The following is a 288,358-nucleotide window of genomic DNA, read 5'->3' as shown; positions in this document are numbered from 1 at the left end:
GGGCTGGACTGTTCCCATGAGGCACAGGGTCAAGACTGATTTGCATATGGCTGGGTCCAAGCTGGAATGGCATTGTGAGCAAAAAAACTATAGATTTAGGCCCAGATCTCTGTACTGGCGTGAATGTATGACATTGTTTTGCATTCTGTCCATCAACTGTTGTTTTTGCATTTGTCACCCCGAGTGGGACGGGTATGCTCAGACGTGAGTCCCATGCTCTCCATGCCCCTGGAATCAAGCTATCCTGGCTGAAGAGGGGTGAAACCCCGAAACCGGACCAAGGATGCTTATTCCAGTCCAGGGAGGACCTGGCTTGGCAGTTCGGGCTGGACTGTTCCAGTGAGGCACAGGGTCAAGACTGATTTGCATATGGCTGGGTTCAAACTGGAATGGCATGGTGAGCAAAAAAACGATGGATTTAGGCCCAGATCTCTGTATTGGGGTGAATGTATGACATTGTTCTGCATTCTGTCCATCAACTGTTGTTTTTGCATTTGTCACCCCGAATGGGGTGGGTATGCTCAGACGTGACTCCCGTGCTCTCCATGCCACTGGAATCAAGCTATCCTGGCTGAAGAAGGGTGAAACCCTGAAACCGGTCCTAGGATGCTTATTCCAGTCCAGGGAGGACCTGGCTTGGCAGTTCGGGCTGGACTGTTCCCATGAGGCACAGGTTCAAGTCTGATTTGCATATTGCTGGTTTCAAACTGGAATGGCATGGTGAGCAAAAAAAGATGGATTTAGGCCCAGATCTCTGTACTGGGGTGAATGTATGACATTGTTCTGCATTCTGTCCATCAATTGTTGTTTGTGCATTTGTCACCCCGAGTGGGACGGGTATGCTCAGACGTGAGTCCCGTGCTCTCCATGCCACTGGAATCAAGCTATCCTGCCTGAAGAGGGATGAAACCCCAAAACCGGTCCTAGGATGCTTATTCCAGTCCAGGGAGGACCTGGCTTGGCAGTTCGGGCTGGACTGTTCCCATGAGGCACAGGGTCAAGACTGATTTGCATATGGCTGGGTTCAAACTGGAATGGCATGGTGAGCAAAAAACGATGGATTTAGGCCCAGATCTCTGTACTGTGGTGAATGTATGAGATTGTTCTGCATTCTGACCATCAACTGTTGTTTTTGCATTTGTCACGCCGAGTGGGACGGGTATGCTCAGATGTGAGTCCCGTGCTCTCCATGCCACTGGAATCAAGCTATCCTGGCTGAAGAGGGGTGAAACCCCAAAACCGGTTCTAGGATGCTTATTCCAGTCCAGGGAGGACCTGGCTTGGCAGTTCGGGCTGGACTGTTCCTATGAGTCACACGGTCAAGACTGATTTGCATATGGCTGGGTTCAAACTGGAATGGCATGGTGAGCAAAAAAACGATGGATTTAGGCCCAGATCTCTGTACTGGCGTGAATGTATGACATTGTTTTGCATTCTGTCCATCAACTGTTGTTTTTGCATTTGTCACCCCGAGTGGGACGGGTATGCTCAGACGTGAGTCCCGTGCTCTCCATGCCACTGGAATCAAGCTATCCTGGCTGAAGAAGGGTGAAACCCTGAAACCGGTCCTAGGATGCTTATTCCAGTCCAGGGAGGACCTGGCTTGGCAGTTCGGGCTAGACTGTTCCCATGAGGCACAGGTTCAAGTCTGATTTGCATATTGCTGGGTTCAAACTGGAATGGCATGGTGAGCAAAAAAAGATGGATTTAGGCCCAGATCTCTGTACTGGGGTGAATGTATGACATTGTTCTGCATTCTGTCCATCAACTGTTGTTTTTGCATTTGTCACCCCGAGTGGGACGGGTATGCTCAGACGTGAGTCCCGTGCTCTCCATGCCACTGGAATCAAGCTATCCTGCCTGAAAAGGGATGAACCCCTGAAACCGGTCCTAGGATGCCTATTCCAGTCCAGGGAGGACCTGGCTTGGCAGTACGAGCTGGACTGTTCCCATGAGGCACAGGGTCAAGACTGATTTGCATATGGCTGGGTTCAAACTGGAATGGCATGGTGAGCAAAAAAAATGGATTTAGGCCCAGATCTCTGTACTGGGGTGAATGTATGACATTGTTCTGCATTCTGTCCATCAACTGTTGTTTTTGCATTTGTCACCCCGAGTGGGATGGGTATGCTCAGACATGAGTCCCGTGCTCTCCATGCCACTGGAATCAAGCTATCCTGCCTGAAAAGGGATGAAACCCTGAAACCGGTCCTAGGATGCTTATTCCAGTCCAGGGAGGACCTGGCTTGGCAGTTCGGGCTGGACTGTTCCCAGGAGGCACAGGGTCAAGACTGATTTGCATATGGCTGGGTTCAAACTGGAATGTCATGGTGAGCAAAAAATGGATGGATTTAGGCTCAGATCTTTGTACTGGGGTGAATGTATGACATTGTTCTGCATTCTGTCTATCAACAGTTGTTTTTGCAATTGTCACCCCGAGTGGGACGGGTATGCTCAGACGTGAGTCCTGTGCTCTCCATGCCACTGGAATCAAGCTATCCTGGCTGAAGAGTGGTGAAACCCCAAAACCGGTCCTAGGATGCTTATTCCAGTCCAGGGAGGACCTGGCTTGGCAGTTGAGGCTGGGCTGTTCCCATGAGGCACAGTGTCAAGACTGATTTGCATATTGCTGGGTTCAAACTGGAATGGCATGGTGAGCAAAAAAACAATGGATTTAAGGCCAAGATCTTCTTACTGGGGTGAATGTATGACATTGTTCTGCATTCTGACCATCAACTGTTGTTTTTGCATTCGTCACCCCGAGTGGGACGGGTATGCTCAGACATGAGTCCCATGCTCTCCATGCCACTGGAATCAAGCTATCCTGGCTGAAGAGGGGTGGAACCCCGAAACCGGTCCTAGGATGCTTATTCCAGTCCAGGGAGGACCTGGCTTGGCAGTTCAGGCTGGACTGTTCCCATGAGGCACAGGGTCAAGACTGATTTGCATATGGCTGTGTTCAAACTGGAATGGCATGGTGAGCAAAAAAACGATGAATTTAGGCCCAGATCTCTGTATTGGGTTGAATGTATGACATTGTTCTTCATTCTGTCCATCAACTGTTGTTTTTGCAATTGTCACCCCGAGTGGGATGGGTATGCTCAGACGTGAGTCCCGTGCTCTCCATGCCACTGGAATCAAGCTATCCCAGCTGAAGAGGGGTGAAACCCCGGAACCGGTCCTAGGATGTTTATTCCAGTCCAGGGAGGACCTGGCTTGGCAGTTCGGGCTGGGCTGTTCCCATGAGGCACAGTGTCAAGACTGATTTGCATATGGCTGGGTTCAAACTGGAATGGCATGGTGAGCAAAAAAACGATGGATTTAGGCCCAGATCTCTGTACTGGGGTGAATGTATGACATTGTTCTGCATTCTGTCCATCAACGGTTGTTTTTGCATTTGTCACCCCAAGTGGGACGGGTATGCTCAGACGTGAGTCCCGTGCTCTCCATGCCACTGGAATCAAGCTATCCTGGCGGAAGAGGGGTGAAACCCCGAAACCGGTCCTAGGATGCTTATTCCAGTCCCGGGAGGACCTGGCTTGGCAGTTCGGGCTGGACTGTTCCCATGAGGCACAGGGTCAAGACTGATTTGCATATGGCTGGGTCCAAGCTGGAATGGCATTGCGAGCAAAAAAACTATAGATTTAGGCCCAGATCTCTGTACTGGCGTGAATGTATGACATTGTTTTGCATTCTGTCCATCAACTCTTGTTTTTGCTATTGTCACCCCGAGTGGGACGGGTATGCTCAGACGTGAGAACCGTGCTCTCCATGCCCCTGGAATCAAGCTATCCTGGCTGAAGAGGGGTGAAACCCCGAAACCGGACCAAGGATGCTTATTCCAGTCCAGGGAGGACCTGGCTTGGCAGTTCGGGCTGGACTGTTCCCATGAGGCACAGGGTCAAGACTGATTTGCATATGGCTGGGTTCAAACTGGAATGGCATGGTGAGCAAAAAAACGATGGATTTAGGCCCAGATCTCTGTATTGGGGTGAATGTATGACATTGTTCTGCATTCTGTCCATCAACTGTTGTTTTTGCATTTGTCACCCCGAATGGGGTGGGTATGCTCAGACGTGACTCCCGTGCTCTCCATGCCACTGGAATCAAGCTATCCTGGCTGAAGAAGGGTGAAACCCTGAAACCGGTCCTAGGATGCTTATTCCAGTCCAGGGAGGACCTGGCTTGGCAGTTCGGGCTGGACTGTTCCCATGAGGCACAGGTTCAAGTCTGATTTGCATATTGCTGGTTTCAAACTGGAATGGCATGGTGAGCAAAAAAAGATGGATTTAGGCCCAGATCTCTGTACTGGGGTGAATGTATGACATTGTTCTGCATTCTGTCCATCAATTGTTGTTTTTGCATTTGTCACCCCGAGTGGGACGGGTATGCTCAGACGTGAGTCCCGTGCTCTCCATGCCACTGGAATCAAGCTATCCTGCCTGAAGAGGGATGAAACCCCAAAACCGGTCCTAGGATGCTCATTCCAGTCCAGGGAGGACCTGGCTTGGCAGTTCGGGCTGGACTGTTCCCATGAGGCACAGGGTCAAGACTGATTTGCATATGGCTGGGTTCAAACTGGAATGGCATGGTGAGCAAAAAACGATGGATTTAGGCCCAGATCTCTGTACTGTGGTGAATGTATGAGATTGTTCTGCATTCTGACCATCAACTGTTGTTTTTGCATTTGTCACGCCGAGTGGGACGGGTATGCTCAGATGTGAGTCCCGTGCTCTCCATGCCACTGGAATCAAGCTATCCTGGCTGAAGAGGGGTGAAACCCCAAAAGCGGTTCTAGGATGCTTATTCCAGTCCAGGGAGGACCTGGCTTGGCAGTTCGGGCTGGACTGTTCCTATGAGTCACAGGGTCAAGACTGATTTGCATATGGCTGGGTTCAAACTGGAATGGCATGGTGAGCAAAAAAACGATGGATTTAGGCCCAGATCTCTGTACTGGCGTGAATGTATGACATTGTTTTGCATTCTGTCCATCAACTGTTGTTTTTGCATTTGTCACCCCGAGTGGGACGGGTATGCTCAGACGTGAGTCCCGTGCTCTCCATGCCACTGGAATCAAGCTATCCTGCCTGAAAAGGGATGAACCCCTGAAACCGGTCCTAGGATGCCTATTCCAGTCCAGGGAGGACCTGGCTTGGCAGTGCGGGCTGGACTCTCCCATGAGGCACAGGGTCAAGACTGATTTACAAATGGCTGGGTTCAAACTGGAATGGCATGATGAGCAAAAAATGGATGGATTTAGGCTCAGATCTCTGTACTGGGGTGAATGTATGACATTGTTCTGCATTCTGTCTATCAACAGTTGTTTTTGCAATTGTCACCCCGACTGGGACGGGTATGCTCAGACGTGAGTCTCGTGCTCTCCATGCCACTGGAATCAAGCTATCCTGGCTGAAGAGGGTTGAAACCCCGAAACCAGTCCTAGGATGCTTATTCCAGTCCAGGGAGGACCTGGCTTGGCAGTTCAGGCTGGGCTGTTCCCATGAGGCACAGGGTCAAGACTGATTTGCATATGGCAGGGTTCAAACTGGAATGGCATGGTGAGCAAAAAATGGATGGATTTAGGCTCAGATCTCTGTACTGGGGTGAATGTATGACATTGTTCTGCATTCTGTCTATCAACAGTTGTTTTTGCAATTGTCACCCCGAGTGGGACGGGTATGCTCAGACGTGAGTCTCGTGCTCTCCATGCCACTGGAATCAAGTTATCCTGGCTGAAGAGTGGAGAAACCCCGAAACCGGTCCTAGGATGCTTATTCCAGTCCAGGGAGGACCTGGCTTGGCAGTTCAGGCTGAGCTGTTCTCATGAGGCACAGTGTCAAGACTGATTTGCATATGGCTGGGTTCAAACTGGAATGGCATGGTGAGCAAAAAAACTATGGATTTAAGGCCAAGATCTCTGTACTGGGGTGAATGTATGACATTGTTCTGCATTCTGACCATCAACTGTTGTTTTTGCATTTGTCACCCCAAGTGGGACGGATATGCTCAGACGTGAGTCCCATGCTCTCCATGCCACTGGAATCAAGCTATCCTGGCTGAAGAGGGGTGGAACCTTGAAACCGGTCCTAGGATGCTTATTCCAGTCCAGGGAGGACCTGGCTTGGCAGTTCGGGCTGGACTCTCCCATGAGGCACAGGGTCAAGACTGATTTGCATATGGCTGGGTTCAAACTGGAATTGCATGATGAGCAAAAAAACAATGGATTTAGGCCCAGATCTCTGTAATGGGGTGAATGTGTGACATTGTTCTGCATTCTGTCCATCAACTGTTGTTTTTGCATATGTCACCCCGAGTGGGACGGGTATGCTCAGACGTGAGTCCCGTGCTCTCCATGCCACTGGAATTAAGCTATCCTGGCTGAAGAGGGGTGAAACCCCAAAACCGGTCCTAGGATACTTATTCCAGTCCAGGGAGGACCTGGCTTGGCAGTTTGGGCTGGACTGTTACCATGAGGCACAGGGTCAAGACTGATTTGCATATGGCTGGTTTCAATCTGGAATGGCATGGTGAGCAAAAAAAATTGGATTTAGGCCCAGATCTCTGTACTGGGGTGAATGTATGGCATTGTTCTGCATACTGTCCATCAACTGTTGTTTTTGCATTTGTCACCCCGAGTGGGATGTGTATGCTCAGACGTGAGTCCCGTGCTCTCCATGCCACTGGAATTAAGCTATCCTGCCTGAAGAGGGGTGAAACCCCGAAACCGGTCCTAGGATGCTTTTTCCAGTCCAGGGAGGACCTGGCTTGGCAGTTCGGGCTGGACTGTTCCCATGAGGCACAGGGTCAAGACTGATTTGAATATGGCTGGGTTCAAACTGGAATGGCATGGTGATCCAAAAACAACGGATTTAGGCTCAGATCTCTGTACTGGGGTGAATGTATGACATTGTTCTGCATTCTGTCTATCAACTGTTGTTTTTTCAATTGTCACCCCGAGTGGGACGGGTATGCTCAGACGTGAGTCCCGTGCTCTCCATGCCACTGGATTCAAGCTATCCCGGCTGAAGAGGGGTGAAACCCCGGAACAGGTCCTAGGATGTTTATTTCAGTCCAGGGAGGACCTGGCTTGGCAGTTCGGGCTGGACTGTTCCCATGAGGCACAGGGTCAAGACTGATTTGCATATGGCTGGGTTCAAACTGGAATCACATGGTGAGCAAAAAACAATGGATTTAGGCCCAGATCTCTGTACTGGGGTGAATAAATGACATTGTTCTTCATTCTGTAAATCAACTGTTGTTTTTGCATTTGTCACCCCTAGTGGGACGGGTATGCTCAGATGTGAGTCCCGTGCTCTCCATGCCACTGGAATCAAGCTATCCTGGCTGAAGAGGGGTGAAACCCCGAAACCAGTCCTAGGATGCATATTCCAGTCCAGGGAGGACCTGGCTTGGCAGTTCGGGCTGGACTGTTCCCATGAGGCACAGGGTCAAGACTGATTTGCATATGGCTGGGATCAAACTGGAATGGCATGGTGAGCAAAAAATTATGGATTTAGGCACAGATCTCTGTATTGGGGCGAATGTATGACATTATTCTCCATTCTGTCCATCAACTGTTGTTTTTGCATTTGCCACCCCGAGTGGGACTGGTATGCTCAGACGTGAGTCCTGTGCTCTCCATGCCACTGGAATCAAGCTATCCTGGCTGAAGAGGGGTGAAACCCCGAAACCGGTCTTAGGATGCTTATTCCAGTCCAGGGAGGACCTGGCTTGGCAGTTCGGGCTGGACTGTTCCCATGAGGCACAGGGTCAAGACTGATTTGCATATGGCTGGGTTCAAACTGGAATGGCATGGTGAGCAAAAAAAATGGATTTGGGCCCAGATTCCTGTACTGGGGTGAATGTATGACATTGTTCTGCATTCTGTCCATCAACTGTTGTTTTTGCATTTGTCACCCCGAGAGGGATGGGTATGCTCAGACGTGAGTCCCGTGCTCTCCATGCCACTGGAATCAAGCTATCCTGCCTGAAAAGGGATGAAACCCTGATACCGGTCCTAGGATGCTTATTCCAGTCCAGGGAGGACCTGGCTTGGCAGTTCGGGCTGGACTGTTCCCATGAGGCACAGGGTCAAGACTGATTTGCATATGGCTGGGTTCAAACTGGAATGGCATGGTGAGCAAAAAATTGATGGATTTAGGCTCAGATCTCTGTACTGGAGTGAATGTATGACATTGTTCTGCATTCTGTCTATCAACAGTTGTTTTTGCAATTGTCACCCCGAGTGGGACGGGTATGCTCAGACGTGAGTCCTGTGCTCTCCATGCCACTGGAATCAAGCTATCCTGGCTGAAGAGTGGTGAAACCCCGAAACCGGTCCTAGGATGCTTATTCCAGTCCAGGGAGGACCTGGCTTGGCAGATCAGGCTGGGCTGTTCCCATGAGGCACAGTGTCAAGACTGATTTTCATATGGCTGGGTTCAAACTGGAATGGCATGGTGAGCAAAAAAACAATGGATTTAAGGCCAAGATCTTCTTACTGGGGTGAATGTATGACATTGTTCTGCATTCTGACCATCAACTGTTGTTTTTGCACTCGTCACCCCGAGTGGGACGGGTATGCTCAGACGTGAGTCCCATGCTCTCCATGCCACTGGAATCAAGCTATCCTGGCTGAAGAGGGGTGGAACCCCAAAACCGGTCCTAGGATGCTTATTCCAGTCCAGGGAGGACCTGGCTTGGCAGTTCGGGCTGGACTGTTCCCATGAGGCACAGGGTCAAGACTGATTTGCATATGGCTGGGTTCAAACTGGAATGGCATGGTGAGCAAAAAACAATGGATTTAGGCCCAGATCTCTGTACTGGGGTGAATAAATGACATTGTTCTTCATTCTGTAAATCAACTGTTGTTTTTGCATTTGTCACCCCTAGTGGGACGGGTATGCTCAGATGTGAGTCCCGTGCTCTCCATGCCACTGGAATCAAGCTATCCTGGCTGAAGAGGGGTGAAACCCCGAAACCAGTCCTAGGATGCATATTCCAGTCCAGGGAGGACCTGGCTTGGCAGTTCGGGCTGGACTGTTCCCATGAGGCACAGGGTCAAGACTGATTTGCATATGGCTGGGATCAAACTGGAATGGCATGGTGAGCAAAAAATTATGGATTTAGGCACAGATCTCTGTATTGGGGCGAATGTATGACATTATTCTCCATTCTGTCCATCAACTGTTGTTTTTGCATTTGCCACCCCGAGTGGGACTGGTATGCTCAGACGTGAGTCCTGTGCTCTCCATGCCACTGGAATCAAGCTATCCTGGCTGAAGAGGGGTGAAACCCCGAAACCGGTCTTAGGATGCTTATTCCAGTCCAGGGAGGACCTGGCTTGGCAGTTCGGGCTGGACTGTTCCCATGAGGCACAGGGTCAAGACTGATTTGCATATGGCTGGGTTCAAACTGGAATGGCATGGTGAGCAAAAAAAATGGATTTGGGCCCAGATTCCTGTACTGGGGTGAATGTATGACATTGTTCTGCATTCTGTCCATCAACTGTTGTTTTTGCATTTGTCACCCCGAGAGGGATGGGTATGCTCAGACGTGAGTCCCGTGCTCTCCATGCCACTGGAATCAAGCTATCCTGCCTGAAAAGGGATGAAACCCTGATACCGGTCCTAGGATGCTTATTCCAGTCCAGGGAGGACCTGGCTTGGCAGTTCGGGCTGGACTGTTCCCATGAGGCACAGGGTCAAGACTGATTTGCATATGGCTGGGTTCAAACTGGAATGGCATGGTGAGCAAAAAATTGATGGATTTAGGCTCAGATCTCTGTACTGGAGTGAATGTATGACATTGTTCTGCATTCTGTCTATCAACAGTTGTTTTTGCAATTGTCACCCCGAGTGGGACGGGTATGCTCAGACGTGAGTCCTGTGCTCTCCATGCCACTGGAATCAAGCTATCCTGGCTGAAGAGTGGTGAAACCCCGAAACCGGTCCTAGGATGCTTATTCCAGTCCAGGGAGGACCTGGCTTGGCAGATCAGGCTGGGCTGTTCCCATGAGGCACAGTGTCAAGACTGATTTTCATATGGCTGGGTTCAAACTGGAATGGCATGGTGAGCAAAAAAACAATGGATTTAAGGCCAAGATCTTCTTACTGGGGTGAATGTATGACATTGTTCTGCATTCTGACCATCAACTGTTGTTTTTGCACTCGTCACCCCGAGTGGGACGGGTATGCTCAGACGTGAGTCCCATGCTCTCCATGCCACTGGAATCAAGCTATCCTGGCTGAAGAGGGGTGGAACCCCAAAACCGGTCCTAGGATGCTTATTCCAGTCCAGGGAGGACCTGGCTTGGCAGTTCGGGCTAGACTGTTCCCATGAGGCACAGGGTCAAGACTGATTTGCATATGGCTGGGTTCAAACTGGAATGGCATGGTGAGCAAAAAAACGATGGATTTAGGCCCAGATCTCTGTATTGGGGTGAATGTATGACATTGTTCTTCATTCTGTCCATCAACTGTTGTTTTTGCATTTGTCACCCCGAGTGGGACGGGTATGCTCAGACGTGAGTCCTGTGCTCTCCATGCCACTGGAATCAAGCTATCCTGGCTGAAGAGTGGTGAAACCCCGAAACCGGTCCTAGGATGCTTATTCCAGTCTAGGGAGGACCTGGCTTGGCAGTTCAGGCTGGGCTGTTCCCATGAGGCACAGTGTCAAGACTGATTTGCATATGGCTGGGTTCAAACTGGAATGTCATGGTGAGCAAAAAACTATGGATTTAGGCCCAGATCTCTGTACTGGGGTGAATGTATGACATTGTTCTGCATTCTGTCCATCAACTTTTGTTTTTGCATTTGTCACCCCGAGTGGGACGGGTATGCTCAGACGTGAGTCCCGTGCTCTCCATGCCAAAGGAATCAAGCTATCCTGGCTGAAGAGGGGTGAAACCCTGAAACCGGTCCTAGGATGCTTATTCCAGTCCAGGGAGGACCTGGCTTGGCAGTTCGGGCTGGACTGTTCCCATGAGGCACAGGGTCAAGTCTGATTTGCATATTGCTGGGTTCAAACTGGAATGGCATGGTGAGCAAAAAAAGATAGATTTAGGCCCAGATCTCTGTACTGGGGTGAATGTATGACATTGTTCTGCATTCTGTCCATCAACTGTTGTTTTTGCATTTGTCACCCCGAGTGGTACGGGTATGCTCAGACAAGAGTCCCGTGCTCTCCATGCCACTGGAATCAAGCTATCCTGCCTGAAAAGGGATGAAACCCTGAAACCGGTCCTAGGATGCCTATTCCAGTCCAGGGAGGAGCTGGCTTGGCAGTTCGGGCTGGACTGTTCCCATGAGGCACAGGGTCAAGACTGATTTGCATATGGCTGGGTTCAAACTGAAATGGCATGGTGAGCAAAAAATGGATAGATTTAGGCTCAGATCTCTGTACAGGGGTGAATGTATGACATTGTTCTGCATTCTGTCTATCAACAGTTGTTTTTGCAATTGTCACCCCGAGTGGGACGGGTATGCTCAGACGTGAGTCCCGTGCTCTCCATGCCACTGGAATCAAGCTATCCTGGCTGAAGAGTGGTGAAACCCCGAAACCGGTCCTAGATTGCTTATTTCAGTCCAGGGAGGACCTGGCTTGGCAGTTCAGGCTGGGCTGTTCCCATGAGGCACAGTGTCAAGACTGATTTGCATATGGCTGGGTTCAAACTGGAATGCATGGTGAGCAAAAAAACGATGGATTTAAGGCCAAGATCTCTGTACTGGGGTGAATGTATGACATTGTTCTGCATTCTGACCATCAACTGTTGTTTTTGCATTTGTCACCCCGAGTGGGATGGGTATGCTCACACGTGAGTCCCATGCTCTCCATGCCACTGGAATCAAGCTATCCTGGCTGAAGAGGGGTGGAACCCCGAAACCGGTCCTTGGATGCTTATTCCAGTCCAGGGAGGACCTGGCTTGGCAGTTCGGGCTGGACTGTTCCCATGAGGCACAGGGTCAAGACTGATTTGCATACGGCTGGGTTCAAACTGGAATGGCATGGTGAGCAAAAAAAACGATGGATTTAGGCCCAGATCTCTGTATTGGGGTGAATGTATGACATTGTTCTGCATTCTGTCCATCAACTGTTGTTTTTGCATTTCTCACCCCGAGTGGGACGGGTATGCTCAGACGTGACTCCCGTGCTCTCCATGCCACTGGAATTAAGCTATCCTGGCTGAAGAGGGGTGAAAACCCGCAACCGGTCCTAGGATGCTTATTCCAGTCCAAGGAGGACCTGGCTTGGCAGTTCGGGCTGGACTGTTCCCATGCGGCACAGGGTCAAGACTGATTTGCATATGGCTGGGTTCAAACTGGAATGGCATGGTGAGCAAAAAAAATGGATTTAGGCCCAGATTTCTGTACTGGGGTGAATGTATGACATTGTTCTGCATTCTGTCCATCAACTGTTGTTTTTGCATTTGTCACCCCGAATGGGATGGGTATGCTCAGACGTGAGTCCCGTGCTCTCCATGCCTCTGGAATCAAGCTAAACTGCCTGAAGAGGGATGAAACTCTGAAACCGGTCCTAGGATGCTTTTTCCAGTCCAGGGAGGACCTGGCTTGGCAGTTCGGGCTGGACTGTTCCCATGAGGCACAGGGTCAGGACTGATTTGCATATGGCTGGGTTCAAACTGGAATGGCATGGTTAGCAAAAAATTGATGGATTTAGGCCCAGATCTCTGTACTGGGGTGAATGTATGACATTGTTCTGCATTCTGTCCATCAACTGTTGTTTTTGCATTTGTCACCCCGAGTGGGATGGGTATGCTCAGACGTGAGTCCCGTGCTCTCCATGCCACTGGAATCAAGCTATCCTGCCTGAAGAGGGATGAAACCCCAAAACCGGTCCTAGGATGCTTATTCCAGTCCAGGGAGGACCTGGCTTGGCAGATCGGGCTGGACTGTTCCCATGAGGCACAGGGTCAAGACTGATTTGCATATGGCTGGGTTCAAACTGGAATGGCATGGTGAGCAAAAAACGATGGATTTAGGCCCAGATCTCTGTACTGTGGTGAATGTATGAGATTGTTCTGCATTCTCACCATCAACTGTTGTGTTTGCATTTGTCACCCCTAGTGGGACGTGTATGCTCAGACGTGAGTCCCATGCTCTCCATGCCTCTGGAATCAAGCTATCCTGGCTGAAGAGGGGTGAAACCCAGAAACCGGTCCTAGGATGCTTATTCCATTCCAGGGAGGACCTGGCTTGGCAGTTCGGACTGGACTGTTCCCATGAGGCACAGGGTCAAGTCTGATTTGCATGTGGCTGGGTTCAAACTGGAATGGCAGGGTGAGCAAAAAAAGATGGATTTAGGCCCAGATCTCTGTACTGGGGTGAATGTATGACATTGTTCTGCATTCTGTCCATCAACTGTTGTTTTTGCATTTGTCACCCCGAGAGGGATGGGTATGCTCAGATGTGAGTCCTGTGCTATCCATGCCACTGGAATCAAGCTATCCTGCCTGAAAAGGGATGAAACCCTGATACCGGTCCTAGGATGCTTATTCCAGTCCAGGGAGGACCTGGCTTGTCAGTTCGGGCTGGACTGTTCCCATGAGGCACAGGGTCAAGACTGATTTGCATATGGATGGGTTCAAACTGGAATGGCATGGTGAGCAAAAAATTGATGGATTTAGGCTCAGATCTCTGTACTGGAGTGAATGTATGACATTGTTCTGCATTCTGTCTATCAACAGTTGTTTTTGCAATTGTCACCCCGAGTGGGACGGGTATGCTCAGACGTGAGTCCTGTGCTCTCCATGCCACTGGAATCAAGCTATCCTGGCTGAAGAGTGATGAAACCCCGAAACCGGTCCTAGGATGCTTATTCCAGTCCAGGGAGGACCTGGCTTGGCAGATCAGGCTGGGCTGTTCCCATGAGGCACAGTGTCAAGACTGATTTTCATATGGCTGGGTTCAAACTGGAATGGCATGGTGAGCAAAAAAACAATGGATTTAAGGCCAAGATCTTCTTACTGTGGTGAATGTATGACATTGTTCTGCATTCTGACCATCAACTGTTGTTTTTGCACTCGTCACCCCGAGTGGGACGGGTATGCTCAGACGTGAGTCCCATGCTCTCCATGCCACTGGAATCAAGCTATCCTGGCTGAAGAGGGGTGGAACCCCAAAACCGGTCCTAGGATGCTTATTCCAGTCCAGGGAGGACCTGGCTTGGCAGTTCGGGCTGGACTGTTCCCATGAGGCACAGCGTCAAGACTGATTTGCATATAGCTGGGTTCAAACTGGAATGGCATGGTGAGCAAAAAAACGATGGATTTAGGCCCAGATCTCTGTATTGGGGTGAATGTATGACATTGTTCTTCATTCTGTCCATCAACTGTTGTTTTTGCATTTGTCACCCCGAGTGGGACGGGTATGCTCAGACGTGAGTCCTGTGCTCTCCATGCCACTGGAATCAAGCTATCCTGGCTGAAGAGTGGTGAAACCCCGAAACCGGTCCTAGGATGCTTATTCCAGTCTAGGGAGGACCTGGCTTGGCAGTTCAGGCTGGGCTGTTCCCATGAGGCACAGTGTCAAGACTGATTTGCATATGGCTGGGTTCAAACTGGAATGTCATGGTGAGCAAAAAACTATGGATTTAGGCCCAGATCTCTGTACTGGGGTGAATGTATGACATTGTTCTGCATTCAGTCCATCAACTGTTGTTTTTGCATTTGTCACCCCGAGTGGGACGGGTATGCTCAGACGTGAGTCCCGTGCTCTCCATGCCAAAGGAATCAAGCTATCCTGGCTGAAGAGGGGTGAAACCCCGAAACCGGTCCTAGGATGCTTATTCCAGTCGAGGGAGGACCTGGCTTGGCAGTTCGGGCTGGACTGTTACCATGAGGCACAGGGTCAAGTCTGATTTGCATATTGCTGGGTTCAAACTGGAATGGCATGGTGAGCAAAAAAAGATAGATTTAGGCCCAGATCTCTGTACTGGGGTGAATGTATGACATTGTTCTGCATTCTGTCCATCAACTGTTGTTTTTGCATTTGTCACCCCGAGTGGTACGGGTATGCTCAGACAAGAGTCCCGTGCTCTCCATGCCACTGGAATCAAGCTATCCTGGCTGAAGAGTGGTGAAACCCCGAAACCGGTCCTAGGATGCTTATTCCAGTCCAGGGAGGACCTGGCTTGGCAGTTCGGGCTGGACTGTTCCCATGAGGCACAGGGTCAAGACTGATTTGCATATGGCTGGGTTCAAACTGGAATGGCATGGTGAGCAAAAAATGGATGGATTTAGGCTCAGATCTCTGTACTGGGGTGAATGTATGACATTGTTCTGCATTCTGTCTATCAACAGTTGTTTTTGCAATTGTCACCCCGAGTGGGACGGGTATGCTCAGACGTGAGTCCCGTGCTCTCCATGCCACTGGAATCAAGCTATCCTGGCTGAAGAGTGGTGAAACCCCGAAACCGGTCCTAGATTGCTTATTTCAGTCCAGGGAGGACCTGGCTTGGCAGTTCAGGCTGGGCTGTTCCCATGAGGCACAGTGTCAAGACTGATTTGCATATGGCTGGGTTCAAACTGGAATGGCATGGTGAGCAAAAAAACGATGGATTTAAGGCCAAGATCTCTGTACTGGGGTGAATGTATGACATTGTTCTGCATTCTGACCATCAACTGTTGTTTTTGCATTTGTCACCCCAAGTGGGACGGGTATGCTCACACGTGAGTCCCATGCTCTCCATGCCACTGGAATCAAGCTATCCTGGCTGAAGAGGGGTGGAACCCCGAAACCGGTCCTAGGATGCTTATTCCAGTCCAGGGAGGACCTGGCTTGGCAGTTTGGGCTGGACTGTTCCCATGAGGCACAGGGTCAAGACTGATTTGCATACGGCTTGGTTCAAACTGGAATGGCATGGTGAGCAAAAAAAACGATGGATTTAGGCCCAGATCTCTGTATTGGGGTGAATGTATGACATTGTTCTGCATTCTGTCCATCAACTGTTGTTTTTGCATTTCTCACCCCGAGTGGGACGGGTATGCTCAGACTTGACTCCCGTGCTCTCCATGCCACTGGAATTAAGCTATCCTGGCTGAAGAGGGGTGAAAACCCGCAACCGGTCCTAGGATGCTTATTCCAGTCCAAGGAGGACCTGGCTTGGCAGTTCGGGCTGGACTGTTCCCATGCGGCACAGGGTCAAGACTGATTTGCATATGGCTGGGTTCAAACTGGAATGGCATGGTGAGCAAAAAAAATGGATTTAGGCCCAGATCTCTGTACTGGGGTGAATGTATGACATTGTTCTGCATTCTGTCCATCAACTGTTGTTTTTGCATTTGTCACCCCGAGTGGGATGGGTATGCTCAGACGTGAGTCCCGTGCTCTCCATGCCACTGGAATCAAGCTATCCTGCCTGAAGAGGGATGAAACCCCAAAACCGGTCCTAGGATGCCTATTCCAGTCCAGGGAGGACCTGGCTTGGCAGATCGGGCTGGACTGTTCCCATGAGGCACAGGGTCAGGACTGATTTGCATATGGCTGGGTTCAAACTGGAATGGCATGGTTAGCAAAAAATGGATGGATTTAGGCCCAGATCTCTGTACTGGGGTGAATGTATGACATTGTTCTGCATTCTGTCCATCAACTGTTGTTTTTGCATTTGTCACCCCGAGTGGGATGGGTATGCTCAGACGTGAGTCCCGTGCTCTCCATGCCACTGGAATCAAGCTATCCTGCCTGAAGAGGGATGAAACCCCAAAACCGGTCCTAGGATGCCTATTCCAGTCCAGGGAGGACCTGGCTTGGCAGATCGGGCTGGACTGTTCCCATGAGGCACAGGGTCAAGACTGATTTGCATATGGCTGGGTTCAAACTGGAATGGCACGGTGAGCAAAAAACGATGGATTTAGGCCCAGATCTCTGTACTGTGGTGAATGTATGAGATTGTTCTGCATTCTCACCATCAACTGTTGTTTTTGCATTTGTCACCCCTAGTGGGACGGGTATGCTCAGACGTGAGTCCCATGCTCTCCATGCCTCTGGAATCAAGCTATCCTGGCTGAAGAGGGGTGAAACCCCGAAACCGGTCCTAGGATGCTTATTCCAGTCCAGGGAGGACCTGGCTTGGCAGTTCGGACTGGACTGTTCCCATGAGGCACAGGGTCAAGTCTGATTTGCATGTGGCTGGGTTCAAACTGGAATGGCAGGGTGAGCAAAAAAAGATGGATTTAGGCCCAGATCTCTGTACTGGGGTGAATGTATGACATTGTTCTGCATTCTGTCCATCAACTGTTGTTTTTGCATTTGTCACCCCGAGTGGGATGGGTATGCTCAGACGTGAGTCCCGTGCTCTCCATGTCTCTGGAATCAATCTAAACTGCCTGAAGGGGGTGAAACCCCGAAACCGGTCCTAGGATGCTTATTCCAGTCCAGGGAGGACCTGGCTTGGCAGTTCGGGCTGGACTGTTCCCATGAGGCACAGGGTCAAGACTGATTTGCATATGGCTGGGTTCAAACTGGAATCGCATAGTGAGCAAAAAACAATGGATTTAGGCCCAGATCTCTGTACTGGGGTGAATGTATGACATTGTTTTGCATTCTGTAAATCAACTGTTGTTTTTGCATTTGTCACCCCTAGTGGGACGGGTATGCTCAGATGTGAGTCCCGTGCTCTCCATGCCACTGGAATCAAGCTATCCTGGCTGAAGAGGGGTGAAACCCCGAAACCGGCCCTAGGATGCTTATTCCAGTCCAGGGAGGACCTGGCTTGGCAGTTTGGGCTGGACTGTTCCCATGAGGCACAGGGTCAAGACTGATTTGCATATGGCTGGGTTCAAACTGGAATGGCATGGTGAGCAAAAAATTATGGATTTAGGCACAGATCTCTGTACTGGGGTGAATGTATGACATTGTTCTGCATTCAGTCCATCAACTGTTGTTTTTGCATTTGTCACCCCGAGTGGGACTGGTATGCTCAGACGTGAGTCCTGTGCTCTCCATGCCACTGGAATCAAGCTATCCTGGCTGAAGAGGGGTGAAACCCCGAAACCGGTCCTAGGATGCTTATTCCAGTTCAGCGAGGACCTGGCTTGGCAGTTCAGGCTGGACTGTTCCCATGAGGCACAGTGTTAAGACTGATTTGAATATGGCTGGGTTCAAACTGGAATGGCATGGTGAGCCAAAAACATCGGATTTAGGCTCAGATCTCTGTACTGGGGTGAATGTATGACATTGTTCTGCATTCTGTCTACCAACTGTTGTTTTTTCAGTTGTCACCCCGAGTGGGATGGGTATGCTCAGACGTGAGTCCCGTGCTCTCCATGCCTCTGGAATCAAGCTAAACTGCCTGAAGAGGGATGAAACTCTGAAACCGGTCCTAGGATGCTTTTTCCAGTCCAGGGAGGACCTGGCTTGGCAGTTCGGGCTGGACTGTTCCCATGAGGCACAGGGTCAGGACTGATTTGCATATGGCTGGGTTCAAACTGGAATGGCATGGTTAGCAAAAAATGGATGGATTTAGGCCCAGATCTCTGTACTGGGGTGAATGTATGACATTGTTCTGCATTCTGTCCATCAACTGTTGTTTTTGCATTTGTCACCCCGAGTGGGATGGGTATGCTCAGACGTGAGTCCCGTGCTCTCCATGCCACTGGAATCAAGCTATCCTGCCTGAAGAGGGATGAAACCCCAAAACCGGTCCTAGGATGCTTATTCCAGTCCAGGGAGGACCTGGCTTGGCAGATCGGGCTGGACTGTTCCCATGAGGCACAGGGTCAAGACTGATTTGCATATGGCTGGGTTCAAACTGGAATGGCATGGTGAGCAAAAAAAGATAGATTTAGGCCCAGCTCTCTGTACTGGGGTGAATGTATGACATTGTTCTGCATTCTGTCCATCAACTGTTGTTTTTGCATTTGTCACCCCGAGTGGTACGGGTATGCTCAGACGTGAGTCCCATGCTCTCCATGCCTCTGGAATCAAGCTATCCTGCCTGAAAAGGGATGAAACCCTGAAACCGGTCCTAGGATGCCTATTCCAGTCCAGGGAGGAGCTGGCTTGGCAGTTCGGGCTGGACTGTTCCCATGAGGCACAGGGTCAAGACTGATTTGCATATGGCTGGGTTCAAACTGGAATGGCATGGTGAGCAAAAAATGGATGGATTTAGGCTCAGATCTCTGTACTGGGGTGAATGTATGACATTGTTCTGCATTCTGTCTATCAACAGTTGTTTTTGCAATTGTCACCCCGAGTGGGACGGGTATGCTCAGACGTGAGTCCCGTGCTCTCCATGCCACTGGAATCAAGCTATCCTGGCTGAAGAGTGGTGAAACCCCGAAACCGGTCCTAGATTGCTTATTTCAGTCCAGGGAGGACCTGGCTTGGCAGTTCAGGCTGGGCTGTTCCCATGAGGCACAGTGTCAAGACTGATTTACATATGGCTGGGTTCAAACTGGAATGGCATGGTGAGCAAAAAACGATGGATTTAAGGCCAAGATATCTGTACTGGGGTGAATGTATGACATTGTTCTGCATTCTGACCATCAACTGTTGTTTTTGCATTTGTCACCCCGAGTGGGATGGGTATGCTCACACGTGAGTCCCGTGCTCTCCATGCCACTGGAATCAAGCTATCCTGCCTGAAGAGGGATGAAACCCCAAAACCGGTCCTAGGATGCTTATTCCAGTCCAGGGAGGACCTGGCTTGGCAGTTCGGGCTGGACTGTTCCCATGAGGCACAGGGTCAAGACTGATTTGCATATGGCTGGGTTCAAACTGGAATGGCATGGTGAGCAAAAAACGATGGATTTAGGCCCAGATCTCTGTACTGTGGTGAATGTATGAGATTGTTCTGCATTCTGACCATCAACTGTTGTTTTTGCATTTGTCACCCCTAGTGGGACGGGTATGCTCAGACGTGAGTCCCGTGCTCTCCATGCCTCTGGAATCAAGCTATCCTGGCTGAAGAGGGGTGAAACCCCGAAACCGGTCCTAGGATGCTTATTCCAGTCCAGGGAGGACCTGGCTTGGCAGTTCGGGCTGGACTGTTCCCATGAGGCACAGGGTCAAGACTGATTTGCATATTGCTGGGTTCAAACTGGAATGGCATGGTGAGCAAAAAAACAATGGATTTAGGCCCAGATCTCTGTACTGGGGTGAATGTATGACTTTGTTCTGCATTCTGTCCTTCAACTGTTGTTTTTGTATTTGTCACCCCGAGTGGGACGGGTATGCTCAGATGTGACTCCCGTGCTTTCCATGCCACTGGAATCAAGCTATCCTGGCTGAAGAGGGGTGAAACCCCGAAACCGGTCCTAGGATGCTTATTCCAGTCAAGGGAGGACCTGGCTTGGCTGTTCGATCTGGACTGTTCCCATGAGGCACAGGGTCAGGACTATTTTGCATACGGCTCGGTTCAAACTGGAATGGCATGGTGAGCAAAAAAAAATGGATTTTGGCCCAGATCTCTGTACTGGGGTGAATGTATGACATTGTTCTGCATTCTGTCCATCAACTGTTGTTTTTGCATTTGTCATCCCGAGTGGGATGGGTATGCTCAGACGTGAGTCCCGTGCTCTCCATGCCTCTGGAATCAAGCTAAACTGCCTGAAGAGTGGTGAAACCCCGAAACTGGTCCTATGATGCTTATTCCAGTCCAGGGAGGACCTGGCTTGGCAGTTCGGGCTGGACTGTTCCCATGAGGCGAAGGGTCAAGACTGATTTGCATATGGCTGGGTTCAAACTGGAATGGCATGGTGAGCAAAAAAACGATGGATTTAGGCCCAGATCTCTGTACTGGGGTGAATGTATGATATTGTTCTGCATTCTGTCTATCAACTGTTGTTTTTACATTTGTCACCCCGAGTGGGACGGGTATGCTCAGACGTGAGTCCCGTGCTCTCCATGCCACTGGATTCAAGCTATCCCGGCTGAAGAGGGGTGAAACCCCGGAACCGGTCCTAGGATGTTTATTTCAGTCCAGGGAGGACTTGGCTTGGCAGTTCGGGCTGGACTGTTCCCATGAGGCACAGGGTCAAGACTGATTTGCATATGGCTGGGTTCAAACTGGAATGGCATGGTGAGCAAAAAATGGATGGATTTAGGCTCAGATCTCTGTACTGGGGTGAATGTATGACATTGTTCTGCATTCTGTCTATCAACAGTTGTTTTTGCAATTGTCACCCCGAGTGGGACGGGTATGCTCAGACGTGAGTCCCGTGCTCTCCATGCCACTGGAATCAAGCTATCCTGGCTGAAGAGTGGTGAAACCCCGAAACCGGTCCTAGATTGCTTATTTCAGTCCAGGGAGGACCTGGCTTGGCAGTTCAGGCTGGGCTGTTCCCATGAGGCACAGTGTCAAGACTGATTTGCAAATGGCTGGGTTCAAACTGGAATGGCATGGTGAGCAAAAAAACGATGGATTTAAGGCCAAGATCTCTGTACTGGGGTGAATGTATGACATTGTTCTGCATTCTGACCATCAACTGTTGTTTTTGCATTTGTCACCCCAAGTGGGACGGGTATGCTCACACGTGAGTCCCATGCTCTCCATGCGACTGGAATCAAGCTATCCTGGCTGAAGAGGGGTGGAACCCCGAAACCGGTCCTAGGATGCTTATTCCAGTCCAGGGAGGACCTGGCTTGGCAGTTTGGGCTGGACTGTTCCCATGAGGCACAGGGTCAAGACTGATTTGCATACGGCTTGGTTCAAACTGGAATGGCATGGTGAGCAAAAAAAACGATGGATTTAGGCCCAGATCTCTGTATTGGGGTGAATGTATGACATTGTTCTGCATTCTGTCCATCAACTGTTGTTTTTGCATTTCTCACCCCGAGTGGGACGGGTATGCTCAGACTTGACTCCCGTGCTCTCCATGCCACTGGAATTAAGCTATCCTGGCTGAAGAGGGGTGAAAACCCGCAACCGGTCCTAGGATGCTTATTCCAGTCCAAGGAGGACCTGGCTTGGCAGTTCGGGCTGGACTGTTCCCATGCGGCACAGGGTCAAGACTGATTTGCATATGGCTGGGTTCAAACTGGAATGGCATGGTGAGCAAAAAAAATGGATTTAGGCCCAGATCTCTGTACTGGGGTGAATGTATGACATTGTTCTGCATTCTGTCCATCAACTGTTGTTTTTGCATTTGTCACCCCGAATGGGATGGGTATGCTCAGACGTGAGTCCCGTGCTCTCCATGCCTCTGGAATCAAGCTAAACTGCCTGAAGAGGGATGAAACTCTGAAACCGGTCCTAGGATGCTTTTTCCAGTCCAGGGAGGACCTGGCTTGGCAGTTCGGGCTGGACTGTTCCCATGAGGCACAGGGTCAGGACTGATTTGCATATGGCTGGGTTCAAACTGGAATGGCATGGTTAGCAAAAAATGGATGGATTTAGGCCCAGATCTCTGTACTGGGGTGAATGTATGACATTGTTCTGCATTCTGTCCATCAACTGTTGTTTTTGCATTTGTCACCCCGAGTGGGATGGGTATGCTCAGACGTGAGTCCCGTGCTCTCCATGCCACTGGAATCAAGCTATCCTGCCTGAAGAGGGATGAAACCCCAAAACCGGTCCTAGGATGCTTATTCCAGTCCAGGGAGGACCTGGCTTGGCAGATCGGGCTGGACTGTTCCCATGAGGCACAGGGTCAAGACTGATTTGCATATGGCTGGGTTCAAACTGGAATGGCACGGTGAGCAAAAAACGATGGATTTAGGCCCAGATCTCTGTACTGTGGTGAATGTATGAGATTGTTCTGCATTCTCACCATCAACTGTTGTTTTTGCATTTGTCACCCCTAGTGGGACGGGTATGCTCAGACGTGAGTCCCATGCTCTCCATGCCTCTGGAATCAAGCTATCCTGGCTGAAGAGGGGTGAAACCCCGAAACCGGTCCTAGGATGCTTATTCCAGTCCAGGGAGGACCTGGCTTGGCAGTTCGGACTGGACTGTTCCCATGAGGCACAGGGTCAAGTCTGATTTGCATGTGGCTGGGTTCAAACTGGAATGGCAGGGTGAGCAAAAAAAGATGGATTTAGGCCCAGATCTCTGTACTGGGGTGAATGTATGACATTGTTCTGCATTCTGTCCATCAACTGTTGTTTTTGCATTTGTCACCCCGAGTGGGGTGGGTATGCTCAGACGTGAGTCCCGTGCTCTCCATGTCTCTGGAATCAATCTAAACTGCCTGAAGGGGGTGAAACCCCGAAACCGGTCCTAGGATGCTTATTCCAGTCCAGGGAGGACCTGGCTTGGCAGTTCGGGCTGGACTGTTCCCATGAGGCACAGGGTCAAGACTGATTTGCATATGGCTGGGTTCAAACTGGAATCGCATAGTGAGCAAAAAACAATGGATTTAGGCCCAGATCTCTGTACTGGGGTGAATGTATGACATTGTTTTGCATTCTGTAAATCAACTGTTGTTTTTGCATTTGTCACCCCTAGTGGACGGGTATGCTCAGATGTGAGTCCCGTGCTCTCCATGCCACTGGAATCAAGCTATCCTGGCTGAAGAGGGGTGAAACCCCGAAACCGGCCCTAGGATGCTTATTCCAGTCCAGGGAGGACCTGGCTTGGCAGTTTGGGCTGGACTGTTCCCATGAGGCACAGGGTCAAGACTGATTTGCATATGGCTGGGATCAAACTGGAATGGCATGGTGAGCAAAAAATTATGGATTTAGGCACAGATCTCTGTACTGGGGTGAATGTATGACATTGTTCTGCATTCAGTCCATCAACTGTTGTTTTTGCATTTGTCACCCCGAGTGGGACTGGTATGCTCAGACGTGAGTCCTGTGCTCTCCATGCCACTGGAATCAAGCTATCCTGGCTGAAGAGGGGTGAAACCCCGAAACCGGTCCTAGGATGCTTATTCCAGTTCAGCGAGGACCTGGCTTGGCAGTTCAGGCTGGACTGTTCCCATGAGGCACAGTGTTAAGACTGATTTGAATATGGCTGGGTTCAAACTGGAATGGCATGGTGAGCCAAAAACATCGGATTTAGGCTCAGATCTCTGTACTGGGGTGAATGTATGACATTGTTCTGCATTCTGTCTACCAACTGTTGTTTTTTCAGTTGTCACCCCGAGTGGGATGGGTATGCTCAGACGTGAGTCCCGTGCTCTCCATGCCTCTGGAATCAAGCTAAACTGCCTGAAGAGGGATGAAACTCTGAAACCGGTCCTAGGATGCTTTTTCCAGTCCAGGGAGGACCTGGCTTGGCAGTTCGGGCTGGACTGTTCCCATGAGGCACAGGGTCAGGACTGATTTGCATATGGCTGGGTTCAAACTGGAATGGCATGGTTAGCAAAAAATGGATGGATTTAGGCCCAGATCTCTGTACTGGGGTGAATGTATGACATTGTTCTGCATTCTGTCCATCAACTGTTGTTTTTGCATTTGTCACCCCGAGTGGGATGGGTATGCTCAGACGTGAGTCCCGTGCTCTCCATGCCACTGGAATCAAGCTATCCTGCCTGAAGAGGGATGAAACCCCAAAACCGGTCCTAGGATGCTTATTCCAGTCCAGGGAGGACCTGGCTTGGCAGATCGGGCTGGACTGTTCCCATGAGGCACAGGGTCAAGACTGATTTGCATATGGCTGGGTTCAAACTGGAATGGCATGGTGAGCAAAAAAAGATAGATTTAGGCCCAGCTCTCTGTACTGGGGTGAATGTATGACATTGTTCTGCATTCTGTCCATCAACTGTTGTTTTTGCATTTGTCACCCCGAGTGGTACGGGTATGCTCAGACGTGAGTCCCATGCTCTCCATGCCTCTGGAATCAAGCTATCCTGCCTGAAAAGGGATGAAACCCTGAAACCGGTCCTAGGATGCCTATTCCAGTCCAGGGAGGAGCTGGCTTGGCAGTTCGGGCTGGACTGTTCCCATGAGGCACAGGGTCAAGACTGATTTGCATATGGCTGGGTTCAAACTGGAATGGCATGGTGAGCAAAAAATGGATGGATTTAGGCTCAGATCTCTGTACTGGGGTGAATGTATGACATTGTTCTGCATTCTGTCTATCAACAGTTGTTTTTGCAATTGTCACCCCGAGTGGGACGGGTATGCTCAGACGTGAGTCCCGTGCTCTCCATGCCACTGGAATCAAGCTATCCTGGCTGAAGAGTGGTGAAACCCCGAAACCGGTCCTAGATTGCTTATTTCAGTCCAGGGAGGACCTGGCTTGGCAGTTCAGGCTGGGCTGTTCCCATGAGGCACAGTGTCAAGACTGATTTACATATGGCTGGGTTCAAACTGGAATGGCATGGTGAGCAAAAAACGATGGATTTAAGGCCAAGATATCTGTACTGGGGTGAATGTATGACATTGTTCTGCATTCTGACCATCAACTGTTGTTTTTGCATTTGTCACCCCGAGTGGGATGGGTATGCTCACACGTGAGTCCCGTGCTCTCCATGCCACTGGAATCAAGCTATCCTGCCTGAAGAGGGATGAAACCCCAAAACCGGTCCTAGGATGCTTATTCCAGTCCAGGGAGGACCTGGCTTGGCAGTTCGGGCTGGACTGTTCCCATGAGGCACAGGGTCAAGACTGATTTGCATATGGCTGGGTTCAAACTGGAATGGCATGGTGAGCAAAAAACGATGGATTTAGGCCCAGATCTCTGTACTGTGGTGAATGTATGAGATTGTTCTGCATTCTGACCATCAACTGTTGTTTTTGCATTTGTCACCCCTAGTGGGACGGGTATGCTCAGACGTGAGTCCCGTGCTCTCCATGCCTCTGGAATCAAGCTATCCTGGCTGAAGAGGGGTGAAACCCCGAAACCGGTCCTAGGATGCTTATTCCAGTCCAGGGAGGACCTGGCTTGGCAGTTCGGGCTGGACTGTTCCCATGAGGCACAGGGTCAAGACTGATTTGCATATTGCTGGGTTCAAACTGGAATGGCATGGTGAGCAAAAAAACAATGGATTTAGGCCCAGATCTCTGTACTGGGGTGAATGTATGACTTTGTTCTGCATTCTGTCCTTCAACTGTTGTTTTTGTATTTGTCACCCCGAGTGGGACGGGTATGCTCAGATGTGACTCCCGTGCTTTCCATGCCACTGGAATCAAGCTATCCTGGCTGAAGAGGGGTGAAACCCCGAAACCGGTCCTAGGATGCTTATTCCAGTCAAGGGAGGACCTGGCTTGGCTGTTCGATCTGGACTGTTCCCATGAGGCACAGGGTCAGGACTATTTTGCATACGGCTCGGTTCAAACTGGAATGGCATGGTGAGCAAAAAAAAATGGATTTTGGCCCAGATCTCTGTACTGGGGTGAATGTATGACATTGTTCTGCATTCTGTCCATCAACTGTTGTTTTTGCATTTGTCACCCCGAGTGGGATGGGTATGCTCAGACGTGAGTCCCGTGCTCTCCATGCCTCTGGAATCAAGCTAAACTGCCTGAAGAGTGGTGAAACCCCGAAACTGGTCCTATGATGCTTATTCCAGTCCAGGGAGGACCTGGCTTGGCAGTTCGGGCTGGACTGTTCCCATGAGGCGAAGGGTCAAGACTGATTTGCATATGGCTGGGTTCAAACTGGAATGGCATGGTGAGCAAAAAAACGATGGATTTAGGCCCAGATCTCTGTACTGGGGTGAATGTATGATATTGTTCTGCATTCTGTCTATCAACTGTTGTTTTTACATTTGTCACCCCGAGTGGGACGGGTATGCTCAGACGTGAGTCCCGTGCTCTCCATGCCACTGGATTCAAGCTATCCCGGCTGAAGAGGGGTGAAACCCCGGAACCGGTCCTAGGATGTTTATTTCAGTCCAGGGAGGACTTGGCTTGGCAGTTCGGGCTGGACTGTTCCCATGAGGCACAGGGTCAAGACTGATTTGCATATGGCTGGGTTCAAACTGGAATCGCATGGTGAGCAAAAAACAATGGATTTAGGCCCACATCTCTGTACTGGGGTGAATAAATGACATTGTTCTTCATTCTGTAAATCAACTGTTGTTTTTGCATTTGTCACCCCTAGTGGGACGGGTATGCTCAGATGTGAGTCCCGTGCTCTCCATGCCACTGGAATCAAGCTATCCTGGCTGAAGAGGGGTGAAACCCCGAAACCGGTCCTAGGATGCTTATTCCAGTCCAGGGAGGACCTGGCTTGGCAGTTCGGGCTGGACTGTTCCCATGAGGCACAGGGTCAAGACTGATTTGCATATGGCTGGGTTCAAACTGGAATGGCATGGTGAGCAAAAAAAATGGATTTGGGCCCAGATTCCTGTACTGGGGTGAATGTATGACATTGTTCTGCATTCTGTCCATCAACTGTTGTTTTTGCATTTGTCACCCCGAGAGGGATGGGTATGCTCAGACGTGAGTCCCGTGCTCTCCATGCCACTGGAATCAAGCTATCCTGCCTGAAAAGGGATGAAACCCTGAAACCGGTCCTAGGTTGCTTATTCCAGTCCAGGGAGGACCTGGCTTGGCAGTTCGGGCTGGACTGTTCCCATGAGGCACAGGGTCAAGGCTGATTTGCATATGGCTGGGTTTAAACTGGAATGGCATGGTGAGCAAAAAATGGATGGATTTAGGCTCAGATCTCTGTACTGGAGTGAATGTATGACATTGTTCTGCATTCTGTCTATCAACAGTTGTTTTTGCAATTGTCACCCCGAGTGGGACGGGTATGCTCAGACGTGAGTCCTGTGCTCTCCATGCCACTGGAATCAAGCTATCCTGGCTGAAGAGTGGTGAAACCCCGAAACCGGTCCTAGGATGCTTATTCCAGTCCAGGGAGGACCTGGCTTGGCAGATCAGGCTGGGCTGTTCCCATGAGGCACAGTGTCAAGACTGATTTGCATATGGCTGGGTTCAAACTGGAATGGCATGGTGAGCAAAAAAACAATGGATTTAAGGCCAAGATCTTCTTACTGGGGTGAATGTATGACATTGTTCTGCATTCTGACCATCAACTGTTGTTTTTGCATTCGTCACCCCGAGTGGGACGGGTATGCTCAAACGTGAGTCCCATGCTCTCCATGCCACTGGAATCAAGCTATCCTGGCTGAAGAGGGGTGGAACCCCAAAACCGGTCCTAGGATGCTTATTCCAGTCCAGGGAGGACCTGGCTTGGCAGTTCGGGCTGGACTGTTCCCATGAGGCACAGGGTCAAGACTGATTTGCATATGGCTGGGTTCAAACTGGAATGGCATGGTGAGCAAAAAAACGATGGATTTAGGCCCAGATCTCTGTATTGGGGTGAATGTATGACATTGTTCTTCATTCTGTCCATCAACTGTTGTTTTTGCATTCGTCACCCCGAGTGGGACGGGTATGCTCAGACGTGAGTCCTGTGCTCTCCATGCCACTGGAATCAAGCTATCCTGGCTGAAGAGGGGTGAAACCCCGAAACTGGTCCTAGGATGCTTTTTCAAGTCCAGGGAGGACCTGGCTTGGCAGATCAGGCTGGGCTGTTCCCATGAGGCACAGTGTCAAGACTGATTTGCATATGGCTGGGTTCAATCTGAAATGGCATGGTGAGCAAAAAAAATGAATTTAGGCCCAGATCTCTGTACTGGGGTGAATGTATGATATTGTTCTGCATTCTGTCCATCAACTGTTGTTTTTGCATTTGTCACCCCGAGTGGGATGGGTATGCTCAGACGTGAGTCCCGTGCTCTTCATGCCACTGGAATCAAGCTATCCTGCCTGAAGAGGGATGAAACCCTGAAACTGGTCCTAGGATGCTTTTTCAAGTCCAGGGATGACCTGGCTTGGCAGTTCGGGCTGGACTGTTCCCATGAGGCACAGGGTCAAGACTGATTTGAATATGGCTGGGTTCAAACTGGAATGGCATGGTGAGCCAAAAACAACGGATTTAGGCTCAGATCTCTGTACTGGGGTGAATGTATGTCATTGTTCTGCATTCTGTCTATCAGCAGTTGTTTTTTCAATTGTCACCCCGATTGGGACGGGTATGCTCAGACCTGAGTCCCGTGCTCTCCATGCCACTGGAATCAAGCTATCCTGGCTGAAGAGGGGTGAAACCCCGAAACCGGTCCTAGGATGCTTATTCCAGTCCAGGGAGGACCTGGCTTGGCAGTTCAGGCTGGGCTGTTCCCATGAGGCTCAGTGTCAAGACTGATTTGCATATGGCTGGGTTCAAACTGGAATGTCATGGTGAGCAAAAAAACGATGGATGTAGGCCCAGATCTCTATACTGGGGTGAATGTATGACATTGTTCTGCATTCTGTCCATCAACTGTTGTTTTTGCATTTGTCACCCCGAGTGGGACGGGTATGCTCAGACATGAGTCCCGTGCTCTCCATGCCACTGGAATCAAGCTATCCTGGCTGAAGAGGGGTGAAACCCCGAAACCGGTCCTGGGATGCTTATTCTAGTCCAGGGAGGACCTGGCTTGGCAGTTCGGGCTGGACTGTTACCATGAGGCACAGGGTCAAGTCTGATTTGCATATTGCTGGGTTCAAACTGGAATGGCATGGTGAGCAAAAAAAGATAGATTTAGGCCCAGATCTCTGTACTGGGGTGAATGTATGACATTGTTCTGCATTCTGTAAATCAACTGTTGTTTTTGCATTTGTCACCCCTAGTGGGACGGGTATGCTCAGATGTGAGTCCCGTGCTCTCCATGCCACTGGAATCAAGCTATCCTGGCTGAAGAGGGGTGAAACCCCGATACCAGTCCTAGGATGCATATTCCAGTCCAGGGAGGACCTGGCTTGGCAGTTTGGGCTGGACTGTTCCCATGAGGCACAGGGTCAAGACTGATTTGCATACGGCTGGGATCAAACTGGAATGGCATGGTGAGCAAAAAATTATGGATTTAGGCACAGATCTCTGTATTGGGGCGAATGTATGACATTATTCTCCATTCTGTCCATCAACTGTTGTTTTTGCATTTGCCACCCCGAGTGGGACTGGTATGCTCAGACGTGAGTCCTGTGCTCTCCATGCCACTGGAATCAAGCTATCCTGGCTGAAGAGGGGTGAAACCCCGAAACCGGTCCTAGGATGCTTATTCCAGTCCAGGGAGGACCTGGCTTGGCAGTTCGGGCTGGACTGTTCCCATGAGGCAAAGGGTCAAGACTGATTTGCATATGGCTGGGTTCAAACTGGAATGGCATGGTGAGCAAAAAAAATGGATTTGGGCCCAGATTCCTGTACTGGGGTGAATGTATGACATTGTTCTATATTCTGTCCATCAACTGTTGTTTTTGCATTTGTCACCCTGAGTGGGATGGGTATGCTCAGACGTGAGTCCCGTGCTCTCCATGCCACTGGATTCAAGCTATCCCGGCTGAAGAGGGGTGAAACCCCGGAACCGGTCCTAGGATGCTTATTCCAGTCCAGGGAGGACCTGGCTTGGCAGTTCGGGCTGGACTGTTCCCATGAGGCACAGGGTCAAGACTGATTTGCATATGGCTTGGTTCAAACTGGAATCGCATGGTGAGCAAAAAACAATGGATTTAGGCCCAGATCTCTGTACTGGGGTGAATGTATGACATTGTTCTGCATTCTGTAAATCAACTGTTGTTTTTGCATTTGTCACCCCTAGTGGGACGGGTATGCTCAGATGTGAGTCCCGTGCTCTCCATGCCACTGGAATCAAGCTATCCTGGCTGAAGAGGGGTGAAACCCCGAAACCAGTCCTAGGATGCATATTCCAGTCCAGGGAGGACCTGGCTTGGCAGTTCGGGCTGGACTGTTCCCATGAGGCACAGGGTCAAGACTGATTTGCATACGGCTGGGTTCAAACTGGAATGGCATGGTGAGCAAAAAAAGATGGATTTTGGCCCAGATCTCTGTACTCGGGTGAATGTATGACATTGTTCTGCATTCTTTCCATCAACTGTTGTTTTTGCATTTGTCACCCCGAGTGGGATGGGTATGCTCAGACGTGAGTCCCGTGCTCTCCATGCCTCTGGAATCAAGCTAAACTGCCTGAAGAGGGGTGAAACCCCGAAACCGGTCCTAGGATGCCTATTCCAGTCCAGGGAGGACCTGGCTTTGCAGTTCGGGCTGGACTGTTCCCATGAGGCACAGGGTCAAGACTGATTTGCATATGGCTGGGTTCCAACTGGAATGGCATGGTGAGCAAAAAAACGATGGATTTAGGCCCAGATCTCTGTACTGGGGTGAATGTATGACATTGTTCTGCATTCTGTCTATCAACTGTTGTTTTTGCATTTGTCACCCCGAGTGGGACGGGTATGCTCAGACGTGAGTCCCGTGCTCTCCATGCCACTGGATTCAAGCTATCCCAGCTGAAGAGGGGTGAAACCCCGGAACCGGTCCTAGGATGTTTATTCCAGTCCAGGGAGGACCTGGCTTGGCAGTTCGGGCTGGACTGTTCCCATGAGGCACAGGGTCAAGACTGATTTGCATATGGCTTGGTTCAAACTGGAATCGCATGGTGAGCAAAAAACAATGGATTTAGGCCCAGATCTCTGTACTGGGGTGAATGTATGACATTGTTCTGCATTCTGTAAATCAACTGTTGTTTTTGCATTTGTCACCCCTAGTGGGACGGGTATGCTCAGATGTGAGTCCCGTGCTCTCCATGCCACTGGAATCAAGCTATCCTGGCTGAAGAGGGGTGAAACCCCGAAACCAGTCCTAGGATGCATATTCCAGTCCAGGGAGGACCTGGCTTGGCAGTTCGGGCTGGACTGTTCCCATGAGGCACAGGGTCAAGACTGATTTGCATATGGCTGGGATCAAACTGGAATGGCATGGTGAGCAAAAAATTATGGATTTAGGCACAGATCTCTGTACTGGGGTGAATGTATGACATTGTTCTGCATTCAGTCCATCAACTGTTGTTTTTGCATTTGTCACCCCGAGTGGGACTGGTATGCTCAGACGTGAGTCCTGTGCTCTCCATGCCACTGGAATCAAGCTATCCTGGCTGAAGAGGGGTGAAACCCCGAAACCGGTCCTAGGATGCTTATTCCAGTTCAGCGAGGACCTGGCTTGGCAGTTCAGGCTGGACTGTTCCCATGAGGCACAGTGTTAAGACTGATTTGAATATGGCTGGGTTCAAACTGGAATGGCATGGTGAGCCAAAAACATCGGATTTAGGCTCAGATCTCTGTACTGGGGTGAATGTATGACATTGTTCTGCATTCTGTCTATCAACTGTTGTTTTTTCAGTTGTCACCCCGAGTGGGATGGGTATGCTCAGACGTGAGTCCCGTGCTCTCCATGCCTCTGGAATCAAGCTATCCTGGCTGAAGAGGGGTGAAACCCCGAAACCGGTCCTAGGATGCTTATTCCAATCCAGGGAGGACCTGGCTTGGCAGTTCGGGCTGGACTGTTCCCATGAGGCACAGGGTCAAGTCTGATTTGCATATTGCTGGGTTCAAACTGGAATGGCATGGTGAGCAAAAAAAGATAGATTTAGGCCCAGCTCTCTGTACTGGGGTGAATGTATGACATTGTTCTGCATTCTGTCCATCAACTGTTGTTTTTGCATTTGTCACCCCGAGTGGTACGGGTATGCTCAGACGTGAGTCCCGTGCTCTCCATGCCACTGGAATCAAGCTATCCTGCCTGAAAAGGGATGAAACCCTGAAACCGGTCCTAGGATGCCTATTCCAGTCCAGGGAGGAGCTGGCTTGGCAGTTCGGGCTGGACTGTTCCCATGAGGCACAGGGTCAAGACTGATTTGCATATGGCTGGGTTCAAACTGGAATGGCATGGTGAACAAAAAATGGATGGATTTAGGCTCAGATCTCTGTACTGGGGTGAATGTATGACATTGTTCTGCATTCTGTCTATCAACAGTTGTTTTTGCAATTGTCACCCCGAGTGGGACGGGTATGCTCAGACGTGAGTCCCGTGCTCTCCATGCCACTGGAATCAAGCTATCCTGGCTGAAGAGTGGTGAAACCCCGAAACCGGTCCTAGATTGCTTATTTCAGTCCAGGGAGGACCTGGCTTGGCAGTTCAGGCTGGGCTGTTCCCATGAGGCACAGTGTCAAGACTGATTTACATATGGCTGGGTTCAAACTGGAATGGCATGGTGAGCAAAAAACGATGGATTTAAGGCCAAGATATCTGTACTGGGGTGAATGTATGACATTGTTCTGCATTCTGACCATCAACTGTTGTTTTTGCATTTGTCACCCCGAGTGGGATGGGTATGCTCACACGTGAGTCCCGTGCTCTCCATGCCACTGGAATCAAGCTATCCTGCCTGAAGAGGGATGAAACCCCAAAACCGGTCCTAGGATGCTTATTCCAGTCCAGGGAGGACCTGGCTTGGCAGTTCGGGCTGGACTGTTCCCATGAGGCACAGGGTCAAGACTGATTTGCATATGGCTGGGTTCAAACTGGAATGGCATGGTGAGCAAAAAACGATGGATTTAGGCCCAGATCTCTGTACTGTGGTGAATGTATGAGATTGTTCTGCATTCTGACCATCAACTGTTGTTTTTGCATTTGTCACCCCTAGTGGGACGGGTATGCTCAGACGTGAGTCCCGTGCTCTCCATGCCTCTGGAATCAAGCTATCCTGGCTGAAGAGGGGTGAAACCCCGAAACCGGTCCTAGGATGCTTATTCCAGTCCAGGGAGGACCTGGCTTGGCAGTTCGGGCTGGACTGTTCCAATGAGGCACAGGGTCAAGACTGATTTGCATATTGCTGGGTTCAAACTGGAATGGCATGGTGAGCAAAAAAACAATGGATTTAGGCCCAGATCTCTGTACTGGGGTGAATGTATGACTTTGTTCTGCATTCTGTCCTTCAACTGTTGTTTTTGTATTTGTCACCCCGAGTGGGACGGGTATGCTCAGATGTGACTCCCGTGCTTTCCATGCCACTGGAATCAAGCTATCCTGGCTGAAGAGGGGTGAAACCCCGAAACCGGTCCTAGGATGCTTATTCCAGTCAAGGGAGGACCTGGCTTGGCTGTTCGATCTGGACTGTTCCCATGAGGCACAGGGTCAGGACTATTTTGCATACGGCTCGGTTCAAACTGGAATGGCATGGTGAGCAAAAAAAGATGGATTTTGGCCCAGATCTCTGTACTGGGGTGAATGTATGACATTGTTCTGCATTCTGTCCATCAACTGTTGTTTTTGCATTTGTCACCCCGAGTGGGATGGGTATGCTCAGACGTGAGTCCCGTGCTCTCCATGCCTCTGGAATCAAGCTAAACTGCCTGAAGAGTGGTGAAACCCCGAAACTGGTCCTATGATGCTTATTCCAGTCCAGGGAGGACCTGGCTTGGCAGTTCGGGCTGGACTGTTCCCATGAGGCACAGGGTCAAGACTGATTTGCATATGGCTGGGTTCAAACTGGAATGGCATGGTGAGCAAAAAAACGATGGATTTAGGCCCAGATCTCTGTACTGGGGTGAATGTATGATATTGTTCTGCATTCTGTCTATCAACTGTTGTTTTTACATTTGTCACCCCGAGTGGGACGGGTATGCTCAGACGTGAGTCCCGTGCTCTCCATGCCACTGGATTCAAGCTATCCCGGCTGAAGAGGGGTGAAACCCCGGAACCGGTCCTAGGATGTTTATTTCAGTCCAGGGAGGACTTGGCTTGGCAGTTCGGGCTGGACTGTTCCCATGAGGCACAGGGTCAAGACTGATTTGCATATGGCTGGGTTCAAACTGGAATCGCATGGTGAGCAAAAAACAATGGATTTAGGCCCACATCTCTGTACTGGGGTGAATAAATGACATTGTTCTTCATTCTGTAAATCAACTGTTGTTTTTGCATTTGTCACCCCTAGTGGGACGGGTATGCTCAGATGTGAGTCCCGTGCTCTCCATGCCACTGGAATCAAGCTATCCTGGCTGAAGAGGGGTGAAACCCCGAAACCGGTCCTAGGATGCTTATTCCAGTCCAGGGAGGACCTGGCTTGGCAGTTCGGGCTGGACTGTTCCCATGAGGCACAGGGTCAAGACTGATTTGCATATGGCTGGGTTCAAACTGGAATGGCATGGTGAGCAAAAAAAATGGATTTGGGCCCAGATTCCTGTACTGGGGTGAATGTATCACATTGTTCTGCATTCTGTCCATCAACTGTTGTTTTTGCATTTGTCACCCCGAGAGGGATGGGTATGCTCAGACGTGAGTCCCGTGCTCTCCATGCCACTGGAATCAAGCTATCCTGCCTGAAAAGTGATGAAACCCTGAAACCGGTCCTAGGTTGCTTATTCCAGTCCAGGGAGGACCTGGCTTGGCAGTTCGGGCTGGACTGTTCCCATGAGGCACAGGGTCAAGGCTGATTTGCATATGGCTGGGTTTAAACTGGAATGGCATGGTGAGCAAAAAATGGATGGATTTAGGCTCAGATCTCTGTACTGGAGTGAATGTATGACATTGTTCTGCATTCTGTCTATCAACAGTTGTTTTTGCAATTGTCACCCCGAGTGGGACGGGTATGCTCAGACGTGAGTCCTGTGCTCTCCATGCCACTGGAATCAAGCTATCCTGGCTGAAGAGTGGTGAAACCCCGAAACCGGTCCTAGGATGCTTATTCCAGTCCAGGGAGGACCTGGCTTGGCAGATCAGGCTGGGCTGTTCCCATGAGGCACAGTGTCAAGACTGATTTGCATATGGCTGGGTTCAAACTGGAATGGCACGGTGAGCAAAAAAACTATGGATTTAAGGCCAAGATCTTCTTACTGGGGTGAATGTATGACATTGTTCTGCATTCTGACCATCAACTGTTGTTTTTGCATTCGTCACCCCGAGTGGGACGGGTATGCTCAGACGTGAGTCCCATGCTCTCCATGCCACTGGAATCAAGCTATCCTGGCTGAAGAGGGGTGGAACCCCAAAACCGGTCCTAGGATGCTTATTCCAGTCCAGGGAGGACCTGGCTTGGCAGTTCGGGCTGGACTGTTCCCATGAGGCACAGGGTCAAGACTGATTTGAATGTGGCTGGGTTCAAACTGGAATGGCATGGTGAGCCAAAAACAACGGATTTAGGCTCAGATCTCTGTACTGGGGTGAATGTATGACATTGTTCTGCATTCTGTCTATCAACTGTTGTTTTTTCAGTTGTCACCCCGAGTGGGATGGGTATGCTCAGACGTGAGTCCCGTGCTCTCCATGCCTCTGGAATCAAGCTATCCTGGCTGAAGAGGGGTGAAACCCCGAAACCGGTCCTAGGATGCTTATTCCAGTCCAGGGAGGACCTGGCTTGGCAGTTCGGGCTGGACTGTTCCCATGAGGCAAAGGGTCAGGACTGATTTGCATACGGCTGGGTTCAAACTGGAATGGCATGGTGAGCAAAAAAAGATGGATTTTGGCCCAGATCTCTGTACTCGGGTGAATGTATGACATTGTTCTGCATTCTTTCCATCAACTGTTGTTTTTGCATTTGTCACCCCGAGTGGGATGGGTATGCTCAGACGTGAGTCCCGTGCATCCCATGCCTCTGGAATCAAGCTAAACTGCCTGAAGAGGGGTGAAACCCCGAAACCGGTCCTAGGATGCCTATTCCAGTCCAGGGAGGACCTGGCTTTGCAGTTCGGGCTGGACTGTTCCCATGAGGCACAGGGTCAAGACTGATTTGCATATGGCTGGGTTCCAACTGGAATGGCATGGTGAGCAAAAAAACGATGGATTTAGGCCCAGATCTCTGTACTGGGGTGAATGTATGACATTGTTCTGCATTCTGTCTATCAACTGTTGTTTTTGCATTTGTCACCCCGAGTGGGACGGGTATGCTCAGACGTGAGTCCCGTGCTCTCCATGCCACTGGATTCAAGCTATCCCAGCTTAAGAGGGGTGAAACCCCTGAACCGGTCCTAGGATGTTTATTCCAGTCCAGGGAGGACCTGGCTTGGCAGTTCGGGCTGGACTGTTCCCATGAGGCACAGGGTCAAGACTGATTTGCATATGGCTTGGTTCAAACTGGAATCGCATGGTGAGCAAAAAACAGTGGATTTAGGCCCAGATCTCTGTACTGGGGTGAATGTATGACATTGTTCTGCATTCTGTAAATCAACTGTTGTTTTTGCATTTGTCACCCCTAGTGGGACGGGTATGCTCAGATGTGAGTCCCGTGCTCTCCATGCCACTGGAATCAAGCTATCCTGGCTGAAGAGGGGTGAAACCCCGATACCAGTCCTAGGATGCATATTCCAGTCCAGGGAGGACCTGGCTTGGCAGTTTGGGCTGGACTGTTCCCATGAGGCACAGGGTCAAGACTGATTTGCATACGGCTGGGATCAAACTGGAATGGCATGGTGAGCAAAAAATTATGGATTTAGGCACAGATCTCTGTATTGGGGCGAATGTATGACATTATTCTCCATTCTGTCCATCAACTGTTGTTTTTGCATTTGCCACCCCGAGTGGGACTGGTATGCTCAGACGTGAGTCCTGTGCTCTCCATGCCACTGGAATCAAGCTATCCTGGCTGAAGAGGGGTGAAACCCCGAAACCGGTCCTAGGATGCTTATTCCAGTCCAGGGAGGACCTGGCTTGGCAGTTCGGGCTGGACTGTTCCCATGAGGCAAAGGGTCAAGACTAATTTGCATATGGCTGGGTTCAAACTGGAATGGCATGGTGAGCAAAAAAAATGGATTTGGGCCCAGATTCCTGTACTGGGGTGAATGTATGACATTGTTCTATATTCTGTCCATCAACTGTTGTTTTTGCATTTGTCACCCTGAGTGGGATGGGTATGCTCAGACGTGAGTCCCGTGCTCTCCATGCCACTGGATTCAAGCTATCCCGGCTGAAGAGGGGTGAAACCCCGGAACCGGTCCTAGGATGCTTATTCCAGTCCAGGGAGGACCTGGCTTGGCAGTTCGGGCTGGACTGTTCCCATGAGGCACAGGGTCAAGACTGATTTGCATATGGCTTGGTTCAAACTGGAATCGCATGGTGAGCAAAAAACAATGGATTTAGGCCCAGATCTCTGTACTGGGGTGAATGTATGACATTGTTCTGCATTCTGTAAATCAACTGTTGTTTTTGCATTTGTCACCCCTAGTGGGACGGGTATGCTCAGATGTGAGTCCCGTGCTCTCCATGCCACTGGAATCAAGCTATCCTGGCTGAAGAGGGGTGAAACCCCGAAACCAGTCCTAGGATGCATATTCCAGTCCAGGGAGGACCTGGCTTGGCAGTTCGGGCTGGACTGTTCCCATGAGGCACAGGGTCAAGACTGATTTGCATACGGCTGGGTTCAAACTGGAATGGCATGGTGAGCAAAAAAAGATGGATTTTGGCCCAGATCTCTGTACTCGGGTGAATGTATGACATTGTTCTGCATTCTTTCCATCAACTGTTGTTTTTGCATTTGTCACCCCGAGTGGGATGGGTATGCTCAGACGTGAGTCCCGTGCTCTCCATGCCTCTGGAATCAAGCTAAACTGCCTGAAGAGGGGTGAAACCCCGAAACCGGTCCTAGGATGCCTATTCCAGTCCAGGGAGGACCTGGCTTTGCAGTTCGGGCTGGACTGTTCCCATGAGGCACAGGGTCAAGACTGATTTGCATATGGCTGGGTTCCAACTGGAATGGCATGGTGAGCAAAAAAACGATGGATTTAGGCCCAGATCTCTGTACTGGGGTGAATGTATGACATTGTTCTGCATTCTGTCTATCAACTGTTGTTTTTGCATTTGTCACCCCGAGTGGGACGGGTATGCTCAGACGTGAGTCCCGTGCTCTCCATGCCACTGGATTCAAGCTATCCCAGCTGAAGAGGGGTGAAACCCCGGAACCGGTCCTAGGATGTTTATTCCAGTCCAGGGAGGACCTGGCTTGGCAGTTCGGGCTGGACTGTTCCCATGAGGCACAGGGTCAAGACTGATTTGCATATGGCTTGGTTCAAACTGGAATCGCATGGTGAGCAAAAAACAATGGATTTAGGCCCAGATCTCTGTACTGGGGTGAATGTATGACATTGTTCTGCATTCTGTAAATCAACTGTTGTTTTTGCATTTGTCACCCCTAGTGGGACGGGTATGCTCAGATGTGAGTCCCGTGCTCTCCATGCCACTGGAATCAAGCTATCCTGGCTGAAGAGGGGTGAAACCCCGAAACCAGTCCTAGGATGCATATTCCAGTCCAGGGAGGACCTGGCTTGGCAGTTCGGGCTGGACTGTTCCCATGAGGCACAGGGTCAAGACTGATTTGCATATGGCTGGGATCAAACTGGAATGGCATGGTGAGCAAAAAATTATGGATTTAGGCACAGATCTCTGTACTGGGGTGAATGTATGACATTGTTCTGCATTCAGTCCATCAACTGTTGTTTTTGCATTTGTCACCCCAAGTGGGACTGGTATGCTCAGACGTGAGTCCTGTGCTCTCCATGCCACTGGAATCAAGCTATCCTGGCTGAAGAGGGGTGAAACCCCGAAACCGGTCCTAGGATGCTTATTCCAGTTCAGCGAGGACCTGGCTTGGCAGTTCAGGCTGGACTGTTCCCATGAGGCACAGTGTTAAGACTGATTTGAATATGGCTGGGTTCAAACTGGAATGGCATGGTGAGCCAAAAACATCGGATTTAGGCTCAGATCTCTGTACTGGGGTGAATGTATGACATTGTTCTGCATTCTGTCTATCAACTGTTGTTTTTTCAGTTGTCACCCCGAGTGGGATGGGTATGCTCAGACGTGAGTCCCGTGCTCTCCATGCCTCTGGAATCAAGCTATCCTGGCTGAAGAGGGGTGAAACCCCGAAACCGGTCCTAGGATGCTTATTCCAATCCAGGGAGGACCTGGCTTGGCAGTTCGGGCTGGACTGTTCCCATGAGGCACAGGGTCAAGTCTGATTTGCATATTGCTGGGTTCAAACTGGAATGGCATGGTGAGCAAAAAAAGATAGATTTAGGCCCAGCTCTCTGTACTGGGGTGAATGTATGACATTGTTCTGCATTCTGTCCATCAACTGTTGTTTTTGCATTTGTCACCCCGAGTGGTACGGGTATGCTCAGACGTGAGTCCCGTGCTCTCCATGCCACTGGAATCAAGCTATCCTGCCTGAAAAGGGATGAAACCCTGAAACCGGTCCTAGGATGCCTATTCCAGTCCAGGGAGGAGCTGGCTTGGCAGTTCGGGCTGGACTGTTCCCATGAGGCACAGGGTCAAGACTGATTTGCATATGGCTGGGTTCAAACTGGAATGGCATGGTGAACAAAAAATGGATGGATTTAGGCTCAGATCTCTGTACTGGGGTGAATGTATGACATTGTTCTGCATTCTGTCTATCAACAGTTGTTTTTGCAATTGTCACCCCGAGTGGGACGGGTATGCTCAGACGTGAGTCCCGTGCTCTCCATGCCACTGGAATCAAGCTATCCTGGCTGAAGAGTGGTGAAACCCCGAAACCGGTCCTAGATTGCTTATTTCAGTCCAGGGAGGACCTGGCTTGGCAGTTCAGGCTGGGCTGTTCCCATGAGGCACAGTGTCAAGACTGATTTACATATGGCTGGGTTCAAACTGGAATGGCATGGTGAGCAAAAAACGATGGATTTAAGGCCAAGATATCTGTACTGGGGTGAATGTATGACATTGTTCTGCATTCTGACCATCAACTGTTGTTTTTACATTTGTCACCCCGAGTGGGACGGGTATGCTCAGACGTGAGTCCCGTGCTCTCCATGCCACTGGATTCAAGCTATCCCGGCTGAAGAGGGGTGAAACCCCGGAACCGGTCCTAGGATGTTTATTTCAGTCCAGGGAGGACTTGGCTTGGCAGTTCGGGCTGGACTGTTCCCATGAGGCACAGGGTCAAGACTGATTTGCATATGGCTGGGTTCAAACTGGAATCGCATGGTGAGCAAAAAACAATGGATTTAGGCCCACATCTCTGTACTGGGGTGAATAAATGACATTGTTCTTCATTCTGTAAATCAACTGTTGTTTTTGCATTTGTCACCCCTAGTGGGACGGGTATGCTCAGATGTGAGTCCCGTGCTCTCCATGCCACTGGAATCAAGCTATCCTGGCTGAAGAGGGGTGAAACCCCGAAACCGGTCCTAGGATGCTTATTCCAGTCCAGGGAGGACCTGGCTTGGCAGTTCGGGCTGGACTGTTCCCATGAGGCACAGGGTCAAGACTGATTTGCATATGGCTGGGTTCAAACTGGAATGGCATGGTGAGCAAAAAAAATGGATTTGGGCCCAGATTCCTGTACTGGGGTGAATGTATCACATTGTTCTGCATTCTGTCCATCAACTGTTGTTTTTGCATTTGTCACCCCGAGAGGGATGGGTATGCTCAGACGTGAGTCCCGTGCTCTCCATGCCACTGGAATCAAGCTATCCTGCCTGAAAAGGGATGAAACCCTGAAACCGGTCCTAGGTTGCTTATTCCAGTCCAGGGAGGACCTGGCTTGGCAGTTCGGGCTGGACTGTTCCCATGAGGCACAGGGTCAAGGCTGATTTGCATATGGCTGGGTTTAAACTGGAATGGCATGGTGAGCAAAAAATGGATGGATTTAGGCTCAGATCTCTGTACTGGAGTGAATGTATGACATTGTTCTGCATTCTGTCTATCAACAGTTGTTTTTGCAATTGTCACCCCGAGTGGGACGGGTATGCTCAGACGTGAGTCCTGTGCTCTCCATGCCACTGGAATCAAGCTATCCTGGCTGAAGAGTGGTGAAACCCCGAAACCGGTCCTAGGATGCTTATTCCAGTCCAGGGAGGACCTGGCTTGGCAGATCAGGCTGGGCTGTTCCCATGAGGCACAGTGTCAAGACTGATTTGCATATGGCTGGGTTCAAACTGGAATGGCACGGTGAGCAAAAAAACAATGGATTTAAGGCCAAGATCTTCTTACTGGGGTGAATGTATGACATTGTTCTGCATTCTGACCATCAACTGTTGTTTTTGCATTCGTCACCCCGAGTGGGACGGGTATGCTCAGACGTGAGTCCCATGCTCTCCATGCCACTGGAATCAAGCTATCCTGGCTGAAGAGGGGTGGAACCCCAAAACCGGTCCTAGGATGCTTATTCCAGTCCAGGGAGGACCTGGCTTGGCAGTTCGGGCTGGACTGTTCCCATGAGGCACAGGGTCAAGACTGATTTGCATATGGCTGGGTTCAAACTGGAATGGCATGGTGAGCAAAAAAACGATGGATTTAGGCCCAGATCTCTGTATTGGGGTGAATGTATGACATTGTTCTTCATTCTGTCCATCAACTGTTGTTTTTGCATTCGTCACCCCGAGTGGGACGGGTATGCTCAGACGTGAGTCCTGTGCTCTCCATGCCACTGGAATCAAGCTATCCTGGCTGAAGAGGGGTGAAAACCCGAAACCGGTCCTAGGATGCTTATTCCAGTCCAGGGAGGACCTGGCTTGGCAGATCAGGCTGGGCTGTTCCCATGAGGCACAGTGTCAAGACTGATTTGCATATGGCTGGGTTCAATCTGAAATGGCATGGTGAGCAAAAAAAATGAATTTAGGCCCAGATCTCTGTACTGGGGTGAATGTATGATATTGTTCTGCATTCTGTCCATCAACTGTTGTTTTTGCATTTGTCACCCCGAGTGGGATGGGTATGCTCAGACGTGAGTCCCGTGCTCTCCATGCCACTGGAATCAAGCTATCCTGCCTGAAGAGGGATGAAACCCTGAAACTGGTCCTAGGATGCTTTTTCAAGTCCAGGGATGACCTGGCTTGGCAGTTCGGGCTGGACTGTTCCCATGAGGCACAGGGTCAAGACTGATTTGAATATGGCTGGGTTCAAACTGGAATGGCATGGTGAGCCAAAAACAACGGATTTAGGCTCAGATCTCTGTACTGGGGTGAATGTATGTCATTGTTCTGCATTCTGTCTATCAGCAGTTGTTTTTTCAATTGTCACCCCGATTGGGACGGGTATGCTCAGACCTGAGTCCTGTGCTCTCCATGCCACTGGAATCAAGCTATCCTGGCTGAAGAGGGGTGAAACCCCGAAACCGGTCCTAGGATGCTTATTCCAGTCCAGGGAGGACCTGGCTTGGCAGTTCAGGCTGGGCTGTTCCCATGAGGCTCAGTGTCAAGACTGATTTGCATATGGCTGGGTTCAAACTGGAATGTCATGGTGAGCAAAAAAACGATGGATGTAGGCCCAGATCTCTATACTGGGGTGAATGTATGACATTGTTCTGCATTCTGTCCATCAACTGTTGTTTTTGCATTTGTCACCCCGAGTGGGACGGGTATGCTCAGACATGAGTCCCGTGCTCTCCATGCCACTGGAATCAAGCTATCCTGGCTGAAGAGGGGTGAAACCCCGAAACCGGTCCTGGGATGCTTATTCTAGTCCAGGGAGGACCTGGCTTGGCAGTTCGGGCTGGACTGTTACCATGAGGCACAGGGTCAAGTCTGATTTGCATATTGCTGGGTTCAAACTGGAATGTCATGGTGAGCAAAAAAAGATAGATTTAGGCCCAGATCTCTGTACTGGGGTGAATGTATGACATTGTTCTGCATTCTGTAAATCAACTGTTGTTTTTGCATTTGTCACCCCTAGTGGGACGGGTATGCTCAGATGTGAGTCCCGTGCTCTCCATGCCACTGGAATCAAGCTATCCTGGCTGAAGAGGGGTGAAACCCCGAAACCGGTCCTAGGATGCTTATTCCAGTCCAGGGAGGACCTGGCTTGGCAGTTTGGGCTGGACTGTTCCCATGAGGCACAGGGTCAAGACTGATTTGCATATGGCTGAGATCAAACTGGAATGGCATGGTGAGCAAACAATTATGGATTTAGGCACAGATCTCTGTACTGGGGTGAATGTATGACATTGTTCTGCATTCAGTCCATCAAGTGTTGTTTTTGCATTTGTCATCCCGAGTGGGACTGGTATGCTCAGACGTGAGTCCTGTGCTCTCCATGCCACTGGAATCAAGCTATCCTGGCTGAAGAGGGGTGAAACCCCGAAATGGTCCTAGGATGCTTATTCCAGTTCAGGGAGGACCTGGCTTGGCAGTTCGGGCTGGACTGTTCCCATGAGGCACAGGGTTAAGACTGATTTGAATATGGCTGGGTTCAAACTGGAATGGCATGGTGAGCCAAAAACAACGGATTTAGGCTCAGATCTCTGTACTGGGGTGAATGTATGACATTGTTCTGCATTCTGTCTATCAACTGTTGTTTTTTCAGTTGTCACCCCGAGTGGGATGGGTATGCTCAGACGTGAGTCCCATGCTCTCCATGCCTCTGGAATCAAGCTATCCTGGCTGAAGAGGGGTGAAACCCCGAAACCGGTCCTAGGATGCTTATTCCAGTCCAGGGAGGACCTGGCTTGGCAGTTCGGGCTGGACTGTTCCCATGAGGCAAAGGGTCAGGACTGATTTGCATACGGCTGGGTTCAAACTGGAATGGCATGGTGAGCAAAAAAAGATGGATTTTGGCCCAGATCTCTGTACTCGGGTGAATGTATGACATTGTTCTGCATTCTTTCCATCAACTGTTGTTTTTGCATTTGTCACCCCGAGTGGGATGGGTATGCTCAGACGTGAGTCCCGTGCTCTCCATGCCTCTGGAATCAAGCTAAACTGCCTGAAGAGGGGTGAAACCCCGAAACCGGTCCTAGGATGCCTATTCCAGTCCAGGGAGGACCTGGCTTTGCAGTTCGGGCTGGACTGTTCCCATGAGGCACAGGGTCAAGACTGATTTGCATATGGCTGGGTTCCAACTGGAATGGCATGGTGAGCAAAAAAACGATGGATTTAGGCCCAGATCTCTGTACTGGGGTGAATGTATGACATTGTTCTGCATTCTGTCTATCAACTGTTGTTTTTGCATTTGTCACCCCGAGTGGGACGGGTATGCTCAGACGTGAGTCCCGTGCTCTCCATGCCACTGGATTCAAGCTATCCCAGCTGAAGAGGGGTGAAACCCCGGAACCGGTCCTAGGATGTTTATTCCAGTCCAGGGAGGACCTGGCTTGGCAGTTCGGGCTGGACTGTTCCCATGAGGCACAGGGTCAAGACTGATTTGCATATGGCTTGGTTCAAACTGGAATCGCATGGTGAGCAAAAAACAATGGATTTAGGCCCAGATCTCTGTACTGGGGTGAATGTATGACATTGTTCTGCATTCTGTAAATCAACTGTTGTTTTTGAATTTGTCACCCCTAGTGGGACGGGTATGCTCAGATGTGAGTCCCGTGCTTTCCATGCCACTGGAATCAAGCTATCCTGGCTGAAGAGGGGTGAAACCCTGAAACCAGTCCTAGGATGCATATTCCAGTCCAGGGAGGACCTGGCTTGGCAGTTCGGGCTGGACTGTTCCCATGAGGCACAGGGTCAAGACTGATTTGCATATGGCTGGGATCAAACTGGAATGGCATGGTGAGCAAAAAATTATGGATTTAGGCACAGATCTCTGTATTGGGGCGAATGTATGACATTATTCTCCATTCTGTCCATCAACTGTTGTTTTTGCATTTGCCACCCCGAGTGGGACTGGTATGCTCAGACGTGAGTCCTGTGCTCTCCATGCCACTGGAATCAAGCTATCCTGGCTGAAGAGGGGTGAAACCCCGAAACCGGTCCTAGGATGCTTATTCCAGTCCAGGGAGGACCTGGCTTGGCAGTTCGGGCTGGACTGTTCCCATGAGGCAAAGGGTCAAGACTGATTTGCATATGGCTGGGTTCAAACTGGAATGGCATGGTGAGCAAAAAAAATGGATTTGGGCCCAGATTCCTGTACTGGGGTGAATGTATGACATTGTTCTATATTCTGTCCATCAACTGTTGTTTTTGCATTTGTCACCCTGAGTGGGATGGGTATGCTCAGACGTGAGTCCCGTGCTCTCCATGCCACTGGATTCAAGCTATCCCGGCTGAAGAGGGGTGAAACCCCGGAACCGGTCCTAGGATGCTTATTCCAGTCCAGGGAGGACCTGGCTTGGCAGTTCGGGCTGGACTGTTCCCATGAGGCACAGGGTCAAGACTGATTTGCATATGGCTTGGTTCAAACTGGAATCGCATGGTGAGCAAAAAACAATGGATTTAGGCCCAGATCTCTGTACTGGGGTGAATGTATGACATTGTTCTGCATTCTGTAAATCAACTGTTGTTTTTGCATTTGTCACCCCTAGTGGGACGGGTATGCTCAGATGTGAGTCCCGTGCTCTCCATGCCACTGGAATCAAGCTATCCTGGCTGAAGAGGGGTGAAACCCCGAAACCAGTCCTAGGATGCTTATTCCAGTCCAGGGAGGACCTGGCTTGGCAGTTCGGGCTAGACTGTTCCCATGAGGCACAGGGTCAAGACTGGTTTGCATATGGCTGGGATCAAACTAGAATGGCATGGTGAGCAAAAAATGATGGATTTAGGCCCAGATCTCTGTACTGGGGCGAATGTATGACATTGTTCTGCATTCTGTCCATCAACTGTTGTTTTTGCATTTGTCACCCCAAGTGGGACTGGTATGCTCAGACGTGAGTCCTGTGCTCTCCATGCCAGTGGAATCGAGCTATCATGGCTGAAGAGGGGTTAAACCCCGAAACCGGTCCTAGGATGCTTATTCCAGTCCAGGGAGGACCTGGCTTGGCAGTTCGGGCTGGACTGTTCCCATGAGGCACAGGGTCAAGACTGATTTGCATATGGCTGGGTTCAAACTGGAAGGGCATGGTGAGCAAAAAAACGATGGATTTAGGCCCAGATCTCTGTACTGGGGTGAATGTATGACATTGTTCTGCATTCTGTCCATCAACTGTTGTTTTTGCATTTGTCACCCCGAGTGGGATGGGTATGCTCAGACGTGAGTCCCGTGCTCTCCATGCCTCTGGAATCAAGCTAAACTGCCTGAAGAGTGGTGAAACCCCGAAACTGGTCCTATGATGCTTATTCCAGTCCAGGGAGGACCTGGCTTGGCAGTTCGGGCTGGACTGTTCCCATGAGGCACAGGGTCAAGACTGATTTGCATATGGCTGGGTTCAAACTGGAATGGCATGGTGAGCAAAAAAACGATGGATTTAGGCCCAGATCTCTGTACTGGGGTGAATGTATGATATTGTTCTGCATTCTGTCTATCAACTGTTGTTTTTACATTTGTCACCCCGAGTGGGACGGGTATGCTCAGACGTGAGTCCCGTGCTCTCCATGCCACTGGATTCAAGCTATCCCGGCTGAAGAGGGGTGAAACCCCGGAACCGGTCCTAGGATGTTTATTTCAGTCCAGGGAGGACTTGGCTTGGCAGTTCGGGCTGGACTGTTCCCATGAGGCACAGGGTCAAGACTGATTTGCATATGGCTGGGTTCAAACTGGAATCGCATGGTGAGCAAAAAACAATGGATTTAGGCCCACATCTCTGTACTGGGGTGAATAAATGACATTGTTCTTCATTCTGTAAATCAACTGTTGTTTTTGCATTTGTCACCCCTAGTGGGACGGGTATGCTCAGATGTGAGTCCCGTGCTCTCCATGCCACTGGAATCAAGCTATCCTGGCTGAAGAGGGGTGAAACCCCGAAACCGGTCCTAGGATGCTTATTCCAGTCCAGGGAGGACCTGGCTTGGCAGTTCGGGCTGGACTGTTCCCATGAGGCACAGGGTCAAGACTGATTTGCATATGGCTGGGTTCAAACTGGAATGGCATGGTGAGCAAAAAAAATGGATTTGGGCCCAGATTCCTGTACTGGGGTGAATGTATCACATTGTTCTGCATTCTGTCCATCAACTGTTGTTTTTGCATTTGTCACCCCGAGAGGGATGGGTATGCTCAGACGTGAGTCCCGTGCTCTCCATGCCACTGGAATCAAGCTATACTGCCTGAAAAGGGATGAAACCCTGAAACCGGTCCTAGGTTGCTTATTCCAGTCCAGGGAGGACCTGGCTTGGCAGTTCGGGCTGGACTGTTCCCATGAGGCACAGGGTCAAGGCTGATTTGCATATGGCTGGGTTTAAACTGGAATGGCATGGTGAGCAAAAAATGGATGGATTTAGGCTCAGATCTCTGTACTGGAGTGAATGTATGACATTGTTCTGCATTCTGTCTATCAACAGTTGTTTTTGCAATTGTCACCCCGAGTGGGACGGGTATGCTCAGACGTGAGTCCTGTGCTCTCCATGCCACTGGAATCAAGCTATCCTGGCTGAAGAGTGGTGAAACCCCGAAACCGGTCCTAGGATGCTTATTCCAGTCCAGGGAGGACCTGGCTTGGCAGATCAGGCTGGGCTGTTCCCATGAGGCACAGTGTCAAGACTGATTTGCATATGGCTGGGTTCAAACTGGAATGGCACGGTGAGCAAAAAAACAATGGATTTAAGGCCAAGATCTTCTTACTGGGGTGAATGTATGACATTGTTCTGCATTCTGACCATCAACTGTTGTTTTTGCATTCGTCACCCCGAGTGGGACGGGTATGCTCAGACGTGAGTCCCATGCTCTCCATGCCACTGGAATCAAGCTATCCTGGCTGAAGAGGGGTGGAACCCCAAAACCGGTCCTAGGATGCTTATTCCAGTCCAGGGAGGACCTGGCTTGGCAGTTCGGGCTGGACTGTTCCCATGAGGCACAGGGTCAAGACTGATTTGCATATGGCTGGGTTCAAACTGGAATGGCATGGTGAGCAAAAAAACGATGGATTTAGGCCCAGATCTCTGTATTGGGGTGAATGTATGACATTGTTCTTCATTCTGTCCATCAACTGTTGTTTTTGCATTCGTCACCCCGAGTGGGACGGGTATGCTCAGACGTGAGTCCTGTGCTCTCCATGCCACTGGAATCAAGCTATCCTGGCTGAAGAGGGGTGAAAACCCGAAACCGGTCCTAGGATGCTTATTCCAGTCCAGGGAGGACCTGGCTTGGCAGATCAGGCTGGGCTGTTCCCATGAGGCACAGTGTCAAGACTGATTTGCATATGGCTGGGTTCAATCTGAAATGGCATGGTGAGCAAAAAAAATGAATTTAGGCCCAGATCTCTGTACTGGGGTGAATGTATGATATTGTTCTGCATTCTGTCCATCAACTGTTGTTTTTGCATTTGTCACCCCGAGTGGGATGGGTATGCTCAGACGTGAGTCCCGTGCTCTCCATGCCACTGGAATCAAGCTATCCTGCCTGAAGAGGGATGAAACCCTGAAACTGGTCCTAGGATGCTTTTTCAAGTCCAGGGATGACCTGGCTTGGCAGTTCGGGCTGGACTGTTCCCATGAGGCACAGGGTCAAGACTGATTTGAATATGGCTGGGTTCAAACTGGAATGGCATGGTGAGCCAAAAACAACGGATTTAGGCTCAGATCTCTGTACTGGGGTGAATGTATGTCATTGTTCTGCATTCTGTCTATCAGCAGTTGTTTTTTCAATTGTCACCCCGATTGGGACGGGTATGCTCAGACCTGAGTCCTGTGCTCTCCATGCCACTGGAATCAAGCTATCCTGGCTGAAGAGGGGTGAAACCCCGAAACCGGTCCTAGGATGCTTATTACAGTCCAGGGAGGACCTGGCTTGGCAGTTCAGGCTGGGCTGTTCCCATGAGGCTCAGTGTCAAGACTGATTTGCATATGGCTGGGTTCAAACTGGAATGTCATGGTGAGCAAAAAAACGATGGATGTAGGCCCAGATCTCTATACTGGGGTGAATGTATGACATTGTTCTGCATTCTGTCCATCAACTGTTGTTTTTGCATTTGTCACCCCGAGTGGGACGGGTATGCTCAGACATGAGTCCCGTGCTCTCCATGCCACTGGAATCAAGCTATCCTGGCTGAAGAGGGGTGAAACCCCGAAACCGGTCCTGGGATGCTTATTCTAGTCCAGGGAGGACCTGGCTTGGCAGTTCGGGCTGGACTGTTACCATGAGGCACAGGGTCAAGTCTGATTTGCATATTGCTGGGTTCAAACTGGAATGGCATGGTGAGCAAAAAAAGATAGATTTAGGCCCAGATCTCTGTACTGGGGTGAATGTATGACATTGTTCTGCATTCTGTAAATCAACTGTTGTTTTTGCATTTGTCACCCCTAGTGGGACGGGTATGCTCAGATGTGAGTCCCGTGCTCTCCATGCCACTGGAATCAAGCTATCCTGGCTGAAGAGGGGTGAAACCCCGAAACCGGTCCTAGGATGCTTATTCCAGTCCAGGGAGGACCTGGCTTGGCAGTTTGGGCTGGACTGTTCCCATGAGGCACAGGGTCAAGACTGATTTGCATATGGCTGAGATCAAACTGGAATGGCATGGTGAGCAAACAATTATGGATTTAGGCACAGATCTCTGTACTGGGGTGAATGTATGACATTGTTCTGCATTCAGTCCATCAAGTGTTGTTTTTGCATTTGTCATCCCGAGTGGGACTGGTATGCTCAGACGTGAGTCCTGTGCTCTCCATGCCACTGGAATCAAGCTATCCTGGCTGAAGAGGGGTGAAACCCCGAAACCGGTCCTAGGATGCTTATTCCAGTTCAGGGAGGACCTGGCTTGGCAGTTCGGGCTGGACTGTTCCCATGAGGCACAGGGTTAAGACTGATTTGAATATGGCTGGGTTCAAACTGGAATGGCATGGTGAGCCAAAAACAACGGATTTAGGCTCAGATCTCTGTACTGGGGTGAATGTATGACATTGTTCTGCATTCTGTCTATCAACTGTTGTTTTTTCAGTTGTCACCCCGAGTGGGATGGGTATGCTCAGACGTGAGTCCCGTGCTCTCCATGCCTCTGGAATCAAGCTATCCTGGCTGAAGAGGGGTGAAACCCCGAAACCGGTCCTAGGATGCTTATTCCAGTCCAGGGAGGACCTGGCTTGGCAGTTCGTGCTGGACTGTTCCCATGAGGCAAAGGGTCAGGACTGATTTGCATACGGCTGGGTTCAAACTGGAATGGCATGGTGAGCAAAAAAAGATGGATTTTGGCCCAGATCTCTGTACTCGGGTGAATGTATGACATTGTTCTGCATTCTTTCCATCAACTGTTGTTTTTGCATTTGTCACCCCGAGTGGGATGGGTATGCTCAGACGTGAGTTCCGTGCTCTCCATGCCTCTGGAATCAAGCTAAACTGCCTGAAGAGGGGTGAAACCCCGAAACCGGTCCTAGGATGCCTATTCCAGTCCAGGGAGGACCTGGCTTTGCAGTTCGGGCTGGACTGTTCCCATGAGGCACAGGGTCAAGACTGATTTGCATATGGCTGGGTTCCAACTGGAATGGCATGGTGAGCAAAAAAACGATGGATTTAGGCCCAGATCTCTGTACTGGGGTGAATGTATGACATTGTTCTGCATTCTGTCTATCAACTGTTGTTTTTGCATTTGTCACCCCGAGTGGGACGGGTATGCTCAGACGTGAGTCCCGTGCTCTCCATGCCACTGGATTCAAGCTATCCCAGCTGAAGAGGGGTGAAACCCCGGAACCGGTCCTAGGATGTTTATTCCAGTCCAGGGAGGACCTGGCTTGGCAGTTCGGGCTGGACTGTTCCCATGAGGCACAGGGTCAAGACTGATTTGCATATGGCTTGGTTCAAACTGGAATCGCATGGTGAGCAAAAAACAATGGATTTAGGCCCAGATCTCTGTACTGGGGTGAATGTATGACATTGTTCTGCATTCTGTAAATCAACTGTTGTTTTTGAATTTGTCACCCCTAGTGGGACGGGTATGCTCAGATGTGAGTCCCGTGCTTTCCATGCCACTGGAATCAAGCTCTCCTGGCTGAAGAGGGGTGAAACCCTGAAACCAGTCCTAGGATGCATATTCCAGTCCAGGGAGGACCTGGCTTGGCAGTTCGGGCTGGACTGTTCCCATGAGGCACAGGGTCAAGACTGATTTGCATATGGCTGGGATCAAACTGGAATGGCATGGTGAGCAAAAAATTATGGATTTAGGCACAGATCTCTGTATTGGGGCGAATGTATGACATTATTCTCCATTCTGTCCATCAACTGTTGTTTGTGCATTTGCCACCCCGAGTGGGACTGGTATGCTCAGACGTGAGTCCTGTGCTCTCCATGCCACTGGAATCAAGCTATCCTGGCTGAAGAGGGGTGAAACCCCGAAACCGGTCCTAGGATGCTTATTCCAGTCCAGGGAGGACCTGGCTTGGCAGTTCGGGCTGGACTGTTCCCATGAGGCAAAGGGTCAAGACTGATTTGCATATGGCTGGGTTCAAACTGGAATGGCATGGTGAGCCAAAAACATTGGATTTAGGCTCAGATCTCTGTACTGGGGTGAATGTATGACATTGTTCTGCATTCTTTCCATCAACTGTTGTTTTTGCATTTGTCACCCCGAGTGGGATGGGTATGCTCAGACGTGAGTCCCGTGCTCTCCATGCCTCTGGAATCAAGCTAAACTGCCTGAAGAGGGGTGAAACCCCGAAACCGGTCCTAGGATGCCTATTCCAGTCCAGGGAGGACCTGGCTTTGCAGTTCGGGCTGGACTGTTCCCATGAGGCACAGGGTCAAGACTGATTTGCATATGGCTGGGTTCCAACTGGAATGGCATGGTGAGCAAAAAAACGATGGATTTAGGCCCAGATCTCTGTACTGGGGTGAATGTATGACATTGTTCTGCATTCTGTCTATCAACTGTTGTTTTTGCATTTGTCACCCCGAGTGGGACGGGTATGCTCAGACGTGAGTCCCGTGCTCTCCATGCCACTGGATTCAAGCTATCCCAGCTGAAGAGGGGTGAAACCCCGGAACCGGTCCTAGGATGTTTATTCCAGTCCAGGGAGGACCTGGCTTGGCAGTTCGGGCTGGACTGTTCCCATGAGGCACAGGGTCAAGACTGATTTGCATATGGCTTGGTTCAAACTGGAATCGCATGGTGAGCAAAAAACAATGGATTTAGGCCCAGATCTCTGTACTGGGGTGAATGTATGACATTGTTCTGCATTCTGTAAATCAACTGTTGTTTTTGAATTTGTCACCCCTAGTGGGACGGGTATGCTCAGATGTGAGTCCCGTGCTTTCCATGCCACTGGAATCAAGCTATCCTGGCTGAAGAGGGGTGAAACCCTGAAACCAGTCCTAGGATGCATATTCCAGTCCAGGGAGGACCTGGCTTGGCAGTTCGGGCTGGACTGTTCCCATGAGGCACAGGGTCAAGACTGATTTGCATATGGCTGGGATCAAACTGGAATGGCATGGTGAGCAAAAAATTATGGATTTAGGCACAGATCTCTGTATTGGGGCGAATGTATGACATTATTCTCCATTCTGTCCATCAACTGTTGTTTGTGCATTTGCCACCCCGAGTGGGACTGGTATGCTCAGACGTGAGTCCTGTGCTCTCCATGCCACTGGAATCAAGCTATCCTGGCTGAAGAGGGGTGAAACCCCGAAACCGGTCCTAGGATGCTTATTCCAGTCCAGGGAGGACCTGGCTTGGCAGTTCGGGCTGGACTGTTCCCATGAGGCAAAGGGTCAAGACTGATTTGCATATGGCTGGGTTCAAACTGGAATGGCATGGTGAGCAAAAAAAATGGATTTGGGCCCAGATTCCTGTACTGGGGTGAATGTATGACATTGTTCTATATTCTGTCCATCAACTGTTGTTTTTGCATTTGTCACCCTGAGTGGGATGGGTATGCTCAGACGTGAGTCCCGTGCTCTCCATGCCACTGGATTCAAGCTATCCCGGCTGAAGAGGGGTGAAACCCCGGAACCGGTCCTAGGATGCTTATTCCAGTCCAGGGAGGACCTGGCTTGGCAGTTCGGGCTGGACTGTTCCCATGAGGCACAGGGTCAAGACTGATTTGCATATGGCTTGGTTCAAACTGGAATCGCATGGTGAGCAAAAAACAATGGATTTAGGCCCAGATCTCTGTACTGGGGTGAATGTATGACATTGTTCTGCATTCTGTAAATCAACTGTTGTTTTTGCATTTGTCACCCCTAGTGGGACGGGTATGCTCAGATGTGAGTCCCGTGCTCTCCATGCCACTGGAATCAAGCTATCCTGGCTGAAGAGGGGTGAAACCCCGAAACCAGTCCTAGGATGCATATTCCAGTCCAGGGAGGACCTGGCTTGGCAGTTCGGGCTGGACTGTTCCCATGAGGCACAGGGTCAAGACTGATTTGCATATGGCTGGGATCAAACTGGAATGGCATGGTGAGCAAAAAATTATGGATTTAGGCACAGATCTCTGTATTGGGGCGAATGTATGACATTATTCTCCATTCTGTCCATCAACTGTTGTTTTTGCATTTGCCACCCCGAGTGGGACTGGTATGCTCAGACGTGAGTCCTGTGCTCTCCATGCCACTGGAATCAAGCTATCCTGGCTGAAGAGGGGTGAAACCCCGAAACCGGTCCTAGGATGCTTATTCCAGTCCAGGGAGGACCTGGCTTGGCAGTTCGGGCTGGACTGTTCCCATGAGGCAAAGGGTCAAGACTGATTTGCATATGGCTGGGTTCAAACTGGAATGGCATGGTGAGCAAAAAAAATGGATTTGGGCCCAGATTCCTGTACTGGGGTGAATGTATGACATTGTTCTATATTCTGTCCATCAACTGTTGTTTTTGCATTTGTCACCCTGAGTGGGATGGGTATGCTCAGACGTGAGTCCCGTGCTCTCCATGCCACTGGATTCAAGCTATCCCGGCTGAAGAGGGGTGAAACCCCGGAACCGGTCCTAGGATGCTTATTCCAGTCCAGGGAGGACCTGGCTTGGCAGTTCGGGCTGGACTGTTCCCATGAGGCACAGGGTCAAGACTGATTTGCATATCGCTGGGTTCAAACTGGAAACGCATGGTGAGCAAAAAACAATGGATTTAGGCCCAGATCTCTGTACTGGGGTGAATGTATGACATTGTTCTGCATTCTGTAAATCAACTGTTGTTTTTGCATTTGTCACCCCTAGTGGGACGGGTATGCTCAGATGTGAGTCCCGTGCTCTCCATGCCACTGGAATCAAGCTATCCTGGCTGAAGAGGGGTGAAACCCCGAAACCGGTCCTAGGATGCTTATTCCAGTCCAGGGAGGACCTGGCTTGGCAGTTTGGGCTGGACTGTTCCCATGAGGCACAGGGTCAAGACTGATTTGCATATGGCTGGGATCAAACTGGAATGGAATGGTGAGCAAAAAATTATGGATTTAGGCACAGATCTCTGTACTGGGGTGAATGTATGACATTGTTCTGCATTCAGTCCATCAACTGTTGTTTTTGCATTTGTCACCCCGAGTGGGACTGGTATGCTCAGACGTGAGTCCTGTGCTCTCCATGCCACTGGAATCAAGCTATCCTGGCTGAAGAGGGGTGAAACCCCGAAACCGGTCCTAGGATGCTTATTCCAGTTCAGCGAGGACCTGGCTTGGTAGTTCGGGCTGGACTGTTCCCATGAGGCACAGTGTTAAGACTGATTTGAATATGGCTGGGTTCAAACTGGAATGGCATGGTGAGCCAAAAACATTGGATTTAGGCTCAGATCTCTGTACTGGGGTGAATGTATGACATTGTTCTGCATTCTGTCTATCAACTGTTGTTTTTTCAGTTGTCACCCCGAGTGGGATGGGTATGCTCAGACGTGAGTCCCGTGCTCTCCATACCTCTGGAATCAAGCTATCCTGGCTGAAGAGGGGTGAAACCCCGAAACCGGTCCTAGGATGCTTATTCCAGTCCAGGGAGGACCTGGCTTGGCAGTTCGGGCTGGACTGTTCCCATGAGGCACAGGGTCAAGACTGATTTGCATATGGCTGGGATCAAACTGGAATGGCATGGTGAGCAAAAAAATGATGGATTTAGGCACAGATCTCTGTACTGGGGCGAATGTATGACATTGTTCTGCATTCTGTCCATCAACTGTTGTTTTTGCATTTGTCACCCCGAGTGGGACTGGTATGCTCAGACGTGAGTCCTGTGCTCTCCATGCCAGTGGAATCAAGCTATCCTGGCTGAAGAGGGGTGAAACCCCGAAACCGGTCCTAGGATGCCTATTCCAGTCCAGGGACGACCTGGCTTGGCAGTTCGGGCTGGACTGTTCCCATGAGGCACAGGGTCAAGACTGATTTGCATATTGCTGGGTTCAAACTGGAATGGCATGGTGAGCAAAAAAACAATGGATTTAGGCCCAGATCTCTGTACTGGGGTGAATGTATGACTTTGTTCTGCATTCTGTCCTTCAACTGTTGTTTTTGTATTTGTCACCCCGAGTGGGACGGGTATGCTCAGATGTGACTCCCGTGCTTTCCATGCCACTGGAATCAAGCTATCCTGGCTGAAGAGGGGTGAAACCCCAAAACCGGTCCTTTGATGCTTATTCCAGTCAAGGGAGGACCTGGCTTGGCAGTTCTTTCTGGACTGTTCCCATGAGGCACAGGGTCAGGACTATTTTGCATACGGCTGGGTTCAAACTGGAATGGCATGGTGAGCAAAAAAAGATGGATTTTGGCCCAGATCTCTGTACTGGGGTGAATGTATGACATTGTTCTGCATTCTGTCCATCAACTGTTGTTTTTGCATTTGTCACCCCGAGTGGGATGGGTATGCTCAGACGTGAGTCCCGTGCTCTCCATGCCTCTGGAATCAAGCTAAACTGCCTGAAGAGGGGTGAAAACCCGAAACCGGTCCTAGGATGCCTATTCCAGTCCAGGGAGGACCTGGCTTTGCAGTTCGGGCTGGACTGTTCCCATGAGGCACAGGGTCAAGACTGATTTGCATATGGCTGGGTTCCAACTGGAATGGCATGGTGAGCAAAAAAACGATGGATTTAGGCCCAGATCTCTGTACTGGGGTGAATGTATGACATTGTTCTGCATTCTGTCTATCAACTGTTGTTTTTGCATTTGTCACCCCGAGTGGGACGGGCATGCTCAGACGTGAGTCCCGTGCTCTCCATGCCACTGGATTCAAGCTATCCCAGCTGAAGAGGGGTGAAACCCCGGAACCGGTCCTAGGATGTTTATTCCAGTCCAGGGAGGACCTGGCTTGGCAGTTCGGGCTGGACTGTTCCCATGAGGCACAGGGTCAAGACTGATTTGCATATGGCTTGGTTCAAACTGGAATCGCATGGTGAGCAAAAATCAATGAATTTAGGCCCAGATCTCTGAACTGGGGTGAATGTATGACATTGTTCTGCATTCTGTAAATCAACTGTTGTTTTTGCATTTGTCACCCCTAGTGGGACGGGTATGCTCAGATGTGAGTCCCGTGCTCTCCATGCCACTGGAATCAAGCTATCCTGGCTGAAGAGGGGTGAAACCCCGAAACCAGTCCTAGGATGCATATTCCAGTCCAGGGAGGACCTGGCTTGGCAGTTCGGGCTGGACTGTTCCCATGAGGCACAGGGTCAAGACTGATTTGCATATGGCTGGGATCAAACTGGAATGGCATGGTGAGCAAAAAATTATGGATTTAGGCACAGATCTCTGTATTGGGGCGAATGTATGACATTATTCTCCATTCTGTCCATCAACTGTTGTTTTTGCATTTGCCACCCCGAGTGGGACTGGTATGCTCAGACGTGAGTCCTGTGCTCTCCATGCCACTGGAATCAAGCTATCCTGGCTGAAGAGGGGTGAAACCCCGAAACCGGTCCTAGGATGCTTATTCCAGTCCAGGGAGGACCTGGCTTGGCAGTTCGGGCTGGACTGTTCCCATGAGGCAAAGGGTCAAGACTGATTTGCATATGGCTGGGTTCAAACTGGAATGGCATGGTGAGCAAAAAAAATGATTTTGGGCCCAGATTCCTGTACTGGGGTGAATGTATGACATTGTTCTATATTCTGTCCATCAACTGTTGTTTTTGCATTTGTCACCCTGAGTGGGATGGGTATGCTCAGACGTGAGTCCCGTGCTCTCCATGCCACTGGATTCAAGCTATCCCGGCTGAAGAGGGGTGAAACCCCGGAACCGGTCCTAGGATGCTTATTCCAGTCCAGGGAGGACCTGGCTTGGCAGTTCGGGCTGGACTGTTCCCATGAGGCACAGGGTCAAGACTGATTTGCATATGGCTGGGTTCAAACTGGAATCGCATGGTGAGCAAAAAACAATGGATTTAGGCCCAGATCTCTGTACTGGGGTGAATGTATGACATTGTTCTGCATTCTGTAAATCAACAGTTGTTTTTGCATTTGTCACCCCTAGTGGGATGGGTATGCTCAGATGTGAGTCCCGTGCTCTCCATGCCACTGGAATCAAGCTATCCTGGCTGAAGAGGGGTGAAACCCCGAAACCGGTCCTAGGATGCTTATTCCAGTCCAGGGAGGACCTGGCTTGGCAGTTTGGGCTGGACTGTTCCCATGAGGCACAGGGTCAAGACTGATTTGCATATGGCTGGGATCAAACTGGAATGGAATGGTGAGCAAAAAATTATGGATTTAGGCACAGATCTCTGTACTGGGGTGAATGTATGACATTGTTCTGCATTCAGTCCATCAACTGTTGTTTTTTCATTTGTCACCCCGAGTGGGACTGGTATGCTCAGACGTGAGTCCTGTGCTCTCCATGCCACTGGAATCAAGCTATCCTGGCTGAAGAGGGGTGAAACCCCGAAACCGGTCCTAGGATGCTTATTCCAGTTCAGCGAGGACCTGGCTTGGTAGTTCGGGCTGGACTGTTCCCATGAGGCACAGTGTTAAGACTGATTTGAATATGGCTGGGTTCAAACTGGAATGGCATGGTGAGCCAAAAACATCGGATTTAGGCTCAGATCTCTGTACTGGGGTGAATGTATGACATTGTTCTGCATTCTGTCTATCAACTGTTGTTTTTTCAGTTGTCACCCCGAGTGGGATGGGTATGCTCAGACGTGAGTCCCGTGCTCTCCATACCTCTGGAATCAAGCTATCCTGGCTGAAGAGGGGTGAAACCCCGAAACCGGTCCTAGGATGCTTATTCCAGTCCAGGGAGGACCTGGCTTGGCAGTTCGGGCTGGACTGTTCCCATGAGGCACAGGGTCAAGACTGATTTGCATATGGCTGGGATCAAACTGGAATGGCATGGTGAGCAAAAAAAATGATGGATTTAGGCACAGATCTGTGTACTGGGGCGAATGTATGACATTGTTCTGCATTCTGTCCATCAACTGTTGTTTTTGCATTTGTCACCCCGAGTGGGACTGGTATGCTCAGACGTGAGTCCTGTGCTCTCCATGCCAGTGGAATCAAGCTATCCTGGCTGAAGAGGGGTGAAACCCCGAAACCGGTCCTAGGATGCTTATTCCAGTCCAGGGAGGACCTGGCTTGGCAGTTCGGGCTGGACTGTTCCCATGAGGCACAGGGTCAAGACTGATTTGCATATTGCTGGGTTCAAACTGGAATGGCATGGTGAGCAAAAAAACAATGGATTTAGGCCCAGATCTCTGTACTGGGGTGAATGTATGACTTTGTTCTGCATTCTGTCCTTCAACTGTTGTTTTTGTATTTGTCACCCCGAGTGGGACGGGTATGCTCAGATGTGACTCCCGTGCTTTCCATGCCACTGGAATCAAGCTATCCTGGCTGAAGAGGGGTGAAACCCCGAAACCGGTCCTAGGATGCTTATTCCAGTCAAAGGAGGACCTGGCTTGGCAGTTCGATCTGGACTGTTCCCATGAGGCACAGGGTCAGGACTATTTTGCATACGGCTGGGTTCAAACTAGAATGGCATGGTGAGCAAAAAAAGATGGATTTTGGCCCAGATCTCTGTACTGGGGTGAATGTATGACATTGTTCTGCATTCTGTCCATCAACTGTTGTTTTTGCATTTGTCACCCCGAGTGGGATGGGTATGCTCAGACGTGAGTCCCGTGCTCTCCATGCCTCTGGAATCAAGGTAAACTGCCTGAAGAGGGGTGAAACCCCGAAACCCGTCCTAGGATGCTTATTCCAGTCCAGAGAGGACCTGGCTTGGCAGTTCGGGCTGGACTGTTCCCATGAGGCACAGGGTCAAGACTGATTTGCATATGGCTGGGTTCAAACTGGAAATGCATGGTGAGCAAAAAAACGATGGATTTAGGCCCAGATCTCTGTACTGGGGTGAATGTATGATATTGTTCTGCATTCTGTCTATCAACTGTTGTTTTTGCATTTGTCACCCCGAGTGGGACGGGTATGCTCAGACGTGAGTCCCGTGCTCTCCATGCCACTGGATTCAAGCTATCCCGGCTGAAGAGGGGTGAAACCCCGGAACCGGTCCTAGGATGTTTATTTCAGTCGAGGGAGGACCTGGCTTGGCAGTTCGGGCTGGACTGTTCCCATGAGGCACAGGGTCAAGACTGATTTGCATATGGCTGGGTTCAAACTGGAATCGAATGGTGAGCAAAAAACAATGGATTTAGGCCCAGATCTCTGTACTGGGGAGAATAAATGACATTGTTCTTCATTCTGTAAATCAACTGTTGTTTTTGCATTTGTCACCCCTAGTGGGACGGGTATGCTCAGAAGTGAGTCCCGTGCTCTCCATGCCACTGGAATCAAGCTATCCTGGCTGAAAAGGGGTGAAACCCCGAAACCAGTCCTAGGATGCATATTCCAGTCCAGGGAGGACCTGGCTTGGCAGTTCGGGCTGGACTGTTCCCATGAGGCACAGGGTCAAGACTGATTTGCATATGGCTGGGATCAAACTGGAATGGCATGGTGAGCAAAAAATTATGGATTTAGGCACAGATCTCTGTATTGGGGCGAATGTATGACATTATTCTCCATTCTGTCCATCAACTGTTGTTTTTGCATTTGCCACCCCGAGTGGGACTGGTATGCTCAGACGTGAGTCCTGTGCTCTCCATGCCACTGGAATCAAGCTATCCTGGCTGAAGAGGGGTGAAACCCCGAAACCGGTCCTAGGATGCTTATTCCAGTCCAGGGAGGACCTGGCTTGGCAGTTCGGGCTGGACTGTTCCCATGAGGCACAGGGTCAAGACTGATTAGCATATGGCTGGGTTCAAACTGGAATGGCATGGTGAGCAAAAAAAATGGATTTGGGCCCAGATTCCTGTACTGGGGTGAATGTATGACATTGTTCTGCATTCTGTAAATCAACTGTTGTTTTTGCATTTGTCACCCCGAGTGGGACGGGTATGCTCAGACGTGAGTCCCGTGCTCTCCATGCCACTGGATTCAAGCTATCCCGGCTGAAGAGGGGTGAAACCCCGGAACCGGTCCTAGGATGTTTATTTCAGTCCAGGGAGGACCTGGCTTGGCAGTTCGGGCTGGACTGTTCCCATGAGGCACAGGGTCAAGACTGATTTGCATATGGCTGGGTTCAAACTGGAATCGAATGGTGAGCAAAAAACAATGGATTTAGGCCCAGATCTCTGTACTGGGGAGAATAAATGACATTGTTCTTCATTCTGTAAATCAACTGTTGTTTTTGCATTTGTCACCCCTAGTGGGACGGGTATGCTCAGAAGTGAGTCCCGTGCTCTCCATGCCACTGGAATCAAGCTATCCGGGCTGAAGAGGGGTGAAACCCCGAAACCAGTCCTAGGATGCATATTCCAGTCCAGGGAGGACCTGGCTTGGCAGTTCGGGCTGGCCTGTTCCCATGAGGCACAGGGTCAAGACTGATTTGCATATGGCTGGGATCAAACTGGAATGGCATGGTGAGCAAAAAATTATGGATTTAGGCACAGATCTCTGTATTGGGGCGAATGTATGACATTATTCTCCATTCTGTCCATCAACTGTTGTTTTTGCATTTGCCACCCCGAGTGGGACTGGTATGCTCAGACGTGAGTCCTGTGCTCTCCATGCCACTGGAATCAAGCTATCCTGGCTGAAGAGGGGTGAAACCCCGAAACCGGTCCTAGGATGCTTATTCCAGTCCAGGGAGGACCTGGCTTGGCAGTTCGGGCTGGACTGTTCCCATGAGGCACAGGGTCAAGACTGATTAGCATATGGCTGGGTTCAAACTGGAATGGCATGGTGAGCAAAAAAAATGGATTTGGGCCCAGATTCCTGTACTGGGGTGAATGTATGACATTGTTCTGCATTCTGTAAATCAACTGTTGTTTTTGCATTTGTCACCCCTAGTGGGACGGGTATGCTCAGATGTGAGTCCCGTGCTCTCCATGCCACTGGAATCAAGCTATCCTGGCTGAAGAGGGGTGAAACCCCGAAACCGGTCCTAGGATGCTTATTCCAGTCCAGGGAGGACCTGGCTTGGCAGTTTGGGCTGGACTGTTCCCATGAGGCACAGGGTCAAGACTGATTTGCATATGGCTGGGATCAAACTGGAATGGAATGGTGAGCAAAAAATTATGGATTTAGGCACAGATCTCTGTACTGGGGTGAATGTATGACATTGTTCTGCATTCAGTCCATCAACTGTTGTTTTTGCATTTGTCACCCCGAGTGGGACTGGTATGCTCAGACGTGAGTCCTGTGCTCTCCATGCCACTGGAATCAAGCTATCCTGGCTGAAGAGGGGTGAAACCCCGAAACCGGTCCTAGGATGCTTATTCCAGTTCAGCGAGGACCTGGCTTGGTAGTTCGGGCTGGACTGTTCCCATGAGGCACAGTGTTAAGACTGATTTGAATATGGCTGGGTTCAAACTGGAATGGCATGGTGAGCCAAAAACATCGGATTTAGGCTCAGATCTCTGTACTGGGGTGAATGTATGACATTGTTCTGCATTCTGTCTATCAACTGTTGTTTTTTCAGTTGTCACCCCGAGTGGGATGGGTATGCTCAGACGTGAGTCCCGTGCTCTCCATACCTCTGGAATCAAGCTATCCTGGCTGAAGAGGGGTGAAACCCCGAAACCGGTCCTAGGATGCTTATTCCAGTCCAGGGAGGACCTGGCTTGGCAGTTCGGGCTGGACGGTTCCCATGAGGCACAGGGTCAAGACTGATTTGCATATGGCTGGGATCAAACTGGAATGGCATGGTGAGCAAAAAAACGATGGATTTAGGCCCAGATCTCTGTACTGGGGCGAATGTATGACATTGTTCTGCATTCTGTCCATCAACTGTTGTTTTTGCATTCGTCACCCCGAGTGGGACTGGTATGCTCAGACGTGAGTCCTGTGCTCTCCATGCCAGTGGAATCAAGCTATCCTGGCTGAAGAGGGGTGAAACCCCAAAACCGGTCCTAGGATGCTTATTCCAGTCCAGGGAGGACCTGGCTTGGCAGTTCGGGCTGGACTGTTCCCATGAGGCACAGGGTCAAGACTGATTTGCATATTGCTGGGTTCAAACTGGAATGGCATGGTGAGCAAAAAAACAATGGATTTAGGCCCAGATCTCTGTACTGGGGTGAATGTATGACTTTGTTCTGCATTCTGTCCTTCAACTGTTGTTTTTGTATTTGTCACCCCGAGTGGGACGGGTATGCTCAGATGTGACTCCCGTGCTTTCCATGCCACTGGAATCAAGCTATCCTGGCTGAAGAGGGGTGAAACCCCGAAACCGTTCCTAGGATGCTTATTCCAGTCAAGGGAGGACCTGGCTTGGCAGTTCGATCTGGACTGTTCCCATGAGGCACAGGGTCAGGACTATTTTGCATACGGCTGGGTTCAAACTGGAATGGCATGGTGAGCAAAAAAAGATGGATTTTGGCCCAGATCTCTGTACTGGGGTGAATGTATGACATTGTTCTGCATTCTGTCCATCAACTGTTGTTTTTGCATTTGTCACCCCGAGTGGGATGGGTATGCTCAGACGTGAGTCCCGTGCTCTCCATGCCTCTGGAATCAAGGTAAACTGCCTGAAGAGGGGTGAAACCCCGAAACCGGTCCTAGGATGCTTATTCCAGTCCAGGGAGGACCTGGCTTGGCACTTCGGGCTGGACTGTTCCCATGAGGCACAGGGTCAAGACCGATTTGCATATGGCTGGGTTCAAACTGGAATGGCATGGTGAGCAAAAAAACGATGGATTTAGGCCCAGATCTCTGTACTGGGGTGAATATATGATATTGTTCTGCATTCTGTCTATCAACTGTTGTTTTTGCATTTGTCACCCCGAGTGGGACGGGTATGCTCAGATGTGAGTCCCGTGCTCTCCATGCCACTGGAATCAAGCTATCCTGGCTGAAGAGGGGTGAAACCCCGAAACCAGTCCTAGGATGCATATTCCAGTCCAGGGAGGACCTGGCTTGGCAGTTCGGGCTGGACTGTTCCCATGAGGCACAGGGTCAAGACTGATTTGCATATGGCTGGGATCAAACTGGAATGGCATGGTGAGCAAAAAATTATGGATTTAGGCACAGATCTCTGTATTGGGGCGAATGTATGACATTATTCTCCATTCTGTCCATCAACTGTTGTTTTTGCATTTGCCACCCCGAGTGGGACTGGTATGCTCAGACGTGAGTCCTGTGCTCTCCATGCCACTGGAATCAAGCTATCCTGGCTGAAGAGGGGTGAAACCCCGAAACCGGTCCTAGGATGCTTATTCCAGTCCAGGGAGGACCTGGCTTGGCAGTTCGGGCTGGACTGTTCCCATGAGGCACAGGGTCAAGACTGATTTGCATATGGCTGGGTTCAAACTGGAATGGCATGGTGAGCAAAAAAAATGGATTTGGGCCCAGATTCCTGTACTGGGGTGAATGTATGACATTGTTCTGCATTCTGTCCATCAACTGTTGTTTTTGCATTTGTCACCCCGAGAGGGATGGGTATGCTCAGACGTGAGTCCCGTGCTCTCCATGCCACTGGAATCAAGCTATCCTGCCTGAAAAGGGATGAAACCCTGAAACCGGTCCTAGGATGCTTATTCCAGTCCAGGGAGGACCTGGCTTGGCAGTTCGGGCTGGACTGTTCCCATGAGGCACAGGGTCAAGACTGATTTGCATATGGCTGGGTTCAAACTGGAATGGCATGGTGAGCAAAAAATGGATGGATTTAGGCTCAGATCTCTGTACTGGAGTGAATGTATGACATTGTTCTGCATTCTGTCTATCAACAGTTGTTTTTGCAATTGTCACCCCGAGTGGGACGGGTATGCTCAGACGTGAGTCCTGTTCTCTCCATGCCACTGGAATCAAGCTATCCTGGCTGAAGAGTGGTGAAACCCCGAAACCGGTCCTAGGATGCTTATTCCAGTCCAGGGAGGACCTGGCTTGGCAGATCAGGCTGGGCTGTTCCCATGAGGCACAGTGTCAAGACTGATTTGCATATGGCTGGGTTCAAACTGGAATGGCATGGTGAGCAAAAAAACAATAGATTTAAGGCCAAGATCTTCTTACTGGGGTGAATGTATGACATTGTTCTGCATTCTGACCATCAACTGTTGTTTTTGCATTTGTCACCCCGAGTGGGACGGGTATGCTCAGACGTGAGTCCCATGCTCTCCATGCCACTGGAATCAAGCTATCCTGGCTGAAGAGTGGTGAAACCCCGAAACCGGTCCTAGGATGCTTATTCCAGTCCAGGGAGGACCTGGCTTGGCAGTTCGGGCTGGACTGTTCCCATGAGGCACAGGGTCAGGACTGATTTGCATACGGCTGGGTTCAAACTGGAATCGCATGGTGAGCAAAAAAAGATGGATTTTGGCCCAGATCTCTGTACTGGGGTGAATGTATGACATTGTTCTGCATTCTGTCCATCAACTGTTGTTTTTGCATTTGTCACCCCGAGTGGGATGGGTATGCTCAGACGTGAGTCCCGTGCTCTCCATGCCTCTGGAATCAAGCTAAACTGCCTGAAGAGGGGTGAAACCCCGAAACCGGTCCTAGGATGCCTATTCCAGTCCAGGGAGGACCTGGCTTGGCAGTTCGGGCTGGACTGTTCCCATGAGGCACAGGGTCAAGACTGATTTGCATATGGCTGGGTTCAAACTGGAATCGCATGGTGAGCACAAAACAATGGATTTAGGCCCAGATCTCTGTACTGGGGTGAATGTATGACATTGTTCTGCATTCTGTAAATCAACTGTTGTTTTTGCATTTGTCACCCCTAGTGGGACGGGTATGCTCAGATGTGAGTCCCGTGCTCTCCATGCCTCTGGAATCAAGCTATCCTGGCTGAAGAGGGGTGAAACCCCGAAACCAGTCCTAGGATGCATATTCCAGTCCAGGGAGGACCTGGCTTGGCAGTTCATGCTGGACTGTTCCCATGAGGCACAGGGTCAAGACTGATTTGCATATGGCTGGGATCAAACTGGAATGGCATGGTGAGCAAAAAATTATGGATTTAGGCACAGATCTCTGTATTGGGGCGAATGTATGACATTATTCTCCATTCTGTCCATCAACTGTTGTTTTTGCATTTGCCACCCAGAGTGGGACTGGTATGCTCAGACGTGAGTCCTGTGCTCTCCATGCCACTGGAATCAAGCTATCCTGGCTGAAGAGGGGTGAAACCCCGAAACCGGTCCTAGGATGCTTATTCCAGTCCAGGGAGGACCTGGCTTGGCAGTTCGGGCTGGACTGTTCCCATGAGGCACAGGGTCAAGACTGATTTGCATATTGCTGGGTTCAAACTGGAATGGCATGGTGAGCAAAAAAACAATGGATTTAGGCCCAGATCTCTGTACTGGGGTGAATGTATGACTTTGTTCTGCATTCTGTCCATCAACTGTTGTTTTTGCATTTGTCACCCCGAGTGGGATGGGTATGCTCAGACGTGAGTCCCGTGCTCTCCATGCCTCTGGAATCAAGCTAAACTGCCTGAAGAGGGGTGAAACCCCGAAACCGGTCCTAGGATGCTTATTCCAGTCCAGGGAGGACCTGGCTTGGCAGTTCGGGCTGGACTGTTCCCATGAGGCACAGGGTCAAGACTGATTTGCATATGGCTGGGTTCAAACTGGAATGGCATGGTGAGCAAAAAAACGATGGATTTAGGCCCAGATCTCTGTACTGGGGTGAATGTATGATATTGTTCTGCAATCTGTCTATCAACTGTTGTTTTTGCATTTGTCACCCCGAGTGGGACGAGTATGCTCAGACGTGAGTCCCGTGCTCTCCATGCCACTGGATTCAAGCTATCCCGGCTGAAGAGGGGTGAAACCCCGGAACCGGTCCTAGGATGTTTATTTCAGTCCAGGGAGGACCTGGCTTAGCAGTTCGGGCTGGACTGTTCCCATGAGGCACAGGGTCAAGACTGATTTGCATATGGCTGGGATCAAACTGGAATGGCATGGTGAGCAAAAAATTATGGATTTAGGCACAGATCTCTGTATTGGGGCGAATGTATGACATTATTCTCCATTCTGTCCATCAACTGTTGGAGTCCTGTGCTCTCCATGCCACTGGAATCAAGCTATCCTGGCTGAAGAGGGGTGAAACCCCGAAACCGGTCCTAGGATGCTTATTCCAGTCCAGGGAGGACCTGGCTTGGCAGTTCGGGCTGGACTGTTCCCATGAGGCACAGGGTCAAGACTGATTTGCATATGGCTGGGTTCAAACTGGAATGTCATGGTGAGCAAAAAAAATGGATTTGGGCCCAGATTCCTGTACTGGGGTGAATGTATGACATTGTTCTGCATTCTGTCCATCAACTGTTGTTTTTGCATTTGTCACCCCGAGAGGGATGGGTATGCTCAGACGTGAGTCCCGTGCTCTCCATGCCACTGGAATCAAGCTATCCTGCCTGAAAAGGGATGAAACCCTGAAACCGGTCCTAGGATGCTTATTCCAGTCCAGGGAGGACCTGGCTTGGCAGTTCGGGCTGGACTGTTCCCATGAGGCACAGGGTCAAGACTGATTTGCATATGGCTGGGTTCAAACTGGAATGGCATGGTGAGCAAAAAATGGATGGATTTAGGCTCAGATCTCTGTACTGGAGTGAATGTATGACATTGTTCTGCATTCTGTCTATCAACAGTTGTTTTTGCAATTGTCACCCCGAGTGGGACGGGTATGCTCAGACGTGAGTCCTGTGCTCTCCATGCCACTGGAATCAAGCTATCCTGGCTGAAGAGTGGTGAAACCCCGAAACCGGTCCTAGGATGCTTATTCCAGTCCAGGGAGGACCTGGCTTGGCAGATCAGGCTGGGATGTTCCCATGAGGCACAGTGTAAAGACTGATTTGCATATGGCTGGGTTCAAACTGGAATGGCATGGTGAGCAAAAAAACAATGGATGTAAGGCCAAGATCTTCTTACTGGGGTGAATGTATGACATTGTTCTGCATTCTGACCATCAACTGTTGTTTTTGCATTTGTCACCCCGAGTGGGACGGGTATGCTCAGACGTGAGTCCCATGCTTTCCATGCCACTGGAATCAAGCTATCCGGGCTGAAGAGTGGTGAAACCCCGAAACCGGTCCTAGGATGCTTATTCCAGTCCAGGGAGGACCTGGCTTGGCAGTTCGGGCTGGACTGTTCCCATGAGGCACAGGGTCAGGACTGATTTGCATACGGCTGGGTTCAAACTGGAATCGCATGGTGAGCAAAAAAAGATGGATTTTGGCCCAGATCTCTGTACTGGGGTGAATGTATGACATTGTTCTGCATTCTGTCCATCAACTGTTGTTTTTGCATTTGTCACCCCGAGTGGGATGGGTATGCTCAGACGTGAGTCCCGTGCTCTCCATGCCTCTGGAATCAAGCTAAACTGCCTGAAGAGGGGTGAAACCCCGAAACCGGTCCTAGGATGCCTATTCCAGTCCAGGGAGGACCTGGCTTGGCAGTTCGGGCTGGACTGTTCCCATGAGGCACAGGGTCAAGACTGATTTGCATATGGCTGGGTTCAAACTGGAATGGCATGGTGAGCAAAAAAACGATGGATTTAGGCCCAGATCTCTGTACTGGGGTGAATGTATGACATTGTTCTGCATTCTGTCTATCAACTGTTGTTTTTGCATTTGTCACCCCGAGTGGGACGGGTATGCTCAGACGTGAGTCCCGTGCTCTCCATGCCACTGGATTCAAGCTATCCCAGCTGAAGAGGGGTGAAACCCCGGAACCGGTCCTAGGATGTTTATTCCAGTCCAGGGAGGACCTGGCTTGGCAGTTCGGGCTGGACTGTTCCCATGAGGCACAGGGTCAAGACTGATTTGCATATGGCTGGGTTCAAACTGGAATCGCATGGTGAGCAAAAAACAGTGGATTTAGGCCCAGATCTCTGTACTGGGGTGAATGTATGACATTGTTCTGCATTCTGTAAATCAACTGTTGTTTTTGCATTTGTCACCCCTAGTGGGACGGGTATGCTCAGATGTGAGTCCCGTGCTCTCCATGCCACTGGAATCAAGCTATCCTGGCTGAAGAGGGGTGAAACCCCAAAACCAGTCCTAGGATGCATATTCCAGTCCAGGGAGGACCTGGCTTGGCAGTTCGGGCTGGACTGTTCCCATGAGGCAAAGGGTCAAGACTGATTTGCATATGGCTGGGTTCAAACTGGAATGGCATGGTGAGCAAAAAAAATGGATTTGGGCCCAGATTCCTGTACTGGGGTGAATGTATGACATTGTTCTATATTCTGTCCATCAACTGTTGTTTTTGCATTTGTCACCCCGAGTGGGATGGTTATGCTCAGACGTGAGTCCCGTGCTCTCCATGCCACTGGATTCAAGCTATCCCGGCTGAAGAGGGGTGAAACCCCGGAACCGGTCCTAGGATGCTTATTCCAGTCCAGGGAGGACCTGGATTGGCAGTTCGGGCTGGACTGTTCCCATGAGGCACAGGGTCAAGACTGATTTGCATATGGCTGGGTTCAAACTGGAATCTCATGGTGAGCAAAAAACAATGGATTTAGGCCCAGATCTCTGTACTGGGGTGAATGTATGACATTGTTCTGCATTCTGTAAATCAACTGTTGTTTTTGCATTTGTCACCCCTAGTGGGACGGGTATGCTCAGATGTGAGTCCCGTGCTCTCCATGCCACTGGAATCAAGCTATCCTGGCTGAAGAGGGGTGAAACCCCGAAACCGGTCCTAGGATGCTTATTCCAGTCCAGGGAGGACCTGGCTTGGCAGTTTGGGCTGGACTGTTCCCATGAGGCACAGGGTCAAGACTGATTTGCATATGGCTGGGATCAAACTGGAATGGCATGGTGAGCAAAAAATTATGGATTTAGGCACAGATCTCTGTACTGGGGTGAATGTATGACATTGTTCTGCATTCAGTCCATCAACTGTTGTTTTTGCATTTGTCACCCCGAGTGGGACTGGTATGCTCAGACGTGAGTCCTGTGCTCTCCATGCCACTGGAATCAAGCTATCCTGGCTGAAGAGGGGTGAAACCCCGAAACCGGTCCTAGGATGCTTATTCCAGTTCAGCGAGGACCTGGCTTGGCAGTTCGGGCTGGACTGTTCCCATGAGGCACAGTGTTAAGAATGATTTGAATATGGCTGGGTTCAAACTGGAATGGCATGGTGAGCCAAAAACATCGGATTTAGGCTCAGATCTCTGTACTGGGGTGAATGTATGACATTGTTCTGCATTCTGTCTATCAACTGTTGTTTTTTCAGTTGTCACCCCGAGTGGGATGGGTATGCTCAGACGTGAGTCCCGTGCTCTCCATGCCTCTGGAATCAAGCTATCCTGTCTGAAGAGGGGTGAAACCCCGAAACCGGTCCTAGGATGCTTATTCCAGTCCAGGGAGGACCTGGCTTGGCAGTTCGGGCTGGACTGTTCCCATGAGGCACATGGTCAAGATTGATTTGCATATGGCTGGGTTCAAACTGGAATGGCATGGTGAGCAAAAAAACGATGGATTTAGGCCCAGATCTCTGTACTGGGGTAAATGTATGACTTTGTTCTGCATTCTGTCCATCAACTGTTGTTTTTGCATTTGTCACCCCGAGTGGGATGGGTATGCTCAGACGTGAGTCCCGTGCTCTCCATGCCTCTGGAATCAAGCTAAACTGCCTGAAGAGGGGTGAAACCCCGAAACCGGTCCTAGGATGCTTATTCCAGTCCAGGGAGGACCTGGCTTGGCAGTTCGGGCTGGACTGTTCCCATGAGGCACAGGGTCAAGATTGATTTGCATATGGCTGGGTTCAAACTGGAATGGCATGGTGAGCAAAAAAACGATGGATTTAGGCCCAGATCTCTGTACTGGGGTGAATGTATGATATTGTTCTGCATTCTGTCTATCAACTGTTGTTTTTGCATTTGTCACCCCGAGTGGGACGGGTATGCTCAGACGTGAGTCCCGTGCTCTCCATGCCACTGGATTCAAGCTATCCCGGCTGAAGAGGGGTGAAACCCCGGAACCGGTCCTAGGATGTTTATTTCAGTCCAGGGAGGACCTGGCTTAGCAGTTCGGGCTGGACTGTTCCCATGCGGCACAGGGTCAAGACTGATTTGCATATGGCTGGGTTCAAACTGGAATCGCATGGTGAGCAAAAATCAATGGATTTAGGCCCACATCTCTGTACTGGGGTGAATAAATGACATTGTTCTTCATTCTGTAAATCAACTGTTGTTTTTGCATTTGTCACCCCTAGTGGGACGGGTATGCTCAGATGTGAGTCCCGTGCTCTCCATGCCACTGGAATCAAGCTATCCTGGCTGAAGAGGGGTGAAACCCCGAAACCAGTCCTAGGATGCATATTCCAGTTCAGGGAGGACCTGGCTTGGCAGTTCGGGCTGGACTGTTCCCATGAGGCACAGGGTCAAGACTGATTTGCATATGGCTGGGATCAAACTGGAATGGCATGGTGAGCAAAAAATTATGGATTTAGGCACAGATCTCTGTATTGGGGCGAATGTATGACATTATTCTCCATTCTGTCCATCAACTGTTGGAGTCCTGTGCTCTCCATGCCACTGGAATCAAGCTATCCTGGCTGAAGAGGGGTGAAACCCCGAAACCGGTCCTAGGATGCTTATTCCAGTCCAGGGAGGACCTGGCTTGGCAGTTCGGGCTGGACTGTTCCCATGAGGCACAGGGTCAAGACTGATTTGCATATGGCTGGGTTCAAACTGGAATGGCATGGTGAGCAAAAAAAATGGATTTGGGCCCAGATTCCTGTACTGGGGTGAATGTATGACATTGTTCTGCATTCTGTCCATCAACTGTTGTTTTTGCATTTGTCACCCCGAGAAGGATGGGTATGCTCAGACGTGAGTCCCGTGCTCTCCATGCCACTGGAATCAAGCTATCCTGCCTGAAAAGGCATGAAACCCTGAAACCGGTCCTAGGATGCTTATTCCAGTCCAGGGAGGACCTGGCTTGGCAGTTCGGGCTGGACTGTTCCCATGAGGCACAGGGTCAAGACTGATTTGCATATGGCTGGGTTCAAACTGGAATGGCATGGTGAGCAAAAAATGGATGGATTTAGGCTCAGATCTCTGTACTGGAGTGAATGTATGACATTGTTCTGCATTCTGTCTATCAACAGTTGTTTTTGCAATTGTCACCCCGAGTGGGACGGGTATGCTCAGACGTGAGTCCTGTGCTCTCCATGCCACTGGAATCAAGCTATCCTGGCTGAAGAGTGGTGAAACCCCGAAACCGGTCCTAGGATGCTTATTCCAGTCCAGGGAGGACCTGGCTTGGCAGATCAGGCTGGGCTGTTCCCATGAGGCACAGTGTCAAGACTGATTTGCATATGGCTGGGTTCAAACTGGAATGGCATGGTGAGCAAAAAAAAATGGATTTAAGGCCAAGATCTTCTTACTGGGGTGAATGTATGACATTGTTCTGCATTCTGACCATCAACTGTTGTTTTTGCATTTGTCACCCCGAGTGGGACGGGTATGCTCAGACGTGAGTCCCATGCTCTCCATGCCACTGGAATCAAGCTATCCTGGCTGAAGAGTGGTGAAACCCCGAAACCGGTCCTAGGATGCTTATTCCAGTCCAGGGAGGACCTGGCTTGGCAGTTCGGGCTGGACTGTTCCCATGAGGCACAGGGTCAGGACTGATTTGCATACGGCTGGGTTCAAACTGGAATCGCATGGTGAGCAAAAAAAGATGGATTTTGGCCCAGATCTCTGTACTGGGGTGAATGTATGACATTGTTTTGCATTCTGTCCATCAACTGTTGTTTTTGCATTTGTCACCCCGAGTGGGATGGGTATGCTCAGACGTGAGTCCCGTGCTCTCCATGCCTCTGGAATCAAGCTAAACTGCCTGAAGAGGGGTGAAACCCCGAAACCGGTCCTAGGATGCCTATTCCAGTCCAGGGAGGACCTGGCATGGCAGTTCGGGCTGGACTGTTCCCATGAGGCACAGGGTCAAGACTGATTTGCATATGGCTGGGTTCAAACTGGAATGGCATGGTGAGCAAAAAAACGATGGATTTAGGCCCAGATCTCTGTACTGGGGTGAATGTATGACATTGTTCTGCATTCTGTAAATCAACTGTTGTTTTTGCATTTGTCACCCCTAGTGGGACGGGTATGCTCAGATGTGAGTCCCGTGCTCTCCATGCCACTGGAATCAAGCTATCCTGGCTGAAGAGGGGTGAAACCCCGAAACCGGTCCTAGGATGCTTATTCCAGTTCAGGGAGGACCTGGCTTGGCAGTTCGGGCTGGACTGTTCCCATGAGGCACAGGGTTAAGACTGATTTGAATATGGCTGGGTTCAAACTGGAATGGCATGGTGAGCCAAAAACAACGGATTTAGGCTCAGATCTCTGTACTGGGGTGAATGTATGACATTGTTCTGCATTCTGTCTATCAACTGTTGTTTTTTCAGTTGTCACCCCGAGTGGGATGGGTATGCTCAGACGTGAGTCCCGTGCTCTCCATGCCTCTGGAATCAAGCTATCCTGGGTGAAGAGGGGTGAAACCCCGAAACCGGTCCTAGGATGCTTATTCCAGTCCAGGGAGGACCTGGCTTGGCAGTTCGGGCTGGACTGTTCCCAGGAGGCACAGGGTCAAGACTGATTTGCATATGGCTGGGATCAAACTGGAATGGCATGGTGAGCAAAAAAATGATGGATTTAGGCACAGATCTCTGTACTGGGGCGAATGTATGACATTGTTCTGCATTCTGTCCATCAACTGTTGTTTTTGCATTTGTCACCCCGAGTGGGATGGGTATGCTCAGACGTGAGTCCCGTGCTCTCCATGCCTCTGGAATCAAGCTAAACTGCCTGAAGAGGGGTGAAAGCCCGAAACCGGTCCTAGGATGCCTATTCCAGTCCAGGGAGGACCTGGCTTGGCAGTTCGGGCTGGACTGTTCCCATGAGGCACAGGGTCAAGACTGATTTGCATATGGCTGGGTTCAAACTGGAATGGCATGGTGAGCAAAAAAACGATGGATTTAGGCCCAGATCTCTGTACTGGGGTGAATGTATGACATTGTTCTGCATTCTGTGTATCAACTGTTGTTTTTGCATTTGTCACCCCGAGTGGGACGGGTATGCTCAGACGTGAGTCCCGTGCTCTCCATGCCACTGGATTCAAGCTATCCCAGCTGAAGAGGGGTGAAACCCCGGAACCGGTCCTAGGATGTTTATTCCAGTCCAGGGAGGACCTGGCTTGGCAGTTCGGGCTGGACTGTTCCCATGAGGCACAGGGTCAAGACTGATTTGCATATGGCTGGGTTCAAACTGGAATCGCATGGTGAGCAAAAATCAATGGATTTAGTCCCAGATCTCTGTACTGGGGTGAATGTATGACATTGTTCTGCATTCTGTAAATCAACTGTTGTTTTTGCATTTGTCACCCCTAGTGGGACGGGTATGCTCAGATGTGAGTCCCGTGCTCTCCATGCCACTGGAATCAAGCTATCCTGGCTGAAGAGGGGTGAAACCCCGAAACCAGTCCTAGGATGCATATTCCAGTCCAGGGAGGACCTGGCTTGGCAGTTCGGGCTGGACTGTTCCCATGAGGCAAAGGGCCAAGACTGATTTGCATATGGCTGGGTTCAAACTGGAATGGCATGGTGAGCAAAAAAAATGGATTTGGGCCCAGATTCCTGTACTGGGGTGAATGTATGACATTGTTCTATATTCTGTCCATCAACTGTTGTTTTTGCATTTGTCACCCCGAGTGGGATGGTTATGCTCAGACGTGAGTCCCGTGCTCTCCATGCCACTGGATTCAAGCTATCCCGGCTGAAGAGGGGTGAAACCCCGGAACCGGTCCTAGGATGCTTATTCCAGTCCAGGGAGGACCTGGCTTGGCAGTGCGGGCTGGACTGTTCCCATGAGGCACAGGGTCAAGACTGATTTGCATATGGCTGGGTTCAAACTGGAATCGCATGGAAAGCAAAAAACAATGGATTTAGGCCCACATCTCTGTACTGGGGTGAATAAATGACATTGTTCTTCATTCTGTAAATCAACTGTTGTTTTTGCATTTGTCACCCCTAGTGGGACGGGTATGCTCAGATGTGAGTCCCGTGCTCTCCATGCCACTGGAATCAAGCTATCCTGGCTGAAGAGGGGTGAAACCCCGAAACCAGTCCTAGGATGCATATTCCAGTCCAGGGAGGACCTGGCTTGGCAGTTCGGGCTGGACTGTTCCCATGAGGCACAGGGTCAAGACTGATTTGCATATGGCTGGGATCAAACTGGAATGGCATGGTGAGCAAAAAATTATGGATTTAGGCACAAATCTCTGTATTGGGGCGAATGTATGACATTATTCTCCATTCTGTCCATCAACTGTTGTTTTTGCATTTGCCACACCGAGTGGGACTGGTATGCTCAGACGTGAGTCCTGTGCTCTCCATGCCACTGGAATCAAGCTATCCTGGCTGAAGAGGGGTGAAACCCCGAAACCGGTCCTATGATGCTTATTCCAGTCCAGGGAGGACCTGGCTTGGCAGTTCGGGCTGGACTGTTCCCATGAGGCACAGGGTCAAGACTGATTTGCATATGGCTGGGTTCAAACTGGAATGGCATGGTGAGCAAAAAAAATGGATTTGGGCCCAGATTCCTGTACTGGGGTGAATGTATGACATTGTTCTGCATTCTGTCCATCAACTGTTGTTTTTGCATTTGTCACCCCGAGTGGGATGGGTATGCTCAGACGTGAGTCCCGTGCTCTCCATGCCACTGGAATCAAGCTATCCTGCCTGAAAAGGGATGAAACCCTGAAACCAGTCCTAGGTTGCTTATTCCAGTCCAGGGAGGACCTGGCTTGGCAGTTCGGGCTGGACTGTTCCCATGAGGCACAGGGTCAAGACTGATTTGCATATGGCTGGGTTCAAACTGGAATGGCATGGTGAGTAAAAAATGGATGGATTTAGGCTCAGATCTCTGTACTGGAGTGAATGTATGACATTGTTCTGCATTCTGTCTATCAACAGTTGTTTTTGCAATTGTCACCCCGAGTGGGACGGGTATGCTCAGACGTGAGTCCTGTGCTCTCCATGCCACTGGAATCAAGCTATCCTGGCTGAAGAGTGGTGAAACCCCGAAACCGGTCCTAGGATGCTTATTCCAGTCCATGGAGGACCTGGCTTGGCAGATCAGGCTGGGCTGTTCCCATGAGGCACAGTGTCAAGACTGATTTGCATATGGCTGGGTTCAAACTGGAATGGCATGGTGAGCAAAAAAACAATGGATTTAAGGCCAAGATCTTCTTACTGGGGTGAATGTATGACATTGTTCTGCATTCTGACCATCAACTGTTGTTTTTGCATTCGTCACCCCGAGTGGGACGGGTATGCTCAGACGTGAGTCCCATGCTCTCCATGCCACTGGAATCAAGCTATCCTGGCTGAAGAGGGGTGGAACCCCAAAACCGGTCCTAGGATGCTTATTCTAGTCCAGGGAGGACCTGGCTTGGCAGTTCGGGCTGGACTGTTCCCATGAGGCACAGTGTCAAGACTGATTTGCATATGGCTGGGTTCAATCTGAAATGGCATGGTGAGCAAAAAAAATGGATTTAGGCCCAGATCTCTGTACTGGGGTGAATGTATGATATTGTTCTGCATTCTGTCCATCAACTGTTGTTTTTGCATTTGTCACCCCGAGTGGGATGGGAATGCTCAGACGTGAGTCCCGTGCTCTCCATGCCACTGGAATCAAGCTATCCTGCCTGAAGAGGGATGAAACCCTGAAACCGGTCCTAGGATGCTTTTTCAAGTCCAGGGATGACCTGGCTTGGCTGTCCGGGCTGGACTGTTCCCATGAGGCACAGGGTCAAGACTGATTTGAATATGGCTGGGTTCAAACTGGAATGGCACGGTGAGCCAAAAACAACGGATTTAGGCTCAGATCTCTGTACTGGGGTGAATGTATGTCATTGTTCTGCATTCTGTCTATCAGCAGTTGTTTTTGCATTTGTCACCCCTAGTGGGACGGGTATGCTCAGATGTGAGTCCCGTGCTCTCCATGCCACTGGAATCAAGCTATCCTGGCTGAAGAGGGGTGAAACCCCGAAACCAGTCCTAGGATGCATATTCCAGTCCAGGGAGGACCTGGCTTGGCAGTTCGGGCTGGACTGTTCCCATGAGGCACAGGGTCAAGACTGATTTGCATATGGCTGGGATCAAACTGGAATGGCATGGTGAGCAAAAAATTATGGATTTAGGCACAGATCTCTGTATTGGGGCGAATGTATGACATTATTCTCCATTCTGTCCATCAACTGTTGTTTTTGCATTTGCCACACCGAGTGGGACTGGTATGCTCAGACGTGAGTCCTGTGCTCTCCATACCACTGGAATCAAGCTATCCTGGCTGAAGAGGGGTGAAACCCCGAAACCGGTCCTATGATGCTTATTCCAGTCCAGGGAGGACCTGGCTTGGCAGTTCGGGCTGGACTGTTCCCATGAGGCACAGGGTCAAGACTGATTTGCATATGGCTGGGTTCAAACTGGAATGGCATGGTGAGCAAAAAAAATGGATTTGGGCCCAGATTCCTGTACTGGGGTGAATGTATGACATTGTTCTGCATTCTGTCCATCAACTGTTGTTTTTGCATTTGTCACCCCGAGTGGGATGGGTATGCTCAGACGTGAGTCCCGTGCTCTCCATGCCACTGGAATCAAGCTATCCTGCCTGAAAAGGGATGAAACCCTGAAACCAGTCCTAGGTTGCTTATTCCAGTCCAGGGAGGACCTGGCTTGGCAGTTCGGGCTGGACTGTTCCCATGAGGCACAGGGTCAAGACTGATTTGCATATGGCTGGGTTCAAACTGGAATGGCATGGTGAGCAAAAAATGGATGGATTTAGGCTCAGATCTCTGTACTGGAGTGAATGTATGACATTGTTCTGCATTCTGTCTATCAACAGTTGTTTTTGCAATTGTCACCCCGAGTGGGACGGGTATGCTCAGACGTGAGTCCTGTGCTCTCCATGCCACTGGAATCAAGCTATCCTGGCTGAAGAGTGGTGAAACCCCGAAACCGGTCCTAGGATGCTTATTCCAGTCCAGGGAGGACCTGGCTTGGCAGATCAGGCTGGGCTGTTCCCATGAGGCACAGTGTCAAGACTGATTTGCATATGGCTGGGTTCAAACTGGAATGGCATGGTGAGCAAAAAAACAATGGATTTAAGGCCAAGATCTTCTTACTGGGGTGAATGTATGACATTGTTCTGCATTCTGACCATCAACTGTTGTTTTTGCATTCGTCACCCCGAGTGGGACGGGTATGCTCAGACGTGAGTCCCATGCTCTCCATGCCACTGGAATCAAGCTATCCTGGCTGAAGAGGGGTGGAACCCCAAAACCGGTCCTAGGATGCTTATTCCAGTCCAGGGAGGACCTGGCTTGGCAGTCCGGGCTGGACTGTTCCCATGAGGCACAGTGTCAAGACTGATTTGCATATGGCTGGGTTCAATCTGAAATGGCATGGTGAGCAAAAAAAATGGATTTAGGCCCAGATCTCTGTACTGGGGTGAATGTATGATATTGTTCTGCATTCTGTCCATCAACTGTTGTTTTTGCATTTGTCACCCCGAGTGGGATGGGAATGCTCAGACGTGAGTCCCGTGCTCTCCATGCCACTGGAATCAAGCTATCCTGCCTGAAGAGGGATGAAACCCTGAAACCGGTCCTAGGATGCTTCTTCAAGTCCAGGGATGACCTGGCTTGGCAGTCCGGGCTGGACTGTTCCCATGAGGCACAGGGTCAAGACTGATTTGAATATGGCTGGGTTCAAACTGGAATGGCATGGTGAGCCAAAAACAACGGATTTAGGCTCAGATCTCTGTACTGGGGTGAATGTATGTCATTGTTCTGCATTCTGTCTATCAGCAGTTGTTTTTTCAATTGTCACCCCGATTGGGACGGGTATGCTCAGACCTGAGTCCCGTGCTCTCCATGCCTCTGGAATTAAGCTATCCTGGCTGAAGAGGGGTGAAACCCCAAAACCGGTCCTAGGATGCTTATTCCAGTCCAGGGAGGACCTGGCTTGGCAGTTCAGGCTGGGCTGTTCCCATGAGGCTCAGTGTCAAGACTGATTTGCATATGGCTGGGTTCAAACTGGAATGTCATGGTGAGCAAAAAAACGATGGATTTAGGCCCAGATCTCTATACTGGGGTGAATGTATGACATTGTTCTGCATTCTGTCCATCAACTGTTGTTTTTGCATTTGTCACCCCGAGTGGGACGGGTATGCTCAGACATGAGTCCCGTGCTCTCCATGCCACTGGAATCAAGCTATCCTGGCTGAAGAGGGGTGAAACCCCGAAACCGGTCCTGGGATGCTTATTCTAGTCCAGGGAGGACCTGGCTTGGCAGTTCGGGCTGGACTGTTACCATGAGGCACAGGGTCAAGTCTGATTTGCATATTGCTGGGTTCAAACTGGAATGGTATGGTGAGCAAAAAAAGATAGATTTAGGCCCAGATCTCTGTACTGGAATGAATGTATGACATTGTTCTGCATTCTGTAAATCAACTGTTGTTTTTGCATTTGTCACCCCTAGTGGGACGGGTATGCTCAGATGTGAGTCCCGTGCTCTCCATGCCACTGGAATCAAGCTATCCTGGCTGAAGAGGGGTGAAACCACGAAACCGGTCCTAGGATGCTTACTCCAGTCCAGGGAGGACCTGGCTTGGCAGTTTGGGCTGGACTGTTCCCATGAGGCACAGGGTCAAGACTGATTTGCATATGGCTGAGATCAAACTGGAATGGCATGGTGAGCAAACAATTATGGATTTAGGCACAGATCTCTGTACTGGGGTGAATGTATGACATTGTTCTGCATTCAGTCCATCAACTGTTGTTTTTGCATTTGTCACCCCGAGTGGGACTGGTATGCTCAGACGTGAGTCCTGTGCTCTCCATGCCACTGGAATCAAGCTATCCTGGCTGAAGAGGGGTGAAACCCCGAGACCGGTCCTAGGATGCTTATTCCAGTTCAGGGAGGACCTGGCTTGGCAGTTCGGGCTGGACTGTTCCCATGAGGCACAGGGTTAAGACTGATTTGAATATGGCTGGGTTCAAACTGGAATGGCATGGTGAGCCAAAAACAACGGATTTAGGCTCAGATCTCTGTACTGGGGTGAATGTATGACATTGTTCGGCATTCTGTCTATCAACTGTTGTTTTTTCAGTTGTCACCCCGAGTGGGATGGGTATGCTCAGACGTGAGTCCCGTGCTCTCCATGCCACTGGAATCAAGCTATCCTGGCTGAAGAGGGGTGAAACCCCGAAACCAGTCCTAGGATGCTTATTCCAGTCCAGGGAGGACCTGGCTTGGCAGTTCGGGCTGGACTGTTCCCATGAGGCACAGGGTCAAGACTGATTTGCATATGGCTGGGATCAAACTGGAATGGCATGGTGAGCAAAAAAATGATGGATTTAGGCACAGATCTCTGTACTGGGGCGAATGTATGACATTGTTCTGCATTCTGTCCATCAACTGTTGTTTTTGCATTTGTCACCCCGAGTGGGACTGGTATGCTCAGACGTGAGTCCTGTGCTCTCCATGCCAGTGGAATCAAGCTATCCTGGCTGAAGAGGGGTGAAACCCCGAAACCGGTCCTAGGATGCTTATTCCAGTCCAGGGAGGACCTGGCTTGGCAGTTCGGGCTGGACTGTTCCCATGAGGCACAGGGTCAAGACTGATTTGCATATGGCTGGGTTCAAACTGGAATGGCATGGTGAGCAAAAAAACAATGGATTTAGGCCCAGATCTCTGTACTGGGGTGAATGTATGACTTTGTTCTGCATTCTGTCCTTCGACTGTTGTTTTTGTATTTGTCACCCCGAGTGGGACGGGTATGCTCAGATGTGACTCCCGTGCTTTCCATGCCACTGGAATCAAGCTATCCTGGCTGAAGAGGGGTGAAACCCCGAAACCGGTCCTAGGATGCTTATTCCAGTCAAGGGAGGACCTGGCTTGGCAGTTCGATCTGGACTGTTCCCATGAGGCACAGGGTCAGGACTGATTTGCATACGGCTGGGTTCAAACTGGAATGGCATGGTGAGCAAAAAAAGAAGGATTTTGGCCCAGATCTCTGTACTGGGGTGAATGTATGACATTGTTCTGCATTCTGTCCATCAACTGTTGTTTTTGCATTTGTCACCCCGAGTGGGATGGGTATGCTCAGACGTGAGTCCCGTGCTCTCCATGCCTCTGGAATCAAGCTAAACTGCCTGAAGAGGGGTGAAACCCCGAAACCGGTCCTAGGATGCCTATTCCAGTCCAGGGAGGACCTGGCTTGGCAGTTCGGGCTGGACTGTTCCCATGAGGCACAGGGTCAAGACTGATTTGCATATGGCTGGGTTCAAACTGGAATGGCATGGTGAGCAAAAAAACGATGGATTTAGGCCCAGATCTCTGTACTGGGGTGAATGTATGACATTGTTCTGCATTCTGTAAATCAACTGTTGTTTTTGCATTTGTCACCCCTAGTGGGACGGGTATGCTCAGACGTGAGTCCCGTGCTCTCCATGCCACTGGATTCAAGCTATCCCAGCTGAAGAGGGGTGAAACCCCGGAACCGGTCCTAGGATGTTTATTCCAGTCCAGGGAGGACCTGGCTTGGCAGTTCGGGCTGGACTGTTCCCATGAGGCACAGGGTCAAGACTGATTTGCATATGGCTGGGTTCAAACTGAAATCGCATGGTGAGCAAAAAACAATGGATTTAGGCCCAGATCTCTGTACTGGGGTGAATGTATGACATTGTTCTGCATTCTGTAAATCAACTGTTGTTTTTGCATTTGTCACCCCTAGTGGGACGGGTATGCTCAGATGTGAGTCCCGTGCTCTCCATGCCACTTAAATCAAGCTATCCTGGCTGAAGAGGTGTGAAACCCCGAAACCAGTCCTAGGATGCATATTCCAGTCCAGGGAGGACCTGGCTTGGCAGTTCGGGCTGGACTGTTCCCATGAGGCACAGGGTCAAGACTGATTTGCATATGGCTGGGATCAAACTGGAATGGCATGGTGAGCAAAAAATTATGGATTTAGGCACAGATCTCTGTATTGGGGCGAATGTATGACATTATTCTCCATTCTGTCCATCAACTGTTGTTTTTGCATTTGCCACCCCGAGTGGGACTGGTATGCTCAGAGGTGAGTCCTGTGCTCTCCATGCCACTGGAATCAAGCTATCCTGGCTGAAGAGGGGTGAAACCCTGAAACCGGTCCTAGGATGCTTATTCCAGTCCAGGGAGGACCTGGCTTGGCAGTTCGGGCTGGACTGTTCCCATGAGGCAAAGGGTCAAGACTGATTTGCATATGGCTGGGTTCAAACTGGAATCGCATGGTGAACAAAAAACAATGGATTTAGGCCCAGATCTCTGTACTGGGGTGAATGTATGACATTGTTCTGCATTCTGTAAATCAACTGTTGTTTTTGCATTTGTCACCCCTAGTGGGACGGGTATGCTCAGATGTGAGTCCCGTGCTCTCCATGCCACTGGAATCAAGCTATCCTGGCTGAAGAGGGGTGAAACCCCGAAACCAGTCCTAGGATGCATATTCCAGTCCAGGGAGGACCTGGCTTGGCAGTTCGGGCTGGACTGTTCCCATGAGGCACAGGGTCAAGACTGATTTGCATATGGCTGGGATCAAACTGGAATGGCATGGTGAGCAAAAAATTATGGATTTAGGCACAGATCTCTGTATTGGGGCGAATGTATGACATTATTCTCCATTCTGTCCATCAACTGTTGTTTTTGCCTTTGCCACCCCGAGTGGGACTGGTATGCTCAGACGTGAGTCCTGTGCTCTCCATGCCACTGGAATCAAGCTATCCTGGCTGAAGAGGGGTGAAACCCCGAAACCGGTCCTAGGATGCTTATTCCAGTCAAGGGAGGACCTGGCTTGGCAGTTCGTGCTGGACTGTTCCCATGAGGCAAAGGGTCAAGACTGATTTGCATATGGCTGGGTTCAAACTGGAATGGCATGGTGAGCAAAAAAAATGGATTTGGGCCCAGATTCCTGTACTAGGGTGAATGTATGACATTGTTCTATATTCTGTCCATCAACTGTTGTTTTTGCATTTTTCACCCAGGGTGGGATGGTTATGCTCAGACGTGAGTCCCGTGCTCTCCATGCCACTGGATTCAAGCTATCCCGGCTGAAGAGGGGTGAAACCCCGGAACCGGTCCTAGGATGCTTATTCCAGTCCAGGGAGGACCTGGCTTGGCAGTTCGGGCTGGACTGTTCCCATGAGGCACAGGGTCAAAACTGATTTGCATATGGCTGGGTTCAAACTGGAATCGCATGGTGAGCAAAAAACAATGGATTTAGGCCCAGATCTCTGTACTGGGGTGAATGTATGACATTGTTCTGCATTCTGTAAATCAACTGTTGTTTTTGCATTTGTCACCCCTAGTGGGACGGGTATGCTCAGATGTGAGTCCCGTGCTCTCCATGCCACTGGAATCAAGCTATCCTGGCTGAAGAGGGGTGAAACCCCGAAACCGGTCCTAGGATGCTTATTCCAGTCCAGGGAGGACCTGGCTTGGCAGTTTGGGCTGGACTGTTCCCATGAGGCACAGGGTCAAGACTGATTTGCATATGGCTGGGATCAAACTGGAATGGCATGGTGAGCAAAAAATTATGGATTTAGGCACAGATCTCTGTACTGGGGTGAATGTATGACATTGTTCTGCATTCAGTCCATCAACTGTTGTTTTTGCATTTGTCACCCCGAGTGGGACTGGTATGCTCAGACAGGAGTCCTGTGCTCTTCATGCCACTGGAATCAAGCTATCCTGGCTGAAGAGGGGTGAAACCCCGAAACCGGTCCTAGGATGCTTATTCCAGTTCAGCGAGGACCTGGCTTGGCAGTTCGGGCTGGACTGTTCCCATGAGGCACAGTGTTAAGACTGATTTGAATATGGTTGGGTTCAAACTGGAATGGCATGGTGAGCCAAAAACATCGGATTTAGGCTCAGATCTCTGTACTGGGGTGAATGTATGACATTGTTCTGCATTCTGTCTATCAACTGTTGTTTTTTCAGTTGTCACCCCGAGTGGGATGGGTATGCTCAGACGTGAGTCCCGTGCTCTCCATGCCTCTGGAATCAAGCTATCCTGGCTGAAGAGGGGTGAAACCCCGAAACCGGTCCTAGGATGCTTATTCCAGTCCAGGGAGGACCTGGCTTGGCAGTTCGGGCTGCACTGTTCCCATGAGGCACATGGTCAAGACTGATTTGCATATGGCTGGGATCAAACTGGAATGGCATGGTGAGCAAAGAAATGATGGATTTAGGCACAGATCTCTGTACTGGGGCGAATGTATGACATTGTTCTGCATTCTGTCCATCAACTGTTGTTTTTGCATTTGTCACCCCGAGTGGGACTGGTATGCTCAGACGTGAGTCCTGTGCTCTCCATGCCAGTGGAATCAAGCTATCCTGGCTGAAGAGGGGTGAAACCCCGAAACCGGTCCTAGGATGCTTATTCCAGTCCAGGGAGGACCTGGCTTGGCAGTTCGGGCTGGACTGTTCCCATGAGGCACAGGGTCAAGACTGATTTGCATATTGCTGGGTTCAAACTGGAATGGCATGGTGAGCAAAAAAACAATGGATTTAGGCCCAGATCTCTGTACTGGGGTGAATGTATGACTTTGTTCTGCATTCTGTCCATCAACTGTTGTTTTTGCATTTGTCACCCCGAGTGGGATGGGTATGCTCAGACGTGAGTCCCGTGCTCTCCATGCCTCTGGAATCAAGCTAAACTGCCTGAAGAGGGGTGAAACCCCGAAACCGGTCCTAGGATGCTTATTCCAGTCCAGGGAGGACCTGGCTTTGCAGTTCGGGCTGGACTGTTCCCATGAGGCACAGGGTCAAGACTGATTTGCATATGGCTGGGTTCAAACTGGAATGGCATGGTGAGCAAAAAAACGATGGATTTAGGCCCAGATCTCTGTACTGGGGTGAATGTATGATATTGTTCTGCATTCTGTCTATCAACTGTTGTTTTTGCATTTGTCACCCCGAGTGGGACGGGTTTGCTCAGACGTGAGTCCCGTGCTCTCCATGCCACTGGATTCAAGCTATCCCGGCTGAAGAGGGGTGAAACCCCGGAACCGGTCCTAGGATGTTTATTTCAGTCCAGGGAGGACCTGGCTTAGCAGTTTGGGCTGGACTGTTCCCATGAGGCACAGGGTCAAGACTGATTTGCATATGGCTGGGTTCATACTGGAATCGCATGGTGAGCAAAAAACAATGGATTTAGGCCCACATCTCTGTACTGGGGTGAATAAATGACATTGTTCTTCATTCTGTAAATCAACTGTTGTTTTTGCATTTGTCACCCCTAGTGGGACGGGTATGCTCAGATGTGAGTCCCGTGCTCTCCATGCCACTGGAATCAAGCTATCCTGGCTGAAGAGGGGTGAAACCCCGAAACCTGTCCTAGGATGCATATTCCAGTCCAGGGAGGACCTGGCTTGGCAGTTCGGGCTGGACTGTTCCCATGAGGCACAGGGTCAAGACTGATTTGCATATGGCTGGGATCAAACTGGAATGGCATGGTGAGCAAAAAATTATGGATTTAGGCACAGATCTCTGTATTGGGGCGAATGTATGACATTATTCTCCATTCTGTCCATCAACTGTTGTTTTTGCATTTGCCACACCGAGTGGGACTGGTATGCTCAGACGTGAGTCCTGTGCTCTCCATGCCACTGGAATCAAGCTATCCTGGCTGAAGAGGGGTGAAACCCCGAAACCGGTCCTATGATGCTTATTCCAGTCCAGGGAGGACCTGGCTTGGCAGTTCGGGCTGGACTGTTCCCATGAGGCACAGGGTCAAGACTGATTTGCATATGGCTGGGTTCAAACTGGAATGGCATGGTGAGCAAAAAAAATGGATTTGGGCCCAGATTCCTGTACTGGGGTGAATGTATGACATTGTTCTGCATTCTGTCCATCAACTGTTGTTTTTGCATTTGTCACCCCGAGTGGGATGGGTATGCTCAGACGTGAGTCCCGTGCTCTCCATGCCACTGGAATCAAGCTATCCTGCCTGAAAAGGGATGAAACCCTGAAACCAGTCCTAGGTTGCTTATTCCAGTCCAGGGAGGACCTGGCTTGGCAGTTCGGGCTGGACTGTTCCCATGAGGCACAGGGTCAAGACTGATTTGCATATGGCTGGGTTCAAACTGGAATGGCATGGTGAGCAAAAATGGATGGATTTAGGCTCAGATCTCTGTACTGGAGTGAATGTATGACATTGTTCTGCATTCTGTCTATCAACAGTTGTTTTTGCAATTGTCACCCCGAGTGGGACGGGTATGCTCAGACGTGAGTCCTGTGCTCTCCATGCCACTGGAATCAAGCTATCCTGGCTGAAGAGTGGTGAAACCCCGAAACCGGTCCTAGGATGTTTATTCCAGTCCAGGGAGGACCTGGCTTGGCAGATCAGGCTGGGCTGTTCCCATGAGGCACAGTGTCAAGACTGATTTGCATATGGCTGGGTTCAAACTGGAATGGCATGGTGAGCAAAAAAACAATGGATTTAAGGCCAAGATCTTCTTACTGGGGTGATTGTATGACATTGTTCTGCATTCTGACCATCAACTGTTGTTTTTGCATTCGTCACCCCGAGTGGGACGGGTATGCTCAGACGTGAGTCCCATGCTCTCCATGCCACTGGAATCAAGCTATCCTGGCTGAAGAGGGGTGGAACCCCAAAACCGGTCCTAGGATGCTTATTCCAGTCCAGGGAGGACCTGGCTTGGCAGTTCGGGCTGGACTGTTCCCATGAGGCACAGTGTCAAGACTGATTTGCATATGGCTGGGTTCAATCTGAAATGGCATGGTGAGCAAAAAAAATGGATTTAGGCCCAGATCTCTGTACTGGGGTGAATGTATGATATTGTTCTGCATTCTGTCCATCAACTGTTGTTTTTGCATTTGTCACCCCGAGTGGGATGGGAATGCTCAGACGTGAGTCCCGTGCTCTCCATGCCACTGGAATCAAGCTATCCTGCCTGAAGAGGGATGAAACCCTGAAACCGGTCCTAGGATGCTTTTTCAAGTCCAGGGATGACCTGGCTTGGCTGTCCGGGCTGGACTGTTCCCATGAGGCACAGGGTCAAGACTGATTTGAATATGGCTGGGTTCAAACTGGAATGGCATGGTGAGCCAAAAACAACGGATTTAGGCTCAGATCTCTGTACTGGGGTGAATGTATGTCATTGTTCTGCATTCTGTCTATCAGCAGTTGTTTTTGCATTTGTCACCCCTAGTGGGACGGGTATGCTCAGATGTGAGTCCCGTGCTCTCCATGCCCCTGGAATCAAGCTATCCTGGCTGAAGAGGGGTGAAACCCCGAAACCAGTCCTAGGATGCATATTCCAGTCCAGGGAGGACCTGGCTTGGCAGTTCGGGCTGGACTGTTCCCATGAGGCACAGGGTCAAGACTGATTTGCATATGGCTGGGATCAAACTGGAATGGCATGGTGAGCAAAAAATTATGGATTTAGGCACAGATCTCTGTATTGGGGCGAATGTATGACATTATTCTCCATTCTGTCCATCAACTGTTGTTTTTGCATTTGCCACACCGAGTGGGACTGGTATGCTCAGACGTGAGTCCTGTGCTCTCCATACCACTGGAATCAAGCTATCCTGGCTGAAGAGGGGTGAAACCCCGAAACCGGTCCTATGATGCTTATTCCAGTCCAGGGAGGACCTGGCTTGGCAGTTCGGGCTGGACTGTTCCCATGAGGCACAGGGTCAAGACTGATTTGCATATGGCTGGGATCAAACTGGAATGGCATGGTGAGCAAAAAATTATGGATTTAGGCACAGATCTCTGTACTGGGGTGAATGTATGACATTGTTCTGCATTCAGTCCATCAACTGTTGTTTTTGCATTTGTCACCCCGAGTGGGACTGGTATGCTCAGACAGGAGTCCTGTGCTCTTCATGCCACTGGAATCAAGCTATCCTGGCTGAAGAGGGGTGAAACCCCGAAACCGGTCCTAGGATGCTTATTCCAGTTCAGCGAGGACCTGGCTTGGCAGTTCGGGCTGGACTGTTCCCATGAGGCACAGTGTTAAGACTGATTTGAATATGGTTGGGTTCAAACTGGAATGGCATGGTGAGCCAAAAACATCGGATTTAGGCTCAGATCTCTGTACTGGGGTAAATGTATGACATTGTTCTGCATTCTGTCTATCAACTGTTGTTTTTTCAGTTGTCACCCCGAGTGGGATGGGTATGCTCAGACGTGAGTCCCGTGCTCTCCATGCCTCTGGAATCAAGCTATCCTGGCTGAAGAGGGGTGAAACCCCGAAACCGGTCCTAGGATGCTTATTCCAGTCCAGGGAGGACCTGGCTTGGCAGTTCGGGCTGCACTGTTCCCATGAGGCACATGGTCAAGACTGATTTGCATATGGCTGGGATCAAACTGGAATGGCATGGTGAGCAAAGAAATGATGGATTTAGGCACAGATCTCTGTACTGGGGCGAATGTATGACATTGTTCTGCATTGTGTCCATCAACTGTTGTTTTTGCATTTGTCACCCCGAGTGGGACTGGTATGCTCAGACGTGAGTCCTGTGCTCTCCATGCCAGTGGAATCAAGCTATCCTGGCTGAAGAGGGGTGAAACCCCGAAACCGGTCCTAGGATGCTTATTCCAGTCCAGGGAGGACCTGGCTTGGCAGTTCGGGCTGGACTGTTCCCATGAGGCACAGGGTCAAGACTGATTTGCATATTGCTGGGTTCAAACTGGAATGGCATGGTGAGCAAAAAAACAATGGATTTAGGCCCAGATCTCTGTACTGGGGTGAATGTATGACTTTGTTCTGCATTCTGTCCATCAACTGTTGTTTTTGCATTTGTCACCCCGAGTGGGATGGGTATGCTCAGACGTGAGTCCCGTGCTCTCCATGCCTCTGGAATCAAGCTAAACTGCCTGAAGAGGGGTGAAACCCCGAAACCGGTCCTAGGATGCTTATTCCAGTCCAGGGAGGACCTGGCTTTGCAGTTCGGGCTGGACTGTTCCCATGAGGCACAGGGTCAAGACTGATTTGCATATGGCTGGGTTCAAACTGGAATGGCATGGTGAGCAAAAAAACGATGGATTTAGGCCCAGATCTCTGTACTGGGGTGAATGTATGATATTGTTCTGCATTCTGTCTATCAACTGTTGTTTTTGCATTTGTCACCCCGAGTGGGACGGGTTTGCTCAGACGTGAGTCCCGTGCTCTCCATGCCACTGGATTCAAGCTATCCCGGCTGAAGAGGGGTGAAACCCCGGAACCGGTCCTAGGATGTTTATTTCAGTCCAGGGAGGACCTGGCTTAGCAGTTTGGGCTGGACTGTTCCCATGAGGCACAGGGTCAAGACTGATTTGCATATGGCTGGGTTCATACTGGAATCGCATGGTGAGCAAAAAACAATGGATTTAGGCCCACATCTCTGTACTGGGGTGAATAAATGACATTGTTCTTCATTCTGTAAATCAACTGTTGTTTTTGCATTTGTCACCCCTAGTGGGACGGGTATGCTCAGATGTGAGTCCCGTGCTCTCCATGCCACTGGAATCAAGCTATCCTGGCTGAAGAGGGGTGAAACCCCGAAACCAGTCCTAGGATGCATATTCCAGTCCAGGGAGGACCTGGCTTGGCAGTTCGGGCTGGACTGTTCCCATGAGGCACAGGGTCAAGACTGATTTGCATATGGCTGGGATCAAACTGGAATGGCATGGTGAGCAAAAAATTATGGATTTAGGCACAGATCTCTGTATTGGGGCGAATGTATGACATTATTCTCCATTCTGTCCATCAACTGTTGTTTTTGCATTTGCCACACCGAGTGGGACTGGTATGCTCAGACGTGAGTCCTGTGCTCTCCATGCCACTGGAATCAAGCTATCCTGGCTGAAGAGGGGTGAAACCCCGAAACCGGTCCTATGATGCTTATTCCAGTCCAGGGAGGACCTGGCTTGGCAGTTCGGGCTGGACTGTTCCCATGAGGCACAGGGTCAAGACTGATTTGCATATGGCTGGGTTCAAACTGGAATGGCATGGTGAGCAAAAAAAATGGATTTGGGCCCAGATTCCTGTACTGGGGTGAATGTATGACATTGTTCTGCATTCTGTCCATCAACTGTTGTTTTTGCATTTGTCACCCCGAGTGGGATGGGTATGCTCAGACGTGAGTCCCGTGCTCTCCATGCCACTGGAATCAAGCTATCCTGCCTGAAAAGGGATGAAACCCTGAAACCAGTCCTAGGTTGCTTATTCCAGTCCAGGGAGGACCTGGCTTGGCAGTTCGGGCTGGACTGTTCCCATGAGGCACAGGGTCAAGACTGATTTGCATATGGCTGGGTTCAAACTGGAATGGCATGGTGAGCAAAAATGGATGGATTTAGGCTCAGATCTCTGTACTGGAGTGAATGTATGACATTGTTCTGCATTCTGTCTATCAACAGTTGTTTTTGCAATTGTCACCCCGAGTGGGACGGGTATGCTCAGACGTGAGTCCTGTGCTCTCCATGCCACTGGAATCAAGCTATCCTGGCTGAAGAGTGGTGAAACCCCGAAACCGGTCCTAGGATGTTTATTCCAGTCCAGGGAGGACCTGGCTTGGCAGATCAGGCTGGGCTGTTCCCATGAGGCACAGTGTCAAGACTGATTTGCATATGGCTGGGTTCAAACTGGAATGGCATGGTGAGCAAAAAAACAATGGATTTAAGGCCAAGATCTTCTTACTGGGGTGATTGTATGACATTGTTCTGCATTCTGACCATCAACTGTTGTTTTTGCATTCGTCACCCCGAGTGGGACGGGTATGCTCAGACGTGAGTCCCATGCTCTCCATGCCACTGGAATCAAGCTATCCTGGCTGAAGAGGGGTGGAACCCCAAAACCGGTCCTAGGATGCTTATTCCAGTCCAGGGAGGACCTGGCTTGGCAGTTCGGGCTGGACTGTTCCCATGAGGCACAGTGTCAAGACTGATTTGCATATGGCTGGGTTCAATCTGAAATGGCATGGTGAGCAAAAAAAATGGATTTAGGCCCAGATCTCTGTACTGAGGTGAATGTATGATATTGTTCTGCATTCTGTCCATCAACTGTTGTTTTTGCATTTGTCACCCCGAGTGGGATGGGAATGCTCAGACGTGAGTCCCGTGCTCTCCATGCCACTGGAATCAAGCTATCCTGCCTGAAGAGGGATGAAACCCTGAAACCGGTCCTAGGATGCTTTTTCAAGTCCAGGGATGACCTGGCTTGGCTGTCCGGGCTGGACTGTTCCCATGAGGCACAGGGTCAAGACTGATTTGAATATGGCTGGGTTCAAACTGGAATGGCATGGTGAGCCAAAAACAACGGATTTAGGCTCAGATCTCTGTACTGGGGTGAATGTATGTCATTGTTCTGCATTCTGTCTATCAGCAGTTGTTTTTGCATTTGTCACCCCTAGTGGGACGGGTATGCTCAGATGTGAGTCCCGTGCTCTCCATGCCCCTGGAATCAAGCTATCCTGGCTGAAGAGGTGTGAAACCCCGAAACCAGTCCTAGGATGCATATTCCAGTCCAGGGAGGACCTGGCTTGGCAGTTCGGGCTGGACTGTTCCCATGAGGCACAGGGTCAAGACTGATTTGCATATGGCTGGGATCAAACTGGAATGGCATGGTGAGCAAAAAATTATGGATTTAGGCACAGATCTCTGTATTGGGGCGAATGTATGACATTATTCTCCATTCTGTCCATCAACTGTTGTTTTTGCATTTGCCACACCGAGTGGGACTGGTATGCTCAGACGTGAGTCCTGTGCTCTCCATACCACTGGAATCAAGCTATCCTGGCTGAAGAGGGGTGAAACCCCGAAACCGGTCCTATGATGCTTATTCCAGTCCAGGGAGGACCTGGCTTGGCAGTTCGGGCTGGACTGTTCCCATGAGGCACAGGGTCAAGACTGATTTGCATATGGCTGGGTTCAAACTGGAATGGCATGGTGAGCAAAAAAAATGGATTTGGGCCCAGATTCCTGTACTGGGGTGAATGTATGACATTGTTCTGCATTCTGTCCATCAACTGTTGTTTTTGCATTTGTCACCCCGAGTGGGATGGGTATGCTCAGACGTGAGTCCCGTGCTCTCCATGCCACTGGAATCAAGCTATCCTGCCTGAAAAGGGATGAAACCCTGAAACCAGTCCTAGGTTGCTTATTCCAGTCCAGGGAGGACCTGGCTTGGCAGTTCGGACTGGACTGTTCCCATGAGGCACAGGGTCAAGACTGATTTGCATATGGCTGGGTTCAAACTGGAATGGCATGGTGAGCAAAAAATGGATGGATTTAGGCTCAGATCTCTGTACTGGAGTGAATGTATGACATTGTTCTGCATTCTGTCTATCAACATTTGTTTTTGCAATTGTCACCCCGAGTGGGACGGGTATGCTCAGACGTGAGTCCTGTGCTCTCCATGCCACTGGAATCAAGCTATCCTGGCTGAAGAGTGGTGAAACCCCGAAACCGGTCCTAGGATGCTTATTCCAGTCCAGGGAGGACCTGGCTTGGCAGATCAGGCTGGGCTGTTCCCATGAGGCTCAGTGTCAAGACTGATTGACATATTGCTGGGTTCAAACTGGAATGGCATGGTGAGCAAAAAAAGATAGATTTAGGCCCAGATCTCTGTACTGGGGTGAATGTATGACATTGTTCTGCATTCTGTAAATCAACTGTTGTTTTTGCATTTGTCACCCCTAGTGGGACTGGTATGCTCAGATGTGAGTCCCGTGCTCTCCATGCCACTGGAATCAAGCTATCCTGGCTGAAGAGGGGTGAAACCCCGACACCGGTCCTAGGATGCTTATTCCAGTCCAGGGAGGACCTGGCTTGGCAGTTTGGGCTGGACTGTTCCCATGAGGCACAGGGTCAAGACTGATTTGCATATGGCTGAGATCAAACTGGAATGGCATGGTGAGCAAACAATTATGGATTTAGGCACAGATCTCTGTACTGGGGTGAATGTATGACATTGTTCTGCATTCAGTCCATCAACTGTTGTTTTTGCATTTGTCACCCCGAGTGGGACTGGTATGCTCAGACGTGAGTCCTGTGCTCTCCATGCCACTGGAATCAAGCTATCCTGGCTGAAGAGGGGTGAAACCCCGAGACCGGTCCTAGGATGCCTATTCCAGTTCAGGGAGGACCTGGCTTGGCAGTTCGGGCTGGACTGTTCCCATGAGGCACAGGGTTAAGACTGATTTGAATATGGCTGGGTTCAAACTGGAATGGCATGGTGAGCCAAAAACAACGGATTTAGGCTCAGATCTCTGTACTGGGGTGAATGTATGACATTGTTCGGCATTCTGTCTATCAACTGTTGTTTTTTCAGTTGTCACCCCGAGTGGGATGGGTATGCTCAGACGTGAGTCCCGTGCTCTCCATGCCACTGGAATCAAGCTATCCTGGCTGAAGAGGGGTGAAACCCCGAAACCGGTCCTAGGATGCTTATTCCAGTCCAGGGAGGACCTGGCTTGGCAGTTCGGGCTGGACTGTTCCCATGAGGCACAGGGTCAAGACTGATTTGCATATGGCTGGGATCAAACTGGAATGGCATGGTGAGCAAAAAAATGATGGATTTAGGCACAGATCTCTGTACTGGGGCGAATGTATGACATTGTTCTGCATTCTGTCCATCAACTGTTGTTTTTGCATTTGTCACCCCGAGTGGGACTGGTATGCTCAGACGTGAGTCCTGTGCTCTCCATGCCAGTGGAATCAAGCTATCCTGGCTGAAGAGGGGTGAAACCCCGAAACCGGTCCTAGGATGCTTATTCCAGTCCAGGGAGGACCTGGCTTGGCAGTTCGGGCTGGACTGTTCCCATGAGGCACAGGGTCAAGACTGATTTGCATATGGCTGGGTTCAAACTGGAATGGCATGGTGAGCAAAAAAACAATGGATTTAGGCCCAGATCTCTGTACTGGGGTGAATGTATGACTTTGTTCTGCATTCTGTCCTTCGACTGTTGTTTTTGTATTTGTCACCCCGAGTGGGACGGGTATGCTCAGATGTGACTCCCGTGCTTTCCATGCCACTGGAATCAAGCTATCCTGGCTGAAGAGGGGTGAAACCCCGAAACCGGTCCTAGGATGCTTATTCCAGTCAAGGGAGGACCTGGCTTGGCAGTTCGATCTGAACTGTTCCCATGAGGCACAGGGTCAGGACTGATTTGCATACGGCTGGGTTCAAACTGGAATGGCATGGTGAGCAAAAAAAGATGGATTTTGGCCCAGATCTCTGTACTGGGGTGAATGTATGACATTGTTCTGCATTCTGTCCATCAACTGTTGTTTTTGCATTTGTCACCCCGAGTGGGATGGGTATGCTCAGACGTGAGTCCCGTGCTCTCCATGCCTCTGGAATCAAGCTAAACTGCCTGAAGAGGGGTGAAACCCCGAAACCGGTCCTAGGATGCCTATTCCAGTCCAGGGAGGACCTGGCTTGGCAGTTCGGGCTGGACTGTTCCCATGAGGCACAGGGTCAAGACTGATTTGCATATGGCTGGGTTCAAACTGGAATGGCATGGTGAGCAAAAAAACGATGGATTTAGGCCCAGATCTCTGTACTGGGGTGAATGTATGACATTGTTCTGCATTCTGTAAATCAACTGTTGTTTTTGCATTTGTCACCCCTAGTGGGACGGGTATGCTCAGACGTGAGTCCCGTGCTCTCCATGCCACTGGATTCAAGCTATCCCAGCTGAAGAGGGGTGAAACCCCGGAACCGGTCCTAGGATGTTTATTCCAGTCCAGGGAGGACCTGGCTTGGCAGTTCGGGCTGGACTGTTCCCATGAGGCACAGGGTCAAGACTGATTTGCATATGGCTGGGTTCAAACTGAAATCGCATGGTGAGCAAAAAACAATGGATTTAGGCCCAGATCTCTGTACTGGGGTGAATGTATGACATTGTTCTGCATTCTGTAAATCAACTGTTGTTTTTGCATTTGTCACCCCTAGTGGGACGGGTATGCTCAGATGTGAGTCCCGTGCTCTCCATGCCACTGGAATCAAGCTATCCTGGCTGAAGAGGTGTGAAACCCCGAAACCAGTCCTAGGATGCATATTCCAGTCCAGGGAGGACCTGGCTTGGCAGTTCGGGCTGGACTGTTCCCATGAGGCACAGGGTCAAGACTGATTTGCATATGGCTGGGATCAAACTGGAATGGCATGGTGAGCAAAAAATTATGGATTTAGGCACAGATCTCTGTATTGGGGCGAATGTATGACATTATTCTCCATTCTGTCCATCAACTGTTGTTTTTGCATTTGCCACCCCGAGTGGGACTGGTATGCTCAGACGTGAGTCCTGTGCTCTCCATGCCACTGGAATCAAGCTATCCTGGCTGAAGAGGGGTGAAACCCCGAAACCGGTCCTAGGATGCTTATTCCAGTCCAGGGAGGACCTGGCTTGGCAGTTCGGGCTGGACTGTTCCCATGAGGCAAAGGGTCAAGACTGATTTGCATATGGCTGGGTTCAAACTGGAATGGCATGGTGAGCAAAAAAAATGGATTTGGGCCCAGATTCCTGTGCTGGGGTAAATGTATGACATTGTTCTATATTCTGTCCATCAACTGTTGTTTTTGCATTTGACACCCCGAGTGGGATGGGTGTGCTCAGACGTGAGTCCCGTGCTCTCCATGCCACTGGATTCAAGCTATCCCGGCTGAAGAGGGGTGAAGCCCCAGAACCGGTCCTAGGATACTTATTCCAGTCCAGGGAGGACCTGGCTTGGCAGTTCGGGCTGGACTGTTCCCATGAGGCACAGGGTCAAGACTGATTTGCATATGGCTGGGTTCAAACTGGAATCGCATTGTGAGCAAAAAACAATGGATTTAGGCCCAGATCTCTGTACTGGGGTGAATGTATGACATTGTTCTGCATTCTGTAAATCAACTGTTGTTTTTGCATTTGTCACCCCTAGTGGGACGGGTATGCTCAGATGTGAGTCCCGTGCTCTCCATGCCACTGGAATCAAGCTATCCTGGCTGAAGAGGGGTGAAACCCTGAAACCGGTCCTAGGATGCTTATTCCAGTCCAGGGAGGACCTGGCTTGGCAGTTTGGGCTGGACTGTTCCCATGAGGCACAGGGTCAAGACTGATTTGCATATGGCTGGGATCAAACTGGAATGGCATGGTGAGCAAAAAATTATGGATTTAGGCACAGATCTCTGTACTGGGGTGAATGTATGACATTGTTCTGCATTCAGTCCATCAACTGTTGTTTTTGCATTTGTCACCCCGAGTGGGACTGGTATGCTCAGACGTGAGTCCTGTGCTCTCCATGCCACTGGAATCAAGCTATCCTGGCTGAAGAGGGGTGAAACCCCGAAACCGGTCTTAGGATGCTTATTCCAGTTCAGCGAGGACCTGGCTTGGTAGTTCGGGCTGGACTGTTCCCATGAGGCACAGTGTTAAGACTGATTTGAATATGGCTGGGTTCAAACTGGAATGGCATGGTGAGCAAAAAACATCGGATTTAGGCTCAGATCTCTGTACTGGGGTGAATGTATGACATTGTTCTGCATTCTGTCTATCAACTGTTGTTTTTTCAGTTGTCACCCCGATTGGGATGGGTATGCTCAGACGTGAGTCCTGTGCTCTCCATGCCTCTGGAATCAAGCTATCCTGGCTGAAGAGGGGTGAAACCCCGAAACCGGTCCTAGGATGCTTATTCCAGTCCAGGGAGGACCTGGCTTGGCAGTTCGGGCTGGACTGTTCCCATGAGGCACAGGGTCAAGACTGATTTGCATATGGCTGGGATCAAACTGGAATGGCATGGTGAGCAAAAAAATGATGGATTTAGGCACAGACCTCTGTACTGGGGCGAATGTATGACATTGTTCTGCATTCTGTCCATCAACTGTTGTTTTTGCATTTGTCACCCCGAGTGGGACTGGTATGCTCAGACGTGAGTCCTGTGCTCTCCATGCCAGTGGAATCAAGCTATCCTGGCTGAAGAGGGGTGAAACCCCGAAACCGGTCCTAGGATGCTTATTCCAGTCCAGGGAGGAACTGGCTTGGCAGTTCGGGCTGGACTGTTCCCATGAGGCACAGGGTCAAGACTGATTTGCATATTGCTGGGTTCAAACTGGAATGGCATGGTGAGCAAAAAAACAATGGATTTAGGCCCAGATCTCTGTACTGGGGTGAATGTATGACTTTGTTCTGCATTCTGTCCTTCAACTGTTGTTTTTGTATTTGTCACCCCGAGTGGGACGGGTATGCTCAGATGTGACTCCCGTGCTTTCCATGCCACTGGAATCAAGCTATCCTGGCTGAAGAGTGGTGAAACCCCGAAACCGGTCCTAGGATGCTTATTCCAGTCCAGGGAGGACCTGGCTTGGCAGATCAGGCTGGGCTGTTCCCATGAGGCACAGTGTCAAGACTGATTTGCATATGGCTGGGTTCAAACTGGAATGGCATGGTGAGCAAAAAAACAATGGATTTAAGGCCAAGATCTTCTTACTGGGGTGAATGTATGACATTGTTCTGCATTCTGACCATCAACTGTTGTTTTTGCATTCGTCACCCCGAGTGGGACGGGTATGCTCAGACGTGAGTCCCATGCTCTCCATGCCTCTGGAATCAAGCTAAACTGCCTGAAGAGGGGTGAAACCCCGAAACCGGTCCTAGGATGCCTATTCCAGTCCAGGGAGGACCTGGCTTGGCAGTTCGGGCTGGACTGTTCCCATGAGGCACAGGGTCAAGACTGATTTGCATATGGCTGGGTTCAAACTGGAATGGCATGGTGAGCAAAAAAACGATGGATTTAGGCCCAGATCTCTGTACTGGGGTGAATGTATGACATTGTTCTGCATTCTGTCTATCAACTGTTGTTTTTGCATTTGTCACCCCGAGTGGGACGGGTATGCTCAGACGTGAGTCCCGTGCTCTCCATGCCACTGGATTCAAGCTATCCCAGCTGAAGAGGGGTGAAACCCCGGAACCGGTCCTAGGATGTTTATTCCAGTCCAGGGAGGACCTGACTTGGCAGTTCGGGCTGGACTGTTCCCATGAGGCACAGGGGCAAGACTGATTTGCATATGGCTGGGTTCAAACTGGAATCGCATGGTGAGCAAAAAACAATGGATTTAGGCCCAGATCTCTATACTGGGGTGAATATATGACATTGTTCTGCATTCTGTAAATCAACTGTTGTTTTTGCATTTGTCACCCCTAGTGGGACGGGTATGCTCAGATGTGAGTCCCGTGCTCTCCATGCCACTGGAATCAAGCTATCCTGGCTGAAGAGGGGTGAAACCCCGAAACCAGTCCTAGGATGCATATTCCAGTCCAGGGAGGAACTGGCTTGGCAGTTCGGGCTGGACTGTTCCCATGAGGCACAGGGTCAAGACTGATTTGCATATGGCTGGGATCAAACTGGAATGGCATAGTGAGCAAAAAATTATGGATTTAGGCACAGATCTCTGTATTGGGGCGAATGTATGACATTATTCTCCATTCTGTCCATCAACTGTTGTTTTTGCATTTGCCACCCCGAGTGGGACTGGTATGCTCAGACGTGAGTCCTGTGCTCTCCATGCCACTGGAATCAAGCTATCCTGGCTGAAGAGGGGTGAAACCCCGAAACCGGTCCTAGGATGCTTATTCCAGTCCAGGGAGGACCTGGCTTGGCAGTTCGGGCTGGACTGTTCCCATGAGGCAAAGGGTCAAGACTGATTTGCATATGGCTGGGTTCAAACTGGAATGGCATGGTGAGCAAAAAAAATGCATTTGGGCCCAGATTCCTGTACTGGGGTGAATGTATGACATTGTTCTGCATTCTGTAAATCAACTGTTGTTTTTGCATTTGTCACCCCTAGTGGGACGGGTATGCTCAGATGTGAGTCCCGTGCTCTCCATGCCACTGGAATCAAGCTATCCTGGCTGAAGAGGGGTGAAACCCCGAAACCGGTCCTAGGATGCTTATTCCAGTCCAGGGAGGACCTGGCTTGGCAGTTTGGGCTGGACTGTTCCCATGAGGCACAGGGTCAAGACTGATTTGCATGTGGCTGGGATCAAACTGAAATGGGATGGTGAGCAAAAAATTATGGATTTAGGCACAGATCTCTGTACTAGGGTGAATGTATGACATTGTTCTGCATTCAGTCCATCAACTGTTGTTTTTGCATTTGTCACCCCGAGTGGGACTGGTATGCTCAGACGTGAGTCCTGTGCTCTCCATGCCACTGGAATCAAGCTATCCTGGCTGAAGAGGGGTGAAACCCCGAAACCGGTCCTAGGATGCTTATTCCAGTTCAGCGAGGACCTGGCTTGGTAGTTCGGGCTGGACTGTTCCCATGAGGCACAGTGTTAAGACTGATTTGAATATGGCTGGGTTCAAACTGGAATGGCATGGTGAGCAAAAAACATCGGATTTAGGCTCAGATCTCTGTACTGGGGTGAATGTATGACATTGTTCTACATTCTGTAAATCAACTGTTGTTTTTGCATTTGTCACCCCTAGTGGGACGGGTATGCTCAGATGTGAGTCCCGTGCTCTCCATGCCACTGGAATCAAGCTATCCTGGCTGAAGAGGGGTGAAACCCCGAAACCAGTCCTAGGATGCATATTCCAGTCCAGGGAGGACCTGGCTTGGCAGTTCGGGCTGGACTGTTCCCATGAGGCACAGGGTCAAGACTGAATTGCATATGGCTGGGATCAAACTGGAATGGCATAGTGAGCAAAAAATTATGGATTTAGGCACAGATCTCTGTATTGGGGCGAATGTATGACATTATTCTCCATTCTGTCCATCAACTGTTGTTTTTGCATTTGCCACCCCGAGTGGGACTGGTATGCTCAGACGTGAGTCCTGTGCTCTCCATGCCACTGGAATCAAGCTATCCTGGCTGAAGAGGGGTGAAACCCCGAAACCGGTCCTAGGATGCTTATTCCAGTCCAGGGAGGACCTGGCTTGGCAGTTCGGGCTGGACTGTTCCCATGAGGCAAAGGGTCAAGACTGATTTGCATATGGCTGGGTTCAAACTGGAATGGCATGGTGAGCAAAAAAAATGGATTTGGGCCCAGATTCCTGTACTGGGGTGAATGTATGACATTGTTCTATATTCTGTCCATCAACTGTTGTTTTTGCATTTGTCACCCCGAGTGGGATGGGTATGCTCAGACGTGAGTCCCGTGCTCTCCATGCCACTGGATTCAAGCTATCCCGGCTGAAGAGGGGTGAAACCCCGGAACCAGTCCTAGGATGCTTATTCCAGTCCAGGGAGGACCTGGCTTGGCAGTTCGGGCTGGACTGTTCCCATGAGGCACAGGGTCAAGACTGATTTGCATATGGCTGGGTTCAAACTGGAATCGCATGGTGAGCAAAAAACAATGGATTTAGGCCCAGATCTCTGTACTGGGGTGAATGTATGACATTGTTCTGCATTCTGTAAATCAACTGTTGTTTTTGCATTTGTCACCCCTAGTGGGACGGGTATGCTCAGATGTGAGTCCCGTGCTCTCCATGCCACTGGAATCAAGCTATCCTGGCTGAAGAGGGGTGAAACCCCGAAACCGGTCCTAGGATGCTTATTCCAGTCCAGGGAGGACCTGGCTTGGCAGTTTGGGCTGGACTGTTCCCATGAGGCACAGGGTCAAGACTGATTTGCATATGGCTGGGATCAAACTGAAATGGGATGGTGAGCAAAAAATTATGGATTTAGGCACAGATCTCTGTACTGGGGTGAATGTATGACATTGTTCTGCATTCAGTCCATCAACTGGTGTTTTTGCATTTGTCACCCCGAGTGGGACTGGTATGCTCAGACGTGAGTCCTGTGCTCTCCATGCCACTGGAATCAAGCTATCCTGGCTGAAGAGGGGTGAAACCCCGAAACCGGTCCTAGGATGCTTATTCCAGTTCAGCGAGGACCTGGCTTGGTAGTTCGGGCTGGACTGTTCCCATGAGGCACAGTGTTAAGACTGATTTGAATATGGCTGGGTTCAAACTGGAATGGCATGGTGAGCAAAAAACATCGGATTTAGGCTCAGATCTCTGTACTGGGGTGAATGTATGACATTGTTCTGCATTCTGTAAATCAACTGTTGTTTTTGCATTTGTCACCCCTAGTGGGACGGGTATGCTCAGATGTGAGTCCCGTGCTCTCCATGCCACTGGAATCAAGCTATCCTGGCTGAAGAGGGGTGAAACCCCGAAACCAGTCCTAGGATGCATATTCCAGTCCAGGGAGGACCTGGCTTGGCAGTTCGGGCTGGACTGTTCCCATGAGGCACAGGGTCAAGACTGATTTGCATATGGCTGGGATCAAACTGAAATGGGATGGTGAGCAAAAAATTATGGATTTAGGCACAGATCTCTGTACTGGGGTGAATGTATGACATTGTTCTGCATTCAGTCCATCAACTGTTGTTTTTGCATTTGTCACCCCGAGTGGGACTGGTATGCTGAGACGTGAGTCCTGTGCTCTCCATGCCACTGGAATCAAGCTATCCTGGCTGAAGAGGGGTGAAACCCCGAAACCGGTCCTAGGATGCTTATTCCAGTTCAGCGAGGACCTGGCTTGGTAGTTCGGGCTGGACTGTTCCCATGAGGCACAGTGTTAAGACTGATTTGAATATGGCTGGGTTCAAACTGGAATGGCATGGTGAGCAAAAAACATCGGATTTAGGCTCAGATCTCTGTACTGGGGTGAATGTATGACATTGTTCTGCATTCTGTAAATCAACTGTTGTTTTTGCATTTGTCACCCCTAGTGGGACGGGTATGCTCAGATGTGAGTCCCGTGCTCTCCATGCCACTGGAATCAAGCTATCCTGGCTGAAGAGGGGTGAAACCCCGAAACCAGCCCTAGGATGCATATTCCAGTCCAGGGAGGACCTGGCTTGGCAGTTCGGGCTGGACTGTTCCCATGAGGCACAGGGTCAAGACTGATTTGCATATGGCTGGGATCAAACTGGAATGGCATAGTGAGCAAAAAATTATGGATTTAGGCACGGATCTCTGTATTGGGGCGAATGTATGACATTATTCTCCATTCTGTCCATCAACTGTTGTTTTTGCATTTGCCACCCCGAGTGGGACTGGTATGCTGAGACGTGAGTCCTGTGCTCTCCATGCCACTGGAATCAAGCTATCCTGGCTGAAGAGGGGTGAAACCCCGAAACCGGTCCTAGGATGCTTATTCCAGTTCAGCGAGGACCTGGCTTGGTAGTTCGGGCTGGACTGTTCCCATGAGGCACAGTGTTAAGACTGATTTGAATATGGCTGGGTTCAAACTGGAATGGCATGGTGAGCAAAAAACATCGGATTTAGGCTCAGATCTCTGTACTGGGGTGAATGTATGACATTGTTCTGCATTCTGTAAATCAACTGTTGTTTTTGCATTTGTCACCCCTAGTGGGACGGGTATGCTCAGATGTGAGTCCCGTGCTCTCCATGCCACTGGAATCAAGCTATCCTGGCTGAAGAGGGGTGAAACCCCGAAACCAGCCCTAGGATGCATATTCCAGTCCAGGGAGGACCTGGCTTGGCAGTTCGGGCTGGACTGTTCCCATGAGGCACAGGGTCAAGACTGATTTGCATATGGCTGGGATCAAACTGGAATGGCATAGTGAGCAAAAAATTATGGATTTAGGCACGGATCTCTGTATTGGGGCGAATGTATGACATTATTCTCCATTCTGTCTATCAACTGTTGTTTTTGCATTTGCCACCCCGAGTGGGACTGGTATGCTCAGACGTGAGTCCTGTGCTCTCCATGCCACTGGAATGAAGCTATCCTGGCTGAAGAGGGGTGAAACCCCGAAACCGGTCCTAGGATGCTTATTCCAGTCCAGGGAGGACCTGGCTTGGCAGTTCGGGCTGGACTGTTCCCATGAGGCAAAGGGTCAAGACTGATTTGCATATGGCTGGGTTCAAACTGGAATGGCATGGTGAGCAAAAAAAATGGATTTGGGCCCAGATTCCTGTACTGGGGTGAATGTATGACATTGTTCTATATTCTGTCCATCAACTGTTGTTTTTGCATTTGTCACCCCGAATGGGATGGGTATGCTCAGACGTGAGTCCCGTGCTCTCCATGCCACTGGATTCAAGCTATCCCGGCTGAAGAGGGGTGAAACCCCGGAACCGGTCCTAGGATGCTTATTCCAGTCCAGGGAGGACCTGGCTTGGCAGTTCGGGCTGGACTGTTCCCATGAGGCACAGGGTCAAGACTGATTTGCATATGGCTGGGTTCAAACTGGAATCGCATGGTGAGCAAAAAACAATGGATTTAGGCCCAGATCTCTGTACTGGGGTGAATGTATGACATTGTTCTGCATTCTGTAAATCAACTGTTGTTTTTGCATTTGTCACCCCTAGTGGGACGGGTATGCTCAGATGTGAGTCCCGTGCTCTCCATGCCAATGGAATCAAGCTATCCTGGCTGAAGAGGGGTGAAACCCCGAAACCGGTCCTAGGATGCTTATTCCAGTCCAGGGAGGACCTGGCTTGGCAGTTTGGGCTGGACTGTTCCCATGAGGCACAGGGTCAAGACTGATTTGCATATGGCTGGGATCAAACTGAAATGGGATGGTGAGCAAAAAATTATGGATTTAGGCACAGATCTCTGTACTGGGGTGAATGTATGACATTGTTCTGCATTCAGTCCATCAACTGTTGTTTTTGCATTTGTCACCCCGAGTGGGACTGGTATGCTCAGACGTGAGTCCTGTGCTCTCCATGCCACTGGAATCAAGCTATCCTGGCTGAAGAGGGGTGAAACCCCGAAACCGGTCCTAGGATGCTTATTCCAGTTCAGCGAGGACCTGGCTTGGCAGTTCGGGCTAGACTGTTCCCATGAGGCACAGTGTTAAGACTGATTTGAATATGGCTGGGTTCAAACTGGAATGGCATGGTGAGCCAAAAACATTGGATTTAGGCTCAGATCTCTGTACTGGGGTGAATGTATGACATTGTTCTGCATTCTGTCTATCAACTGTTGTTTTTTCAGTTGTCACCCCGAGTGGGATGGGTATGCTCAGACGTGAGTCCCGTGCTCTCCATGCCTCTGGAATCAAGCTATCCTGGCTGAAGAGGGGTGAAACCCCGAAACCGGTCCTAGGATGCTTATTCCAGTCCAGGGAGGACCTGGCTTGGCAGTTCGGGCTGGACTGTTCCCATGAGGCACATGGTCAAGACTGATTTGCATATGGCTGGGATCAAACTGGAATGGCATGGTGAGCAAAAAAATGATGGATTTAGGCACAGATCTCTGTACTGGGGCGAATGTATGACATTGTTCTGCATTCTGTCCATCAACTGTTGTTTTTGCATTTGTCACCCCGAGTGGGACTGGTATGCTCAGACGTGAGTCCTGTGCTCTCCATGCCAGTGGAATAAAGCTATCCTGGCTGAAGAGGGGTGAAACCCCGAAACCGGTCCTAGGATGCTTATTCCAGTCCAGGGAGGACCTGGCTTGGCAGTTCGGGCTGGACTGTTCCCATGAGGCACAGGGTCAAGACTGATTTGCATATTGCTGGGTTCAAACTGGAATGGCATGGTGAGCAAAAAAACAATGGATTTAGGCCCAGATCTCTGTACTGGGGTGAATGTATGACTTTGTTCTGCATTCTGTCCATCAACTGTTGTTTTTGCATTTGTCACCCCGAGTGGGATGGGTATGCTCAGACGTAAGTCCCGTGCTCTCCATGCCTCTGGAATCAAGCTAAACTGCCTGAAGAGGGGTGAAACCCCGAAACCGGTCCTAGGATGCTTATTCCAGTCCAGGGAGGACCTGGCTTGGCAGTTCGGGCTGGACTGTTCCCATGAGGCACAGGGTCAAGACTGATTTGCATATGGCTGGGTTGAAACTGGAATGGCATGGTGAGCAAAAAAACGATGGATTTAGGCCCAGATCTCTGTACTGGGGTGAATGTATGATATTGTTCTGCATTCTGTCTATCAACTGTTGTTTTTGCATTTGTCACCCCGAGTGGGACAGGTATGCTCAGACGTGAGTCCCGTGCTCTCCATACCACTGGATTCAAGCTATCCCGGCTGAAGAGGGGTGAAACCCCGGAACCGGTCCTAGGATGTTTATTTCAGTCCAGGGAGGACCTGGCTTGGCAGTTCGGGCTGGACTGTTCCCATGAGGCACAAGGTCAAGACTGATTTGCATATGGCTGAGTTCAAACTGGAATCGCATGGTGAGCAAAAAACAATGGATTTAGGCCCAGATCTCTGTACTGGGGTGAATAAATGACATTGTTCTTCATTCTGTAAATCAACTGTTGTTTTTACATTTATCACCCCTAGTGGGACGGGTATGCTCAGATGTGAGTTCCGTGCTCTCCATGCCACTGGAATCAAGCTATCCTGGCTGAAGAGGGGTGAAACCCCGAAACCAGTCCTAGGATGCATATTCCAGTCCAGGGAGGACCTGGCTTGGCAGTTCGGGCTGGACTGTTCCCATGAGGCACAGGGTCAAGACTGATTTGCATATGGCTGGGATCAAACTGGAATGGCATGGTGAGCAAAAAATTATGGATTTAGGCACAGATCTCTGTATTGGGGCGAATGTATGACATTATTCTCCATTCTGTCCATCAACTGTTGTTTTTGCATTTGCCACCCCGAGTGGGACTGGTATGCTCAGACGTGAGTCCTGTGCTCTCCATGCCACTGGAATCAAGCTATCCTGGCTGAAGAGGGGTGAAACCCCGAAACCGGTCCTAGGATGCTTATTCCAGTCCAGGGAGGACCTGGCTTGGCAGTTCGGGCTGGACTGTTCCCATGAGGCACAGGGTCAAGACTGATTTGCATATGGCTGGGTTCAAACTGGAATGGCATGGTGAGCAAAAAAAATGGATTTGGGCCCAGATTCCTGTACTGGGGTGAATGTATGACATTGTTCTGCATTCTGTCCATCAACTGTTGTTTTTGCATTTGTCACCCCGAGAGGGATGGGTATGCTCAGACGTGAGTCCTGTACTCTCCATGCCACTGGAATCAAGCTATCCTGCCTGAAAAGGGATGAACCCCTGAAACCGGTCCTAGGATGCATATTCCAGTCCAGGGAGGACCTGGCTTGGCAGTTCGGGCTGGACTGTTACCATGAGGCACAGGGTCAAGACTGATTTGCATATGGCTGGGATCAAACTGGAATGGCATGGTGAGCAAAAAATTATGGATTTAGGCACAGATCTCTGTATTGGGGCGAATGTATGACATTATTCTCCATTCTGTCCATCAACTGTTGTTTTTGCATTTGCCACCCCGAGTGGGACTGGTATGCTCAGACGTGAGTCCTGTGCTCTCCATGCCACTGGAATCAAGCTATCCTGGCTGAAGAGGGGTGAAACCCCGAAACCGGTCCTAGGATGCTTATTCCAGTTCAGCGAGGACCTGGCTTGGTAGTTCGGGCTGGACTGTTCCCATGAGGCACAGTGTTAAGACTGATTTGAATATGGCTGGGTTCAAACTGGAATGGCATGGTGAGCAAAAAACATCGGATTTAGGCTCAGATCTCTGTACTGGGGTGAATGTATGACATTGTTCTGCATTCTGTAAATCAACTGTTGTTTTTGCATTTGTCACCCCTAGTGGGACGGGTATGCTCAGATGTGAGTCCCGTGCTCTCCATGCCACTGGAATCAAGCTATCCTGGCTGAAGAGGGGTGAAACCACGAAACCAGTCCTAGGATGCATATTCCAGTCCAGGGAGGACCTGGCTTGGCAGTTCGGGCTGGACTGTTCCCATGAGGCACAGGGTCAAGACTGATTTGCATATGGCTGGGATCAAACTGGAATGGCATAGTGAGCAAAAAATTATGGATTTAGGCACAGATCTCTGTATTGGGGCGAATGTATGACATTATTCTCCATTCTGTCCATCAACTGTTGTTTTTGCATTTGCCACCCCGAGTGGGACTGGTATGCTCAGACGTGAGTCCTGTGCTCTCCATGCCACTGGAATCAAGCTATCCTGGCTGAAGAGGGGTGAAACCCCGAAACCGGTCCTAGGATGCTTATTCCAGTCCAGGGAGGACCTGGCTTGGCAGTTCGGGCTGGACTGTTCCCATGAGGCAAAGGGTCAAGACTGATTTGCATATGGCTGGGTTCAAACTGGAATGGCATGGTGAGCAAAAAAAATGGATTTGGGCCCAGATTCCTGTACTGGGGTGAATGTATGACATTGTTCTTTATTCTGTCCATCAACTGTTGTTTTTGCATTTGTCACCCCGAGTGGGATGGGTATGCTCAGACGTGAGTCCCGTGCTCTCCATGCCACTGGATTCAAGCTATCCCGGCTGAAGAGGGGTGAAACCCCGGAACCGGTCCTAGGATGCTTATTCCAGTCCAGGGAGGACCTGGCTTGGCAGTTCGGGCTGGACTGTTCCCATGAGGCACAGGGTCAAGACTGATTTGCATATGGCTGGGTTCAAACTGGAATCGCATGGTGAGCAAAAAACAATGGATTTAGGCCCAGATCTCTGTACTGGGGTGAATGTATGACATTGTTTTGCATTCTGTAAATCAACTGTTGTTTTTGCATTTGTCACCCCTAGTGGGACCGGGTATGCTCAGATATGAGTCCCGTGCTCTTCATGCCACTGGAATCAAGCTATCCTGGCTGAAGAGGGGTGAAACCCCAAAACCGGTCCTAGGATGCTTATTCCAGTCCAGGGAGGACCTGGCTTGGCAGTTTGGGCTGGACTGTTCCCATGACGCACAGGGTCAAGACTGATTTGCATATGGCTGGGATCAAACTGAAATGGGATGGTGAGCAAAACATTATGGATTTAGGCACAGATCTCTGTACTGGGGTGAATGTATGACATTGTTCTGCATTCAGTCCATCAACTGTTGTTTTTGCATTTGTCACCCCGAGTGGGACTGGTATGCTCAGACGTGAGTCCTGTGCTCTCCATGCCACTGGAATCAAGCTATCCTGGCTGAAGAGGGGTGAAACCCCGAAACCGGTCCTAGGATGCTTATTCCAGTTCAGCGAGGACCTGGCTTGGTAGTTCGGGCTGGACTGTTCCCATGAGGCACAGTGTTAAGACTGATTTGAATATGGCTGGGTTCAAACTGGAATGGCATGGTGAGCAAAAAACATCGGATTTAGGCTCAGATCTCTGTACTGGGGTGAATGTATGACATTGTTCTGCATTCTGTCTATCAACTGTTGTTTTTTCAGTTGTCACCCCGAGTGGGATGGGTATGCTCAGACGTGAGTCCCGTGCTCTCCATGCCTCTGGAATCAAGCTATCCTGGGTGAAGAGGGGTGAAACCCCGAAACCGGTCCTAGGATGCTTATTCCAGTCCAGGGAGGACCTGGCTTGGCAGTTCGGGCTGGACTGTTCCCATGAGGCACAGGGTCAAGACTGATTTGCATATGGCTGGGATCAAACTGGAATGGCATGGTGAGCAAAAAAATGATGGATTTAGGCACAGATCTCTGTACTGGGGCGAATGTATGACATTGTTCTGCATTCTGTCCATCAACTGTTGTTTTTGCATTTGTCACCCCGAGTGGGACTGGTATGCTCAGACGTGAGTCCTGTGCTCTCCATGCCAGTGGAATCAAGCTATCCTGGCTGAAGAGGGGTGAAACCCCGAAACCGGTCCTAGGATGCTTATTCCAGTCTAGGGAGGACCTGGCTTGGCAGTTCGGGCTGGACTGTTCCCATGAGGCACAGGGTCAAGACTGATTTGCATATGGCTGGGTTCAAACTGGAATGGCATGGTGTGCAAAAAAACAATGGATTTAGGCCCAGATCTCTGTACTGGGGTGAATGTATGACTTTGTTCTGCATTCTGTCCTTCAACTGTTGTTTTTGTATTTGTCACCCCGAGTGGGACGGGTATGCTCAGATGTGACTCCCGTGCTTTCCATGCCACTGGAATCAAGCTATCCTGGCTGAAGAGGGGTGAAACCCCGAAACCGGTCCTAGGATGCTTATTCCAGTCAAGGGAGGACCTGGCTTGGCAGTTCGATCTGGACTGTTCCCATGAGGCACAGGGTTAGGACTGATTTGCATACGGCTGGGTTCAAACTGGAATGGCATGGTGAGCAAAAAAAGATGGATTTTGGCCCAGATGTCTGTACTGGGGCGAATGTATGACATTGTTCTGCATTCTGTCCATCAACTGTTGTTTTTGCATTTGTCACCCCGAGTGGGATGGGTATGTTCAGACGTGAGTCCCGTGCTCTCCATGCCTCTGGAATCAAGCTAAACTGCCTGAAGAGGGGTGAAACCCCGAAACCGGTCCTAGGATGCCTATTCCAGTCCAGGGAGGACCTGGCTTGGCAGTTCAGGCTGGACTGTTCCCATGAGGCACAGGGTCAAGACTGATTTGCATATGGCTGGGTTCAAACTGGAATGGCATGGTGAGCAAAAAAACGATGGATTTAGGCCCAGATCTCTGTACTGGGGTGAAAGTATGACATTGTTCTGCATTCTGTCTATCAACTGTTGTTTTTGCATTTGTCACCCCGAGTGGGATGGGTATGCTCAGACGTGAGTCCCGTGCTCTCCATGCCACTGGATTCAAGCTATCCCAGCTGAAGAGGGGTGAAACCCCGGAACCGGTCCTAGGATGTTTATTCCAGTCCAGGGAGGACCTGGCTTGGCAGTTCGGGCTGGACTGTTCCCATGAGGCACAGGGTCAAGACTGATTTGCATATGGCTGGGTTCAAACTGGAATCGCATGGTGAGCAAAAAAAATGGATTTGGACCCAGATTCCTGTACTGAGGTGAATGTATGACATTGTTCTGCATTCTGTCCATCAACTGTTGTTTTTGCATTTGTCACCCCGAGTGGGATGGGTATGCTCAGACGTGAGTCCCGTGCTCTCTATGCCACTGGAATCAAGCTATCCTGCCTGAAAAGGGATGAAACCCTGAAACCGGTCCTAGAATGCTTATTCCAGTCCAGGGAGTACCTGGCTTGGCAGTTCGGGCTGGACTGTTCCCATGAGGCACAGGGTCAAGACTGATTTGCATATGGCTGGGTTCAAACTGGCATGGCATGGTGAGCAAAAAATGGATGGATTTAGGCTCAGATCTCTGTACTAGAGTGAATGTATGACATTGTTCTGCATTCTGTCTATCAACAGTTGTTTTTGCAATTGTCACCCCGAGTGGGACGGGTATGCTCAGACGTGAGTCCAGTGCTCTCCATGCCACTGGAATCAAGCTATCCTGGCTGAAGAGTGGTGAAACCCCGAAACCGGTCCTAGGATACTTATTCCAGTCCAGGGAGGACCTGGCTTGGCAGATCAGGCTGGGCTGTTCCCATGAGGCACAGTGTCAAGACTGATTTGCATATGGCTGGGTTCAAACTGGAATGGCATGGTGAGAAAAAAAACAATGGATTTAAGGCCAAGATCTTCTTACTGGGGTGAATGTATGACATTGTTCTGCATTCTGACCATCAACTGTTGTTTTTGCATTCGTCACCCCGAGTGGGACGGGTATGCTCAGACCTGAGTCCCATGCTCTCCATGCCACTGGAATCAAGCTATCCTGGCTGAAGAGGGGTGAAACCCCGAAACCGGTCCTAGGATGCTTATTCCAGTCCAGGGAGGACCTGGCTTGGCAGTTCGGGCTGGACTGTTCCCATGAGGCAAAGGGTCAAGACTGATTTGCATATGGCTGGGTTCAAACTGGAATGGCATGGTGAGCAAAAAAAATGGATTTGGGCCCAGATTCCTGTACTGGGGTGAATGTATGACATTGTTCTATATTCTGTCCATCAACTGTTGTTTTTGCATTTGTCACCCCGAGTGGGATGGGTATGCTCAGACGTGAGTCCCGTGCTCTCCATGCCACTGGATTCAAGCTATCCCGGCTGAAGAGGGGTGAAACCCCGGAACCGGTCCTAGGATGCTTATTCCAGTCCAGGGAGGACCTGGCTTGGCAGTTCGGGCTGGACTGTTCCCATGAGGCACAGGGTCAAGACTGATTTGCATATGGCTGGGTTCAAACTGGAATCGCATGGTGAGCAAAAAACAATGGATTTAGGCCCAGATCTCTGTACTGGGGTGAATGTATGACATTGTTTTGCATTCTGTAAATCAACTGTTGTTTTTGCATTTGTCACCCCTAGTGGGACCGGGTATGCTCAGATATGAGTCCCGTGCTCTTCATGCCACTGGAATCAAGCTATCCTGGCTGAAGAGGGGTGAAACCCCAAAACCGGTCCTAGGATGCTTATTCCAGTCCAGGGAGGACCTGGCTTGGCAGTTTGGGCTGGACTGTTCCCATGACGCACAGGGTCAAGACTGATTTGCATATGGCTGGGATCAAACTGAAATGGGATGGTGAGCAAAACATTATGGATTTAGGCACAGATCTCTGTACTGGGGTGAATGTATGACATTGTTCTGCATTCAGTCCATCAACTGTTGTTTTTGCATTTGTCACCCCGAGTGGGACTGGTATGCTCAGACGTGAGTCCTGTGCTCTCCATGCCACTGGAATCAAGCTATCCTGGCTGAAGAGGGGTGAAACCCCGAAACCGGTCCTAGGATGCTTATTCCAGTTCAGCGAGGACCTGGCTTGGTAGTTCGGGCTGGACTGTTCCCATGAGGCACAGTGTTAAGACTGATTTGAATATGGCTGGGTTCAAACTGGAATGGCATGGTGAGCAAAAAACATCGGATTTAGGCTCAGATCTCTGTACTGGGGTGAATGTATGACATTGTTCTGCATTCTGTCTATCAACTGTTGTTTTTTCAGTTGTCACCCCGAGTGGGATGGGTATGCTCAGACGTGAGTCCCGTGCTCTCCATGCCTCTGGAATCAAGCTATCCTGGGTGAAGAGGGGTGAAACCCCGAAACCGGTCCTAGGATGCTTATTCCAGTCCAGGGAGGACCTGGCTTGGCAGTTCGGGCTGGACTGTTCCCATGAGGCACAGGGTCAAGACTGATTTGCATATGGCTGGGATCAAACTGGAATGGCATGGTGAGCAAAAAAATGATGGATTTAGGCACAGATCTCTGTACTGGGGCGAATGTATGACATTGTTCTGCATTCTGTCCATCAACTGTTGTTTTTGCATTTGTCACCCCGAGTGGGACTGGTATGCTCAGACGTGAGTCCTGTGCTCTCCATGCCAGTGGAATCAAGCTATCCTGGCTGAAGAGGGGTGAAACCCCGAAACCGGTCCTAGGATGCTTATTCCAGTCTAGGGAGGACCTGGCTTGGCAGTTCGGGCTGGACTGTTCCCATGAGGCACAGGGTCAAGACTGATTTGCATATGGCTGGGTTCAAACTGGAATGGCATGGTGTGCAAAAAAACAATGGATTTAGGCCCAGATCTCTGTACTGGGGTGAATGTATGACTTTGTTCTGCATTCTGTCCTTCAACTGTTGTTTTTGTATTTGTCACCCCGAGTGGGACGGGTATGCTCAGATGTGACTCCCGTGCTGTCCATGCCACTGGAATCAAGCTATCCTGGCTGAAGAGGGGTGAAACCCCGAAACCGGTCCTAGGATGCTTATTCCAGTCAAGGGAGGACCTGGCTTGGCAGTTCGATCTGGACTGTTCCCATGAGGCACAGGGTTAGGACTGATTTGCATACGGCTGGGTTCAAACTGGAATGGCATGGTGAGCAAAAAAAGATGGATTTTGGCCCAGATGTCTGTACTGGGGCGAATGTATGACATTGTTCTGCATTCTGTCCATCAACTGTTGTTTTTGCATTTGTCACCCCGAGTGGGATGGGTATGCTCAGACGTGAGTCCCGTGCTCTCCATGCCTCTGGAATCAAGCTAAACTGCCTGAAGAGGGGTGAAACCCCGAAACCGGTCCTAGGATGCCTATTCCAGTCCAGGGAGGACCTGGCTTGGCAGTTCAGGCTGGACTGTTCCCATGAGGCACAGGGTCAAGACTGATTTGCATATGGCTGGGTTCAAACTGGAATGGCATGGTGAGCAAAAAAACGATGGATTTAGGCCCAGATCTCTGTACTGGGGTGAAAGTATGACATTGTTCTGCATTCTGTCTATCAACTGTTGTTTTTGCATTTGTCACCCCGAGTGGGATGGGTATGCTCAGACGTGAGTCCCGTGCTCTCCATGCCACTGGATTCAAGCTATCCCAGCTGAAGAGGGGTGAAACCCCGGAACCGGTCCTAGGATGTTTATTCCAGTCCAGGGAGGACCTGGCTTGGCAGTTCGGGCTGGACTGTTCCCATGAGGCACAGGGTCAAGACTGATTTGCATATGGCTGGGTTCAAACTGGAATCGCATGGTGAGCAAAAAAAATGGATTTGGACCCAGATTCCTGTACTGAGGTGAATGTATGACATTGTTCTGCATTCTGTCCATCAACTGTTGTTTTTGCATTTGTCACCCCGAGTGGGATGGGTATGCTCAGACGTGAGTCCCGTGCTCTCTATGCCACTGGAATCAAGCTATCCTGCCTGAAAAGGGATGAAACCCTGAAACCGGTCCTAGAATGCTTATTCCAGTCCAGGGAGTACCTGGCTTGGCAGTTCGGGCTGGACTGTTCCCATGAGGCACAGGGTCAAGACTGATTTGCATATGGCTGGGTTCAAACTGGCATGGCATGGTGAGCAAAAAATGGATGGATTTAGGCTCAGATCTCTGTACTAGAGTGAATGTATGACATTGTTCTGCATTCTGTCTATCAACAGTTGTTTTTGCAATTGTCACCCCGAGTGGGACGGGTATGCTCAGACGTGAGTCCAGTGCTCTCCATGCCACTGGAATCAAGCTATCCTGGCTGAAGAGTGGTGAAACCCCGAAACCGGTCCTAGGATACTTATTCCAGTCCAGGGAGGACCTGGCTTGGCAGATCAGGCTGGGCTGTTCCCATGAGGCACAGTGTCAAGACTGATTTGCATATGGCTGGGTTCAAACTGGAATGGCATGGTGAGAAAAAAAACAATGGATTTAAGGCCAAGATCTTCTTACTGGGGTGAATGTATGACATTGTTCTGCATTCTGACCATCAACTGTTGTTTTTGCATTCGTCACCCCGAGTGGGACGGGTATGCTCAGACCTGAGTCCCATGCTCTCCATGCCACTGGAATCAAGCTATCCTGGCTGAAGAGGGGTGGAACCCCGAAACCGGTCCTAGGATTCTTATTCCAGTCCAGGGAGGACCTGGCTTGGCAGTTCGGGCTGGACTGTTCCCATGAGGCACAGGGTCAAGACTGATTTGCATATGGCTGGGTTCAAACTGGAATGGCATGGTGAGCAAAAAAACGATGGATTTAGGCCCAGATCTCTGTATTGGGGTGAATGTATGACATTGTTCTTCATTCTGTCCATCAACTGTTGTTTTTGCATTTGTCACCCCAAGTGGGACGGGTATGCTCAGACGTGAGTCCCGTGCTCTCCATGCCACTGGAATCAAGCTATCCTGGCTGAAGAGGGGTGAAACCCCGAAACCGGTCCTAGGATGCTTATTCCAGTCCAGGGAGGACCTGGCTTGGCAGTTTGGGCTGGACTGTTCCCATGAGGCACAGGGTCAAGACTGATTTGCATATGGCTGGGATCAAACTGGAATGGCATGGTGAGCAAACAATTATGGATTTAGGCACAGATCTCTGTACTGGGGTGAATGTATGATATTGTTCTGCATTCAGTCCATCAACTGTTGTTTTTGCATTTGTCACCCCGAGTGGGACTGGTATGCTCAGACGTGAGTCCTGTGCTCTCCATGCCACTGGAATCAAGCTATCCTGGCTGAAGAGGGGTGAAACCCCGAAACCGGTCCTAGGATGCTTATTCCAGTTCAGGGAGGACCTGGCTTGGCAGTTCGGGCTGGACTGTTCCCATGAGGCACAGGGTTAAGACTGATTTGAATATGGCTGGGTTCAAACTGGAATGGCGTGGTGAGCCAAAAACAACGGATTTAGGCTCAGATCTCTGTACTGGGGTGAATGTATGACATTGTTCTGCATTCTGTCTATCAACTGTTGTTTTTTCAGTTGTCACCCCGAGTGGGATGGGTATGCTCAGACGTGAGTCCCGTGCTCTCCATGCCTCTGGAATCAAGCTATCCTGGCTGAAGAGGGGTGAAACCCTGAAACCGGTCCTAGGATGCTTATTCCAGTCCAGGGAGGACCTGGCTTGGCAGTTCGGGCTGGACTGTTCCCATGAGGCACAGGGTCAAGACTGATTTGCATATGGCTGGGATCAAACTAGAATGGCATGGTGAGCAAAAAAATGATGGATTTAGGCACAGATCTCTGTACTGGGGCGAATGTATGACATTGTTCTGCATTCTGTCCATCAACTGTTGTTTTCGCATTTGTCACCCCGAGTGGGACTGGTATGCTCAGACGTGAGTCCTGTGCTCTCCATGCCAGTGGAATCAAGCTATCCTGGCTGAAGAGGGGTGAAACCCCGAAACCGGTCCTAGGATGCTTATTCCAGTCCAGGGAAGACCTGGCTTGGCAGTTCGGGCTGGACTGTTCCCATGAGGCACAGGGTCAAGACTGATTTGCATATGGCTGGGTTCAAACTGGAATGGCATGGTGAGCAAAAAAACAATGGATTTAGGCCCAGATCTCTGTACTGGGGTGAATGTATGACTTTGTTCTGCATTCTGTCCTTCAACTGTTGTTTTTGTATTTGTCACCCCGAGTGGGACGGGTATGCTCAGATGTGACTCCCGTGCTTTCCATGCCACTGGAATCAAGCTACCCTGGCTGAAGAGGGGTGAAACCCCGCAACCGGTCCTAGGATGCTTATTCTAGTCAAGGGAGGACCTGGCTTGGCAGTTCGATCTGGACTGTTCCCATGAGGCACAGGGTCAGGACTGATTTGCATACGGCTGGGTTCAAACTGGAATGTCATGGTGAGCAAAAAAAGATGGATTTTGGCCCAGATCCCTGTACTGGGGTGAATGTATGACATTGTTCTGCATTCTGTCCATCAACTGTTGTTTTTGCATTTGTCACCCCGAGTGGGATGGGTATGCTCAGACGTGAGTCCCGTGCTCTCCATGCCACTGGAATCAAGCTATCCTGCCTGAAAAGGGATGAAACCCTGAAACTGGTCCTAGGATGCTTATTCCAGTCCAGGGAGGGCTTGGCTTGGCAGTTCGGGCTGGACTGTTCCCATGAGGCACAGGGTCAAGACTGATTTGCATATGGCTGGGATCAAACTGGAATCGCATGGTGAGCAAAAAACAATGGATTTAGGCCCAGATCTCTGTACTGGGGTGAATGTATAACATTGTTCTGCATTCTGTAAATCAACTGTTGTTTTTGCATTTGTCACCCCTAGTGGGACGGGTATGCTCAGATGTGAGTCCCGTGCTCTCCATGCCACTGGAATCAAGCTATCCTGGCTGAAGAGGGGTGAAACCCCGAAACCGGTCCTAGGATGCTTATTCCAGTCCAGGGAGGACCTGGCTTGGCAGTTTGGGCTGGACTGTTCCCATGAGGCACAGGGTCAAGACTGATTTGCATATGGCTGTGATCAAACTGGAATGGCATGGTGAGCAAACAATTATGGATTTAGGCACAGATCTCTGTACTGGGGTGAATGTATGACATTGTTCTGCATTCAGTCCATCAACTGTTGTTTTTGCATTTGTCACCCCGAGTGGGACTGGTATGCTCAGACGTGAGTCCTGTGCTCTCCATGCCACTGGAATCAAGCTATCCTGGCTGAAGAGGGGTGAAACCCCGAAACCGGTCCTAGGATGCTTATTCCAGTTCAGGGAGGACCTGGCTTGGCAGTTCGGGCTGGACTGTTCCCATGAGGCACAGGGTGAAGACTGATTTGAATATGGCTGGGTTCAAACTGGAATGGCATGGTGAGCCAAAAACAGCGGATTTAGGCTCAGATCTCTGTACTGGGGTGAATGTATGACATTGTTCTGCATTCTGTCTATCAACTGTTGTTTTTTCAGTTGTCACCCCGAGTGGGATGGGTATGCTCAGACGTGAGTCCCGTGCTCTCCATGCCTCTGGAATCAAGCTATCCTGGCTGAAGAGGGGTGAAACCACGAAACCGGTCCTAGGATGCTTATTCCAGTCCAGGGAGGACCTGGCTTGGCAGTTCGGGCTGGACTGTTCCCATGAGGCACAGGGTCAAGACTGATTTGCATATGGCTGGGATCAAACTGGAATTGCATGGTGAGCAAAAAAATGATGGATTTAGGCACAGATCTCTGTACTGGGGCGAATGTATGACATTGTTCTGCATTCTGTCCATCAACTGTTGTTTTTGCATTTGTCACCCCGAGTGGGACTGGTATGCTCAGACGTGAGTCCTGTGCTCTCCATGCCAGTGGAATCAAGCTATCCTGGCGGAAGAGGGATGAAACCCCGAAACCGGTCCTAGGATGCTTATTCCAGTCTAGTGAGGACCTGGCTTGGCAGTTCGGGCTGGACTGTTCCCATGAGGCACAGGGTCAAGACTGATTTGCATATGGCTGGGTTCAAACTGGAATGGCATGGTGTGCAAAAAAACAATGGATTTAGGCCCAGATCTCTGTACTGGGGTGAATGTATGACTTTGTTCTGCATTCTGTCCTTCAACTGTTGTTTTTGTATTTGTCACCCCGAGTGGGACGGGTATGCTCAGATGTGACTCCCGTGCTTTCCATGCCACTGGAATCAAGCTATCCTGGCTGAAGAGGGGTGAAACCCCGAAACCGGTCCTAGGATTCTTATTCTAGTCAAGGGAGGACCTGGCTTGGCAGTTCGATCTGGACTGTTCCCATGAGGCACAGGGTCAAGACTGATTTGCATATGGCTGGGTTCAAACTGGAATGGCATGGTGAGCAAAAAAACGATGGATTTAGGCCCAGATCTCTGTACTGGGGTGAAAGTATTACATTGTTCTGCATTCTGTCTATCAACTGTTGTTTTTGCATTTGTCACCCCGAGTGGGATGGGTATGCTCAGACGTGAGTCCAGTGCTCTCCATGCCACTGGATTCAAGCTATCCCAGCTGAAGAGGGGTGAAACCCCGGAACCGGTCCTAGGATGTTTATTCCAGTCCAGGGAGGACCTGGCTTGGCAGTTCGGGCTGGACTGTTCCCATGAGGCACAGGGTCAAGACTGATTTGCATATGGCTGGGTTCAAACTTGAATCGCATGGTGAGCAAAAAACAATGGATTTAGGCCCAGATCTCTGTACTGGGGTGAATGTATGACATTGTTCTGCATTCTGTTCATCAACTGTTGTTTTTGCATTTGTCACCCCGAGTGGGATGGGTATGCTCAGACGTGAGTCCCGTGCTCTCCATGCCACTGGAATCAAGCTATCCTGCCTGAAAAGGGATGAAACCCTGAAACCGGTCCTAGGATGCTTATTCCAGTCGAGGGAGGACCTGGCTTGGCAGTTCGGGCTGGACTGTTCCCATGAGGCACAGGGTCAAGACTGATTTGCATATGGCTGGGTTCAAACTGGAATCGCATGGTGAGCAAAAAACAATGGATTTAGGCCCAGATCTCTGTACTGGGGTGAATGTATGACATTGTTCTGCATTCTGTTCATCAACTGTTGTTTTTGCATTTGTCACCCCGAGTGGGATGGGTATGCTCAGACGTGAGTCCCGTGCTCTCCATGCCACTGGAATCAAGCTATCCTGCCTGAAAAGGGATGAAACCCTGAAACCGGTCCTAGGATGCTTATTCCAGTCGAGGGAGGACCTGGCTTGGCAGTTCGGGCTGGACTGTTCCCATGAGGCACAGGGTTAAGACTGATTTGCATATGGCTGGGATCAAACTGGAATGGCATGGTGAGCAAACAATTATGGATTTGGGCACAGATCTCTGTACTGGGGTGAATGTATGACATTGTTCTGCATTCAGTCCATCAACTGTTGTTTTTGCATTTGTCACCCCGAGTGGGACTGGTATGCTCAGATGTGAGTCCTGTGCTCTCCATGCCACTGGAATCAAGCTATCCTGGCTGAAGAGGGGTGAAACCCCGAAACCGGTCCTAGGATGCTTATTCCAGTTCAGGGAGGACCTGGCTTGGCAGTTCGGGCTGGACTGTTCCCATGAGGCACAGGGTTAAGACTGATTTGAATATGGCTGGGTTCAAACTGGAATGGCATGGTGAGCCAAAAACAACGGATTTAGGCTCAGATCTCTGTACTGGGGTGAATGTATGACATTGTTCTGCATTCTGTCTATCAACTGTTGTTTTTTCAGTTGTCACCCCGAGTGGGATGGGTAAGCTCAGACGTGAGTCCCGTGCTCTCCATGCCTCTGGAATCAAGCTATCCTGGGTGAAGAGGGGTGAAACCCCGAAACCGGTCCTAGGATGCTTATTCCAGTCCAGGGAGGACCTGGCTTGGCAGTTCGGGCTGGACTGTTCCCATGAGGCACAGGGTCAAGACTGATTTGCATATGGCTGGGTTCAAACTGGAATGGCATGGTGAGCAAAAAAACAATGGATTTAGGCCCAGATCTCTGTACTGGGGTGAATGTATGACTTTGTTCTGCATTCTGTCCTTCAACTGTTGTTTTTGTATTTGTCACCCCGAGTGGGATGGGTATGCTCAGACGTGAGTCCCGTGCTCTCCTTGCCTCTGGAATCAAGCTAAACTGCCTGAAGAGGAGTGAAACCCCGAAACCGGTCCTAGGATGCCTATTTCAGTCCAGGGAGGACCTGGCTTGGCAGTTCGGGCTGGACTGTTCCCACGAGGCACAGGGTCAAGACTGATTTGCATATGGCTGGGTTCAAACTGGAATGGCATGGTGAGCAAAAAAACGATGGATTTAGGCCCAGATCTCTGTACTGGGGTGAATGTATGACATTGTTCTGCATTCTGTCTATCAACTGTTGTTTTTGCATTTGTCACCCCGAGTGGGACGGGTATGCTCAGACGTGAGTCCCGTGCTCTCCATGCCACTGGATTCAAGCTATCCCAGCTGAAGAGGGGTGAAACCCCGGAACCGGTCCTAGGATGTTTATTCCAGTCCAGGGAGGACCTGGCTTGGCAGTTCGGGCTGGACTGTTCCCATGAGGCACAGGGTCAAGACTGATTTGCATATGGCTGGGTTCAAACTGGAATCGCATTGTGAGCAAAAAACAATGGATATAGGCCCAGATCTCTGTACTGGGGTGAATGTATGACATTGTTCTGCATTCTGTAAATCAACTGTTGTTTTTGCATTTGTCACCCCTAGTGGGACGGATATGCTCAGATGTGAGTCCCGTGCTCTCCATGCCACTGGAATCAAGCTATCCTGGCTGAAGAGGGGTGAAACCCCGAAACCAGTCCTAGGATGCATATTCCAGTCCAGGGAGGACCTGGCTTGGCAGTTCGGGCTGGACTGTTCCCAAGAGGCACAGGGTCAAGACTGATTTGCATAAGGCTGGGATCAAACTGGAATGGCATGGTGAGCAAAAAATTATGGATTTAGGCACAGATCTCTGTATTGGGGCGAATGTATGACATTATTCTCCATTCTGTCCATCAACTGTTGTTTTTGCATTTGCCACCCCGAGTGGGACTGGTATGCTCAGACGTGAGTCCTGTGCTCTCCATGCCACTGGAATCAAGCTATCCTGGCTGAAGAGGGGTGAAACCCCGAAACCGGTCCTAGGATGCTTATTCCAGTCCAGGGAGGACCTGGCTTGGCAGTTCGGGCTGGACTGTTCCCATGAGGCAAAGGGTCAAGACTGATTTGCATATGGCTGGGTTCAAACTGGAATGGCATGGTGAGCAAAAAAAATGGATTTGGACCCAGATTCCTGTACTGAGATGAATGTATGACATTGTTCTGCATTCTGTCCATCAACTGTTGTTTTTGCATTTGTCACCCCGAGTGGGATGGGTATGCTCAGACGTGAGTCCCGTGCTCTCTATGCCACTGGAATGAAGCTATCCTGCCTGAAAAGGGATGAAACCCTGAAACCGGTCCTAGAAGGCTTATTCCAGTCCAGGGAGGACCTGGCTTGGCAGTTCGGGCTGGACTGTTCCCATGAGGCACAGGGTCAAGACTGATTTGCATATGGCTGGGTTCAAACTGGAATGGCATGGTGAGCAAAAAATGGATGGATTTAGGCTCAGATCTCTGTACTAGAGTGAATGTATGACATTGTTCTGCATTCTGTCTATCAACAGTTGTTTTTGCAATTGTCACCCCGAGTGGGACGGGTATGCTCAGACGTGAGTCCTGTGCTCTCCATGCCACTGGAATCAAGCTATCCTGGCTGAAGAGTGGTGAAACCCCGAAACCGGTCCTAGGATACTTATTCCAGTCCAGGGAGGACCTGGCTTGGCAGATCAGGCTGGGCTGTTCCCATGAGGCACAGTGTCAAGACTGATTTGCATATGGCTGGGTTCAAACTGGAATGGCATGGTGAGCAAAAAAACAATGGATTTAAGGCCAAGATCTTCTTACTGGGGTGAATGTATGACATTGTTCTGCATTCTGACCATCAACTGTTGTTTTTGCATTCGTCACCCCGAGTGGGACGGGTATGCTCAGACCTGAGTCCCATGCTCTCCATGCCACTGGAATCAAGCTATCCTGGCTGAAGAGGGGTGGAACCCCGAAACCGGTCCTAGGATGCTTATTCCAGTCCAGGGAGGACCTGGCTTGGCAGTTCGGGCTGGACTGTTCCCATGAGGCACAGGGTCAAGACTGATTTGCATATGGCTGGGTTCAAACTGGAATGGCATGGTGAGCAAAAAAACGATGGATTTAGGCCCAGATCTCTGTATTGGGGTGAATGTATGACATTGTTCTTCATTCTGTCCATCAACTGTTGTTTTTGCATTTGTCACCCCAAGTGGGACGGGTATGCTCAGACGTGAGTCCTGTGCTCTCCATGCCACTGGAATCAAGCTATCCTGGCTGAAGAGTGGTGAAACCCCGAAACTGGTCCTAGGATGCTAATTCCAGTCCAGGGAGGACCTGGCTTGGCAGATCAGGCTGGGCTGTTCCCATGAGGCACAGTGTCAAGACTGATTTGCATATGGCTGGGTTCAATCTGGAATGGCATGGTGAGCAAAAAAAATGGATTTAGGCCAACATCTCTGTACTGGGGTGAATGTATGATATTGTTCTGCATTCTGTCCATCAACTGTTGTTTTTGCATTTGTCACCCCGAGTGGGATGGGTATGCTCAGACGTGAGTCCCGTGCTCTCCATGCCACTGGAATCATGCTATCCTGCCTGAAGAGGGATGAAACCCTGAAACCGGTCCTAGGATGCTTTTTCAAGTCCAGGGATGACCTGGCTTGGCAGTTCGGGCTGGACTGTTCCCATGAGGCACAGGGTCAAGACTGATTTGAATATGGCTGGGTTCAAACTGGAATGGCATGGTGAGCCAAAAACAACGGATTTAGGCTCAGATCTCTGTACTGGGGTGAATGTATGACATTGTTCTGCATTCTGTCTATCAACAGTTGTTTTTTCAATTGTCACCCCGAGTGGGACGGGTATGCTCAGACCTGAGTCCCGTGCTCTCCATGCCACTGGAATCAAGCTATCCTGGCTGAAGAGGGGTGAAACCCCGAAACCGGTCCTAGGATGCTTATTCCAGTCCAGGGAGGACCTGGCTTGGCAGTTCAGGCTGGGCTGTTCCCATGAGGCACAGTGTCAAGACTGATTTGCATATGGCTGGGTTCAAACTGGAATGTCATGGTGAGCAAAAAAACGATGGATTTAGGCCCAGATCTCTATACTGGGGTGAATGTATGACATTGTTCTGCATTCTGTCCATCAACTGTTGTTTTTGCATTTGTCACCCCGAGTGGGACGGGTATGCTCAGACATGAGTCCCGTGCTCTCCATGCCACTGGAATCAAGCTATCCTGGCTGAAGAGGGGTGAAACCCCGAAACCGGTCCTAGGATGCTTATTCTAGTCCAGGGAGGACCTGGCTTGGCAGTTCGGGCTGGACTGTTCCCATGAGGCACAGGGTCAAGACTGATTTGCATATGGCTGGGTTCAAACTGGAATGGCATGGTGAGCAAAAAACTATGGATTAAGGCCCAGATCTCTGTACTGGGGTGAATGTATGACATTGTTCTGCATTCAGTCCATCAACTGTTGTTTTTGCATTTGTCACCCCGAGTGGGACGGGTATGCTCAGACGTGAGTCCCGTGCTCTCCATGCCACTGGAATCAAGCTGTCCTGGCTGAAGAGGGGTGAAACCCCGAAACCGGTCCTAGGATGCTTATTCCAGTCCAGGGAGGACCTGGCTTGGCAGTTCGGGCTGGACTGTTCCCATGAGGCACAGGGTCAAGTCTGATTTGCATATTGCTGGGTTCAAACTGGAATCGCATGGTGAGCAAAAAAAGATAGATTTAGGCCCAGATCTCTGTACTGGGGTGAATGTATGACATTGTTCTGCATTCTGTCCATCAACTGTTGTTTTTGCATTTGTCACCCGAGTGGGACGGGTATGCTCAGACGTGAGTCCCGTGCTCTCCATGCCACTGGAATCAAGCTATCCTGCCTGAAAAGGGATGAAACCCTGAAACCGGTCCTAGGATGCCTATTCCAGTCCAGGGAGGACCTGGCTTGGCAGTTCGGGCTGGACTGTTCCCATGAGGCACAGGGTCAAGACTGATTTGCATATGGCTGGGTTCAAACTGGAATGGCATGGTGAGCAGAAAATGGATGGTTTTAGGCTCAGATCTCTGTACTGGGGTGAATGTATGACATTGTTCTTCATTCTGTCTATCAACAGTTGTTTTTGCATTTGTCACCCCGAGTGGGACGGGTATGCTCAGACGTGAGTCCCGTTCTCTCCATGCCACAGGAATCAAGCTATCCTGGCTGAAGAGTGGTGAAACCCCGAAACCGGTCCTAGGATGCTTATTCCAGTCCAGGGAGGACCTGGCTTGGCAGTTCAGGCTCGGCTGTTCCCATGAGGCACAGTGTCAAGACTGATTTGCATATGGCTGGGTTCAAACTGGAATGGAATGCTGAGCAAAAAAACGATGGATTTAAGGCCAAGATCTCTGTACAGGGGTGAATGTATGACATTGTTCTGCATTCTGACCATCAACTGTTGTTTTTGCATTTGTCACCCCAAGTGGGACGGGTATGCTCACACGTGAGTCCCATGCTCTCCATGCCACTGGAATCAAGCTATCCTGGCTGAAGAGGGGTGGAACCCCGAAACCGGTCCTAGGATGCTTATTCCAGTCCAGGGAGGCCCTGGCTTGGCAGTTCGGGCTGGACTGTTCCCATGAGGCACAGGGTCAAGACTGATTCGCATACGGCTGGGTTCAAACTGGAATGGCATGGTGAGCAAAAAAACGATGGATTTAGGCCCAGATCTCTGTATTGGGGTGAATGTATGACATTGTTCTGCATTCTATCCATCAACTGTTGTTTTTGCATTTCTCACCCCGAGTGGGACGGGTATGCTCAGACGTGACTCCCGTGCTCTCCATGCCACTGGAATTAAGCTATCCTGGCTGAAGAGGGGTGAAACCCCGAAACCGGTCCTAGGATGCTTATTCCAGTCCAGGGAGGACCTGGCTTGGCAGATCAGGCTGGGCTGTTCCCATGAGGCACAGTGTCAAGACTGATTTGCATATGGCTGGGTTCAAACTGGAATGGCATGGTGAGCAAAAAAACAATGGATTTAAGGCCAAGATCTTCTTACTGGGGTGAATGTATGACATTGTTCTGCATTCTGACCATCAACTGTTGTTTTTGCATTCGTCACCCCGAGTGGGACGGGTATGCTCAGACCTGAGTCCCATGCTCTCCATGCCACTGGAATCAAGCTATCCTGGCTGAAGAGGGGTGGAACCCCGAAACCGGTCCTAGGATGCTTATTCCAGTCCAGGGAGGACCTGGCTTGGCAGTTCGGGCTGGACTGTTCCCATGAGGCACAGGGTCAAGACTGATTTGCATATGGCTGGGTTCAAACTGGAATGGCATGGTGAGCAAAAAAACGATGGATTTAGGCCCAGATCTCTGTATTGGGGTGAATGTATGACATTGTTCTTCATTCTGTCCATCAACTGTTGTTTTTGCTTTTGTCACCCCAAGTGGGACGGGTATGCTCAGACGTGAGTCCTGTGCTCTCCATGCCACTGGAATCAAGCTATCCTGGCTGAAGAGTGGTGAAACCCCGAAACCGGTCCTAGGATGCTTATTCCAGTCCAGGGAGGACCTGGCTTGGCAGATCAGGCTGGGCTGTTCCCATGAGGCACAGTGTCAAGACTGATTTGCATATGGCTGGGTTCAATCTGGAATGGCATGGTGAGCAAAAAAAATGGATTTAGGCCCAGATCTCTGTACTGGGGTGAATGTATGATATTGTTCTGCATTCTGTCCATCAACTGTTGTTTTTGCATTTGTCACCCCGAGTGGGATGGGTATGCTCAGACGTGAGTCCCGTGCTCTCCATGCCACTGGAATCAAGCTATCCTGCCTGAAGAGGGATGAAACCCTGAAACCGGTCCTAGGATGCTTTTTCAAGTCCAGGGATGACCTGGCTTGGCAGTTCGGGCTGGACTGTTCCCATGAGGCACAGGGTCAAGACTGATTTGAATATGGCTGGGTTCAAACTGGAATGGCATGGTGAGCCAAAAACAACGGATTTAGGCTCAGATCTCTGTACTGGGGTGAATGTATGACATTGTTCTGCATTCTGTCCATCAACTGTTGTTTTTGCATTTGTCACCCCGAGTGGGATGGGTATGCTCAGACGTGAGTCCCGTGCTCTCCATGCCTCTGGAATCAAGCTAAACTGCCTGAAGAGGGGTGAAACCCCGAAACCGGTCCTAGGATGCCTATTCCAGTCCAGGGAGGACCTGGCTTGGCAATTCGGGCTGGACTGTTCCCATGAGGCACAGGGTCAAGACTGATTTGCATATGGCTGGGTTCAAACTGGAATGGCATGGTGAGCAAAAAAACGATGGATTTAGGCCCAGATCTCTGTACTGGGGTGAAAGTATGACATTGTTCTGCATTCTGTCTATCAACTGTTGTTTTTGCATTTGTCACCCCGAGTGGGATGGGTATGCTCAGACGTGAGTCCCGTGCTCTCCATGCCACTGGATTCAAGCTATCCCAGCTGAAGAGGGGTGAAACCCCGGAACCGGTCCTAGGATGTTTATTCCAGTCCAGGGAGGACCTGGCTTGGCAGTTCGGGCTGGACTGTTCCCATGAGGCACAGGGTCAAGACTGATTTGCATATGGCTGGGTTCAAACTGGAATCGCATGGTGAGCAAAAAACAATGGATTTAGGCCCAGATCTCTGTACTGGGGTGAATGTATGACATTGTTCTGCATTCTGTTCATCAACTGTTGTTTTTGCATTTGTCACCCCGAGTGGGATGGGTATGCTCAGACGTGAGTCCCGTGCTCTCCATGCCACTGGAATCAAGCTATCCTGCCTGAAAAGGGATGAAACCCTGAAACCGGTCCTAGGATGCTTATTCCAGTCGAGGGAGGACCTGGCTTGGCAGTTCGGGCTGGACTGTTCCCATGAGGCACAGGGTCAAGACTGATTTGCATATGGCTGGGATCAAACTGGAATGGCATGGTGAGCAAACAATTATGGATTTAGGCACAGATCTCTGTACTGGGGTGAATGTATGACTTTGTTCTGCATTCAGTCCATCAACTGTTGTTTTTGCATTTGTCACCCCGAGTGGGACTGGTATGCTCAGACGTGAGTCCCATGCTCTCCATGCCACTGGAATCAAGCTATCCTGGCTGAAGAGGGGTGGAACCCCGAAACCGGTCCTAGGATGCTTATTCCAGTCCAGGGAGGACCTGGCTTGGCAGTTCGGGCTGGACTGTTCCCATGAGGCACAGGGTCAAGACTGATTTGCATATGGCTGGGTTCAAACTGGAATGGCATGGTGAGCAAAAAAACGATGGATTTAGGCCCAGATCTCTGTATTGGGGTGAATGTATGACATCGTTCTTCATTCTGTCCATCAACTGTTGTTTTTGCATTTGTCACCCCAAGTGGGACGGGTATGCTCAGACGTGAGTCCTGTGCTCTCCATGCCACTGGAATCAAGCTATCCTGGCTGAAGAGTGGTGAAACCCCGAAACCGGTCCTAGGATGCTTATTCCAGTCCAGGGAGGACCTGGCTTGGCAGATCAGGCTGGGTTGTTCCCATGAGGCACAGTGTCAAGACTGATTTGCATATGGCTGGGTTCAATCTGGAATGGCATGGTGAGCAAAAAAAATGGATTTAGGCCCAGATCTCTGTACTGGGGTGAATGTATGATATTGTTCTGCATTCTGTCCATCAACTGTTGTTTTTGCATTTGTCACCCCGAGTGGGATGGGTATGCTCAGACGTGAGTCCCGTGCTCTCCATGCCACTGGAATCAAGCTATCCTGCCTGAAGAGGGATGAAACCCTGAAACCGGTCCTAGGATGCTTTTTCAAGTCCAGGGATGACCTGGCTTGGCAGTTCGGGCTGGACTGTTCCCATGAGGCACAGGGTCAAGACTGATTTGAATATGGCTGGGTTCAAACTGGAATGGCATGGTGAGCCAAAAACAACGGATTTAGGCTCAGATCTCTGTACTGGGGTGAATGTATGACATTGTTCTGCATTCTGTCCATCAACTGTTGTTTTTTCATTTGTCACCCCGAGTGGGATGGGTATGCTCAGACGTGAGTCCCGTGCTCTCCATGCCTCTGGAATCAAGCTAAACTGCCTGAAGAGGGGTGAAACCCCGAAACCGGTCCTAGGATGCCTATTCCAGTCCAGGGAGGACCTGGCTTGGCAGTTCGGGCTGGACTGTTCCCATGAGGCACAGGGTCAAGACTGATTTGCATATGGCTGGGTTCAAACTGGAATGGCATGGTGAGCAAAAAAATGATGGATTTAGGCCCAGATCTCTGTACTGGGGTGAAAGTATGACATTGTTCTGCATTCTGTCTATCAACTGTTGTTTTTGCATTTGTCACCCCGAGTGGGATGGGTATGCTCAGACGTGAGTCCCGTGCTCTCCATGCCACTGGATTCAAGCTATCCCAGCTGAAGAGGGGTGAAACCCCGGAACCGGTCCTAGGATGTTTATTCCAGTCCAGGGAGGACCTGGCTTGGCAGTTCGGGCTGGACTGTTCCCATGAGGCACAGGGTCAAGACTGATTTGCATATGGCTGGGTTCAAACTGGAATCGCATGGTGAGCAAAAAACAATGGATTTAGGCCCAGATCTCTGTACTGGGGTGAATGTATGACATTGTTCTGCATTCTGTTCATCAACTGTTGTTTTTGCATTTGTCACCCCGAGTGGGATGGGTATGCTCAGACGTGAGTCCCGTGCTCTCCATGCCACTGGAATCAAGCTATCCTGCCTGAAAAGGGATGAAACCCTGAAACCGGTCCTAGGATGCTTATTCCAGTCGAGGGAGGACCTGGCTTGGCAGTTCGGGCTGGACTGTTCCCATGAGGCACAGGGTCAAGACTGATTTGCATATGGCTGGGATCAAACTGGAATGGCATGGTGAGCAAACAATTATGGATTTAGGCACAGATCTCTGTACTGGGGTGAATGTATGACATTGTTCTGCATTCAGTCCATCAACTGTTGTTTTTGCATTTGTCACCCCGAGTGGGACTGGTATGCTCAGACGTGAGTCCTGTGCTCTCCATGCCACTGGAATCAAGCTATCCTGGCTGAAGAGGGGTGAAACCCCGAAACCGGTCCTAGGATGCTTATTCCAGTTCAGGGAGGACCTGGCTTGGCAGTTCGGGCTGGACTGTTCCCATGAGGCACAGGGTCAAGACTGATTTGCATATAGCTGGGATCAAACTGGAATGGCATGGTGAGCAAAAAAAGGATGGATTTAGGCACAGATCTCTGTACTGGGGCGAATGTATGACATTGTTCTGCATTCTGTCCATCAACTGTTGTTTTTGCATTTGTCACCCCGAGTGGGACTGGTATGCTCAGACGTGAGTCCTGTGCTCTCCATGCCAGTGGAATCAAGCTATCCTGGCTGAAGAGGGGTGAAACCCCGAAACCGGTCCTAGGATGCTTATTCCAGTCCAGGGAGGCCCTGGCTTGGCAGTTCGGGCTGGACTGTTCCCATGAGGCACAGGGTCAAGACTGATTTGCATATGGCTGGGTTCAAACTGGAATGGCATGGTGAGCAAAAAAACGATGGATTTAGGCCCAGATCTCTGTATTGGGGTGAATGTATGACATTGTTCTGCATTCTGTCCATCAACTCTTGTTTTTGCATTTCTCACCCCGAGTGGGACGGGTATGCTCAGACATGACTCCCGTGCTCTCCATGCCACTGGAATCAAGCTATCCTGGCTGAAGAGGGGTGGAACCCCGAAACCGGTCCTAGGATGCTTATTCCAGTCCAGGGAGGACCTGGCTTGGCAGTTCGGGCTGGACTGTTCCCATAAGGCACAGGGTCAAGACTGATTTGCATATGGCTGGGTTCAAACTGGAATGGCATGGTGAGCAAAAAAACGATGGATTTAGGCCCAGATCTCTGTATTGGGGTGAATGTATGACATTGTTCTTCATTCTGTCCATCAACTGTTGTTTTTGCATTTGTCACCCCAAGTGGGACGGGTATGCTCAGACGTGAGTCCTGTGCTCTCCATGCCACTGGAATCAAGCTATCCTGGCTGAAGAGTGGTGAAACCCCGAAACCGGTCCTAGGATGCTTATTCCAGTCCAGGGAGGACCTGGCTTGGCAGATCAGGCTGGGCTGTTCCCATGAGGCACAGTGTCAAGACTGATTTGCATATGGCTGGGTTCAATCTGGAATGGCATGGTGAGAAAAAAAATGGATTTAGGCCCAGATCTCTGTACTGGGGTGAATGTATGATATTGTTCTGCATTCTGTCCATCAACTGTTGTTTTTGCATTTGTCACCCCGAGTGGGATGGGTATGCTCAGACGTGAGTCCCGTGCTCTCCATGCCACTGGAATCAAGCTATCCTGCCTGAAGATGGATGAAACCCTGAAACCGGTCCTAGGATGCTTTTTCAAGTCCAGGGATGACCTGGCTTGGCAGTTCGGGCTGGACTGTTCCCATGAGGCACAGGGTCAAGACTGATTTGAATATGGCTGGGTTCAAACTGGAATGGCATGGTGAGCCAAAAACAACGGATTTAGGCTCAGATCTCTGTACTGGGGTGAATGTATGACATTGTTCTGCATTCTGTCCATCAACTGTTGTTTTTGCATTTGTCACCCCGAGTGGGATGGGTATGCTCAGACGTGAGTCCCGTGCTCTCCATGCCTCTGGAATCAAGCTAAACTGCCTGAAGAGGGGTGAAACCCCGAAACCGGTCCTAGGATGCCTATTCCAGTCCAGGGAGGACCTGGCTTGGCAGTTCGGGCTGGACTGTTCCCATGAGGCACAGGGTCAAGACTGATTTGCATATGGCTGGGTTCAAACTGGAATGGCATGGTGAGCAAAAAAACGATGGATTTAGGCCCAGATCTCTGTACTGGGGTGAAAGTATGACATTGTTCTGCATTCTGTCTATCAACTGTTGTTTTTGCATTTGTCACCCCGAGTGGGATGGGTATGCTCAGACGTGAGTCCCGTGCTCTCCATGCCACTGGATTCAAGCTATCCCAGCTGAAGAGGGGTAAAACCCCGGAACCGGTCCTAGGATGTTTATTCCAGTCCAGGGAGGACCTGGCTTGGCAGTTCGGGCTGGACTGTTCCCATGAGGCACAGGGTCAAGACTGATTTGCATATGGCTGGGTTCAAACTGGAATCGCATGGTGAGCCAAAAACAATGGATTTAGGCCCAGATCTCTGTACTGGGGTGAATGTATGACATTGTTCTGCATTCTGTTCATCAACTGTTGTTTTTGCATTTGTCACCCCGAGTGGGATGGGTATGCTCAGACGTGAGTCCCGTGCTCTCCATGCCACTGGAATCAAGCTATCCTGCCTGAAAAGGGATGAAACCCTGAAACCGGTCCTAGGATGCTTATTCCAGTTGAGGGAGGACCTGGCTTGGCAGTTCGGGCTGGACTGTTCCCATGAGGCACAGGGTCAAGACTGATTTGCATATGGCTGGGATCAAACTGGAATGGCATGGTGAGCAAACAATTATGGATTTAGGCACAGATCTCTGTACTGGGGTGAATGTATGACATTGTTCTGCATTCAGTCCATCAACTGTTGTTTTTGCATTTGTCACCCCGAGTGGGACTGGTATGCTCAGACGTGAGTCCTGTGCTCTCCATGCCACTGGAATCAAGCTATCCTGGCTGAAGAGGGGTGAAACCCCGAAACCGGTCCTAGGATGCTTATTCCAGTTCAGGGAGGACCTGGCTTGGCAGTTCGGGCTGGACTGTTCCCATGAGGCACAGGGTTAAGACTAATTTGAATATGGCTGGGTTCAAACTGGAATGGCGTGGTGAGCCAAAAACAACGGATTTAGGCTCAGATCTCTGTACTGGGGTGAATGTATGACATTGTTCTGCATTCTGTCTATCAACTGTTGTTTTTTCAGTTGTCACCCCGAGTGGGATGGGTATGCTCAGACGTGAGTCCTGTGCTCTCCATGCCTCTGGAATCAAGCTATCCTGGCTGAAGAGGGGTGAAACCCTGAAACCGGTCCTAGGATGCTTATTCCAGTCCAGGGAGGACCTGGCTTGGCAGTTCGGGCTGGACTGTTCCCATGAGGCACAGGGTCAAGACTGATTTGCATATGGCTGGGATCAAACTGGAATGGCATGGTGAGCAAAAAAATGATGGATTTAGGCACAGATCTCTGTACTGGGGCGAATGTATGACATTGTTCTGCATTCTGTCCATCAACTGTTGTTTTCGCATTTGTCACCCCGAGTGGGACTGGTATGCTCAGACGTGAGTCCTGTGCTCTCCATGCCAGTGGAATCAAGCTATCCTGGCTGAAGAGGGGTGAAACCCCGAAACCGGTCCTAGGATGCTTATTCCAGTCCAGGGAAGACCTGGCTTGGCAGTTCGGGCTGGACTGTTCCCATGAGGCACAGGGTCAAGACTGATTTGCATATGGCTGGGTTCAAACTGGAATGGCATGGTGAGCAAAAAAACAATGGATTTAGGCCCAGATCTCTGTACTGGGGTGAATGTATGACTTTGTTCTGCATTCTGTCCTTCAACTGTTGTTTTTGTATTTGTCACCCCGAGTGGGACGGGTATGCTCAGATGTGACTCCCGTGCTTTCCATGCCACTGGAATCAAGCTATCCTGGCTGAAGAGGGGTGAAACCCCGAAACCGGTCCTAGGATGCTTATTCCAGTTCAGGGAGGACCTGGCTTGGCAGTTCGGGCTGGACTGTTCCCATGAGGCACAGGGTTAAGACTGATTTGAATATGGCTGGGTTCAAACTGGAATGGCATGGTGAGCCAAAAAACAACGGATTTAGGCTCAGATCTCTGTACTGGGGTGAATGTATGACATTGTTCTGCATTCTGTCTATCAACTGTTGTTTTTTCAGTTGTCACCCCGAGTGGGATGGGTATGCTCAGACGTGAGTCCCGTGCTCTCCATGCCTCTGGAATCAAGCTATCCTGGGTGAAGAGGGGTGAAACCCCGAAACTGGTCCTAGGATGCTTATTCCAGTCCAGGGAGGACCTGGCTTGGCAGTTCGGGCTGGACTGTTCCCATGAGGCACAGGGTCAAGACTGATTTGCATATGGCTGGGATCAAACTGGAATGGCATGGTGAGCAAAAAAATGATGGATTTAGGCACAGATCTCTGTACTGGGGCGAATGTATGACATTGTTCTGCATTCTGTCCATCAACTGTTGTTTTTGCATTTGTCACCCCGAGTGGGACTGGTATGCTCAGACGTGAGTCCTGTGCTCTCCATGCCAGTGGAATCAAGCTATCCTGGCTGAAGAGGGGTGAAACCCCGAAACCGGTCCTAGGATGCTTATTCCAGTCCAGGGAGGCCCTGGCTTGGCAGTTCGGGCTGGACTGTTCCCATGAGGCACAGGGTCAAGACTGATTCGCATACGGCTGGGTTCAAACTGGAATGGCATGGTGAGCAAAAAAACGATGGATTTAGGCCCAGATCTCTGTATTGGGGTGAATGTATGACATTGTTCTGCATTCTGTCCATCAACTCTTGTTTTTGCATTTCTCACCCCGAGTGGGACGGGTATGCTCAGACGGGACTCCCGTGCTCTCCATGCCACTGGAATTAAGCTATCCTGGCTGAAGAGGGGTGAAACCCCGAAACCGGTCCTAGGATGCTTATTCCAGTCCAGGGAGGACCTGGCTTGGCAGATCAGGCTGGGCTGTTCCCATGAGGCACAGTGTCAAGACTGATTTGCATATGGCTGGGTTCAAACTGGAATGGCATGGTGAGCAAAAAAACAATGGATTTAAGGCCAAGATATTCTTACTGGGGTGAATGTATGACATTGTTCTGCATTCTGACCATCAACTGTTGTTTTTGCATTCGTCACCCCGAGTGGGACGGGTATGCTCAGACCTGAGTCCCATGCTCTCCATGCCACTGGAATCAAGCTATCCTGGCTGAAGAGGGGTGGAACCCCAAAACCGGTCCTAGGATGCTTATTCCAGTCCAGGGAGGACCTGGCTTGGCAGTTCGGGCTGGACTGTTCCCATGAGGCACAGGGTCAAGACTGATTTGCATATGGCTGGGTTCAAACTGGAATGGCATGGTGAGCAAAAAAACGATGGATTTAGGCCCAGATCTCTGTATTGGGGTGAATGTATGACATTGTTCTTCATTCTGTCCATCAACTGTTGTTTTTGCATTTGTCACCCCAAGTGGGACGGGTATGCTCAGACGTGAGTCCTGTGCTCTCCATGCCACTGGAATCAAGCTATCCTGGCTGAAGAGTGGTGAAACCCCGAAACCGGTCCTAGGATGCTTATTCCAGTCCAGGGAGGACCTGGCTTGGCAGATCAGGCTGGGCTGTTCCCATGAGGCACAGTGTCAAGACTGATTTGCATATGGCTGGGTTCAATCTGGAATGGCATGGTGAGCAAAAAAAATGGATTTAGGCCCAGATCTCTGTACTGGGGTGAATGTATGATATTGTTCTGCATTCTGTCCATCAACTGTTGTTTTTGCATTTGTCACCCCGAGTGGGATGGGTATGCTCAGACGTGAGTCCCGTGCTCTCCATGCCACTGGAATCAAGCTATCCTGCCTGAAGAGGGATGAAACCCTGAAACCGGTCCTAGGATGCTTTTTCAAGTCCAGGGATGACCTGGCTTGGCAGTTCGGGCTGGACTGTTCCCATGAGGCACAGGGTCAAGACTGATTTGAATATGGCTGGGTTCAAACTGGAATGGCATGGTGAGCCAAAAACAACGGATTTAGGCTCAGATCTCTGTACTGGGGTGAATGTATGACATTGTTCTGCATTCTGTCCATCAACTGTTGTTTTTGCATTTGTCACCCCGAGTGGGATGGGTATGCTCAGACGTGAGTCCCGTGCTCTCCATGCCTCTGGAATCAAGCTAAACTGCCTGAAGAGGGGTGAAACCCCGAAACCGGTCCTAGGATGCCTATTCCAGTCCAGGGAGGACCTGGCTTGGCAGTTCGGGCTGGACTGTTCCCATGAGGCACAGGGTCAAGACTGATTTGCATATGGCTGGGTTCAAACTGGAATGGCATGGTGAGCAAAAAAACGATGGATTTAGGCCCAGATCTCTGTACTGGGGTGAAAGTATGACATTGTTCTGCATTCTGTCTATCAACTGTTGTTTTTGCATTTGTCACCCCGAGTGGGATGGGTATGCTCAGACGTGAGTCCCGTGCTCTCCATGCCACTGGATTCAAGCTATCCCAGCTGAAGAGGGGTGAAACCCCGGAACCGGTCCTAGGATGTTTATTTCAGTCCAGGGAGGACCTGGCTTGGCAGTTCGGGCTGGACTGTTCCCATGAGGCACAGGGTCAAGACTGATTTGCATATGGCTGGGTTCAAACTGGAATCGCATGGTGAGCAAAAAACAATGGATTTAGGCCCAGATCTCTGTACTGGGGTGAATGTATGACATTGTTCTGCATTCTGTTCATCAACTGTTGTTTTTGCATTTGTCACCCCGAGTGGGATGGGTATGCTCAGACGTGAGTCCCGTGCTCTCCATGCCACTGGAATCAAGCTATCCTGCCTGAAAAGGGATGAAACCCTGAAACCGGTCCTAGGATGCTTATTCCAGTCGAGGGAGGACCTGGCTTGGCAGTTCGGGCTGGACTGTTCCCATGAGGCACAGGGTCAAGACTGATTTGCATATGGCTGGGATCAAACTGGAATGGCATGGTGAGCAAACAATTATGGATTTAGGCATAGATCTCTGTACTGGGGTGAATGTATGACATTGTTCTGCATTCAGTCCATCAACTGTTGTTTTTGCATTTGTCACCCCGAGTGGGACTGGTATGCTCAGACGTGAGTCCTGTGCTCTCCATGCCACTGGAATCAAGCTATCCTGGCTGAAGAGGGGTGAAACCCCGAAACCGGTCCTAGGATGCTTATTCCAGTTCAGGGAGGACCTGGCTTGGCAGTTCGGGCTGGACTGTTCCCATGAGGCACAGGGTTAAGACTGATTTGAATATGGCTGGGTTCAAACTGGAATGGCATGGTGAGCCAAAAACAACGGATTTAGGCTCAGATCTCTGTACTGGGGTGAATGTATGACATTGTTCTGCATTCTGTCTATCAACTGTTGTTTTTTCAGTTGTCACCCCGAGTGGGATGGGTATGCTCAGACGTGAGTCCCGTGCTCTCCATGCCTCTGGAATCAAGCTATCCTGGGTGAAGAGGGGTGAAACCCCGAAACCGGTCCTAGGATGCTTATTCCAGTCCAGGGAGGACCTGGCTTGGCAGTTCGGGCTGGACTGTTCCCATGAGGCACAGGGTCAAGACTGATTTGTATATGGCTGGGATCAAACTGGAATGGCATGGTGAGCAAAAAAATGATGGATTTAGGCACAGATCTCTGTACTGGGGCGAATGTATGACATTGTTCTGCATTCTGTCCATCAACTGTTGTTTTTGCATTTGTCACCCCGAGTGGGACTGGTATGCTCAGACGTGAGTCCTGTGCTCTCCATGCCAGTGGAATCAAGCTATCCTGGCTGAAGAGGGGTGAAACCCCGAAACCGGTCCTAGGATGCTTATTCCAGTCCAGGAAGGACCTGGCTCGGCAGTTCGGGCTGGACTGTTCCCATGAGGCACAGGGTCAAGACTGATTTGCATATGGCTGGGTTCAAACTGGAATGGCATGGTGAGCAAAAAAACAATGGATTTAGGCCCAGATCTCTGTACTGGGGTGAATGTATGACTTTGTTCTGCATTCTGTCCTTCAACTGGTGTTTTTGTATTTGTCACCCCGAGTGGGATGGGTATGCTCAGACGTGAGTCCCGTGCTCTCCATGCCTCTGGAATCAAGCTAATCTGCCTGAAGAGGGGTGAAACCCCGAAACCGGTCCTAGGATGCCTATTCCAGTCCAGGGAGGACCTGGCTTGGCAGGTCGGGCTGGACTGTTCCCATGAGGCACAGGGTCAAGACTGATTTGCATATGGCTGGGTTCAAACTGGAATGGCATGGTGAGCAAAAAAACGATGGATTTAGGCCCAGATCTCTGTACTGGGGTGAATGTATGACATTGTTCTGCATTCTGTCTATCAACTGTTGTTTTTGCATTTGTCACCCCGAGTGGGACGGGTATGCTCAGACGTGAGTCCCGTGCTCTCCATGCCACTGGATTCAAGCTATCCCAGCTGAAGAGGGGTGAAACCTCGGAACCGGTCCTAGGATGTTTATTCCAGTCCAGGGAGGACCTGGCTTGGCAGTTCGGGCTGGACTGTTCCCATGAGGCACAGGGTCAAGACTGATTTGCATATGGCTGGGTTCAAACTGGAATCGCATTGTGAGCAAAAAAAAAATGGATTTAGGCCCAGATCTCTGTACTGGGGTGAATTTATGACATTGTTCTGCATTCTGTAAATCAACTGTTGTTTTTGCATTTGTCACCCCTAGTGGGACGGATATGCTCAGATGTGAGTCCCGTGCTCTCCATGCCACTGGAATCAAGCTATCCTGGCTGAAGAGGGGTGAAACCCCGAAACCAGTCCTAGGATGCATATTCCAGTCCAGGGAGGACCTGGCTTGGCAGTTCGGGCTGGACTGTTCCCAAGAGGCACAGGGTCAAGACTGATTTGCATAAGGCTGGGATCAAACTGGAATAGCATGGTGAGCAAAAAATTATGGATTTAGGCACAGATCTCTGTATTGGGGCGAATGTATGACATTATTCTCCATTCTGTCCATCAACTGCTGTTTTTGCATTTGCCACCCCGAGTGGGACTGGTATGCTCAGACGTGAGTCCTGTGCTCTCCATGCCACTGGAATCAAGCTATCCTGGCTGAAGAGGGGTGAAACCCCGAAACCGGTCCTAGGATGCTTATTCCAGTCCAGGGAGGACCTGGCTTGGCAGTTCGGGCTGGACTGTTCCCATGAGGCAAAGGGTCAAGACTGATTTGCATATGGCTGGGTTCAAACTGGAATGGCATGGTGAGCACAAAAAATGGATTTGGACCCAGATTCCTGTACTGAGGTGAATGTATGACATTGTTCTGCATTCTGTCCATCAACTGTTGTTTTTGCATTTGTCACCCCGAGTGAGATGGGTATGCTCAGACGTGAGTCCCGTGCTCTCTATGCCACTGGAATCAAGCTATCCTGCCTGAAAAGGGATGAAACCCTGAAACCGGTCCTAGAATGCTTATTCCAGTCCAGGGAGGACCTGGCTTGGCAGTTCGGGCTGGACTGTTCCCATGAGGCACAGGGTCAAGACTGATTTGCATATGGCTGGGTTCAAACTGGAATGGCATGGTGAGCAAAAAATGGATGGATTTAGGCTCAGATCTCTGTACTAGAGTGAATGTATGACATTGTTCTGCATTCTGTCCATCAACTGCTGTTTTTGCATTTGCCACCCCGAGTGGGACTGGTATGCTCAGACGTGAGTCCTGTGCTCTCCATGCCACTGGAATCAAGCTATCCTGGCTGAAGAGGGGTGAAACCCCGAAACCGGTCCTAGGATGCTTATTCCAGTCCAGGGAGGACCTGGCTTGGCAGTTCGGGCTGGACTGTTCCCATGAGGCAAAGGGTCAAGACTGATTTGCATATGGCTGGGTTTAAACTGGAATGGCATGGTGAGCAAAAAAAATGGATTTGGACCCAGATTCCTGTACTGAGGTGAATGTATGACATTGTTCTGCATTCTGTCCATCAACTGTTGTTTTTGCATTTGTCACCCCGAGTGGGATGGGTATGCTCAGACGTGAGTCCCGTGCTCTCTATGCCACTGGAATCAAGCTATCCTGCCTGAAAAGGGATGAAACCCTGAAACCGGTCCTAGAATGCTTATTCCAGTCCAGGGAGGACCTGGCTTGGCAGTTCGGGCTGGACTGTTCCCATGAGGCACAGGGTCAAGACTGATTTGCATATGGCTGGGTTCAAACTGGAATGGCATGGTGAGCAAAAAAACAATGGATTTAGGCCCAGATCTCTGTACTGGGGTGAATGTATGACTTTGTTCTGCATTCTGTCCTTCAACTGGTGTTTTTGTATTTGTCACCCCGAGTGGGATGGGTATGCTCAGACGTGAGTCCCGTGCTCTCCATGCCTCTGGAATCAAGCTAAACTGCCTGAAGAGGGGTGAAACCCCGAAACCGGTCCTAGGATGCCTATTCCAGTCCAGGGAGGACCTGGCTTGGCAGGTCGGGCTGGACTGTTCCCATGAGGCACAGGGTCAAGACTGATTTGCATATGGCTGGGTTCAAACTGGAATGGCATGGTGAGCAAAAAAACGATGGATTTAGGCCCAGATCTCTGTACTGGGGTGAATGTATGACATTGTTCTGCATTCTGTCTATCAACTGTTGTTTTTGCATTTGTCACCCCGAGTGGGACGGGTATGCTCAGACGTGAGTCCCGTGCTCTCCATGCCACTGGATTCAAGCTATCCCAGCTGAAGAGGGGTGAAACCTCGGAACCGGTCCTAGGATGTTTATTCCAGTCCAGGGAGGACCTGGCTTGGCAGTTCGGGCTGGACTGTTCCCATGAGGCACAGGGTCAAGACTGATTTGCATATGGCTGGGTTCAAACTGGAATCGCATTGTGAGCAAAAAACAATGGATTTAGGCCCAGATCTCTGTACTGGGGTGAATGTATGACATTGTTCTGCATTCTGTAAATCAACTGTTGTTTTTGCATTTGTCACCCCTAGTGGGACGGATATGCTCAGATGTGAGTCCCGTGCTCTCCATGCCACTGGAATCAAGCTATCCTGGCTGAAGAGGGGTGAAACCCCGAAACCAGTCCTAGGATGCATATTCCAGTCCAGGGAGGACCTGGCTTGGCAGTTCGGGCTGGACTGTTCCCAAGAGGCACAGGGTCAAGACTGATTTGCATAAGGCTGGGATCAAACTGGAATAGCATGGTGAGCAAAAAATTATGGATTTAGGCACAGATCTCTGTATTGGGGCGAATGTATGACATTATTCTCCATTCTGTCCATCAACTGCTGTTTTTGCATTTGCCACCCCGAGTGGGACTGGTATGCTCAGACGTGAGTCCTGTGCTCTCCATGCCACTGGAATCAAGCTATCCTGGCTGAAGAGGGGTGAAACCCCGAAACCGGTCCTAGGATGCTTATTCCAGTCCAGGGAGGACCTGGCTTGGCAGTTCGGGCTGGACTGTTCCCATGAGGCAAAGGGTCAAGACTGATTTGCATATGGCTGGGTTCAAACTGGAATGGCATGGTGAGCACAAAAAATGGATTTGGACCCAGATTCCTGTACTGAGGTGAATGTATGACATTGTTCTGCATTCTGTCCATCAACTGTTGTTTTTGCATTTGTCACCCCGAGTGGGATGGGTATGCTCAGACGTGAGTCCCGTGCTCTCTATGCCACTGGAATCAAGCTATCCTGCCTGAAAAGGGATGAAACCCTGAAACCGGTCCTAGAATGCTTATTCCAGTCCAGGGAGGACCTGGCTTGGCAGTTCGGGCTGGACTGTTCCCATGAGGCACAGGGTCAAGACTGATTTGCATATGGCTGGGTTCAAACTGGAATGGCATGGTGAGCAAAAAATGGATGGATTTAGGCTCAGATCTCTGTACTAGAGTGAATGTATGACATTGTTCTGCATTCTGTCCATCAACTGCTGTTTTTGCATTTGCCACCCCGAGTGGGACTGGTATGCTCAGACGTGAGTCCTGTGCTCTCCATGCCACTGGAATCAAGCTATCCTGGCTGAAGAGGGGTGAAACCCCGAAACCGGTCCTAGGATGCTTATTCCAGTCCAGGGAGGACCTGGCTTGGCAGTTCGGCTGGACTGTTCCCATGAGGCAAAGGGTCAAGACTGATTTGCATATGGCTGGGTTCAAACTGGAATGGCATGGTGAGCAAAAAAAATGGATTTGGACCCAGATTCCTGTACTGAGGTGAATGTATGACATTGTTCTGCATTCTGTCCATCAACTGTTGTTTTTGCATTTGTCACCCCGAGTGGGATGGGTATGCTCAGACGTGAGTCCCGTGCTCTCTATGCCACTGGAATCAAGCTATCCTGCCTGAAAAGGGATGAAACCCTGAAACCGGTCCTAGAATGCTTATTCCAGTCCAGGGAGGACCTGGCTTGGCAGTTCGGGCTGGACTGTTCCCATGAGGCACAGGGTCAAGACTGATTTGCATATGGCTGGGTTCAAACTGGAATGGCATGGTGAGCAAAAAAACAATGGATTTAGGCCCAGATCTCTGTACTGGGGTGAATGTATGACTTTGTTCTGCATTCTGTCCTTCAACTGGTGTTTTTGCATTTGTCACCCCGAGTGGGATGGGTATGCTCAGACGTGAGTCCCGTGCTCTCCATGCCTCTGGAATCAAGCTAAACTGCCTGAAGAGGGGTGAAACCCCGAAACCGGTCCTAGGATGCCTATTCCAGTCCAGGGAGGACCTGGCTTTGCAGGTCGGGCTGGACTGTTCCCATGAGGCACAGGGTCAAGACTGATTTGCATATGGCTGGGTTCAAACTGGAATGGCATGGTGAGCAAAAAAACGATGGATTTAGGCCCAGATCTCTGTACTGGGGTGAATGTATGACATTGTTCTGCATTCTGTCTATCAACTGTTGTTTTTGCATTTGTCACCCCGAGTGGGACGGGTATGCTCAGACGTGAGTCCCGTGCTCTCCATGCCACTGGATTCAAGCTATCCCAGCTGAAGAGGGGTGAAACCTCGGAACCGGTCCTAGGATGTTTATTCCAGTCCAGGGAGGACCTGGCTTGGCAGTTCGGGCTGGACTGTTCCCATGAGGCACAGGGTCAAGACTGATTTGCATATGGCTGGGTTCAAACTGGAATCGCATTGTGAGCAAAAAACAATGGATTTAGGCCCAGATCTCTGTACTGGGGTGAATGTATAACATTGTTCTGCATTCTGTAAATCAACTGTTGTTTTTGCATTTGTCACCCCTAGTGGGACGGATATGCTCAGATGTGAGTCCCGTGCTCTCCATGCCACTGGAATCAAGCTATCCTGGCTGAAGAGGGGTGAAACCCCGAAACCAGTCCTAGGATGCATATTCCAGTCCAGGGAGGACCTGGCTTGGCAGTTCGGGCTGGACTGTTCCCAAGAGGCACAGGGTCAAGACTGATTTGCATAAGGCTGGGATCAAACTGGAATAGCATGGTGAGCAAAAAATTATGGATTTAGGCACAGATCTCTATATTGGGGCGAATGTATGACATTATTCTCCATTCTGTCCATCAACTGCTGTTTTTGCATTTGCCACCCCGAGTGGGACTGGTATGCTCAGACGTGAGTCCTGTGCTCTCCATGCCACTGGAATCAAGCTATCCTGGCTGAAGAGGGGTGAAACCCCGAAACCGGTCCTAGGATGCTTATTCCAGTCCAGGGAGGACCTGGCTTGGCAGTTCGGGCTGGACTGTTCCCATGAGGCAAAGGGTCAAGACTGATTTGCATATGGCTGGGTTCAAACTGGAATGGCATGGTGAGCAAAAAAAATGGATTTGGACCCAGATTCCTGTACTGAGGTGAATGTATGACATTGTTCTGCATTCTGTCCATCAACTGTTGTTTTTGCATTTGTCACCCCGAGTGGGATGGGTATGCTCAGACGTGAGTCCCGTGCTCTCTATGCCACTGGAATCAAGCTATCCTGCCTGAAAAGGGATGAAACCCTGAAACCGGTCCTAGAATGCTTATTCCAGTCCAGGGAGGACCTGGCTTGGCAGTTCGGGCTGGACTGTTCCCATGAGGCACAGGGTCAAGACTGATTTGCATATGGCTGGGTTCAAACTGGAATGGCATGGTGAGCAAAAAATGGATGGATTTAGGCTCAGATCTCTGTACTAGAGTGAATGTATGACATTGTTCTGCATTCTGTCTATCAACAGTTGTTTTTGCAATTGTCACCCCGAGTGGGACGGGTATGCTCAGACGTGAGTCCTGTGCTCTCCATGCCACTGGAATCAAGCTATCCTGGCTGAAGAGTGGTGAAACCCCGAAACCGGTCCTAGGATACTTATTCCAGTCCAGGGAGGACCTGGCTTGGCAGATCAGGCTGGGCTGTTCCCATGAGGCACAGTGTCAAGACTGATTTGCATATGGCTGGGTTCAAACTGGAATGGCATGGTGAGCAAAAAAACAATGGATTTAAGGCCAAGATCTTCTTACTGGGGTGAATGTATGACATTGTTCTGCATTCTGACCATCAACTGTTGTTTTTGCATTCGTCACCCCGAGTGGGACGGGTATGCTCAGACCTGAGTCCCATGCTCTCCATGCCACTGGAATCAAGCTATCCTGGCTGAAGAGGGGTGGAACCCCGAAACCGGTCCTAGGATTCCTATTCCAGTCCAGGGAGGACCTGGCTTGGCAGTTCGGGCTGGACTGTTCCCATGAGGCACAGGGTCAAGACTGATTTGCATATGGCTGGGTTCAAACTGGAATGGCATGTTGAGCAAAAAAACGATGGATTTAGGCCCAGATCTCTGTATTGGGGTGAATGTATGACATTGTTCTTCATTCTGTCCATCAACTGTTGTTTTTGCATTTGTCACCCCAAGTGGGACGGGTATGCTCAGACGTGAGTCCCGTGGTCTCCATGCCACTGGAATCAAGCTATCCTGGCTGAAGAGGGGTGAAACCCCGAAACCGGTCCTAGGATGCTTATTCCAGTCCAGGGAGGACCTGGCTTGGCAGTTTGGGCTGGACTGTTCCCATGAGGCACAGGGTCAAGACTGATTTGCATATGGCTGGGATCAAACTGGAATGGCATGGTGAGCAAACAATTATGGATTTAGGCACAGATCTCTGTACTGGGGTGAATGTATGACATTGTTCTGCATTCAGTCCATCAACTGTTGTTTTTGCATTTGTCACCCCGAGTGGGACTGGTATGCTCAGACGTGAGTCCTGTGCTCTCCATGCCACTGGAATCAAGCTATCCTGGCTGAAGAGGGGTGAAACCCCGAAACCGGTCCTAGGATGCTTATTCCAGTTCAGGGAGGACCTGGCTTGGCAGTTCGGGCTGGACTGTTCCCATGAGGCACAGGGTTAAGACTGATTTGAATATGGCTGGGTTCAAACTGGAATGGCGTGGTGAGCCAAAAACAACGGATTTAGGCTCAGATCTCTGTACTGGGGTGAATGTATGACATTGTTCTGCATTCTGTCTATCAACTGTTGTTTTTTCAGTTGTCACCCCGAGTGGGATGGGTATGCTCAGACGTGAGTCCCGTGCTCTCCATGCCTCTGGAATCAAGCTATCCTGGCTGAAGAGGGGTGAAACCCTGAAACCGGTCCTAGGATGATTATTCCAGTCCAGGGAGGACCTGGCTTGGCAGTTCGGGCTGGACTGTTCCCGTGAGGCACAGGGTCAAGACTGATTTGCATATGGCTGGGATCAAACTGGAATGGCATGGTGAGCAAAAAAATGATGGATTTAGGCACAGATCTCTGTACTGGGGCGAATGTATGACATTGTTCTGCATTCTGTCCATCAACTGTTGTTTTCGCATTTGTCACCCCGAGTGGGACTGGTATGCTCAGACGTGAGTCCTGTGCTCTCCATGCCAGTGGAATCAAGCTATCCTGGCTGAAGAGGGGTGAAACCCCGAAACCGGTCCTAGGATGCTTATTCCAGTCCAGGGAAGACCTGGCTTGGCAGTTCGGGCTGGACTGTTCCCATGAGGCACAGGGTCAAGACTGATTTGCATATGGCTGGGTTCAAACTGGAATGGCATGGTGAGCAAAAAAACAATGGATTTAGGCCCAGATCTCTGTACTGGGGTGAATGTATGACTTTGTTCTGCATTCTGTCCTTCAACTGTTGTTTTTGTATTTGTCACCCCGAGTGGGACGGGTATGCTCAGATGTGACTCCCGTGCTTTCCATGCCACTGGAATCAAGCTATCCTGGCTGAAGAGGGGTGAAACCCCGAAACCGGTCCTAGGATGCTTATTCTAGTCAAGGGAGGACCTGGCTTGGCAGTTCGATCTGGACTGTTCCCATGAGGCACAGGGTCAGGACTGATGTGCATACGGCTGGGTTCAAACTGGAATGGCATGGTGAGCAAAAAAAGATGGATTTTGGCCCAGATCTCTGTACTGGGGTGAATGTATGACATTGTTCTGCATTCTGTCCATTAACTGTTGTTTTTGCATTTGTCACCCCGAGTGGGATGGGTATGCTCAGACGTGAGTCCCGTGCTCTCCATGCCACTGGAATCAAGCTATCCTGCCTGAAAAGGGATGAAACCCTGAAACCGGTCCTAGGATGCTTATTCCAGTCCAGGGAGGACCTGGCTTGGCAGTTCGGGCTGGACTGTTCCCATGAGGCACAGGGTCAAGACTGATTTGCATATGGCTGGGATCAAACTGGAATCGCATGGTGAGCAAAAAACAATGGATTTAGGCACAGATCTCTGTACTGGGGTGAATGTATGACATTGTTCTGCATTCAGTCCATCAACTGTTGTTTTTGCATTTGTCACCCCGAGTGGGACTGGTATGCTCAGACGTGAGTCCTGTGCTCTCCATGCCACTGGAATCAAGCTATCCTGGCTGAAGAGGGGTGAAACCCCGAAACCGGTCCTAGGATGCTTATTCCAGTTCAGGGAGGACCTGGCTTGGCAGTTCGGGCTGGACTGTTCCCATGAGGCACAGGGTGAAGACTGATTTGAATATGGCTGGGTTCAAACTGGAATGGCATGGTGAGCCAAAAACAGCAAATTTAGGCTCAGATCTCTGTACTGGGGTGAATGTATGACATTGTTCTGCATTCTGTCTATCAACTGTTGTTTTTTCAGTTGTCACCCCGAGTGGGATGGGTATGCTCAGACGTGAGTCCCGTGCTCTCCATGCCTCTGGAATCAAGCTATCCTGGCTGAAGAGGGGTGAAACCCCGAAACCGGTCCTGGGATGCTTATTCCAGTCCAGGGAGGACCTGGCTTGGCAGTTCGGGCTGGACTGTTCTCATGAGGCACAGGGTCAAGACTGATTTGCATATGGCTGGGATCAAACTGGAATTGCATGGTGAGCAAAAAAATGATGGATTTAGGCACAGATCTCTGTACTGGGGCGAATGTATGACATTGTTCTGCATTCTGTCCATCAACTGTTGTTTTTGCATTTGTCACCCCGAGTGGGACTGGTATGCTCAGACGTGAGTCCTGTGCTCTCCATGCCAGTGGAATCAAGCTATCCTGGCTGAAGAGGGATGAAACCCCGAAACCGGTCCTAGGATGCTTATTCCAGTCTAGGGAGGACCTGGCTTGGCAGTTCGGGCTGGACTGTTCCCATGAGGCACAGGGTCAAGACTGATTTGCATATGGCTGGGTTCAAACTGGAATGGCATGGTGTGCAAAAAAACAATGGATTTAGGCCCAGATCTCTGTACTGGGGTGAATGTATGACTTTGTTCTGCATTCTGTCCTTCAACTGTTGTTTTTGTATTTGTCACCCCGAGTGGGACGGGTATGCTCAGATGTGACTCCCGTGCTTTCCATGCCACTGGAATCAAGCTATCCTGGCTGAAGAGGGGTGAAACACCGAAACCGGTCCTAGGATTCTTATTCCAGTCAAGGGAGGACCTGGCTTGGCAGTTCGATCTGGACTGTTCCCATGAGGCACAGGGTCAAGACTGATTTGCATATGGCTGGGTTCAAACTGGAATGGCATGGTGAGCAAAAAATGGATGGATTTAGGCTCAGATCTCTGTACTAGAGTGAATGTATGACATTGTTCTGCATTCTGTCTATCAACAGTTGTTTTTGCAATTGTCACCCCGAGTGGGACGGGTATGCTCAGACGTGAGTCCTGTGCTCTCCATGCCACTGGAATCAAGCTATCCTGGCTGAAGAGTGGTGAAACCCCGAAACCGGTCCTAGGATACTTATTCCAGTCCAGGGAGGACCTGGCTTGGCAGATCAGGCTGGGCTGTTCCCATGAGGCACAGTGTCAAGACTGATTTGCATATGGCTGGGTTCAAACTGGAATGGCATGGTGAGCAAAAAAACAATGGATTTAAGGCCAAGATCTTCTTACTGGGGTGAATGTATGACATTGTTCTGCATTCTGACCATCAACTGTTGTTTTTGCATTCGTCACCCCGAGTGGGACGGGTATGCTCAGACCTGAGTCCCATGCTCTCCATGCCACTGGAATCAAGCTATCCTGGCTGAAGAGGGGTGGAACCCCGAAACCGGTCCTAGGATTCTTATTCCAGTCCAGGGAGGACCTGGCTTGGCAGTTCGGGCTGGACTGTTCCCATGAGGCACAGGGTCAAGACTGATTTGCATATGGCTGGGTTCAAACTGGAATGGCATGGTGAGCAAAAAAACGATGGATTTAGGCCCAGATCTCTGTATTGGGGTGAATGTATGACATTGTTCTTCATTCTGTCCATCAACTGTTGTTTTTGCATTTGTCACCCCAAGTGGGACGGGTATGCTCAGACGTGAGTCCCGTGCTCTCCATGCCACTGGAATCAAGCTATCCTGGCTGAAGAGGGGTGAAACCCCGAAACCGGTCCTAGGATGCTTATTCCAGTCCAGGGAGGACCTGGCTTGGCAGTTTGGGCTGGACTGTTCCCATGAGGCACAGGGTCAAGACTGATTTGCATATGGCTGGGATCAAACTGGAATGGAATGGTGAGCAAAAAATTATGGATTTAGGCACAGATCTCTGTACTGGGGTGAATGTATGACATTGTTCTGCATTCAGTCCATCAACTGTTGTTTTTGCATTTGTCACCCCGAGTGGGACTGGTATGCTCAGACGTGAGTCCTGTGCTCTCCATGCCTCTGGAATCAAGCTATCCTGGGTGAAGAGGGGTGAAACCCCGAAACCGGTCCTAGGATGCTTATTCCAGTCCAGGGAGGACCTGGCTTGGCAGTTCGGGCTGGACTGTTCCCATGAGGCACAGGGTCAAGACTGATTTGCATATGGCTGGGTTCAAACTGGAATGGCATGGTGAGCAAAAAAACAATGGATTTAGGCCCAGATCTCTGTACTGGGGTGAATGTATGACTTTGTTCTGCATTCTGTCCTTCAACTGTTGTTTTTGTATTTGTCACCCCGAGTGGGATGGGTATGCTCAGACGTGAGTCCCGTGCTCTCCTTGCCTCTGGAATCAAGCTAAACTGCCTGAAGAGGGGTGAAACCCCGAAACCGGTCCTAGGATGCCTATTCCAGTCCAGGGAGGACCTGGCTTGGCAGTTCGGGCTGGACTGTTCCCATGAGGCACAGGGTCAAGCCTGATTTGCATATGGCTGGGTTCAAACTGGAATGGCATGGTGAGCAAAAAAACGATGGATTTAGGCCCAGATCTCTGTACTGGGGTGAATGTATGACATTGTTCTGCATTCTGTCTATCAACAGTTGTTTTTGCAATTGTCACCCCGAGTGGGACGGGTATGCTCAGACGTGAGTCCTGTGCTCTCCATGCCACTGGAATCAAGCTATCCTGGCTGAAGAGTGGTGAAACCCCGAAACCGGTCCTAGGATGCCTATTCCAGTCCAGGGAGGACCTGGCTTGGCAGTTCGGGCTGGACTGTTCCCATGAGGCACAGGGTCAAGACTGATTTGCATATGGCTGGGTTCAAACTGGAATGGCATGGTGAGCCAAAAACAGCGGATTTAGGCTCAGATCTCTGTACTGGGGTGAATGTATGACATTGTTCTGCATTCTGTCTATCAACTGTTGTTTTTTCAGTTGTCACCCCGAGTGGGATGGGTATGCTCAGACGTGAGTCCCGTGCTCTCCATGCCTCTGGAATCAAGCTATCCTGGCTGAAGAGGGGTGAAACCCCGAAACCGGTCCTAGGATGCTTATTCCAGTCCAGGGAGGACCTGGCTTGGCAGTTCGGGCTGGACTGTTCCCATGAGGCACAGGGTCAAGACTGATTTGCATATGGCTGGGATCAAACTGGAATTGCATGGTGAGCAAAAAAACAATGGATTTAGGCCCAGATCTCTGTACTGGGGTGAATGTATGACTTTGTTCTGCATTCTGTCCTTCAACTGTTGTTTTTGTATTTGTCACCCCGAGTGGGACGGGTATGCTCAGATGTGACTCCCGTGCTTTCCATGCCACTGGAATCAAGCTATCCTGGGTGAAGAGGGGTGAAACCCCGAAACCGGTCCTAGGATGCCTATTCCAGTCCAGGGAGGACCTGGCTTGGCAGTTCGGGCTGGACTGTTCCCATGAGGCACAGGGTCAAGACTGATTTGCATATGGCTGGGTTCAAACTGGAATCGCATTGTGAGCAAAAAACAATGGATTTAGGCCCAGATCTCTGTACTGGGGTGAATGTATGACATTGTTCTGCATTCTGTAAATCAACTGTTGTTTTTGCATTTGTCACCCCTAGTGGGACGGATATGCTCAGATGTGAGTCCCGTGCTCTCCATGCCACTGGAATCAAGCTATCCTGGCTGAAGAGGGGTGAAACCCCGAAACCAGTCCTAGGATGCATATTCCAGTCCAGGGAGGACCTGGCTTGGCAGTTCGGGCTGGATTGTTCCCAAGAGGCACAGGGTCAAGACTGATTTGCATAAGGCTGGGATCAAACTGGAATGGCATGGTGAGCAAAAAATTATATATTTAGGCACAGATCTCTGTATTGGGGCGAATGTATGACATTATTCACCATTCTGTCCATCAACTGTTGTTTTTGCATTTGCCACCCCGAGTGGGACTGGTATGCTCAGACGTGAGTCCTGTGCTCTCCATGCCACTGGAATCAAGCTATCCTGGCTGAAGAGGGGTGAAACCCCGAAACCGGTCCTAGGATGCTTATTCCAGTCCAGGGAGGACCTGGCTTGGCAGTTCGGGCTGGACTGTTCCCATGAGGCAAAGGGTCAAGACTGATTTGCATATGGCTGGGTTCAAACTGGAATGGCATGGTGAGCAAAAAAAATGGATTTGGACCCAGATTCCTGTACTGAGGTGAATGTATGACATTGTTCTGCATTCTGTCCATCAACTGTTGTTTTTGCATTTGTCACCCCGAGTGGGATGGGTATGCTCAGACGTGAGTCCCGTGCTCTCTATGCCACTGGAATCAAGCTATCCTGCCTGAAAAGGGATGAAACCCTGAAACCGGTCCTAGAATGCTTATTCCAGTCCAGGGAGGACCTGGCTTGGCAGTTCGGGCTGGACTGTTCCCATGAGGCACAGGGTCAAGACTGATTTGCATATGGCTGGGTTCAAACTGGAATGGCATGGTGAGCAAAAAATGGATGGATTTAGGCTCAGATCTCTGTACTAGAGTGAATGTATGACATTGTTCTGCATTCTGTCTATCAACAGTTGTTTTTGCAATTGTCACCCCGAGTGGGACGGGTATGCTCAGACGTGAGTCCTGTGCTCTCCATGCCACTGGAATCAAGCTATCCTGGCTGAAGAGTGATGAAACCCCAAAACCGGTCCTAGGATACTTATTCCAGTCCAGGGAGGACCTGGCTTGGCAGATCAGGCTGGGCTGTTCCCATGAGGCACAGGGTCAAGACTGATTTGCATATGGCTGGGATCAAACTGGAATCGCATGGTGAGCAAAAAACAATGGATTTAGGCCCAGATCTCTGTACTGGGGTGAATGTATGACATTGTTCTGCATTCTGTAAATCAACTGTTGTTTTTGCATTTGTCACCCCTAGTGGGACGGGTATGCTCAGATGTGAGTCCCGTGCTCTCCATGCCACTGGAATCAAGCTATCCTGGCTGAAGAGGGGTGAAACCCCGAAACCGGTCCTAGGATGCTTATTCCAGTCCAGGGAGGACCTGGCTTGGCAGTTTGGGCTGGACTGTTCCCATGAGGCACAGGGTCAAGACTGATTTGCATATGGCTGGGATCAAACTGGAATGGCATGGTGAGCAAACAATTATGGATTTAGGCACAGATCTCTGTACTGGGGTGAATGTATGACATTGTTCTGCATTCAGTCCATCAACTGTTGTTTTTGCATTTGTCACCCCGAGTGGGACTGGTATGCTCAGACGTGAGTCCTGTGCTCTCCATGCCACTGGAATCAAGTTATCCTGGCTGAAGAGGGGTGAAACCCCGAAACCGGTCCTAGGATGCTTATTCCAGTTCAGGGAGGACCTGGCTTGGCAGTTCGGGCTGGACTGTTCCCATGAGGCACAGGGTGAAGACTGATTTGAATATGGCTGGGTTCAAACTGGAATGGCATGGTGAGCCAAAAACAGCGGATTTAGGCTCAGATCTCTGTACTGGGGTGAATGTATGACATTGTTCTGCATTCTGTCTATCAACTGTTGTTTTTTCAGTTGTCACCCCGAGTGGGATGGGTATGCTCAGACGTGAGTCCCGTGCTCTCCATGCCTCTGGAATCAAGCTATCCTGGCTGAAGAGGGGTGAAACCCCGAAACCGGTCCTAGGATGCTTATTCCAGTCCAGGGAGGACCTGGCTTGGCAGTTCGGGCTGGACTGTTCCCATGAGGCACAGGGTCAAGACTGATTTGCATATGGCTGGGATCAAACTGGAATTGCATGGTGAGCAAAAAAATGATGGATTTAGGCACAGATCTCTGTACTGGGGCGAATGTATGACATTGTTCTGCATTCTGTCCATCAACTGTTGTTTTTGCATTTGTCACCCCGAGTGGGACTGGTATGCTCAGACGTGAGTCCTGTGCTCTCCATGCCAGTGGAATCAAGCTATCCTGGCTGAAGAGGGATGAAACCCCGAAACCGGTCCTAGGATGCTTATTCCAGTCTAGGGAGGACCTGGCTTGGCAGTTCGGGCTGGACTGTTCCCATGAGGCACAGGGTCAAGACTGATTTGCATATGGCTGGGGTTCAAACTGGAATGGCATGGTGTGCAAAAAAACAATGGATTTAGGCCCAGATCTCTGTACTGGGGTGAATGTATGACTTTGTTCTGCATTCTGTCCTTCAACTGTTGTTTTTGTATTTGTCACCCCGAGTGGGACGGGTATGCTCAGATGTGACTCCCGTGCTTTCCATGCCACTGGAATCAAGCTATCCTGGCTGAAGAGGGGTGAAACCCCGAAACCGGTCCTAGGACTCTTATTCCAGTCAAGGGAGGACCTGGCTTGGCAGTTCGATCTGGACTGTTCCCATGAGGCACAGGGTCAAGACTGATTTGCATATGGCTGGGTTCAAACTGGAATGGCATGGTGAGCAAAAAAACGATGGATTTAGGCCCAGATCTCTGTACTGGGGTGAAAGTATGACATTGTTCTGCATTCTGTCTATCAACTGTTGTTTTTGCATTTGTCACCCCGAGTGGGATGGGTATGCTCAGACGTGAGTCCCGTGCTCTCCATGCCACTGGATTCAAGCTATCCCAGCTGAAGAGGGGTGAAACCCCGGAACCGGTCCTAGGATGTTTATTCCAGTCCAGGGAGGACCTGGCTTGGCAGTTCGGGCTGGACTGTTCCCATGAGGCACAGGGTCAAGACTGATTTGCATATGGCTGGGTTCAAACTTGAATCGCATGGTGAGCAAAAAACAATGGATTTAGGCCCAGATCTCTGTACTGGGGTGAATGTATGACATTGTTCTGCATTCTGTTCATCAACTGTTGTTTTTGCATTTGTCACCCCGAGTGGGATGGGTATGCTCAGACGTGAGTCCCGTGCTCTCCATGCCACTGGAATCAAGCTATCCTGCCTGAAAAGGGATGAAACCCTGAAACCGGTCCTAGGATGCTTATTCCAGTCGAGGGAGGACCTGGCTTGGCAGTTCGGGCTGGACTGTTCCCATGAGGCACAGGGTCAAGACTGATTTGCATATGGCTGGGTTCAAACTGGAATCGCATGGTGAGCAAAAAACAATGGATTTAGGCCCAGATCTCTGTACTGGGGTGAATGTATGACATTGTTCTGCATTCTGTTCATCAACTGTTGTTTTTGCATTTGTCACCCCGAGTGGGATGGGTATGCTCAGACGTGAGTCCCGTGCTCTCCATGCCACTGGAATCAAGCTATCCTGCCTGAAAAGGGATGAAACCCTGAAACCGGTCCTAGGATGCTTATTCCAGTCGAGGGAGGACCTGGCTTGGCAGTTCGGGCTGGACTGTTCCCATGAGGCACAGGGTTAAGACTGATTTGCATATGGCTGGGATCAAACTGGAATGGCATGGTGAGCAAACAATTATGGATTTAGGCACAGATCTCTGTACTGGGGTGAATGTATGACATTGTTCTGCATTCAGTCCATCAACTGTTGTTTTTGCATTTGTCACCCCGAGTGGGACTGGTATGCTCAGACGTGAGTCCTGTGCTCTCCATGCCACTGGAATCAAGCTATCCTGGCTGAAGAGGGGTGAAACCCCGAAACCGGTCCTAGGATGCTTATTCCAGTTCAGGGAGGACCTGGCTTGGCAGTTCGGGCTGGACTGTTCCCATGAGGCACAGGGTTAAGACTGATTTGAATATGGCTGGGTTCAAACTGGAATGGCATGGTGAGCCAAAAACAACGGATTTAGGCTCAGATCTCTGTACTGGGGTGAATGTATGACATTGTTCTGCATTCTGTCTATCAACTGTTGTTTTTTCAGTTGTCACCCCGAGTGGGATGGGTATGCTCAGACGTGAGTCCCGTGCTCTCCATGCCTCTGGAATCAAGCTATCCTGGGTGAAGAGGGGTGAAACCCCGAAATCGGTCCTAGGATGCTTATTCCAGTCCAGGGAGGACCTGGCTTGGCAGTTCGGGCTGGACTGTTCCCATGAGGCACAGGGTCAAGACTGATTTGCATATGGCTGGGTTCAAACTGGAATGGCATGGTGAGCAAAAAAACAATGGATTTAGGCCCAGATCTCTGTACTGGGGTGAATGTATGACTTTGTTCTGCATTCTGTCCTTCAACTGTTGTTTTTGTATTTGTCACCCCGAGTGGGATGGGTATGCTCAGACGTGATTCCCGTGCTCTCCTTGCCTCTGGAATCAAGCTAAACTGCCTGAAGAGGGGTAAAACCCCGAAACCGGTCCTAGGATGCCTATTCCAGTCCAGGGAGGACCTGGCTTGGCAGTTCGGGCTGGACTGTTCCCATGAGGCACAGGGTCAAGACTGATTTGCATATGGCTGGGTTCAAACTGGAATGGCATGGTGAGCAAAAAACGATGGATTTAGGCCCAGATCTCTGTACTGGGGTGAATGTATGACATTGTTCTGCATTCTGTCTATCAACTGTTGTTTTTGCATTTGTCACCCCGAGTGGGACGGGTATGCTCAGACGTGAGTCCCGTGCTCTCCATGCCACTGGATTCAAGCTATCCCAGCTGAAGAGGGGTGAAACCCCGGAACCGGTCCTAGGATGTTTATTCCAGTCCAGGGAGGACCTGGCTTGGCAGTTCGGGCTGGACTGTTCCCATGAGGCACAGGGTCAAGACTGATTTGCATATGGCTGGGTTCAAACTGGAATCGCATTGTGAGCAAAAAACAATGGATTTAGGCCCAGATCTCTGTACTGGGGTGAATGTATGACATTGTTCTGCATTCTGTAAATCAACTGTTGTTTTTGCATTTGTCACCCCTAGTGGGACGGATATGCTCAGATGTGAGTCCCGTGCTCTCCATGCCACTGGAATCAAGCTATCCTGGCTGAAGAGGGGTGAAACCCCGAAACCAGTCCTAGGATGCATATTCCAGTCCAGGGAGGACCTGGCTTGGCAGTTCGGGCTGGACTGTTCCCAAGAGGCACAGGGTCAAGACTGATTTGCATAAGGCTGGGATCAAACTGGAATGGCATGGTGAGCAAAAAATTATGGATTTAGGCACAGATCTCTGTATTGGGGCGAATGTATGACATTATTCTCCATTCTGTCCATCAACTGTTGTTTTTGCATTTGCCACCCCGAGTGGGACTGGTATGCTCAGACGTGAGTCCTGTGCTCTCCATGCCACTGGAATCAAGCTATCCTGGCTGAAGAGGGGTGAAACCCCGAAACCGGTCCTAGGATGCTTATTCCAGTCCAGGGAGGACCTGGCTTGGCAGTTCGGGCTGGACTGTTCCCATGAGGCAAAGGGTCAAGACTGATTTGCATATGGCCGGGTTCAAACTGGAATGGCATGGTGAGCAAAAAAAATGGATTTGGACCCAGATCTCTGTACTGGGGTGAATGTATGACTTTGTTCTGCATTCTGTCCTTCAACTGTTGTTTTTGTATTTGTCACCCCTAGTGGGACGGGTATGCTCAGATGTGACTCCCGTGCTTTCCATGCCACTGGAATCAAGCTATCCTGGCTGAAGAGGGGTGAAACCCCGAAACCGGTCCTAGGATTCTTATTCCAGTCAAGGGAGGACCTGGCTTGGCAGTTCGATCTGGACTGTTCCCATGAGGCACAGGGTTAAGACTGATTTGCATATGGCTGGGATCAAACTGGAATGGCATGGTGAGCAAACAATTATGGATTTAGGCACAGATCTCTGTACTGGGGTGAATGTATGACATTGTTCTGCATTCAGTCCATCAACTGTTGTTTTTGCATTTGTCACCCCGAGTGGGACTGGTATGCTCAGACGTGAGTCCTGTGCTCTCCATGCCACTGGAATCAAGCTATCCTGGCTGAAGAGGGGTGAAACCCCGAAACCGGTCCTAGGATGCTTATTCCAGTTCAGGGAGGACCTGGCTTGGCAGTTCGGGCTGGACTGTTCCCATGAGGCACAGGGTTAAGACTGATTTGAATATGGCTGGGTTCAAACTGGAATGGCATGGTGAGCCAAAAACAACGGATTTAGGCTCAGATCTCTGTACTGGGGTGAATGTATGACATTGTTCTGCATTCTGTCTATCAACTGTTGTTTTTTCAGTTGTCACCCCGAGTGGGATGGGTATGCTCAGACGTGAGTCCCGTGCTCTCCATGCCTCTGGAATCAAGCTATCCTGGGTGAAGAGGGGTGAAACCCCGAAATCGGTCCTAGGATGCTTATTCCAGTCCAGGGAGGACCTGGCTTGGCAGTTCGGGCTGGACTGTTCCCATGAGGCACAGGGTCAAGACTGATTTGCATATGGCTGGGTTCAAACTGGAATGGCATGGTGAGCAAAAAAACAATGGATTTAGGCCCAGATCTCTGTACTGGGGTGAATGTATGACTTTGTTCTGCATTCTGTCCTTCAACTGTTGTTTTTGTATTTGTCACCCCGAGTGGGATGGGTATGCTCAGACGTGATTCCCGTGCTCTCCTTGCCTCTGGAATCAAGCTAAACTGCCTGAAGAGGGGTGAAACCCCGAAACCGGTCCTAGGATGCCTATTCCAGTCCAGGGAGGACCTGGCTTGGCAGTTCGGGCTGGACTGTTCCCATGAGGCACAGGGTCAAGACTGATTTGCATATGGCTGGGTTCAAACTGGAATGGCATGGTGAGCAAAAAAACGATGGATTTAGGCCCAGATCTCTGTACTGGGGTGAATGTATGACATTGTTCTGCATTCTGTCTATCAACTGTTGTTTTTGCATTTGTCACCCCGAGTGGGACGGGTATGCTCAGACGTGAGTCCCGTGCTCTCCATGCCACTGGATTCAAGCTATCCCAGCTGAAGAGGGGTGAAACCCCGGAACCGGTCCTAGGATGTTTATTCCAGTCCAGGGAGGACCTGGCTTGGCAGTTCGGGCTGGACTGTTCCCATGAGGCACAGGGTCAAGACTGATTTGCATATGGCTGGGTTCAAACTGGAATCGCATTGTGAGCAAAAAACAATGGATTTAGGCCCAGATCTCTGTACTGGGGTGAATGTATGACATTGTTCTGCATTCTGTAAATCAACTGTTGTTTTTGCATTTGTCACCCCTAGTGGGACGGATATGCTCAGATGTGAGTCCCGTGCTCTCCATGCCACTGGAATCAAGCTATCCTGGCTGAAGAGGGGTGAAACCCCGAAACCAGTCCTAGGATGCATATTCCAGTCCAGGGAGGACCTGGCTTGGCAGTTCGGGCTGGACTGTTCCCAAGAGGCACAGGGTCAAGACTGATTTGCATAAGGCTGGGATCAAACTGGAATGGCATGGTGAGCAAAAAATTATGGATTTAGGCACAGATCTCTGTATTGGGGCGAATGTATGACATTATTCTCCATTCTGTCCATCAACTGTTGTTTTTGCATTTGCCACCCCGAGTGGGACTGGTATGCTCAGACGTGAGTCCTGTGCTCTCCATGCCACTGGAATCAAGCTATCCTGGCTGAAGAGGGGTGAAACCCCGAAACCGGTCCTAGGATGCTTATTCCAGTCCAGGGAGGACCTGGCTTGGCAGTTCGGGCTGGACTGTTCCCATGAGGCAAAGGGTCAAGACTGATTTGCATATGGCCGGGTTCAAACTGGAATGGCATGGTGAGCAAAAAAAATGGATTTGGACCCAGATTCCTGTACTGAGGTGAATGTATGACATTGTTCTGCATTCTGTCCATCAACTGTTGTTTTTGCATTTGTCACCCCGAGTGGGATGGGTATGCTCAGACGTGAGTCCCGTGCTCTCTATGCCACTGGAATCAAGCTATCCTGCCTGAAAAGGGATGAAACCCTGAAACCGGTCCTAGAATGCTTATTCCAGTCCAGGGAGGACCTGGCTTGGCAGTTCGGGCTGGACTGTTCCCATGAGGCACAGGGTCAAGACTGATTTGCATATGGCTGGGTTCAAACTGGAATGGCATGGTGAGCAAAAAATGGATGGATTTAGGCTCAGATCTCTGTACTAGAGTGAATGTATGACATTGTTCTGCATTCTGACCATCAACTGTTGTTTTTGCATTCGTCACCCTGAGTGGGACGGGTATGCTCAGACCTGAGTCCCATGCTCTCCATGCCACTGGAATCAAGCTATCCTGGCTGAAGAGGGGTGGAACCCCGAAACCGGTCCTAGGATGCTTATTCCAGTCCAGGGAGGACCTGGCTTGGCAGTTCGGGCTGGACTGTTCCCATGAGGCACAGGGTCAAGACTGATTTGCATATGGCTGGGTTCAAACTGGAATGGCATGGTGAGCAAAAAAACGATGGATTTAGGCCCAGATCTCTGTATTGGGGTGAATGTATGACATTGTTCTTCATTCTGTCCATCAACTGTTGTTTTTGCATTTGTCACCCCAAGTGGGACGGGTATGCTCAGACGTGAGTCCTGTGCTCTCCATGCCACTGGAATCAAGCTATCCTGGCTGAAGAGTGGTGAAACCCCGAAACCGGTCCTAGGATGCTAATTCCAGTCCAGAGAGGACCTGGCTTGGCAGATCAGGCTGGGCTGTTCCCATGAGGCACAGTGTCAAGACTGATTTGCATATGGCTGGGTTCAATCTGGAATGGCATGGTGAGCAAAAAAAATGGATTTAGGCCAAGATCTCTGTACTGGGGTGAATGTATGATATTGTTCTGCATTCTGTCCATCAACTGTTGTTTTTGCATTTGTCACCCCGAGTGGGATGGGTATGCTCAGACGTGAGTCCCGTGCTCTCCATGCCACTGGAATCAAGCTATCCTGCCTGAAGAGGGATGAAACCCTGAAACCGGTCCTAGGATGCTTTTTCAAGTCCAGGGATGACCTGGCTTGGCAGTTCGGGCTGGACTGTTCCCATGAGGCACAGGGTCAAGACTGATTTGAATATGGCTGGGTTCAAACTGGAATGGCATGGTGAGCCAAAAACAACGGATTTAGGCTCAGATCTCTGTACTGGGGTGAATGTATGACATTGTTCTGCATTCTGTCTATCAACAGTTGTTTTTGCAATTGTCACCCCGAGTGGGACGGGTATGCTCAGACGTGAGTCCCGTTCTCTCCATGCCACAGGAATCAAGCTATCCTGGCTGAAGAGTGGTGAAACCCCGAAACCGGTCCTAGGATGCTTATTCCAGTCCAGGGAGGACCTGGCTTGGCAGTTCAGGCTGGGCTGTTCCCATGAGGCACAGTGTCAAGACTGATTTGCATATGGCTGGGTTCAAACTGGAATGGCATGCTGAGCAAAAAAACGATGGATTTAAGGCCAAGATCTCTGTACAGGGGTGAATGTATGACATTGTTCTGCATTCTGACCATCAACTGTTGTTTTTGCATTTGTCACCCCAAGTGGGACGGGTATGCTCACACGTGAGTCCCATGCTCTCCATGCCACTGGAATCAAGCTATCCTGGCTGAAGAAGGGTGGAACCCCGAAACCGGTCCTAGGATGCTTATTCCAGTCCAGGGAGGCCCTGGCTTGGCAGTTCGGGCTGGACTGTTCCCATGAGGCACAGGGTCAAGACTGATTCGCATACGGCTGGGTTCAAACTGGAATGGCATGGTGAGCAAAAAAACGATGGATTTAGGCCCAGATCTCTGTATTGGGGTGAATGTATGACATTGTTCTGCATTCTGTCCATCATCTGTTGTTTTTGCATTTCTCACCCCGAGTGGGACGGGTATGCTCAGACGTGACTCCCGTGCTCTCCATGCCACTGGAATTAAGCTATCCTGGCTGAAGAGGGGTGAAACCCCGAAACCGGTCCTAGGATGCTTATTCCAGTCCAGGGAGGACCTGGCTTGGCAGATCAGGCTGGGCTGTTCCCATGAGGCACAGTGTCAAGACTGATTTGCATATGGCTGGGTTCAAACTGGAATGGCATGCTGAGCAAAAAAACGATGGATTTAAGGCCAAGATCTCTGTACAGGGGTGAATGTATGACATTGTTCTGCATTCTGACCATCAACTGTTGTTTTTGCATTTGTCACCCCAAGTGGGACGGGTATGCTCACACGTGAGTCCCATGCTCTCCATACCACTGGAATCAAGCTATCCTGGCTGAAGAGGGGTGGAACCCCGAAACCGGTCCTAGGATGCTTATTCCAGTCCAGGGAGGCCCTGGCTTGGCAGTTCGGGCTGGACTGTTCCCATGAGGCACAGGGTCAAGACTGATTCGCATTCGGCTGGGTTCAAACTGGAATGGCATGGTGAGCAAAAAAACGATGGATTTAGGCCCAGATCTCTGTATTGGGGTGAATGTATGACATTGTTCTGCATTCTGTCCATCAACTGTTGTTTTTGCATTTCTCACCCCGAGTGGGACGGGTATGCTCAGACGTGACTCCCGTGCTCTCCATGCCACTGGAATTAAGCTATCCTGGCTGAAGAGGGGTGAAACCCCGAAACCGGTCCTAGGATGCTTATTCCAGTCCAGGGAGGACCTGGCTTGGCAGATCAGGCTGGGCTGTTCCCATGAGGCACAGTGTCAAGACTGATTTGCATATGGCTGGGTTCAAACTGGAATGGCATGGTGAGCAAAAAAACGATGGATTTAGGCCCAGATCTCTGTATTGGGGTGAATGTATGACATTGTTCTTCATTCTGTCCATCAACTGTTGTTTTTGCATTTGTCACCCCAAGTGGGACGGGTATGCTCAGACGTGAGTCCTGTGCTCTCCATGCCACTGGAATCAAGCTATCCTGGCTGAAGAGTGGTGAAACCCCGAAACCGGTCCTAGGATGCTTATTCCAGTCCAGGGAGGACCTGGCTTGGCAGATCAGGCTGGGCTGTTCCCATGAGGCACAGTGTCAAGACTGATTTGCATATGGCTGGGTTCAATCTGGAATGGCATGGTGAGCAAAAAAAATGGATTTAGGCCCAGATCTCTGTACTGGGGTGAATGTATGATATTGTTCTGCATTCTGTCCATCAACTGTTGTTTTTGCATTTGTCCCCCCGAGTGGGATGGGTATGCTCAGACGTGAGTCCCGTGCTCTCCATGCCACTGGAATCAAGCTATCCTGCCTGAAGAGGGATGAAACCCTGAAACCGGTCCTAGGATGCTTTTTCAAGTCCAGGGATGACCTGGCTTGGCAGTTCGGGCTGGACTGTTCCCATGAGGCACAGGGTCAAGACTGATTTGAATATGGCTGGGTTCAAACTGGAATGGCATGGTGAGCCAAAAACAACGGATTTAGGCTCAGATCTCTGTACTGGGGTGAATGTATGACATTGTTCTGCATTCTGTCCATCAACTGTTGTTTTTGCATTTGTCACCCTGAGTGGGATGGGTATGCTCAGACGTGAGTCCCGTGCTCTCCATGCCTCTGGAATCAAGCTAAACTGCCTGAAGAGGGGTGAAACCCCGAAACCGGTCCTAGGATGCCTATTCCAGTCCAGGGAGGACCTGGCTTGGCAGTTCGGGCTGGACTGTTCCCATGAGGCACAGGGTCAAGACTGGTTTGCATATGGCTGGGTTCAAACTGGAATGGCATGGTGAGCAAAAAAACGGTGGATTTAGGCCCAGATCTCTGTACTGGGGTGAAAGTATGACATTTTTCTGCATTCTGTCTATCAACTGTTGTTTTTGCATTTGTCACCCCGAGTGGGATGGGTATGCTCAGACGTGAGTCCCGTGCTCTCCATGCCACTGGATTCAAGCTATCCCAGCTGAAGAGGGGTGAAACCCCAGGACCGGTCCTAGGATGTTTATTCCAGTCCAGGGAGGACCTGGCTTGGCAGTTCGGGCTGGACTGTTCCCATGAGGCACAGGGTCAAGACTGATTTGCATATGGCTGGGTTCAAACTGGAATCGCATGGTGAGCAAAAAACAATGGATTTAGGCCCAGATCTCTGTACTGGGGTGAATGTATGACATTGTTCTGCATTCTGTTCATCAACTGTTGTTTTTGCATTTGTCACCCCGAGTGGGATGTGTATGCTCAGACGTGAGTCCCGTGCTCTCCATGCCACTGGAATCAAGCTATCCTGCCTGAAAAGGGATGAAACCCTGAAACCGGTCCTAGGATGCTTATTCCAGTCGAGGGAGGACCTGGCTTGGCAGTTCGGGCTTGACTGTTCCCATGAGGCACAGGGTCAAGACTGATTTGCATATGGCTGGGATCAAACTGGAATGGCATGGTGAGCAAACAATTATGGATTTAGGCACAGATCTCTGTACTGGGGTGAATGTATGACATTGTTCTGCATTCAGTCCATCAACTGTTGTTTTTGCATTTGTCACCCCGAGTGGGACTGGTATGCTCAGACGTGAGTCCTGTGCTCTCCATGCCACTGGAATCAAGCTATCCTGGCTGAAGAGGGGTGAAACCCCGAAACCGGTCCTAGGATGCTTATTCCAGTTCAGGGAGGACCTGGCTTGGCAGTTCGGGCTGGACTGTTCCCATGAGGCACAGGGTTAAGATTGATTTGAATATGGCTGGGTTCAAACTGGAATGGCATGGTGAGCCAAAAACAACGGATTTAGGCTCAGATCTCTGTACTGGGGTGAATGTATGACATTGTTCTGCATTCTGTCTATCAACTGTTGTTTTTTCAGTTGTCACCCCGAGTGGGATGGGTATGCTCAGACGTGAGTCCCATGCTCTCCATGCCTCTGGAATCAAGCTATCCTGGGTGAAGAGGGGTGAAACCCCGAAACCGGTCCTAGGATGCTTATTCCAGTCCAGGGAGGACCTGGCTCGGCAGTTCGGGCTGGACTGTTCCCATGAGGCACAGGGTCAAGACTGATTTGCATATGGCTGGGTTCAAACTGGAATAGCATGGTGAGCAAAAAAACAATGGATTTAGGCCCAGATCTCTGTACTGGGGTGAATGTATGACTTTGTTCTGCATTCTGTCCTTCAACTGTTGTTTTTGTATTTGTCACCCCGAGTGGGATGGGTATGCTCAGACGTGAGTCCCGTGCTCTCCATGCCTCTGGAATCAAGCTAAACTGCCTGAAGAGGGGTGAAACCCCGAAACCGGTCCTAGGATGCCTATTCCAGTCCAGGGAGGACCTGGCTTGGCAGGTCGGGCTGGACTGTTCCCATGAGGCACAGGGTCAAGACTGATTTGCATATGGCTGGGTTCAAACTGGAATGGCATGGTGAGCAAAAAAACGATGGATTTAGGCCCAGATCTCTGTACTGGGGTGAATGTATGACATTGTTCTGAATTCTGTCTATCAACTGTTGTTTTTGCATTTGTCACCCCGAGTGGGACGGGTATGCTCAGACGTGAGTCCCGTGCTCTCCATGCCACTGGATTCAAGCTATCCCAGCTGAAGAGGGGTGAAACCTCGGAACCGGTCCTAGGATGTTTATTCCAGTCCAGGGAGGACCTGGCTTGGCAGTTCGGGCTGGACTGTTCCCATGAGGCACAGGGTCAAGACTGATTTGCATATGGCTGGGTTCAAACTGGAATCGCATTGTGAGCAAAAAACAATGGATTTAGGCCCAGATCTCTGTACTGGGGTGAATGTATGACATTGTTCTGCATTCTGTAAATCAACTGTTGTTTTTGCATTTGTCACCCCTAGTGGGACGGATATGCTCAGATGTGAGTCCCGTGCTCTCCATGCCACTGGAATCAAGCTATCCTGGCTGAAGAGGGGTGAAACCCCGAAACCAGTCCTAGGATGCATATTCCAGTCCAGGAAGGACCTGGCTTGGCAGTTCGGGCTGGACTGTTCCCAAGAGGCACAGGGTCAAGACTGATTTGCATAAGGCTGGGATCAAACTGGAATGGCATGGTGAGCAAAAAATTATGGATTTAGGCACAGATCTCTGTATTGGGGCGAATGTATGACATTATTCTCCATTCTGTCCATCAACTGTTGTTTTTGCATTTGCCACCCCGAGTGGGACTGGTATGCTCAGACGTGAGTCCCGTGCTCTCTATGCCACTGGAATCAAGCTATCCTGCCTGAAAAGGGATGAAACCCTGAAACCGGTCCTAGAATGCTTATTCCAGTCCAGGGAGGACCTGGCTTGGCAGTTCGGGCTGAACTGTTCCCATGAGGCACAGGGTCAAGACTGATTTGCATATGGCTGGGTTCAAACTGGAATCGCATGGTGAGCAAAAAACAATGGATTTAGGCCCAGATCTCTGTACTGGGGTGAATGTATGACATTGTTCTGCATTCTGTTCATCAACTGTTGTTTTTGCATTTGTCACCCCGAGTGGGATAGGTATGCTCAGACGTGAGTCCCGTGCTCTCCATGCCACTGGAATCAAGCTATCCTGCCTGAAAAGGGATGAAACCCTGAAACCGGTCCTAGGATGCTTATTCCAGTCGAGGGAGGACCTGGCTTGGCAGTTCGGGCTGGACTGTTCCCATGAGGCACAGGGTTAAGACTGATTTGCATATGGCTGGGATCAAACTGGAATGGCATGGTGAGCAAACAATTATGGATTTAGGCACAGATCTCTGTACTGGGGTGAATGTATGACATTGTTCTGCATTCAGTCCATCAACTGTTGTTTTTGCATTTGTCACCCCGAGTGGGACTGGTATGCTCAGACGTGAGTCCTATGCTCTCCATGCCACTGGAATCAAGCTATCCTGGCTGAAGAGGGGTGAAACCCCGAAACCGGTCCTAGGATGCTTATTCCAGTTCAGGGAGGACCTGGCTTGGCAGTTCGGGCTGGACTGTTCCCATGAGGCACAGGGTTAAGACTGATTTGAATATGGCTGGGTTCAAACTGGAATGGCATGGTGAGCCAAAAACAACGGATTTAGGCTCAGATCTCTGTACTGGGGTGAATGTATGACATTGTTCTGCATTCTGTCTATCAACTGTTGTTTTTTCAGTTGTCACCCCGAGTGGGATGGGTATGCTCAGACGTGAGTCCCGTGCTCTCCATGCCTCTGGAATCAAGCTATCCTGGGTGAAGAGGGGTGAAACCCCGAAATCGGTCCTAGGATGCTTATTCCAGTCCAGGGAGGACCTGGCTTGGCAGTTCGGGCTGGACTGTTCCCATGAGGCACAGGGTCAAGACTGATTTGCATATGGCTGGGTTCAAACTGGAATGGCATGGTGAGCAAAAAAACAATGGATATAGGCCCAGATCTCTGTACTGGGGTGAATGTATGACTTTGTTCTGCATTCTGTCCTTCAACTGTTGTTTTTGTATTTGTCACCCCGAGTGGGATGGGTATGCTCAGACGTGAGTCCCGTGCTCTCCTTGCCTCTGGAATCAAGCTAAACTGCCTGAAGAGGGGTGAAACCCCGAAACCGGTCCTAGGATGCCTATTCCAGTCCAGGGAGGACCTGGCTTGGCAGTTCGGGCTGGACTGTTCCCATGAGGCACAGGGTCAAGACTGATTTGCATATGGCTGGGTTCAAACTGGAATGGCATGGTGAGCAAAAAAACGATGGATTTAGGCCCAGATCTCTGTACTGGGGTGAATGTATGACATTGTTCTGCATTCTGTCTATCAACTGTTGTTTTTGCATTTGTCACCCCGAGTGGGACGGGTATGCTCAGACGTGAGTCCCGTGCTCTCCATGCCACTGGATTCAAGCTATCCCAGCTGAAGAGGGGTGAAACCCCGGAACCGGTCCTAGGATGTTTATTCCAGTCCAGGGAGGACCTGGCTTGGCAGTTCGGGCTGGACTGTTCCCATGAGGCACAGGGTCAAGACTGATTTGCATATGGCTGGGTTCAAACTGGAATCGCATTGTGAGCAAAAAACAATGGATTTAGGCCCAGATGTCTGTACTGGGGTGAATGTATGACATTGTTCTGCATTCTGTAAATCAACTGTTGTTTTTGCATTTGTCACCCCTAGTGGGACGGATATGCTCAGATGTGAGTCCCGTGCTCTCCATGCCACTGGAATCAAGCTATCCTGGCTGAAGAGGGGTGAAACCCCGAAACCAGTCCTAGGATGCATATTCCAGTCCAGGGAGGACCTGGCTTGGCAGTTCGGGCTGGACTGTTCCCAAGAGGCACAGGGTCAAGACTGATTTGCATAAGGCTGGGATCAAACTGGAATGGCATGGTGAGCAAAAAATTATGGATTTAGGCACAGATCTCTGTATTGGGGCGAATGTATGACATTATTCTCCATTCTGTCCATCAACTGTTGTTTTTGCATTTGCCACCCCGAGTGGGACTGGTATGCTCAGACGTGAGTCCTGTGCTCTCCATGCCACTGGAATCAAGCTATCCTGGCTGAAGAGGGGTGAAACCCCGAAACCGGTCCTAGGATGCTTATTCCAGTCCAGGGAGGACCTGGCTTGGCAGTTCGGGCTGGACTGTTCCCATGAGGCAAAGGGTCAAGACTGATTTGCATATGGCTGGGTTCAAACTGGAATGGCATGGTGAGCAAAAAAAATGGATTTGGACCCAGATTCCTGTACTGAGGTGAATGTATGACATTGTTCTGCATTCTGTCCATCAACTGTTGTTTTTGCATTTGTCACCCCGAGTGGGATGGGTATGCTCAGACGTGAGTCCCGTGCTCTCTATGCCACTGGAATCAAGCTATCCTGCCTGAAAAGGGATGAAACCCTGAAACCGGTCCTAGAATGCTTATTCCAGTCCAGGGAGGACCTGGCTTGGCAGTTCGGGCTGGACTGTTCCCATGAGGCACAGGGTCAAGACTGATTTGCATATGGCTGGGTTCAAACTGGAATGGCATGGTGAGCAAAAAATGGATGGATTTAGGCTCAGATCTCTGTACTAGAGTGAATGTATGACATTGTTCTGCATTCTGACCATCAACTGTTGTTTTTGCATTCGTCACCCCGAGTGGGACGGGTATGCTCAGACCTGAGTCCCATGCTCTCCATGCCACTGGAATCAAGCTATCCTGGCTGAAGAGGGGTGGAACCCCGAAACCGGTCCTAGGATGCTTATTCCAGTCCAGGGAGGACCTGGCTTGGCAGTTCGGGCTGGACTGTTCCCATGAGGCACAGGGTCAAGACTGATTTGCATATGGCTGGGTTCAAACTGGAATGGCATGGTGAGCAAAAAAACGATGGATTTAGGCCCAGATCTCTGTATTGGGGTGAATGTATGACATTGTTCTTCATTCTGTCCATCAACTGTTGTTTTTGCATTTGTCACCCCAAGTGGGACGGGTATGCTCAGACGTGAGTCCTGTGCTCTCCATGCCACTGGAATCAAGCTATCCTGGCTGAAGAGTGGTGAAACCCCGAAACCGGTCCTAGGATGCTAATTCCAGTCCAGAGAGGACCTGGCTTGGCAGATCAGGCTGGGCTGTTCCCATGAGGCACAGTGTCAAGACTGATTTGCATATGGCTGGGTTCAATCTGGAATGGCATGGTGAGCAAAAAAAATGGATTTAGGCCAAGATCTCTGTACTGGGGTGAATGTATGATATTGTTCTGCATTCTGTCCATCAACTGTTGTTTTTGCATTTGTCACCTCGAGTGGGATGGGTATGCTCAGACGTGAGTCCCGTGCTCTCCATGCCACTGGAATCAAGCTATCCTGCCTGAAGAGGGATGAAACCCTGAAACCGGTCCTAGGATGCTTTTTCAAGTCCAGGGATGACCTGGCTTGGCAGTTCGGGCTGGACTGTTCCCATGAGGCACAGGGTCAAGACTGATTTGAATATGGCTGGGTTCAAACTGGAATGGCATGGTGAGCCAAAAACAACGGATTTAGGCTCAGATCTCTGTACTGGGGTGAATGTATGACATTGTTCTGCATTCTGTCTATCAACAGTTGTTTTTGCAATTGTCACCCCGAGTGGGACGGGTATGCTCAGACGTGAGTCCCGTTCTCTCCATGCCACAGGAATCAAGCTATCCTGGCTGAAGAGTGGTGAAACCCCGAAACCGGTCCTAGGATGCTTATTCCAGTCCAGGGAGGACCTGGCTTGGCAGTTCAGGCTGGGCTGTTCCCATGAGGCACAGTGTCAAGACTGATTTGCATATGGCTGGGTTCAAACTGGAATGGCATGCTGAGCAAAAAAACGATGGATTTAAGGCCAAGATCTCTGTACAGGGGTGAATGTATGACATTGTTCTGCATTCTGACCATCAACTGTTGTTTTTGCATTTGTCACCCCAAGTGGGACGGGTATGCTCACACGTGAGTCCCATGCTCTCCATGCCACTGGAATCAAGCTATCCTGGCTGAAGAGGGGTGGAACCCCGAAACCGGTCCTAGGATGCTTATTCCAGTCCAGGGAGGCCCTGGCTTGGCAGTTCGGGCTGGACTGTTCCCATGAGGCACAGGGTCAAGACTGATTCGCATACGGCTGGGTTCAAACTGGAATGGCATGGTGAGCAAAAAAACGATGGATTTAGGCCCAGATCTCTGTATTGGGGTGAATGTATGACATTGTTCTGCATTCTGTCCATCAACTGTTGTTTTTGCATTTCTCACCCCGAGTGGGACGGGTATGCTCAGACGTGACTCCCGTGCTCTCCATGCCACTGGAATTAAGCTATCCTGGCTGAAGAGGGGTGAAACCCCGAAACCGGTCCTAGGATGCTTATTCCAGTCCAGGGAGGACCTGGCTTGGCAGATCAGGCTGGGCTGTTCCCATGAGGCACAGTGTCAAGACTGATTTGCATATGGCTGGGTTCAAACTGGAATGGCATGGTGAGCAAAAAAACAATGGATTTAAGGCCAAGATCTTCTTACTGGGGTGAATGTATGACATTGTTCTGCATTCTGACCATCAACTGTTGTTTTTGCATTCGTCACCCCGAGTGGGACGGGTATGCTCAGACCTGAGTCCCATGCTCTCCATGCCACTGGAATCAAGCTATCCTGGCTGAAGAGGGGTGGAACCCCGAAACCGGTCCTAGGATGCTTATTCCAGTCCAGGGAGGACCTGGCTTGGCAGTTCGGGCTGGACTGTTCCCATGAGGCACAGGGTCAAGACTGATTTGCATATGGCTGGGTTCAAACTGGAATGGCATGGTGAGCAAAAAAACGATGGATTTAGGCCCAGATCTCTGTATTGGGGTGAATGTATGACATTGTTCTTCATTCTGTCCATCAACTGTTGTTTTTGCATTTGTCACCCCAAGTGGGACGGGTATGCTCAGACGTGAGTCCTGTGCTCTCCATGCCACTGGAATCAAGCTATCCTGGCTGAAGAGTGGTGAAACCCCGAAACCGGTCCTAGGATGCTTATTCCAGTCCAGGGAGGACCTGGCTTGGCAGATCAGGCTGGGCTGTTCCCATGAGGCACAGTGTCAAGACTGATTTGCATATGGCTGGGTTCAATCTGGAATGGCATGGTGAGCAAAAAAAATGGATTTAGGCCCAGATCTCTGTACTGGGGTGAATGTATGATATTGTTCTGCATTCTGTCCATCAACTGTTGTTTTTGCATTTGTCCCCCCGAGTGGGATGGGTATGCTCAGACGTGAGTCCCGTGCTCTCCATGCCACTGGAATCAAGCTATCCTGCCTGAAGAGGGATGAAACCCTGAAACCGGTCCTAGGATGCTTTTTCAAGTCCAGGGATGACCTGGCTTGGCAGTTCGGGCTGGACTGTTCCCATGAGGCACAGGGTCAAGACTGATTTGAATATGGCTGGGTTCAAACTGGAATGGCATGGTGAGCCAAAAACAACGGATTTAGGCTCAGATCTCTGTACTGGGGTGAATGTATGACATTGTTCTGCATTCTGTCCATCAACTGTTGTTTTTGCATTTGTCACCCTGAGTGGGATGGGTATGCTCAGACGTGAGTCCCGTGCTCTCCATGCCTCTGGAATCAAGCTAAACTGCCTGAAGAGGGGTGAAACCCCGAAACCGGTCCTAGGATGCCTATTCCAGTCCAGGGAGGACCTGGCTTGGCAGTTCGGGCTGGACTGTTCCCATGAGGCACAGGGTCAAGACTGATTTGCATATGGCTGGGTTCAAACTGGAATGGCATGGTGAGCAAAAAAACGGTGGATTTAGGCCCAGATCTCTGTACTGGGGTGAAAGTATGACATTGTTCTGCATTCTGTCTATCAACTGTTGTTTTTGCATTTGTCACCCCGAGTGGGATGGGTATGCTCAGACGTGAGTCCCGTGCTCTCCATGCCACTGGATTCAAGCTATCCCAGCTGAAGAGGGGTGAAACCCCAGGACCGGTCCTAGGATGTTTATTCCAGTCCAGGGAGGACCTGGCTTGGCAGTTCGGGCTGGACTGTTCCCATGAGGCACAGGGTCAAGACTGATTTGCATATGGCTGGGTTCAAACTGGAATCGCATGGTGAGCAAAAAACAATGGATTTAGGCCCAGATCTCTGTACTGGGGTGAATGTATGACATTGTTCTGCATTCTGTTCATCAACTGTTGTTTTTGCATTTGTCACCCCGAGTGGGATGTGTATGCTCAGACGTGAGTCCCGTGCTCTCCATGCCACTGGAATCAAGCTATCCTGCCTGAAAAGGGATGAAACCCTGAAACCGGTCCTAGGATGCTTATTCCAGTCGAGGGAGGACCTGGCTTGGCAGTTCGGGCTGGACTGTTCCCATGAGGCACAGGGTCAAGACTGATTTGCATATGGCTGGGATCAAACTGGAATGGCATGGTGAGCAAACAATTATGGATTTAGGCACAGATCTCTGTACTGGGGTGAATGTATGACATTGTTCTGCATTCAGTCCATCAACTGTTGTTTTTGCATTTGTCACCCCGAGTGGGACTGGTATGCTCAGACGTGAGTCCTGTGCTCTCCATGCCACTGGAATCAAGCTATCCTGGCTGAAGAGGGGTGAAACCCCGAAACCGGTCCTAGGATGCTTATTCCAGTTCAGGGAGGACCTGGCTTGGCAGTTCGGGCTGGACTGTTCCCATGAGGCACAGGGTTAAGATTGATTTGAATATGGCTGGGTTCAAACTGGAATGGCATGGTGAGCCAAAAACAACGGATTTAGGCTCAGATCTCTGTACTGGGGTGAATGTATGACATTGTTCTGCATTCTGTCTATCAACTGTTGTTTTTTCAGTTGTCACCCCGAGTGGGATGGGTATGCTCAGACGTGAGTCCCATGCTCTCCATGCCTCTGGAATCAAGCTATCCTGGGTGAAGAGGGGTGAAACCCCGAAACCGGTCCTAGGATGCTTATTCCAGTCCAGGGAGGACCTGGCTCGGCAGTTCGGGCTGGACTGTTCCCATGAGGCACAGGGTCAAGACTGATTTGCATATGGCTGGGTTCAAACTGGAATGGCATGGTGAGCAAAAAAACAATGGATTTAGGCCCAGATCTCTGTACTGGGGTGAATGTATGACTTTGTTCTGCATTCTGTCCTTCAACTGTTGTTTTTGTATTTGTCACCCCGAGTGGGATGGGTATGCTCAGACGTGAGTCCCGTGCTCTCCATGCCTCTGGAATCAAGCTAAACTGCCTGAAGAGGGGTGAAACCCCGAAACCGGTCCTAGGATGCCTATTCCAGTCCAGGGAGGACCTGGCTTGGCAGGTCGGGATGGACTGTTCCCATGAGGCACAGGGTCAAGACTGATTTGCATATGGCTGGGTTCAAACTGGAATGGCATGGTGAGCAAAAAAACGATGGATTTAGGCCCAGATCTCTGTACTGGGGTGAATGTATGACATTGTTCTGAATTCTGTCTATCAACTGTTGTTTTTGCATTTGTCACCCCGAGTGGGACGGGTATGCTCAGACGTGAGTCCCGTGCTCTCCATGCCACTGGATTCAAGCTATCCCAGCTGAAGAGGGGTGAAACCTCGGAACCGGTCCTAGGATGTTTATTCCAGTCCAGGGAGGACCTGGCTTGGCAGTTCGGGCTGGACTGTTCCCATGAGGCACAGGGTCAAGACTGATTTGCATATGGCTGGGTTCAAACTGGAATCGCATTGTGAGCAAAAAACAATGGATTTAGGCCCAGATCTCTGTACTGGGGTGAATGTATGACATTGTTCTGCATTCTGTAAATCAACTGTTGTTTTTGCATTTGTCACCCCTAGTGGGACGGATATGCTCAGATGTGAGTCCCGTGCTCTCCATGCCACTGGAATCAAGCTATCCTGGCTGAAGAGGGGTGAAACCCCGAAACCAGTCCTAGGATGCATATTCCAGTCCAGGAAGGACCTGGCTTGGCAGTTCGGGCTGGACTGTTCCCAAGAGGCACAGGGTCAAGACTGATTTGCATAAGGCTGGGATCAAACTGGAATGGCATGGTGAGCAAAAAATTATGGATTTAGGCACAGATCTCTGTATTGGGGCGAATGTATGACATTATTCTCCATTCTGTCCATCAACTGTTGTTTTTGCATTTGCCACCCCGAGTGGGACTGGTATGCTCAGACGTGAGTCCTGTGCTCTCCATGCCACTGGAATCAAGCTATCCTGGCTGAAGAGGGGTGAAACCCCGAAACCGGTCCTAGGATGCTTATTCCAGTCCAGGGAGGACCTGGCTTGGCAGTTCGGGCTGGACTGTTCCCATGAGGCAAAGGGTCAAGACTGATTTGCATATGGCTGGGTTCAAACTGGAATGGCATGGTGAGCAAAAAAAATGGATTTGGACCCAGATTCCTGTACTGAGGTGAATGTATGACATTGTTCTGCATTCTGTCCATCAACTGTTGTTTTTGCATTTGTCACCCCGAGTGGGATGGGTATGCTCAGACGTGAGTCCCGTGCTCTCTATGCCACTGGAATCAAGCTATCCTGCCTGAAAAGGGATGAAACCCTGAAACCGGTCCTAGAATGCTTATTCCAGTCCAGGGAGGACCTGGCTTGGCAGTTCGGGCTGGACTGTTCCCATGAGGCACAGGGTCAAGACTGAGTTGCATATGGCTGGGTTCAAACTGGAATGGCATGGTGAGCAAAAAATTGATGGATTTAGGCTCAGATCTCTGTACTAGAGTGAATGTATGACATTGTTCTGCATTCTGTCTATCAACAGTTGTTTTTGCAATTGTCACCCCGAGTGGGACGGGTATGCTCAGACGTGAGTCCTGTGCTCTCCATGCCACTGGAATCAAGCTATCCTGGCTGAAGAGTGGTGAAACCCCGAAACCAGTCCTAGGATACTTATTCCAGTCCAGGGAGGACCTGGCTTGGCAGATCAGGCTGGGCTGTTCCCATGAGGCACAGTGTCAAGACTGATTTGCATATGGCTGGGTTCAAACTGGAATGGCATGGTGAGCAAAAAAACTATGGATTTAAGGCCAAGATCTTCTTACTGGGGTGAATGTATGACATTGTTCTGCATTCTGACCATCAACTGTTGTTTTTGCATTCGTCACCCCGAGTGGGACGGGTATGCTCAGACCTGAGTCCCATGCTCTCCATGCCACTGAAATCAAGCTATCCTGGCTGAAGAGGGGTGGAACCCCGAAACCGGTCCTAGGATGCTTATTCCAGTCCAGGGAGGACCTGGCTTGGCAGTTCGGGCTGGACTGTTCCCATGAGGCACAGGGTCAAGACTGATTTGCATATGGCTGGGTTCAAACTGGAATGGCATGGTGAGCAAAAAAACGATGGATTTAGGCCCAGATCTCTGTACTGGGGTGAATGTATGACTTTGTTCTGCATTCTGTCCTTCAACTGTTGTTTTTGTATTTGTCACCCCGAGTGGGATGGGTATGCTCAGACGTGAGTCCCGTGCTCTCCATGCCTCTGGAATCAAGCTAAACTGCCTGAAGAGGGGTGAAACCCCGAAACCGGCCCCAGGATGCCTATTCCAGTCCAGGGAGGACCTGGCTTGGCAGGTCGGGCTGGACTGTTCCCATGAGGCACAGGGTCAAGACTGATTTGCATATGGCTGGGTTCAAACTGGAATGGCATGGTGAGCAAAAAAACGATGGATTTAGGCCCAGATCTCTGTACTGGGGTGAATGTATGACATTGTTCTGCATTCTGTCTATCAACTGTTGTTTTTGCATTTGTCACCCCGAGTGGGACGGGTATGCTCAGACGTGAGTCCCGTGCTCTCCATGCCACTGGATTCAAGCTATCCCAGCTGAAGAGGGGTGAAACCCCGGAACCAGTCCTAGGATGTTTATTCCAGTCCAGGGAGGACCTGGCTTGGCAGTTCGGGCTGGACTGTTCCCATGAGGCACAGGGTCAAGACTGATTTGCATATGGCTGGGTTCAAACTGGAATCGCATTGTGAGCAAAAAACAATGGATTTAGGCCCAGATCTCTGTACTGGGGTGAATGTATGACATTGTTCTGCATTCTGTAAATCAACTGTTGTTTTTGCATTTGTCACCCCTAGTGGGACGGATATGCTCAGATGTGAGTCCCGTGCTCTCCATGCCACTGGAATCAAGCTATCCTGGCTGAAGAGGGGTGAAACCCCGAAACCAGTCCTAGGATGCATATTCCAGTCCAGGGAGGACCTGGCTTGGCAGTTCGGGCTGGACTGTTCCCAAGAGGCACAGGGTCAAGACTGATTTGCATAAGGCTGGGATCAAACTGGAATGGCATGGTGAGCAAAAAATTATGGATTTAGGCACAGATCTCTGTATTGGGGCAAATGTATGACATTATTCTCCATTCTGTCCATCAACTGTTGTTTTTGCATTTGCCACCCCGAGTGGGACTTGTATGCTCAGACGTGAGTCCTGTGCTCTCCATGCCACTGGAATCAAGCTATCCTGGCTGAAGAGGGGTGAAACCCCGAAACCGGTCCTAGGATGCTTATTCCAGTCCAGGGAGGACCTGGCTTGGCAGTTCGGGCTGGACTGTTCCCATGAGGCAAAGGGTCAAGACTGATTTGCATATGGCTGGGTTCAAACTGGAATGGCATGGTGAGCAAAAAAAATGGATTTGGACCCAGATTCCTGTACTGAGGTGAATGTATGACATTGTTCTGCATTCTGTCCATCAACTGTTGTTTTTGCATTTGTCACCCCGAGTGGGATGGGTATGCTCAGACGTGAGTCCCGTGCTCTCTATGCCACTGGAATCAAGCTATCCTGCCTGAAAAGGGATGAAACCCTGAAACCGGTCCTAGAATGCTTATTCCAGTCCAGGGAGGACCTGGCTTGGCAGTTCGGGATGGACTGTTCCCATGAGGCACAGGGTCAAGACTGATTTGCATATGGCTGGGTTCAAACTGGAATGGCATGGTGAGCAAAAAATGGATGGATTTAGGCTCAGATCTCTGTACTAGAGTGAATGTATGACATTGTTCTGCATTCTGTCTATCAACAGTTGTTTTTGCAATTGTCACCCCGAGTGGGACGGGTATGCTCAGACGTGAGTCCTGTGCTCTCCATGCCACTGGAATCAAGCTATCCTGGCTGAAGAGTGGTGAAACCCCGAAACCGATCCTAGGATACTTATTCCAGTCCAGGGAGGACCTGGCTTGGCAGATCAGGCTGGGCTGTTCCCATGAGGCACAGTGTCAAGACTGATTTGCATATGGCTGGGTTCAAACTGGAATGGCATGGTGAGCAAAAAAACAATGGATTTAAGGCCAAGATCTTCTTACTGGGGTGAATGTATGACATTGTTCTGCATTCTGACCATCAACTGTTGTTTTTGCATTCGTCACCCCGAGTGGGACGGGTATGCTCAGACCTGAGTCCCATGCTCTCCATGCCACTGGAATCAAGCTATCCTGGCTGAAGAGGGGTGGAACCCCGAAACCGGTCCTAGGATGCTTATTCCAGTCCAGGGAGGACCTGGCTTGGCAGTTCGGGCTGGACTGTTCCCATGAGGCACAGGGTCAAGACTGATTTGCATATGGCTGGGTTCAAACTGGAATGGCATGGTGAGCAAAAAAACGATGTATTTAGGCCCAGATCTCTGTATTGCGGTGAATGTATGACATTGTTCTTCATTCTGTCCATCAACTGTTGTTTTTGCATTTGTCACCCCAAGTGGGACGGGTATGCTCAGACGTGAGTCCTGTGCTCTCCATGCCACTGGAATCAAGCTATCCTGGCTGAAGAGTGGTGAAACCCCGAAACCGGTCCTAGGATGCTTATTCCAGTCCAGGGAGGACCTGGCTTGGCAGATCAGGCTGGACTGTTCCCATGAGGCACAGTGTCAAGACTGATTTGCATATGGCTGGGTTCAATCTGGAATTGCATGGTGAGCAAAAAAAATGGATTTAGGCCAAGATCTCTGTACTGGGGTGAATGTATGATATTGTTCTGCATTCTGTCCATCAACTGTTGTTTTTGCATTTGTCACCCCGAGTGGGATGGGTATGCTCAGACGTGAGTCCCGTGCTCTCCATGCCACTGGAATCAAGCTATCCTGCCTGAAGAGGGATGAAACCCTGAAACCGGTCCTAGGATGCTTTTTCAAGTCCAGGGATGACCTGGCTTGGCAATTCGGGCTGGACTGTTCCCATGAGGCACAGCGTCAAGACTGATTTGAATATGGCTGGGTTCAAACTGGAATGGCATGGTGAGCCAAAAACAACGGATTTAGGCTCAGATCTCTGTACTGGGGTGAATGTATGACATTGTTCTGCATTCTGTCTATCAACAGTTGTTTTTTCAATTGTCACCCCGAGTGGGACGGGTATGCTCAGACCTGAGTCCTGTGCTCTCCATGCCACTGGAATCAAGCTATCCTGGCTGAAGAGGGGTGAAACCCCGAAACCGGTCCTAGGATGCTTATTCCAGTCCAGGGAGGACCTGGCTTGGCAATTCAGGCTGGGCTGTTCCCATGAGGCACAGTGTCAAGACTGATTTGCATATGGCTGGGTTCAAACTGGAATGTCATGGTGAGCAAAAAAACGATGGATTTAGGCCCAGATCTCTATACTGGGGTGAATGTATGACATTGTTCTGCATTCTGTCCATCAACTGTTGTTTTTGCATTTGTCACCCCGAGTGGGACGGGTATGCTCAGACATGAGTCCCGTGCTCTCCATGCCACTGGAATCAAGCTATCCTGGCTGAAAAGGGGTGAAACCCCGAAACCGGTCCTAGGATGCTTATTCTAGTCCAGGGAGGACCTGGCTTGGCAGTTCGGGCTGGACTGTTCCCATGAGGCACAGGGTCAAGACTGATTTGCATATGGCTGGGTTCAAACTGGAATGGCATGGTGAGCAAAAAACGATGGATTAAGGCCCAGATCTCTGTACTGGGGTGAATGTATGACATTGTTCTGCATTCAGTCCATCAACTGTTGTTTTTGCATTTGTCACCCCGAGTGGGACGGGTATGCTCAGACGTGAGTCCCGTGCTCTCCATGCCACTGGAATCAAGCTATCCTGGCTGAAGAGGGGTGAAACCCCGAAACCGGTCCTAGGATGCTTATTCCAGTCCAGGGAGGACCTGGCTTGGCAGTTCGGGCTGGACTGTTCCCATGAGGCACAGGGTCAAGTCTGATTTGCATGTTGCTGGGTTCAAACTGGAATGGCATGGTGAGCAAAAAAAGATAGATTTAGGCCCAGATCTCTGTACTGGGGTGAATGTATGACATTGTTCTGCATTCTGTCCATCAACTGTTGTTTTTGCATTTGTCACCCGAGTGGGACGGGTTTGCTCAGATGTGAGTCCCGTGCTCTCCATGCCACTGGAATCAAGCTATCCTGCCTGAAAAGGGATGAAACCCTGAAACCGGTCCTAGGATGCCTATTCCAGTCCAGGGAGGACCTGGCTTGGCAGTTCGGGCTGGACTGTTCCCATGAGGCACAGGGTCAAGACTGATTTGCATATGGCTGGGTTCAAACTGGAATGGCATGGTGAGCAGAAAATTGATGGATTTAGGCTCAGATCTCTGTACTGGGGTGAATGTATGACATTGTTCTGCATTCTGTCTATCAACAGTTGTTTTTGCAATTGTCACCCCGAGTGGGACGGGTATGCTCAGACGTGAGTCCCGTTCTCTCCATGCCACAGGAATCAAGCTATCCTGGCTGAAGAGTGGTGAAACCCCGAAACCGGTCCTAGGATGCTTATTCCAGTCCAGGGAGGACCTGGCTTGGCAGTTCAGGCTGGGCTGTTCCCATGAGGCACAGTGTCAAGACTGATTTGCATATGGCTGGGTTCAAACTGGAATGGCATGCTGAGCAAAAAAACGATGGATTTAAGGCCAAGATCTCTGTACAGGGGTGAATGTATGACATTGTTCTGCATTCTGACCATCAACTGTTGTTTTTGCATTTGTCACCCCAAGTGGGACGGGTATGCTCACACGTGAGACCCATGCTCTCCATGCCACTGGAATCAAGCTATCCTGGCTGAAGAGGGGTGGAACCCCGAAACCGGTCCTAGGATGCTTATTCCAGTCCAGGGAGGCCCTGGCTTGTCAGTTCGGGCTGGACTGTTCCCATGAGGCACAGGTCTCAAGACTGATTCGCATACGGCTGGGTTCAAACTGGAATGGCATGGTGAGCAAAAAAACGATGGATTTAGGCCCAGATCTCTGTATTGGGGTGAATGTATGACATTGTTCTGCATTCTGTCCATCAACTGTTGTTTTGCATTTCTCACCCCGAGTGGGACGGGTATGCTCAGACGTGACTCCCGTGCTCTCCATGCCACTGGAATTAAGCTATCCTGGCTGAAGAGGGGTGAAACCCCGAAACCGGTCCTAGGATGCTTATTCCAGTCCAGGGAGGACCTGGCTTGGCAGATCAGGCTGGGCTGTTCCCATGAGCCACAGTGTCAAGACTGATTTGCATATGGCTGAGTTCAAACTGGAATGGCATGGTGAGCAAAAAAACAATGGATTTAAGGCCAAGATCTTCTTACTGGGGTGAATGTATGACATTGTTCTGCATTCTGACCATCAACTGTTGTTTTTGCATTCGTCACCCCGAGTGGGACGGGTATGCTCAGACCTGAGTCCCATGTTCTCCATGCCACTGGAATCAAGCTATCCTGGCTGAAGAGGGGTGGAACCCCGAAACCGGTCCTAGGATGCTTATTCCAGTCCAGGGAGGACCTGGCTTGGCAGTTCGGGCTGGACTGTTCCCATGAGGCACAGGGTCAAGACTGATTTGCATATGGCTGGGTTCAAACTGGAATGGCATGGTGAGCAAAAGAACGATGGATTTAGGCCCATATATCTGTATTGGGGTGAATGTATGACATTGTTCTTCATTCTGTCCATCAACTGTTGTTTTTGCATTTGTCACCCCAAGTGGGACGGGTATGCTCAGACGTGAGTCCTGTGCTCTCCATGCCACTGGAATCAAGCCATCCTGGCTGAAGAGTGGTGAAACCCCGAAACCGGTCCTAGGATGCTTATTCCAGTCCAGGGAGGACCTGGCTTGGCAGATCAGGCTGGGCTGTTCCCATGAGGCACAGTGTCAAGACTGATTTGCATATGGCTGGGTTCAATCTGGAATGGCATGGTGAGCAAAAAAAATGGATTTAGGCCCAGATCTCTGTACTGGGGTGAATGTATGATATTGTTCTGCATTCTGTCCATCAACTGTTGTTTTTGCATTTGTCACCCCGAGTGGGATGGGTATGCTCAGACGTGAGTCCCGTGCTCTCCATGCCACTGGAATCAAGCTATCCTGCCTGAAGAGGGATGAAACCCTGAAACCGGTCCTAGGATGCTTTTTCAAGTCCAGGGATGACCTGGCTTGGCAGTTCGGGCTGGACTGTTCCCATGAGGCACAGGGTCAAGACTGATTTGAATATGGCTGGGTTCAAACTGGAATGGCATGGTGAGCCAAAAACAACGGATTTAGGCTCAGATCTCTGTACTGGGGTGAATGTATGACATTGTTCTGCATTCTGTCTATCAACAGTTGTTTTTTCAATTGTCACCCCGAGTGGGACGGGTATGCTCAGACCTGAGTCCCGTGCTCTCCATGCCACTGGAATCAAGCTATCCTGGCTGAAGAGGGGTGAAACCCCGAAACTGGTCCTAGGATGCTTATTCCAGTCCAGGGAGGACCTGGCTTGGCAGTTCAGGCTGGGCTGTTCCCATGAGGCACAGTGTCAAGACTGATTTGCATATGGCTGGGTTCAAACTGGAATGTCATGGTGAGCAAAAAAACGATGGATTTAGGGCCAGATCTCTATACTGGGGTGAATGTGTGACATTGTTCTGCATTCTGTCCATCAACTGTTGTTTTTGCATTTGTCACCCCGAGTGGGACGGGTATGCTCAGACATGAGTCCCGTGCTCTCCATGCCACTGGAATCAAGCTATCCTGGCTGAAGAGGGGTGAAACCCCGAAACCGGTCCTAGGATGCTTATTCTAGTCCAGGGAGGACCTGGCTTGGCAGTTCGGGCTGGACTGTTCCCATGAGGCACAGGGTCAAGACTGATTTGCATATGGCTGGGTTCAAACTGGAATGGCATGGTGAGCAAAAAACTATGGATTTATGCCCAGATCTCTGTACTGGGGTGAATGTATGACATTGTACTGCATTCAGTCCATCAACTGTTGTTTTTGCATTTGTCACCCCGAGTGGGACGGGTATGCTCAGACGTGAGTCCCGTGCTCTCCATGCCACTGGAATCAAGCTATCCTGGCTGAAGAGGGGTGAAACCCCGAAACCGGTCCTAGGATGCTTATTCCAGTCCAGGGAGGACCTGGCTTGGCAGTTCGGGCTGGACTGTTCCCATGAGGCACAGGGTCAAGTCTGATTTGCATATTGATGGGTTCAAACTGGAATGGCATGGTGAGCAAAAAAAGATAGATTTAGGCCCAGATCTCTGTACTGGGGTGAATGTGTGACATTGTTCTGCATTCTGTCCATCAACTGTTGTTTTTGCATTTGTCACCCGAGTGGGACGGGTATGCTGAGACGTGAGTCCTGTGCTCTCCATGCCACTGGAATCAAGCTATCCTGCATGAAAAGGGATGAAACCCTGAAACCGGTCCTAGGATGCCTATTCCACTCCAGGGAGGACCTGGCTTGGCAGTTCGGGCTGGACTGTTCCCATGAGGCACAGGGTCAAGACTGATTTGCATATGGCTGGGTTCAAACTGGAATGGCATGGTGAGCAGAAAATGGATGGATTTAGGCTCAGATCTCTGTACTGGGGTGAATGTATGACATTGTTCTGCATTCTGTCTATCAACAGTTGTTTTTGCAATTGTCACCCCGAGTGGGACGGGTATGCTCAGACGTGAGTCCCGTTCTCTCCATGCCACAGGAATCAAGCTATCCTGGCTGAAGAGTGGTGAAACCCCGAAACCGGTCCTAGGATGCTTATTCCAGTCCAGGGAGGACCTGGCTTGGCAGTTCGGGCTGGACTGTTCCCATGAGGCACAGGGTCAAGACTGATTTGCATATGGCTGGGATCAAACTGGAATGGCATGGTGAGCAAACAATTATGGATTTAGGCACAGATCTCTGTACTGGGGTGAATGTATGACATTGTTCTGCATTCAGTCCATCAACTGTTGTTTTTGCATTTGTCACCCCGAGTGGGACTGGTATGCTCAGACGTGAGTCCTGTGCTCTCCATGCCACTGGAATCAAGCTATCCTGGCTGAAGAGGGGTGAAACCCCGAAACCGGTCCTAGGATGCTTATTCCAGTTCAGGGAGGACCTGGCTTGGCACTTCGGGCTGGACTGTTCCCATGAGGCACAGGGTTAAGATTGATTTGAATATGGCTGGGTTCAAACTGGAATGGCATGGTGAGCCAAAAACAACGGATTTAGGCTCAGATCTCTGTACTGGGGTGAATGTATGACATTGTTCTGCATTCTGTCTATCAACTGTTGTTTTTTCAGTTGTCACCCCGAGTGGGATGGGTATGCTCAGACGTGAGTCCCATGCTCTCCATGCCTCTGGAATCAAGCTATCCTGGGTGAAGAGGGGTGAAACCCCGAAACCGGTCCTAGGATGCTTATTCCAGTCCAGGGAGGACCTGGCTCGGCAGTTCGGGCTGGACTGTTCCCATGAGGCACAGGGTCAAGACTGATTTGCATATGGCTGGGTTCAAACTGGAATGGCATGGTGAGCAAAAAAACAATGGATTTAGGCCCAGATCTCTGTACTGGGGTGAATGTATGACTTTGTTCTGCATTCTGTCCTTCAACTGTTGTTTTTGTATTTGTCACCCCGAGTGGGATGGGTATGCTCAGACGTGAGTCCCGTGCTCTCCATGCCTCTGGAATCAAGCTAAACTGCCTGAAGAGGGGTGAAACCCCGAAACCGGTCCTAGGATGCCTATTCCAGTCCAGGGAGGACCTGGCTTGGCAGGTCGGGCTGGACTGTTCCCATGAGGCACAGGGTCAAGACTGATTTGCATATGGCTGGGTTCAAACTGGAATGGCATGGTGAGCAAAAAAACGATGGATTTAGGCCCAGATCTCTGTACTGGGGTGAATGTATGACATTGTTCTGAATTCTGTCTATCAACTGTTGTTTTTGCATTTGTCACCCCGAGTGGGACGGGTATGCTCAGACGTGAGTCCCGTGCTCTCCATGCCACTGGATTCAAGCTATCCCAGCTGAAGAGGGGTGAAACCTCGGAACCGGTCCTAGGATGTTTATTCCAGTCCAGGGAGGACCTGGCTTGGCAGTTCGGGCTGGACTGTTCCCATGAGGCACAGGGTCAAGACTGATTTGCATATGGCTGGGTTCAAACTGGAATCGCATTGTGAGCAAAAAACAATGGATTTAGGCCCAGATCTCTGTACTGGGGTGAATGTATGACATTGTTCTGCATTCTGTAAATCAACTGTTGTTTTTGCATTTGTCACCCCTAGTGGGACGGATATGCTCAGATGTGAGTCCCGTGCTCTCCATGCCACTGGAATCAAGCTATCCTGGCTGAAGAGGGGTGAAACCCCGAAACCAGTCCTAGGATGCATATTCCAGTCCAGGAAGGACCTGGCTTGGCAGTTCGGGCTGGACTGTTCCCAAGAGGCACAGGGTCAAGACTGATTTGCATAAGGCTGGGATCAAACTGGAATGGCATGGTGAGCAAAAAATTATGGATTTAGGCACAGATCTCTGTATTGGGGCGAATGTATGACATTATTCTCCATTCTGTCCATCAACTGTTGTTTTTGCATTTGCCACCCCGAGTGGGACTGGTATGCTCAGACGTGAGTCCTGTGCTCTCCATGCCACTGGAATCAAGCTATCCTGGCTGAAGAGGGGTGAAACCCCGAAACCGGTCCTAGGATGCTTATTCCAGTCCAGGGAGGACCTGGCTTGGCAGTTCGGGCTGGACTGTTCCCATGAGGCAAAGGGTCAAGACTGATTTGCATATGGCTGGGTTCAAACTGGAATGGCATGGTGAGCAAAAAAAATGGATTTGGACCCAGATTCCTGTACTGAGGTGAATGTATGACATTGTTCTGCATTCTGTCCATCAACTGTTGTTTTTGCATTTGTCACCCCGAGTGGGATGGGTATGCTCAGACGTGAGTCCCGTGCTCTCTATGCCACTGGAATCAAGCTATCCTGCCTGAAAAGGGATGAAACCCTGAAACCGGTCCTAGAATGCTTATTCCAGTCCAGGGAGGACCTGGCTTGGCAGTTCGGGCTGGACTGTTCCCATGAGGCACAGGGTCAAGACTGAGTTGCATATGGCTGGGTTCAAACTGGAATGGCATGGTGAGCAAAAAATTGATGGATTTAGGCTCAGATCTCTGTACTAGAGTGAATGTATGACATTGTTCTGCATTCTGTCTATCAACAGTTGTTTTTGCAATTGTCACCCCGAGTGGGACGGGTATGCTCAGACGTGAGTCCTGTGCTCTCCATGCCACTGGAATCAAGCTATCCTGGCTGAAGAGTGGTGAAACCCCGAAACCAGTCCTAGGATACTTATTCCAGTCCAGGGAGGACCTGGCTTGGCAGATCAGGCTGGGCTGTTCCCATGAGGCACAGTGTCAAGACTGATTTGCATATGGCTGGGTTCAAACTGGAATGGCATGGTGAGCAAAAAAACTATGGATTTAAGGCCAAGATCTTCTTACTGGGGTGAATGTATGACATTGTTCTGCATTCTGACCATCAACTGTTGTTTTTGCATTCGTCACCCCGAGTGGGACGGGTATGCTCAGACCTGAGTCCCATGCTCTCCATGCCACTGAAATCAAGCTATCCTGGCTGAAGAGGGGTGGAACCCCGAAACCGGTCCTAGGATGCTTATTCCAGTCCAGGGAGGACCTGGCTTGGCAGTTCGGGCTGGACTGTTCCCATGAGGCACAGGGTCAAGACTGATTTGCATATGGCTGGGTTCAAACTGGAATGGCATGGTGAGCAAAAAAACGATGGATTTAGGCCCAGATCTCTGTACTGGGGTGAATGTATGACTTTGTTCTGCATTCTGTCCTTCAACTGTTGTTTTTGTATTTGTCACCCCGAGTGGGATGGGTATGCTCAGACGTGAGTCCCGTGCACTCCATGCCTCTGGAATCAAGCTAAACTGCCTGAAGAGGGGTGAAACCCCGAAACCGGCCCCAGGATGCCTATTCCAGTCCAGGGAGGACCTGGCTTGGCAGGTCGGGCTGGACTGTTCCCATGAGGCACAGGGTCAAGACTGATTTGCATATGGCTGGGTTCAAACTGGAATGGCATGGTGAGCAAAAAAACGATGGATTTAGGCCCAGATCTCTGTACTGGGGTGAATGTATGACATTGTTCTGCATTCTGTCTATCAACTGTTGTTTTTGCATTTGTCACCCCGAGTGGGACGGGTATGCTCAGACGTGAGTCCCGTGCTCTCCATGCCACTGGATTCAAGCTATCCCAGCTGAAGAGGGGTGAAACCCCGGAACCGGTCCTAGGATGTTTATTCCAGTCCAGGGAGGACCTGGCTTGGCAGTTCGGGCTGGACTGTTCCCATGAGGCACAGGGTCAAGACTGATTTGCATATGGCTGGGTTCAAACTGGAATCGCATTGTGAGCAAAAAACAATGGATTTAGGCCCAGATCTCTGTACTGGGGTGAATGTATGACATTGTTCTGCATTCTGTAAATCAACTGTTGTTTTTGCATTTGTCACCCCTAGTGGGACGGATATGCTCAGATGTGAGTCCCGTGCTCTCCATGCCACTGGAATCAAGCTATCCTGGCTGAAGAGGGGTGAAACCCCGAAACCAGTCCTAGGATGCATATTCCAGTCCAGGGAGGACCTGGCTTGGCAGTTCGGGCTGGACTGTTCCCAAGAGGCACAGGGTCAAGACTGATTTGCATAAGGCTGGGATCAAACTGGAATGGCATGGTGAGCAAAAAATTATGGATTTAGGCACAGATCTCTGTATTGGGGCAAATGTATGACATTATTCTCCATTCTGTCCATCAACTGTTGTTTTTGCATTTGCCACCCCGAGTGGGACTTGTATGCTCAGACGTGAGTCCTGTGCTCTCCATGCCACTGGAATCAAGCTATCCTGGCTGAAGAGGGGTGAAACCCCGAAACCGGTCCTAGGATGCTTATTCCAGTCCAGGGAGGACCTGGCTTGGCAGTTCGGGCTGGACTGTTCCCATGAGGCAAAGGGTCAAGACTGATTTGCATATGGCTGGGTTCAAACTGGAATGGCATGGTGAGCAAAAAAAATGGATTTGGACCCAGATTCCTGTACTGAGGTGAATGTATGACATTGTTCTGCATTCTGTCCATCAACTGTTGTTTTTGCATTTGTCATCCCGAGTGGGATGGGTATGCTCAGACGTGAGTCCCGTGCTCTCTATGCCACTGGAATCAAGCTATCCTGCCTGAAAAGGGATGAAACCCTGAAACCGGTCCTAGAATGCTTATTCCAGTCCAGGGAGGACCTGGCTTGGCAGTTCGGGATGGACTGTTCCCATGAGGCACAGGGTCAAGACTGATTTGCATATGGCTGGGTTCAAACTGGAATGGCATGGTGAGCAAAAAATGGATGGATTTAGGCTCAGATCTCTGTACTAGAGTGAATGTATGACATTGTTCTGCATTCTGTCTATCAACAGTTGTTTTTGCAATTGTCACCCCGAGTGGGACGGGTATGCTCAGACGTGAGTCCTGTGCTCTCCATGCCACTGGAATCAAGCTATCCTGGCTGAAGAGTGGTGAAACCCCGAAACCGATCCTAGGATACTTATTCCAGTCCAGGGAGGACCTGGCTTGGCAGATCAGGCTGGGCTGTTCCCATGAGGCACAGTGTCAAGACTGATTTGCATATGGCTGGGTTCAAACTGGAATGGCATGGTGAGCAAAAAAACAATGGATTTAAGGCCAAGATCTTCTTACTGGGGTGAATGTATGACATTGTTCTGCATTCTGACCATCAACTGTTGTTTTTGCATTCGTCACCCCGAGTGGGACGGGTATGCTCAGACCTGAGTCCCATGCTCTCCATGCCACTGGAATCAAGCTATCCTGGCTGAAGAGGGGTGGAACCCCGAAACCGGTCCTAGGATGCTTATTCCAGTCCAGGGAGGACCTGGCTTGGCAGTTCGGGCTGGACTGTTCCCATGAGGCACAGGGTCAAGACTGATTTGCATATGGCTGGGTTCAAACTGGAATGGCATGGTGAGCAAAAAAACGATGTATTTAGGCCCAGATCTCTGTATTGCGGTGAATGTATGACATTGTTCTTCATTCTGTCCATCAACTGTTGTTTTTGCATTTGTCACCCCAAGTGGGACGGGTATGCTCAGACGTGAGTCCTGTGCTCTCCATGCCACTGGAATCAAGCTATCCTGGCTGAAGAGTGGTGAAACCCCGAAACCGGTCCTAGGATGCTTATTCCAGTCCAGGGAGGACCTGGCTTGGCAGATCAGGCTGGACTGTTCCCATGAGGCACAGTGTCAAGACTGATTTGCATATGGCTGGGTTCAATCTGGAATTGCATGGTGAGCAAAAAAAATGGATTTAGGCCAAGATCTCTGTACTGGGGTGAATGTATGATATTGTTCTGCATTCTGTCCATCAACTGTTGTTTTTGCATTTGTCACCCCGAGTGGGATGGGTATGCTCAGACGTGAGTCCCGTGCTCTCCATGCCACTGGAATCAAGCTATCCTGCCTGAAGAGGGATGAAACCCTGAAACCGGTCCTAGGATGCTTTTTCAAGTCCAGGGATGACCTGGCTTGGCAATTCGGGCTGGACTGTTCCCATGAGGCACAGCGTCAAGACTGATTTGAATATGGCTGGGTTCAAACTGGAATGGCATGGTGAGCCAAAAACAACGGATTTAGGCTCAGATCTCTGTACTGGGGTGAATGTATGACATTGTTCTGCATTCTGTCTATCAACAGTTGTTTTTTCAATTGTCACCCCGAGTGGGACGGGTATGCTCAGACCTGAGTCCTGTGCTCTCCATGCCACTGGAATCAAGCTATCCTGGCTGAAGAGGGGTGAAACCCCGAAACCGGTCCTAGGATGCTTATTCCAGTCCAGGGAGGACCTGGCTTGGCAATTCAGGCTGGGCTGTTCCCATGAGGCACAGTGTCAAGACTGATTTGCATATGGCTGGGTTCAAACTGGAATGTCATGGTGAGCAAAAAAACGATGGATTTAGGCCCAGATCTCTATACTGGGGTGAATGTATGACATTGTTCTGCATTCTGTCCATCAACTGTTGTTTTTGCATTTGTCACCCCGAGTGGGACGGGTATGCTCAGACATGAGTCCCGTGCTCTCCATGCCACTGGAATCAAGCTATCCTGGCTGAAAAGGGGTGAAACCCCGAAACCGGTCCTAGGATGCTTATTCTAGTCCAGGGAGGACCTGGCTTGGCAGTTCGGGCTGGACTGTTCCCATGAGGCACAGGGTCAAGACTGATTTGCATATGGCTGGGTTCAAACTGGAATGGCATGGTGAGCAAAAAACGATGGATTAAGGCCCAGATCTCTGTACTGGGGTGAATGTATGACATTGTTCTGCATTCAGTCCATCAACTGTTGTTTTTGCATTTGTCACCCCGAGTGGGACGGGTATGCTCAGACGTGAGTCCCGTGCTCTCCATGCCACTGGAATCAAGCTATCCTGGCTGAAGAGGGGTGAAACCCCGAAACCGGTCCTAGGATGCTTATTCCAGTCCAGGGAGGACCTGGCTTGGCAGTTCGGGCTGGACTGTTCCCATGAGGCACAGGGTCAAGTCTGATTTGCATGTTGCTGGGTTCAAACTGGAATGGCATGGTGAGCAAAAAAGATAGATTTAGGCCCAGATCTCTGTACTGGGGTGAATGTATGACATTGTTCTGCATTCTGTCCATCAACTGTTGTTTTTGCATTTGTCACCCGAGTGGGACGGGTTTGCTCAGATGTGAGTCCCGTGCTCTCCATGCCACTGGAATCAAGCTATCCTGCCTGAAAAGGGATGAAACCCTGAAACCGGTCCTAGGATGCCTATTCCAGTCCAGGGAGGACCTGGCTTGGCAGTTCGGGCTGGACTGTTCCCATGAGGCACAGGGTCAAGACTGATTTGCATATGGCTGGGTTCAAACTGGAATGGCATGGTGAGCAGAAAATTGATGGATTTAGGCTCAGATCTCTGTACTGGGGTGAATGTATGACATTGTTCTGCATTCTGTCTATCAACAGTTGTTTTTGCAATTGTCACCCCGAGTGGGACGGGTATGCTCAGACGTGAGTCCCGTTCTCTCCATGCCACAGGAATCAAGCTATCCTGGCTGAAGAGTGGTGAAACCCCGAAACCGGTCCTAGGATGCTTATTCCAGTCCAGGGAGGACCTGGCTTGGCAGTTCAGGCTGGGCTGTTCCCATGAGGCACAGTGTCAAGACTGATTTGCATATGGCTGGGTTCAAACTGGAATGGCATGCTGAGCAAAAAAACGATGGATTTAAGGCCAAGATCTCTGTACAGGGGTGAATGTATGACATTGTTCTGCATTCTGACCATCAACTGTTGTTTTTGCATTTGTCACCCCAAGTGGGACGGGTATGCTCACACGTGAGACCCATGCTCTCCATGCCACTGGAATCAAGCTATCCTGGCTGAAGAGGGGTGGAACCCCGAAACCGGTCCTAGGATGCTTATTCCAGTCCAGGGAGGCCCTGGCTTGTCAGTTCGGGCTGGACTGTTCCCATGAGGCACAGGTCTCAAGACTGATTCGCATACGGCTGGGTTCAAACTGGAATGGCATGGTGAGCAAAAAAACGATGGATTTAGGCCCAGATCTCTGTATTGGGGTGAATGTATGACATTGTTCTGCATTCTGTCCATCAACTGTTGTTTTGCATTTCTCACCCCGAGTGGGACGGGTATGCTCAGACGTGACTCCCGTGCTCTCCATGCCACTGGAATTAAGCTATCCTGGCTGAAGAGGGGTGAAACCCCGAAACCGGTCCTAGGATGCTTATTCCAGTCCAGGGAGGACCTGGCTTGGCAGATCAGGCTGGGCTGTTCCCATGAGCCACAGTGTCAAGACTGATTTGCATATGGCTGAGTTCAAACTGGAATGGCATGGTGAGCAAAAAAACAATGGATTTAAGGCCAAGATCTTCTTACTGGGGTGAATGTATGACATTGTTCTGCATTCTGACCATCAACTGTTGTTTTTGCATTCGTCACCCCGAGTGGGACGGGTATGCTCAGACCTGAGTCCCATGTTCTTCATGCCACTGGAATCAAGCTATCCTGGCTGAAGAGGGGTGGAACCCCGAAACCGGTCCTAGGATGCTTATTCCAGTCCAGGGAGGACCTGGCTTGGCAGTTCGGGCTGGACTGTTCCCATGAGGCACAGGGTCAAGACTGATTTGCATATGGCTGGGTTCAAACTGGAATGGCATGGTGAGCAAAAAAACGATGGATTTAGGCCCATATATCTGTATTGGGGTGAATGTATGACATTGTTCTTCATTCTGTCCATCAACTGTTGTTTTTGCATTTGTCACCCCAAGTGGGACGGGTATGCTCAGACGTGAGTCCTGTGCTCTCCATGCCACTGGAATCAAGCCATCCTGGCTGAAGAGTGGTGAAACCCCGAAACCGGTCCTAGGATGCTTATTCCAGTCCAGGGAGGACCTGGCTTGGCAGATCAGGCTGGGCTGTTCCCATGAGGCACAGTGTCAAGACTGATTTGCATATGGCTGGGTTCAATCTGGAATGGCATGGTGAGCAAAAAAATGGATTTAGGCCCAGATCTCTGTACTGGGGTGAATGTATGATATTGTTCTGCATTCTGTCCATCAACTGTTGTTTTAGCATTTGTCACCCCGAGTGGGATGGGTATGCTCAGACGTGAGTCCCGTGCTCTCCATGCCACTGGAATCAAGCTATCCTGCCTGAAGAGGGATGAAACCCTGAAACCGGTCCTAGGATGCTTTTTCAAGTCCAGGGATGACCTGGCTTGGCAGTTCGGGCTGGACTGTTCCCATGAGGCACAGGGTCAAGACTGATTTGAATATGGCTGGGTTCAAACTGGAATGGCATGGTGAGCCAAAAACAACGGATTTAGGCTCAGATCTCTGTACTGGGGTGAATGTATGACATTGTTCTGCATTCTGTCTATCAACAGTTGTTTTTTCAATTGTCACCCCGAGTGGGACGGGTATGCTCAGACCTGAGTCCCGTGCTCTCCATGCCACTGGAATCAAGCTATCCTGGCTGAAGAGGGGTGAAACCCCGAAACTGGTCCTAGGATGCTTATTCCAGTCCAGGGAGGACCTGGCTTGGCAGTTCAGGCTGGGCTGTTCCCATGAGGCACAGTGTCAAGACTGATTTGCATATGGCTGGGTTCAAACTGGAATGTCATGGTGAGCAAAAAAACGATGGATTTAGGGCCAGATCTCTATACTGGGGTGAATGTGTGACATTGTTCTGCATTCTGTCCATCAACTGTTGTTTTTGCATTTGTTACCCCGAGTGGGACGGGTATGCTCAGACATGAGTCCCGTGCTCTCCATGCCACTGGAATCAAGCTATCCTGGCTGAAGAGGGGTGAAACCCCGAAACCGGTCCTAGGATGCTTATTCTAGTCCAGGGAGGACCTGGCTTGGCAGTTCGGGCTGGACTGTTCCCATGAGGCACAGGGTCAAGACTGATTTGCATATGGCTGGGTTCAAACTGGAATGGCATGGTGAGCAAAAAACTATGGATTTAGGCCCAGATCTCTGTACTGGGGTGAATGTATGACATTGTACTGCATTCAGTCCATCAACTGTTGTTTTTGCATTTGTCACCCCGAGTGGGACGGGTATGCTCAGACGTGAGTCCCGTGCTCTCCATGCCACTGGAATCAAGCTATCCTGGCTGAAGAGGGGTGAAACCCCGAAACCGGTCCTAGGATGCTTATTCCAGTCCAGGGAGGACCTGGCTTGGCAGTTCGGGCTGGACTGTTCCCATGAGGCACAGGGTCAAGTCTGATTTGCATATTGATGGGTTCAAACTGGAATGGCAGGGTGAGCAAAAAAAGATAGATTTAGGCCCAGATCTCTGTACTGGGGTGAATGTGTGACATTGTTCTGCATTCTGTCCATCAACTGTTGTTTTTGCATTTGTCACCCGAGTGGGACGGGTATGCTGAGACGTGAGTCCTGTGCTCTCCATGCCACTGGAATCAAGCTATCCTGCATGAAAAGGGATGAAACCCTGAAACCGGTCCTAGGATGCCTATTCCACTCCAGGGAGGACCTGGCTTGGCAGTTCGGGCTGGACTGTTCCCATGAGGCACAGGGTCAAGACTGATTTGCATATGGCTGGGTTCAAACTGGAATGGCATGGTGAGCAGAAAATGGATGGATTTAGGCTCAGATCTCTGTACTGGGGTGAATGTATGACATTGTTCTGCATTCTGTCTATCAACAGTTGTTTTTGCAATTGTCACCCCGAGTGGGACGGGTATGCTCAGACGTGAGTCCCGTTCTCTCCATGCCACAGGAATCAAGCTATCCTGGCTGAAGAGTGGTGAAACCCCGAAACCGGTCCTAGGATGCTTATTCCAGTCCAGGGAGGACCTGGCTTGGCAGTTCAGGCTGGGCTGTTCCCATGAGGCACAGTGTGAAGACTGATTTGCATATGGCTGGGTTCAAACTGGAATGGCATGGTGAGCAAAAAAACGATGGATTTAAGGCCAAGATCTCTGTACAGGGGTGAATGTATGACATTGGTCTGCATTCTGACCATCAACTGTTGTTTTTGCATTTGTCACCCCAAGTGGGACGGGTATGCTCACACGTGAGTCCCATGCTCTCCATGCCACTGGAATCAAGCTATCCTGGCTGAAGAGGGGTGGAACCCCGAAACCGGTCCTAGGATGCTTATTCCAGTCCAGGGAGGACCTGGCTTGGCAGTTCGGGCTGGACTGTTCCCATGAGGCACAGGGTCAAGACTGATTTGCATATGGCTGGGTTCAAACTGGAATCGCATTGTGAGCAAAAAACAATGGATTTAGGCCCAGATCTCTGTACTGGGGTGAATGTATGACATTGTTCTGCATTCTGTAAATCAACTGTTGTTTTTGCATTTGTCACCCCTAGTGGGACGGATATGCTCAGATGTGAGTCCCGTGCTCTCCATGCCACTGGAATCAAGCTATCCTGGCTGAAGAGGGGTGAAACCCCGAAACCAGTCCTAGGATGCATATTCCAGTCCAGGGAGGACCTGGCTTGGCAGTTTGGGCTGGACTGTTCCCAAGAGGCACAGGGTCAAGACTGATTTGCATAAGGCTGGGATCAAACTGGAATGGCATGGTGAGCAAAAAATTATGGATTTAGGCACAGATCTCTGTATTGGGGCAAATGTATGACATTATTCTCCATTCTGTCCATCAACTGTTGTTTTTGCATTTGCCACCCCGAGTGGGACTTGTATGCTCAGACGTGAGTCCTGTGCTCTCCATGCCACTGGAATCAAGCTATCCTGGCTGAAGAGGGGTGAAACCCCGAAACCGGTCCTAGGATGCTTATTCCAGTCCAGGGAGGACCTGGCTTGGCAGTTCGGGCTGGACTGTTCCCATGAGGCAAAGGGTCAAGACTGATTTGCATATGGCTGGGTTCAAACTGGAATGGCATGGTGAGCAAAAAATGGATGGATTTAGGCTCAGATCTCTGTACTAGAGTGAATGTATGACATTGTTCTGCATTCTGTCCATCAACTGTTGTTTTTGCATTTGTCACCCCGAGTGGGATGGGTATGCTCAGACGTGAGTCCCGTGCTCTCTATGCCACTGGAATCAAGCTATCCTGCCTGAAAAGGGATGAAACCCTGAAACCGGTCCTAGAATGCTTATTCCAGTCCAGGGAGGACCTGGCTTGGCAGTTCGGGATGGACTGTTCCCATGAGGCACAGGGTCAAGACTGATTTGCATATGGCTGGGTTCAAACTGGAATGGCATGGTGAGCAAAAAATGGATGGATTTAGGCTCAGATCTCTGTACTAGAGTGAATGTATGACATTGTTCTGCATTCTGTCTATCAACAGTTGTTTTTGCAATTGTCACCCCGAGTGGGACGGGTATGCTCAGACGTGAGTCCTGTGCTCTCCATGCCACTGGAATCAAGCTATCCTGGCTGAAGAGTGGTGAAACCCCGAAACCGATCCTAGGATACTTATTCCAGTCCAGGGAGGACCTGGCTTGGCAGATCAGGCTGGGCTGTTCCCATGAGGCACAGTGTCAAGACTGATTTGCATATGGCTGGGTTCAAACTGGAATGGCATGGTGAGCAAAAAAACAATGGATTTAAGGCCAAGATCTTCTTACTGGGGTGAATGTATGACATTGTTCTGCATTCTGACCATCAACTGTTGTTTGTGCATTCGTCACCCCGAGTGGGACGGGTATGCTCAGACCTGAGTCCCATGCTCTCCATGCCACTGGAATCAAGCTATCCTGGCTGAAGAGGGGTGGAACCCCGAAACCGGTCCTAGGATGCTTATTCCAGTCCAGGGAGGACCTGGCTTGGCAGTTCGGGCTGGACTGTTCCCATGAGGCACAGGGTCAAGACTGATTTGCATATGGCTGGGTTCAAACTGGAATGGCATGGTGAGCAAAAAAACGATGTATTTAGGCCCAGATCTCTGTATTGGGGTGAATGTATGACATTGTTCTTCATTCTGTCCATCAACTGTTGTTTTTGCATTTGTCACCCCAAGTGGGACGGGTATGCTCAGACGTGAGTCCTGTGCTCTCCATGCCACTGGAATCAAGCTATCCTGGCTGAAGAGTGGTGAAACCCCGAAACCGGTCCTAGGATGCTTATTCCAGTCCAGGGAGGACCTGGCTTGGCAGATCAGGCTGGGCTGTTCCCATGAGGCACAGTGTCAAGACTGATTTGCATATGGCTGGGTTCAATCTGGAATGGCATGGTGAGCAAAAAAAATGGATTTAGGCCAAGATCTCTGTACTGGGGTGAATGTATGATATTGTTCTGCATTCTGTCCATCAACTGTTGTTTTTGCATTTGTCACCCCGAGTGGGATGGGTATGCTCAGACGTGAGCCCCGTGCTCTCCATGCCACTGGAATCAAGCTATCCTGCCTGAAGAGGGATGAAACCCTGAAACCGGTCCTAGGATGCTTTTTCAAGTCCAGGGATGACCTGGCTTGGCAATTCGGGCTGGACTGTTCCCATGAGGCACAGCGTCAAGACTGATTTGAATATGGCTGGGTTCAAACTGGAATGGCATGGTGAGCCAAAAACAACGGATTTAGGCTCAGATCTCTGTACTGGGGTGAATGTATGACATTGTTCTGCATTCTGTCTATCAACAGTTGTTTTTTCAATTGTCACCCCGAGTGGGACGGGTATGCTCAGACCTGAGTCCTGTGCTCTCCATGCCACTGGAATCAAGCTATCCTGGCTGAAGAGGGGTGAAACCCCGAAACCGGTCCTAGGATGCTTATTCCAGTCCAGGGAGGACCTGGCTTGGCAATTCAGGCTGGGCTGTTCCCATGAGGCACAGTGTCAAGACTGATTTGCATATGGCTGGGTTCAAACTGGAATGTCATGGTGAGCAAAAAAACGATGGATTTAGGCCCAGATCTCTATACTGGGGTGAATGTATGACATTGTTCTGCATTCTGTCCATCAACTGTTGTTTTTGCATTTGTCACCCCGAGTGGGACGGGTATGCTCAGACATGAGTCCCGTGCTCTCCATGCCACTGGAATCAAGCTATCCTGGCTGAAAAGGGGTGAAACCCCGAAACCGGTCCTAGGATGCTTATTCTAGTCCAGGGAGGACCTGGCTTGGCAGTTCGGGCTGGACTGTTCCCATGAGGCACAGGGTCAAGACTGATTTGCATATGGCTGGGTTCAAACTGGAATGGCATGGTGAGCAAAAAACTATGGATTAAGGCCCAGATCTCTGTACTGGGGTGAATGTATGACATTGTTCTGCATTCAGTCCATCAACTGTTGTTTTTGCATTTGTCACCCCGAGTGGGACGGGTATGCTCAGACGTGAGTCCCGTGCTCTCCATGCCACTGGAATCAAGCTATCCTGGCTGAAGAGGGGTGAAACCCCGAAACCGGTCCTAGGATGCTTATTCCAGTCCAGGGAGGACCTGGCTTGGCAGTTCGGGCTGGACTGTTCCCAAGAGGCACAGGGTCAAGTCTGATTTGCATGTTGCTGGGTTCAAACTGGAATGGCATGGTGAGCAAAAAAAGATAGATTTAGGCCCAGATCTCTGTACTGGGGTGAATGTATGACATTGTTCTGCATTCTGTCCATCAACTGTTGTTTTTGCATTTGTCACCCGAGTGGGACGGGTTTGCTCAGATGTGAGTCCCGTGCTCTCCATGCCACTGGAATCAAGCTATCCTGCCTGAAAAGGGATGAAACCCTGAAACCGGTCCTAGGATGCCTATTCCAGTCCAGGGAGGACCTGGCTTGGCAGTTCGGGCTGGACTGTTCCCATGAGGCACAGGGTCAAGACTGATTTGCATATGGCTGGGTTCAAACTAGAATGGCATGGTGAGCAGAAAATTGATGGATTTAGGCTCAGATCTCTGTACTGGGGTGAATGTATGACATTGTTCTGCATTCTGTCTATCAACAGTTGTTTTTGCAATTGTCACCCCGAGTGGGACGGGTATGCTCAGACGTGAGTCCCGTTCTCTCCATGCCACAGGAATCAAGCTATCCTGGCTGAAGAGTGGTGAAACCCCGAAACCGGTCCTAGGATGCTTATTCCAGTCCAGGGAGGACCTGGCTTGGCAGTTCAGGCTGGGCTGTTCCCATGAGGCACAGTGTCAAGACTGATTTGCATATGGCTGGGTTCAAACTGGAATGGCATGCTGAGCAAAAAAACGATGGATTTAAGGCCAAGATCTCTGTACAGGGGTGAATGTATGACATTGTTCTGCATTCTGACCATCAACTGTTGTTTTTGCATTTGTCACCCCAAGTGGGACGGGTATGCTCACACGTGAGTCCCATGCTCTCCATGCCACTGGAATCAAGCTATCCTGGCTGAAGAGGGGTGGAACCCCGAAACCGGTCCTAGGATGCTTATTCCAGTCCAGGGAGGCCCTGGCTTGTCAGTTCGGGCTGGACTGTTCCCATGAGGCACAGGGTCAAGACTGATTCGCATACGGCTGGGTTCAAACTGGAATGGCATGGTGAGCAAAAAAACGATGGATTTAGGCCCAGATCTCTGTATTGGGGTGAATGTATGACATTGTTCTGCATTCTGTCCATCAACTGTTGTTTTGCATTTCTCACCCCGAGTGGGACGGGTATGCTCAGACGTGACTCCCGTGCTCTCCATGCCACTGGAATTAAGCTATCCTGGCTGAAGAGGGGTGAAACCCCGAAACCGGTCCTAGGATGCTTATTCCAGTCCAGGGAGGACCTGGCTTGGCAGATCAGGCTGGGCTGTTCCCATGAGCCACAGTGTCAAGACTGATTTGCATATGGCTGGGTTCAAACTGGAATGGCATGGTGAGCAAAAAAACAATGGATTTAAGGCCAAGATCTTCTTACTGGGGTGAATGTATGACATTGTTCTGCATTCTGACCATCAACTGTTGTTTTTGCATTCGTCACCCCGAGTGGGACGGGTATGCTCAGACCTGAGTCCCATGCTCTCCATGCCACTGGAATCAAGCTATCCTGGCTGAAGAGGGGTGGAACCCCAAAACCGGTCCTAGGATGCTTATTCCAGTCCAGGGAGGACCTGGCTTGGCAGTTCGGGCTGGACTGTTCCCATGAGGCACAGGGTCAAGACTGATTTGCATATGGCTGGGTTCAAACTGGAATGGCATGGTGAGCAAAAAAACGATGGATTTAGGCCCAGATATCTGTATTGGGGTGAATGTATGACATTGTTCTTCATTCTGTCCATCAACTGTTGTTTTTGCATTTGTCACCCCAAGTGGGACGGGTATGCTCAGACGTGAGTCCTGTGCTCTCCATGCCACTGGAATCAAGCTATCCTGGCTGAAGAGTGGTGAAACCCCGAAACCGGTCCTAGGATGCTTATTCCAGTCCAGGGAGGACCTGGCTTGGCAGATCAGGCTGGGCTGTTCCCATGAGGCACAGTGTCAAGACTGATTTGCATATGGCTGGGTTCAATCTGGAATGGCATGGTGAGCAAAAAAAATGGATTTAGGCCCAGATCTCTGTACTGGGGTGAATGTATGATATTGTTCTGCATTCTGTCCATCAACTGTTGTTTTTGCATTTGTCACCCCGAGTGGGATGGGTATGCTCAGACGTGAGTCCCGTGCTCTCCATGCCACTGGAATCAAGCTATCCTGCCTGAAGAGGGATGAAACCCTGAAACCGGTCCTAGGATGCTTTTTCAAGTCCAGGGATGACCTGGCTTGGCAGTTCGTGCTGGACTGTTCCCATGAGGCACAGGGTCAAGACTGATTTGAATATGGCTGGGTTCAAACTGGAATGGCATGGTGAGCCAAAAACAACGGATTTAGGCTCAGATCTCTGTACTGGGGTGAATGTATGACATTGTTCTGCATTCTGTCTATCAACAGTTGTTTTTTCAATTGTCACCCCGAGTGGGACGGGTATGCTCAGACCTGAGTCCCGTGCTCTCCATGCCACTGGAATCAAGCTATCCTGGCTGAAGAGGGGTGAAACCCCGAAACTGGTCCTAGGATGCTTATTCCAGTCCAGGGAGGACCTGGCTTGGCAGTTCAGGCTGGGCTGATCCCATGAGGCACATTGTCAAGACTGATTTGCATATGGCTGGGTTCAAACTGGAATGTCATGGTGAGCAAAAAAACGATGGATTTAGGCCCAGATCTCTATACTGGGGTGAATGTGTGACATTGTTCTGCATTCTGTCCATCAACTGTTGTTTTTGCATTTGTCACCCCGAGTGGGACGGGTATGCTCAGACATGAGTCCCGTGCTCTCCATGCCACTGGAATCAAGCTATCCTGGCTGAAGAGGGGTGAAACCCCGAAACCGGTCCTAGGATGCTTATTCTAGTCCAGGGAGGACCTGGCTTGGCAGTTCGGGCTGGACTGTTCCCATGAGGCACAGGGTCAAGACTGATTTGCATATGGCTGGGTTCAAACTGGAATGGCATGGTGAGCAAAAAACTATGGATTTAGGCCCAGATCTCTGTACTGGGGTGAATGTATGACATTGTTCTGCATTCAGTCCATCAACTGTTGTTTTTGCATTTGTCACCCCGAGTGGGACGGGTATGCTCAGACGTGAGTCCCGTGCTCTCCATGCCACTGGAATCAAGCTATCCTGGCTGAAGAGGGGTGAAACCCCGAAACCGGTTCTAGGATGCTTATTCCAGTCCAGGGAGGACCTGGCTTGGCAGTTCGGGCTGGACTGTTCCCATGAGGCACAGGGTCAAGTCTGATTTGCATATTGCTGGGTTCAAACTGGAATGGCATGGTGAGCAAAAAAAGATAGATTTAGGCCCAGATCTCTGTACTGGGGTGAATGTATGACATTGTTCTGCATTCTGTCTATCAACAGTTGTTTTTGCAATTGTCACCCCGAGTGGGACGGGTATGCTCAGACGTGAGTCCCGTTCTCTCCATGCCACAGGAATCAAGCTATCCTGGCTGAAGAGTGGTGAAACCCCGAAACCGGTCCTAGGATGCTTATTCCAGTCCAGGGAGGACCTGGCTTGGAAGTTCAGGCTGGGCTGTTCCCATGAGGCACAGTGTCAAGACTGATTTGCATATGGCTGGGTTCAAACTGGAATGGCATGGTGAGCAAAAAAACGATGGATTTAAGGCCAAGATCTCTGTACAGGGGTGAATGTATGACATTGGTCTGCATTCTGACCATCAACTGTTGTTTTTGCATTTGTCACCCCAAGTGGGACGGGTATGCTCACACGTGAGTCCCATGCTCTCCATGCCACTGGAATCAAGCTATCCTGGCTGAAGAGGGGTGGAACCCCGAAACCGGTCCTAGGATGCTTATTCCAGTCCAGGGAGGCCCTGGCTTGGCAGTTCGGGCTGGACTGTTCCCATGAGGCACAGGGTCAAGACTGATTCGCATACGGCTGGGTTCAAACTGGAATGGCATGGTGAGCAAAAAAACGATGGATTTAGGCCCAGATCTCTGCATTGGGGTGAATGTATGACATTGTTCTGCATTCTGTCCATCAACTGTTGTTTTTGCATTTCTCACCCCGAGTGGGACGGGTATGCTCAGACGTGACTCCCGTGCTCTCCATGCCACTGGAATTAAGCTATCCTGGCTGAAGGGGGGTGAAACCCCGCAACCGGTCCTAGGATGCTTATTCCAGTCCAGGGAGGACCTGGCTTGGCAGTTCGGGCTGGACTGTTCCCATGCGGCACAGGGTCAAGACTGATTTGCATATGGCTGGGTTCAAACTGGAATGGCATGGTGAGCAAAAAAAATTGATTTAGGCCCAGATCTCTGTACTGGGGTGAATGTATGACATTGTTCTGCATTCTGTCCATCAACTGTTGTTTTTGCATTTGTCACCCCGAATGGGGTGGGCATACTCAGACGTGAGTCCCGTGCTCTCCATGCCACTGGAATCAAGCTATCCTGGCTGAAGAGGGGTGAAACCCCGAAACCGGTCCTAGGATGCTTATTCCAGTCCAGGGAGGACCTGGCTTGGCAGTTCGGACTGGACTGTTCCCATGAGGCACAGGGTCAAGTCTGATTTGCATGTGGCTGGGTTCAAACTGGAATGGCAGGGTGAGCAAAAAAAGATGGATTTAGGCCCAGATCTCTGTACTGGGGTGAATGTATGACATTGTTCTGCATTCTGTCCATCAACTGTTGTTTTTGCATTTGTCACCCCGAGTGGGACGGGTATGCTCAGACGTGAGTCCCGTGCTCTCCATACCACTGGAATCAAGCTATCCTGGCTGAAGAGGGGTGAAACCCCGAAACCGGTCCTAGGTTGCTTATTCCAGTCCAGGGAGGACCTGGTTTGGCAGTTCGGGCTGGACTGTTCCCATGAGGCACAGGGTCAAGACTGATTTCCATATGGCTGGGTTCAAACTGGAATGGCATGGTGAGCAAAAAACAATGGATGTAGGCCCAGATCTCTGTACTGGGGTGAATGCATGACATTCTTCTGCATTCTGTCCATCAACTGTTGTTTTTGCATTTGTCACCCCGAGTGGGATGGGTATTCTCAGACGTGAGTCCCGTGCTCTCCATGCCTCTGGAATCAAGCTAAACTGCCGGAAGGAGGTGAAAGCCTGAAACCGGTCCTAGGATGCTTATTCCAGTCCAGGGAGGACCTGGCTTGGCAGTTCGGGCTGGACTGTTCCCATGAGGCACAGGGTCAAGACTGATTTGCATATGGCTGGGTTCAAACTGGAATGGCATGGTGAGCAAAAAACGATAGATTTAGGCTCAGATCTCTGCACTGTGGTGCATGTATGACATTGTTCTGCATTCTGACCATCAACTGTTGTTTTTGCATTTGTCACCCCGAGTGGGACGGGTATGCTCAGACGTGAGTCCCGTGCTCTCCATGCCACTGGATTCAAGCTATCCCGGCTGAAGAGGGGTGAAACCCCGGAACCGGTCCTAGGATGCTTATTCCAGTCCAGGGAGGACCTGGCTTGGCAGTTCGGGCTGGACTGTTCCCATGAGGCACAGGGTCAAGACTGATTTGCATATGGCTGGGTTCAAACTGGAATCGCATGGTGAGCAAAAAACAATGGATTTAGGCCCAGATCTCTGTACTGGGGTGAATGTATGACATTGTTCTGCATTCTGTAAATCAACTGTTGTTTTTGCATTTGTCACCCCTAGTGGGACGGGTATGCTCAGATGTGAGTCCCGTGCTCTCCATGCCACTGGAATCAAGCTATCCTGGCTGAAGAGGGGTGAAACGCTGAAACCAGTCCTAGGATGCATATTCCAGTCCAGGGAGGACCTGGCTTGGCAGTTCGGGCTAGACTGTTCCCATGAGGCACCGGGTCAAGACTGATTTGCATATGGCTGGGATCAAACTGGAATGGCATGGTGAGCAAAAAATTATGGATTTAGGCACAGATCTCTGTATTGGGGCGAATGTATGACATTATTCTCCATTCTGTCCATCAACTGTTGTTTTTGCATTTGCCACCCCGAGTGGGACTGGTATGCTCAGACGTGAGTCCTGTGCTCTCCATGCCACTGAAATCAAGCTATCCTGGCTGAAGAGGGGTGAAACCCCAAAACCGGTCCTAGGATGCTTATTCCAGTCCAGGGAGGACCTGGCTTGGCAGTTCGGGCTGGACTGTTCCCATGAGGCAAAGGGCCAAGACTGATTTGCATATGGCTGGGTTCAAACTGGAATGGCATGGTGAGCAAAAAAAATGGATTTGGGCCCAGATTCCTGTACTGGGGTGAATGTATGACATTGTTCTGCATTCTGTCCATCAACTGTTGTTTTTGCATTTGTCACCCCGAGTGGGATGGGTATGCTCAGACGTGAGTCCCGTGCTCTCCATGCCACTGGAATCAAGCTATCCTCCCTGAAAAGGGATGAAACCCTGAAACCGGTCCTAGGATGCTTATTCCAGTCCAGGGAGGACCTGGCTTGGCAGTTCGGGCTGGACTGTTCCCATGAGGCACAGGGTCAAGACTGATTTGCATATGGCTGGGTTCAAACTGGAATGGCATGGTGAGCAAAAAATGGATGGATTTAGGCTCAGATCTCTGTACTGGAGTGAATGTATGACATTGTTCTGCATTCTGTCTATCAACAGTTGTTTTTGCAATTGTCACCCCGAGTGGAACGGGTATGCTCAGACGTGAGTCCTGTGCTCTCCATGCCACTGGAATCAAGCTATCCTGGCTGAAGAGGGGTCGAACCCCGAAACCGGTCCTAGGATGCTTATTCCAGTCCAGGGAGGACCTGGCTTGGCAGTTCGGGCTGGACTGTTCCCATGAGGCACAGGGTCAAGACTGATTTGCATATGGCTGGGTTCAAACTGGAATGGCATGGTGAGCAAAAAAACAATGGATTTAAGGCCAAGATCTTCTTACTGGGGTGAATGTATGACATTGTTCTGCATTCTGACCATCAACTGTTGTTTTTGCATTCGTCACCCCGAGTGGGACGGGTATGCTCAGACCTGAGTCCCATGCTCTCCATGCCACTGGAATCAAGCTATCCTGGCTGAAGAGGGGTCGAACCCCGAAACCGGTCCTAGGATGCTTATTCCAGTCCAGGGAGGACCTGGCTTGGCAGTTCGGGCTGGACTGTTCCCATGAGGCACAGGGTCAAGACTGATTTGCATATGGCTGGGTTCAAACTGGAATGGCATGGTGAGCAAAAAAACGATGGATTTAGGCCCAGATCTCTGTATTGGGGTGAATGTATGACATTGTTCTTTATTCTGTCCATCAACTGTTGTTTTTGCATTTGTCACCCCAAGTGGGACTGGTATACTCAGACGTGAGTCCTGTGCTCTCCATGCCACTGGAATCAAGCTATCCTGGCTGAAGAGTGGTGAAACCCCGAAACCGGTCCTAGGATGCTTATTCCAGTCCAGGGAGGACCTGGCTTGGCAGATCAGGCTGGGCTGTTCCCATGAGGGACAGTGTCAAGACTGATTTGCATATGGCTGGGTTCAATCTGGAATGGCATGGTGAGCAAAAAAAATGGATTTAGGCCCAGATCTCTGTACTTGGGTGAATGTATGATATTGTTCTGCACTCTGTCCATCAACTGTTGTTTTTGCATTTGTCACCCCGAGTGGGACGGGTATGCTCAGACCTGAGTCCCGTGCTCTCCATGCCACTGGAATCAAGATATCCTGGCTGAAGAGGGGTGAAACCCCGAAACCGGTCCTAGGATGCTTATTCCAGTCCAGGGAGGAGCTGGCTTGGCAGTTCAGGCTGGGCTGTTCCCATGAGGGACAGTGTTAAGACTGATTTGCATATGGCTGGGTTCAAACTGGAATGTCATGGTGAGCAAAAAAAATGGATTTAGGCCCAGATCTCTGTACTTGGGTGAATGTATGATATTGTTCTGCATTCTGTCCATCAACTGTTGTTTTTGCATTTGTCAACCCGAGTGGGATTGGTATGCTCAGACGTGAGTCCCGTGCTCTCCATGCCACTGGAATCAAGCTATCCTGCCTGAAGAGGGATGAAACCCTGAAACCCTTCCTAGGATGCTTTTTCAAGTCCAGGGATGACCTGGCTTGGCAGTTCGGGCTGGACTGTTCCCATGAGGCACAGGGTCAAGACTGATTTGAATATGGCTGGGTTCAAACTGGAATGGCATGGTGAGCCAAAAACAACGGATTTAGGCTCAGATCTCTGTACTGGGGTGAATGTATGACAATGTTCTGCATTCTGACCATCAACTGTTGTTTTTGCATTTGTCACCCCAAGTGGGACGGGTATGCTCACACGTGAGTCTCATGCTCTCCATGCCACTGGAATCAAGCTATCCTGACTGAAGAGGGGTGAAACCCCGAAACCGGTCCTAGGATGCTTATTCCAGTCCAGGGAGGAGCTGGCTTGGCAGTTCAGGCTGGGCTGTTCCCATGAGGGACAGTGTTAAGACTGATTTGCATATGGCTGGGTTCAAACTGGAATGTCATGGTGAGCAAAAAAACGATGGATTTAGGCCCAGATCTCTATACTGGGGTGAATGTATGACATTGTTCTGCATTCTGTCCATCAACTGTTGTTTTTGCATTTGTCACCCCGAGTGGGACGGGTATGCTCAGACAGGAGTCCCGTGCTCTCCATGCCACTGGAATCAAGCTATCCTGGCTGAAGAGGGGTGAAACCCCGAAACCGGTCCTAGGATGCTTATTCTAGTCCAGGGAGGACCTGGCTTGGCAGTTCGGGCTGGACTGTTCCCATGAGGCACAGGGTCAAGACTGATTTGCATATGGCTGGGTTCAAACTGGAATGTCATGGTGAGCAAAAAAACGATGGAGTTAGGCCCAGATCTCTATACTGGGGTGAATGTATGACATTGTTCTGCATTCTGTCCATCAACTGTTGTTTTTGCATTTGTCACCCCGAGTGGGACGGGTATGCTCAGACGTGAGTCCCGTGCTCTCCATGCCACTGGAATCAAGCTATCCTGGCTGAAGAGGGGTGAAACCCCGAAACCGGTCCTAGGATGCTTATTCCAGTCCAGGGAGGACCTGTCTTGGCAGTTCTGGCTGGACTGTTCCCATGAGGCACAGGGTCAAGTCTGATTTGCATATTGCTGGGTTCAAACTGGAATGGCATGGTGAGCAAAAAAAGATAGATTTAGGCCCAGATCTCTGTACTGGGGTGAATGTATGACATTGTTCTGCATTCTGTCCATCAACTGTTGTTTTTGCATTTGTCACCCCGAGTGGGACGGGTATGCTCAGACGTGAGTCCCGTGCTCTCCATGCCACTGGAATCAAGCTATCCTGCCTGAAAAAGGATGAAACCCTGAAACCGGTCCTAGGATGCCTATTCCAGTCCAGGGAGGACCTGGCTTGGCAGTTCGGGCTAGACTGTTCCCATGAGGCACAGGGTCAAGACTGATTTGCATATGGCTGGGTTCAAACTTGAATGGCATGGTGAGCAGAAAATGGATGGATTTAGGCTCAGATCTCTGTACTGGGGTGAATGTATGACATTGTTCTGCATTCTGTCTATCAACAGTTGTTTTTGCAATTGTCACCCCGAGTGGGACGGGCATGCTCAGACGTGAGTCCCGTGCTCTCCATGCCACTGGAATCAAGCTATCCTGGCTGAAGAGTGGTGAAACCCCGAAACTGGTCCTAGGATGCTTATTCCAGTCCAGGGAGGACCTGGCTTGGCAGTTCAGGCTGGGCTGTTCCCATGAGGCACAGTGTCAAGACTGATTTGCATATGGCTGGGTTCAAACTGGAATGGCATGCTGAGCAAAAAAACGATGGATTTAAGGCCAAGATCTCTGTACAGGGGTGAATGTATGACATTGTTCTGCATTCTGACCATCAACTGTTGTTTTTGCATTTGTCACCCCAAGTGGGACGGGTATGCTCACACGTGAGACCCATGCTCTCCATCCCACTGGAATCAAGCTATCCTGGCTGAAGAGGGGTGGAACCCCGAAACCGGTCCTAGGATGCTTATTCCAGTCCAGGGAGGCCCTGGCTTGTCAGTTCGGGCTGGACTGTTCCCATGAGGCACAGGTCTCAAGACTGATTCGCATACGGCTGGGTTCAAACTGGAATGGCATGGTGAGCAAAAAAACGATGGATTTAGGCCCAGATCTCTGTATTGGGGTGAATGTATGACATTGTTCTGCATTCTGTCCATCAACTGTTGTTTTGCATTTCTCACCCCGAGTGGGACGGGTATGCTCAGACGTGACTCCCGTGCTCTCCATGCCACTGGAATTAACCTATCCTGGCTGAAGAGGGGTGAAACCCCGAAACCGGTCCTAGGATGCTTATTCCAGTCCAGGGAGGACCTGGCTTGGCAGATCAGGCTGGGCTGTTCCCATGAGCCACAGTGTCAAGACTGATTTGCATATGGCTGAGTTCAAACTGGAATGGCATGGTGAGCAAAAAAACAATGGATTTAAGGCCAAGATCTTCTTACTGGGGTGAATGTATGACATTGTTCTGCATTCTGACCATCAACTGTTGTTTTTGCATTCGTCACCCCGAGTGGGACGGGTATGCTCAGACCTGAGTCCCATGTTCTCCATGCCACTGGAATCAAGCTATCCTGGCTGAAGAGGGGTGGAACCCCGAAACCGGTACTAGGATGCTTATTCCAGTCCAGGGAGGACCTGGCTTGGCAGTTCGGGCTGGACTGTTCCCATGAGGCACAGGGTCAAGACTGATTTGCATATGGCTGGGTTCAAACTGGAATGGCATGGTGAGCAAAAAAACGATGGATTTAGGCCCATATATCTGTATTGGGGTGAATGTATGACATTGTTCTTCATTCTGTCCATCAACTGTTGTTTTTGCATTTGTCACCCCAAGTGGGACGGGTATGCTCAGACGTGAGTCCTGTGCTCTCCATGCCACTGGAATCAAGCTATCCTGGCTGAAGAGTGGTGAAACCCCGAAACCGGTCCTAGGATGCTTATTCCAGTCCAGGGAGGACCTGGCTTGGCAGATCAGGCTGGGCTGTTCCCATGAGGCACAGTGTCAAGACTGATTTGCATATGGCTGGGTTCAATCTGGAATGGCATGGTGAGCAAAAAAAATGGATTTAGGCCCAGATCTCTGTACTGGGGTGAATGTATGATATTGTTCTGCATTCTGTCCATCAACTGTTGTTTTTGCATTTGTCACCCCGAGTGGGATGGGTATGCTCAGACGTGAGTCCCGTGCTCTCCATGCCACTGGAATCAAGCTATCCTGCCTGAAGAGGGATGAAACCCTGAAACCGGTCCTAGGATGCTTTTTCAAGTCCAGGGATGACCTGGCTTGGCAGTTCGGGCTGGACTGTTCCCATGAGGCACAGGGTCAAGACTGATTTGAATATGGCTGGGTTCAAACTGGAATGGCATGGTGAGCCAAAAACAACGGATTTAGGCTCAGATCTCTGTACTGGGGTGAATGTATGACATTGTTCTGCATTCTGTCTATCAACAGTTGTTTTTTCAATTGTCACCCCGAATGGGACGGGTATGCTCAGACCTGAGTCCCGTGCTCTCCATGCCACTGGAATCAAGCTATCCTGGCTGAAGAGGGGTGAAACCCCGAAACTGGTCCTAGGATGCTTATTCCAGTCCAGGGAGGACCTGGCTTGGCAGTTCAGGCTGGGCTGTTCCCATGAGGCACAGTGTCAAGACTGATTTGCATATGGCTGGGTTCAAACTGGAATGTCATGGTGAGCAAAAAAACGATGGATTTAGGCCCAGATCTCTATACTGGGGTGAATGTGTGACATTGTTCTGCATTCTGTCCATCAACTGTTGTTTTTGCATTTGTCACCCCGAGTGGGACGGGTATGCTCAGACATGAGTCCCGTGCTCTCCATGCCACTGGAATCAAGCTATCCTGGCTGAAGAGGGGTGAAACCCCGAAACCGGTCCTAGGATGCTTATTCTATTCCAGGGAGGACCTGGCTTGGCAGTTCGGGCTGGACTGTTCCCATGAGGCACAGGGTCAAGACTGATTTGCATATGGCTGGGTTCAAACTGGAATGGCATGGTGAGCAAAAAACTATGGATTTAGGCCCAGATCTCTGTACTGGGGTGAATGTATGACATTGTTCTGCATTCAGTCCATCAACTGTTGTTTTTGCATTTGTCACCCCGAGTGGGACGGGTATGCTCAGACGTGAGTCCCGTGCTCTCCATGCCACTGGAATCAAGCTATCCTGGCTGAAGAGGGGTGAAACCCCGAAACCGGTCCTAGGATGCTTATTCCAGTCCAGGGAGGACCTGGCTTGGCAGTTCGGGCTGGACTGTTCCCATGAGGCACAGGGTCAAGTCTGATTTGCATATTGATGGGTTCAAACTGGAATGGCATGGTGAGCAAAAAAAGATAGATTTAGGCCCAGATCTCTGTACTGGGGTGAATGTGTGACATTGTTCTGCATTCTGTCCATCAACTGTTGTTTTTGCATTTGTCACCCGAGTGGGACGGGTATGCTGAGACGTGAGTCCTGTGCTCTCCATGCCACTGGAATCAAGCTATCCTGCATGAAAAGGGATGAAACCCTGAAACCGGTCCTAGGATGCCTATTCCACTCCAGGGAGGACCTGGCTTGGCAGTTCGGGCTGGACTGTTCCCATGAGGCACAGGGTCAAGACTGATTTGCATATGGCTGGGTTCAAACTGGAATGGCATGGTGAGCAGAAAATGGATGGATTTAGGCTCAGATCTCTGTACTGGGGTGAATGTATGACATTGTTCTGCATTCTGTCTATCAACAGTTGTTTTTGCAATTGTCACCCCGAGTGGGACGGGTATGCTCAGACGTGAGTCCCGTTCTCTCCATGCCACAGGAATCAAGCTATCCTGGCTGAAGAGTGGTGAAACCCCGAAACCGGTCCTAGGATGCTTATTCCAGTCCAGGGAGGACCTGGCTTGGCAGTTCAGGCTGGGCTGTTCCCATGAGGCACAGTGTCAAGACTGATTTGCATATGGCTGGGTTCAAACTGGAATGGCATGGTGAGCAAAAAAACGATGGATTTAAGGCCAAGATCTCTGTACAGGGGTGAATGTATGACATTGGTCTGCATTCTGACCATCAACTGTTGTTTTTGCATTTGTCACCCCAAGTGGGACGGGTATGCTCACACGTGAGTCCCATGCTCTCCATGCCACTGGAATCAAGCTATCCTGGCTGAAGAGGGGTGGAACCCCGAAACCGGTCCTAGGATGCTTATTCCAGTCCAGGGAGGACCTGGCTTGGCAGTTCGGGCTGGACTGTTCCCATGAGGCACAGGGTCAAGACTGATTTGCATATGGCTGGGTTCAAACTGGAATCGCATTGTGAGCAAAAAACAATGGATTTAGGCCCAGATCTCTGTACTGGGGTGAATGTATGACATTGATCTGCATTCTGTAAATCAACTGTTGTTTTTGCATTTGTCACCCCTAGTGGGACGGATATGCTCAGATGTGAGTCCCGTGCTCTCCATGCCACTGGAATCAAGCTATCCTGGCTGAAGAGGGGTGAAACCCCGAAACCAGTCCTAGGATGCATATTCCAGTCCAGGGAGGACCTGGCTTGGCAGTTCGGGCTGGACTGTTCCCAAGAGGCACAGGGTCAAGACTGATTTGCATAAGGCTGGGATCAAACTGGAATGGCATGGTGAGCAAAAAATTATGGATTTAGGCACAGATCTCTGTATTGGGGCAAATGTATGACATTATTCTCCATTCTGTCCATCAACTGTTGTTTTTGCATTTGCCACCCCGAGTGGGACTTGTATGCTCAGACGTGAGTCCTGTGCTCTCCATGCCACTGGAATCAAGCTATCCTGGCTGAAGAGGGGTGAAACCCCGAAACCAGTCCTAGGATGCTTATTCCAGTCCAGGGAGGACCTGGCTTGGCAGTTCGGGCTGGACTGTTCCCATGAGGCAAAGGGTCAAGACTGATTTGCATATGGCTGGGTTCAAACTGGAATGGCATGGTGAGCAAAAAAAATGGATTTGGACCCAGATTCCTGTACTGAGGTGAATGTATGACATTGTTCTGCATTCTGTCCATCAACTGTTGTTTTTGCATTTGTCACCCCGAGTGGGATGGGTATGCTCAGACGTGAGTCCCGTGCTCTCTATGCCACTGGAATCAAGCTATCCTGCCTGAAAAGGGATGAAACCCTGAAACCGGTCCTAGAATGCTTATTCCAGTCCAGGGAGGACCTGGCTTGGCAGTTCGGGATGGACTGTTCCCATGAGGCACAGGGTCAAGACTGATTTGCATATGGCTGGGTTCAAACTGGAATGGCATGGTGAGCAAAAAATGGATGGATTTAGGCTCAGATCTCTGTACTAGAGTGAATGTATGACATTGTTCTGCATTCTGTCTATCAACAGTTGTTTTTGCAATTGTCACCCCGAGTGGGACGGGTATGCTCAGACGTGAGTCCTGTGCTCTCCATGCCACTGGAATCAAGCTATCCTGGCTGAAGAGTGGTGAAACCCCGAAACCGATCCTAGGATACTTATTCCAGTCCAGGGAGGACCTGGCTTGGCAGATCAGGCTGGGCTGTTCCCATGAGGCACAGTGTCAAGACTGATTTGCATATGGCTGGGTTCAAACTGGAATGGCATGGTGAGCAAAAAAACAATGGATTTAAGGCCAAGATCTTCTTACTGGGGTGAATGTATGACATTGTTCTGCATTCTGACCATCAACTGTTGTTTTTGCATTCGTCACCCCGAGTGGGACGGGTATGCTCAGACCTGAGTCCCATGCTCTCCATGCCACTGGAATCAAGCTATCCTGGCTGAAGAGGGGTGGAACCCCGAAACCGGTCCTAGGATGCTTATTCCAGTCCAGGGAGGACCTGGCTTGGCAGTTCGGGCTGGACTGTTCCCATGAGGCACAGGGTCAAGACTGATTTGCATATGGCTGGGTTCAAACTGGAATGGCATGGTGAGCAAAAAAACGATGGATTTAGGCCCAGATCTCTGTATTGGGGTGAATGTATGACATTGTTCTTTATTCTGTCCATCAACTGTTGTTTTTGCATTTGTCACCCCAAGTGGGACTGGTATACTCAGACGTGAGTCCTGTGCTCTCCATGCCACTGGAATCAAGCTATCCTGGCTGAAGAGTGGTGAAACCCCGAAACCGGTCCTAGGATGCTTATTCCAGTCCAGGGAGGACCTGGCTTGGCAGATCAGGCTGGGCTGTTCCCATGAGGGACAGTGTCAAGACTGATTTGCATATGGCTGGGTTCAATCTGGAATGGCATGGTGAGCAAAAAAAATGGATTTAGGCCCAGATCTCTGTACTTGGGTGAATGTATGATATTGTTCTGCACTCTGTCCATCAACTGTTGTTTTTGCATTTGTCACCCCGAGTGGGACGGGTATGCTCAGACCTGAGTCCCGTGCTCTCCATGCCACTGGAATCAAGATATCCTGGCTGAAGAGGGGTGAAACCCCGAAACCGGTCCTAGGATGCTTATTCCAGTCCAGGGAGGAGCTGGCTTGGCAGTTCAGGCTGGGCTGTTCCCATGAGGGACAGTGTTAAGACTGATTTGCATATGGCTGGGTTCAAACTGGAATGTCATGGTGAGCAAAAAAAATGGATTTAGGCCCAGATCTCTGTACTTGGGTGAATGTATGATATTGTTCTGCATTCTGTCCATCAACTGTTGTTTTTGCATTTGTCAACCCGAGTGGGATTGGTATGCTCAGACGTGAGTCCCGTGCTCTCCATGCCACTGGAATCAAGCTATCCTGCCTGAAGAGGGATGAAACCCTGAAACCCTTCCTAGGATGCTTTTTCAAGTCCAGGGATGACCTGGCTTGGCAGTTCGGGCTGGACTGTTCCCATGAGGCACAGGGTCAAGACTGATTTGAATATGGCTGGGTTCAAACTGGAATGGCATGGTGAGCCAAAAACAACGGATTTAGGCTCAGATCTCTGTACTGGGGTGAATGTATGACAATGTTCTGCATTCTGTCCATCAACTGTTGTTTTTGCATTTGTCACCCCAAGTGGGACGGGTATGCTCACACGTGAGTCTCATGCTCTCCATGCCACTGGAATCAAGCTATCCTGACTGAAGAGGGGTGAAACCCCGAAACCGGTCCTAGGATGCTTATTCCAGTCCAGGGAGGAGCTGGCTTGGCAGTTCAGGCTGGGCTGTTCCCATGAGGGACAGTGTTAAGACTGATTTGCATATGGCTGGGTTCAAACTGGAATGTCATGGTGAGCAAAAAAACGATGGATTTAGGCCCAGATCTCTATACTGGGGTGAATGTATGACATTGTTCTGCATTCTGTCCATCAACTGTTGTTTTTGCATTTGTCACCCCGAGTGGGACGGGTATGCTCAGACAGGAGTCCCGTGCTCTCCATGCCACTGGAATCAAGCTATCCTGGCTGAAGAGGGGTGAAACCCCGAAACCGGTCCTAGGATGCTTATTCTAGTCCAGGGAGGACCTGGCTTGGCAGTTCGGGCTGGACTGTTCCCATGAGGCACAGGGTCAAGACTGATTTGCATATGGCTGGGTTCAAACTGGAATGTCATGGTGAGCAAAAAAACGATGGAGTTAGGCCCAGATCTCTATACTGGGGTGAATGTATGACATTGTTCTGCATTCTGTCCATCAACTGTTGTTTTTGCATTTGTCACCCCGAGTGGGACGGGTATGCTCAGACGTGAGTCCCGTGCTCTCCATGCCACTGGAATCAAGCTATCCTGGCTGAAGAGGGGTGAAACCCCGAAACCGGTCCTAGGATGCTTATTCCAGTCCAGGGAGGACCTGTCTTGGCAGTTCTGGCTGGACTGTTCCCATGAGGCACAGGGTCAAGTCTGATTTGCATATTGCTGGGTTCAAACTGGAATGGCATGGTGAGCAAAAAAAGATAGATTTAGGCCCAGATCTCTGTACTGGGGTGAATGTATGACATTGTTCTGCATTCTGTCCATCAACTGTTGTTTTTGCATTTGTCACCCCGAGTGGGACGGGTATGCTCAGACGTGAGTCCCGTGCTCTCCATGCCACTGGAATCAAGCTATCCTGCCTGAAAAAGGATGAAACCCTGAAACCGGTCCTAGGATGCCTATTCCAGTCCAGGGAGGACCTGGCTTGGCAGTTCGGGCTAGACTGTTCCCATGAGGCACAGGGTCAAGACTGATTTGCATATGGCTGGGTTCAAACTTGAATGGCATGGTGAGCAGAAAATGGATGGATTTAGGCTCAGATCTCTGTACTGGGGTGAATGTATGACATTGTTCTGCATTCTGTCTATCAACAGTTGTTTTTGCAATTGTCACCCCGAGTGGGACGGGCATGCTCAGACGTGAGTCCCGTGCTCTCCATGCCACTGGAATCAAGCTATCCTGGCTGAAGAGTGGTGAAACCCCGAAACCGGTCCTAGGATGCTTATTCCAGTCCAGGGAGGACCTGGCTTGGCAGTTCAGGCTGGGCTGTTCCCATGAGGCACAGTGTCAAGACTGATTTGCATATGGCTGGGTTCAAACTGGAATGGCATGCTGAGCAAAAAAACGATGGATTTAAGGCCAAGATCTCTGTACAGGGGTGAATGTATGACATTGTTCTGCATTCTGACCATCAACTGTTGTTTTTGCATTTGTCACCCCAAGTGGGACGGGTATGCTCACACGTGAGACCCATGCTCTCCATCCCACTGGAATCAAGCTATCCTGGCTGAAGAGGGGTGGAACCCCGAAACCGGTCCTAGGATGCTTATTCCAGTCCAGGGAGGCCCTGGCTTGTCAGTTCGGGCTGGACTGTTCCCATGAGGCACAGGTCTCAAGACTGATTCGCATACGGCTGGGTTCAAACTGGAATGGCATGGTGAGCAAAAAAACGATGGATTTAGGCCCAGATCTCTTGATTGGGGTGAATGTATGACATTGTTCTGCATTCTGTCCATCAACTGTTGTTTTGCATTTCTCACCCCGAGTGGGACGGGTATGCTCAGACGTGACTCCCGTGCTCTCCATGCCACTGGAATTAAGCTATCCTGGCTGAAGAGGGGTGAAACCCCGAAACCGGTCCTAGGATGCTTATTCCAGTCCAGGGAGGACCTGGCTTGGCAGATCAGGCTGGGCTGTTCCCATGAGCCACAGTGTCAAGACTGATTTGCATATGGCTGAGTTCAAACTGGAATGGCATGGTGAGCAAAAAAACAATGGATTTAAGGCCAAGATCTTCTTACTGGGGTGAATGTATGACATTGTTCTGCATTCTGACCATCAACTGTTGTTTTTGCATTCGTCACCCCGAGTGGGACGGGTATGCTCAGACCTGAGTCCCATGTTCTCCATGCCACTGGAATCAAGCTATCCTGGCTGAAGAGGGGTGGAACCCCGAAACCGGTACTAGGATGCTTATTCCAGTCCAGGGAGGACCTGGCTTGGCAGTTCGGGCTGGACTGTTCCCATGAGGCACAGGGTCAAGACTGATTTGCATATGGCTGGGTTCAAACTGGAATGGCATGGTGAGCAAAAAAACGATGGATTTAGGCCCATATATCTGTATTGGGGTGAATGTATGACATTGTTCTTCATTCTGTCCATCAACTGTTGTTTTTGCATTTGTCACCCCAAGTGGGACGGGTATGCTCAGACGTGAGTCCTGTGCTCTCCATGCCACTGGAATCAAGCTATCCTGGCTGAAGAGTGGTGAAACCCCGAAACCGGTCCTAGGATGCTTATTCCAGTCCAGGGAGGACCTGGCTTGGCAGATCAGGCTGGGCTGTTCCCATGAGGCACAGTGTCAAGACTGATTTGCATATGGCTGGGTTCAATCTGGAATGGCATGGTGAGCAAAAAAAATGGATTTAGGCCCAGATCTCTGTACTGGGGTGAATGTATGATATTGTTCTGCATTCTGTCCATCAACTGTTGTTTTTGCATTTGTCACCCCGAGTGGGATGGGTATGCTCAGACGTGAGTCCCGTGCTCTCCATGCCACTGGAATCAAGCTATCCTGCCTGAAGAGGGATGAAACCCTGAAACCGGTCCTAGGATGCTTTTTCAAGTCCAGGGATGACCTGGCTTGGCAGTTCGGGCTGGACTGTTCCCATGAGGCACAGGGTCAAGACTGATTTGAATATGGCTGGGTTCAAACTGGAATGGCATGGTGAGCCAAAAACAACGGATTTAGGCTCAGATCTCTGTACTGGGGTGAATGTATGACATTGTTCTGCATTCTGTCTATCAACAGTTGTTTTTTCAATTGTCACCCCGAATGGGACGGGTATGCTCAGACCTGAGTCCCGTGCTCTCCATGCCACTGGAATCAAGCTATCCTGGCTGAAGAGGGGTGAAACCCCGAAACTGGTCCTAGGATGCTTATTCCAGTCCAGGGAGGACCTGGCTTGGCAGTTCAGGCTGGGCTGTTCCCATGAGGCACAGTGTCAAGACTGATTTGCATATGGCTGGGTTCAAACTGGAATGTCATGGTGAGCAAAAAAACGATGGATTTAGGCCCAGATCTCTATACTGGGGTGAATGTGTGACATTGTTCTGCATTCTGTCCATCAACTGTTGTTTTTGCATTTGTCACCCCGAGTGGGACGGGTATGCTCAGACATGAGTCCCGTGCTCTCCATGCCACTGGAATCAAGCTATCCTGCCTGAAGAGGGATGAAACCCTGAAACCCTTCCTAGGATGCTTTTTCAAGTCCAGGGATGACCTGGCTTGGCAGTTCGGGCTGGACTGTTCCCATGAGGCACAGGGTCAAGACTGATTTGAATATGGCTGGGTTCAAACTGGAATGGCATGGTGAGCCAAAAACAACGGATTTAGGCTCAGATCTCTGTACTGGGGTGAATGTATGACAATGTTCTGCATTCTGTCCATCAACTGTTGTTTTTGCATTTGTCACCCCAAGTGGGACGGGTATGCTCACACGTGAGTCTCATGCTCTCCATGCCACTGGAATCAAGCTATCCTGACTGAAGAGGGGTGAAACCCCGAAACCGGTCCTAGGATGCTTATTCCAGTCCAGGGAGGAGCTGGCTTGGCAGTTCAGGCTGGGCTGTTCCCATGAGGGACAGTGTTAAGACTGATTTGCATATGGCTGGGTTCAAACTGGAATGTCATGGTGAGCAAAAAAACGATGGATTTAGGCCCAGATCTCTATACTGGGGTGAATGTATGACATTGTTCTGCATTCTGTCCATCAACTGTTGTTTTTGCATTTGTCACCCCGAGTGGGACGGGTATGCTCAGACAGGAGTCCCGTGCTCTCCATGCCACTGGAATCAAGCTATCCTGGCTGAAGAGGGGTGAAACCCCGAAACCGGTCCTAGGATGCTTATTCTAGTCCAGGGAGGACCTGGCTTGGCAGTTCGGGCTGGACTGTTCCCATGAGGCACAGGGTCAAGACTGATTTGCATATGGCTGGGTTCAAACTGGAATGTCATGGTGAGCAAAAAAACGATGGAGTTAGGCCCAGATCTCTATACTGGGGTGAATGTATGACATTGTTCTGCATTCTGTCCATCAACTGTTGTTTTTGCATTTGTCACCCCGAGTGGGACGGGTATGCTCAGACGTGAGTCCCGTGCTCTCCATGCCACTGGAATCAAGCTATCCTGGCTGAAGAGGGGTGAAACCCCGAAACCGGTCCTAGGATGCTTATTCCAGTCCAGGGAGGACCTGTCTTGGCAGTTCTGGCTGGACTGTTCCCATGAGGCACAGGGTCAAGTCTGATTTGCATATTGCTGGGTTCAAACTGGAATGGCATGGTGAGCAAAAAAAGATAGATTTAGGCCCAGATCTCTGTACTGGGGTGAATGTATGACATTGTTCTGCATTCTGTCCATCAACTGTTGTTTTTGCATTTGTCACCCCGAGTGGGACGGGTATGCTCAGACGTGAGTCCCGTGCTCTCCATGCCACTGGAATCAAGCTATCCTGCCTGAAAAAGGATGAAACCCTGAAACCGGTCCTAGGATGCCTATTCCAGTCCAGGGAGGACCTGGCTTGGCAGTTCGGGCTAGACTGTTCCCATGAGGCACAGGGTCAAGACTGATTTGCATATGGCTGGGTTCAAACTTGAATGGCATGGTGAGCAGAAAATGGATGGATTTAGGCTCAGATCTCTGTACTGGGGTGAATGTATGACATTGTTCTGCATTCTGTCTATCAACAGTTGTTTTTGCAATTGTCACCCCGAGTGGGACGGGCATGCTCAGACGTGAGTCCCGTGCTCTCCATGCCACTGGAATCAAGCTATCCTGGCTGAAGAGTGGTGAAACCCCGAAACCGGTCCTAGGATGCTTATTCCAGTCCAGGGAGGACCTGGCTTGGCAGTTCAGGCTGGGCTGTTCCCATGAGGCACAGTGTCAAGACTGATTTGCATATGGCTGGGTTCAAACTGGAATGGCATGCTGAGCAAAAAAACGATGGATTTAAGGCCAAGATCTCTGTACAGGGGTGAATGTATGACATTGTTCTGCATTCTGACCATCAACTGTTGTTTTTGCATTTGTCACCCCAAGTGGGACGGGTATGCTCACACGTGAGACCCATGCTCTCCATCCCACTGGAATCAAGCTATCCTGGCTGAAGAGGGGTGGAACCCCGAAACCGGTCCTAGGATGCTTATTCCAGTCCAGGGAGGCCCTGGCTTGTCAGTTCGGGCTGGACTGTTCCCATGAGGCACAGGTCTCAAGACTGATTCGCATACGGCTGGGTTCAAACTGGAATGGCATGGTGAGCAAAAAAACGATGGATTTAGGCCCAGATCTCTTGATTGGGGTGAATGTATGACATTGTTCTGCATTCTGTCCATCAACTGTTGTTTTGCATTTCTCACCCCGAGTGGGACGGGTATGCTCAGACGTGACTCCCGTGCTCTCCATGCCACTGGAATTAAGCTATCCTGGCTGAAGAGGGGTGAAACCCCGAAACCGGTCCTAGGATGCTTATTCCAGTCCAGGGAGGACCTGGCTTGGCAGATCAGGCTGGGCTGTTCCCATGAGCCACAGTGTCAAGACTGATTTGCATATGGCTGAGTTCAAACTGGAATGGCATGGTGAGCAAAAAAACAATGGATTTAAGGCCAAGATCTTCTTACTGGGGTGAATGTATGACATTGTTCTGCATTCTGACCATCAACTGTTGTTTTTGCATTCGTCACCCCGAGTGGGACGGGTATGCTCAGACCTGAGTCCCATGTTCTCCATGCCACTGGAATCAAGCTATCCTGGCTGAAGAGGGGTGGAACCCCGAAACCGGTACTAGGATGCTTATTCCAGTCCAGGGAGGACCTGGCTTGGCAGTTCGGGCTGGACTGTTCCCATGAGGCACAGGGTCAAGACTGATTTGCATATGGCTGGGTTCAAACTGGAATGGCATGGTGAGCAAAAAAACGATGGATTTAGGCCCATATATCTGTATTGGGGTGAATGTATGACATTGTTCTTCATTCTGTCCATCAACTGTTGTTTTTGCATTTGTCACCCCAAGTGGGACGGGTATGCTCAGACGTGAGTCCTGTGCTCTCCATGCCACTGGAATCAAGCTATCCTGGCTGAAGAGTGGTGAAACCCCGAAACCGGTCCTAGGATGCTTATTCCAGTCCAGGGAGGACCTGGCTTGGCAGATCAGGCTGGGCTGTTCCCATGAGGCACAGTGTCAAGACTGATTTGCATATGGCTGGGTTCAATCTGGAATGGCATGGTGAGCAAAAAAAATGGATTTAGGCCCAGATCTCTGTACTGGGGTGAATGTATGATATTGTTCTGCATTCTGTCCATCAACTGTTGTTTTTGCATTTGTCACCCCGAGTGGGATGGGTATGCTCAGACGTGAGTCCCGTGCTCTCCATGCCACTGGAATCAAGCTATCCTGCCTGAAGAGGGATGAAACCCTGAAACCGGTCCTAGGATGCTTTTTCAAGTCCAGGGATGACCTGGCTTGGCAGTTCGGGCTGGACTGTTCCCATGAGGCACAGGGTCAAGACTGATTTGAATATGGCTGGGTTCAAACTGGAATGGCATGGTGAGCCAAAAACAACGGATTTAGGCTCAGATCTCTGTACTGGGGTGAATGTATGACATTGTTCTGCATTCTGTCTATCAACAGTTGTTTTTTCAATTGTCACCCCGAATGGGACGGGTATGCTCAGACCTGAGTCCCGTGCTCTCCATGCCACTGGAATCAAGCTATCCTGGCTGAAGAGGGGTGAAACCCCGAAACTGGTCCTAGGATGCTTATTCCAGTCCAGGGAGGACCTGGCTTGGCAGTTCAGGCTGGGCTGTTCCCATGAGGCACAGTGTCAAGACTGATTTGCATATGGCTGGGTTCAAACTGGAATGTCATGGTGAGCAAAAAAACGATGGATTTAGGCCCAGATCTCTATACTGGGGTGAATGTGTGACATTGTTCTGCATTCTGTCCATCAACTGTTGTTTTTGCATTTGTCACCCCGAGTGGGACGGGTATGCTCAGACATGAGTCCCGTGCTCTCCATGCCACTGGAATCAAGCTATCCTGGCTGAAGAGGGGTGAAACCCCGAAACCGGTCCTAGGATGCTTATTCTATTCCAGGGAGGACCTGGCTTGGCAGTTCGGGCTGGACTGTTCCCATGAGGCACAGGGTCAAGACTGATTTGCATATGGCTGGGTTCAAACTGGAATGGCATGGTGAGCAAAAAACTATGGATTTAGGCCCAGATCTCTGTACTGGGGTGAATGTATGACATTGTTCTGCATTCAGTCCATCAACTGTTGTTTTTGCATTTGTCACCCCGAGTGGGACGGGTATGCTCAGACGTGAGTCCCGTGCTCTCCATGCCACTGGAATCAAGCTATCCTGGCTGAAGAGGGGTGAAACCCCGAAACCGGTCCTAGGATGCTTATTCCAGTCCAGGGAGGACCTGGCTTGGCAGTTCGGGCTGGACTGTTCCCATGAGGCACAGGGTCAAGTCTGATTTGCATATTGATGGGTTCAAACTGGAATGGCATGGTGAGCAAAAAAAGATAGATTTAGGCCCAGATCTCTGTACTGGGGTGAATGTGTGACATTGTTCTGCATTCTGTCCATCAACTGTTGTTTTTGCATTTGTCACCCGAGTGGGACGGGTATGCTGAGACGTGAGTCCTGTGCTCTCCATGCCACTGGAATCAAGCTATCCTGCATGAAAAGGGATGAAACCCTGAAACCGGTCCTAGGATGCCTATTCCACTCCAGGGAGGACCTGGCTTGGCAGTTCGGGCTGGACTGTTCCCATGAGGCACAGGGTCAAGACTGATTTGCATATGGCTGGGTTCAAACTGGAATGGCATGGTGAGCAGAAAATGGATGGATTTAGGCTCAGATCTCTGTACTGGGGTGAATGTATGACATTGTTCTGCATTCTGTCTATCAACAGTTGTTTTTGCAATTGTCACCCCGAGTGGGACGGGTATGCTCAGACGTGAGTCCCGTTCTCTCCATGCCACAGGAATCAAGCTATCCTGGCTGAAGAGTGGTGAAACCCCGAAACCGGTCCTAGGATGCTTATTCCAGTCCAGGGAGGACCTGGCTTGGCAGTTCAGGCTGGGCTGTTCCCATGAGGCACAGTGTCAAGACTGATTTGCATATGGCTGGGTTCAAACTGGAATGGCATGGTGAGCAAAAAAACGATGGATTTAAGGCCAAGATCTCTGTACAGGGGTGAATGTATGACATTGGTCTGCATTCTGACCATCAACTGTTGTTTTTGCATTTGTCACCCCAAGTGGGACGGGTATGCTCACACGTGAGTCCCATGCTCTCCATGCCACTGGAATCAAGCTATCCTGGCTGAAGAGGGGTGGAACCCCGAAACCGGTCCTAGGATGCTTATTCCAGTCCAGGGAGGACCTGGCTTGGCAGTTCGGGCTGGACTGTTCCCATGAGGCACAGGGTCAAGACTGATTTGCATATGGCTGGGTTCAAACTGGAATCGCATTGTGAGCAAAAAACAATGGATTTAGGCCCAGATCTCTGTACTGGGGTGAATGTATGACATTGTTCTGCATTCTGTAAATCAACTGTTGTTTTTGCATTTGTCACCCCTAGTGGGACGGATATGCTCAGATGTGAGTCCCGTGCTCTCCATGCCACTGGAATCAAGCTATCCTGGCTGAAGAGGGGTGAAACCCCGAAACCAGTCCTAGGATGCATATTCCAGTCCAGGGAGGACCTGGCTTGGCAGTTCGGGCTGGACTGTTCCCAAGAGGCACAGGGTCAAGACTGATTTGCATAAGGCTGGGATCAAACTGGAATGGCATGGTGAGCAAAAAATTATGGATTTAGGCACAGATCTCTGTATTGGGGCAAATGTATGACATTATTCTCCATTCTGTCCATCAACTGTTGTTTTTGCATTTGCCACCCCGAGTGGGACTTGTATGCTCAGACGTGAGTCCTGTGCTCTCCATGCCACTGGAATCAAGCTATCCTGGCTGAAGAGGGGTGAAACCCCGAAACCAGTCCTAGGATGCTTATTCCAGTCCAGGGAGGACCTGGCTTGGCAGTTCGGGCTGGACTGTTCCCATGAGGCAAAGGGTCAAGACTGATTTGCATATGGCTGGGTTCAAACTGGAATGGCATGGTGAGCAAAAAAAATGGATTTGGACCCAGATTCCTGTACTGAGGTGAATGTATGACATTGTTCTGCATTCTGTCCATCAACTGTTGTTTTTGCATTTGTCACCCCGAGTGGGATGGGTATGCTCAGACGTGAGTCCCGTGCTCTCTATGCCACTGGAATCAAGCTATCCTGCCTGAAAAGGGATGAAACCCTGAAACCGGTCCTAGAATGCTTATTCCAGTCCAGGGAGGACCTGGCTTGGCAGTTCGGGATGGACTGTTCCCATGAGGCACAGGGTCAAGACTGATTTGCATATGGCTGGGTTCAAACTGGAATGGCATGGTGAGCAAAAAATGGATGGATTTAGGCTCAGATCTCTGTACTAGAGTGAATGTATGACATTGTTCTGCATTCTGTCTATCAACAGTTGTTTTTGCAATTGTCACCCCGAGTGGGACGGGTATGCTCAGACGTGAGTCCTGTGCTCTCCATGCCACTGGAATCAAGCTATCCTGGCTGAAGAGTGGTGAAACCCCGAAACCGATCCTAGGATACTTATTCCAGTCCAGGGAGGACCTGGCTTGGCAGATCAGGCTGGGCTGTTCCCATGAGGCACAGTGTCAAGACTGATTTGCATATGGCTGGGTTCAAACTGGAATGGCATGGTGAGCAAAAAAACAATGGATTTAAGGCCAAGATCTTCTTACTGGGGTGAATGTATGACATTGTTCTGCATTCTGACCATCAACTGTTGTTTTTGCATTCGTCACCCCGAGTGGGACGGGTATGCTCAGACCTGAGTCCCATGCTCTCCATGCCACTGGAATCAAGCTATCCTGGCTGAAGAGGGGTGGAACCCCGAAACCGGTCCTAGGATGCTTATTCCAGTCCAGGGAGGACCTGGCTTGGCAGTTCGGGCTGGACTGTTCCCATGAGGCACAGGGTCAAGACTGATTTGCATATGGCTGGGTTCAAACTGGAATGGCATGGTGAGCAAAAAAACGATGTATTTAGGCCCAGATCTCTGTATTGGGGTGAATGTATGACATTGTTCTTCATTCTGTCCATCAACTGTTGTTTTTGCATTTGTCACCCCAAGTGGGACGGGTAAGCTCAGACGTGAGTCCTGTGCTCTCCATGCCACTGGAATCAAGCTATCCTGGCTGAAGAGTGGTGAAACCCCGAAACCGGTCCTAGGATGCTTATTCCAGTCCAGGGAGGACCTGGCTTGGCAGATCAGGCTGGGCTGTTCCCATGAGGCACAGTGTCAAGACTGATTTGCATATGGCTGGGTTCAATCTGGAATGGCATGGTGAGCAAAAAAAATGGATTTAGGCCAAGATCTCTGTACTGGGGTGAATGTATGACATTGTTCTTCATTCTGTCCATCAACTGTTGTTTTTGCATTTGTCACCCCAAGTGGGACGGGTATGCTCAGACGTGAGTCCTGTGCTCTCCATGCCACTGGAATCAAGCTATCCTGGCTGAAGAGTGGTGAAACCCCGAAACCGGTCCTAGGATGCTTATTCCAGTCCAGGGAGGACCTGGCTTGGCAGATCAGGCTGGGCTGTTCCCATGAGGCACAGTGTCAAGACTGATTTGCATATGGCTGGGTTCAATCTGGAATGGCATGGTGAGCAAAAAAAATGGATTTAGGCCCAGATCTCTGTACTGGGGTGAATGTATGATATTGTTCTGCATTCTGTCCATCAACTGTTGTTTTTGCATTTGTCACCCCGAGTGGGATGGGTATGCTCAGACGTGAGTCCCGTGCTCTCCATGCCACTGGAATCAAGCTATCCTGCCTGAAGAGGGATGAAACCCTGAAACCGGTCCTAGGATGCTTTTTCAAGTCCAGGGATGACCTGGCTTGGCAGTTCGGGCTGGACTGTTCCCATGAGGCACAGGGTCAAGACTGATTTGAATATGGCTGGGTTCAAACTGGAATGGCATGGTGAGCCAAAAACAACGGATTTAGGCTCAGATCTCTGTACTGGGGTGAATGTATGACATTGTTCTGCATTCTGTCTATCAACAGTTGTTTTTTCAATTGTCACCCCGAGTGGGATGGGTATGCTCAGACCTGAGTCCCGTGCTCTCCATGCCACTGGAATCAAGCTATCCTGGCTGAAGAGGGGTGAAACCCCGAAACTGGTCCTAGGATGCTTATTCCAGTCCAGGGAGGACCTGGCTTGGCAGTTCAGGCTGGGCTGATCCCATGAGGCACAGTGTCAAGACTGATTTGCATATGGCTGGGTTCAAACTGGAATGTCATGGTGAGCAAAAAAACGATGGATTTAGGCCCAGATCTCTATACTGGGGTGAATGTGTGACATTGTTCTGCATTCTGTCCATCAACTGTTGTTTTTGCATTTGTCACCCCGAGTGGGACGGGTATGCTCAGACATGAGTCCCGTGCTCTCCATGCCACTGGAATCAAGCTATCCTGGTTGAAGAGGGGTGAAACCCCGAAACCGGTCCTAGGATGCTTATTCTAGTCCAGGGAGGACCTGGCTTGGCAGTTCGGGCTGGACTGTTCCCATGAGGCACAGGGTCAAGACTGATTTGCATATGGCTGGGTTCAAACTGGAATGGCATGGTGAGCAAAAAACTATGGATTTAGGCCCAGATCTCTGTACTGGGGTGAATGTATGACATTGTTCTGCATTCAGTCCATCAACTGTTGTTTTTGCATTTGTCAGCCCGAGTGGGACGGGTATGCTCAGACGTGAGTCCCGTGCTCTCCATGCCACTGGAATCAAGCTATCCTGGCTGAAGAGGGGTGAAACCCCGAAACCGGTTCTAGGATGCTTATTCCAGTCCAGGGAGGACCTGGCTTGGCAGTTCGGGCTGGACTGTTCCCATGAGGCACAGGGTCAAGTCTGATTTGCATATTGCTGGGTTCAAACTGGAATGGCATGGTGAGCAAAAAAAGATAGATTTAGGCCCAGATCTCTGTACTGGGGTGAATGTGTGACATTGCTCTGCATTCTGTCCATCAACTGTTGTTTTTGCATTTGTCACCCGAGTGGGACGGGTATGCTGAGACGTGAGTCCTGTGCTCTCCATGCCACTGGAATCAAGCTATCCTGCATGAAAAGGGATGAAACCCTGAAACCGGTCCTAGGATGCCTATTCCACTCCAGGGAGGACCTGGCTTGGCAGTTCGGGCTGGACTGTTCCCATGAGGCACAGGGTCAAGACTGATTTGCATATGGCTGGGTTCAAACCGGAATGGCATGGTGAGCAGAAAATGGATGGATTTAGGCTCAGATCTCTGTACTGGGGTGAATGTATGACATTGTTCTGCATTCTGTCTATCAACAGTTGTTTTTGCAATTGTCACCCCGAGTGGGACGGGTATGCTCAGACGTGAGTCCCGTTCTCTCCATGCCACAGGAATCAAGCTATCCTGGCTGAAGAGTGGTGAAACCCCGAAACCGGTCCTAGGATGCTTATTCCAGTCCAGGGAGGACCTGGCTTGGCAGTTCAGGCTGGGCTGTTCCCATGAGGCACAGTGTCAAGACTGATTTGCATATGGCTGGGTTCAAACTGGAATGGCATGGTGAGCAAAAAAACGATGGATTTAAGGCCAAGATCTCTGTACAGGGGTGAATGTATGACATTGGTCTGCATTCTGACCATCAACTGTTGTTTTTGCATTTGTCACCCCAAGTGGGACGGGTATGCTCACACGTGAGTCCCATGCTCTCCATGCCACTGGAATCAAGCTATCCTGGCTGAAGAGGGGTGGAACCCCGAAACCGGTCCTAGGATGCTTATTCCAGTCCAGGGAGGCCCTGGCTTGGCAGTTCGGGCTGGACTGTTCCCATGAGGCACAGGGTCAAGACTGATTCGCATACGGCTGGGTTCAAACTGGAATGGCATGGTGAGCAAAAAAACGATGGATTTAGGCCCAGATCTCTGCATTGGGGTGAATGTATGACATTGTTCTGCATTCTGTCCATCAACTGTTGTTTTTGCATTTCTCACCCCGAGTGGGACGGGTATGCTCAGACGTGACTCCCGTGCTCTCCATGCCACTGGAATTAAGCTATCCTGGCTGAAGGGGGGTGAAACCCCGCAACCGGTCCTAGGATGCTTATTCCAGTCCAGGGAGGACCTGGCTTGGCAGTTCGGGCTGGACTGTTCCCATGCGGCACAGGGTCAAGACTGATTTGCATATGGCTGGGTTCAAACTGGAATGGCATGGTGAGCAAAAAAAATTGATTTAGGCCCAGATCTCTGTACTGGGGTGAATGTATGACATTGTTCTGCATTCTGTCCATCAACTGTTGTTTTTGCATTTGTCACCCCGAATGGGGTGGGCATACTCAGACGTGAGTCCCGTGCTCTCCATGCCACTGGAATCAAGCTATCCTGGCTGAAGAGGGGTGAAACCCCGAAACCGGTCCTAGGATGCTTATTCCAGTCCAGGGAGGACCTGGCTTGGCAGTTCGGACTGGACTGTTCCCATGAGGCACAGGGTCAAGTCTGATTTGCATGTGGCTGGGTTCAAACTGGAATGGCAGGGTGAGCAAAAAAAGATGGATTTAGGCCCAGATCTCTGTACTGGGGTGAATGTATGACATTGTTCTGCATTCTGTCCATCAACTGTTGTTTTTGCATTTGTCACCCCCAGTGGGACGGGTATGCTCAGACGTGAGTCCCGTGCTCTCCATACCACTGGAATCAAGCTATCCTGGCTGAAGAGGGGTGAAACCCCGAAACCGGTCCTAGGTTGCTTATTCCAGTCCAGGGAGGACCTGGTTTGGCAGTTCGGGCTGGACTGTTCCCATGAGGCACAGGGTCAAGACTGATTTCCATATGGCTGGGTTCAAACTGGAATGGCATGGTGAGCAAAAAACAATGGATGTAGGCCCAGATCTCTGTACTGGGGTGAATGTATGACATTTTTCTGCATTCTGTCCATCAACTGTTGTTTTTGCATTTGTCACCCCGAGTGGGATGGGTATTCTCAGACGTGAGTCCCGTGCTCTCCATGCCTCTGGAATCAAGCTAAACTGCCTGAAGGGGGTGAAAGCCTGAAACCGGTCCTAGGATGCTTATTCCAGTCCAGGGAGGACCTGGCTTGGCAGTTCGGGCTGGACTGTTCCCATGAGGCACAGGGTCAAGACTGATTTGCATATGGCTGGGTTCAAACTGGAATGGCATGGTGAGCAAAAAACGATAGATTTAGGCTCAGATCTCTGCACTGTGGTGCATGTATGACATTGTTCTGCATTCTGACCATCAACTGTTGTTTTTGCATTTGTCACCCCGAGTGGGACGGGTATGCTCAGACGTGAGTCCCGTGCTCTCCATGCCACTGGATTCAAGCTATCCCGGCTGAAGAGGGGTGAAACCCCGGAACCGGTCCTAGGATGCCTATTCCAGTCCAGGGAGGACCTGGCTTGGCAGTTCGGGCTGGACTGTTCCCATGAGGCACAGGGTCAAGACTGATTTGCATATGGCTGGGTTCAAACTGGAATCGCATGGTGAGCAAAAAACAATGGATTTAGGCCCAGATCTCTGTACTGGGGTGAATGTATGACATTGTTCTGCATTCTGTAAATCAACTGTTGTTTTTGCATTTGTCACCCCTAGTGGGACGGGTATGCTCAGATGTGAGTCCCGTGTTCTCCATGCCACTGGAATCAAGCTATCCTGGCTGAAGAGGGGTGAAACCCTGAAACCAGTCCTAGGATGCATATTCCAGTCCAGGGAGGACCTGGCTTGGCAGTTCGGGCTAGACTGTTCCCATGAGGCACCGGGTCAAGACTGATTTGCATATGGCTGGGATCAAACTGGAATGGCATGGTGAGCAAAAAATTATGGATTTAGGCACAGATCTCTGTATTGGGGCGAATGTATGACATTATTCTCCATTCTGTCCATCAACTGTTGTTTTTGCATTTGCCACCCCGAGTGGGACTGGTATGCTCAGACGTGAGTCCTGTGCTCTCCATGCCACTGAAATCAAGCTATCCTGGCTGAAGAGGGGTGAAACCCCAAAACCGGTCCTAGGATGCTTATTCCAGTCCAGGGAGGACCTGGCTTGGCAGTTCGGGCTGGACTGTTCCCATGAGGCAAAGGGCCAAGACTGATTTGCATATGGCTGGGTTCAAACTGGAATGGCATGGTGAGCAAAAAAAATGGATTTGGGCCCAGATTCCTGTACTGGGGTGAATGTATGACATTGTTCTGCATTCTGTCCATCAACTGTTGTTTTTGCATTTGTCACCCCGAGTGGGATGGGTATGCTCAGACGTGAGTCCCGTGCTCTCCATGCCACTGGAATCAAGCTATCCTCCCTGAAAAGGGATGAAACCCTGAAACCGGTCCTAGGATGCTTATTCCAGTCCAGGGAGGACCTGGCTTGGCAGTTCGGGCTGGACTGTTCCCATGAGGCACAGGGTCAAGACTGATTTGCATATGGCTGGGTTCAAACTGGAATGGCATGGTGAGCAAAAAATGGATGGATTTAGGCTCAGATCTCTGTACTGGAGTGAATGTATGACATTGTTCTGCATTCTGTCTATCAACAGTTGTTTTTGCAATTGTCACCCCGAGTGGAACGGGTATGCTCAGACGTGAGTCCTGTGCTCTCCATGCCACTGGAATCAAGCTATCCTGGCTGAAGAGGGGTCGAACCCCGAAACCGGTCCTAGGATGCTTATTCCAGTCCAGGGAGGACCTGGCTTGGCAGTTCGGGCTGGACTGTTCCCATGAGGCACAGGGTCAAGACTGATTTGCATATGGCTGGGTTCAAACTGGAATGGCATGGTGAGCAAAAAAACAATGGATTTAAGGCCAAGATCTTCTTACTGGGGTGAATGTATGACATTGTTCTGCATTCTGACCATCAACTGTTGTTTTTGCATTCGTCACCCCGAGTGGGACGGGTATGCTCAGACCTGAGTCCCATGCTCTCCATGCCACTTTAATCAAGCTATCCTGGCTGAAGAGGGGTCGAACCCCGAAACCGGTCCTAGGATGCTTATTCCAGTCCAGGGAGGACCTGGCTTGGCAGTTCGGGCTGGACTGTTCCCATGAGGCACAGGGTCAAGACTGATTTGCATATGGCTGGGTTCAAACTGGAATGGCATGGTGAGCAAAAAAACGATGGATTTAGGCCCAGATCTCTGTATTGGGGTGAATGTATGACATTGTTCTTTATTCTGTCCATCAACTGTTGTTTTTGCATTTGTCACCCCAAGTGGGACTGGTATACTCAAACGTGAGTCCTGTGCTCTCCATGCCACTGGAATCAAGCTATCCTGGCTGAAGAGTGGTGAAACCCCGAAACCGGTCCTAGGATGCTTATTCCAGTCCAGGGAGGACCTGGCTTGGCAGATCAGGCTGGGCTGTTCCCATGAGGCACAGTGTCAAGACTGATTTGCATATGGCTGGGTTCAATCTGGAATGGCATGGTGAGCAAAAAAAATGGATTTAGGCCCAGATCTCTGTACTTGGGTGAATGTATGATATTGTTCTGCACTCTGTCCATCAACTGTTGTTTTTGCATTTGTCACCCCGAGTGGGACGGGTATGCTCAGACCTGAGTCCCGTGCTCTCCATGCCACTGGAATCAAGATATCCTGGCTGAAGAGGGGTGAAACCCCGAAACCGGTCCTAGGATGCTTATTCCAGTCCAGGGAGGAGCTGGCTTGGCAGTTCAGGCTGGGCTGTTCCCATGAGGGACAGTGTTAAGACTGATTTGCATATGGCTGGGTTCAAACTGGAATGTCATGGTGAGCAAAAAAATGGATTTAGGCCCAGATCTCTGTACTTGGGTGAATGTATGATATTGTTCTGCATTCTGTCCATCAACTGTTGTTTTTGCATTTGTCAACCCGAGTGGGATTGGTATGCTCAGACGTGAGTCCCGTGCTCTCCATGCCACTGGAATCAAGCTATCCTGCCTGAAGAGGGATGAAACCCTGAAACCCTTCCTAGGATGCTTTTTCAAGTCCAGGGATGACCTGGCTTGGCAGTTCGGGCTGGACTGTTCCCATGAGGCACAGGGTCAAGACTGATTTGAATATGGCTGGGTTCAAACTGGAATGGCATGGTGAGCCAAAAACAACGGATTTAGGCTCAGATCTCTGTACTGGGGTGAATGTATGACATTGTTCTGCATTCTGACCATCAACTGTTGTTTTTGCATTTGTCACCCCAAGTGGGACGGGTATGCTCACACGTGAGTCTCATGCTCTCCATGCCACTGGAATCAAGCTATCCTGACTGAAGAGGGGTGAAACCCCGAAACCGGTCCTAGGATGCTTATTCCAGTCCAGGGAGGAGCTGGCTTGGCAGTTCAGGCTGGGCTGTTCCCATGAGGGACAGTGTTAAGACTGATTTGCATATGGCTGGGTTCAAACTGGAATGTCATGGTGAGCAAAAAAACGATGGATTTAGGCCCAGATCTCTATACTGGGGTGAATGTATGACATTGTTCTGCATTCTGTCCATCAACTGTTGTTTTTGCATTTGTCACCCCGAGTGGGACGGGTATGCTCAGACAGGAGTCCCGTGCTCTCCATGCCACTGGAATCAAGCTATCCTGGCTGAAGAGGGGTGAAACCCCGAAACCGGTCCTAGGATGCTTATTCTAGTCCAGGGAGGACCTGGCTTGGCAGTTCGGGCTGGACTGTTCCCATGAGGCACAGGGTCAAGACTGATTTGCATATGGCTGGGTTCAAACTGGAATGTCATGGTGAGCAAAAAAACGATGGAGTTAGGCCCAGATCTCTATACTGGGGTGAATGTATGACATTGTTCTGCATTCTGTCCATCAACTGTTGTTTTTGCATTTGTCACCCCGAGTGGGACGGGTATGCTCAGACGTGAGTCCCGTGCTCTCCATGCCACTGGAATCAAGCTATCCTGGCTGAAGAGGGGTGAAACCCCGAAACCGGTCCTAGGATGCTTATTCCAGTCCAGGGAGGACCTGTCTTGGCAGTTCTGGCTGGACTGTTCCCATGAGGCACAGGGTCAAGTCTGATTTGCATATTGCTGGGTTCAAACTGGAATGGCATGGTGAGCAAAAAAAGATAAATTTAGGCCCAGATCTCTGTACTGGGGTGAATGTATGACATTGTTCTGCATTCTGTCCATCAACTGTTGTTTTTGCATTTGTCACCCCGAGTGGGACGGGTATGCTCAGACGTGAGTCCCGTGCTCTCCATGCCACTGGAATCAAGCTATCCTGCCTGAAAAAGGATGAAACCCTGAAACCGGTCCTAGGATGCCTATTCCAGTCCAGGGAGGACCTGGCTTGGCAGTTCGGGCTGGACTGTTCCCATGAGGCACAGGGTCAAGACTGATTTGCATATGGCTGGGTTCAAACTGGAATGGCATGGTGAGCAGAAAATGGATGGATTTAGGCTCAGATCTCTGTACTGGGGTGAATGTATGACATTGTTCTGCATTCTGTCTATCAACAGTTGTTTTTGCAATTGTCACCCCGAGTGGGACGGGCATGCTCAGACGTGAGTCCCGTGCTCTCCATGCCACTGGAATCAAGCTATCCTGGCTGAAGAGTGGTGAAACCCCGAAACCGGTCCTAGGATGCGTATTCCAGTCCAGGGAGGACCTGGCTTGGCAGTTCAGGCTGGGCTGTTCCCATGAGGCACAGTGTCAAGACTGATTTGCATATGGCTGGGTTCAAACTGGAATGGCATGGTGAGCAAAAAAACGATGGATTTAAGGCCAAGATCTCTGTACAGGGGTGAATGTATGACATTGTTCTGCATTCTGACCATCAACTGTTGTTTTTGCATGTGTCACCCCAAGTGGGACGGGTATGCTCACACGTGAGTCTCATGCTCTCCATGCCACTGGAATCAAGCTATCCTGGCTGAAGAGGGGTGGAAACCCCGAAACCGGTCCTAGGATGCTTATTCCAGTCCAGGGAGGACCTGGCTTGGCAGTTCGGGCTGGACTGTTCCCATGAGGCACAGGGTCAAGACTGATTCGCATACGGCTGGGTTCAAACTGGAATGCATGGTGAGCAAAAAACTATGGATTTAGGCCCAGATCTCTGTACTGGGGTGAATGTATGACATTTTTTCTGCATTCAGTCCATCAACTGTTGTTTTTGCATTTGTCACCCCGAGTGGGACGGGTATGCTCAGACTTGAGTCCCGTGCTCTCCATGCCATTGGAATCAAGCTATCCTGGCTGAAGAGGGGTGAAACCCCGAAACCGGTCCTAGGATGCTTATTCCAGTCCAGGGAGGACCTGGCTTGGCAGTTCGGGCTGGACTGTTCCCATGAGGCACAGGGTCAAGACTGATTTGCATATGGCTGGGTTCAAACTGGAATGGCAAGGTTAGCAAAAAATTGATGGATTTAGGCCCAGATCTCTGTACTGGGGTGAATGTATGACATTGTTCTGCATTCTGTCCATCAACTGTTGTTTTTGCATTTGTCACCCCGAGTGGGATGGGTATGCTCAGACGTGAGTCCCGTGCTCTCCATGCCACTGGAATCAAGCTATCCTGCCTGAAGAGGGATGAAACCCCAAAACCGGTCCTAGGATGCTTATTCCAGTCCAGGGAGGACCTGGCTTGGCAGTTCGGGCTGGACTGTTCCCATGAGGCACAGGGTCAAGACTGATTTGAATATGGCTGGGTTCAAACTGGAATGGCATGGTGAGCCAAAAACAACTGATTTAGGCTCAGATCTCTGTACTGGGGTGAATGTATGACATTGTTCTGCATTCTGTCTATCAACTGTTGTTTTTTCAATTGTCATCCCGAGTGGGACGGGTATGCTCAGACGTGAGTCCCGCGCTCTCCATGCCTCTGGAATCAAGCTATCCTGGCTGAAGAGGGGTGAAACCCCGAAACCGGTCCTAGGATGCTTATTCCAGTCCAGGGAGGACCTGGCTTGGCAGTTCTGACTGGACTGTTCCCATGAGGCACAGGGTCAAGTCTGATTTGCATGTGGCTGGGTTCAAACTGGAATGGCATGGTGAGCAAAAAACAATTGATGTAGGCCCAGATCTCTCTACTGGGGTGAATGTATGACATTCTTCTGCATTCTGTCCATCAACTGTTGTTTTTGCATTTGTCACCCCGAGTGGGATGGGTATGCTCTGACGTGAGTCCCGTGCTCTCCATGCCTCTGGAATCAAGCTAAACTGCCTGAAGGGGGTGAAACCCTGAAACCGGTCCTAGGATGCTTATTCCAGTCCAGGGAGGACCTGGCTTGGCAGTTCGGGCTGGACTGTACCCATGAGGCACAGGGTAAAGACTGATTTGCATATGGCTGGGTTCAAACTGGAATCGCATGGTGAGCAAAAAACAATGGATTTAGGCCCAGATCTCTGTACTGGGGTGAATGTATGACATTGTTCTGCATTCTGTAAATCAACTGTTGTTTTTGCATTTGTCACCCCTAGTGGGACGGGTATGCTCAGATGTGAGTCCCGTGCTCTCCATGCCACTGGAATCAAGCTATCCTGGCTGAAGAGGGGTGAAACCCCGAAACCGGTCCTAGGATGCTCATTCCAGTCCAGGGAGGACCTGGCTTGGCAGTTTCGGCTGGACTGTTCCCATGAGGCACAGGGTCAAGACTGATTTGCATATGGCTGGGATCAAACTGGAATGGCATGGTGAGCAAAAAAATTATGGATTTAGGCCCAGATCTCTATACTGGGGTGAATGTATGACATTGTTCTGCATTCTGTCCATCAACTGTTGTTTTTGCATTTGTCACCCCGAGTGGGACTGGTATGCTCAGACGTGAGTCCTGTGCTCTCCATGCCACTGGAATCAAGCTATCCTGGCTGAAGAGGGGTGAAACCCCGAAACCGGTTTTAGGATGCTTATTCCAGTTCAGGGAGGACCTGGCTTGGCAGTTCGGGCTGGACTGTTCCCATGAGGCACAGGGTTAAGACTGATTTGAATATGGCTGGGTTCAAACTGGAATGGCATGGTGAGCCAAAAACATCGGATTTAGGCTCAGATCTCTGTACTGGGGTGAATGTATGACATTGTTCTGCATTCTGTCTATCAACTGTTGTTTTTTCAATTGTCACCCCGAGTGGGACGGGTATGCTCAGACGTGAGTCCCGTGCTCTCCATGCCTCTGGAATCAAGCTATCCTGGCTGAAGAGGGGTGAAACCCCGAAACCGGTCCTAGCATGCTTATTCCAGTCCAGGGAGGACCTGGCTCGGCAGTTCAGGCTGGGATGTTCCCATGAGGCACATTGTCAAGACTGATTTGCATATGGCTGGGTTCAAACGGGAATGTCATGGTGAGCAAAAAAACGATGGATTTAGGCCCAGATCTCTATACTGGGGTGAATGTATGACATTGTTCTGCATTCTGTCCATCAACTGTTGTTTTTGCATTTGTCACCCCGAGTGGGACGGGTATGCTCAGACATGAGTCCCGTGCTCTCCATGCCACTGGAATCAAGCTATCCTGGCTGAAGAGGGGTGAAACCCCGAAACCGGTCCTAGGATGCTTATTCTAGTCCAGGGAGGACCTGGCTTGGCAGTTCGGGCTGGACTGTTCCCATGAGGCACAGGGTCAAGACTGATTTGCATATGGCTGGGTTCAAACTGAAATGGCATGGTGAGCAAAAAACTATTGATTTAGGCCCAGATCTCTGTACTGGGGTGAATGTATGACATTGTTCTGCATTCAGTCCATCAACTGTTGTTTTTGCATTTGTCACCCCGAGTGGGACGGGTATGCTCAGACGTGAGTCCCGTGCTCTCCATGCCACTGGAATCAAGCTATCCTGGCTGAAGAGGGGTGAAACCCCGAAACCGGTCCTAGGATGCTTATTCCAGTCCAGGGAGGACCTGGCTTGGCAGTTCGGGCTGGACTGTTCCCATGAGGCACAGGGTCAAGTCTGATTTGCATATTGCTGGGTTCAAACTGGAATGGCATGGTGAGCAAAAAAAGATAGATTTAGGCCCAGATCTCTGTACTGGGGTGAATGTATGACATTGTTCTGCATTCTGTCCATCAACTGTTGTTTTTGCATTTGTCACCCCGAGTGGGACGGGTATGCTCAGACGTGAGTCCCGTGCTCTCCATGCCACTGGAATCAAGCTATCCTGCCTGAAAAGTTATGAAACCCTGAAACCGGTCCTAGGATGCCTATTCCAGTCCAGGGAGGACCTGGCTTGGCAGTTCGGGCTGGACTGTTCCCATGAGGCACAGGGTCAAGACTTATTTGCATATGGCTGGGTTCAAACTGGAATGGCATGGTGAGCAGAAAATGGATGGATTTAGGCTCAGATCTCTGTACTGGGGTGAATGTATGACATTGTTCTGCATTCTGTCTATCAACAGTTGTTTTTGCAATTGTCACCCCGAGTGGGACGGGTATGCTCAGACGTGAGTCCCGTGCTCTCCATGCCACTGGAATCAAGCTATCCTGGCTGAAGAGTGGTGAAACCCCGAAACCGGTCCTAGGATGCTTATTCCAGTCCAGGGAGGACCTGGCTTGGCAGTTCAGGCTGGGCTGTTCCCATGAGGCACAGTGTCAAGACTGATTTGCATATGGCTGGGTTCAAACTGGAATGGCATGGTGAGCAAAAAAACGATGGATTTAAGGCCAAGATCTCTGTACAGGGGTGAATGTATGACATTGTTCTGCATTCTGACCATCAACTGTTGTTTTTGCATTTGTCACCCCAAGTGGGACGGGTATGCTCACACGTGAGTCCCATGCTCTCCATGCCACTGGAATCAAGCTATCCTGGCTGAAGAGGGGTGGAACCCCGAAACCGGTCCTAGGATGCTTATTCCAGTCCAGGGAGGACCTGGCTTGGCAGTTCGTCTGGACTATTCCCACGAGGCACAGGGTCAAGACTGATTCGCATACGGCTGGGTTCAAACTGGAATGGCATGGTGAGCAAAAAAACGATGGATTTAGGCCCAGATCTCTGTATTGGGGTGAATGTATGACATTGTTCTGCATTCTGTCCATCAACTGTTGTTTTTGCATTTGTCACCCCAAGTGGGACGGGTATGCTCAGACATGAGTCCCGTGCTCTCCATGCCACTGGAATCAAGCTATCCTGGCTGAAGAGGGGTGAAACCCCGAAACCGGTCCTAGGATGCTTATTCCAGTCCAGGGAGGACCTGGCTTGGCAGTTCGGGCTGGACTGTTCCCATGAGGCACAGGGTCAAGACTGATTTGCATATGGCTGGGTTCAAACTGGAATGGCATGGTGAGCAAAAAACTATTGATTTAGGCCCAGATCTCTGTACTGGGGTGAATGTATGACATTGTTCTGCATTCAGTCCATCAACTGTTGTTTTTGCATTTGTCACCCCGAGTGGGACGGGTATGCTCAGACGTGAGTCCCGTGCTCTCCATGCCACTGGAATCAAGCTATCCTGGCTGAAGAGGGGTGAAACCCCGAAACCGGTCCTAGGATGCTTATTCCAGTCCAGGGAGGACCTGGCTTGGCAGTTCGGGCTGGACTGTTCCCATGAGGTACAGGGTCAAGTCTGATTTGCATATTGCTGGGTTCAAACTGAAATGGCATGGTGAGCAAAAAAAGATAGATTTAGGCCAAGATCTCTGTACAGGGGTGAATGTATGACATTGTTCTGCATTCTGACCATCAACTTTTGTTTTTGCATTTGTCACCCCAAGTGGGACAGGTATGCTCACACGTGAGTCCCATGCTCTCCATGCCACTGGAATCAAGCTATCCTGGCTGAAGAGGGGTGGAACCCCGAAACCGGTCCTAGGATGCTTATTCCAGTCCAGGGAGGACCTGGCTTGGCAGTTTGGGCTGGACTGTTCCCATGAGGCACAGGGTCAAGTCTGATTTGCATATTGCTGGGTTCAAACTGGAATGGCATGGTGAGCAAAAAAAGATAGATTTAGGCCCAGATCTCTGTACTGGGGTGAATGTATGACATTGTTCTGCATTCTGTCCATCAACTGTTGTTTTTGCATTTGTCACCCCGAGTGGGACGGGTATGCTCAGACGTGAGTCCCGTGCTCTCCATGCCACTGGAATCAAGCTATCCTGCCTGAAAAGGGATGAAACCCTGAAACCGGTCCTAGGATGCCTATTCCAGTCCAGGGAGGACCTGGCTTGGCAGTTCGGGCTGGACTGTTCCCATGAGGCACAGGCTCAAGACTGATTTGCATATGGCTGGGTTCAAACTGGAATGGCATGGTGAGCAGAAAATGGATGGATTTAGGCTCAGATCTCTGTACTGGGGTGAATGTATGACATTGTTCTGCATTCTGTCTATCAACAGTTGTTTTTGCAATTGTCACCCCGAGTGGGACGGGTATGCTCAGACGTGAGTCCCGTTCTCTCCATGCCACAGGAATCAAGCTATCCTGGCTGAAGAGTGGTGAAACCCCGAAACCGGTCCTAGGATGCTTATTCCAGTCCAGGGAGGACCTGGCTTGGCAGTTCAGGCTGGGCTGTTCCCATGAGGCACAGTGTCAAGACTGATTTGCATATGGCTGGGTTCAAACTGGAATGGCATGGTGAGCAAAAAAACGATGGATTTAAGGCCAAGATCTCTGTACAGGGGTGAATGTATGACATTGTTCTGCATTCTGACCATCAACTGTTGTTTTTGCATTTGTCACCCCAAGTGGGAAGGGTATGCTCACACGTGAGTCCCATGCTCTCCATGCCACTGGAATCAAGCTATCCTGGCTGAAGAGGGGTGGAACCCCGAAACCGGTCCTAGGATGCTTATTCCAGTCCAGGGAGGCCCTGGCTTGGCAGTTCGGGCTGGACTGTTCCCATGAGGCACAGGGTCAAGACTCATTCGCATACGGCTGGGTTCAAACTGGAATGGTATGGTGAGCAAAAAAACGATGGATTTAGGCCCAGATCTCTGTATTGGGGTGAATGTATGACATTGTTCTGCATTCTGTCCATCAACTGTTGTTTTTGCATTTCTCACCCCGAGTGGGACGGGTATGCTCAGACGTGACTCCCGTGCTCTCCATGCCACTGGAATTAAGCTATCCTGGCTGAAGGGGGGTGAAACCCCGCAACCGGTCCTGGGATGCTTATTCCAGTCCAGGGAGGACCTGGCTTGGCAGTTCGGGCTGGGCTGTTCCCATGCGGCACAGGGTCAAGACTGATTTGCATATGGCTGGGTTCAAACTGGAATGGCATGGTGTTCAAAAAAAATTGATTTAGTCCCAGATCTCTGTACTGGGGTGAATGTATAACATTGTTCTGCATTCTGTCCATCAACTGTTGTTTTTGCATTTGTCACCCCGAATGGGATGGGTATACTCAGACGTGAGTCCCGTGCTCTCCATGCCACTGGAATCAAGCTATCCTGCCTGAAGAGGGATGAAACTCTGAAACCGGTCCTAGAATGCTTTTTCCAGTCCAGGGAGGACCTGGCTTGGCAGTTCGGGCTGGACTGTTCCCATGAGGCACAGGGTCAAGACTGATTTGCATATGGCTGGGTTCAAACTGGAATGGCATGGTTAGCAAAAAATTGATGGATTTAGGCCCAGATCTCTGTACTGGTGTGAATGTATGACATTGTTCTGCATTCTGTCCATCAACTGTTGTTTTTGCATTTGTCACCCCGAGTGGGATGGGTATGCTCAGACGTGAGTCCCGTGCTCTCCATGCCACTGGAATCAAGCTATCCTGCCTGAAGAGGGATGAAACCCCAAAACCGGTCCTAGGATGCTTATTCCAGTCCAGGGAGGACCTGGCTTGGCAGTTCGGGCTGGACTGTTCCCATGAGGCACAGGGTCAAGACTGATTTGAATATGGCTGGGTTCAAACTGGAATGGCATGGTGAGCCAAAAACAACTGATTTAGGCTCAGATCTCTGTACTGGGGTGAATGTATGACATTGTTCTGCATTCTGTCTATCAACTGTTGTTTTTTCAATTGTCATCCCGAGTGGGACGGGTATGCTCAGACGTGAGTCCCGCGCTCTCCATGCCTCTGGAATCAAGCTATCCTGGCTGAAGAGGGGTGAAACCCCGAAACCGGTCCTAGGATGCTTATTCCAGTCCAGGGAGGACCTGGCTTGGCAGTTCGGACTGGACTGTTCCCATGAGGCACAGGGTCAAGTCTGATTTGCATGTGGATGGGTTCAAACTGGAATGGCAGGGTGAGCAAAAAAAGATGGATTTAGGCCCAGATCTCTGTACTGGGGTGAATGTATGACATTGTTCTGCATTCTGTCCATCAACTGTTGTTTTTGCATTTGTCACCCCGAGTGGGACGGGTATGCTCAGACGTGAGTCCCGTGCTCTCCATGCCACTGGAATCAAGCTATCCTGGCAGAAGAGGGGTGAAACCCCGAAACCGGTCCTAGGTTGCTTATTCCAGTCTAGGGAGGACCTGGTTTGGCAGTTCGGGCTAGACTGTTCCAATGAGGCACAGGGTCAAGACTGATTTCCATATGGCTGGGTTCAAACTGGAATGGCATGGTGAGCAAAAAACAATGGATGTAGGCCCAGATCTCTGTACTGGGGTGAATGTATGACATTCTTCTGCATTCTGTCCATCAACTGCTGTTTTTGCATTTGTCACCCCGAGTGGGATGGGTATGCTCAGACGTGAGTCCCGTGCTCTCCATGCCTCTGGAATCAAGCTAAACTGCCTGAAGGGGGTGAAACCCTGAAACCGGTCCTAGGATGCTTATTCCAGTCCAGGGAGAACCTGGCTTGGCAGTTCGGGCTGGACTGTACCCATGAGGCACAGGGTCAAGACTGATTTGCATATGGCTGGGTTCAAACTGGAATGGCATGGTGAGCAAAAAACGATAGATTTAGGCTCAGATCTCTGTACTGTGGTGCATGTATGACATTGTTTTGCATTCTGACCATCAACTGTTGTTTTTGCATTTGTCACCCCGAGTGGGACGGGTATGCTCAGACGTGAGTCTCGTGCTCTCCATGCCACTGGATTCAAGCTATCCCGGCTGAAGAGGGGTGAAACCCCGGAACCGGTCCTAGGATGCTTATTCCAGTCCAGGGAGGACCTGGCTTGGCAGTTCGGGCTGGACTGTTCCCATGAGGCACAGGGTAAAGACTGATTTGCATATGGCTGGGTTGAAACTGGAATCGCATGGTGAGCAAAAAACAATGGATTTAGGCCCAGATCTCTGTACTGGGGTGAATGTATGACATTGTTCTGCATTCTGTAAATCAACTGTTGTTTTTGCATTTGTCACACCTAGTGGGACGGGTATGCTCAGATGTGAGTCCCGTGCTCTCCATGCCACTGGAATCAAGCTATCCTGGCTGAAGAGGGGTGAAACCCCGAAACCGGTCCTAGGATGCTTATTCCAGTCTAGGGAGGACCTGGCTTGGCAGTTTCGGCTGGACTGTTCCCATGAGGCACAGGGTCAAGACTGATTTGCATATGGCTGGGATCAAACTGGAATGGCATGGTGAGCAAAAAATTATGGATTTAGGCACAGATCTCTGTACTGGGGTGAATGTATGACATTGTTCTGCATTCAGTCCATCAACTGTTGTTTTTGCATTTGTCACCCCGAGTGGGACTGGTATGCTCAGACGTGAGTCCTGTGCTCTCCATGCCACTGGAATCAAGCTATCCTGGCTGAAGAGGGGTGAAACCCCGAAACCAGTTTTAGGATGCCTATTCCAGTTCAGGGAAGACCTGGCTTGGCAGTTCGGGCTACACTGTTCCCATGAGGCACAGGGTTAAGACTGATTTGAATCTGGCTGGGTTCGAACTGGAATGGCATGGTGAGCCAAAAACAACGGATTTAGGCTCAGATCTCTGTACTGGGGTGAATGTATGACATTGTTCTGCATTCTGTCTATCAACTGTTGTTTTTTCAATTGTCACCCCGAGTGGGACGGGTATGCTCAGACGTGAGTCCCGTGCTCTCCATGCCTCTGGAATCAAGCTATCCTGGCTGAAGAGGGGTGAAAACCCGAAACCGGTCCTAGCATGCTTATTCCAGTCCAGGGAGGACCTGGCTTGGCAGTTCAGGCTGGGCTGTTCCCATGAGGCACAGTGTCAAGACTGATTTGCATATGGCTGGGTTCAAACTGGAATGTCATGGTGAGCAAAAAAACGATGGATTTAGGCCCAGATCTCTATACTGAGGTGAATGTATGACATTGTTCTGCATTCTGTCCATCAACTGTTGTTTTTGCATTTGTCACCCCGAATGGGACGGGTATGCTCAGACATGAGTCCCGTGCTCTCCATGCCACTGGAATCAAGCTATCCTGGCTGAAGAGGGGTGAAACCCCGAAACCGGTCCTAGGATGCTTATTCTAGTCCAGGGAGGACCTGGCTTGGCAGTTCGGGCTGGACTGTTCCCATGAGGCACAGGGTCAAGACTGATTTGCATATGGCTGGGTTCAAACTGGAATGGCATGGTGAGCAAAAAACTATGGATTTAGGCCCAGATCTCTGTACTGGGGTGAATGTATGACATTGTTCTGCATTCAGTCCATCAACTGTTGTTTTTGCATTTGTCACCCCGAGTGGGACGGGTATGCTCAGACGTGAGTCCCGTGCTCTCCATGCCACTGGAATCAAGCTATCCTGGCTGAAGAGGGGTGAAACCCCGAAACCGGTCCTAGGATGCTTATTCCAGTCCAGGGAGGACCTGGCTTGGCAGTTCGGGCTGGACTGTTCCCATGAGGCACAGGGTCAAGTCTGATTTGCATATTGCTGGGTTCAAACTGGAATGGCATGGTGAGCAAAAAAAGATAGATTTAGGCCCAGATCTCTGTACTGGGGTGAATGTATGACATTGTTCTGCATTCTGTCCATCAACTGTTGTTTTTGCATTTGTCACCCCGAGTGGGACGGGTATGCTCAGACGTGAGACCCGTGCTCTCCATGCCACTGGAATCAAGCTATCCTGCCTGAAAAGGGATGAAACCCTGAAACCGGTCCTTGGATGCCTATTCCAGTCCAGGGAGGACCTGGCTTGGCAGTTCGGGCTGGACTGTTCCCATGAGGCACAGGGTCAAGACTGATTTGCATATGGCTGGGTTCAAACTGGAATGGCATGGTGAGCAGAAAATGGATGGATTTAGGCTCAGATCTCTGTACTGGGGTGAATCTATGACATTGTTCTGCATTCTGTCTATCAACAGTTGTTTTTGCAATTGTCACCCCGAGTGGGACGGGTATGCTCAGACGTGAGTCCCGTGCTCTCCATGCCACTGGAATCAAGCTATCCTGGCTGAAGAGTGGTGAAACCCCGAAACCGGTCCTAGGATGCTTATTCCAGTCCAGGGAGGACCTGGCTTGGCAGTTTAGGCTGGGCTGTTCCCATGAGGCACAGTGTCAAGACTGATTTGCATATGGCTGGGTTCAAACTGGAATGGCATGGTGAGCAAAAAAACGATGGATTTAAGGCCAAGATCTCTGTACAGGGGTGAATGTATGACATTGTTCTGCATTCTGACCATCAACTGTTGTTTTTGCATTTGTCACCCCAAGTGGGACGGGTATGCTCACACGTGAGTCCCATGCTCTCCATGCCACTGGAATCAAGCTATCCTGGCTGAAGAGGGGTGGAACCCCGAAACCGGTCCTAGGATGCTTATTCCAGTCCAGGGAGGACCTGGCTTGGCAGTTCGGGCTGGACTATTCCCATGAGGCACAGGGTCAAGACTGATTCGCATACGGCTGGGTTCAAACTGGAATGGCATGGTGAGCAAAAAAACGATGGATTTAGGCCCAGATCTCTGTATTGGGGTGAATGTATGACATTGTTTTGCATTCTGTCCATCAACTGTTGTTTTTGCATTTCTCACCCCGAGTGGGACGGGTATGCTCACACGTGAGTCCCATGCTCTCCATGCCACTGGAATCAAGCTATCCTGGCTGAAGAGGGGTGGAACCCCGAAACCGGTCCTAGGATGCTTATTCCAGTCCAGTGAGGACCTGGCTTGGCAGTTCGGGCTGGACTGTTCCCATGCGGCACAGGGTCAAGACTGATTTGCATATGGCTGGGTTCAAACTGGAATGGCATGGTGAGCAAAAAAAATTGATTTAGGCCCAGATCTCTGTACTGGGGTGAATGTATGACATTGTTCTGCATTCTGTCCATCAACTGTTGTTTTTGCATTTGTCACCCCGAATGGGATGGGTATACTCAGACGTGAGTCCCGTGCTCTCCATGCCACTGGAATCAAGCTTTCCTGGCTGAAGAGGGGTGAAACCCCGAAACCGGTCCTAGGATGCTTATTCCAGTCCAGGGAGGACCTGGCTTGGCAGTTCGGGCTGGACTGTTCCCATGAGGCACAGGGTCAAGTCTGATTTGCATATTGCTGGGTTCAAACTGGAATGGCATGGTGAGCAAAAAAAGATAGATTTAGGCCCAGACCTCTGTACTGGGGTGAATGTATGACATTGTTCTGCATTCTGTCCATCAACTGTTGTTTTTGCATTTGTCACCCCGAGTGGGACGGGTATGCTCAGACGTGAGTCCCGTGCTCTCCATGCCACTGGAATCAAGCTATCCTGCCTGAAAAGTGATGAAACCCTGAAACCGGTCCTAGGATGCCTATTCCAGTCCAGGGAGGACCTGGCTTGGCAGTTCGGGCAGGACTGTTCCCATGAGGCACAGGGTCAAGACTGATTTGCATATGGCTGGGTTCAAACTGGAATGGCATGGTGAGCAGAAAATGGATGGATTTAGGCTCAGATCTCTGCACTAGGGTGAATGTATGACATTGTTCTGCATTCTGTCTATCAACAGTTGTTTTTGCAATTGTCACCCCGAGTGGGACGGGTATGCTCAGACGTGAGTCCCGTGCTCTCCATGCCACTGGAATCAAGCTATCCTGGCTGAAGAGTGGTGAAACCCCGAAACCGGTCCTAGGATGCTTATTCCAGTCCAGGGAGGACCTGGCTTGGCAGTTCAGGCTGGGCTGTTCCCATGAGGCACAGTGTCAAGACTGATTTGCATTTGGCTGGGTTCAAACTGGAATGGCATGGTGAGCAAAAAAACGATGGATTTAAGGCCAAGATCTCTGTACAGGGGTGAATGTATGACATTGTTCTGCATTCTGACCATCAACTGTTGTTTTTGCATTTGTCACCCCAAGTGGGACGGGTATGCTCACACGTGAGTCCCATGCTCTCCATGCCACTGGAATCAAGCTATCCTGGCTGAAGAGGGGTGGAACCCCGAAACCGGTCCTAGGATGCTTATTCCAGTCCAGGGAGGACCTGGCTTGGCAGTTCGGGTCGGACTGTTCCCATGAGGCACAGGGTCAAGACTGATTCGCATACGGCTGGGTTCAAACTGGAATGGCATGGTGAGCAAAAAAACGATGGATTTAGGCCCAGATCTCTGTATTGGGGTGAATGTATGACATTGTTCTGCATTCTGTCCATCAACTGTTGTTTTTGCATTTCTCACCACGAGTGGGACGGGTATGCTCAGACGTGACTCCCGTGCTCTCCATGCCACTGGAATTAAGCTATCCTGGCTGAAGGGGGGTGAAACCCCGCAACCAGTCCTAGGATGCTTATTCCAGTCCAGGGAGGACCTGGCTTGGCAGTTCGGGCTGGACTGTTCCCATGCGGCACAGGGTCAAGACTGATTTGCATATGGCTGGGTTCAAACTGGAATGGCATGGTGAGCAAAAAAAATTGATTTAGGCCCAGATCTCTGTACTGGGGTGAATGTATGACATTGTTCTGCATTCTGTCCATCAACTGTTGTTTTTGCATTTGTCACCCCGAATGGGATGGGTATACTCAGACGTGAGTCCCGTGCTCTCCATGCCACTGGAATCAAGCTTTCCTGCCTGAAGAGGGATGAAACTCTGAAACCGGTCCTAGAATGCTTTTTCCAGTCCAGGGAGGACCTGGCTTGGCAGTTCGGGCTGGACTGTTCCCATGAGGCACAGGGTCAAGACTGATTTGCATATGGCTGGGTTCAAACTGGAATGGCATGGTTAGCAACAAATTGATGGATTTAGGCCCAGATCTCTGTACTGGGGTGAATGTATGACATTGTTCTGCATTCTGTCCATCAACTGTTGTTTTTGCATTTGTCACCCCGAGTGGGACGTGTATGCTCAGACATGAGTCCCGTGCTCTCCATGCCACTGGAATCAAGCTATCCTGGCTGAAGAGGGGTGAAACCCCGAAACCGGTCCTAGGATGCTTATTCTAGTCCAGGGAGGACCTGGCGTGGCAGTTCGGGCTGGACTGTTCCCATGAGGCACAGGGTCAAGACTGATTTGCATATGGCTGGGTTCAAACTGGAATGGCATGGTGAGCAAAAAACTATTGATTTAGGCCCAGATCTCTGTACTGGGGTGAATGTATGACATTGTTCTGCATTCAGTCCATCAACTGTTGTTTTTGCATTTGTCACCCCGAGTGGGACGGGTATGCTCAGACGTGAGTCCCGTGCTCTCCATGCCACTGGAATCAAGCTATCCTGGCTGAAGAGGGGTGAAACCCCGAAACCGGTCCTAGGATGCTTATTCCAGTCCAGGGAGGACCTGGCTTGGCAGTTCGGGCTGGACTGTTCCCATGAGGCACAGGGTCAAGTCTGATTTGCATATTGCTGGGTTCAAAATGGAATGGCATGGTGAGCAAAAAAAGATAGATTTAGGCCCAGATCTCTGTACTGGGGTGAATGTATGACATTGTTCTGCATTCTGTCCATCAACTGTTGTTTTTGCATTTGTCACCCCGAGTGGGACGGGTATGCTCAGACGTGAGACCTGTGCTCTCCATGCCACTGGAATCAAGCTATCCTGCCTGAAAAGGGATGAAACCCTGAAACCGGTCCTTGGATGCCTATTCCAGTCCAGGGAGGACCTGGCTTGGCAGTTCGGGCTGGACTGTTCCCATGAGGCACAGGGTCAAGACTGATTTGCATATGGCTGGGTTCAAACTGGAATGGCATGGTGAGCAGAAAATGGATGGATTTAGGCTCAGATCTCTGTACTGGGGTGAATGTATGACATTGTTCTGCATTCTGTCTATCAACAGTTGTTTTTGCAATTGTCACCCCGAGTGGGACGGGTATGCTCAGACGTGAGTCCCGTGCGCTCCATGCCACTGGAATCAAGCTATCCTGGCTGAAGAGTGGTGAAACCCCGAAACCGGTCCTAGGATGCTTATTCCAGTCCAGGGAGGACCTGGCTTGGCAGTTTAGGCTGGGCTGTTCCCATGAGGCACAGTGTCAAGACTGATTTGCATATGGCTGGGTTCAAACTGGAATGGCATGGTGAGCAAAAAAACGATGGATTTAAGGCCAAGATCTCTGTACAGGGGTGAATGTATGACATTGTTCTGCATTCTGACCATCAACTGTTGTTTTTGCATTTGTCACCCCAAGTGGGACGGGTATGCTCACAAGTGAGTCCCATGCTCTCCATGCCACTGGAATCAAGCTATCCTGGCTGAAGAGGGGTGGAACCCCGAAACCGGTCCTAGGATGCTTATTCCAGTCCAGGGAGGACCTGGCTTGGCAGTTCGGGCTGGACTATTCCCATGAGGCACAGGGTCAAGACTGATTCGCATACAGCTGGGTTCAAACTGGAATGGCATGGTGAGCAAAAAAACGATGGATTTAGGCCCAGATCTCTGTATTGGGGTGAATGTATGACATTGTTTTGCATTCTGTCCATCAACTGTTGTTTTTGCATTTCTCACCCCGAGTGGGACGGGTATGCTCATACGTGACTCCCGTGCTCTCCATGCCACTGGAATTAAGCTATCCTGGCTGAAGGGGGGTGAAACCCCGCAACCGGTCCTAGGATGCTTATTCCAGTCCAGTGAGGACCTGGCTTGGCAGTTCGGGCTGGACTGTTCCCATGCGGCACAGGGTCAAGACTGATTTGCATATGGCTGGGTTCAAACTGGAATGGCATGGTGAGCAAAAAAAATTGATTTAGGCCCAGATCTCTGTACTGGGGTGAATGTATGACATTGTTCTGCATTCTGTCCATCAACTGTTGTTTTTGCATTTGTCACCCCGAATGGGATGGGTATACTCAGACGTGAGTCCCGTGCTCTCCATGCCACTGGAATCAAGCTATCCTGGCTGAAGAGGGGTGAAACCACGAAACCGGTCCTAGGATGCTTATTCCAGTCCAGGGAGGACCTGGCTTGGCAGTTCGGGCTAGACTGTTCCCATGAGGCACAGGGTCAAGTCTGATTTGCATATTGCTGGGTTCAAACTGGAATGGCATGGTGAGCAAAAAAAGATAGATTTAGGCCCAGATCTCTGTACTGGGGTGAATGTATGACATTGTTCTGCATTCTGTCCATCAATTGTTGTTTTTGCATTTGTCACCCCGAGTGGGACGGGTATGCTCAGACGTGAGTCCCGTGCTCTCCATGCCACTGGAATCAAGCTATCCTGCCTGAAAAGGGATGAAACCCTGAAACCGGTCCTAGGATGCCTATTCCAGTCCAGGGAGGACCTGGCTTGGCAGTTCGGGCAGGACTGTTCCCATGAGGCACAGGGTCAAGACTGATTTGCATATGGCTGGGTTCAAACTGGAATGGCATGGTGAGCAGAAAATGGATGGATTTAGGCTCAGATCTCTGCACTAGGGTGAATGTATGACATTGTTCTGCATTCTGTCTATCAACAGTTGTTTTTGCAATTGTCACCCCGAGTGGGACGGGTATGCTCAGACGTGAGTCCCGTGCTCTCCATGCCACTGGAATCAAGCTATCCTGGCTGAAGAGTGGTGAAACCCCGAAACCGGTCCTAGGATGCTTATTCCAGTCCAGGGAGGACCTGGCTTGGCAGTTCAGGCTGGGCTGTTCCCATGAGGCACAGTGTCAAGACTGATTTGCATATGGCTGGGTTCAAACTGGAATGGCATGGTGAGCAAAAAAACGATGGATTTAAGGCCAAGATCTCTGTACAGGGGTGAATGTATGACATTGTTCTGCATTCTGACCATCAACTGTTGTTTTTGCATTTGTCACCCCAAGTGGGACGGGTATGCTCACACGTGAGTCCCATGCTCTCCATGCCACTGGAATCAAGCTATCCTGGCTGAAGAGGGGTGGAACCCTGAAACCGGTCCTAGGATGCTTATTCCAGTCCAGGGAGGACCTGGCTTGACAGTTCGGGCTGGACTGTTCCCATGAGGCACAGGGTCAAGACTGATTCGCATACGGCTGGGTTCAAACTGGAATGGCATGGTGAGCAAAAAAACGATGGATTTAAGCCCAGATCTCTGTATTGGGGTGAATGTATGACATTGTTCTGCATTCTGTCCATCAACTGTTGTTTTTGCATTTCTCACCACGAGTGGGACGGGTATGCTCAGACGTGACTCCCGTGCTCTCCATGCCACTGGAATTAAGCTATCCTGGCTGAACGGGGGTGAAACCCCGCAACCGGTCCTAGGATGCTTATTCCAGTCCAGGGAGGACCTGGCTTGGCAGTTCGGGCTGGACTGTTCCCATGCGGCACAGGGTCAAGACTGATTTGCATATGGCTGGGTTCAAACTGGAATGGCATGGTGAGCAAAAAAAATTGATTTAGGCCCAGATCTCTGTACTGGGGTGAATGTATGACATTGTTCTGCATTCTGTCCATCAACTGTTGTTTTTGCATTTGTCACCCCGAATGGGATGGGTATACTCAGACGTGAGTCCCGTGCTCTCCATGCCACTAGAATCAAGCTTTCCTGCCAGAAGAGGGATGAAACTCTGAAACCGGTCCTAGAATGCTTTTTCCAGTCCAGGGAGGACCTGGCTTGGCAGTTCGGGCTGGACTGTTCCCATGAGGCACAGGGTCAAGACTGATTTGCATATGGCTGGGTTAAAACTGGAATGGCATGGTTAGCAACAAATTGATGGATTTAGGCCCAGATCTCTGTACTGGGGTGAATGTATGACATTGTTCTGCATTCTGTCCATCAACTGTTGTTTTTGCATTTGTCACCCCGATTGGGATGGGTATGCTCAGACTTGAGTCCCGTGCTCTCCATGCCACTGGAATCAAGCTATCCTGCCTGAAGAGGGATGAAACCCCAAAACCGGTCCTAGGATGCTTATTCCAGTCCAGGGAGGACCTGGCTTGGCAGTTCGGGCTGGACTGTTCCCATGAGGCACAGGGTCACGACTGATTTGAATATGGCTGGGTTCAAACTGGAATGGCATGGTGAGCCAAAAACAACTGATTTAGGCTCAGATCTCTGTACTGGGGTGAATGTATGACATTGTTCTGCATTCTGTCTATCAACTGTTGTTTTTTCAATTGTCATCCCGAGTGGGACGGGTATGCTCAGTTGTGAGTCCCGTGCTCTCCATGCCTCTGGAATCAAGCTATCCTGGCTGAAGAGGGGTGAAACCCCGAAACCGGTCCTAGGATGCTTATTCCAGTCCAGGGAGGACCTGGCTTGGCAGTTCGGACCGGACTGTTCCCATGAGGCACAGGGTCAAGTCTGATTTGCATGTGCCTGGGTTCAAACTGGAATGGCAGGGTGAGCAAAATAAGATGGATTTAGGCCCAGATCTCTGTGCTGGGGTGAATGTATGACATTGTTCTGCATTCTGTCCATCAACTGTTGTTTTTGCATTTGTCACCCCGAGTGCGACGGGTATGCTCAGACGTGAGTCCCGTGCTCTCCATGCCACTGGAATCAAGCTATCCTGGCTGAAGAGGGGTGAAACCCCGAAACCGGTCCTAGGTTGCTTATTCCAGTCCAGGGAGGACCTGGTTTGGCAGTTCGGGCTGGACTGTTCCCATGAGGCACAGGGTCAAGACTGATTTCCATATGGCTGGGTTCAAACTGGAATGGCATGGTGAGCAAAAAACAATGGATGTAGGCCCAGATCTCTGTACTGGGGTGAATGTATGACATTCTTCTGCATTCTGTCCATCAACTGTTGTTTTTGCATTTGTCACCCCGAGTGGGATGGGTATGCTCAGACGTGAGTCCCGTGCTCTCCATGCCTCTGGAATCAAGCTAAACTGCCTGAAGGGGGTGAAACCCTGAAACCGGTCCTAGGATGCTTATTCCAGTCCAGGGAGGACCTGGCTTGGCAGTTCGGGCTGGACTGTTCCCATGAGGCACAGGGTCAAGACTGATTTGCATATGGCTGGGTTCAAACTGGAATGGCATGGTGAGCAAAAAAACGATGGATTTAGGCCCAGATCTCTGTACTGTGGTGCATGTATGACATTGTTCTGCATTCTGACCATCAACTGTTGTTTTTGCATTTGTCACCCCGAGTGGGACGGGTATGCTCAGACGTGAGTCCCGTGCTCTCCATGCCACTGGATTCAAGCTATCCCGGCTGAAGAGGGGTGAAACCCCGGAACCGTTCCTAGGATGCTTATTCCAGTCCAGGGAGGACCTGGCTTGGCAGTTCGGGCTGGACTGTTCCCATGAGGCACAGGGTCAAGACTGATTTGCATATGGCTGGGTTCAAACTGGAATCGCATGGTGAGCAAAAAACAATGGATTTAGGCCCAGATCTCTGTACTGGGGTGAATGTATGACATTGTTCTGCATTCAGTCCATCAACTGTTGTTTTTGCATTTGTCACCCCGAGTGGGACTGGTATGCTCAGACTTGAGTCCTGTGCTCTCCATGCCACTGGAATCAAGCTACCCTGGCTGAAGAGGGATGAAACCCCGAAACCGGTCCTAGGATGCCTATTCCAGTTCAGGGAGGACCTGGCTTGGCAGTTCGGGCTGGACTGTTCCCATGAGGCACAGGGTTAAGACTGATTTGAATATGGCTGGGTTCAAACTGGAATGGCATGGTAAGCCAAAAACAAAGGATTTAGGCTCAGATCTCTGTACTGGGGTGAATGTATGACATTGTTCTGCATTCTGTCTATCAACTGTTGTTTTTTCAATTGTCGCCCCGAGTGGGACGGGTATGCTCAGACGTGAGTCCCGTGCTCTCCATGCCTCTGGAATCAAGCTATCCTGGCTGAAGAGGGGTGAAACCCCGAAACCGGTCCTAGCATGCTTATTCCAGTCCAGGGAGGACCTGGCTTGGCAGTTCAGGCTGGGCTGTTCCCATGAGGCACAGTGTCAAGACTGATTTGCATATGGCTGGGTTCAAACTGGAATGTCATGGTGAGGAAAAAAACGATGAATTTAGGCCCAGATCTCTATACTGGGGTGAATGTATGACATTGTTCTGCATTCTGTCCATCAACTGTTGTTTTTGCATTTGTCACCCCGAGTGGGACGGGTATGCTCAGACGTGAGTCCCGTGCTCTCCATGCCACTGGATTCAAGCTATCCCGGCTGAAGAGGGGTGAAACCCCGGAACCGTTCCTAGGATGCTTATTCCAGTAAAGGGAGGACCTGGCTTGGCAGTTCGGGCTGGACTGTTCCCATGAGGCACAGGGTCAAGACTGATTTGCATATGGCTGGGTTCAAACTGGAATCGCATGGTGAGCAAAAAACAATGGATTTAGGCCCAGATCTCTGTAATGGGGTGAATGTATGACAATGTTCTGCATTCAGTCCATCAACTGTTGTTTTTGCATTTGTCACCCCGATAGGGACTGGTATGCTCAGACTTGAGTCCTGTGCTCTCCATGCCACTGGAATCAAGCTACCCTGGCTGAAGAGGGATGAAACCCCGAAACCGGTCCTAGGATGCCTATTCCAGTTCAGGGAGGACCTGGCATGGCAGTTCGGGCTGGACTGTTCCCATGAGGCACAGGGTTAAGACTGATTTGAATATGGCTGGGTTCAAACTGGAATGGCATGGTGAGCCAAAAACAAAGGATTTAGGCTCAGATCTCTGTACTGGGGTGAATGTATGACTTTGTTCTGCATTCTGTCTATCAACTGTTGTTTTTTCAATTGTCGCCCCGAGTGGGACGGGTATGCTCAGACGTGAGTCCCGTGCTCTCCATGCCTCTGGAATCAAGCTATCCTGGCTGAAGAGGGGTGAAACCCCGAAACCGGTCCTAGCATGCTTATTCCAGTCCAGGGAGGACCTGGCTTGGCAGTTCAGGCTGGGCTGTTCCCATGAGGCACAGTGTCAAGACTGATTTGCATATGGCTGGGTTCAAACTGGAATGTCATGGTGAGGAAAAAAACGATGAATTTAGGCCCAGATCTCTATACTGGGGTGAATGTATGACATTGTTCTGCATTCTGTCCATCAACTGTTGTTTTTGCATTTGTCACCCCGAGTGGGACGGGTATGCTCAGACATGAGTCCCGGTCCTAGGATGCTTATTCCAGTCCAGGGAGGACCTGGCTTGGCAGTTCAGGCTGGGCTGTTCCCATGAGGCACAGTGTCAAGACTGATTTGCATATGGCTGGGTTCAAACTGGAATGGCATGGTGAGCAAAAAAACGATGAATTTAAGGCCAAGATCTCTGTACAGGGGTGAATGTATGACATTGTTCTGCATTCTGACCATCAACTGTTGTTTTTGCATTTGTCACCCCAAGTGGGACGGGTATGCTCACACGTGAGTCCCATGCTCTCCATGCCACTGGAATCAAGCTATCCTGGCTGAAGAGGGGTGGAACTCCGAAACCGGTCCTAGGATGCTCATTCCATTCCAGGGAGGACCTGGCTTGGCAGTTCGGGCTGGACTGTTCCCATGAGGCACAGGGTCAAGACTGATTCGCATACGGCTGGGTTCAAACTGGAATGGCATGGTGAGCAAAAAAACGATGGATTTAGGCCCAGATCTCTGTATTGGGGTGAATGTATGACATTGTTCTGCATTCTGTCCATCAACTGTTGTTTTTGCATTTCTCACCCCGAGTGGGACGGGTATGCTCAGACGTGACTCCCGTGCTCTCCATGCCACTGGAATTAAGCTATCCTGGCTGAAGGGGGGTGAAACCCCGCAACCGGTCGTAGGATGCTTATTCCAGTCCAGGGAGGGCCTGGCTTGGCAGTTTGGGCTGGACTGTTCCCATGCGGCACAGGGTCAAGACTGATTTGCATATGGCTGGGTTCAAACTGGAATGGCATGGTGAGCCAAAAACAAATGATTTAGGCTCAGATCTCTGTACTGGGGTGAATGTATGACATTGTTCTGCATTCTGTCCATCAACTGTTGTTTTTGCATTTGTCACCCCGAGTGGGACGGGTATGCTCAGACGTGAGTCCCGTGCTCTCCATGCCACTGGAATCAAGCTATCCTGGCTGAAGAGGGGTGAAACCCCGAAACCGGTCCTAGGTTGCTTATTCCAGTCCAGGGAGGACCTGGTTTGGCAGTTCGGGCTGGACTGTTCCCATGAGGCACAGGGTCAAGACTGATTTCCATATGGCTGGGTAAAAACTGGAATGGCATGGTGAGCAAAAAACAATGGATGTAGGCCCAGATCTCTGTACTGGGGTGAATGTATGACATTCTTCTGCATTCTGTCCATCAACTGTTGTTTTTGCATTTGTCACCCCGAGTGGGATGGGTATGCTCAGACGTGAGTCCCGTGCTCTCCATGCCTCTGGAATCAAGCTAAACTGCCTGAAGGGGGTGAAACCCTGAAACCGGTCCTAGGATGCTTATTCCAGTCCAGGGAGGACCTGGCTTGGCAGTTCGGGCTGGACTGTTCCCATGAGGCACAGGGTCAAGACTGATTTGCATATGGCTGGGTTCAAACTGGAATGGCATGGTGAGCAAAAAACGATAGATTTAGGCTCAGATCTCTGTACTGTGGTGCATGTATGACATTTTTCTGCATTCTGACCATCAACTGTTGTTTTTGCATTTGTCACCCCGAGTGGGACGGGTATGCTCAGACGTGAGTCCCGTGCTCTCCATGCCACTGGATTCAAGCTATCCCGGCTGAAGAGGGGTGAAACCCCGGAACCGGTCCTAGGATGCTTATTCCAGTCCAGGGAGGACCTCGCTTGGCAGTTCGGGCTGGACTGTTCCCATGAGGCACAGGGTCAAGACTGATTTGCATATGGCTGGGTTCAAACTGGAATCGCATGGTGAGCAAAAAACAATGGATTTAGGCCCAGATCTCTGTACTGGGGTGAATGTATGACATTGTTCTGCATTCTGTAAATCAAATGTTGTTTTTGCATTTGTCACCCCTAGTGGGACGGGTATGCTCAGATGTGAGTCCCGTGCTCTCCATGCCACTGGAATCAAGCTATCCTGGCTGAAGAGGGATGAAACCCCGAAACCGGTCCTAGGGTGCTTATTCCAGTCCAGGGAGGACCTGGCTTGGCAGTTTGGGCTGGACTGTTCCCATGAGGCACAGGGTCAAGACTGATTTGCATATGGCTGGGATCAAACTGGAATGGCATGGTGAGCAAAAAATTATGGATTTAGGCACAGATCTCTGTACTGGGGTGAATGTATGACATTGTTCTGCATTCAGTCCATCAACTGTTGTTTTTGCATTTGTCACCCCGAGTGGGACTGGTATGCTCAGACGTGAGTCCTGTGCTCTCCATGCCACTGGAATCAAGCTATCCTGGCTGAAGAGGGGTGAAACCCCGAAACCGGTCCTAGGATGCTTATTCCAGTTCAGGGAGGACCTGGCTTGGCAGTTCGGGCTGGACTGTTCCCATGAGGCACAGGGTTAAGACTGATTTGAATATGGCTGGGTTCAAACTGGAATAGCATGGTGAGCCAAAAACAACAGATTTAGGCTCAGACCTCTGTACTGGGGTGAATGTATGACATTGTTCTGCATTCTGTCTATCAACTGTTGTTTTTTCAATTGTCACCCCGAGTGGGACGGGTATGCTCAGACGTGAGTCCCGTGCTCTCCATGCCTCTGGAATCAAGCTATCCTGGCTGAAGAGGGGTGAAACCCCGAAACCGGTCCTAGCATACTTATTCCAGTCCAGGGAGGACCTGGCTTGGCAGTTCGGGCTGGACTGTTCCCATGAGGCACAGGGTCAAGACTGATTTGCATATGGCTGGGATCAATCTGGAATGGCATGGTGAGCAAAAAAATTATGGATTTAGGCACAGATCTCTGTACTGGGGCGAATGTATGACATTGTTCTGCATTCTGTCCATCAACTGTTGTTTTTGCATTTGTCACCCCGAGTGGGACTGGTATGCTCAGACGTGAGTCCTGTGCTCTCCATGCCAGTGGTTTCAAGCTATCCTGGCTGAAGAGGGGTGAAACCCCGAAACAGGTCCTAGGATGCTTATTCCAGTCCAGGGAGGACCTGGCTTGGCAGTTCGGGCTGGACTGTTCCCATGAGGCACAGGGTCAAGACTGATTTGCATATGGCTGAGATCAAACTGGAATGGTATGGTGAGCAAAAAAACAATGGATTTAGGCCCAGATCTCTGTACTGGGGTGAATGTATGACTTTGTTCTGCATTCTGTCCTTCAACTGTTGTTTTTGTATTTGTCACCCCGAGTGGGACGGGTATGCTCAGATGTGACTCCCGTGCTTTCCATGCCACTGGAATCAAGCTATCCTGGCTGAAGAGGGGTGAAACCCCGAAACCGGTCCTAGGATGCTTATTCCAGTCAAGGGAGGACCTGGCTTGGCAGTTCGATCTGGACTGTTCCCATGAGGCACAGGGTCAGGACTGATTTGCATACGGCTGGGTTCAAACTGGAATGGCATGGTGAGCAAAAAAAGATGGATTTTGGCCCAGATCTCTGTACTGGGGTGAATGTATGACATTGTTCTGCATTCTGTCCATCAACTGTTGTTTTTGCATTTGTCACCCCGAGTGGGATGGGTATGCTCAGACGTGAGTCCCGTGCTCTCCATGCCTCTGGAATCAAGCTAAACTGCCTGAAGAGGGGTGAAACCCCGAAACCGGTCCTAGGATGCTTATTCCAGTCCAGGGAGGACCTGGCTTGGCAGTTCGGGCTGGACTGTTCCCATGAGGCACAGGGTCAAGACTGATTTGCATATGGCTGGGTTCAAACTGGAATGGCATGGTGAGCAAAAAAACAATGGATTTAGGCCCAGATCTCTGTACTGGGGTGAATGTATGACATTGTTCTGCATTCAGTCCACCAACTGTTGTTTTTGCATTTGTCACCCCGAGTGGGACGGGTATGCTCAGACGTGAGTCCCGTGCTCTCCATGCCACTGGAATCAAGCTATCCTGGCTGAAGAGGGGTGAAACCCCGAAACCGGTCCTAGGATGCTTATTCCAGTCCAGGGAGGACCTAGCTTGGCAGTTCGGGCTGAACTGTTCCCATGAGGCACAGGGTCAAGTCTGATTTGCATATTGCTGGGTTCAAACTGGAATGGCATGGTGAGCAAAAAAAGATAGATTTAGGCCCAGATCTCTGTACTGGGGTGAATGTATGACATTGTTCTGCATTCTGTCCATCAACTGTTGTTTTTGCATTTGTCACCCCGAGTGGGACGGGTATGCTCAGACGTGAGTCCCATGCTCTCCATGCCACTGGAATCAAGCTATCCTGCCTGAAAAGGGATGAAACCCTGAAACCGGTCCTAGGATGCCTATTCCAGTCCAGGGAGGACCTGGCTTGGCAGTTCGGGCTGGAATGTTCCCATGAGGCACAGGGTCAAGACTGATTTGCATATGGCTGGGTTCAAACTGGAATGGCATGGTGAGCAAAAAAAGATAGATTTAGGCTCAGATCTCTGTACTGGAGTGAATGTATGACATTGTTCTGCATTCTGTCTATCAACAGTTGTTTTTGCAATTGTCACCCCGAGTGGGACGGGTATGCTCAGACGTGAGTCCCGTGCTCTCCATGCCACTGGAATCAAGCTATCCTGGCTGAAGAGTGGTGAAACCCCGAAACCGGTCCTAGGATGCTTATTCCAGTCCAGGGAGGACCTGGCTTGGCAGTTCAGGCTGCTCTGTTCCCATGAGGCACAGTGTCAAGACTGATTTGCATATGGCTGGGTTCAAACTGGAATGGCATGGTGAGCAAAAAAATGATGAATTTAAGGCCAAGATCTCTGTACAGGGGTGAATGTATGACATTGTTCTGCATTCTGACCATCAACTGTTGTTTTTGCATTTGTCACCCCAAGTGGGACGGGTATGCTCACACGTGAGTCCCATGCTCTCCATGCCACTGGAATCAAGCTATCCTGGCTGAAGAGGGGTGGAACCCCGAAACCATTCCTAGGATGCTCATTCCATTCCAGGGAGGACCTGGCTTGGCAGTTCGGGCTGGACTGTTCCCATGAGGCACCGGGTCAAGACTGATTCGCATACGGCTGGGTTCAAACTGGAATGGCATGGTGAGCAAAAAAACAATGGATTTAGGCCCAGATCTCTGTATTGGGGTGAATGTATGACATTGTTCTGCATTCTGTCCATCAACTGTTGTTTTTGCATTTCTCACCCCGAGTGGGACGGGTATGCTCAGACGTGACTCCCGTGCTCTCCATGCCACTGGAATTAAGCTATCCTGGCTGAAGGGGGGTGAAACCCCGCAACCGGTCCTAGGATGCTTATTCCAGTCCAGGGAGGGCCTGGCTTGGCAGTTTGGGCTGGACTGTTCCCATGCGGCACAGGGTCAAGACTGATTTGCATATGGCTGGGTTCAAACTGGAATGGCATGGTGAGCCAAAAACAAATGATTTAGGCTCAGATCTCTGTACTGGGGTGAATGTATGACATTGTTCTGCATTCTGTCCATCAACTGTTGTTTTTGCATTTGTCACCCCGAGTGGGACGGGTATGCTCAGACGTGAGTCCCGTGCTCTCCATGCCACTGGAATCAAGCTATCCTGGCTGAAGAGGGGTGAAACCCCGAAACCGGTCCTAGGTTGCTTATTCCAGTCCAGGGAGGACCTGGTTTGGCAGTTCGGGCTGGACTGTTCCCATGAGGCACAGGGTCAAGACTGATTTCCATATGGCTGGGTAAAAACTGGAATGGCATGGTGAGCAAAAAACAATGGATGTAGGCCCAGATCTCTGTACTGGGGTGAATGTATGACATTCTTCTGCATTCTGTCCATCAACTGTTGTTTTTGCATTTGTCACCCCGAGTGGGATGGGTATGCTCAGACGTGAGTCCCGTGCTCTCCATGCCTCTGGAATCAAGCTAAACTGCCTGAAGGGGGTGAAACCCTGAAACCGGTCCTAGGATGCTTATTCCAGTCCAGGGAGGACCTGGCTTGGCAGTTCGGGCTGGACTGTTCCCATGAGGCACAGATTCAAGACTGATTTGCATATGGCTGGGTTCAAACTGGAATGGCATGGTGAGCAAAAAACGATAGATTTAGGCTCAGATCTCTGTACTGTGGTGCATGTATGACATTGTTCTGCTTTCTGACCATCAACTGTTGTTTTTGCATTTGTCACCCCGAGTGGGACGGGTATGCTCAGACGTGAGTCCCGTGCTCTCCATGCCACTGGATTCAAGCTATCCCGGCTGAAGAGGGGTGAAACCCCGGAACCGGTCCTAGGATGCTTATTCCAGTCCAGGGAGGACCTCGCTTGGCAGTTCGGGCTGGACTGTTCCCATGAGGCACAGGGTCAAGACTGATTTGCATATGGCTGGGTTCAAACTGGAATCGCATGGTGAGCAAAAAACAATGGATTTAGGCCCAGATCTCTGTACTGGGGTGAATGTATGACATTGTTCTGCATTCTGTAAATCAACTGTTGTTTTTGCATTTGTCACCCCTAGTGGGACGGGTATGCTCAGATGTGAGTCCCGTGCTCTCCATGCCACTGGAATCAAGCTATCCTGGCTGAAGAGGGGTGAAACCCCGAAACCGGTCCTAGGATTCTTATTCCAGTCAAGGGAGGACCTGGCTTGGCAGTTTGGGCTGGACTGTTCCCATGAGGCACAGGGTCAAGACTGATTTGCATATGGCTGGGATCAAACTGGAATGGCATGGTGAGCAAAAAATTATGGATTTAGGCACAGATCTCTGTACTGGGGTGAATGTATGACATTGTTCTGCATTCAGTCCATCAACTGTTGTTTTTGCATTTATCACCCCGAGTGGGACTGGTATGCTCAGACGTGAGTCCTGTGCTCTCCATGCCACTGGAATCAAGCTATCCTGGCTGAAGAGGGGTGAAACCCCGAAACCGGTCCTAGGATGCTTATTCCAGTTCAGGGAGGACCTGGCTTGGCAGTTCGGGCTGGACTGTTCCCATGAGGCACAGGGTTAAGACTGATTTGAATATGGCTGGGTTCAAACTGGAATGGCATGGTGAGCCAAAAACAACAGATTTAGGCTCAGATCTCTGTACTGGGGTGAATGTATGACATTGTTCTGCATTCTGTCTATCAACTGTTGTTTTTTCAATTGTCACCCCGAGTGGGACGGGTATGCTCAGACGTGAGTCCCGTGCTCTCCATGCCTCTGGAATCAGGCTATCCTGGCTGAAGAGGGGTGAAACCCCGAAACCGGTCCTAGCATGCTTATTCCAGTCCAGGGAGGACCTGGCTTGGCAGTTCGGGCTGGACTGTTCCCATGAGGCACAGGGTCAAGACTGATTTGCATATGGCTGGGATCAAACTGGAATGGCATGGTGAGCAAAAAAATGATGGATTTAGGCACAGATCTCTGTACTGGGGTGAATGTATGACATTGTTCTGCATTCTGTCCATCAACTGTTGTTTTTGCATTTGTCACCCCGAGTGGGACTGGTATGCTCAGACGTGAGTCCTGTGCTCTCCATGCCAGTGGATTCAAGCTATCCTGGCTGAAGAGGGGTGAAACCCCGAAACCGGTCCTAGGATGCTTATTCCAGTCCAGGGAGGACCTGGCTTGGCAGTTCGGGCTGGACTGTTGCCATGAGGCACAGGGTCAAGACTGATTTGCATATGGCTGGGTTCAAACTGGAATGGTATGGTGAGCAAAAAAACAATGGATTTAGGCCCAGATCTCTGGACTGGGGTGAATATATGACTTTGTTCTGCATTCTGTCCTTCAACTGTTGTTTTTGTATTTGTCACCCCGAGTGGGACGGGTATGCTCAGATGTGACTCCCGTGCTTTCCATGCCACTGGAATCAAGCTATCCTGGCTGAAGAGGGGTGAAACCCCGAAACCGGTCCTAGGATGCTTATTCCAGTCAAGGGAGGACCTGGCTTGGCAGTTCGATCTGGACTGTTCCCATGAGGCACAGGGTCAGGACTGATTTGCATACGGCTGGGTTCAAACTGGAATGGCATGGTGAGCAAAAAAAGATGGATTTGGCCCAGATCTCTGTACTGGGGTGAATGTATGACATTGTTCTGCATTCTGTCCATCAACTGTTGTTTTTGCATTTGTCACCCCGAGTGGGATGGGTATGCTCAGACGTGAGTCCCGTGCTCTCCATGCCTCTGGAATCAAGCTAAACTGCCTGAAGAGGGGTGAAACCCCGAAACCGGTCCTAGGATGCTTATTCCAGTCCAGGGAGGACCTGGCTTGGCAGTTCGGGCTGGACTGTTCCCATGAGGCACAGGGTCAAGACTGATTTGCATATGGCTGGGTTCAAACTGGAATCGCATGGTGAGCAAAAAACAATGGATTTAGGCCCAGATCTCTGTACTGGGTTGAATGTATGACATTGTTCTGCATTCTGTAAATCAACTGTTGTTTTTGGATTTGACACCCCTAGTGGGACGGGTATGATCAGACGTGAGCCCCGTGCTCTCCATGCCACTGGAATCAAGCTATCCTGGCTGAAGAGGGGTGAAACCCCGGAACCGGTCCTAGGATGCTTATTCCAGTCCAGGGAGGACCTCGCTTGGCAGTTCGGGCTGGACTGTTCCCATGAGGCACAGGGTCAAGACTGATTTGCATATGGCTGGGTTCAAACTGGAATCGCATGGTGAGCAAAAAACAATGGATTTAGGCCCAGATCTCTGTACTGGGGTGAATGTATGACATTGTTCTGCATTCTGTAAATCAACTGTTGTTTTTGCATTTGTCACCCCTAGTGGGACGGGTATGCTCAGATGTGAGTCCCGTGCTCTCCATGCCACTGGAATCAAGCTATCCTGGCTGAAGAGGGGTGAAACCCCGAAACCGGTCCTAGGATTCTTATTCCAGTCAAGGGAGGACCTGGCTTGGCAGTTTGGGCTGGACTGTTCCCATGAGGCACAGGGTCAAGACTGATTTGCATATGGCTGGGATCAAACTGGAATGGCATGGTGAGCAAAAAATTATGGATTTAGGCACAGATCTCTGTACTGGGGTGAATGTATGACATTGTTCTGCATTCAGTCCATCAACTGTTGTTTTTGCATTTGTCACCCCGAGTGGGACTGGTATGCTCAGACGTGAGTCCTGTGCTCTCCATGCCACTGGAATCAAGCTATCCTGGCTGAAGAGGGGTGAAACCCCGAAACCGGTCCTAGGATGCTTATTCCAGTTCAGGGAGGACCTGGCTTGGCAGTTCGGGCTGGACTGTTCCCATGAGGCACAGGGTTAAGACTGATTTGAATATGGCTGGGTTCAAACTGGAATGGCATGGTGAGCCAAAAACAACAGATTTAGGCTCAGATCTCTGTACTGGGGTGAATGTATGACATTGTTCTGCATTCTGTCTATCAACTGTTGTTTTTTCAATTGTCACCCCGAGTGGGACGGGTATGCTCAGACGTGAGTCCCGTGCTCTCCATGCCTCTGGAATCAGGCTATCCTGGCTGAAGAGGGGTGAAACCCCGAAACCGGTCCTAGCATGCTTATTCCAGTCCAGGGAGGACCTGGCTTGGCAGTTCGGGCTGGACTGTTCCCATGAGGCACAGGGTCAAGACTGATTTGCATATGGCTGGGATCAAACTGGAATGGCATGGTGAGCAAAAAAATGATGGATTTAGGCACAGATCTCTGTACTGGGGTGAATGTATGACATTGTTCTGCATTCTGTCCATCAACTGTTGTTTTTGCATTTGTCACCCCGAGTGGGACTGGTATGCTCAGACGTGAGTCCTGTGCTCTCCATGCCAGTGGATTCAAGCTATCCTGGCTGAAGAGGGGTGAAACCCCGAAACCGGTCCTAGGATGCTTATTCCAGTCCAGGGAGGACCTGGCTTGGCAGTTCGGGCTGGACTGTTGCCATGAGGCACAGGGTCAAGACTGATTTGCATATGGCTGGGTTCAAACTGGAATGGTATGGTGAGCAAAAAAACAATGGATTTAGGCCCAGATCTCTGGACTGGGGTGAATATATGACTTTGTTCTGCATTCTGTCCTTCAACTGTTGTTTTTGTATTTGTCACCCCGAGTGGGACGGGTATGCTCAGATGTGACTCCCGTGCTTTCCATGCCACTGGAATCAAGCTATCCTGGCTGAAGAGGGGTGAAACCCCGAAACCGGTCCTAGGATGCTTATTCCAGTCAAGGGAGGACCTGGCTTGGCAGTTCGATCTGGACTGTTCCCATGAGGCACAGGGTCAGGACTGATTTGCATACGGCTGGGTTCAAACTGGAATGGCATGGTGAGCAAAAAAAGATGGATTTGGCCCAGATCTCTGTACTGGGGTGAATGTATGACATTGTTCTGCATTCTGTCCATCAACTGTTGTTTTTGCATTTGTCACCCCGAGTGGGATGGGTATGCTCAGACGTGAGTCCCGTGCTCTCCATGCCTCTGGAATCAAGCTAAACTGCCTGAAGAGGGGTGAAACCCCGAAACCGGTCCTAGGATGCTTATTCCAGTCCAGGGAGGACCTGGCTTGGCAGTTCGGGCTGGACTGTTCCCATGAGGCACAGGGTCAAGACTGATTTGCATATGGCTGGGTTCAAACTGGAATCGCATGGTGAGCAAAAAACAATGGATTTAGGCCCAGATCTCTGTACTGGGTTGAATGTATGACATTGTTCTGCATTCTGTAAATCAACTGTTGTTTTTGGATTTGACACCCCTAGTGGGACGGGTATGATCAGACGTGAGCCCCGTGCTCTCCATGCCACTGGAATCAAGCTATCCTGGCTGAAGAGGGGTGAAACCCCGAAACCAGTCCTAGGATGCTTATTCCAGTCCAGGGAGAACCTGGCTTGGCAGTTCGGACTGGACTGTTCCCATGAGGCACAGGGTCAAGACTGATTTGCATATGGCTGGGTTCAAACTGGAATGGCATGGTGAGCAAAAAACGATGTATTTAGGCCCAGATCTCTGTACTGTGGTGAATGTATGACATTGATCTGCATTTTGACCATCAACTGTTGTTTTTGCATTTTTCACCACGAGTGGGACGGGTATGCTCAGACATGAGTCCCATGCTCTCCATGCCACTGGAATCATGCTATCCTGGCTGAAGAGGGGTGGAACCCCGAAATCGGTCCTAGGATGCTTATTCCAGTCCAGGGAGGACCTGGCTTTGCAGTTCGGGCTGGACTGTTCCCATGAGGCACAGGGTCAAGACTGATTTGCATATGGCTGGGTTCAAACTGGAATGGCATGGTGAGCAAAAAAACATGGATTTAGGCCCAGATCTCTGTATTGGGGTGAATGTATGACATTGTTCTGCATTCTGTCCATCAACTGTTGTTTTTGCATTTGTCACCCCGAGTGGGACGGGTATGCTCAGACGTGACTCCCATGCTCTCCATGCCACTGGAATCAAGCTATCCTGGCTGAAGAGGGGTGGAACCCTGAAACCGGTCCTAGGATGCTTATTCCAGTCCAGGGAGGACCTGGCTTGGCAGTTCGGGCTGGACTGTTCCCATGAGGCACAGGGTCAAGACTGATTTGCATATGGCTGGGTTCAAACTGGAACGGCATGGTGAGCAAAAAAACGATGGATTTAGGCCCAGATCTCTGTATTGGGGTGAATGTATGACATTGTTATGCATTCTGTCCATCAACTGTTGTTTTTGCATTTGTCACCCCGAGTGGGACGGGTATGCTCAGACGTGACTCCCGTGCTCTCCATGCCACTGCAATCAAGCTATCCTGGCTGAAGAGGGGTGAAACCCCGAAACCGGTCCTAGGATGCTTATTCCAGTCCAGGGAGGACCTGGCATGGCAGTTCGGGCTGGACTGTTCCCATGAGGCACAGGGTCAAGACTGATTTTCATATGGCTGGGTTCAAACTGGAATCGCATGGTGAGCAAAAAACAATGGATTTAGGCCCAGATCTCTGTACTGGGGTGAATGTATGATATTGTTCTGCATTCTGTAAATCAACTGTTGTTTTTGCATTTGTCACCCCTAGTGGGACGGGTATGTTCAGATGTGAGTCCCGTGCTCTCCATGCCACTGGAATCAAGCTATCCTGGCTGAAGAGGGGTGAAACCCCGAAACCAGTCCTAGGATGCATATTCCAGTCCAGGGAGGACCTGGCTTGGCAGTTCGGGCTGGACTGTTCCCATGAGGCACAGGGTCAAGATTGATTTACATATGGCTGGGATCAAACTGGAATGGCATGGTGAGCAAAAAATTATGGATTTAGGCACAGATCTCTGTATTGGGGCGAATGTATGACATTATTCTGCATTCTGTCCATCAACTGTTGTTTTTGCATTTGTCACCCCGAGTGGGACGGGTATGCTCAGACGTGAGTCCTGTGCTCTCCATGCAACTGGAATCAAGCTATCCTGGCTGAAGAGGGGTGAAACCCCGAAACCGGTCCTAGGATGCTTATTCCAGTCCAGGGAGGACCTGGCTTGGCAGTTCGGGCTGGACTGTTCCCATGAGGCACAGGGTCAAGACTGATTTGAATATGGCTGGGTTCAAACTGGAATGGCATGGTGAGCCAAAAACAACGGATTTAGGCTCAGATCCCTGTACTGGGGTGAATGTATGACATTGTTCTGCATTCTGTCTATCAACTGTTGTTTTTTCAATTGTCACCCTGAGTGGGTCGGGTATGCTCAGACGTGAGTCCCGTGCTCTCCATGCCTCTGGAATCAAGCTATCCTGGCTGAAGAGGGGTGAAACCCTGAAACCGGTCCTAGGATGCTTATTCCAGTCCAGGGAGGACCTGGCTTGGCAGTTCGGACTGGACTGTTCCCATGAGGCACAGGGTCAAGTCTGATTTGCATATTGCTGGGTTCAAACTGGAATGGTATGGTGAGCAAAAAAAGATAGATTTAGGCCCAGATCTCTGTACTGGGGTGAATGTATGACATTGTTCTGCATTCTGTCCATCAACTGTTGTTTTTGCATTTGTCACCCCGAGTGGGACAGGTATGCTCAGACGTGAGTCCCGTGCTCTCCATGCCACTGGAATCAAGCTATCCTGCCTGAAAAGGGATGAAACCCTGAAACCGGTCCTAGGATGCCTATTCCAGTCCAGGGAGGACCTGGCTTGGCAGTTCGGGCTGGACTGTTCCCATGAGGCACAGGGTCAAGACTGATTTGCATATGGCTGGGTTCAAACTGGAATGGCATGGTGAGCAAAAAATGGATGGATTTAGGCTCAGATCTCTGTACTGGGGTGAATGTATGACATTGTTCTGCATTCTGACCATCAACTGTTGTTTTTGCATTTGTCACCCCAAGTGGGACGGGTATGCTAACACGTGAGTCCCATGCTCTCCATGCCACTGGAATCAAGCTATCCTGGCTGAAGAGGGGTGGAACCCCGAAACCGGTCCTAGGATGCTTTTTCCAGTCCAGGGAGGACCTGGCTTGGCAGTTCGAGCTGGACTGTTCCCATGAGGCACAGGGTCAAGACTGATTTGCATATGGCTGGGTTCAAACTGGAATGGCATGGTTAGCAAAAAATTGATGGATTTAGGCCCAGATCTCTGTACTAGGGTGAATGTATGACATTGTTCTGCATTCTGTCCATCAACTGTTGTTTTTGCATTTGTCACCCCGAGTGGGATGGGTATGCTCAGACGTGAGTCCCGTGCTCTCTATGCCACTGGAATCAAGCCATCCTGCCTGAAGAGGTATGAAACCCCAAAACCGGTCCTAGGATGCTTATTCCAATCCAGGGAGGACCTGGCTTGGCAGTTCGGGCTGGACTGTTCCCATGAGGCACAGGGTCAAGACTGATTTGCATATGGCTGGGTTCAAACTGGAATGGCATGGTGAGCAAAAAAAGATGGATTTTGGCCCAGATCTCTGTACTGGGGTGAATGTATGACATTGTTCTGCATTCTGTCCATCAACTGTAGTTTTTGCATTTGTCACGCCGAGTGGGATGGGTATGCTCAGGCGTGAGTCCCGTGCTCTCCATGCCACTGGAATCAAGCTAAACTGCCTGAAGAGGGGTGAAACCCCAAAACCGGTCCTAGGATGCTTATTCCAGTCCAGGGAGGACCTGGCTTGGCAGTTCGGTCTGGACTGTTCCCATGAGGCACAGGGTCAAGACTGATTTGCATATGGCTGGGTTTAAACTGGAATGGCATGGTGAGCAAAAAAACGATGGATTTAGGCCCAGATGTCTGTACTGGGGTGAATGTATGACATTGTTCTGCATTCTGTCCATCAACTGTTGTTTTTGCATTTGTCACCCCGAGTGGGATGGGTATGCTCAGACGTGAGTCCCGTGCTCTCCATGCCACTGGAATCAAGCTGTCCTGGCTGAAGAGGGTTGAAACCCCGGAACCGGTCCTAGGATGCTTATTCCAGTCCAGGGAGGACCTGGCTTGACAGTTCGGGCTGGACTGTTCCCATGAGGCACAGGGTCAAGACTGATTTGCATATGGCTGGGTTCAAACTGGAATCGCATGGTGAGCAAAAAACAATGGATTTAGGCCCAGATATCTGTACTGGGGTGAATGTATGATATTGTTCTGCATTCTGTAAATCAACTGTTGTTTTTGCATTTGTCACCCCTAGTGGGACGGGTATGCTCAGATGTGAGTCCCGTGCTCTCCATGCCACTGGAATCAAGCTATCCTGGCTGAAGAGGAGTGAAACCCCGAAACCAGTCCTAGGATGCTTATTCCAGTCCAGGGAAGACCTGGCTTGGCTGTTCGGGCTGGACTGTTCCCATGAGACACAGGGTCAAGACTGATTTGCATATAGCTGGGTCTGAATTGAGGTGGTAAAGTGAGCTAAAGAATGATGATGGATTCAACCCATAACTGTGACTGTGGGTGAGTGTCTGAAAAGTTTCAGCGCCCCATCCATCATCTTCTTGTGTTTGCTTTGTTCGCCCTAAGTTGGCAGGGTATGCCCAGACGTGGGTCCCTTTCACACTTTTCCACTGGATTCAATCTAGCCAGGCTGATGAAGGGTGTTACCCAGAAACCGGTCCCAAGATGCTTGTTTCCGGTCCTTGGAAGACCTGGCTTGCCTGTTCGGGCTGGACTGTTTCCATGAGACACAGGGTCAAGACTGATTTCCATATAGCTGGGTCTGAACTGAGGTGGCGAACTGAGCTAAAGAATGATGAAGGATTCAACCCACATCTGTGACTCAGGGTGAGGGTCTGAAAAGTTTCATCACTCTGTCCATCATCTCCGTGTGTTTGCTTTGTTCGAACTAAGTTGGCAGGGTATGCCCAGACATGGGTCCTTTGCACACTTTGCCACTAGATTCAAGCTAGCCAGGCTGATGAAGGGTGTTACGCTAAAACCGGTCCCAGGATGCTTGTTTCCGGTTCAGGGAAGACCTGGCTTGCATAATCGGGCTGGACTGTTCCCATGAGACACAGGGTCAAGACAGATTTGCATATACCTGGGTCTGAACTGAGGTGGCGAAGTGAGCTAAAGAATGATAATGGATTCAACCCACATCTGTGACTCGGGGTGAGTGTCTGAAAAATGTCAGCGCTCTGTCCATCATCTCCTTGTGTTTGCTTTGTTCGCCCTAAGATGGCAGAGTATGCCCAGATGTGTGTACCTTGCACACTTTGCCACTGGATTCAAGCTAGCCAGGCTGATGAAGGGTGTTACCCAAAAACTGGTCCCAGGATGCTTGTTTCCGGGTCAGGGAAGGCCTTGCTTGGCTGTTCGGGCTGGAGTGTTCCCATGAGGCACAGGGTCAAGACTGATTTGCATATAGCTGGGTCTGAATTGAGGTGGCGAAGTGAGCTAAAGAATGATAATGGATTCAACCCACATCTGTGACTGGGGAAAGTGTCTGAAAAGTTTCAACGCTCCGTCCATCATCTCCTTGTGTTTGCTTCGTTCGCCGTAAGTTGGCAGTGTATGCCCAGATATGGGTCCTTTGCTCACTTTGCTACAGGATTCAATTTAGCTTGGCTGATGAAGGGTGTTACCCAGAAACCAGTCCGTTGATGCTTGTTCCGGTTCAGGGAAGACCTGGCTTGGCAGTTCGGGCTGGAGTGTTCCAATGAGGCACAGGGTCAAGAATGATTTGCATATTGCTGGGTCTGAACTGAGGTGACGTAGTGAGCTAAAGAATGATGATGGATTCAACCCAGATCTGTGACTGTGGGTGAGTGTCTGAAAAGTTTCAGCGCTCTGTCCATCATCTCCTTGTGTTTGCTTTGTTTGCCCTAAGTCTGCAGGGTATGCCCAGACGTGGGTCCCTTGCTTACTTTGCCACCCTATTCAAGCTTGCCAGGCTGATGAATGGTGTTACACAGAAACCGGTCCAAGGATGCTTGTTTCCGGTTCAGGAAACAACTGGCTTGGCAGTTCCGGCTGGACTGTTCCCATGAGGCACAGGGTCAAGACTGATTTGCATATAGCTGGGTCTGAACTGAGGTGGCGAAGTGAGCTAAAGAATGATGATGGATTCAACCCAGATCTGTGACTGTGGGTGAGTGTCTGAAAAGTTTCAGTGCTCCGTCCATCATCTCCTTGTGTTTGCTTTGTTCGCCCTAGGTTGGCAGGGTATGCCCAGACATGGGCCCCTTGCACACTTTGCCACTGGATTCAAGCTAGCCAGGTTGATAAAGGGTGTTGCCCAAGAACCGGTCCTAGGATGCTTGTTTCCGGTTCAGGGAAGACCTGGCTTGGCTGTTCGGGCTGGACTGTTCCCATGAGTCACAGGGTCAAGACTGATTTGCACATAGCAGGGTCTGAATTGATGTGGTGAAGTGAGCTAATGAATGATGATGGATTCAACCCAGAACTGTGACTGTGGGTGTGTGTCTGAAAAGTTTCAGCGCCCCGTCCATCATCTCCTTGTGTTTGCTTTGTTCGCCCTAAGTTGGCAGGGTATGCCCAGACGTGGGTCCCTTTCACACTTTTCCACTGGATTCAAGCTAGCCAGGCTGATGAAGGGTGTTACCCAGAAACCGGTCCCAGGATGCTTGTTTCTGGTCCTTGGAAGACCTGGCTTGCCTGTTCGGGCTGGACTGTTTCCATGAGATACAGGGTCAAGACTGAGTTCCATATAGCTGGGTCTGAACTGAGGTGGCGAAGTGAGCTAAAGAATGATGATGGATTTAACCCACATCTGTGACTCGGGGTGAGGGTCTGAAAAGTTTCATCACTCTGTCCATCATCTCCGTGTGTTTGCTTTGTTCGAACTAAGTTGGCAGGGTATGCCCATACATGGGTCCTTTGCACACTTTGCCATGAGATCCAAGCTAGCCAGGCTGATGAAGGGTGTTACGCTAAAACCGGTTCGAGGATGCTTGTTTCCGGTTCAGGGAAGACCTGGCTTGCATAATCGGGCTGGACTGTTCCCATGAGACACAGGGTCAAGACAGATTTGCATATACCTGGGTCTGAACTGAGGTGGCGAAGTGAGCTAAAGAATGATAATGGATTCAACCCACATCTGTGACTCGGGGTGAGTGTCTGAAAAATGTCAGCGCTCTGTCCATCATCTCCTTGTGTTTGCTTTGTTCGCCCTAAGATGGCAGAGTATGCCCAGATGTGTGTACCTTGCACACTTTGCCACTGGATTCAAGCTAGCCAGGCAGATGAAGGGTGTTACCCAAAAACTGGTCCCAGGATGCTTGTTTCCGGGTCAGGGAAGGCCTTGCTTGGCTGTTCGGGCTGGAGTGTTCCCATGAGGCACAGGGTCAAGACTGATTTGCATATAGCTGGGTCTGAATTGAGGTGGCGAAGTGAGCTAAAGAATGATAATAGATTCAACCCACATCTGTGACTGGGGAAAGTGTCTGAAAAGTTTCAGCGCTCTGTCCATCATCTCCTTGTGTTTGCTTCGTTCGCCCTAAGTTGGCAGTGTATGCCCAGATGTGGGTCCTTTGCTCACTTTGCTACAGGATTCAATTTAGCTTGGCTGATGAAGGGTGTTACCCAGAAACCAGTCCGTTGATGCTTGTTCCAGTTCAGGGAAGACCTGGCTTGGCAGTTCGGGCTGGAGTGTTCCAATGAGGCACAGGGTCAAGACTGATTTGCATATTGCTGGGTCTGAACTGAGGTGACGTAGTGAGCTAAAGAATGATGATGGATTCAACCCAGATCTGTGACTGTGGGTGAGTGTCTGAAAAGTTTCAGTGCTCCGTCCATGATCTTCTTGTGTTTGCTTTGTTCGCCCTAAGTTTGCAGCATATGCCCAGACATGGGCCCCTTGCACACTTTGCCACTGGATTCAAGCTAGCCAGGCTGATGAAGGGTGTTACCCAGAAACCGGTCCCAGGATGCTTGTTTCGGGTTCAGGGAAGACTTGGCTTGGCAGTTCAGGCTGGACTGTTCCCATGAGGCACAGGGTCAAGACTGATTTGCATATACCTGGGTCCGAACTGAGGTGGCGAAGTGATCTAAAGAATGATGATGGATTCAACCCACATCTGTGACTCGGGGTGAGTGTCTGAAAAGTTTCAGCGCTCCATCCAGAATCTCCTTGTGTTTGCTTTGTTCGCCCTAAGTTGGCAGGGTATGACCAGACGTGGATCCCTTGCACACTTTGCCACTGGATTTAAGCTAGCCAGGCTGATGAAGGGTGTTACCCAGAAACCGGTCCCAGGATGCTTGTTTCCGGTTCAGGGAAGACCTGGCTTGGAAGTTCGGGCTGGACTGTTCCCATGATGCACAGGGTCAAGACTGATTTGCATATAGCTGGGTCCGGACTGAGGTGGTGAAGTGAGCTACAGAATGATGATGGATTTAACCTTGATCTGTGACTGTGGGTGAGTGTCTGAAAATTTTCAGCACTCCGTCCATCATCTCCATGTGTTTGCTTTGTTCGCCCTAAGTTGGCAGGGTGTGCCCAGACGTGGGTCCCTTGCACACTTTGCCACTGGATTCAAGCTAGCTATGCTTTTGAAGGGTGTTATCCAGAAACCAGTCCCGTGATGCTTGTTTTGGGTTCAGGGAAGACCTGGCTTGGCAGTTCGGGCTGGACTGTTCGCGTGAAGCACAGGGTAAAGACTGATTTGCATATAGCTGGGTCTGAACTGAGGTGGCGAAGTGAGCTAAGGAATGATGATGGATTCAACCCAGATCTGTGACTGTGGGTGAGTGTCTGAAAAGTTTCAGCGCTCCGTCCATCATCTCCTTGTGTTTGCTTTGTTTGCCCTAAGTCTGCAGGGTATGCCCAGACGTGGGTCCCTTGCTTACTTTGCCACTCTATTCAAGCTTGCCAGGCTGATGAATGGTGTTACACAGAAACCGGTCCCAGGATGCTTGTTTCCGGTTCAGGAAACAACTGGCTTGGCAGTTCCGGCTGGACTGTTCCCATGAGGCACAGGGTCAAGACTGATTTGCATATAGCTGGGTCTGAACTGAGGTGGCGAAGTGAGCTAAAGAATGATGATGGATTCAACCCAGATCTGTGACTGTGGGTGAGTGTCTGAAAAGTTGCATTGCTCCGTCCATCATCTCCTTGTGTTTGCTTTGTTCGCCCTAGGTTGGCAGGGTATGCCCAGACATGGGCCCCTTGCACACTTTGCCACTGGATTCAAGCTAGCCAGGTTGATAAAGGGTGTTGCCCAAGAACCGGTCCTAGGATGCTTGTTTCCGGTTCAGGGAAGACCTGGCTTGGCTGTTCGGGCTGGACTGTTCCCATGAGACACAGGGTCAAGACTGATTTGCATATAGCAGGGTCTGAATTGATGTGGTGAAGTGAGCTAATGAATGATGATGGATTCAACCCAGAACTGTGACTGTGGGTGTGTGTCTGAAAAGTTTCAGCGCCCCGTCCATCATCTCCTTGTGTTTGCTTTGTTCGCCCTAAGTTGGCAGGGTATGCCCAGACGTGGGTCCCTTTCACACTTTTCCACTGGATTCAAGCTAGCCAGGCTGATGAAGGGTGTTACCCAGAAACCGGTCCCAGGATGCTTGTTTCCGGTCCTTGGAAGACCTGGCTTGCCTGTTCGGGCTGGACTGTTTCCATGAGATACAGGGTCAAGACTGAGTTCCATATAGCTGGGTCTGGACTGAGGTGGCGAAGTGAGCTAAAGAATGATGATGGATTTAACCCACATCTGTGACTCGGTGTGAGGGTCTGAAAAGTTTCATCACTCTGTCCATCATCTCCGTGTGTTTGCTTTGTTCAAACTAAGTTGGCAGGGTATGCCCAGACGTGGGTCCTTTGCACACTTTGCCACTGGATTCAAGCTTGCCAGGCTGATGAAGGGTGTTACGCTAAAACCGGTACCAGGATGCTTGTTTCCGGTTCAGGGAAGACCTGGCTTGCATAATCGGGCTGGACTGTTCCCATGAGACACAGGGTCAAGACAGATTTGCATATAGCTGGGTCTGAACTGAGGTGGCGAAGTGAGCTAAAGAATGATAATGGATTCAACCCACATCTGTGACTCGGGGTGAGTGTCTGAAAAATTTCAGCGCTCTGTCCATCATCTCCTTGTGTTTGCTTTGTTTGCCCTAAGATGGCAGGGTATGCCCAGATGTGGGTACCTTGCACACTTTGCCACTGGATTCAAGCTAGCCAGGCTGATGAAGGGTGTTACCCAAAAACTGGTCCCAGGATGCTTGTTTCCGGTTCAGGGAAGGCCTTGCTTGGCTGTTCGGGCTGGACTGTTCCCATGAGGCACAGGGTCAAGACTGATTTGCATATAGCTGGGTCTGAATTGAGGTGGCGAAGTGAGCTAAAGAATGATAATGGATTCAACCCACATCTGTGACTGGGGCAAGTGTCTGAAAAGTTTCAGCGCTCCGTCCATCATCTCCTTGTGTTTGCTTTGTTCGCCCTAAGTTGGCAGTGTATGCCCAGACGTGGGTCCTTTGCTCACTTTGCTACAGGATTCAATCTAGCTTGGCTGATGAAGGGTGTTACCCAGAAACCAGTCCGTTGATGCTTGTTCCGGTTCAGGGAAGACCTGGCTTGGCAGTTCAGGCTGGACTGTTCCAATGAGGCACAGGGTCAAGACTGATTTGCATATTGCTGGGTCTGAACTGAGGTGGCGAAGTGAGCTAAAGAATGATGATGGATTCAACCCAGATCTGTGACTGTGGGTGAGTGTCTGAAAAGTTTCCGCGCTCCATCCATCATTTCCTTGTGTTTGCTTTGTTCGCCCTAAGTTGGCAGGATATGCCCAGACGTGGGTTCCTTGCTTACTTTGCCACTCTATTCAAGCTAGCCAGGCTGATGAACGGTGTTACCCAGAAACCGGTTGCAGGATGCTTGTTTCCTATTCAGGGAGGACCTGGCTTGGCTGTTCAGGTTGGACTGTTCCCATGAGACACAGGGTCAAGATTTATTTGCATATAGCTGGGTCTGAACTGAGGTGGCGAAGTGAGCTAAAGAATGATGATGGATTCAACCCCCATCTGTGACTGGGGGTGAGTGTCTGAAAAGTTTCAGTGCTCCGTCCATCGTCTCCTTGTGTTTGCTTTGTTCGCCCTAAGTTGGCAGGGTATGCCCAGACATGGGCCCCTTGCACACTTTGCCACTGGATTCAAGCTAGCCAAGTTGATGAAGGGTGTTGCCCAAAAACTGGTCCCAGGATGCTTGTTTCCGGTTCAGGAAAGACCTGGCTTGGCAGTTCGGGCTGGACTGTTCCCATGAGACACAGGGTCAAGACTGATTTGCATATAGCTGGGTCTGAATTGAGGTGGTAAAGTGAGCTAAAGAATGATGATGGATTCAACCCATAACTGTGACTGTGGGTGAGTGTCTGAAAAGTTTCAGTACTCCGTCCATCATCTCCTTGTGTTTGCTTCGTTCGCCCTAAGTTGGCAGTTTATGCCCATACGTGGGTCCTTTGCTCACTTTGCCACAGGATTCAAGCTTGCTTGGCTGATGAAGGGTGTTACCCAGAAACCAGTCCCAGGATGCTTGTTTCCGGTTCAGGGAAGACCTGGCTTGGCAGTTCGAGCTGGACTGTTCCCATGAGGCACAGGGTCAAGACTGGTTTGCATATAGTTGGGTCCGAACTGAGGTGGCGATGTGAGCTAAAGAATGATGATGGATTCAACCCACATCTGTGACTGGAGGTGAGTGTCTGAAAAGTTTCAGTGCTCCGTCCATCATCTCCTTGTGTTTGCTTTGTTCATCCTAAGTTGGCAGGGTATGCCCAGACGTGGGTCCGTTGCACACTTTACCACTGGATTCAAGCTAGCCAGGCTGATGAAGGCTGTTACCCAGAAATCGGTCCCAGGATGCTTGTTTCTGGTTCAGGGAAGACCTGGCTTGGCAGTTCGGGCTGGACTGTCCCTATGAGGCACAGGGTTAAGACTGATTTTCATATAGCTGGGTCCGAACTGAGGTGGTGAAGTGAGCTACAGAATGATGATGGATTCAACCCAGATATGTGACTGTGGATGAGTGTCTGAAAAGTTTCAGTGCCCCTTCCATCATCACCTTGTGTTTGCTTTGTTCGCCCTAAGTTGGCAGGGTATGCCCAGACATGGGCCCCTTGCACACTTTGCCACTGGATTCAAGCTAGCCAGGTTGATGAAGGGTGTTGCCTAAAAACCGGTCCCAGGATGCTTGTTTCCGGTTCAGGGAAGACCTGGCTTGGCTGTTCGGGTTGGACTGTTCAAATGAGACACAGGGTCAAGACTGATTTGCATATAGCTGGGTCTGAATTGAGGTGGTGAAGTGAGCTAAAGAATGATGATGGATTCAACCCAGATCTGTGACTGTGGGTGAGTGTCTGAAAAGTTTCAGCACCCCGTCCATCATCTCCTTGTGTTTGCTTTGTTCGCCCTAAGTTGGCAGGGTATGCCCAGACGTGGGTCTCTTTCACACTTTTCCACTGGATTCAAGCTAGCGAGGCTGATGAAGGGTGTCACCCAAAAACCGGTCCCAGGATACTTGTTTCCGGTCCTTGGAAGACCTGGCTTGCCTGTTCGGGCTGGACTGTTTCCATGAGACACAGGGTCAAGACTGATTTCCATATAGCTGGGTCTGAACTGAGGTGGCGGAGTGAGCTAAAGAATGATGATGGATTCAACCCACATCTGTGACTCGGGGTGAGGGTCTGAAAAGTTTCAGCACTCTGTCCATCATCTCCGTGTGTTTGCTTTGTTAGAACTAAGTTGGCAGGGTATGCCCAGACGTGGGTAATTTGCACACTTTGCTACTGGATTCAAGCTAGCCAGGCTGATGAAGGGAATTACGCTAAAACCGGTCCCAGGATGCTTGTTTCCGGTTCATGGAAGACCTGGCTTGCATAATCGGGATGGACTGTTCTCATGAGACACAGGGTCAAGACTGATTTGCATATAGCTGGGTCTGAACTGAAGTGGCGGAGTGAGCTAAAGAATGATAATGGATTCAACCCACATCTGTGACTCGGGGTGAGTGTCTGAAAAGTTTCAGTGCTCTGTCCATCATCTCCTTGTGTTTGCTTTGTTCGCCCTAAGATGGCAGGGTATGCCCAGATGTGGGTACGTTGCACACTTTGCCAATGGATTCAAGCTAGCCAGGCTGATGAAGGGTGTTACCCAAAAACTGGTCCCAGGATGCTTGTTTCCGGTTCAGGGAAGGCCTTGCTTGGCTGTTCGGGCTGGACTGTTCCCATGAGGCACAGGGTCAAGACTGATTTGCATATAGCTGGGTCTGAATTGAGGTGGCGAAGTGAGCTAAAGAATGATGATGGATTCAACCCAGATCTATGACTGTGGGTGAGTGTCTGAAAAGTTTCCACGCTCCGTCCATCATTTCCTTGTGTTTGCTTTGTTTGCCCTAAGTTGGCAGGGTATGACCAGACGTGGGTCCCTTGCACACTTTGCCACTGGATTCAAGCTAGCCAGGCTGATGAAGGGTGTTACTCAGAAACCGGTCCCAGGATGCTTGTTTCCGGTTCAGGGAAGACCTGGCTTGGCATTTCAGGCTGGACTGTTCCCATGAGGCACAGGGTCAAGACTGATTTGCATATAGCTGGGTCCGAACTGAGGTGGTGAATTGAGCTAAAAAATGATGATGGATTAAACCCACATCTGTGACTGGGGCAAGTGTCTGAAAAGTTTCAGTGCTCCGTCCATCATCTCCTTGTGTTTGCTTCGTTCGCCCTAAGTTGGCATTGTATGCCCAGATGTGGGTCCTTTGCTCACTTTGCTACAGGATTCAATCTAGCTTGGCTGATGAAGGGTGTTACCCAGAAACCAGTCCGTTGATGCTTGTTCTGGTTCAGGGAAGACCTAGCTTGGCAGTTCGGACTGGACTGTTCCAATGAGGCACAGGGTCAAGACTGATTTGCATATAGCTGGGTCTGAATTGAGTTGGCGAAGTGAGCTAAAGAATGATGATGGATTCAACCCACATCTGTGACTGGGGCAAGTGTCTGAAAAGTTTCAGCGCTCCGTCCATCATCTCCTTGTGTTTGCTTCGTTCGCCCTAAGTTGGCATTGTATGCCCAGATGTGGGTCCTTTGCTCACTTTGCTACAGGATTCAATCTAGCTTGGCTGATGAAGGGTGTTACCCAGAAACCAGTCCGTTGATGCTTGTTCCGGTTCAGGGAAGACCTGGCTTGGCAGTTCGGGCTGGACTGTTCCAATGAGGCACAGGGTCAAGACTGATTTGCATATAGCTGGGTCTGAACAGAGGTGGCGAAGTGAGCTAAAGAATGATTATGGATTCAACCCAGATCTGTGACTGTGGGTTAGTGTCTGAAAAGTTTCCGCGCTCCGTCCATCATTTCCTTGTGTTTGCTTTGTTTGCCCTAAGTTGGCAGGGTATGACCAGACGTGGGTCCCTTGCACACTTTGCCACCGGATTCAAGCTAGCCAGGCTGATGAAGGGTGTTACTCAGAAACCGGTCACAGGATGCTTGTTTCCTGTTCAGGGAGGACCTGGCTTGGCTGTTCAGGCTGGACTGTTCCCATTAGACACAGGGTCAAGACTGATTTGCATATAGCTGGGTCTGAACTAAGGTGGCGAAGTAAGCTAAAGAATGATGATGGATTCAACCCACATCTGTGACTGGGGTCGAGTGTCTGAAAAGTTTCAGTGCTCCGTCCATCATCTCCTTGTGTTTGCTTCGTTCGCCATAAGTTGGCATTGTATGCCCAGACGTGGGTCCCTTGCTCACTTTGCCACTGGATTCAAGCTAGCCTGGTGCATGAAGGGTGTTACCCTGCAACCGGTCCCAGGATGCTTGTTTCCGGCTAAGGGAAGACCTGGCTTGGCAGTTCAGGCTGGACTGTTCCCATGAGGCACAGGGTCAAGACTGTTTTCCATATAGCTGGGTCAGAACTGAGGTGGCGAATTGAGCTAAAGAATGATGATGGATTCAACCCAGATCTGTGACTAGGGGTGAGTCTCTGAAAAGTTCCAGGGCTCCGGCCATCATCTCCTTGTGTTTGCTTTGTTTGCCCTAAGTTGGCAGGGTATGCCCAGACGTTGGTCCTTTGCACACTTTGCCACTGGATTCAAACTAGCCTGGCTGATGAAGGGTGTTACCCATAAACCAGTCTCAGGATGCTTGTTTCCGGTTCAGGGAAGACCTGACTTGCCTGTTTGGGCTAGACTGTTCCCATGAGGCACAGGGTCAAGACTGATTTGCATATAGCTGGGTCCGAAATGAAGTGGCGAAGAGAGCTAAAGAATCATGATGGATTCAACCCACATCTGTGACTCGGGGTGAGTGTCTGAAAAGTTTCATCGCTCTGTCCATCATCTCCTTGTGTTTGCTTTGTTCTCCCTAAGTTGGCAGGTTATGCCCAGACGTGAGTCCCTTGGTTACTTTGCCACTCTATTCAAGCTAGCCAGGCTGATGAGCGGTGTTACCCAGAAACGGGTCCCAGGATGCTTGTTTCCTGTTCAGGGAGGAGCTGGCTTGGCAGTTCGGGCTGGACTGTTCCCATGAGGCACAGGGTCAAGACTGGTTTGCATATAGCTGGGTCCGAACTGAGGTGGCGATGTGAGCTAAAGAATGATGATGGATTCAACCCAGATGTGTGACTGTGGGTGAGTGTCTGAAAAGTTTCAGTGCGCCGTCCATCATCTCCTTGTGTTTGCTTTGTTCGCCCTAAGTTGGCAGGTTATGCCCAGACATGGGCCCCTTGCACACTTTTCCACTGGATTCAAGCTAGCCAGGTTGATGAAGGGTGTTGCCCAAAAAACGGTCCCAGGATGCTTTTTTCCGGTTCAGGGAAGACCTTGCTTGGCTGTTCGGGCTGGACGGATCCCATGAGACACAGGGTCAAGACTGATTTGGATATAGCTGGGTCTGAATTGAGGTGGTGAAGTGAGCTAAAGAATGATGATGGATTCAACCCATAACTGTGACTGTAGGTGAGTGTCTGAAAAGTTTCAGCGCCCCGTCCATCATCTCCTTGTGTTTGCTTTGTTCGCCCTAAGTTGGCAGGGTATGCCCGGACGTGGGTCCCTTGCACACTTTGCCACTGGATTCAAGCTAGCCAGGCTGATGAAGGGTGTTACCCAGAAACCGGTCCCAGGATGCTTGTTTCCGGTCCTTGGAAGACCTGGCTTGCCTGTTTGGGCTGGACTGTTTCCATGAGACACAGGGTCAAGACTGATTTGCATATAGCTGGGTCTGAATTGAGGTGGCGAAGTGAGCTAAAGAATGATGATGGATTCAACCCACATCTGTGACTGGGGCAAGTGTCTGAAAAGTTTCAGCGCTCCGTCCATCATCTCCTTGTGTTTGCTTCGTTCACCCTAAGTTGGCAGTGTATGCCCAGATGTGGGTCCTTTGCTCACTTTGCTACAGGATTCAATCTAGCTTGGCTGATGAAGGGTGTTACCCAGAAACCAGTCCGTTGATGCTTGTTCCGGTTCAGGGAAGACCTGGCTTGGCAGATCGGGCTGGACTGTTCCAATGAGGCACAGGGTCAAGACTGATTTGCATATAGCTGGGTCTGAACTGAGGTGGCGAAGTGAGCTAAAGAATGATGATGGATTCAACCCAGATCTGTGACTGTGGGTGAGTGTCTGAAAAGTTTCTGCGCTCCGTCCATCATATCCTTGTGTTTGATTTGTTCGCCCTAAGTTGGCAGGTTATGCCCAGACGTGGGTCCCTAGCTTACTTTGCCACTCTATTCAAGCTAGCCAGGCTGATGAACGGTGTTACCCAGAAACCGGTCGCAGGATGCTTGTTTCCTGTTCAGGAAGGACCTGGCTTGGCTGTTCAGGCTGGACTGTTCCCATGAGACACAGGGTCAAGACTGATTTGCATATAGCTGGGTCTGAACTGAGGTGGCGAAGTGAGCTAAAGAATGATGATGGATTCAACCCACATCTGTGACTGGGGTCGAGTGTCTGAAAAGTTTCAGTGCTCCGTCCATCATCTCCTTGTGTTTGCTTTGTTCACCATAAGTTGGCAGTGAATGCCCAGACGTGGGTCCCTTGCTCACTTTGCCACTGGATTCAAGCTAGCCTGGTGCATGAAGGGTGTTACCCTGCAACCGGTCCCAGGATGCTTGTTTCCGGCTAAGGGAAGACCTGGCTTGGCAGTTCAGGCTGGACTGTTCCCATGAGGCACAGGGTCAAGACTGTTTTCCATATAGCTGGGTCAGAACTGAGGTGGCGAATTGAGCTAAAGAATGATGATGGATTCAACCCAGATCTGTGACTGGGGGTGAGTCTCTGAAAAGTTCCAGCGCTCCGGCCATCATCTCCTTGTGTTTGCTTTGTTTGCCCTAAGTTGGCAGGGTATGCCCAGACGTTGGTCCTTTGCACACTTTGCCACTGGATTCAAGCTAGCCTGGCTGATGAAGGGTGTTACCCAGAAACCAGTCCCAGGATGCTTGTTTCCGGTTCAGGGAAGACATGACTTGCCTGTTTGGGCTGGACTGTTCCCATGAGGCACAGGGTCAAGACTGATTTGCATATAGCTGGGTCTGAACTGAGGATGCAAAGTTATATAAAGAATGATGATGGATTCAACCCAGATCTGTGACTGTGGGTGAGTGTCTGAAAAGTTTCAGCACTCCGTCTATCATCTCCTTGTGTTTGCTTTGTTCGCCCTAAGTTGGCAGGGTATGCCCAGACGTGTGTCCTTTGCTCACTTTGCCACAAGATTCAAGCTAGCTTGGCTGATGATGGGTGTTACCCAGAAACCAGTCCCAGGATGCTTGTTTCCTGCTCAGGGAAGACCTGGCTTGGCAGTTCGGGCTGGACTGTTCCCATGAGGCACAGGGTCAAGACTGGTTTGCATATAGCTGGGTCCGAACTGAGGTGGCGATGTGAGCTAAAGAATGATGATGGATTCAACCCACATCTATGACTGGGGTTGAGTGTCTGAAAAGTTTCAGCACTCCGTCCATCATCTCCTTGTGTTTGCTTTGTTCGCCCTAAGTTGCCAGGGTATGCCCAGACGTGGGTCCCTTGCACACTTTGCCACTAGATTCAAGCTAGCCAGGCTGATGAAGGGTGTTACCCAGACACCGGTTCCAGGATGCTTGTTTCCGGTTCAGGGAAGACCTGGCTTGGCAGTTCGGGCTGGACTGCTCCCATGAGGCACAGGGTCAAGACTGATTTGCATATAGCTGGGTCCGAACTGAGGTGGTGAAGTGAGCTACAGAATGATGATGGATTCAACCCAGATGTGTGACTGTGGGTGAGTGTCTGAAAAGTTTCAGTGCTCCGTCCATCATCTCCTTGTGTTTGCTTTGTTCGCCCTAAGTTGGCAGGTTATGCCCAGACATGGGCCCCTTGCACACTTTGCCACTGGATTCAAGCTAGCCAGGTTGATGAAGGGTGTTGCCCAAAAACCGGTCCCTGGATGCTTTTTTCCGGTTCAGGGAAGACCTTGCTTGGCTATTCGGGCTGGACGGTTCCCTTGAGACACAGGGTCAAGACTGATTTGCATATAGCTGGGTCTGAATTGAGGTGCTGAAGTGAGCTAAAGAATGATGATGGATTCAACCCATAACTGTGACTGTGGGTGAGTGTCTGAAAAGTTTCAGCGCCCCGTCCATCATCTCCTTGTGTTTGCTTTGTTCGCCCTAAGTTGGCAGGGTATGCCCAGTCGTGGGTCCCTTTCACACTTTTCCACTGGATTCAAGCTAGCCAGGCTGATGAAGGGTGTCAACCAGAGACCGGTCCCAGGATGCTTGTTTCCGGTCCTTGGAAGACCTGGCTTGCCTGTTCGGGCTGGACTGTTTCCATGAGACACAGGGTCAAGACTGATTTGCATATAGCTGGGTCTGAATTTAGGTGGCGAAGTGAGCTAAAGAATGATGATGGATTCAACCCACATCTGTGACTGGGGCAAGTGTCTGAAAAGTTTCAGCGCTCCGTCGATCATCTCCTTGTGTTTGCTTCGTTCGCCCTAACTTGGCATTGTATGCCCAGATGTGGGTCCTTTGCTCACTTTGCTTCAGGATTCAATCTAGGTTGGCTGATGAAGGGTGTTACCCAGAAACCAGTCCGTTGATGCTTGTTCCGGTTCAGGGAAGACCTGGCTTGGCAGTTCGGGCTGGACTGTTCCAATGAGGCACAGGGTCAAGACTGATTTGCATATAGCTGGGTCTGAACTGTGGTGGCGAAGTGAGCTAAAGAATGATGATGGATTCAACCCAGATCTGTGACTGTGGGTGAGTGTCTGAAAAGTTTCTGCGCTCCGTCCATCATTTCCTTGTGTTTGCTTTGTTCGCACTAAGTTGGCAGGGTATGACCAGACGTGGGTCCCTTGCACACTTTGCCACTGGATTAAAGCTAGCCAGGCTGATGAAGGGTGTTACCCAGAAACCGATCCCAGGATGCTTGTTTCATGTTCAGGGAAGACCTGACTTGGCATTTCAGGCTGGACTGTTCCCATGAGGCACAGGGTCAAGACTGATTTGCATATAGCTGGGTCCGAACTGAGGTGGCGAATTGAGCTAAAAAATGATGATGGATTCAACCCAGATCTGTGACTGTGGGTGAGTGTCTGAAAAGTTTCAGCGTTCCGTCCATCATCTCCTTGTGTTTGCTTTGTTCGCCCTAAGTTGGCGGGTTATGCCCAGACGTGGGTCCCTTGCTTACTTTGCCACTCTATTCAAGCTAGCCAGGCTGATGAACGGTGTTACCCAGAAACCGGTCGCAGGATGCTTGTTTCCTGTTCAGGGAGGACCTGGCTTGGCTGTTCAGGCTGGACTGTTCCCATGAGACACAGGGTCAAGACTGATTTGCATATAGCTGGGTCTGAACTGAGGTGGCGAAGTGAGCTAAAGAATGATGATGGATTCAACCCACATCTGTGACTGGGGTCGAGTGTCTGAAAAGTTTCAGTGCTCCGTCCATCATCTCCTTGTGTTTGCTTCGTTTGCCCTAAGTTGTCAGTGTATGCCCAGACGTGGGTCTTTCGCTCACTTTGCCACAGGATTCAAGCTTGCTTGGCTGATGAAGGGTGTTACCCAGAAACCAGTCCCACGATGCTTGTTTCCGGTTCAGGGAAGACCTGGCTTGCATAATCGGGCTGGACTGTTCATATGAGACACAGGGTCAAGAATGATTTGCATATAGCTGGGTCTGAACTGAGGTGGCGAAGTGAGCTAAAGAATGATAATGGATGCAACCCACATCTGTGACTCGGGGTGAGTGTCTGAAAAGTTTCAGCACTCTGTCCATCATCTCCTTGGGTTTGCTTTGTTCGCCCTAAGATGGCAGGGTATGCCCAGAGGTGGGTACCTTGCACACTTTGCCACTGGATTCAAGCTAGCCAGGCTGATGAAGGGTGTTCCCCAAAAACTGGTCCCAGGATGCTTGTTTCCGGTTCAGGGAAGACCTTGCTAAGCTGTTCGGGCTGGACTGTTCCCATGAGGCACAGGGTCAAGACTGATTTGCATAAAGCTGGGTCTGAATTGAGGTGGCGAAGTAAGCTAAAGAATGATGATGGAGTCAACCCACATATGTTACTGGGGTGAGTGTCTGAAAAGATTCAGCGCTCCGTCCATCATCTACTTATGTTTGTTTTGTTTGACCTAAGTTGGCATGGTATGCCCAGACGTGGGTTTTTTGCTCACTTTGCCACAGGATTCAAGCTAGCTTGGCTGATGAAGTGTGTTACTCAGAAACCAGTCCAAGGATGCTTGTTTCCGGATTAGGGAAGACCTGGCTTGGCAGTTCGGGCTGGACTGTTCCAATGAGGCACAGGGTCAAAACTAATTTGCATATAGCTGGGTCCGAACTGAGGTGGCGAAGTGAGCTAAAGAATGATGATGGATTCAACCCACATCTGTGACTCGGAGTGAGTGTCTGAAAAGTTTCAGCGCTCTGTCCATCATCTCCTTGTGTTTGCTTTGTTCGACCTAAGTTGGCAGGGTATGCCCAGACATGGGTCCCTTGCACACTTTGCCACTGGATTCAAGCTAGCCAGACTGATGAAGGATGTTACCCAAAAACCGGTCCCAGGATGCTTGTTTCCGGTTAAGGAAAGACCTGGCTTGGCTGTTCAGGCTGGACTGTTCCCATGAGACACAGGGTCAAGACTGATTTGCATATAGCTATGTCTGAATTGAGGTTGCGAAGTTAGCTAAAGAATGATGATGTATTCAACCCACATATGTGACTGGGGGTGAGTGTCTGAAAAGTTTCAGCGCTCCGTCCATCATCTCCTTGTGTTTGATTTGTTCGCCCTAAGTTGGCAGGGTATGCCCAGACATGAGTCCTTTGCTCACTTTGCCACAGAATTCAAGCTAGCTTGGCTGATGAAGGGTGTTACCTAGAAACCAGTCCCAGGATGCTTGTTTCTGGTTCAGGGAAGACCTGGCTTGGCAGTTCGGGCTGGACTGTTCCCATGAGGCACAGGGTCAAGACTGATTTACATAAAGATGTGTCCGAACTGAGGTGGAGAAGTGAGCGAAAGAATGATGATGGATTCAACCCAGATCTGTGACTGTGGGTGAGTGTCTGAAAAGTTTCAGCACTCCATCCATCATCTCCTTGTGTTTGCTTTGTTCGCCCTAAGTTGGCAGGGTATGCCTAGACGTGGGTCCCTTGCACACTTTGCCACTGGATTCAAGCTAGCCAGGCTGATGAAGGGTGTTACCCAGAAACCAGTCCCAGGATGCTTGTTTCTGGTTCAGGGAAGGCCTGGCTTGACAGTTAGGGCTAGACTGTTCCCATGAGGCACAGGGTCATGACTGATTTGCATATAGATGGGTCCGAACTGAGGTGGCAAAGTGAGCTAGAGAAGGATGATGGATTCAACCCAGATCTGTGACTGTGGATGAGTGTCTGAAAAGTTTAAGCGCTCCATCCATCATCTCTTGTGTTTGCTTTGTTCACCCTACGTTGGCAGGGTATGCCCAGACGTAGGTCCCTTGCACACTTTGCCACTGGATTCAAGCTAGCCTGGCTCATGAAGGGTGTTAACCAGAAACCAGTCCCTGGATGCTGATTTCCGTTTCAGGGAAGACCTGGCTTGGCAGCTTAGGCTGGACTTTTCCCATGAGGCACATGGTCAAGACTGATTTGCATATTGCTGGATCTGAACTGAGGTGGTGAAGTGAGCTAAAGAATGATGATGGATTCAACCCAGATTGGTGACTGGGGGTGAGTGTCTGAAAAGTTTCAGCGCTCCGTCCATCATCTCCTTGTGTTTGCTTTGTTCGCCCTAAATTAGCAGGGTATGCCGAGACGTGGGTCCCTTACTCACTTTGCCACTGGATTCAAGCTAACCTGGCAGATGAAGGGTGTTGCCCAGAAACCGGTCCAAGGATGCTTGTTTCCGGTTCAGGGAAGACCTGGCTTGGCTGTTCGGGCTGGACTGTTCCCATGAGGCACAGTATCAAGACTGGTTTGCATATAGCTGGGTCCGAACTGAGGTGGCGATGTGAGCTAAAGAATGATGATGGATTCAACCCAGATCTGTGACTGTGGGTGAGTGTCTGAAAAGTTTCAGCGCTCCGTCCATCATCTCCTTGTGTTTGCTTTGTTCGCCCTACGTTGGCAGGGTATGCCCAGACGTGTGTCCCTTGCAGACTTTGCCACTGGATTCAAGCTAGCTTGGCTGATGAAGGGTGTTACCCAGAAAGCAGTCCCAAGATGCTTGTTTCTGGTTCAGGGAAGACCTGGCTTGGCAGTTCGGGCTGGACTGTTCCCATGAGGCACAGGGTCAAGACTGATTTGCATAAAGCTGTGTCCCAACTGAGGTGGCGAAGTGAGCTAAAGAATGATGATGGATTCATCCCAGATCTGTGACTGTGGGTGAGTGTCTGAAAAGTTTCAGCGCTCCGTCCATCATCTCCTTGTGTTTGCTTTGTTCGCCCTAAGTTGGCAGGGTATGGCCAGACGTGGGTACCTTGCACACTTTGCCACTGGATTCAAGCAAGCCAGGCTGATGAAGGTTGTTACCCAGGAACCAGTCCCAGGATGCTTGTTTCTGGTTCAGGGAAGACCTGGCTTGACAGTTCTGCCTGGACTGTTCCCATGAGGCACAGGGTCAAGACTGATTTGCATAAAGCTGTGTCCGAACTAAGGTGGCAAAGTGAGCTAAAGAATGATGATGGATTCAACCCAGATCTGTGATTGTGGGTGAGTGTCTGAAAAGTTTCAGCGCTCCGTCCATCATCTCCTTGTGTTTGCTTTGTTCACCCTACGTTGGCAGGGTATGCCCGGACGTAGGTCTCTTGTACAGTTTGCCACTGGATTCAAGATAGCCTGGCTGATGAAGGGTGTTAATCAGAAACCAGTCCCAGGATGCTGATTTCCGTTTCAGGGAAGACCTGGCTTGGCAGCTCGGGCTGGACTTTTCCCATGAGGCACATGGTCAAGACTGATTTGCATATTGCTGGATCTGAACTGAGGTGGCGAAGTGAGCTAAAGAATGATGATGGATTCAACCCAGATTGGTGACTGGGGGTGAGTGTCTGAAAAGTTTCAGCGCTCCGTCCATCATCTCCTTGTGTTTGCTTTGTTCGCCCTAAATTAGCAGGGTATGCCGAGACGTGGTTCCCTTACTCACTTTGCCACTGGATTCAAGCTAACCTGGCAGATGAAGGGTGTTACCCAGAAACCGGTCCAAGGATGCTTGTTTCTGGTTCAGGGAAGACCTGGCTTGGCTTTTCGGGCTGGACTGTTCCCATGAGGCACAGTATCAAGACTGGTTTGCATATAGCTGGGTCCGAACTGAGGTGGCGATGTGAGCTAAAGAATGATGATAAATTCAACCCCGATCTGTGACTGTGGGTGAGTGTCTGAAAAGTTTCAGCGCTCCGTCCATCATCTCCTTGTGTTTGCTTTGTTCACCCTACGTTGGCAGGGTATGCCCAGACGTGTGTCCCTTGCAGACTTTGCCACTGGATTCAAACTAGCTTGGCTGATGAAGGGTGTTACCCAGAAACCAGTCCCAAGATGCTTGTTTCTGGTTCAGGGAAGACCTGGCTTGGCAGTTCGGGCTGGACTGTGCCCATGAGGCACAGGGTCAAGACTGATTTGCATAAAGCGGTGTCCCAACTGAGGTGGCGAAGTGAGCTAAAGAATGATGATGGATTCATCCCAGATCTGTGACTGTGGGTGAGTGTCTGAAAAGTTTCAGTGCTCCGTCCCTCATCTTCTTGTGTTTGCTTTGTTCGCCCTAAGTTGGCAGGGTATGCCCAGACGTGGGTCCCTTGCACACTCTGCCACTGGATTCAAGCTAGCCAGGCTGATGAAGGGTGTTACCCAGAAACCAGTCCCAGGATGCTTGTTTCTGGTTCAGGGAAGACCTGGCTTGACAGTTCGGGCTGGACTGTTCCCATGAGACACAGGGTCACGACTGATTTGCATATAGATGGGTCCGAACTGAGGTGGCGGAGTGAGCTAAAGAATGATGATGGATTCAACCCAGATCTGTGACTGTGGATGAGTGTCTGAAAAGTTTAAGCGCTCCGTCTATCATCTCTTGTGTTTGCTTTGTTTGCCCTAAGTTGGCAGGCTATGCCCAGACTTGGGCCCGTTTCACACTTTGCCACTGGATTCAAGCTACCCAGGCTGATGAAGGGTGTTGCCCAAAAACTGGTCCCAGGATGCTTGTTTCCGGTTCAGGGAAGACCTGGCTTGGCAGTTCGGGCTGGACTGTTCCCATGAGGCACAGTGTCAAGACATTTTTGCATATAGCTGGGTCTGAACTGAGGTGGCAAAGTGAGCTAAGGAATGATGATGTTTTTAGCCCAGATCTGTGACTGGGGGTGAGTGTCTGAAAAGTTTCAGTGCTCCGCCCATCATCTCCTTGTGTTTGCTTCGTTTGCCCTAAGTTGGTAGGGTATGCCCAGACGTGGGTCCCTTGCTCACTTTGCCACTGGAATCAAGCTAACCTGGCTGATGAAGGGTGTTACCCAGAAACCAGTCCCAGGATGCTTGTTTCCGGTTCAGGGAAGACCTGGCTTGGCAGTTCGGGCAGGACTGTTCCCATGAGGCACACTGTCAAGAATGATTTGCATATAGCTGGGTCTGAACTGAGGTTGCGAAGTTATATAAAGAATGATGATGGATTCAACGAAGATCTGTGACTGGGCGTGAGTGTCTGAAAAGTTTCAGTGCTCCGCCCATCATCTCCTTGTGTTTGCTTCGTTTGCCCTAAGTTGGTAGGGTATGCCCAGACGTGGGTCCCTTGCTCACTTTGCCACTGGATTCAAGCTAACCTGGCTGATGAAGGGTGTTACCCAGAAACCAGTCCCAGGATGCTTGTTTCCGGTTCAGGGAAGACCTGGCTTGGCAGTTTGGGCTGGACTGTTCCCATGAGGCACAGGGTCAAGACTGGTTTGCATATAGCTGGGTCCGAACTGAGGTGGCGATGTGAGCTAAAGAATGATGATGGATTCAACCCACATCTGTGACTGGGGGTGAGTGTCTGAAAAGTTTCAGCGCTCTGTTCATCATCTCCTTGTGTTTGCTTTGTTCGACCTAAGTTGGCAGGGTATGCCCAGACGTGGGTCCCTTGCACACTTTTCCACTGGATTCAAGCTAGCCAGGCTGATGAAGGGTGTTACCCAAAGACTGGTCCCATGATGCTTGTTTCTGGTTAAGGAAAGACCTGGCTTGGCTGTTCAGCCTGGACTGCTCTCCAAGAGACACAGGGTCAAGACTGATTTGCATATAGCTGGGTCTGAATTGAGGTTGCGAAGTTAGCTAAAGAATGATGATGTATTCAACCCACATATGTGACTGGGGGTGAGTGTCTGAAAAGTTTCAGCATTCCGTCCATCATCTCCTTGTGTTTGCTTCGTTCACCCTAAGTTCGCAGGGTATGCCCAGACATGAGTCCTTTGCTCACCTTGCCACAGGATTCAAGCTAGTATTGCAGGGATTCTGCTTATGCACAGAACTATGCGCAGGAAACCAGGACCTCAGTGAATTGTGGTGTACCAAAAACTTACCTCAGAACCCAGAACCCCTTATCCGACCAGCATCAGTGTCCCATTCGTTATCCGAGGTTTAGCTCGGCAGTCCCAATGTATAGACAACCCAGAACAAGCGACTTAGTGTATTTCTCATGAATGGTGGGAATCAGAAATACCTTTTCGTAATTATTCTCATATCAGTCCACAGCAGAATAAACAAAGACACGGTAAAAGTTTAAAGAGTTTATTTTATAAACCTCGTGTCCTAAGATGCAGCAGTTTTGAAGTACTCCAATTTTTGAGACCCCAGAGGTGCTAGGGGTAGCACTCTATGACTTTGAGTACTTCCTGATGTGGTATTATAAAATTCTGCATATCTTGATAATATAACAAAGAACTTGGCAACAGAAGCTGAAATATGAAAAGACATCTTTATTAAACTCAAATGAGTGAGACTACGTCACACAGAAGCCTTAGCAACTGAATGAGGCAGTCTGCAGAACAGAAACCAGTCTCCTCTTTTATGGAGAATGTTACGCTCTGGGCAACACCGCCCTTCTCTTGCAGTTGGTCATTCACATATTTTACTTCAAAGAACAAGCAGAGTCATGATTACAAACCCACATTTCAGTTCAGCCAGCCCGCAATTATTTACCCAGCAAGGCTCAGATCCCTCATCAGATATCAGCAGGCCCCAATAAACACGGGCACCTCCTGTTTGTAAAACAAGCCATAAAGCAGGAAGAGTCAGGTGTGAAAGAGATTAGTCAGGGTTCGTGTGGGAAGAAGGAATTTATGATGCCTTGGGCCCTGATGCTATTCCCATTTGGCCGCAGTAAAAGGAACCGGCCGGACAGGGCTGACCTCGGGCAGTGGAGTCAGTTTGCACAGGTCACAGAGAAGTCAAAGTAAAGTGTAGCCTATGTGAGGGCAACTATAAGATGGCCACCGCTCCAAGATGGAACCCACGGAGTCAATGTATAATAACGTATACATAGTGCATTCATAGTTAAAACGTTACACAAAGCACTTGTACATACCGCATTGACCATTCGCGGTTCGCTAATACCGGGATAGACAGGGGTAGGGCCCTGCCTCCTACGCGGTCCCAAATTTTAAAGTACGACATACCCTCCTTTTGCCCTTACATAGGCAATAACTATACTCTCATCAATCCGAGTCCAGGTCTACAGACATGAAGTCATGGAGATGTTGCTGTAGCATCATCCTATTACTTAGCGACTCTCACGGGACACGTCTCCTTACACATGTAGTAGCACAAAGGCCACATATGGCAGGACAAAATAAGGAATACCTCTATCCAGGTGGCATAAGATCACACCCCCAACAATTAGTGATGTTTACTACTAACTAGTGCCGATGCAGAAGCTGTACAAAAGAATTGCTTACGAATTCTGATCTTTTAACCTGCTCATGTTCAGGAAAAGGGTGAAAAGAGTGCAAAGAAACAGTGGTAGGGAAAGACATAGGTTGGGAAGAGGGTGCAGAAGTTAATTGAGTAGAGAAAATCAATCCCACCCATAAATGACAACGTCATGTTTAAAATAACACTAGAAAACACGTTATTAAGAATATATAGACAACGGGAGAAAGTAGCGACCACTATTACAAATGAAATAATAATTGTCTACAACCCTGAGCAAAAAGCAAATCCTAAAATTATTTAGTAACATTTTAGGGCTCCTATACATTTTGTATGTTCAGGTGAAACAGTGGTGACCCTCATCAATGCTCTGAGGTGAAAAGGGGGTACTCTTCCACAGAAAATGGATTTTATTCTGCTTTTACTAGACAATGCCAGCAAAACAAACAGTCTTCTAACACCTAGTCTATACAATCACACGGAAACCTCTTGTGAAACCACCTATGCCCAGAGTCCGTTCAAAAAGCCTCTCTGGCAGGCTTCTATTGTCCATCAAATCTTCTTCTGTTGTTTTCTTTTGCCTGGGCCTCTTCATTCAAGCCTTTCATGAGAAAAGTACTGCTTAGTTGGAGTGCCCTCCTGGCAAACACCCACAGCTCACTCGAAAAAAGTCTCAATTTCTCAAGGCAGTGCGCCAGTATTTTTCCTTTGCGGCAGGCACTACAGGTAGTGTGCTCTCCATTGATCAAGGGCACAGGTCATCTCGTGCAGATTCGGGACCATTCTCAGACTCCAACACTCGTCATTCAGTGTCAGAGGACGCTCAGGCTGCTCTTCCATGGGCACTGGAATGTAGTGCCTTCTGTCAATCTTCGATCCGCCGGTGCACTGCACTTCCATTGAAGCAAAGGAAAAGAGGGGGGGTGTGTGGCC

The sequence above is a fragment of the Triturus cristatus genome, chromosome 1_1 (genome assembly GCF_964204655.1).
Source record: "Triturus cristatus chromosome 1_1, aTriCri1.1, whole genome shotgun sequence".
Classification (NCBI taxonomy): domain Eukaryota; kingdom Metazoa; phylum Chordata; class Amphibia; order Caudata; family Salamandridae; genus Triturus; species Triturus cristatus.
This window is presented reverse-complemented; position numbering follows the sequence as displayed.